Consider the following 288,358-nt stretch of genomic DNA (forward strand, 5'->3'; position numbering starts at 1 on the left):
TAGCTGCCCCCCCCCCCCTTTTAACATATTGGCATTGAATTTTTTTTTTTTTTCCCTCTACCCTACATCATTGTAGACCCAAGGCAAAAGCATCAGCAACGTTAACATGCAACAACTTTGGTAAATCTACACTGTTATGTGGAGGGAGAAAGTAAGAAGGAAACAAACTGAGAATACTCATTGTGGAATAATTCCCCATTTATTTCCCAGCAGTAGCTCCTTTGAGCACACATCCTAGTTCTTTCCCCTTTGCTTTTTACTTTTTTTAAAAAAAAATTATATTGAAGACTACCCTTCACTTTCATTTGAGATGAAAATGTCACTGCTTGACGCAGGTCTAGATAATTTCTGTCAGTCCAGTGGGGGCAAATGTCCAGTTGAGTTGCTTCCAAATTGAATTTTGATATGGTGACTCCTCCAGGATGAGTAACCCTTCTTTTTCTGCACTAAATTTCTTAAATTAACTGAACTGATTGTAATTCCTCGTGACTCATTTACCCAAAAAAGGGCTAACTTGGCTTGTTTTGTGGCCTTTTGATGGTGCTCTCTGCTGTTTTGTGACATACCTGAGCTTTATTTCTAGTCCCAGTAGTAGTCTCCTGCAGTCAGTGCAAATAGTTGGGGATAAAGAGTGATAGCTTACTCTGACCCTCAGCTTGCTTCGCTCAGCAATAACCCTTTTGGCCATTAAGTAATAGCCTTGATGTGCTTCAGAGGGATCTTTTCCAGTTCCCCTTGTCAGCAAGTACAGTAGCTGTCAATGGCTTACTGATATCTGTAAAATAACAAAATGGGAAAGTCCTCAGGGCTCTTGGGATACTCCTTCATAATCTGTTGCACTCCACCCCCAAAGGAACAAAATAGTACAAACTAATCTCTTACATAGTTCTGTCTTTTTTCTGATCACTCTGATATTTTTATTACAGGAACACTTACCCAGAATGAGATGATATTTAAGCGCCTCCATCTGGGTACTGTGTCTTATGGGACAGACACAATGGATGAAATTCAGAATCACATTATCAATTCGTATTCACAGGTATCTCATTTTATAACTTATTTTCCTTTATATTGACAGGTTTTCTTAGTGTTGATGAGGCATTGCCATGTTTTTTAGGTCTAAAAAATTGATGTAAAAGTTTTCCCATTTGTAGATTATTTTTTCCTCCTTAAAGGGACATCCTCAGGGTCCTAGTTTCAGGCAACAATTTGGCCTTCCCTAAAATTAATATACTGTAATGTGGTTTGGAATTCCTGCCTGATTCCAAACATCTGTCATAGCCCGCTATCTGTTAGGAAGCTAACTCTTCCTCTATCCAGTACTATTAATTGATGAAAATTCAGTATTTTTCGCTGGTGAAGCATAGACAGAAAGCCATCCAGCAAACTGACCACAAATTAAAGATAACACTGTATCTAGAACAATGCTGATGAGATTAATTGCATCTTTGAAGATCTTCATCACAAAGACATAAACATTGTAAAGCCATGTTCACTTGTATAAGCAATAAAGAGAAAAAGGTTTGTCAAAAAGATAAGGATGGAAGCAGTAGGAAAAGGAATACTCTATTAAATTTCTTAACGGGGATTAAAAATCCATAGAGTTTTTTTTTGTTTGTTTGTTTGTTTGTTTTTAAAGAAAGAAAGAAAAAAGAAAAACGTGGGGGAACCTAACGTAGTTAAGAACAGGGTATTTGATCGAGTCCCTGCAGGATAATTCCAGATACATTCAACAATGAGTATATTCTATTATGTGTATCCCGTTTGAAACTAAATTGTGCATGTACACTCCGATAGGGGATATTGTGGATATCACTATGATGCCCCTTCCCATTTTCTGGTGTGAGGGGTAAAGGTTGTTGATTGGACTGTCAAGGGAATGGTCACCTGTTGGGGTCCTGTTTGGAAGCAGGCATGCCTCTGGCACCTCCTTCTCCTTTCTCCACTTACCCAGAATACACGTAGAAATTGTGCTAGGGCAAGCACAAAAGAGAGTGAAGTAGAATTCCGCCTCCTGTTGCTACCCAGTGACCATTTTGGGGGAGGGCATAAGGAAACAGGTTGGCTCCAGTGAACACCCATATGCATTCCCCCTCACCTACCAAGTTTAAGCATTCCTGGGTATGCAGCAACCATCCTTATGGTTGAAAGATGCTCTACCCACTTTGCCTTATAGTTTTGTTGTTTTCAGAGCTGTTTTTCTAGGCTTGCTGTGGGTCTAACTTTGATTGCATTTTGGGATCAGGAAAGATATTTTTCCTTCTCTGGAAAAGATTGGCACAATTTTGGTGGTGGTTGTGGGATTTGGTTTTGTCTTTTTTCCCCTTGCTCACAGCATCATGGAGGCCTGGTTGGAAAGGATAAGAGAGATGAAAGTACCTTGAAAAAAAAATTTAAAAGGGGAGGGGTGGGGGGAGACAGTGGTTAATAAATGTCAATATATGCAGTGTTGTAGCCGTGTGAGTCCCAGGATATTAGAGAGACTAAGTGGGCGAGGTAATATATTTTATTGGACCAACATCTGTTGGTGAGAGAGACAAGCTTTCAAGCTACACAGAGCTTGTCTTCAGGTCTGGTAAAGATATTCAGAGCATCACAGCTAAATACAAGATCAAAGGGATCATTCAAGGTGAAGTGGCCCATTGACATCATCGCTGGTTTGAGATAGGCATGCCTCTAGCACCTCCCTTTCCTTTCTCCACTTGCCCAAAACACACACATAAATTGGGCTAAGGGAAGCATAAAAGAGAGTGGAGTACAATTCTGCCTCCCATGGGACAAAAATGGGCATTAGTGGGTTACAGATTGTTATAATAAACCACAAATCTATCCTTGCCACCATGGATATCACTTCCCTATATACAAACATTCCTCACAAAGATGGCATAGCTGTCTGTTTCAAATATTTACAAGACAGTGGACAACACTCAGCTATTCACCCCCAAAAAAGTCACCAAACTCATCCATTTTACAGTCAACAACAAACATTATCCAACCCATGGATATTAGGACAGGCTCCCCAAAGTGCCAGCCTCTCCATGGGTCACCTTGAAGAAGAATTTCTGGACAAAGGCACCACAACCCCCCTTTAATATTAAAACAAATAAAGTTGTGGACTGCAGCTTTAAATCCATTCACTTGACTATATCTTTATTCTCCTGCATGTCCTGATCAATATATCTGCTTACTTAAGTGGTATCTATGTTAAACAATAGCTTTATTATGGAACAATACACACTGGAAATGGGATATAGAGCTTTTGTTCCTCAAGATCAACAGTCCAAATTCAGACCTAAATAGCAGTGACTGAAAGTCATTGCCATCTGATGGCTGTTAGGTGACTTATGTAAAAAGAATTTAGTCCTAGTGGATCATGTTAGGTGTCTACAGTAACCAAAACAAAACAATTACAGTTGTCAATCTCAGCAGAGAGTCGTAGGGCTGACTGGAAGTAGAGATTGAACTACAGTTTTAACCTAGAGGTCTATTCGTGAACACTAAATTCACTTTGAGGGGGAAAATATCTCTAATTAAAAAGAACTGCACGCTTCATAAATGTTTGCTTACCTAAAATATTAGTTTATTAATTTTACATTGTAATAAACTTTTAATATTTGCTGCTATGTGACAAACTGAATATTTATAATTATGAGGCATTTACCTCTGAAATAAAAAAGAAGAAAAAGAAAAAGAAAAATGTGTTTATTTTTCAAAGTGTGGACAAGGATTTTCCAAATCCAGATTAGCAGTTACTAGCTGGTGGAAAGCAATTTTGCTATTTTTCTAGAACTTCTTTTTGTAGTTCAGTGTTGTGTATAATAACTTAATGACATTTAAATAATGTTTTAATTATTTTGTATGTTGCTAGCAACTATTGCAAACAGAAAATAAAGGAACTCCTGTACACAAAATAAACTATTCAACAGTTGTTTCAATAAAAAATATATAGTGAGGTTTTTTTAATTTAATCTCTGGTAATAAAAGCTGCCAGTTAGACAGACACGGGTTCTTATGTGACATTGATTTTTATCCCTTGTTTGTGTTCTGTTTTATTATTAAGATGACAATAGTCTAGTAGGTCCACTGTAATGCAACACACAAATCTATTATAACCTGATTATATTTCCCCACTGGAAGCATTTTGTGATAGAGGGCATAATCTTTAATGGAATTTGTGTGAAATTAAATTATACAAGCATCAATAAACATAACATAATTCAGAAGGAGTAAATCAGCTTAATTTATTTGCAGCTGTAATGCCATCAGTGTTAGCAGAATGCAAATGCAGAGGTTTAAAGCAGTAGCTGAAAAACAGTGCCAGATGAGCAGAAAGTTAAACCCTTTATTAGACAGCACTGTAATTTGATGGGCAGAATGTTCACGGTTCAGCAGATCAGTACATGCAGTCGGGAGAGAAAAAAGGCTTGGTTTCTAAAGAGAATTTCTGAGTAACTTTGAAGTGAACTGAAAAGTGTTGAATAGTACTGGTGAGATGAAGGGAGGTTATCATTTTATAACCTGACCAAAAAGGTCTCTTCCCAAGTAGGTTAATAACCAAATATAATCTCTTTCACCTCAGATATAAATGCAGTCAGGTTCAGCTGAGCATGGCTGGAGCATGACATAAAATATGGTTCTAAATTGGTGGTTACTGTAACAGCAACATGATTTTAAAATGAAGTGGATATTCTTATTCTCTTTGCTACCTGCCAAATGGGTAGCTTTTATACTGTTAGATTTTTGTGTCCTGCCCAAGCCAGGAAAATTTTCATGCTGAAGTAAAAGCAACTGTTACATGAACTAGATTAATTCATCTAGAAATGTGTCTCATTAATAGGTAAAATCAGTAATTTATATATAATTCCAGAGGTGTGTATTGTGCTTTAGAGACTAATACATTGACATGGGCCAAGATTTTCAAAAATAACTAGTGATTTGTAGGTGTCTCAGTTTTGGGGTGTCCAACTAGATATGTGTTAAAGGGGCCTGATTTTCAGATAGTCCTGAGCATCCACCCTCTGAAAAGCAGGCTCCTTTTAAATGTTTCTAGTTGGGCACCTAAAATTTGATGCACACACTAACGCTAGTCACTTTTCAAAATCTTGGCCGTAGTCCCTGTCCTAAGGAATTTATACTCTTAACTGATCACAAAAAGACTGAATTATAAGAGAGAAAACAACATGCATGGGAGAGAAATGGGATAAGGAAGAAATACAGAGGAAAAGGAGGGATTTACAGGAGGAGAGGAGAGCTCTGTGGCCCACAGTAGGAGCTCTATGGCCCACAGTATCAGGGATCAAAGCAAAAGCTGTTTTAAGTATCCCTTTTCATTAGGTACCTGCTTTAACTTTGTTTGTTGACTGAATGGGTATTTTAAAGTCCTGTGAAAGGTGACCTGTAAAACTATAATAGAATAATTATAATACATTATCAGATGATAGAAGAGCAAATGCATTTTTCAGTAATCTGCTAATGCATGTAGACTCAAACTAAAATGCATAAAAAGTAAGAGTGTGATAGGTCTGGAAAGAGACAGGCATAGTAGGTTGATGTGTCTGCATATGCACATTGCTCTGCCAGTATAGATCAGCATTGAGATGCAACACCACTTGCATATTCCTGGGTCTCTTCAAAGCCAAAAGCTGCCAACTATTGGAATGGTGGTTTGATCACAAGCATAGAACTCACAAGTAGATTGAAATCAGTTCCTTCACACAGTTGTTTTCAAGGGGTGACTTTTCAGGTGTATATTGATATTCATCTAGTTTCTTTCTTTTGTTGGATTTATTCATTATTCATTGCCTTGGATGTTTGTTTTTTATGTTTTAAAGATGCATTCCCAATCGAGTGGAAACAGTACCAGCTCGACACCTTCCAGAAAAGTGCAGTCTTCAGCACCCAAGGTCCGCAAGACTGTCAGCAGTCGGATACATGAAGCAGTGAAAGCTATCGCTTTGTGTCATAATGTGACTCCAGTGTATGAATCCCATGCTGGAGTGACTGGAGAAACAGAATATGCAGAAGTGGATCAGAACTTCAGTGATGAAAATCGAACTTACCAGGCTTCTAGTCCTGATGAGGTTAGTATGCCATGTTAAAATGTTTTAGTTTGTAAGTAACGCTGAGTTTCTAAAAAAAAAAAGTTATATAACAAAAGAACAGAATTTTGAGTGAATTAGTATTTTGGGGGGGGAGGAGTTCTCCACGAAAAAAGTTGATTATTACAAACACATGGAGGAAAGAAATGAATATGCTGATTTGATGGAGAAAAGGTGTGATATTTTGTATTTAGAGGTGGTCTTAACTGTTTGACTGAATCAAGTTCTGAAATCAATTTTGTGGGTTTGATATGAAAGTACTGCACTTGTAAAATCAATAGTTGGGTATGTAAATTGGTTTTCAGGACCTTGCTCCAGAATATAGTCATGCAACAGACATTCTAAAGCAGTTCTCAAACTTTTGTACTGGTGACCCCTTTCACATACTAAGCCTCTGAGTGCGTCCCTCTCTTATAAATTAAAAACACTTTTTATATATTTAATATCATTATAAATGCTGAAGGCAAAGCGGGGTTTAGGGTGAAGGCTGACAGCTCTCAACCCCCCACGTAATAACCTCACGACCACCTGAGGGGTCCCAACCCCCAGTTTGAGAACTCCTATTCTAACGGGATACAAATCTAGACTCTCAGTGACAAAAAAACAGATTCCCCCTTACAAACATGGGTGGAGCAGTGGGTGACATTGCTCATTTGGTGCACAAATGGCTTTAAAAAAAATCTATGTATAGAGGACATTTAGTTGAAGCAACAGTAGACAACTCGAAAGCCTTGGATTTAGCCAAAGTTTTACAATGTTCAGCACAAATTAAAGCTCAAATTCAGGAAGGGACATAAGCACATGCTTAACTTTAAGCATGTAATAAAGTTCCATTTAAATCAATTAAGTCTTAAGCACAAGTCCCATTGGTACTCTGCATTTGATCAAAGTTAAATACATGCTTAAGTGCTGCACTGAATAGGGATGTGTTCTTGAATCAGGGCCTAAACATATTATCCATATTAGCTGATAAAATTCTTCAAGGAAGTATATATTCATGGGAGTAGCACAAGGCTCGGAATTCAAAATTCCATAGAAATAAAGTGACCTATAGAATGACAGTTAGAAATATATTAGTTGTACCCTTTCTGAGGAAGAAAAATACAAAGTAGCATATTTCTGATCCTAATTTGGATTTCCATAAGCAAACGTGAGGAATCAAATATGATTTGTATGTTTAAAGAAGTGTTAATAGTGCCTAGAGACTGGGATAGATATTTTACTGTGCTTGCTTTAAGTGTTACATAAATATTAAATATTTCATCATATAAAATACCAGCACTATCCTAGCTGCTAAAGCCACACTTTTTCAATGTAAAAACAAATTACAAATAGTATTTCTAGGAAACTTGGTACGTTATATTTGCTGTCAAGTGTTTCATATAGAGCCCACTAGCAAGGCTTGTGGGTATTTCATATGCTATAATCACTGTCCATAGGATCTAGGAACTGTAAAGTGAACCTATATGGATAACTGGCTAAGGCATTCATCCCTTTCCTTAAGATTAAAATCAAGGTAGGATTTCAGACATCATGCTTTGGGTATATAATCAATATTCCCAATATCAATGATCCACAATCAGTTGTAGGCATTTCTATGGGTTTACGTAATGTATGTGATCTCGATAAATGGAGATAAGCAGAAATTGTGCTTATGCATACCAGTCATGTTTGGAATTTATTATAAACATATAATCTGTGTTACCATATTTGAACATTGATTGTTGGATCATATTCTGGGCTACAAAATACTTCAATACACTGAGGCAGAAAGATACTGTAAAACATAATAAAAATGGATTTTTTTAGATAAGAAAATAAATATAAAGAGCAGATGACTAAGGATGTAATGCTCCTTTGACCCTGGAAACAAAGAATGACCTAAATCAGAGGAACAGAAATCCAGGTAGTAACCCTTTGCAAATTGTGCCCATGTGGAAGTTGTGTGTGAAGCCTGAAAAACCTGCTGTAGAAGAGCACAGCTCCACTTTTGTCTAGAGGATGGGGGCAAGTGTAAGAATTTGAGGATAACATGAAAGGGCTTGACTTCTGAAGTTAGGTAGAAATTTGACATAGCAGAGAGGAAGAGCAGTTTGGTGGGTGCTGAAAAGACAAATGGTAGATTATAGATGGAGGATCGAAAGGAAATCAGGAGCTTATCAGCTTGATGCTGGGCTTAGAGGGTAGAAGAAGCAGGCCCTATGTTATGGATATGGTGCGGAGGAGCAGCAGGGAATGTGGTCACAGGGAAGTGTTGATGCTGGGCCAGGTGGCTCAGGAACAGGACTGGAAGCTGATGGAGGAGCAGGAAGAGAGATTTTCCAGTTGAGGGAGAACTGGATCAAAATAACTGGCTGGTTGAGTGTGAGTGAGTTGCTTCCCATGGGAATGGGACTTCACAGTTTGAAGGGGATAGGAAGAAGGAAAGTAGTGGAAGGCAATGTGAGGCTGGAAGGGGGAGCGTGGTGTAGGCTGGTTTTAAGGGAGAGGAGGCAGTTGTACATCTTAGGAGGGCCGTGTAGTCAATCACCCAAACTTGAGAATTCAAACTACAAACTAATGAAGCAAAATCACTCACCGACCGTCTTTTGAAGATACAGCCCTAAGTGTTTTTTTTAATCTTTTAAAATTAATTTGCCTCTCTTTGAAACTAGTAAAATTAGTACATCAAACACATATCTTTTAATTTAATAGGATATTGCTATTGGGTAAAATATCAATATGAAGCCACAAAAACATTTAAATAATGTAAACATTGCAACATGACCAAAAAAAAAAAGCTGAAAGTGAAAGACTGGGAGGTCTTTATCATAATTTTTTAAAGAGCTCTATTGATGCAATGTTTGCAAATCACTGGAGCCTAAGGAAAATAATGTAAATGGTTCATTATTTAGCTTATTGAACTTTCCTGCAGTTAGGTTGACAGATGATGCCAATGTTTCCCAATCACCAAAGTACCATTTTAAAAGTATTTTTTATTGAATAAAGTGCTCTGAATATTGCACCCTGGAGCTTTATTTTGGAAAATGGTTCAATTGATGTTTTCTGTTTAACCTCAACATTGACCTATCACAACATATTTTGTTAATAAAGAACATTATCATTTAATAGACTTAACCAGCTTTATATATTGTACTTCCTCAGTATTACAAGTCTGCTCTCTTAGATTTTGCTTATGGATCTGGAGTGATTGTATTCTGTTGAAGAGATTATTTTATTGGTGGCCTTCTGTCTTATATAATCTAGTGTTTGTCATTTTCGTAAGAGACATTACATGAAAAATTATAGACAGTTTAACTGTAAACTGTTCTTCCATGTGGGAAAACACAGGAAACATTTAAATAGGCTAATGAAAACAAATTACAGAGTTAATGAGTTGGCATGACGAATTCATTTGAAATTCTTCACAATCCCATTTATATATGGTATCATGACAGAAATGCACATTTAGGAGTAGATACATTCACCATAAAATATGTAGTCATTGTGTTAGAGTAGCCTGAGATAAGTAACTGATTTTGTATTCTTAATGTGAACCCTACTTATACAAGGCTCATTGTTTCTTATGATAAGTGATCAATATTTCATTTTCCCTGAAAGTGGAAAGTTTCATTTGTCTGTCACTTCTGTCCTCTATAGCTACAGCGTAGCAAACAATGTGTGCACACTGGGAAAGCCATTGACAAAATCTAAAACAACTCTTGCTCAACTGTCATAAGTGTATGTCCACATCACTTGTGGAAAGCCAGTGCTAATCTAATGTAATGAACAATCATAAAAGGATATAAACTAAGTAGGTAGAGCAATAAAGTACAAAGGTCACAGACCCAAGTAATTCAGAAGCATGCTATGAACAGGAGCCTTTCAAGACCTTTGGCCTCCTTTGGTCAAGAAAGATTGATATGTCATGATTTTTAATGACTGCTTACCCTCATCTGCTAGCTATTTATTGGTTATGCTTTTTCCTGCATTGTTATACTCCCAAACATTTAATTCCAACATTTGGAATATTTAAATGTTACATTAAGATATGGTCAGTCATCTCATTCAAATGTTAATGTGCAAGAGACCACAAAGTTGCTAAAATTAATTACAAGGATACAAAGCTGACTATTTGAAAAGGAAAATGATATGCCCGTAGTGAAGCAGCTTTTGTGTTTACAAAAGTAAAGCTGTAAAATATGTGACATGTTGTATTGTTTAATTCATTTTTGTGTGTGTGCTTATTGAAGCAAAACTAATTGTGTTGTTTTGTCAATGTATTTGTGAAGAGCAAATTATTCAGTAGCATAAAACCATCACTTCTATGACCTTCGAGACCCGCAAAGAATAACTACTCCATGCCCTATCTTGAATATTGACTGGCGTTTTCCCAGATGATCAGATTGTCGTTTTAAGTTAATAATTTGATTATATTTAACCATGAATGTTCCTAATTAAAAATCATAAAATACAAATGTCCGTCACTAAATCATCATGTGTAAATATAAACAAAGGAATGCAGTCACTGAGTATTTTTCACTGCAAATTGGAATCATTTGAACTGTTTCTGAACAGGTAGGGAGAATTCCCCCAAATCTTTACAGAAAATAACTTGAACGCTTGGAAACACTCAGTAGGAGAGCAATAGTGAAAAAATTCTCCCCCACCTCCATATATTCTCAAAGAATAGTCTTAATTTTAAAATGGTGTGTACATATCCTGTGTATCCTTTGTACATCAGGTTGATTTTGTGTAGATTAAAAGTAACTCTGTTGGCTGCAGTGAAGTTATTCGCAATTTATAGTGATTAAACTGAAAGTGGAGTTTGGTTCATGGGCTATAAAGTACACTGAGCAAATATTTTCTGAAAGATTTAGAGTAGTTACATGCCTCTGTCCGAAGAGGTATTTAAACATGGTTTCATAAAAAGCATATTATCATTTTCTCTTTGCCAAGATGAGGCAACAGTTTAAATCTGAGATATACTGCACACTTTATACAGTATTGGATATGTTTGATTCAGATCACCATCCAAAAGGTTACATGCATAGGTCAACTTTATCTCAATTTACCCAAGCTATCTAACTATATGTTATAGAAAGCCATCTAGATATAATCGGTTGCAAAACCCAAAGCAGTGGGCTATATCCTTGTATCCAACCGTGTGTTTCACAGTGCAGAGCCAAAAGGGAGTGGGGAGAAGAAGGGAGACAACCAAGAGGGGGGGAGATAGCTACATGCCATCTTTATGCCCTCAGTCCTGGGGTTGCTTGGTCTGATTCAATGCTTAAAGCAAGTAATAGCAACCTTAGGATATCTCTTTGAGTATGTATACACTTCAAGCTGGGGGTATGATTCCCAGCTCAAGGCAACATACCTGTGCTAGCACTAAAAATAGAGTATAGCTTCTGTGACAGGAGCTATGAGAGGGTCTAGCTGCCCTGAATACATCCTAGGGTCTCTGATGGGTGTGTACTCAGGGCAGCTAGTCCCTCATGCTGCTGTGGCTACGCTTACTTTTAGCACAGTAGCTAGATTACAGCTAATGCGAGTACGTCTCCTCAAACTGGAAATTACATCCCCAGTTCAAAATGTAGATATACCCTACCTTGCACCAAGCTGTAACAGCCCCTGTGGGCCATTCTAGCAATTGGAGAACTCCAAAACACAGCAGTGCTCCAGATATCCCCCTTCCTTGGTTATGTTCCCTATGCCAAGTGTGGCGGCGGGAGGGTTGTCTAGAACTGGATACATCAGCGGGATATCCAGGTATCCAGAAATGAGAACTGACTGAAAAAAATTCAGTATAACAATTTTCTGTTGGATAATGCTACTTTCTCAAAATCAAAACATTTCATAGGAATGTGTCAATTTGAATAAAATTTCCAGCAGAAAATTTTTGAAATTTGAATCAAAATGGAATATTTCATTTAGACTTTTTTTGTTCTGACTTTTGATTTATTTCTTTAACTTTTAATTTAATGTTTTATTGTATATGTATTTTATAGTTTAATGTTTTGACATTATCAAAACTAAAAATTTGGATCGTTATTTTGATGTTTCCAAAATGAAATTTAGCCATTTCCATTCTGCAGTAAATTTTAAAATACTGACTTTTTCTCCCAGTTCAGGACTAAAGGAAAATTCAAAATGTCAGATTTTCCCGCAAAATGGAAACTTGGATTTCTGACCGACTGTACCGAAACACTGCATTTCCAGCTACTCTACATTGCTGGAGTGGTACAAAGGAGTCTTAGGGGTTGGTAGTGTGACAACGTCCTTTTAAAAAAAAAAAAAAAAAACTGCATAAGCACAAGTTAAATATCACATCATTAATAAAAACTAATCACTTAAAAATGTGGAGAGGAATAGTTAAGAACAGAACTCCTATGCAACCCCCAGAACTAACAAACAAATGCATTATTCTGATCAGGTTATAAAGGAATGCCTCTGTGTCCCCAGTCTCAGCAGGTAGGGGGTGTTTGGCTAGGCAGCTGAGGAACAGACAACTCCTGAGCTTGTGAGAGGTGAAGGGAAAGACAGGCTCAGTTACTCTGAAGCCTTCCTCCTACCTCTTCTTCCCGGAATTCATATGAAGATTGTGCCTCTGTGAAGATGAGGCAGGAAAAGAGATGAGGCTTCTCTGACTCTTCCTCCTTCCCAAATGGCTAGGCTTTGCACTTAAAAATCCACTGTTGGGTCTGTGTTTCATTCTCCTGCATATCTTGAACAATGCATATTTCATCTAAATCATCAACCTTAACTCTGACTAATAACATTGTTGACTTGAGGCTTGGGAGTTTTTTTAAAGTATCTTTCTTAACTTGTTAAATACGAAATATTATCAGTTAATATCTGTATTAATTGACATGCATAATTTTGCAGTAAATAATTTGTTACTGCTGTTTCCTAAGAATAAAGTTACAGATGAAGTTTAGTGGGGAAAACATAGAACATTAGTGATTAATAATAAAATTATGTAGGTTGAGTTTTTCAGGCTGATCAGTGTGACAACTGTGTGTACATATACACATTTTATTTCTTTTTCAAAAGGCTATTTATATTTTGAGATTGATGAAAGAATAGTATTTATTTTAGGTTAGAGTTAAGATAGCTGTGTTATAAAATATGCATTTTATTACTCGATTAGAATAATGTTTGGTTGTATATGCAGTGTAAGATTTATGATGTCCTTAACCATTCATTTTTTTATCTTTAATAAATACTAGATGTGACAGATGTGATAGGTAACTACATTGTTCTCATTTAGCAACCTTATCTATTTTTATGGAGTTTTCTAGAAACTTCCAGTTTAGTTTTACATCTTTCATTTTGTGCTTTTGTTAGGCAAATGATACAATATTTAAGTAGACAGGATGGCTAGGTTGCCAAATTATTAAATGAAAGGAGTGTGCAGTGTTGTGCAAGCTACTAATGGCTCTTGTGGAGCCCTGCCTCATTTTGTATGTACCTCACAAGATATGCACATTCACTAAGTCAGCCACACAGTCATGCATAGTACAGTCTGCCTTCATTCCTCATGTTGGTAAAAATACTAAACATCCTACTAAATTAAATGCCAACTTGAAGTGCAGGTTTCTTTGTAATGCAGTTAATGCATAACCTATTAGCCCATTCTGCTTGCTGACCAAGTCGTTGTATGTTGCATTGCACACAGTGTAGTGCTTTTTTCTTATGAAAAAATCTCAAAGCAGTTAAAACACTACAAAAGGAGGAAAACATAATTAGTCTGGTTTTGCTGTTCTAACTAAGTACATCTGTTATAAGAGTAACTGTTATAAGGGTCCTAGATATGGGTCTACCTCCTCAGAGATTAGGTTGCGGGCAACTTTTTTTGTAAAGCTTTGGCATATCTGTTCCTTAGTTATCCCATTCCAAAATGCCAAGGAAAGTATTTGGTTTTGCCTTAAAAGCACTTGGTAAAATCACTTTTATTGCTTGTCCTTAAGGTTGGGCAGCCACTTGATGCTGCTTTAGGTATTATTTCGCTACTGATGGAGAGGGACAGTATCCACGGCCAGAGAGACTATTTTAGGTGGAACAGTAACCAGTGGTAGCAAATTAACACATCTGAATTCACATGACTGTTATGACTACATAGATTAGTGGATCAGCTTAATTTTGGAATGAATACATAAAAAAAGAAAAAAGTAATACCTGTTTCTGATGCTCATTCCCAATTGCCAGGAAGGGATAGGGAAAGAGACATTCTGCTACCTTGGTGGCAACAGCGGTCCCCAGCAGCTCCTCTACATCATGTTCCATTGCTGAAGCTTCATTCACTTTGTGCTCTAAGGCTTTCCCTGGTATTTATACCCCAAAATGCATCATGCTTCAGAAACTACAGAGCAAGTGAATTTTACTGTTAGAGTTTCAGAAGAGTGATGCAGAGCAAAGGGAATAGAGTTGCAGTAGTAAACTCCAGAAGAGTGGCAACAGAGTCCAACTGCCCCAAAGAAAGGGGATACTTTGGTAAGGCCTTTCCTCTTGCCCCTCCACTGGTATTCAACACATAAGTAGTATTTGCACAAATACCCAGTTTGGGTATTCATGCCAATTCTACTATTAATACTTCTTTATATATCTCCCCCTCCTCCCCCCCCACTTTGCAGCTGGTCATTATATTTTTAGCACTGAAATGTCTTTTAACCAAAAGTATTCTGCCTTCAAAAATACATACATTAAACCAATGTTTAGTTGAAAAAGTAAAACCAAGTATATCATTCAAATCTAATTTTCCTAAAAGTCAAAAGTATATGAAATAAGGAATGTAACTTAAATATTGTTTGTTTTTATTTTTCGTTACTTTTAATATGTTCTTATTGCTATGACAGAAAATATGGGAACCCCGTGGTACCCAAAATAAGAACCCCAAATTCTCATAGTTGTTAGCCAAAATATAGTATGTATATTTGCTAAATATGCTATGTATATACATCTGTAACATATGCTAACACCCGAATTTTTAAAAATAGGAGCCTAAAGTTAGGATATTAATTTAGTGGCCTGATTTTTAAAAGTCATGAAAACCAAGCAGCTTCTATTGACGTCAAAAGCAAATGCAAGTGTTCAGCATGTTTGAAAATCAGACCACTTATTTAGGTACAGAAACATTAATTTAGGAGCCCAAGATTAGACTCCTATTTTTAAAAATCTTAGCATAAGCGAATAAAGTGTCTGCTTTATATTTAAAAAGTAGAGAGTTTGTGTCCTTTTAAGGTTGAACTATTAACATTTATATTCATTTTTAACTTGAGAGAGAGTATATTTATTCTTACCACTTTTTCTAAAGAAAAAAATTATCTGATCCAAAACATTTGATGTGCCAAACCTCAGATTAACACTAAATAGAAAAGAGCAGTTCAGCTTTATAATGATATAAGTATAAAATCAAGCATATTAAAGAGGTTAAAATCTTCAAATGGTAAAGTTAAACATAATACAACTAAGACTAACTCTAATTAAAGTAATTTGTAGCCTGCGGTGTGTGGTTTTTGTTTTCGGTTTTTTTAGTGACTATGCTGCCCACACTGTCCTATTTAGTAAAATTTCTTTCCCTGTATAAGCATTCTTCTCTGCTTTGAATCCCTTTTTGCAGCTAATCCACACTTTTGCTGGTCATTTTGTACAGCAATCCTTAACTCTTCAGAAAGAGCTTGACACTTTTTCCCCAAGGACCCCCAAGCTGCCTATGACTGAAACCCAAGTACAGAGTTGGAGCAAACAGGAAGATAAGAGTGAGGTTAAGCCATCCTTTGATGGAAATTGGCCCTTTAGTACCAAGTTCAGGCATGAAGAAATCTTGCAGGAGGACAGCCTATTTTCGCATGCACAGAACAATATTTGGGGAATCAATTTAGGAATGTTAGAGAACTCTGGGTATGTGAAGCTAGGATTTAACAATATCATTCTCGATACTGTCAGGGTCCTGTTGGTCAAACACATGTTTTAACTGGCTGGTACCAATGTAAAGTGGTCTTAAACTGAAGCCTTTCAACCACACAGTTGACTCTTGTGCCTTATTATCCAGCTAGATTACAGTACCACTAGTGATCAATTCTGAACAAACTTCATAGAGTTGTAGCCCAGGTATAATCTAAAATGACTGTGTTACAAACTACTAACTCAAATGGTCTGTGAAGCCAAGCATGAACTAAATAATAAACACATGTGAGTCACCAAATATAGAACGCTTAAGTCCTAGCTGCAAAGGGACACAAATGAGATGATAGGGTATTAGCAGAAAGATGCAATTTACAGGTCAGAATGTAATAGTAACCTTTCACTGTGAAAATTGAAAATTAACCTTGGGAGTATTGGATCATTTGCAGCTTATGTGGTAGTTTTATTGTAGAAGAAAATCTTTAATAGACTTTCACTGTGATTTTGGAACTAAAAATGTTGTTTTTAAAATGTTCTTATTCTCTTCCAGTAACTATCTCTTTTCAATATTTTCATTTATTGGTGCTACAGTGAATTTACAGGCACTGACAATATCCTGTATTAGTTTGTTAGAGCACTCAGGCCACTTCCTTCTAATTTAACTTCCCATAAGGGGCTACATAAAGTGATCTACTCACCTTGGGGCAGATTCTCGGCTGACATCAATTGTCATGACTCCACTGAAGTCAATGGAGCTATGACAATTGACACCAGCTGAAGATTTCAGTACTGCTTTATGCTAGTTTAGGTTTAACTTTTGAGAACGAAATTGACTCCAATGCAGAGGCCCTGTACTAAGACCCACTTATGTTGGCCCTCAGCACAATAGTCAGTATCATTCTTAAAAACTTAGGGCTAGATTTTTAAAGGTAATTAGACACCTAATCCAGCCCTTGGTGAGGTTTGATAAATGGGGAGAGGGCAGAGGAGTAGAATTTTGGAGGATAAATCTATTTGCATATATTACCCAGTAAAAGACTATGGAATGGTTTTTGTGTATCAAAGAGTGATAAAGCAGGTTTCCTAACTTAACCATTTTTTGCTAAATAATTCCAATGGTCATTATAATGCTATTGAAAAATAGGGTACCGCAGTATCGAAAGAACATTGTGCACAAAACAGAAGGTAAGTAGCATGCTACTAAGTTTAGCAACTTTTCAAAAATGCTTCTTCATTAGAGGAAAAATATGAAGTTCATAATTCTTTTGCAGTTCCCTAGGGTGTGTATTTAAGATGCAATGGAATTAATTTTAGCCAGTGCTTATGAAATTTGTACAATGCAGTAGTCCCCCCATCACCACCCTAAGGAAAACAGACTACTTCACTAAGCACTTTTGGTTGATCTAGATTTGTAAAGGGTTGTTTCATATGTGGTTTACTAGGCAGAAACCCTGATATAGTACATTTTATAAGAAAAGTAATCAGCTTATACGTTTAAGTGACTACAGTATGCTGAAAAACATTAAGTTACAAGTTACAAGCTTTTTGTTGTCTGTTTAAAAATTGTAATAAGTAAACATCTATGAAACTACAAAGTTACAAAAAATGCTTAACGCTGAATTACTCCCATTACTTTGTATTCATTGGTTTTTTATTAATGTTTTTATGAACATTGTAGAAGACAGATTTATTATTGTATTATGTTTTGCATACACCCTTTGATATGTCCTCTGTTAACTCTAAATGAACACATTCCTTTAGAAAAAACAACCCATTTTAGTACTAAACTGTTACAGGAAAATATTTCTGCATGGTACACTCTAATGATGGTACAACCTCTCTTCAGTAAATAACTTTCTGTGCGTGAGAAATAAACCCAAATAAACCTGTTTATGTGCTTTATAGTGAGTTTATAAAAATACATGTACCCTTATTGTTATATTTTCATCTTATACAAAAATATTTCCATGTTTAAATTCTCTTCCACTGTACATGAGGTTTGTTTTTCTTAGTGGCTTAGGAAGAGTCTTGACCTTTAAGCTGAAGTCAGTTGTTTGGCTTTAGTGTAGTTTACACAAGGGTATAATTGACCTTTAACACTTCAACATGCTTTTCTTTAGGTAGCTCTGGTACAATGGACAGAGAGTGTTGGTCTTACTCTGGTTAACAGGGATCTGACCTCAATGCAACTGAAGACTCCAGGAGGACAGATTCTGACATATTATATTCTGCAAGTTTTCCCCTTCACATCTGAGAGCAAACGCATGGGAATCATAGTCCGGGTAAATGTTTTAAGTATTCTTTAAATTGTTTGTTGTTACTAAGAGCTTTTTTTTTTACAGTGTACCTGTTTACTCAATATAACATTTCAAAGTATGGATAGTTTACATATTTTTCAAACGTTTCAAACATAAAACTTGGAAAGTTTGTAAATAACACTCGTTTGTCAACAAAATATTCAACAAGATACTGTAAAAAATTAAGACAGTCTCTGCTGCAAGGTGCTCCATTTAGGTGGAACTCTCCAACAACATGGGGCCAAATTGACTTCAATACTTCATGTATAGAGCAGCTTCCACAATCACAACCTAAAACTCCAGTTTTAATTTCCCCATTGTACCTATTATAGTTCTGTTAAAGTTCCAAGACTTAAGAGTAATATTCAAGTACCAAATGTACTTTAATATACAGGGGCAAGTTAGTGACTGACAGTGGCTGAGACACAAGGGCGCAGATCCACAAAGGTTTTTAGGTGCCGAAGGGTATGTCTACACTGCAGTTAAAAACCCAGGGCTGGCCTGTGCCAGCTGACTCAGTCTCCCAGGGTTCAGGCTGTGGGGTTCTTTAATTGCAATGTAGATTTACAGGCCCGGGTGCAGCCCAAGCTCTGGGACCCTCCTATCTCACGGGGTCGCAGAGTCTGGCTCCATTCCAAGCCCAGAAGTCTACACTGCAGTTAAACAGGCCCCTAAGCTTGAACCCCACAAGCCCGAGTCAGCTGGCACAGGCCAACCATGTGCCTAACTGAAGTGTAAACATTCCCTAAGTCTGAGGTTTAGGCACACATGTCCTAGTTTTAGTCTTCACTGTGATCCTTATAACTCCTAACTCTGTAGGTACCTAAGTTTTCAGGGTACAAAATCTCTAAACACCTAATATTTTTACATCTGGGCATGCACTGCCCCACTCTAGACATTTATCTCTTTCCTACTCCCCAGAGTGATCCACAAACCAGGGGAAGATGGGCATTCACCCGCCTATCTTATGTACAGGGTCCAATCAGGTAGGCTTGCTCAGGGGCCGCCTACTAGAGTAGGTCTTACTCAAAATCTGGCTGGTGGTGCCTACCTTATAACTTATAGCCCAGTGGTTAGAGCAATTGCCTGGGATATGGAAGACTCAGTTTCAGTTCCCCTCTGCCTGAGGGGATCAAATGATGTGAACAGGGGTTTCCTATTCTTCAGGAGAATGGTCTAACAAGTGAGCTATGGGATATTCTGATGTAGGATTCCTTCAGTCTCTCCTGTTGAAGCTGTTCCATTTTCAGGTGTTGTGGATTGCAGTGTTGTTCCTGTGATTTTTCTAGGCACCTAAAAGGTAGGCATTGCAGCACTCAGCATTGCAATACCTAGGTCCCTTTGTGGATCCAGACCAAAGTGCTAGAAATAGAGGTTCCTAAGGGAAATGTTGAAACAACCTCAACCACAGCAGCCAAAAATACTTCATAATAATACAAGGAAGAATAAATTGAATTAGGATTGTTTTTGTAAAATGTAGGTGGAAATACTTTAACAAAAGGACTGACCTCAGAAGCTGGCAATTCTGTTGTCTATTTTTGATTTTCAGAACTTGGTTGTAAAATAAAGTGTATTTTACAAAAAGTTTAGCAATATTTTATGGTCATAAAGTTTAATTGGTAATTATATTACCAGTCACTTCTGGGGAAGTGCATCTGCACAAAAATATCTTTAGACTTTATTAAGAAAGTGATTTGTAAATTGTGGAATAACGATTTGAGCGATATTATGTGACTTTGTATTACTATATCATTGTATCAAATTATGTTTCATTAAAATACAGTGCAACTTCTTACAGAAGTATACAATATCTCCAGCCTTCCTATTTCTATTGTCTAAGTGGATTGTAAGCATTTCTGGATGGGAATATTGTCCTCTTTCCATTTTCAAATCACCTAGCCTACATTTTATACTATACAAATAATAATGTATAATTAGGGCTTCTGGTTTTTCTTTTCTTTAGGGCTTCATTTATTTTTAGCAGTATTGGAGTTTCATAGAATCATAGAATATCAGGGTTGGAAGGGACCTCAGGAGGTCATCTAGTCCAACCCCTGCTCAAAGCAGGACCGATCCCCAATTAAATCATCCCAGGTAGGTCAAGCCTGACCTTAAAAACTTTTAAGGAAAGAGATTCCACCACCTCCCTAGGTAACGCATTCCAGTGTTTCACCACCCTCCTAGTGAAAAATTTTTTCCTAATATCCAACCTAAATTTCCCCCACTGCAACCTGAGACCATTACACCTTGTTCTGTCATCTGCTACCACTGAGAACAGTCTAGAGCCATCCTCTTTGGAACCCCCTTTCAGGTAGTAAAAAGCAGCTATCAAATCCCCCCTCATTCTTCTCTTCCGTAGACTAAACATCCCCAGTTCCCTCAGCCTCTCCTCATAACTCATGTGTTCCAGTCCCCTAATCATTTTTGTTGCCCTCCGCTGGACTCTATCCAATTTTTCCACATCCTTCTTGTAGTGCGGGGCCCAAAACTAGACACAGTACTCCAGATGAGGCCTCACCAGTGTCGAATAGAGGAGAACGATCACATCCCTCGATCTGCTGGCAATGCCCCTACTTATACATCCTAAAATGGCATTGGCCTTCTTGGCAACAAGGGCACACTGTTGACTCATATCCAGCTTCTCATCCACTGTAGCCCCTAGGTCCTTTTCTGCAGAACTGCTGCCTAGCTATTTGGTCCTTAGTCTGTAGCGGTGCATTGGATTCTTCCGTCCTAAGTGCAGGACTCTGCACTTGTCCTTGTTGAACCTCATCATATTTCTTTTGGCCCAATCCTCTAATTTGTCTAGGTCCCTCTGTATCCTATCCCTACCCTCCAGCGTATTTACCTCTCCTCCCAGTTTAGTGTCATCTACAAACTTGCTGAGGGTGCAATCCACACCATACTCCAGATCATTTATGAAGATATTGAACAAAACCGGCCCCAGGACCGACCCTTGGGGCACTCCACTTGATACCAGCTGCCAACTAGACATGGACCCATTGATCACTACCCGTTGAGCCCGACAATCTAGCCAGCTTTCTATCCACCTTATAGTCCATTCATCCAGCCCATACTTCTTTAACTTGCTGGCAAGAATACTGTGGGAGACCGTGTCAAAAGCTTTGCTAAAGTCAAGGAACAACACGTCCACCACTTTCCCTTCATCCACAGAGCCAGTTATCTCATCATAGAAGGCAATTAGATTAGTCAGACATGGCTTGCCCTTGGTGAATCCATGCTGACTGTTCCTGATCACTTTCCTCTCCTCTAAGTGCTTCAGAATTGATTCCTTGAGGACCTGCTCCATGATTTTTCCAGGGACTGAGGTGAGGCTGACTGGCCTATAGTTCCCAGGATCCTCCTCCTTCCCTTTTTTAAAGATGGGCACTACATTAGCCTTTTTCAGTCGTCCGGGACTTCCCCGGATCGCCATGAGTTTTCAAAGATAATGGCCAATGGCTCTGCAATCACATCCGCCAACTCCTTTATCACTCTCGGATGCAACGCATCCGGCCCCATGGACTTGTGCATGTCCAGCTTTTCTAAATAGTCCCGAACCACACTTCTTTCTCCACAGAGGGCTGGCCACCTCCTCCCCATGCTGTGCTGCCCAGTGCAGCAGTCTGGGAGCTGACCTTGTTCGTGAAGACAAAGGCAAAAAAAGCATTGAGTACATTAGCTTTTTCCATATCCTCTGTCACTAGGTTGCCTCCCTCATTCAGTAAGGGGCCCACACTTTCCTTGACCACCTTCTTGTTGCTAACATACCTGAAGAAACCCTTCTTGTTACTCTTAACATCTCTTGCTATCTGCAACTCCAGGTGTGATTTGGCCTTCCTGATTTCACTCCTGCATGCCCGAGCAATATTTTTATGCTCATCCCTGGTCATTTGTCCAATCTTCCACTTCTTTTAAGCTTCTTTTTTGTATTTAAGATCAGCAAGGATTTCACTGTTAAGCCAAGCTGGTCGCCTCCCGTATTTACTATTCTTTCTACACATCGGATGGTTTGTCCCTGTAACCTCAATAAGGATTCTTTAAAATACAGCCAGCTCTCCTGGACTCCTTCCCCCCTCATGTTATTCTCCCAGGAGATCTTGCCCATCAGTTCCCTGAGGGAGTCAAAGTCCGCTTTTCTGAAGTCTAGGGTCCATATTCTGATGCTTTTCTTTCTTTCTTGTGTCAGGATCCTGAACTCAACCATCTCATGGTCACTGCCTCTCAGGTTCCCATCCACTTTTGCTTCCCCTACTAATTCTTCCTGGTTTGTGAGCAGCAGTTCAAGCAGAGCTCTGCCCCTAGTTGGTTCCTCCAGCACTTGCACCAGGAAATTGTCCCCTACATTTTCCAAAAGCTTCCTAGATTGTCTGTGCACTGCTGTATTGCTCTCCCAGAAGATATCAGGGTGATTGAAGTCTCCCATGAGAACCAGGGCGTACGATCTAGTAACTCCTGCGAGTTGCCGGAAGAAAGCCTCGTCCTCCTCATCCCCCTGGTCCGGTGGTCTATAGTTGACTCCCACCACGACATCACCCTTGTTGCTCAGACTTCTAAACTTAATCCAGAGACTCTCAGGTTTTTCTGCAGTTTCATTCTTGAGCTCTGAGCAGTCATACTGCTCTCTTACAAACAGTGCAGCTCCCCCACCTTTTCTGCCCTGTCTGTCCTTCCTGAACATCTTAAATCCATCCATGACAGTACTCCAATCATGTGAGTTTTATATAGGTGTCCAAAATTCAGGGCTTTTTCATAGTATGAAAAAGTGATGAGTAATGTATGTTTCATACATTACTCGTTATGGTAGTATACTCTGAGTATCTCTTCGTAATGTTCCTTGGTGCACTTTAACATAGTACTGTTTCAAACAGCACTACGTTTAAGCATACAAGGGAACCTTTAGTGCACACTAGCACAGGCCACACAGGCCAGTCAATGTGCAGCATGTTTGTGTGTTTTATAAATCACACCCCTGTTACTGGGGTCCATGTTACTGCTCCATGCAGATAGGCCTTTAGATACAAATAACCATTTCCAGTGTTTTTCCAGTGTTTATTGGATGAACACCAATTTTATTTTTTATTTTATTTTTTAATTGGGAGTGTTTTGTCAGTGTTGTCAGTTAAAACCTAAAATCAGCAGCCCTACGTATGATCTTAATGGGAAGACTTATGTATCTGTGGGAAAGGTGTCAGCTTTAACACAGAAATGTATTTGTGCTGTATATCACAAAAGAGGAAGAACCTTCCAGTAGTTAGAACAGAGTCTAGGAGTTAAGAAATCCAGGCTTTATTTTCAACTCTGCTACTGATGCACTTTGTGATCTTGGGCAAATCATTTAGGTCCACTATTCAAAAGTGACCCCTGTAATTTTGCCTCCGTTTTTAGAGCAACCAAATTTTAGCTATTTAAGGACTAATTTCCAAAAATGCCGAGCACCTGTATCGTGCATTGACTTCATTTGGAATTGTAAGTGTTCAGCACCTCTGTAAATCAGACCTTAGATATGTAAAGTTGGGCTCCCAAAAACTGAGACCCCCAAAATTATAGATCATTTTTTGAAAATTTGGGACATTGCCTCTTCCTCAGTTTCTCTCAATGTATAAAATGTGGTGCAGTCAGTTTACCCTACCAGTTTGTGGATTTTAGTTGTGAATATGCCCCAAAAGGCTAAGATGTGCACATTTTATGGATAAAATTAATTAAATTGGTAATAAAACTTGCTGACCTTTTTGTAAAGTGCTTTGAGAACTTGTATGAAAGGTGCTATGTATATGTTAAAGGGTGATGGTCACTGCTATTGGCTATTTCAAATTTATTTACTGTATCAGAGTATAAGAAGATTGTTTTGTAGTTATGGTCATTTTGATTAAACAATGTGGACAAAATATTTCTTCTGCTGTTTTCCTAAAATTGCAGGATGAATCTACTGGGGAAATCACCTTTTATATGAAAGGGGCAGATGTCGCAATGTCCACCATTGTACAGTACAATGACTGGTTAGAAGAAGAGGTAAGAAATATCATGAAAATTGAGTAGAACAGAGCAGAAAATTAAGTAGAAGGGACTGAGTACTTTATTTTGTCATGGGACAATATTTTGTAGCTGAAATTTGCAAAGAACAGAAGGAGAAACCACAATGTCTTCTTTACCACAGATGTTATTGGAATAAGTTCAGAAATGGAAATCTTGAATCAAAGCAGTAATGGATTGTGAAATACAATTAAGCGCATCATGAATAGGTTTTAAGGATTTGCAATTGTTTCCAAATTTTGTATAACCAAGAAAGGAAAGCAGAGGTAACAGTTTTACTGAACAACGTAGCAACCTAAGACTAGGGATATATTTGTTATGTTGAATGTCCCTTCCAAAACAAATGTACACCAAAAACACAAATACTTTTGAGAAGTATTCTATATATAGCACCTATTAGTCTCTTTACTGTTACAATTGGCTGGGAATCCTGAAATATCTTCATGGATGTAGCCAAAATTAAATAAATTTGCTTAACCAAGTGTGTATAAACATAATTTTATAGTAATATAAGCTCCATATATATATTTATTTGCACAGATTACATTTCAAAACTGCTTAAATATTTTCCACTGTGTTGCTGTAATAGGCACCAGTAATCATCCTAATCTGACCCTGCATACAGACGATATGGTAATACAATGATCACACCATGTATGTTCATAATGGTATTGGCAATATGAATCAATATCTGCTTCAGGGCGGTTTGATTTAATCAGGGACATGAATAAATTAAACTCCCTGAAGACCTAGCAAAATGTCATAAAAATTACTTTTGGCGATAATGATACACAATTAATTGTAAAATACTTGTTTAATTTATTTAACATTATGAGGTCCAGTCAATAAGTGTTTTGCACCAGACAGGCAGCATCAGGCCTGTTTTTCATTAAGACAGTTGTTTTATGCTTTTTTTTTTTAAGACTACTTTTAGGGTGTAGTCCTTTGATCAGCAAGAAATTCATTTGCTACAAAGAAGTTTCCTTGACAGTCATTGCTTGGCTCTATTGCATATGCTTTAACCATCTAAAAGATTAGTATAACCAATTCTAAAACTTCAGTCAAAAGGAAGTCTCCTTATTTAAAAGATTAGCAGGAATCCAAGTAACCTAACTAACAGTAGCATACTGTGTTGTCATATAGGAGAACCAAAGTGAAGGTTTTTTTCTGATTCAGTCTCTAGCTATTCCAGATAAGTAACTACGGGAAGAAATTCATGACTGTTAAAGATGGGGGGAAACTATAAGTCCATTTACTATAGTACATCTTGCTAGAGCAAGATTGTGCTTTAGAATATATTCTTCAGTACTTTCTTCTATCCAATTTCACATGTCTCTCTGCAGTCACAGGCACTGGCTTTCCAAAGTGCCGGGAGGTGCTCGACCCCCAGCTCTGCTCCAGGCCCTGCCCCCACTCCACCCCTTCCCCCAAGGCCTTACCCTCGCCCCACCTCTTCCTGCCCCAGCACCACTCCCACCCTCCCTCTTCCCACCCAGTTCTGCCCGCTCTCCCAAGCACATCTCATCCTCGCTTCTCCTCTGCAGCCTCCTGCACACTGCAAAACAGCTGATTGGGGAAGATGGGGGAAGCGCTGATCCATGGGGCCCACCAGTGGGCAGGAGGTGCTGTGGGGGAGAGCAGATGGGGGGCTGCCAGTGGGTGTTCAGCACCCACCATTTTTTCCCTGTGGGTGCTCCAGCCCCAAAGCACCCAGGGAGTAGGTGCCTATGTCTGCAGTACTCTGGAAGCATTCAGCTCTTCATATGGCTCAGTAGCAGCAGGTGATCCTGTTGCTAAGTAAGGATCATGCATTGATGGTTCCGATCAGCTCTGGCGTTAGGGCAAATGGCACCCTGGGCGAACTTGTATTTCTTCTTCCCTGCCCCCACCACCTCGGCACCCTGGGCTTCCCCCTGCCCATCACCTCTGGGCCCCGCTGCCTCCCCCAGTGTTTAATTTGTATTGAAAGAGATGCCAGAGCTCAGCCCTGGCACAAATTAAGCACTGGCAGGGCAGCCTGATACTGGCAGGTGCTGGCCGAGCGCCCAGCTCTGAAGGCAATGCCCTCACCACCAGCAGCGCAGAAGGAAGGGTGGCATAGTATATGGTGTACTGCCACCCTTCCTTCTGCGCTGCTGCTGTGGCTTGTGGAGCCTGGTGCTCGGCATGTGGCTCAAGGTGGCTTCGTGCTGTCACACGGGGCTGCATCTTGCCAGAGCCCACAGCCCTCTGGCCACTCCTAGCTCACTGAGGCACGATTTCAGATTTTGTGGGGGTGAGAGGAAACTTTAACTGGGATTCCAGGGACTACTTAGACACTGAAAACTCTGGGGTTTTTTGCAGATGATAACAGGAATAAGCTTACAGGAGCGCTGTATCTAATGGTTATATAAAGAAAGAAAAAATATATGTATTAATGCCAATTAAAGCCACGTTTAAAGTTGATATGTAAATTTAGAACAATCAGGAGATAATACAGCAGGATATTCCCAATCCCAAACCTTGAGGTATTTGTTCTGGAGCTTTAACACAGATATCAGAAACACATATTTGATACTTTGTACACTATCTTCAGTAAATAAAAATAAATAAAATCTGCTTACTTTCTCTAACAGACACACACTCTGTGTTACTGTCATTATCTACTGTATTTTAATCAATTGTCTTTCACTCCACTAAAAACATACTTAATTTTAACATATGTGATTAAGATTTTTTTCTCTTTTATTAGGAAAGGGAATTTATTTTGGCATTTATGTTTACCAATCACAATCATGTACATGACTCACTAACATTTGACTCCATCATTGCTATTGGTATCTTAGCTGGAACTGCATTTATTTTCATGCAAATTTTAAGTTATTTTACAGATACAACTAAAAATACAATTTGAAAATAAGCGACCGTCATCTGCCCGGTGTCTAAAGTTATATGTTAGCTAATGTTTTTTAAACTGGCACTGCTAAGGTTAGTACACAGTAAAGTTACATTCTAGAAGGATAGTATTATTCGATTGCACCACTTTAAATAATGACTGACAAAGCACAATACGATAATAAAAGTAATAATGATAATTACTCCAGCCAGGACAGGTTAGGCATTTTAGAACTCACTACTCAAAGAAATAAATGTTACCATAAGAGAGAAATAAAATTATGAAATGCACAGACCAGTCAAAAAACTAAAATAACAGCACTTTGAAAGAATAAAATTACAGAGAAATATGTGCATTGCAGGATTACCAAGGAGAAACAACAACAATAATAATTAATAATACAAATATGTGTTGGGGGGTGAGTGTGAAAGAGACACTGTGTGTGCACGTGTGTGAGAGAGAGAGAGACTGTGTGCTTTCACCCCGTTTGCCTGGCCATATCAAAGGCCAGTCCTGGTTCCGATGAATCCCATCTAGTACTTTTCACCTGCAATTTGGTGACTGACCCTAAACCCTCATGAGTGGAATTAAGAGAAGATAGAAGAAAGTTGGTAGCTGGGCTGAGGGGAAAAAAGCATATACATTTTCAGCTCCTAGTTACATTTTGGAGGTAAAGCTATAAATCAGTGAAAATTCCATCTTAACCATAATTTTACGTTCCCCTAGATTCTCTCTGCCTGTGTAATATGATCTTCTACCAATGCATGGAGTAAGGAAATTTCATTTCAGTTTCTATCACTTATAACTGTGGTAGGATCATTAGCTCCAGAGAAATCCAGATCTGTTCTTGCGTAAAGTAAGGAGAAACACCTCTGTGGTACAGAGCAAAGTTTTGAGCTAATATTTTTTTAACTTGAATTTTGATTTTAGCATTTGAAAATCTGTGCTGCAATCTCTGCCTAGCTGAGGGGGCAATTTTCATTTTTTTTCTTTACCCTGCCCCAACCAGAGTCATTTGCAAGAGGACAGTCCATCGTCAAAGTATTTCCACCACGAGGACAGGCAGAGGGAATGCCCCGTGAGCTTATGTTCTGTATTTGTGGGCCTCCCATTTGTCTCTTAACAGCTAGATGGGTCAAACCCTTATCTAAGAAGATTTTCACACAGGCTCTCTTACCCCGGGAATTACATATATATTGTGTTTGCAGTCATTGTTTTCTCTGCCTGAAAGAGTAGAGGCACATGGTAGCCCTACATCACAAAAGTGAGACTACTGGAATTCTCCTAGTTGTGGGTCCATGTGACTTTGGACAACCAGATTCAGGACACTGTCCCCTATAGTCAGTCTCCTTGGAGCCATTGCAGGATTGTCCCAGGGAAATGGGCTTTAAGGTGGAAGTACATATTTTATTGCTTTGTCCAGTCTATAATAGAAATGCTAAATGATGCAGATTCTGTCACATACGTTGAGAGATTATTCCATAGCCCAAGACTAGCCAGCGTGAGTGTGAACAGGTGTCTCAATGGTCCTCCAGCGTCTCTAGCTGTTGTGCTATGAAGAAAACCTTGTAAAAGTATCCCAAGTGTTATGGATGACAAATGGTAGTCTTAGTTTGCAGAGGATCTGAAACAAAAGCTCTGAGTTGTAAATTGCCCCATGCATTCCAATAGGTGCTAACTCAAATGCAAATCATGATACTTTAAAATGTCAGCATTGTTAACTGTTTCATTGACCATCAAAGCATGTAAGAAAACAGGAAATATATTAAAGATCTACACAATCTACTCCATTTTAGGTAAGCCTTTAACAACACATGAGAGTTGAAGGAGGCATAATTGGTTTCAGTTTTCTGAAGGGGGACTTAACTATCAAAAGAATGGGGAAAACTAGCCTAAAATACCATGCTGCCAGATAGATTTTCCTTATATTCAGACTACATTTTAAAAAAATTAATCCTGTTACTTCTAGTTATATCCCTTCATACCGCATAAAATAATCTCTCCCTACTTGGTGTTTGCATGCTTCACAACTGTTATTGTCACCCACCTCCTACCTTTTAATATTGATCTATCCAAGTATACATTTTTAACCCTTTACATTAGCCTATTTTGCAGTCATGCAATTGCAAACATATTTAATTTGCTGTCCATTTTTACTCCTTAGTTTCTTTCTGAATTACTACTTCCCATGTTACTCATTACCACTGAATATCTGCATTGTGGATGATTTTTCTCTATATGTCCATTAGCTTGTATTTTTCACAGATTATCACGTTTATTAAGTTCTGCTGTTTCTAAGATTTCTGGGTATATTTGTATTATTTCAGAGTTTTTTCTGTTTTACAACTCCTCTGTTTATTATCTGTTTGCTGTGTATTCCTTAATAAATTATGAATATAAATTTGAAATAGTACTTATTCTAACACAGATTTATGCACAACTCACTAGGCACCTTCCTCCAATTCAGTACTTTACCACTTAGATCACAGCCTCTTAGCCAATTTTCAGTGTATACTATAGCATTTTTATCAAAGTCAATTTGAATTATCTTTTCAACTAAGATTTCGTGAGCCGTAGTATCAGATGCTATTCTCAATGTGTGGTTCTCCGCAAGGATCCAAATTACTTATTTGTCTCAGCTTGGCTAAGGAAAAGGTATGTTTGAGATAAAGGAGTTATCAGGCTGGGTTAAAACCACTATGCTGCATGCACAAAAGAAACCAATCTTACTATGAAGCCTGGGCAGCTACAGGGCTTGTTGTGGAGCTAGAGAGATTACCCTACCTGTAATTCTGTACTCAGCCTTGTGGCTTTCTGCAGGGTGGCACAGATGACAGTCTGAACTTTAGCTCTCTTGGCATGGAGATGGATGCCTTATGTGCAGTAAAGGGAAGATTAGTGATTCCTTTATCTTTATTTATGACACCAGATTCAGTCTTCTAAAGGCAGTAGCTTCATTCAAACCATGGCTCTTCCACCTTCCAGTAAATCTTAACTCTTGTCCTGAATACCTTTCCTTGCTCATTGCACTTTCTGTGATTAGTTCATTTTTTAGTTGATTTTGAAGTTTGTACTGCTTAAGAAGTTTCTCAGACTGGATTGCTTAGCCAAAATGTATTCTCTCACAGGATGTTGATATCACACATTTAATTGAATTTTCCTTTCTCCATATACTAGTTGGAGATCATTTTACCTAGTGTCCAGACTAATCTAGGAGGGACTAGAAAACCAAATTAGCTGTTTTGGAGATCATAGAAATGTAGGGCTGGAGGGGACCTTGAAAGGTCATCAATTCCAGCCTCCCACACTGAGGCAGGGTCTAGTATACCTGACAGTTGTCTAGTCTTTTCTTGAAAACATCCACTGACTGGGATTCCACAACCTCCATTGGTAATCTGTTCCAGTACTTAACTCTTCTTATAGTGAGAATTGTTTTCCTATTATCTAATCTAAATCTCCTTTGCTTCAGATTAAACCAATTACTCCTTGTGCTACCATTGGTGGACATGTAAAACAGTTGATCAACTTCCTCTTTATAATAGCCCTTAACATATTTGAAGATTATCATCAAGCTCCTCCTCCATCTTCTCTTCTCAAGATTAAACATACCCAATTTTTATCTTTCCTCGTGGATCAAATTTTCTAAACTTTTTATAATTTTTTTGCTTTCTCTCCAACTTGTCTACATCTTACTTACAGTGTGGTGCAAAAAAACTGAACACAGTACTCCAACTGAGGCCTCACCAATGGCAGATAGAGTGGAATAAGTACCTCCTGTTAATATACCCCAGAATTTATATTAATGCAACTTTTTTGCAACTGCGTCACATTGTTGACTCAGTTTGTGATCCACTACAATCCCCCGATCCTTTTCAGCAGTACTACTGCCTCACCAGTTATTCCCTAATTTTGTATTTGTGCTTTTGCTTTTTCCTTCCTAAGTATAGTATTTTGCGCTTGCCTTTATTGAATTTCATTTTGTTAATTTCAGACCACTTCTCCAATTAATCAAGGTGCTTTTTGAATTCTAATCCTGTCTTCCAAAGTGCTTGCAACCCCTTCCAGCTTGGTATCATCCACAAATTTTATAACCATACTCTCTACTCCGTTATCAAAGCCATTAGTGAAAATTATGAATAGTATCTCACCCATGACAAAACCCCTCTAACTCTTAGATATACCTTCCCAGTTTGACAGCGAACCACTGATAACTATTCTTTGAGTATGATTTTTTCAAGCGGTTGTGCACCCACCTTATAGTAATTTCATCTAGACCCCATTTCCCTAACTAATTAATTAGAGTGCCATATTGGACTGTGTCAGAAGGCTTATTAAAATCAAGATATATCATGTCTTCTGCTTCCTCTGATCCCCTAGGCCAGTAACCTAATCAGAGGAGGTTAGTTTGGCATGATTTTTTTTCTTGAAAAATCTGTGTTGGCTATTACTTATCATCCTGTTATCCTCTAGAAGCTTACAAACTGATTGTTTAATAATTTGTTCCAATATATTTCCAAGTATTAAAGTGATGCTGGTTAATCTGTAATTCCTGTCAGTAAAGATAGGTACCACATGCCCTATTGTTGGTCTGTAGTACAGAACAGCATGCTATTTTACCTACATTCTTCTTTTGTACTTTTGTCTATCTAGTGTGGCAACATGGCACGAGAAGGATTGCGCACTCTGGTGGTTGCCAAGAAGTCATTAACAGAAGAGCAGTACCAAGATTTTGAGGTATGAAAATAGAGAGGAATCTGTATTCCGGGCATAGCTCTTGAGCTCAAATAATGCAAAGCACTTTATAAGGAATACTACTATTTGTATTCTATTAAGATGATGTGATCAAATTTTGATTTAAAATATCGGTAATAATTGATGTGTTTAAACAGAAGTGTTGTGATATTCTATCAGTTTTTGACATTCCTTAGCAACTATTCCAAAATCTTTCACAGGATACTGTTTAGTTTTGTTTATTATACTATTGGATTACTGCTATACAGCATCAGAGGTCCTCATTAAATTAATTTTAGAGTTTCAGTGTAGCACAAAAATCTATTAGTTCTGAAAAACAAGGACAATCACTACTTAAGTGTCATGAGGCCTGCTTTTTATAAAGTCTTCTCATGATTCACTCTAAGGATCAGGCAAGGAAACTTGCACTGATCTAGTGACGTAAAATGTGTTGATTAATTGTTAGTTCTTGGGTTTAAGATATTTAGATAAATTTAAATATGTTACATCATGAGTCATTGTCAACAAATACTGACAAACTGAAGATTTATTTTCTCTTTACGAGTGTTAGCAAGCTCTCTCTAAAATAAGGGGCTTGGGGTTTTGTGTTTGTGTGAACAGAATCGATATAACCAAGCAAAGTTAAGCATACATGATAGAGCCCTCAAGGTGGCTGCTGTTGTGGAGAGTTTGGAGAGAGAAATGGAATTGCTTTGCCTCACTGGAGTAGAGGATCAACTACAAGCTGATGTTAGACCAACTCTGGAGATGCTAAGAAATGCTGGAATAAAGGTACTAAATGCATACTACCAAAAGACAGTTAGCATGGTATTCTAATTGTGTATTTTTTCAAAACTGATTTATTTAGTTTTGTATTTATTTATTTAGATTTATACAGAATGAAAAAGGACACCTACCTAAGACTCTAGGTGTCCCTGACTTAAATTACAAAAACAAATATCAATGAACAGCAAGCAGAACACACAAACTCCCTTTCCCTCCACAAATTTGATTCCCCTTAAGCATCCACCTCTTCAGCAGCCTGTGCAAAGAGAGGAATTTATCTATTATTATTTTGTCATTGACGCTTATCAATCTTTACCATGAAACTGTCCTGTGTGGAATGTGTACTAAAAGAATTAGCAACGTTACTTAGGTGTTCACATCATAAAACCACTGAATTGGCACTAATTAGTATTCATATGAAGTCTCAGCAAAAAGGCAAAGGAGAAATCTTCATACATAACGTGACAAATCTTCATACATAACTTCTGTAATTGTCATAATACATAACTTCATACATAACTTCTATAATTGCAATTATCCTATCTGGAATTCCATATGATTTTTGTACTTTCCATAATGCTTCCCTCCAAACCAAATCAAATGCCTTTGTGAAGTCAATGACCACAGCAAACATCTTTAATCCACATTCTCATTTTTTTCCATCAGATGTTGGAATGTGGTCTGAAGGAAGAGCAGCACCTCCTGGAGGCAGGCCAGACTTATAGACACCATATGGCCAGATAGCTTGGAGCAGTAGTAGGACAGGGCCTAAGGTGTGGGCAGGGTTCCTTGTCACCACACAAATCCAACATGTCCTAGTAGGGGGCATCTCTTCCCCTCTATACCCCGGAGGGTCCACTGGCCACAGTAGTCCCTCCTTTACACCAGAGACTTCCTTCCTTCCCCTAGGTGCCAGAAATAAAACTATGTAAAGTCTTGACTCTCTGCTGATTGTTTGCTTCAGTCTCCTCCCTCCTTTCTGCATCACAGTCTCTTTGATTCACTCGCCATGCCAACTTTTCCTCTTTTGTGTCTCCCATCTCCCCTTCTCTCCTTTCCCTTCAATGATTAAGGGGATAGTTTCTATTTTAAGAATAACTGACAGTGGCTAAGTAGAGGAGCAGTGGGGGATAGGTTGTCTACATAAACAAAAGAAAACCAACAAAATATGTGCCAATCCTAAACCTATCCATTTTACTTGTCCTTTCCCAAACTTTTTAACTTTGGCCTTTAAAATTGTAAGCTCCTTGGGTCAGGAACTGTGTCTTCCCATATAACTGTATAGTGCCCAGACCAAGAGGACCAGAACAGCTTACATCTGGAGGGGAGGGAGCAGTCTTCCTGCACAGGAATTGTGGATAACAGACATAAGGCTACCTTCCAAGCCTCCTTGCAAGCACTAATAGAAGGGGGAGGGCAGGAAGGGTGTGTTGAGGGCAGGGCCACAGTATGCTGTGTGCTAGAGATTCTGAGTGATGCTCTAGCCCATAGGGCAGCCCCAAGACACTGCTGTAACTTGGGTCATAGGAGCCTCTCCAGTTCTTGGAACAGCCCAGGATTGGGAGGATGCAAAAGTTGTTTAAATCCTCCATAACCCACCCACCTCCTTTTCCTCCTGAACTGCAAAATCTGTGCTGTGCCTAAAAAGGACAGCATGTAATCTCACGCTTTGTGTGCAATTATAGTAAAAATGAGCCTTTTAATTTCTTTGGTTTAAAGATATGTAGCCAATGCATCCTTCCTGGTTATCAGGTTCAGCAGAGTAGTAGGAGAAGATTTGAAGAAGATACAAATATCATTCAGCTTTTGAGAACAGGTCTTAATGTTCAACTGAATTAACTCTAAAATTCTTTTGCAGATATGGATGTTAACAGGAGATAAACTGGAGACAGCTACTTGTATTGCAAAAAGTTCCCACTTAGTATCTAGAACTCAAGATATTCATATTTTCAGACCTGTGAGTATAGTTCCAGATAATATTTTAAGATTGGCCTCATCAAATAAGAGTTAGAGTAAAATAAATATTGCTTAATAAGTGGCCAGCTGTTAATCATTAATTTGATATTCATGGTAATAGAATTAATGATAAATAGTTGATGTGCTGTTATTGTGGACGTCATATTACAATTCCGTAGAAATTGTACTTCAAGTTGGTGACTATTTAAAGACTGAAGATTATAAAGCATTACGTATGAACTTATTGATACTTCTTCCAGATGTTTCATAAAGGACTTGTCCTAATGCACCAGTTTTACACTAGTATAACTCCTTTGACTTCCACTGCGTTACTCCTGAATTACACTGATATAAGTGAGAGTCCAAACACATTACTTCTGCAGAACAAGGGTCCTGATCAAAAGCAGAAAACCAGAATTGTTAATCTATTAGTCTTCAATTAAAATACTTGTATTTTCTCGTTTCTCTCTTTAAGAAAATGAATAGAAATGCAAACTGAATATCTGTATTTATATACATTTGTTATATTTTCATAACATCAACTATATTGAATTCAAACAAAAATAAAGATTCCCTAGGTCTTGATTGATGATGTCTGATCAGACATAAAGTCTGTTTGTTCTAAATGAACCACTTGCACCTACAGAAATAATTATTTCAATATAATTTACATGTAAATTTAGTTTCTTCCGAACCATCAGAATAGCAAATTAGGCCCTGCAGACTCCTATTTGCAATTCAATTATTAATGCTTCTGATAAAACTTCAGATCAATTTTTGTTGACCTTTCCATGTTGTAACACTACAAATTAAGTCTTTCTGAACAAATCTATTTAGTTTGAGTTAGATTTTTATTTTCATTACCTAGATTAGTAATAAGAGATCAATTTGGAACTGTTAATTTAGAATACACAAAGTTTTAAATTAGTTAGAAAATTAATTTATATAGAATTCTATCTTGTCTATGCCAGCATTTTGCAAACAATTTTTAAAAAAAAATGTTTTAGCATGTTACAGTACTTAAATCTGACTGACAATTGAAATAAATATTAAATTGAACATGATCAGTTTGGGGGAACCTGAAAAATCACAAAAATATGTTATGTCCATGGCTTATTTTATAATATTATATGTGCAGGATAAAGAAATAATTACTAGAAGTCACTGTACTAGGTTGCATCTGATGAAGTGAGCTGTAGCTCACGAAAGCTCATGCTCAAATAAATTGGTTAGTCTCTAAGGTGCCACAAGGACTCCTTTTCTTTTTGCGAATACAGACTAACACGGCTGTTACTCTGAAACCTGTACTAGATTGATAGTCATTGTTAAAATGTCTTCTCTGATATTCCAAATATCAATTAACAAAGAGTTTGCCACTTAGACTCCTATTAAAAAAAAGTTAGATTTTTTTAGGCTTGTGAATGCTCCTTTTAATTTATTCTTAAGGCTTTTAGATGTTGTTTCTGTCTATGGTAAAACAAATGGATATGTCGCAAACATAAAAACTTTCTTTCTCTTTGTTAGCTGACAGGTGGCACTATAGAGAGAGCGTGTCATGCTGAGTAGTTAGTTCTGAGTGAAGACACCTCTCGATTCCTGTGATGCTAGACCCAGTAGTAGGGCCCAGCCCCCGGTGGTAGACAGAATAGGAGCTTGTTTCTCCTCCCTCTTCAACCTCCCCCAACACACACTTAGTTTAGAAGGGAAGGAGAGAGAATTCCATATTTGTTATTTTTGGAGCATTTTGTTGTTGAGTTGCATCATAATGCCCCTGCAGATCTTTGTGTGCAGTTAATCCAGCATAAGGAGTTGTATGCTAACAGGAGCCAGACCTGGAGTTCCTACTGTTGGAGAGAGACAGGTTCAAGACATGCAGCCTCTGATTCTGTCTGCAGTAGGCCAAGAACAATGTTATCCCAAATCAGTTTAATTTTGTTCAGGCTCGCCCATTTTAAATTTGATTTGGACAGCCAATGTTGACAGGGCCCAAATCACATGTGAAAGCATTTTAGAAATTTTCTTCTAGACTAACAACTGTATCTTGTCCAGGATAGTGCAGAAAAGTCTACTTGAAAGTCAACATTTTGTATTTAAAATTATATTAGTACACTTTAACCTGGTTATATTGTAAATTTTGCAAGTTCTGTGTTTTAATTTGGTCCTTATAAAATTATATTGTGTACACTTTGAACCCATATTGCATTTCACAAATTTGATTCCATCCTGTGATACGTTTATGTGAATAAAAATACTGTATAATGATATTCTCTGACCCCCAGGAGGTTCGTTATGATTTGTGTGTGTTATATGACTCCATGGTACTTATTCATACCCAAACTAGTCTTCGTATAGCCTGCTTAGGAAAACATTTTCAGCTGCAAGTTCCAAAAAGGACTAACACAAGTAATTGTATTCCTGTGCCTCTTGAACGATTTAGGGTTTTACTTTTCCTCATCCAAACTAATGGAACCACTAATGTGGCCACATCACATTGTTCCAGATACATCTTATTCATTATTAAGCAATGTCATTTTTCTGAGTTAGAGGGTTTATCTAGAGTTACCAAACTTGAATGATTCAATCCCACATAAAGTTCTTAAGAGATTTTATATGCATGGTTTTGCAGCCTGATCCACTTTGGTGAGGCACTGAATGCGCTGCCTGCACAGATTTGCTTCCTTTTTGAAGATTGCTTTCACATCTCAGTTCTTTCATGCAAGATGGGAAAGACACATGCAGAGCTACTTCCTGGTGTTACACACGCTGGGGTAGAACACTTTGAATAACATGTGCTTTCTGGTCTTGGTTTCTCTGGTTTCTGGTATTTCAGTTCAAACTTGTTTAACAATTAAATCTTTTAATTTTGAGTGTGTATTTTTATTGAAGGTAATCAGTCGAGGAGAAGCTCACTTAGAACTTAATGCTTTTAGAAGGAAGCACGACTGTGCCTTGGTGATATCTGGGGACTCTCTAGAGGTAAGACCTGGGCTTCGATCAAAAGTAATTTAGTTGCACTATTCTATATGAAAAGGAAAGTGTTGTTCATATCCTCATTTATTTAGAAAATGGTTTTGAAAATTCCCCCTGTACTTTAAAGCATCTCAGGGTTGCCAGTGCAATTTTGCTTGAGCCATAAATCAAGAACAACTTTACTAGACAACCAAATTGTATTAGTTCTTTGATGGTTGCTTAAGACAGATTTAGATTAATGAAAGGTGTATGCAATATGATTTGGTACTGTGACTATATGAAATTTTGTCTCTTCTATTAGGGCCAATGAAACAGCTGTAAGAGTGCTAGTTTACAGTAAAAAGCCATGGTCCAGAGAATGTGGGTAAAATTGTTTTGTTGATGTCACTCTATGGCAGAAGGAGGGATTTCCTTTTCCATCAAGTGTTTTCTATTCGTGAAATGAGCCTGTACTATGGTGCCTCTCATGATTAAGAACAGAACGTCAAATAGGATAAAATATGTTCCTTTCCATAGGTTTGTCTGAAGTACTACGAGCATGAATTTGTAGAGCTGGCATGCCAGTGCCCTGCTGTAGTTTGTTGCCGATGTTCACCCACGCAGAAAGCTCATATTGTGAAACTGTTACAACACCACACTGGAAAACGCACTTGTGCAATAGGTGAGTGCCAGACCTAGTTTCATTCATAGTAACAAGAATTTGATAAATTTGGAGAGTAGGTGGCAACAGTGAACCAGAATGGTTACAGGTCAACATTTCAAGGCAGTAAACTTCCAAATATTACAACTTCTTTACAGTAAAAGATCTATTGAGAGAAGGTTTTTTTAAAATGTATAAGGGAAAGTATGAATAACTGCATAGTGCAATGGCATTTCCAGGTGATGGAGGAAATGATGTCAGCATGATCCAAGCAGCAGACTGTGGAATTGGAATCGAAGGCAAGGTAAGCTTATCTAATTTCATGTAAATTATCCTACGTGTCATTTCAACAATATTGTATTCAAGCTTTCTTTTTAAATTGTAATTAATTATGCAGCAGCTTTATAATGAAGACATTGGTAAAGTTCACACTTTTCAGTACAATGCAAATAGTGTTTAAGTATTTTTTCAAAAAGTCATAAAATCCGTGTGTTAATATTTTCTCACCTTGTGTACAGAAACAGTCAAGAAAAACACAATCCCTGTAGGTTATTTTGTATAAAATACATATGTTGCACTGAAAGAGACAGGCTTGGGACATATGTTGCACTGAACATATGTTGCACTGAAAGAGACAGATTGTACTTATTTGTAGCAGTCATCACAGACTTCAATATATTCAATATACAGCAGTTTGCATTTTACATTAAATACATTGCAATGCTGATAAAACTCTGTTATTAAGGGTCTGATTCTGTCACAGATTCAGTGACTTTCTGGGACTTCCACGACTTCCGCAGTGGCAGGGCTGGTGCAGCTATCAGCACCGGAGCAGCAGCGCCAGGGCTGAAACAGCCGGAGGTGGGAGAGTTAGGTCAGCCCTTGCTGCAGGAGCAGCGGCCAGTCCCGGGTCTAGCAGAGTAGCAGATGATGGCCAGCCCCGTAACCTGTCCTTGACTTCTACTAAAAATACCCATGACAGAATCTTAATCTTACCTCTTATGAAGCAGGAGTGAATTTTGCAGTTACAAATTGGTTGCTTATTAAAATTTTGAAATCTGAACATTTTGTTTATTATTAATCTCTTAAGACACTGTGCTTTCCAAGATCCTTTTCTGCATAAAATGTAACATTTTTAAAATGTTGTATTTTGTTTTTGCTTTAGGAGGGAAAACAAGCTTCCCTGGCAGCTGACTTTTCTATCACACAATTTAAACACATAGGCAGGCTGCTGATGGTTCATGGTCGAAATAGTTACAAAAGATCAGCAGCACTTGGTCAATTTGTCATGCACCGGGGCCTTATTATTTCAACTATGCAGGTATTTAAACTTTTATGTTTCTATAATGCCCACAAAATGTCATTACCCTTAAAAATATTTATTGTGAAAGTTTTAAAATTAATCATTTAATTTGATTTATTGTAGTGCACTGCACTGCACGCAGAGGGATAGTAAAAAAAAAAAAAAGAAAAGAAAAGGTAATTGACTAATGCATAGTTTTAAAATATGTGTTCTTTTTTTCAAGGCTGTATTTTCTTCAGTCTTCTATTTTGCTTCTATCCCTTTGTACCAGGGATTCCTAATGGTAGGGTAAGTTTAAATCAATAGTTACAATACCAGGTAACATTTATTTCCGAATAATTTTTTTAAAGAAAATATTGGTTTCTGATCCATTCCTCGTGCATTTGTGGTTGATGAACTAACAGGTGCTAGTATGAGCAAAACAGCATCCATGTAGCAGAGGATCACAAAGCAACCCAACCTCCTTTACCACTCCTCAGTGCTGAACCTCTCAAAAGCAGCGCAAGATACCAAGCATCCCATTGGCATGGCCTTGTAGCTAATCCTCTAAAGAAAAAAAATCCCAAATACTGAGGTGTATTGGTAAAAGGCAAAAAGTTAAGTTGATGTGCATTTCAGCATCAAAGCCTGTGGTCCAAATGCCTGCATTATCGCAACTGCAAAAGCAAGTGAGCTGCACATAACAGAGCGTATTCAGCTTAGTGAGTTCAATTTTAACTGAACGTAACACATTTTATTCATGAGTATGGACCTTTATCCATTATCAGTTTCCAGTTCCACCCCTTTTCCACCCTGAAATGTCTTTCCTTTCTGAGGCTGGAATGTATGTACTCTTTTCTGCTTCACATGTTGGAAATAGCCATGGTTACAAGCATAGGTGGGGTGAAAACACTGTGCCTTGTTAACAGCCCAGCATGACTGTCTTACAATATTTTTTGCTTATGGAGCGTCTGAAGACTTCAAAACTCTTCACGGGTATTAAGGAATTTTGGCCCTGGCTTTGAATCTGCATAACAATCAAGAAGAATGAGAATATAGTATTGGATGAAAGAGATCATGTGCTCAAGTCACAGCTCAGAGTCAAGCATGATTGGATCCTGTGCAGTTGCAAGGCAGAACTCCTCAAAGTGTTCCTGAAACAAGTCCTTTTAAGTCACATATGACATTATGATGATGCCTGTATATTTAATTACTAATTTAGGTGTTTTTCAAACAGAGTGCTCTCATAAATTAGAAAACTCTCTCTCCATTTTTCTGTTGACATCAGTGGCACTTAGAGGCCCCAGTCAAGTCAGGGTCCTAGGCACTGCATAGGCATATAGTAAAAGTCCTTAAAGCATTTACAAATAATCTAGAAAACCATATTAAAAAAAAAATCATTTGTGATCCTAAGACAGCATGTGTTTATCAAAAATCCAGCCTCCTGGTTGGGCTGTTGAGATCCTCATGGACATGACAACACTTGTTGCCAAATTCTGTATTTCCGTATTTGTTTTCATATTGCATTTACATTACAAAGATGCTAAGAATAATAGATGCAACAGTGGATTTGTTGTCTTGTCTTTCTCCTTTTAAAGACCTGGTTACAAAAGTGGATTATTGACTTTGGTGACTGGAAATAAGTTAGGTGGTTGGTTTATCTAAACTTTGTTAATGTAGCCATGTTCTACAATTTTGCACAATTGGCAGCTCTCAGAAGAAGCCCAGGACCATGTAATTTAGTATTGTTAAACTTACATGGGTAAGTTGCCCAGAGCTGACCACTACAATATTCACTCAGCCAGATTTACTCAAACTTGAAAAATCACAGTAAAAGGATTATTTGATGTTAATAGATTGCTTATAAAGAGTACTACTTAATGATTTTTACATACAGACTATTTATATGCTTTTTCTAAGGTATGCAACCATATACACTATGTTTCCAGTCTTCTCTTTAGTGTTGGATCAGGATGTGAAGCCAGAAATGGCATTGCTATATCCAGAACTTTATAAGGACCTCACCAAGGTATGAATATACAAAGTGTTCAGATATACATTATATTCATTTTGACTCTAGTATGCCCAAAAATAATTTCAGGTTATTATACTCACCCTGTGGAGATGTTCCAGGTAAGACAAACTCATAACTAGGCCATATGATTTCCAGGTGTTGTTTTTTGTTGTTGTTATTCATTAGTTGAAATAACATAATACAATATAATTTATAGGTGGTTTTCTAAGTTTAAAATTGTTTTAATTTTAGAAATGCAATTTTAAGGAGAAGTTAGGCTTTTTTTGATAATTTTAGGTAGAACTGGATAATCTCTTTTGGTACAGCAAACAGTATGACAGCCAGGTATTTTTAAAGATCTATGGTGGTCTGTTCTTTCAGTATTATCTCCATTAACTTATTCTTTATTCATAACCCAGCTTCTGTTTGTGTATAGTTTTCATACCCTGCTTTATTTAGTATGCAGTTGTGCATCATAATTATTCTCAATTGTTCTGGTAAACAAGACCCATTCCAAATATCTCAGGCTCTTAAAACCAAAAGATTTTTAAAAACACTTATCAAATGTACTGAACTAGCTATACTCTCAGTGGTTTCATCTGGTGAGAAGCCTTACTGCTTTGTTACACAAAACTTTAGCATAATATTTAAAAAGGGTAAACCTGGTTGTTGAAATAAGATCCTGCTACGCTTGCTCTTTGAGCTGTTGTACAGGCCGTCCATGTTTAATAATAGTTTCAGGACTTCTATTCCTTAGGCCAAAGGAGATCATCATGGCAACTCCCAAAGGATCATAATCTCCTTGCAGATTAAACACAAACCAGATCAATCTCTAGCTAGGTCCTTAAGATGTTGTGACTGGATAGTCAGTTTGTCCATCACTGGCAATCTTACTGTGCCTCCAAAGCTTTTGGCAACCATGTGATGGCTGGCCACCTAGTGGCATTCATTGGCACAAACACTTGGATGTGTATTTTGTGTTGGCTATGAAATCATTTGGATAATAGTGTTCAGTGCATTCTTGCACATACTCTGTTTTGTCTGTTTACCTCATTTGGTACCCGTATTCTAGGCAATTTACCAGGATAAGGAGTACACTTTTTACTATCTGTCCTAAGCTGTATCAAGCAAGAGTAACGTTTTTAGTCTGTCTAGATCAGGGGTCAGCAACGTGTGGCACACGAGCCAATTTTTACTTACACACTGCTGCCGGCCGGGGTCCCGGCCGCTGGCCCCACTCAGCCCACTACCTGCCTGGGTGAACGGAACCCCAGGCTAGCAGCGGGCTGAGTGGGGCCGGCGGCCGGAACCCCGGACCGGCTGCAGGCTGCACCGCTCAGCCCGCTGCTGGTCTGGGGTTCCGGCCGCCAGCCCCTTGCCAGCCAGGGTTCCGGCCGCCAGCCCCGCTCAGCCTGCTGCCTGGGATACCAGCCGCTGGCCCCGCTCACCTTGCTGCTGGTCTGGGTTCCAGCCGCCCGGCCCCCTGCCAGCCGGGGTCCTGGCTACTGGCCCTGCTCAGCCCGCTGCCAGTCTGGGATTCCATTGAGGGGCCCCTGTAATTGTAAAATTTATTACAGGCACACGAAACCATAAATTAGTGAAGACTTGGCATGCCACTTCTCAAAGGTTGCTGACCCCTGGTCTAGATCAACAGAATGGGTTAATCCATCACTGTCTGTGGCCAGGCTATTTTGAAATCCATTTCTTTGCTGAGTGCAGATTCACATCTGTGCTGGTGTGATCAGCTCTTTCATGGGCAGAAACAGATGTTTTCTTATGCCTGCTTATATTTTCATTGCTTGCACTTTCTTCTAAGCCCTAACGAGTTTCATAAATCGATTCATAGGATGCATGAAACATATGCATATACACATGCAAACAAAATTATGTGTTCTTTGATTTATACATGTGTAAGCCAATGAATTTTGATTGGGACAATGATTTGTTTACTGCCACAGGAAGACAAAAATTATAGGGTAAGGAAATAATCTACAGAAACTTTTAAAGTAGTAAGCTCTCAGAGTTTTAATGAGTAAAAATGGGCACTGTATCTTAGCAAATGGCTACCTGACATTTAAAGTAATATACAATGTTGTAGCCCTGTCAGCGCCAGAATGTTAAAGACAAAGTGTGTGAGGTAATATCTTTAATTGATTGGACCAACTCCTATTGGTGGGAGAGACAAGCTCTCGAGCAGCACAGAGCTCTTCTTCAGGACTGGGAAAGGTTCTCAGACCTGAAGAAGAGAAGTCTATGTTGTTGGAAAGCTTGTCTCTCCCACCAACAGAAGTTGGTCCAATAAAAGATATTACCTCACCCATGTTGTCTATTTAAAGGGATGGTTAGCGTATACTAGATTAGATTAACTATGGTCTTGTTTGGTGTCTCTGAGACTTACGATTGCAGTTGTCCCATGTATACGTCAGAATTGACAGATATAAATCCTCCCCAAAAAATTTAAAAGCAAACCAAGTAACAATTTTAGTATAACTATAGCCTTTCTAAAAGAACCAACAACAGTTAAATGTAAAATGCAGGTTTGCTATTTATATTATACAATAGTTTCCCCAGTTTTGGCCAAAATTATGAGTTTTCCACACAAATTTGAAACTAATCCTGGAAATCCATATCCAACAAAAACTTTGCGGCCAATGTCACATGTAAAATTTTCTCTGCGTAGTTGTAAAATTAACATTTGCCTTTGAAAGAGTAACTCTGATGAACATCTAGCTACTCTGAAAATCTACAAATCAAGTAGATTTTTCTACTGTACTTAACTAACCTGTCTTACTTGTTTCCTCTAGGGAAGATCTTTGTCGTTTAAAACCTTCCTCATCTGGGTTTTAATCAGTATTTACCAAGGTAGGAGAGATCCCTAATTTTACTAGACTAAAGATTTTTTTGTCTACTATTAACAATGTTTTTTCAGCTCCAGGTTAAATTCTCAAAGCTTAAAATTTCATCCACAGTTATATATATTGCTTTCTGTTTATCTCATAAATCGATATTCTAGCAGTGTGGATTGGTATTTTTATTGATGTATGTTGCCTAAAAACTGACCTGTTTTTACTTAAATACTAATCCAAAAAAATTGTAACAAGTGCTTATCATATTGCATACACTCCACAGTAGTTTTCTTTCATTGAATGACAGAAGTACTGTTTAAGAAATCTGAATTATGTAATCAATTAAGAGTAATTAACCTCATTTGTCTACTGCTACAAATAAATGAGAGATTGTTGAAAATGTAATTAATGGTTGATCAGATGCATTACGCTGAAATGTGTTTAATGTTCTAATGGTCATATTTTAATTTTTAACCATCTTATTTTTATTCTTTTGTTTTACACACAGAATGTAAAATAAAAGTTAGTGCTGTTCTTATATAAGAAATTAACAGAGAAAGTTTTCACGATAACTGATACATTTTCAGCATGCATTTGTAAAGATGAATGACCCAAAATATAGTTACAGATTGACTGTGTAACATGTTGTGTTCCTTTTCTAGGTGGCATTCTGATGTATGGAGCCCTTCTCCTTTTTGAATCTGAGTTTGTACATGTTGTTGCAATTTCTTTTACTGCCCTAATCTTGACTGAACTCTTGATGGTTGCACTGACCATACGAACGTGGCACTGGTTAATGGTGGTGGCTGAATTCTTCAGTCTTGGCTGCTATGTGGCCTCTCTTGCATTTCTCAATGAATATTTTGGTGAGTAGCAGTAGAAAATCTTTACCTGCAAAAGTATACTTTCTAACATACAGTTCTTTGTAATCTTTTTCTCTTTTTAGCTGCATGTTACTCATGTAAATATGAGTAATATTATACTTTGTGAAACAGCTTCAGGCAGTAGAATATGACTTTAACTATTATGTAAAGACATTTTTCATGATGAACTCTAAAATGCTTTATCATTTGTTTCTCTGTAGGATTTGTAACAGATTTTTATATAGTTTATGTGAAAAAATTTTATTCAAGACGCATAAGCTTTTTTCAGTGTGCTTCGTTTCAGCGACAAATTCAAACTGCTTTTCATCTTGAATCAGCTTTGAGTAGTTATTAGACGTACAGTACTGAAATTGGGTGTAATTTAATGAAAAAACATTCTAAAGAACCAGTTTTCAAAACGTTCAGGGTACATCTACACTGCAACAAAAGACCCCTAGCTTGCTTAAGTCAGCTGAGTCGGACTCATGGGGCTTAGGCTGCAGGGCTATAAAATTACAGAGTAGAGGTTTGGGTTGGGACTAGAGCCCAGACCCAAATGTCTACACAGCAATTTTATAGCCCCACAGCCTGAGCCAGCTGATCTGAGTGCTAAGGCTTGATCCCATGGGGTTTTTATTGCCGTTTGGATATACCCTAAATGCAGGTCTACACTTAAAAGGCTGCGGAAGCACAGCTGCACCACTGTAGCACTTTAGTGAAGATGCTACAACGCTGACGGGAGAGCTTCTCCCATTGGCGTAGTTAATCGGTGGTTGCTGTGTCGAGGGGAGAAGCCCTCCCATTGACATAGTGCTGTTTATACTGGGGGTGAGGTCAGTATAACTACATCGCTCGGGGGTAGGTGGATTTTTCACTCCCCAGAGCAACATAGGTGTACCGATGTACGTTTGTAGTGTAGACCTGGCCTCACAGCACATCTACACTACAAAATTAAGTCTACTGAACCATGTCAGCATATAGCCACTACAGTAATTGCATCGCTTGTGTATGTCTACACTTTGCTCCTTCAGTTGGCAGCGCACGTCCTCACCTGCAGTGATTGAACTGTCAGTGTGGGGCATTGTGGGATGGCTTCTGAAAGCCAGCAACAGTCTGAAAGCTTACAACAGTAATGTAAGCAATGCAATGTCTACACGGACACTGTGTCATCCTAACTACATCAACATTGACTCTGCGCCTTTGGTGGAGGTGGAGTTATTAAGTTGGTGTAGCAGGCAAGTTACATCAGCAGGAGCAAAATTTTAGTGTAGACGCTTATAGTTAGGTTGACGTAAGTTGCCTTGCTTTCACCTAACTCTGTAGTGTAGACCAAGTCTCGGAGTCATAGAGTTTAAAGCCAGAAGACACCACCAGATCATCTAGTCTGACCTAATGTATGTCCCAGGCCCCCACACCACCCAGCCACCCCCACCCCAAGCACCAGAATTAGGCCAAAGTCATACAGTTTTCAGAAAGCTGTTATGTGCCACAGGCAGACGATAGGAGGGACCGAGGTGCATCAATGGCTCAGGCCTCTGCAGGGCAGGGAAGTGTTTTAGTGAGAGAAACCCTGATGACGTATGAATGTTTTACTCCCATAATATAAAAAGATTTCCAGAAATATAAATAAATTGTTATTAATTTGTTGATTTCAAGTCTCTAGATAGTAAATAAAATGTATTTTAATATTATGTCAATAATATTCAAGTCTATTTGATAAGGTGGCAAAAACAGTCCAAAAAGACGTTCCCAGTTTAAATCATCATTTTTCATATAACGAATAAAAATATTCAACGAGGGACTAGGGAAATGTCCCGAAAAATATTACTACTGGCCAAACCTGGGTACAGTGAAGGCCTGCAGTATTCAGTGTTCTCCGTGCATCTTCTCCCTGTGCAATTTAGATACGACCTACAATGGACTTCCCTTAATTTCAGTCTGTTGTAATGGTCATTGCTGTTGCCTAGATTACAGCAACACCTAATATGCTAGGCACTTTCCAAACCTGAGAGTCCCTCCCCTAAAGCCTTTGTAATCAAATACCCACTAATGACTAAAACAATATAAATTATATCATTTGAGACCTAAACCAGATATGAAGGTCAGACTAGTATAATAAGGAGGCATTTTGTCCATGTGTGTGGCAGGTTATCAGGTTCTAGGACTTTGCCTAGAGCTGAAGGTTTATTCTGTTGGTTCCTGGAAGAAGCCAGTCCAAATGAGTCTCATTAGATCCAATCCAAGAGCATAAAAGGGTTTGTGTATCACTAGATTAGAAGGCATTAGTGTGAAACAGGAGACTTTGTAGGAAAATCCTTAATTGCCATTTTCAGAGGAAACTCGCGCTAAGATTTATTTTTCTTAAATTAAATTACAATATGCCATACCTTGTCTCATGGTCCTTTGTCCATCTAGTACTCCTCAGGGAATTTTGTGCCAAAAAAAAATTTGCGCACAATATTTTAAAATTCTGCATATGGGCCAGTCCAGATGCACGGGGGTTTGGCAGATGGGGAGCAGCTCCCTGTACAGTGCCCCATCCTCCATGGCTGAGGAGTGATGGGAGTTGGAAGCATGGGGGATGCAGAGCTTCCTGCACCCAGAGAAGGTTTCTGAGGGTGTATCTTCCCCAGACCCAGCCACTCCTTGCAGGGGAAGAGCAAGTCCCTTCCTGCCCTGCCCAGCCAGAACTAGCAGGTGAGCCTAGTGCAGGGTAGGAGCCAGAAGCTGTGGCATCCCCAGCCCCTGCCACTTCCTCTCTCCAGTATTTACCTCTCCCCCAGCTGCTCCAGGCACCCAAAATGCGGGGCAACAAAGAAATCTGCGGGGGACAGGAATTCAAGGAGTAATCTAGGAAAATGCCCAGTAGAATCCTCCTGCTATATAAGGCATACTTTGATGTGAAAATGCACACTCATTTTTGAAGTACCGTTTTCTAAAATACAACTGTGTGTCGTGTGTGCTCAATTTATAAGACAAAGGGGGCTAGAGGGTGGAAAAAATTGAATTGCAAATCCTGCAGACCTCGCCTAGGATCTGAGAGTCAGTCTTTTCCTTCTTACTGTGATTTAAAACAAAAAAGATTTTGCAGGTCAAATTATTCCCTCGGTGACACCTGTATAATTTGGTTAGCCTTCAGTGTGATTTCACAGGTGTAATCGACAGGAATTTTGCATAGAATACAACTCCTTCTCTCTTAACTACATTGGCTCTGAAGTGCTAACAGGAGTAAATATCACTAAAAGCGTCCTTCCTCATGCAAGTCGGTCGATATCTCTCTATCCTAAGGTTTTCTGTAGCTAAAAGTGAATACTCATAGGAAACAGATCTATTTAGTAAGAAGCTGCCATTTTTTACACTTTCACTTTTCAAAGTAAAATCTTACTTTAAATATTAACTAGTTGATTCTGGGTCTTATAAAACTATGTTCTTTCTTTCTGTCTCTCAAATTCCCACACATTATCCTCTAGATATTGTGCAAATATTGTAGCAGTGATACTTTCTACCAATATCCTTTGAAAAAGCTCCACCTCCTGCTTTGGGTACTCCTGTTACTTCCTAGATGTCAGGAGAGGTGCATTTTAATTATGCCACCATGAACCTATTGAGTTTGATGTGTCTACTATGCATCCTTCTGGATCTTGCTGGGCTTTCGCTTTGTGGACAGAGGCTTTAAATGGGAGTAGGTGGGTTGGCAACTGAAGATCCACAGAAGGATTGCACATGGCAAAAGGCCCGTGAGAATAGACACACATTTGGAACTTTTGGTCAAATGGCCATAACTTTATTCAACACCAAGAAAGCATTTATTTCTGTCACAGTTCAGGGAAACTGCACCTGTATTCCCCTTCTATGATCCCTTGAGGGCACCCACTCTAGCCTCCTGTCTCTTCAGCCATCACCTCTCTTAGCTAGAGACCCATGTGTCTTTCTCTCCTGACCAGGATTTTTCCAGACTACACAATTCCCTGCCTGTAGTCAGTCAGAAAATGAAGTTTTTGGATAACATATTCAGATAAGCCACGTCCCACTCTATTTTTATATGAATAAGAACTTTTAATCATAGAATCATAGAATATCAGGGTTGGAAGGGACCCCTGAAGGTCATCTAGTCCAACCCCCTGCTCGAAGCAGGACCAATTCCCAGTTAAATCATCCCAGCCAGGGCTTTGTCAAGCCTGACCTTAAAAACCTCTAAGGAAGGAGATTCTGCCACCTCCCTAGGTAACGCATTCCAGTGTTTCACCACCCTCTTAGTGAAAAAGTTTTTCCTAATATCCAATCTAAACCTCCCCCACTGCAACTTGATTAACTAAATTAATAAAGAGTTAATAGTTAAGGGTTAATTAATAAAGGGTTAATTAACTAAATTAATAAAGGGTTTTTTAATATATTTCTTTTGAATGAGCATGTTTAACTCCTAAAAGTAATAAAAATCATACATTTGATGACATATGAACATTGGAAAGATAAAAGCTAAAAATATTTGACTCTATCCTGCTGTTCTAACTTAGGCAAGTTACTCATTGCTGATGAGTGTAGAATTGGGCTTATTATGCACATCTCTGCAACATACAGTATACAGACTTATAGGATATTTAGGCAGACTTGACACTAAATCCTGTATATTTTGCGAGAGGCATAGTTTGACTAATAATAATTAGACTTACTAGAGCATTAACATTTCTCATGTTGCATCTTTCTGAAGTGAATTTGAACTCAGTTTTAAACTTGTAAGCTTCATTTGACTGTTGATATAATAACTTACACTTTTGAGTCTCTTCAAGTGATATAACTTGGAGGGAACTGTCTGGCTACTTGTGTTTTTAAATAGTTTTAAAATATACTGAACTTTTCAAAATGCCATATTGTTTCAACTGTATCACATAGTGTGATATTATTCTGATTAACACCACTTATATCTTCCCAATTTCTCTTACCTATTTCATTTTGTATAGCTAATCTTTTCTAATTTCCTTGTTTTTCTATAAATCTGTCCCTTTCTTATTTCCCTTCTATGTAACAGGTATAGGCAGAGTGTCTTTTGGAGCTTTCTTAGGTAGGTAGAGTTACAATTTCCTCAAAGATAAAAAATACAATAGAGAAACAAAGCCAAACTCACTTTAAAAAGACATTGCTGTTTCTAGTGTTCATGAGTAAATAAACTATGACTTCTTTTATAAGCCCATTATAAATTATATGTAAGTTAACTATGTGTTTTCCAAGATACCTGGCTTTGTGGCCTTTGCATGTGATTGGAATATAATCTGAATTTTACAAATCTGACTAGGATTTCTCTAGCAGTTTCAAAATGTCCCAGAAGACTAGAAGTGAGATGTCTAGCATTGCTGAATGAATATGACTAATGTAAACCCTATCTCTTGTAATAATTGAGGCACAAGGGTAGGGGACCAAAGTAATTTTATTCTCCTGACTTGATCTTCATTTCTACAACCATTATCTCTGTTGACGACCCACAGAAAATATGCCTCAGCTGGCTGCTATTTATACAAATGGTGATGTCATTAAATACTGTGTTTTCGCCTGTGAATATTCTTTCTGGTTTTTGGCTGATTTTCACGTCTATAGTATAAGGAATGTTGGGTCTAACTGTCTAGTTCATAGAACATGAATCGAAAAAATGGAGGGGGGGTTCAAAATATGTTTTAATATTAAAATTTCTGAGTGTGAATTTGGATTATATCTTGGGGAAGACATTGTAAGAAGAAGAGAAACCACACGAACATGAAAAAATTATCCTAACCCTTAAATGGATTAGTGAGTTCGATTTTTTTCCTGATGAGAATTTGTAAAGTAGGGATCAATAGCAAAACTTTTCTGTACCAGAGAAGCAGGACATGCAAGAGTCTACCACTTTGTACATTGCAGATATTCTGATTCTTAGTTGAGAGCCTCACCCTCACTCCAGCCACTTTATTCTGAGTAAAAGGACTGGAGAGGCATAAAGAGGCTCTAAAACCCCATATGGCCCAAATTGATTAGATAGCATTAACAAATAATAATGATAAAGGGGAACACTTAGAACTTACAATTGTATTCCTGATTTAGTCAGTGTTAATTATAGCACAGTCTTGGATAATAGCATATGAAAACAATTTATAACTATTTAATGTGTTTTCACCATGGAAGTCCAAGAATCTATGCTACCACCTCTTATAACTTATTTTCTCTTTTGTATTTTTGCAGATGTTGCCTTTATCATGACTGTGACCTTCCTGTGGAAAGTGTCAGCTATCACTGTTGTAAGCTGTCTTCCACTTTACATTCTAAAGTACTTGAAGCGTAAATTTTCTCCTCCGAGTTACTCCAAGCTTACCTCGTAAAAGTGACTGTATTCCTACAGTTTTTTCACCCATGCCACTCTGAGAATTTATTTAAGGTCACAAACTGTGCTTCAAATGACAATATATTTGGGTTGGGCTAAAGAAAGAAAAACTAAAAAAAAAAATGGAGTAAGAGCACAAAAAGGAGCAGGGAACATCTGAGAGGCAACAGAGACAACTACACTTTATTTTACTTTTGATGATATTATCAATAAACTTCATTTTCTTCATGTTGATTTTTTTTACTTTTTTTCAATTGCTACAAGTAGAAAATAAACTGAATTTACCTTTGAATTTACAATGCTTCTGAATGATTTGATTGCTACTGTAAAGGATTTTTTTCCAACTGCACTGTTGTCCTGCAAGTTGAACTGAAAGCTTATTTAATAGTAAATAATTTCCTAAAAGATTCAAATTATTTCCTTGTTGCTCCTCTATAGGAATATTCATTCCCACTTACATACAGTATAAAAAAACCTAGATAATGTAAATGCCATTGTCCGTATTTGCTGCTATATATTACTCATCCTCAAACATTGATAATATGCACTATTTGAATGATGTACAGATGTCTGCATAGCACAGTATTACTTTAGGAGCTGTTGTCCTCTTTTCTGTATTCTCCATTCCTAGAATCAGTAAATATTAACAGATATGTGAATTCTGTTACATTGACAGCTGTTCTTTAAATGCACATGGAAGCTAAGTTGCACAAAATCTGTAAAAAAATTTCTGTACATAATTCCATTGCACTACTGATTTGTACAGAACATCAGACATTGCTGTTCAGTAAATATGTTTTAAAAGTTCCTATCCAGTTTGTATATATAAAATTCCAAATACATTGTGTCAAGGTACATTTCTATGTATCAAAAGTCCAGTAAACATTGTATTAGCTAATATGTTTAAATTGCCTTGTAATCTGTTTACGTAAGTTACTCAGGTAAAAAGAAAGAAGACTAACAATTTAATGTTACAGTAGGAAAATCCATCATCTTCCAGCAGGCATCTTTTATGTTTTTTATGAACCAGATTGTTGGATACAAAACTTGTAAAAAACAGAGGCGCAGATCCTCAGCTGCGGTAAATTAAAATAGTCCCATCCACTTCAGCGGAGCTGTGGCACTTTACATCAGCTGAGGGTCTGCCCCAGAAAGTGATATTCTCTAAGACGATACAATCTAAGGGGTCTACATTTTATGTACTGTATTGGGATACTGCATATGTTATTTTTATTTCCCGTTGTGCATAAGTTTGCCTTTTCAAGAAATATGTGTAACACATTATTTGGTATAGTCTTTCATCCACTGAAGGAAAAATCATGGCCAATCCATGCTTCTCTGTTAATGAGATTTATTTGTACATTTTTAAAATACCTTATATTGATCTCATTTTATCACAGATGTTTTATGTTTGACTATGTGTCTTTCCAACATAAATCCTTTAGTGTCTGATAATATGCCCCTTAAGTCATAATTATTATATTGTATGAGTGAAACTTTTGAGATGATGAATAACCCAACCATTTTCAGAAAATGAGACTGTTGCAGAGCTATTTGGACTGCACTTCACTCTGTGCGGTTTATTTTTTGAGGGTGGTGGGTTTTTTTTTCATAACAGCTATTTGCTTTTTATTTTTTAAAATTTGCATTCTTCATTATAAAAGCAATAAAGCCTAATTTCTACCAAATATTATTGATATATGTATTAAACTTTGTACTAGTGTTTCTTTTAAGTGCATAAGCATTAGAGTCATCAAAATAGTTTGCTGTGCCCTTATGAAAAATCATTTCTGTATATCTCCACAAGATGTCACTGTTTTTGTACTAGCAGAAACTTTTCTCATTTTATGCTGAGATTGCCAAACTATTCTGTTAGTTTAGTTTAAATGGTCATATTTAAGTTCGTTAAATATGGCCTTATTTGTTGCTGATTTGCTTTAATTTCACCTTTCCTCCAATAAAGCATCAGATTATTTTGGACCATTGGGTGCATATAAACAATTTGAATTAATCAACAAATTATTAGCAAAAAGTAGTCCACAATATACAATCATTGTTAAACTATGATGATGACTTTTATTGTGAGCAATCACATAAAGGAAAATTGAATAGATAAGCAAAAGCTTATACATGGTTGGTCATCTTGTTTCTCTCTGTTATATATAATATATGCGCGCACACCTTTGATGTGGGGTAGAAAACTAAATAAAATCCTAAATCTAACTGGTTACATGCAAGGAGTAGTATTACCTTAATGTAACTATGTATGAGAGCTAAATTATATACATGTGCATTTGAATGTATTGTGTATATATTCAAAAACTTGAATGTTAAAACTGTGAGGTTAGTATGATAGTAGCTATAGAGAGAGATCATACATGCAGACAAAGCATTTCTTGTAGATAAGTTTACTAGACCAAATGTAGACAAACTAAAATGCATTATATGGAAGGTGAAAGCTTTGATCATTTCACAGTGTTCTGTGAAAGGCTGTCCAACACAAGGAGTTCATTAAGTACAAAATTGTTTCACTCCAGAGTAAGGGTTTACAAATGGTATTTATTTTTTAAATCATGCACTGGTTACAGGAGAAAACACTAACCATCAAACACTTACGGCACAACCTGATTTCCTCTCCAGTGTGGTGGATATTTTCATGCATATCAAATTGCCCTCTCTATGTCAGAACTTCGTTACCCTAACTTAACCTCAGTTTCCTTCGGGCTGTTCTACTCTGAGGTCCACATCAAAAGAAGAAAAGGTATCTCTGGACTACACTATTTCTCAGGCATAGTCTGGATGGAGCAAAGGCTCAATAAATTCCTTGAATAAATAGTTTCAAAAGGCACTTGACCCTAACGGCTACATGGAACTTTTCAAATTCAGGCCTACTTTCCTCAAGGACTTGTTGGAGCAATAGAAGTAGAAGATAATTAAAGGGAATTTTTTGCTCATTTATGTTACTCAGGCACACTCTATTAACAGTGGTATACAGGTAGTAATATTGCACAAAGCTCAGAAAACACCATGTTACAAAGCTTAAAATAAGTGTTAGTATACTATGGAATTTAGTGCAAAGTGAATAAAACAGTGCAGCATTCCCTGACTCTGCACACAGTTTTTCAGATTTAAAGCTAAAAATCAAAGCTGTCTCACAAGCAAGGATCTGAAAGCAGAATGAGTGGTAACGCGTTCAGTATGTGATTGAATAAAATATTTCCTGAGAATCTGATTCAGCTCTCGGTTTACCTCAATATACGTTAGGAACAAATTAATTGCCTACACCAGTGTATGTAAGAGCAGAGCTGGGCCCTGAATCTGTAAATTTTATCCTTCTAGGCACATTAGAGGGACCATCAGTGTAAAGTAAATGCTTATTTTTCCCTCATTAGCTTTTACATCAAATATGATAAAGGTGTAAGTTTGAAAGTAATTAGTGATACACTTTTGAACATACTTTTAAGAAATCAGGAGGTGGGGTAAGAGACCCAGCTGGGCGAGACGTGACCAGGATGGAGTCAACAACAAAAATCATGCTCTCCTATTTGCCCAGTAATTAAGAGAAATCTTGTAAACCAAACCTGGCTGAGTCTGCTCCACATTTGGATGGGAGAGCTCAAAGAAAAGCATGGGTGCTGCAGGAAGTGTTTCCGTTGTATTTGTTACTTCCTCTTTCCTTCAAAATCATTGTTCTTTTTCAAGTGATTGTCTACATGGACTGCGCTCCTGATGTGTGAAATCCGATTTTGTTAGTTGTCATGTCCATGGGAGCCATGCCTACGCCTCCGTGCACCCTCACCCAAAGCATAAAGAGTGGAGTGGGCCCAGTCATCCCTCAGTTTCTTCTTACCACCACTGGCAGCAAGACTGAGCCCCTGCAGTGTCTGTTTACTCTGTGTACTGTGCAATTGTCTTTAGCCTTGGATATTGAACGATCTTCTAGCTCTGAAATAATTTTGACTTGAATTCCACAAGATCCATCCAGCAGCAGTGTGTGCACATCACCTCTCCATCCGGGACTGTACTGTATTCTCCCATCCTACAATGGTAAGATCCCTGAAGAGCCTCATGCATCTGTTTCCCTCAATTTGAGAGCCCAGCCCTCTTGGGACCTCAATATAGTGCTAAGGGGGTTGCTGGGTACCCTGCTTGAGTCGGTAGAAACCTGTACTCTAAACTACCTTTCAATGAAATTTCTCTTTCTGGTATCTTGTTACCACAGCTTGAAAGATAGGGGAGATTCAGTTCATGACAGGTCCACCATATACATTGTATCATAAGGACAGGGTCACTCTTACACCTCACGCCAAGTTTCTGCCCAAGATTGCCATATAAAATCAATGCATTCACCTCCTGGGTTCTCTTCCCAAGTCTCACTAAACCCTGGGGAAATCTAGACTTCATACACTTGCTGTAGTAAGGGTGCTGTCTTTTGCTTCAAACCAAATCATTCTGGAACACACCCAGATTATTTCTGGCCTTTGCTAGTGGAGTTAATGGGGCAACCTATAGTCTCTCAGAGGTTACGTAAGAGTTTTTTCCAGCTGAATAAGAATGTGGTGCAAGTTAGCCAGGTAAGATCAACCTAGCCATATTAGAGCTCATTCCAGCCGCTGCTGCCTCTTTGAGGAATGTCTCTGTATCCAAAATGTGTAGAGCAGCTCTGTGGAGTTCAATCCACACATGTACAAGACACTGTTCCTTCCTAGAGGCTTCCTTATTGGATGTCAGTTTGGTAGGGCTGTTCTGTAGTCATTATTTAATGAGGACTCGTTCTACCCACCTCCAAGCAGTTAGACAACTGCTTGTTGGTCCCCAAGAGCAGGGTGAATAAAAATCAATGATTTTTTAAAAAAAAAATCAAATCAGGTTTTTATTTAAATTGGATTTTTTTGATAAAATGTTTTTTGAGGAAAAAACCTATCTAAAGATAGATACATTATACCTCAAATATATCTCATCATGGAATAGGGATTATAAATTCTAATTCTATTGTATGAGACAATATATTCATGTAATGTTTCAGAAAACTTTTGTAAATGAGTTCCAATAGTTCATGGATTAGAGACCCAAATTTATGGGGTTCTAGTGGCTTCTATATAAATTATTTAGGTTAATCTTTCTATCTACCCAATGGGACTCAGTGCTTAATCTAGAAGATACCATCAGAGATACTTAGTTTTCCAGTTCTCACACTGTGGATTTGTGTCTCCAGAGGTAACATGCTTGTTAACATAAAAAAAAAAAAAATTAAATAATATGGAGAGGTGAGAAATAACAGACCTCAACCCTATTATCCCTCTGCAAATTTGTATACACAGAGTCAATCCCTTACTTCTCTCTAAAAGTGCAAAGTTTCAAAAAGTTCAATGAATAGAAGATTGTTAGGGGCGGAATAGATCTGGACAAGGAGAAGAAGTCTGGAGATAAATGTGAGTAGGGAGGGACAGGCAGTAGAAACCAAAGTGAAACTGTTTGAGCAGCAAAAAAGAACAGGAGTACTTGTGGCACCTTAAAGACTAACCAATTTATTTGAGCATAAGCTTTCATGAGCTACAGCTCACTTCATCGGATGCATTCAGTGGAAAATACAGTGAGGAGATTTATATACACACAGAACATGAAAAAATGGGTGTTATCATGCACACTGTAAGGAGAGTGATCACTTAGGATGAGTGGTGGGGGGGGTCGGAGAGAAAACCTTTTGTAGTGATAATCAAGGTGGGCCATTTCCAGCAGTTAACAAGAATGTCTGAGGAACAATGGGGGGTGGGGAAGGGAAATAAACATGGGGAAATAGTTTTACTTTGTGTAATAACCCATCCACTCCCAGTCTCTATTCAAGCCTAAATTAATTGTATCCAGTTTGCAAATTAATTGCAATTCAGCAGTCTCTCATTGGAGTCTGTTTTTGAAGTCTTTTTGTTGTAATATTGCGACTTTTAGGTCTGTAATCAAGTGACCAGAGAGACTGAAGTGTTCTCCGACTGGTTTATGAATGTTACAATTCTTGACATCTGATTTGTGTCCATTTATTCTTTTACGTAGAGACTGTCCAGTTTGACCAATGTACATGGCAGAGGGGCATTGCTGGCACATGATGGCATATATCACATTGGTAGATGTGCAGGTGAACGAGCCTCTGATAGTGTGGCTGATGTGATTAGGCCCTATGATGGTGTCCCCTGAATAGATATGTGGACACAGTTGGCAACGGGCTTTGTTGCAAGGATAGGTTCCTGGGTTAGTGATTCCATTGTGTGATGTGTGGTTGCTGGTGAGTATTTGCTTCAGGTTGGGGGCTGTCTGTAGGCAAGGACTGGCCTGTCTCCCAAGATTTGTGAGAGTGATGGGAAACCTGTTTGAGCAGCATATTCCAAAAGTCTTGAGGTCTTTCTGAGTGTAGCCTTCATTGATTTGAGATCTGCCATACCATTCTCTCACTAGAAGGGAAATCCTATGATGGTGGCAAGCTGTAAAAGAGACCTAGTTTGGGAATAAGAACCTGTCAGGGTTCCCACCACACTCTGAACTCTGGGTTGCAGATGTGGGGACCCACATGAAAGCCCCCCTATGCTTATTTCTACCAGCTTAGGTTAAAAACTTCCCCAAGGCGCAAATCCTTTGTCCTTGGACGGTATGCTGCCACCACCAAGTGATTTAGACAAAGAATTAGGGAAAGGACCACTTGGAGTTCCTATTCCCCGAAAATATCCCCACAATCTCTTAAACCCCCTTTCCTGGGGAGGTTTGAGAATCCTTTCCTAACCAATTGGTTACAAAGTGAGCACAGATCAACCCCCCTGGGTCTTAGGACACTGAAAAATCAATCAGGTTCTTCGAAGAAGAATTTTATTTTAAAAAAAAAAAAAAAAAAAGGTAAAAGAATTACCTCTGTAAAAATCAGGATGGAAGATAACTTTACAGGGTAACAAAAGATTCAAAAACACCACAGAACTCCCTCTAGGCTTAGTTTCAAAGTTACAAAATACAGGAATAAACCTCCCTCTAGCAAAGGGAAAATTCACAAGCTAAAACAAAAGATAATCTAACGTGTCTTGCCTTACTTACTTACTCTTTTTGCAATATTGAGACTAATTTTAGGATGGTTTATAGGTGGAGGAATTTTCTGACCTGATAATTCTCTGCTTCCCAAGAGAACACACAAAGCCTTCCCCTCCCACCAGATTTGAAAGTATCTTCTTTCCCCATTGGTCCTTTTGGTCAGGTGCCAACCAGGTTACTTGAGCTTCCTAACCCCTTACAGGTAAGGAGGAATTCTAGGCTACCCTTAGCTGTATGGTTATGACAGAGCCATTCAAGAAATATATGTTTGCTGATGTTTTAAAGAAAGTCTCATCAGTGAACTGGTGGAAGTCACTTAAGCACTTGGATTCAGAGATTGTTGAAGTGATAACCTCACTTTTAACAGCAGTAGCTTCTTCTGCCGGTGTAGAAAGAATATTTTCTTCCTTTGGACTAATTCATTCCAAATTGAGAAATCGTTTGAGACCTGAAAAAGCAGGAAAGCTTGTTTTTCTTTTCCAGATTATGAACAAACAGGAAAATGAAGGTGAAGATGACTGAGTTAGCTACAGGTGCCAATATTTTAAGTTTCTCATGTTGACCTGGCTGACCCAGTCAATTTAATTTTTGTTGTTTTTTTTAATATTTCATGTAACTATTTTAGTTAAAACCAATTTTAACAAAAACAAACCTGATTTTAAAAACCTTGAATGTTTAACTACATTCAAAAATTCATATGCTTGTTTTGTTATAATATTATATGTTTGCTGTTGAAGAAAAAAATCCAGAATGCATAACGTTGTTTTAGTTAAATAAAACAATTTAAATGTCTGTCTGCTGATGTTCTCCTCCTAATGTAGCATGGCAAGAAAATCCTCCAAATATTAATCATTAGTCTGTTGAATTGGAGATAGTTCACCTCCCAGTGACTTCATAAATATCTGCTTCAGTTACCTTTGGTAAATGAAATAACCAAACAATCATTCATTTTCTGATATAGCTGTAAAACTCATCGGAAAAGTTTTCAAAATTAATCACTTTAAAAATGTATCGTGTGTACCTTCTAAAAATGAAACCTACATCTGTCGCTGAGTTGTGAAGAATACGTATTAAGGTTATAACAACCAACAATTTCTACTTTTATGTAGAAATCCATGATTAAATTGAGTCATTCCGACTAGTGATTGAAATCATGATTTAAATCAAATCCACCCTGCCCAAGAGTGGAATCTGTGTGGACAACACATCTTGAAGAACCACAATTACTGTAGGGCAAGTAACCCTTCTTTTTGTATTGTTGATACAGAAGTCATCACTGTACATAGAAGGCCTGATTCTCCTCCCATACACACCAATTTTAATAATAATGGTGTAACTTCAGTGGAGTTTCTCCTTATTTACACTGGTGTAAGGAGGAGGAGAATCAGGATCACAGGCTGTATGAAGAACTTTGTGGAATGATATCGTATCTAGGCTGGTAGTATCACTCACTTGAAAGTTAAAGATAATCCAAAAAGCCCTTCAATTTCCCCCCTTCCTCAAGAAAGAAAATCAGTATGAATGAACACAGACAACCCATGTCGAACATTATATGTAAACAAACAGAAGGCACAGTATCTTTAACATGGTGTTAAATAGCATAGGAGTTTCTTTTGTAAACAAAACACTCAAAACAAAATACTTCCCAATAAATATTAACTACCCAACAGACGCTCTCAGCAGGGTCCACAGCTGTTATTGTGAGTGGGAATTTGCTCAGCCCATTGCTAATGAAATTTTCCTCAAATAGGGAATCACACTCGAATACCTACTTGTCACTCCATCGACCAAAAACATAGTTTCAATCAAAATATTCTACACAAGGCAACATGAACTGATGCCTTGAATGGAATAAGGAAGGAAAGCTCTGCAATGATACATAGTCTCTGCTTCTACATAGTCTTCCAATCTTGACAAAGCTGAAATAAAATTGCAGCTACGCATTCCCCTTGTTCAGATTCCACTTCCTCCTCCTCCCTCCCTGCATCCCTCCTGCTGTCCCAGGACATAATCTGTGGCTCTAAACTGCTGCATTTTTCTAGGGAGGGGCTGGAGCTTGGGAATATGGGTGCTGTAGGCACTATTCCAATACAAATGATGGAAATGTCACCACGCCAAAAAGAGGTGGTGGTTCTTTTAAATTGCTGAGCATGGCAAATATTTGTGCCCTTTTGTTCTTCTTGGAGTAAGTAGCTACTGTATTTATTACCACTGTTGCACCTGAAAGAAACACTAGGGGAGGCTCTGGTCATGATGTTTCGGTCACTTCAAGCCAACAATTTAAGAGGCACTGTAAATTGTGTGCAGAACCATTTTCCATTGTTTCTCTGTAGCACACACTTGAGTTTCACCATTGTCTTATTGCATTTTGTTTCTAAGCATCAGCTTGCTCTTACAAAGCAAGCCCTGGGTGACAGGCAAATCACAGGCCATTGATCACAAGTCTGTTGCAAATTATTAATGTTTCCCCATAATTTGGGTTGGGAATTTGTGATATTCCCTGACTGGGCTTTCCAACATGAGGCGGGAGGGGAATGCATGGGGGACATAGCAATGGCAGTCACCCATTTCCTATTTGGAGGGAAAACCTGGAGGTTATTTGGCCACACTGTTACAGATGCCCATCCCTGAAAGATTGCGCTATCTATCTCAGGTCAGCAGGGAAAGCTGAGGTACTGCCTTCTACATACAGGTACCCACAGCAGTTGCTACTCTGTGTCCTTGTCAACTGCCTCCAGCCTATCTCATTCCCCACTTTGATAAGGTCTCCCAGGTATGTGACACTGTATGAGGGATGTATATATGAGAGGTGGGAGATAGGGGGGCACAGCATTAATATTTGGTGTTTTTCTTAAAGTTCCAGCTCCTAGAGTCATGTGATTACAAGAGAACGACTTTCATTTTTTAAAAAGTAAGTTTCTAGCCCTTATGATGCAGAGAAAAGCTTAAAAAGGCTTATAGGGTCAAAACTTGAGATAAGGTGCAATTAGTCCCCACATTTATCTTTTAAAATCCTGTGATTTGGGGAGCCTGCCTCATGCTTTTTGAAAGTCTAAGGATGGCAATGTTGTGAGGGAGGTGCTGAAAGGCTGTGGGAGCTGGAAAGGGTCTGGAGAGCTGAATGGCAGAGCTAAATGACAGGAAGAGCTAGGGGCTTAAATGTCTGAGGGAGTGGTTGATTTTGAGTAGTTAAGGGAGCTGAATGGTTTGGCTGAACTGAATAGCTGAGTTTCTGAATGTACTGTGGGGCAGATATGAGCTGGAGGCTCTTAGGGGAGTTGGTGTGCTCTGGGAGTGCTGTTTCAGTATTGTTTTTCAAAAGGAAAGACTGTGAGAAGTGGGGGTGGGGGAGAGAGAGACTGACCCCAAGAAGTGGGAACAGAGCCACAGAAGAGGAGACTCCCACTGGTAAGGGAAAGAAGGGAGAGAAAGAGAGAGAGAGTTTGTAAGCTCTTGTTGGCAGGGACCATCTTTTTGTTCTGTGTTCGCACAACACCTAGCATAATCGGGCCCTGGTCCATGACTGGGACTTCCTATTCACTACGATAATGCAAATAATCATAATACAGATACATGGCTGGGGGATGGACGACACTGGGGTTTAAGGCAGGAAGAAAGATATAGCAGATATGAGTAAGGAAGAGAGAAAAAGAAGCCAGGGGATGAGGCAATGGGCCCTACAAAGGAGAAATGAGGGCGAAAGGGCATAACTGGAGAAAATAAAGAAGACAGGGATGCCTAAGGAGAGAAGGAAGACCCCAGGTTAGAGGTGCCATGAGAGGAAGGAGGATAGAAAGGTCACAGAATGAAGGGGATGGGGAGGGGAAAGAGACCCAGGCAGAGGGAATGGTCAGTGATGGTTGGAAATAGGTGAGAGAAATAAGAAAGATCAGGGACAGGGATGGAGGGAGAACAGGAAATTTCATCAAAGGCAACAGAGAAGCAGAGATAAATCAGGGGTTCTCAAACTGGGGGTTGGGACCCCTCAGAGGGTCACAAGGTTATTACATGGGGGATCGTAAGCTGTCACCCTCCACCCCAAACTGCACTTTGCCTCCAGCATTTATAATGGTGGTAAATATATAAAAAAGTGTTTTTAATCTATACGGGGGGTCACACTCAGAGGCATGCTGTGCGAAAGGGGTCACCAGTACAAAAGTCTGAGAACCACTGAGATAAAAGGAAAGAAAGGTGGGTGAAAAGAGCAGACAAAAACCAAGATAAATAGTAAATAAGAGATTTGATTTATTGTTTCATAGAGAGCTGAGCACCCCAAACATTTACTGACATTGCACTCAGACATCCTATGCTTCTGAATAACACCTAGAGCTTGTCTTCACAGCAGTGTTAGCTTGAGATATAACTCAACTCCCATCAATGCACAAAAATCTCTAGCTCACGTTAAGTGGTGCTGTAAGCTCAAACGAGCTGGCCTGTCGGCGTATGTCTACTCGGCAGCGGGGCGGGGGCGGGGGAGTTGGCGCCTCTCACTTCAGGTAGACGGACAGACGCTCGCTCTGCTCGAGCTAACACGCTAACAATAGCAGCGTGGACGTTGGGGCAAAGGCTGTGGCACAGGCTAGCCACCTGAGCACAAGGCCACTGGAAACCCCTGGGTCCATACTGCTAATTTTAGTGCACTGGCGCCAAGGGATCTAGCATGTGTCTGCCCAGGCCAGGAGGCATGTTCCAGCTCCAGGGGCGTGAGTTAAAGCTTCTCAAGCTAGCAGTGCAGTGAGGATTCAGCTCCTCTGTGCTGCTGTTACAGACGCTGCCGGTGCAGCTTGAGTGCTGTTCTGCAATGTGGCCGCTCTCCCGTGAGCGACACTGACTCACCAGGAGATAACTCCCGGTATCCAAGGGTCCAGTTTGGGCCTGGCCCATCTATATTAAAGATCTGCCAGTCACCAAATGAAATGGTTAAGCCTATCCCATGTAAAATAAATACATCTGGAAATAATCATTGAAAATCATTTCCTCACTTACTGAGCTGCCAGGACTTTAGTTTAACACCCTGTTCCTTCTGCTGCTAATACCTTATGTGGTTTGTGGTGCCACCAACTCTAACAAAAGGGACACAAAACCTAGAACTGAGATTTTGGCGAGGAAGAAGACATTTTTTAAAAATACACTCACTTAAAAAGTAGATTGAATTTGTAATGTTAAGGCTACACATATTCTCTTAAAGTTAGAGAAGCTGAAATCCTGAAAAAGCCCACCAACGTTTCAAATGAGTGTTTCAAACTCTTAGACACAAAAACAACTTTGAAGTGTGCATGTGTACATAGGCTTATTTTTTTTCAGCCAGTAGTAACAAGCCTTTCCCCCCTGAAGTGATGAGCCCTATGCAAGCAGAGACTACCTCTATGTACTCCAAGATCACTGACAGGGTACACGCTGACCTAACCATAAAGCATCAGTGTCAAACAGAAACCCTGCAAATTCTCCCCTGTGGTAGAATGTTGTTCCATGTGCGTTTCCATGTTACCTGTAGAATAGTAATTGTACAAATTTGTCCTAAATGCTTGTTATGTGCGGTGAACACCAGACAAGGATGCAAGTAGGCCCTAGTTGAAGAACTTCTATTGCTAAACTAATAATGAAGTCCTATATAAACTAGGTTGGGATGCTGGAATGGAAGAAGGGCAGAGAAAAATAAGCTATCCATGTTTGGCCAGAAGCAGATTTCTTTTGTCAGAGAGTGGGAGAAGAGCCAAATAGCTAGTCACACAACCACACCACTAGCTTACCATCTGTCCAAAAGCAATTACTTGGAAATGGCAGGTGAGCCGAGCAGAAAGAGGTCATACCTCAGCTGTAATGCAGAGCCAGCCATAGTCACTGATCTAGTACTCAGTGGCCTGTGAGTCTCTTTTCTTGACACAGAAGTAACTCATTCCGCCACTGAAGACAGATGAACAAAATGAGTAGTGGAGTTCACTGGCCGGGAATGGAAGCAAGGTTTCTTAAAGGAAAGTCTGTCATGCTGGCAGCTACCTCAGGATCTGGGAGATGTGCTGTGAGATATTGCAGACGTAGTTCCAGGAAGACTCTGGCCGTCCACAGGAAACGTGCGAGGGATGAAAGAGTGATGCACACAATAAGTGCTGCTGAATCTATTTAGTTCTATAAATAAAACTAACACAAAATCAAAGTGCAGAGAAAAACATAAATCTTGTAATAACTATAGGCCAGAGTAACTCCCTGCTTCTTCCTGCTCCACCTCTGCCATCATGAAAGGTATTTGAAGGTCTCAGGCTCTGTGACCAAGGGACTTCTTGATGCCAGTTGACAGGGGGCCCAGGGGACGCATAGAGTTTTACAGGGATCCCCTGGCTTAGGGGGAATAATTCACCATAATAATTCACCAAACGTGAGGCAGGTGAGGTCTCTACCAAGAGCCCACTGGTCATTATAATCACTGCAAAAGGTACTTAAACGATTGTTTGTTTACGGCATTATGTATCTGTGCTACAAATTAAATTTTTAAGGTATGTGAGTTAAGGCAGGTCACCAGAAGGTGACACACGTGATTCTGTCAGGTAGGAGAGAAGAGACACTTATCTCTTTCTAGCTGGTAATGTGAGTATTGTCCACTTCGCAGTGGAGGCCTGTTTGCATTACTGAGCCTGATGCTAGTGAAGAGCTTGAAAAATCACAGGAGAGCAAAACTGCAGGAAAAACACAAACTGGGGAGGAAGGGGGATTCTGTTTTCAAGCAAAGACAATGGATTTGGGGGTATAACTGGGGGTACTGACGTACACGCTGGATTCTTCACCGAAGAGACCAACTGTCAGTGTGTTCCCTCTTAAGAAAGGAGGGTCACAACCAGGCTGGCTGGAAAATGCTGCAAAGCCTTGGGGTGAACTAAACTTCGTTAGACAGGAACATATCACTAATGAAGTATGATTTTATTTTACATGTAACTTTTATATATATGTATATACACAATACCCGGTACTTCTTGAATCTCCCTGTTAAATTAATTTGTACTTGTTTTCACTATAAACCTATCTAAGTGCTGCGTGTTAAGTGGAGCTGTGATATAAGATGTAACTGGTAAGCGGAGGGTACTCTTTCTTTGGGACGCAGTGGTTCTGTGAGTGCTGTGATTGTCCAGTGGACTGGGGCTGGACGCTCCAGGAGGGAGCTCGGAGGGTTTGGGGAGTTGGAGCATAGCTATTGCTAAACTGGAAAAAGACAGCAGAGTCTGTGTAGGCTAAGAGGGGAGAGCTTGTGTTACCTGTGGCTGGTGGAGTCAGGGAGCTGACGTCTTGCAGGCACAGACAAGGTTTCCTCACACTAAAGGCAGGTGGTAGTGAGGTGCCTATCAGCCCTGGGTTCCCCCAGGAAGTGTCACAGGCCCTGCCTTCTTCCTGGGTTACTTCCTACCCTGATGACCCATCAGCTACCCAGGCTACTTCCCTGTCATGCATATTTATCAAGAAGATGTGACCGACCCCTTTCCCCCAGCCCACAGATCTCTAGGAGAAGGAGAAAGACAGAATCTACCTCCCACACTCTCACCTGCTTAAAAAGGGCCCACACCACGTTCTTTGTCGGTGATAGCACTGTCCATAATTGGACATAGGGGAGTTATTACTTTATGCAGAATGTATTGTCCTCAAACGAGTGAATAGACATGTGGGATGATCATAGCAGACCACTTGGGGGATTTCCACCAGTGTGGTGTCCATCATGCCCCAGGCCTTTGGGGAGATCTGCTGTAGACCCCCCCGCTGCCACAGCATCCCCCTTAGCATCTTCCAGTTGTTCCTGTGTCTGGGGCTATGTTCTGAGTAGCTCTGTCCTGTGAGTAATCTGGACGCCCGTTAGCGCCTTGAAATTGGAGCGTGCTGATCTCGTAGCTGTTGACTCAAGCACAGTCATGTCTGCGGGTGGCTCAGTGTCAGTGACTATCACAGCGCCCTGGCTAGTTTTAAACAGAAGAAGGAACAGCAAGTAATTCCATAAGAGGCATAATCATCTGGCAAGTGTGTGATGAGGGTGACTGAGCAAAAGCTGGTGGCCTGAGCTGCTCTTGGCTCCTGGTTTGGCAAGCTGAACCCAACACACGCTCTGCTGCTTTAGTTTAGACACAAATTTTGGAGGGAAACGTTAGATCAGATGCACTCTCACAATTATGTGGATAAAGGTAAACACGGGCAAGGCAAAGAACTTACTGCAGCCCTCTCCTGTTATCCACCTTTGTCTTTTTGCATTTCGGACACCTCCTCTCACTGCTGCTTTGGCTACTTGAGAACCCTTCCTCCTTTTCTACTTCAGCAGGTCTCCAAGTCCCAGGAGATGCAAGAGCTTTTCAGCATCCACAATAGAGAACGTCGGAGAATCCCAGGCAGTTCAGAGAGAAAAAAGGTCTCAGGCAACTTTTAAAGACTGAGCCAATACTCGAAAATGTGGCGCCTTTCTTGTGCGCAGGGCAGGTAGAGTGGGGAGAGAGTAATAGCTTCCATGATTGGTTATCGACTCCAAACCTCTTAACTTTATTATCGGTTAAGTTTTTCAAAGGTGACCAGTGATTTTGGGTGCCTTCAGTTTTGGGTGCCCAACTTGGAGACATGGGGGCTGATTTTCAGAAAATGCTATGCCACCCACCCTCTAAACAATCCGGCTTTTCCAGGTGTCGCAAGTTGGGCATCCCAAACCTTGGCCATCATTATGTATGGACTGTGGTAGTATCAAGAGGTATCCAACGAGATTCGGGCCGCACTGTTCTGGATGCTCTACAAACACATAATGACAGGTTTCACAGTAGCAGCCGTGTTAGTCTGCATTCGCAAAAAGAAAAGGAGGACTTGTGGCACCTTAGTTTGTTAGTCTCTAGGGTGCCACAAGTCCTCCTTTTCTTTTTACAAACACATAGTGACAGTCACTGCTCTGAAGAGTTTCATGTAAATTGGGACAAGATGCAGCAAGTGAGTGCAATGAACAGAAGGAGGCAAACAAAAAGAGAGGACAAAGATAACAAAAACAATATTTGTTGTAGGTGTCACGGTGGAGGCCTGGGCTTGAGGAGGGACATGAGGAAGAAGAGGGCAGGTTGTAGCTTTACAAATTAATTCTGAAAGAGTAATTCAGAGTGTGGCCTTAGGCATTATCTGAGGAATTCAAAGGCACAGCAGGGAGACAATAATGGGAGAAGATGCTAAATAGAGGGACAAGGGTGAAGGAGGTAGGGTGGAGGGTCACATGGGAGGGGACAAATAAGGGTAAGGACATCCTCCCCTTGAAGGTGAAGACAAGAGGATTGAATTTGATGGTGTTAAACTGAATTCACCAAAGGGAGTGAAGTAGTCAGAACAACAGCCAAGGAAGATGATCCTAGAAGCTGCATTTTGAATGAATTGGAGGAAGGAAATTGTGCCTTCATTTGACTTACAAGGAAACAAACTGTTATCTTTAAAATTGTAAACCTGTTAATTTTAGACCAGCAGTCTCCTTTTGTGCTTTGTTTGACATTTATCTTCACAATATTATTCACAGGGTTTTGCTCATTTAATCAGTAATTTCTTTGCCTGGCTCTGTTTGTTAGGCTGGCTGGTTTCTCCCCGCTTTGGGCCCAGGGCTGCTTTAACTTTTTGACTGAATCTTGTACAGTTTCTTGAAACTCAATCAATAACATTAGCATAATACACAGAGTTGCCACCACTTTTTTTTCTTAACTAATTGACTACTGCCAGCCTCCTGCACACATGTGATTTCAGCAGAACCACAGCGTCAGTGGGAAGTACAGCCCTTGTGCATGGCGGAGATGGATTGGAAAGGGGAAACTAAAGCTTCCAGGTATACATCATAGGCATATACATTTTTGTGGTGAATGGTGTTTTTATTTTGAACTCGGGGGTGATCAAGAAGGGGTAATCTTTCAAATTTAATTCATACACTATAGGAAATATCATAGGTGTATTATAAAATACAGGAGAGGAAATACCTTGGCTGTATTATAAAATTGCATCTTAGCGTGGAGGGCCCTCCATGACACTTATTCCCCAGGTTGTGTGGATGGATGCTCAACACCAGCTCCAAGCATCTAGCTCTGCAAAGGTCATGAGTGTAAGCCAGGGGAGTATTTGTATAGGGGCGTGTATTTAAGGGCACTGCTAGAAAGTGTCTGCACTGAAGCTGCATGGCCTACCTGTGGTTTGGGGAGTCAGTTCCATTCCCCCAAGCCACACGGAGCCCGGTTACTCAAACTTTGGCCTGCCTTTTTGCATTGCATGAGCTGTATGAAAATATGTTTTTAATCCTAGGAGTGGAAACTATGGTTGTGCTGCTTGAATTGATTAATATGGAATTTAATTGGTTCTAATTAGCCCAAGGTAGAGAAGACACCAAAGTTAATTAAATTAACTGGTTTCATGTTTTACAGTACGCAAAACAAATTTCATATCTCCTGCCAAAATGCTGCCTGTAAGCTAGTAACAGACTCAAATCAAACACTGTTGTTACTCCTGCAGCATCCAGTGTCATGCCATTCTCTTCCCTAGGCTTACAGTGGCCAGTTTGCTGCTTTATGGCGTTTCCTGATTTGCACTTGAAGAATTTTGAATCATATGCGCTGCAGGCATTAGAAAGTCTTAGGGACATTCTGCTTTGAGAGAGGTTTTGATTTTTAGCACACCATGCACAATGATACAGAGAGCACAGATACAAAGAGAAAATGCCCCAGCATGACATGCTGAACGAAGAAGCTCACCAGTATAACACTGCTGGAGAGCGAAGGCCTTTACAGATCCACAACACAAACCTGTGTGTTGCAAACGGTACATCTGTCCCTTTGCTGTAATTACTTTAAATCTAATCCCAAAGAAACTCTCTAAATGCAATGCACATACACGCTAACATAACATTGGAGTTCTCCAGAAAAGGGTAGCAATTCCATTTGAATTACTGGTACCTGTGGGAAGGTCGTCTTTATATCATTTGTGTGCTTGGGTCTGAGTGAAGATCACTAAATATATTTTACTTTAGCTTTGGCCTGCGGTGTACCTTACTCATAGCTGTGTCTTCTTACTAATATTGTTTGAAGTGTTGTTGTAGCCATGTTGGTCCCAGGATGTGAGAGAGACAAAGTGGGTGAGGTAATATAAGAAGCTGGTCCAATAAAAGATATTACCTCACCTACCTTATCTCTCTTCTTTCTAATGGCACTTAATAGCAATTCAAAGCGCAGGGTCCTTGCTAAGAATGCAATCCTAGCATAGTTCAGAAGGGGGCGATACAAACTAAGAGATGGACTAGAAATAACACCAACCGAAGTAATGCTAGCACACAAAAAAAATCTTGCTTCAAGATACTAGAGAACTGTTTTATGAAATCATATTTCAGTCACTTTGTAGATAACCGTTCTCTTGATAACTCTCTCTTCCATCTGTGTTTTACTGGGGTTTGCTCAAACAGAAATCATTGTTCCAAAAAGGACAATTCAAAATGTAATTATCAAACAATATCTTCTTTGTACTGGAATGAAACTCAGACATAGTCTACACTTCACAATCTATTTTAAAATATCCCAGGAGATAGGTGATGGGAGATAAAGGTTATTTTGTCAATGGTTTGGCACCAGCCCAGGTAGATGGTGACCCAAAGTCTTTGGCTGTTCAGAACCTATGTATGAAATGAATTTGTGTCCTCAGTCTAGCTTTTAATGGAAGAATGTCCTCACCATGAAACCCTTGCTGCCAAGCCCATGGGCAGAGCAGCCAATGTTCCAGTGGGCTTGGAGTAGGGTGACCAGACAGCAAATGTGAAAAATCGGGACAAGGGGCAGGGGGTAATAGGAACCTATATAAGAAAAAGACCCAAAAATCGGGACTGTCCCTATAAAATCAGGACATCTGGTCACCTTAGCTTGGAGACTGGTAGACCCCCAAGGTCAGGACTGAGGTGTATTGAGGGGGCAGTGTCAGGGGCTAGTTTTAACTTTCCCCCATTCACAAAACAGTAATAAGCAGTCAAGAAAGACGCTACAATGTGGGTTGAATCTTTGTGCGTGGCTTATATTGGCTGCAGTCTACGCTTCACAATCAAATGAAGACTTTCTAGTGGTGATGGAAGAGTAGTCTGTCTCATTTCAACAAGACTCTGTATCTCCTTTTGTCAGTTCTTGATCATAAGAGTCAGTCACTAATTGTTTTGCCAGACTTAGCACCTTGGGTGGGCCTGTGTGTCAATTTCCTGCCACGCCCACAACTATACAGGATTCCTGGTCTTAGGATCAGCTCTCTAATGCATCCCAAAATCACCAGGAAGATTTTGGCGAGGGTGAGTCAGATGATCCTTTAGCACACATCCCAAACTTAACGGGAACTTCACAATTCTCGTTCTCCCTGCTTATCCTCTCTTCTTTCTTATCACTTTGCCTAGAATTAGGGATGCCAACCTTAATCCTATGCTTGGCTGCTTCACCAACATCTGTCTTTATCTGTCTGTCCTCATGACACTTGGACCTCCCTCCCCAAACTGAACTGTGAAGCTACTACACTGTCCTCCCTCCAATCTCCCCTCAAGACTCATTTTGAATGATGCCAACATGAGATTAGCCAAGCCAACTAGTAAGTGCTAAATCCAGGGCCAGTTGGGGGTAATTGATATTGCTAGAAAATGTACATTGATATGTATGCTTTGTCCCTTCTCGTGCATCCCCCTTTCATTTGTTCTTTGTCTTGAGTTCTGAATTCAGGGCAGAGGCTGTGGCTGTGGCTTGCCATAGGTTTGGCCAGTACCTAGTATACTGCACTCTACAAATGATAATGTATATGTAGTATGTAAAGATGTGTATGCATTTACTGGCTTTTGTCCACCTCCTGCCGCAGGAGAAGCGGAGCCCAGTGACTTGTGTTCTGGGGGAGTCTACACATAGCTGCCAGCATTTAGAAAAGATTTGCAAGGGACAGGTGTCCAAATGCTCTGGAGTTCTGGCTTGGTCCCCAGTCACTGGAGGTGCCTTCTGATGAATGTTAGGGTTTATACATAGCATTTTGCAATCATTAACTACGTAACTGTTGCAGCCTCTCTGTGGATGGGTAAGTGTGGATATCCCCAGTTTGCAGATGTGGGAACTTGAGGCACAGGAAGATTAAGGACAACATTTCCAAGCTTGGGTATATCAAGTTAGGCACGTTAATAAATGCAGACTGATTTTTCAGAGGTGCAGCCAATAGAAGGGGCAGGGGGTCAGCACCCTGATTTCAGTGCCTAACCCTATATACCCAACCTTAAAAATGTTTCTTATGTGACATGACAAAGGCCACAGAGGGAGGTAGCATTAGAGGTGGAATTTGTCTCTTGGACTCATTCCTTTGTCAATGTTGCCTTTCATATTCCTGAGCAGCCGCTCTCTGTGTGGCAGAGCTCACACTGGCTGGTAAAGGAAAAGAGCTGGTCAGTAGAGCATTTGCTGTGGCCCTCAGACCATAAATGATAGGCTGGATGGCACTGTCCGCCACTTAACTAGGATCATGCTAAAAATGTAGCTGTAGATTTCATAGACCCCAGAACCCAGCTCTGGTTGGCTGCCAGGAGTCTGAGAATAACCTCTGATCTTCAGAGAAAATCTGGAACAAGCTTTCGTTCCTAGTGATTGGTTTGTATTTACAAGGCTGCCTTCCCCTGGAAAGGGGCTATGCACTTTTTTTTTTCCTATTTAAATGAAGGCTAAGATTCTCCTTTACACTTCTAATTTCCTCGAAATCAGGGAGGCCTGTATCGCGGGCTTTGTGGGCCTATAAAGGCAACCGCTAGACACTGTGTGGGAGACTGCTCTGCCTTTGTTGTACCCGTTCTGTGGCTAACCAGAAGGTTTAATTGCCCAGGGCTGTGTTTTTATGTGTATGTTTGTTTTGCCTTTTTATCAATACACACCAATACTTGCAGGGAGCATCTTGCCCATACAGTATATTTGGAAAGGCTTGTGCCTTTGTACAGCAGCTTACAACTCACATTAGTTTATCTTTGTTTTGAGAAAAAAAAACCAAAAAACACTAAATTGGTTGGGAGGGACAGGGAGAAGAACAACCCCTTTAGGCAGAGGAGAGGAACTTGCATATTTGTACATTCTAGGGGACAGCTCAGACACATGCTCCAGGGCTGTTTATTTAGCATTAGTTTAAAAAGAAAAATTATGTGTGAGAGAGAGCACAAAGCAGCGGTCAGATGCTGGGGAAAACTGAGCATCATGCTGTCTCAATACGTGCTAGCCTGTCACTACAATGCAATTCATGATGGAAACATCACAACAAAATGTCCAGGAGTTCCCCACGGGTACCTTCTGATGTTCTGCAAGGTCATTTGATGAGGGAAATGGCACTCTGACTGTGCAAAATTGAGAGCTCTGTGTCCAGAACACTGGGGATCCTCACTCTAGGCTGGGTGAGCTGATCCTGCAAAACATCTGTGAACATTGTGGAAAAACTTCTGCTTCACACACAACACTCAGCAAAACCCCACACTCAGCACCTGAGTTAGCTCTGTGTTAGGGCCTGATAACATTTAAGAATGGTCCCTGTTCTAACTGTGTGTGGATTCTGATTTTCAGACACAGTATCGCGTGTGACCCAAGAAAGGACAGGACCTTCCAGTTCTGCACGCTCCATTTGGAGATCATTTTGATTGCCTATGCTTCTACTTGGTATCCTCTTTACAGGCACCCATCGAAAATGGACTAAGCTAGATTTCAGCCATGCAGGCTGCTAATGGAGAGACTTGATTCCCCGACATTTTTATTTTCTTTATTCTTGCTCCATAAAAATGCCGCAAACCCTGAATTCTGTTAGTTAGTAATATAACAAAATCTTCTTGCCTCGCTGTTCTTTCTATTGTATCTCAGACAAGCTATTGCAAACCAACACCACATTTAGGGCCTCAACTCGCTCCCACTCCAGATGATGGTGTTTTGCCATTAACTTTGAAGGCAGCAGGACTGAGAGCCCCCTACCCCCCCGCAACAAATATTCCCTACAGAGAAACTGCCCTTTTCCCATTGACAATTTGAGTGAAAAGGAGGGGGAGATAATGTTTTAGATGTGTGGAAGTGAAGTGGTAGATTATATGATGGGGTTGCCTGTGTTAGCAGAGGACTGGACTTGATGACCCAAGAGGTCCCTTCCAGTTCTATGTTCCCATTAGGCTGAAAGTTACCAATTGATCCAACTCCCTAAGGAGTCCCCGTCCAGAGAGGGAACCTTGTGCTGTAGTGGATCCTATGAAACAACACCTCATGGAGAGCATTTCTGTGAAAAAGGAGATCCCTTTTGCCCCAGTTATCCCCCAGAACTGCCCTTAGGGGCCTTGGACAGCCAATATGAACTGCAGCAGCCCTGAGGCTGCTCTACTTTATACCAGGGACTGGATAAACAGCCAGCCAGACCCGTATCAAAAGCCATAGGAGGAGTGGCTGTAAACCACTTTGAGCTGTATCAAGTACAGTTGGCACAGCATAGGATCAGGGCACCTCAGTATAGTAATTTTTATCACTAGTAGATTAACATATTTTGGGGGATCCACTGAGTTAAGTCTGCCTGAGCATTTCCAAAAATCCCTGCTTTCAATGTCTCACAGCTTGCTGTAATTTTCATCCATAAGACTGAAATGTTCTGGGCCTGAGGCAATTTTCTTTTGGGAGGGGAGGGGCTGGATGTCTGAGCAGTTCAGTCGATTTTTAAGAACAAGGAAAATGGGGAGGAAATATGCTTTTCCCCACTAGAGAATTATCAGTCATTTTTACCAAATTTGAAATTTAATTTCTAATGGAAATTAAATGTTATCCATGTGCCTCGCCATATTTCAGTAGCTACCCCCCCCCTCCCCCGCGGCCCCCAAGTAGATCTTGTCGGATAAATCTGACTACACGTCAGTTTTTTCCTCTGTGCTTCGTTTCTCCATCTCTAACATGGGGATAACAATATTTCCTTCCTCCCCCATTCTCACCCACTTCCCTTGTCGATCTTGTCTATTTATACTTTACTTTCTGCAGGGCAGCAGGAACTGTCTCCTACTACGTGTCTTTGCAGCGCCTGGCACAATGGACCCTGAACTCAGCTGAGGCCTCTAGGTTCTACAGTCATCCAGCTAATTAATCAGCATAAGTTTCCCGACAGTGGCCAAAGGAAAGAGAGGAAGTGTAAAATGGTGGCCTTGCATCAGTCCCAGTGCTAGCCCATTGTGGGCCCTAAGCAGGAATACCCCCCTCCTCCAACACATAACAATTAACAGGGGGCCCCTTGAGCTGCTCGGGGCCCTAAGCAATTGCTTAATCTGCTTATGCCTAGCGCCGGCTTTGCCTTGCTTTTACTGGAGTTTAACAGCGTTTCTGATTATATATCACCAGCAAGGCTAGTAAAGAGTATCCAAGTTAAGGTAGGTTTCAGAGTAACAGCCATGTTAGTCTGTATTCGCAAAAAGAAAAGGAGTACTTGTGGCACCTTAGAGACTAACCAATTTATTTGAGCATAAGCTTTCGTGAGCTACAGCTCACTTCATCGGATGCATCAAAGCTTATGCTCAAATAAATTGGTTAGTCTCTAAGGTGCCACAAGTACTCCTTTTCTTTTTGCAAGTTAAGGTAGCAGCGTTGGGTGTAAAAAAACATGAGCAGAGACGAGAGAGGTACAGTAAGTAGGACCATACACATGGAAAGAGCGAGCAAGTAGGATCTCTCAGGGCTCAGTGCCGAGACTTGTTCTCTTTAAAACTTACATAAATGAGCCTGAGGTTGGATCGGGTTGCTGAGTGTCCAGACACAGATGACATCATGATAGGAAGGAGGCTGTTGATAAGTTTCAGGAATGCACCAGACTGCAGGAGGATTTGGAGACACTGGGGAAATGGGCTAATACAATGGAATTCAATATTACACAATGGAAGGTTCTGCAGTTCGGGAGAACCGACAGCACATTTAAATACAAGCTTAACAAAACAGAGCTGACGTGAACTAATGAAGAAAGTGAGCTGGGGTAGTGGTGAGTGATGGTAGGAAGGTGCAGGGGGCAAGTGATAACAGCCGCAAGAAAAGCGAATAAAAATGTATGAAGAGAGGAACAAATTCTGCAGCTATGGAGATAATGACTCCACTGCATCTGGCCCTTCTCATGTGGAATCCTGGTGCTCCCGCTACCAAACTCAGAGTTGAAAACAGGATGGTCACAGGTTGGAAAAATTGCACAGGAGGGTAATGAGTCTAGTTTAAGGACAACCGGGTCTGTCTCCTGAGAAAGGGCTTGGAGGTTGTAACGAGCTCAGCACTGAAAGGATCTTACTATGTGCCTAAAGGAGACGGAGAAGGCTATGTGGCTAACTGCTTCACGGTACAGGGTCAAAAAGCATAAGAGCACAGATTAAAGAAAGTAGGTATCAGAAGCAGGATTTTGCAAACAGAAAGCTGAATTCAGCCAGTCTCATTGCACTGAATAGCACCTTTCTCCATCAATAGTCTTCAAATTCAATGGGACCTGTGCAGTAAGGAGGGCAGCAGGGCTGGCCCTAGGTGCTTTGCAGGCCAGAGCATAAAATGTTTGCAGGTGCCCATGTTCCCCTTGTCTCCCCTGCCAATCATCCCAGCAGGCAAGCAAAAAAACAAACACAGTAGCCAATCATTGATACCAGACTGGACCTAAGGCCTTCCACCTTCCTGGTGGGGCCCCTAACCACTGGACTACAGAGACATAGTCTTTCTCTTTCTCTGGCCTAATGACTCTTTAATTATTTAACCACAGTGGAATGTCTTCATCTGGAGAGACTGAGGGAATCCCACATCAGACTCCCCCACAGCTCAGTGGTTAGCACCCCCTCCTGACATGCAGGAGACCTCTCTTCAGATATTTTCTCCCCCTCAGGCAAAGAGCGGGGACTTGGACCTGGGTCTCCCACCTCCCAAGCAATTCCTCTGACCACTGAGCTAAAAGTAATCAACTGGGTGGTGCCTCCTCCTCCGGGTGGATTTTGAATGGGACCCAATCCAACAGGTAGGTGAACTCCAGTCATCCCCTGGTTCGTGAATCAGTCTGGGGCTTAGACAGGAGTCAGGCATCTGGGTGCCTCGAATGAGACAGTTGTGTGCATTGCAGATGCAGAAACACAGACACCTAGGGAAGTTTTACCCTGAAACCTTAGGCACTGAGTGAGTTTAGGCGCCGATAGGGGTTAGGCAGGAGTTTTGTGGATTTTAGTGGAGCTAAAATTGGGATTTAGGCTCCTAAACCCCCCACTTAGGCCCCTAAGTACCTTTGTGGATCTGATCCAGAGTGACTAGCATGCAGAATGCCCTTGTCAAAAGAAATATCAGAGCAAAAGAAACTAGGGTTAGATGAGTTGACGTCAGAATTTAGATGGCTATCATCCACTATCGGGAATTCACAAAAGAAATTAAGAGTGAGAGATTCCATGAAAGAGATGTGGATCCTGTTTGCGCCTGTGACTGACTTGATGTGTGACCTTGAACAAATAATTCAACCTTCCTGTGCCTTGTTTTCCCCATTGTGAGGTAGAGATGGTAAAATGGAACCATCCTTGGAAAGAGCTTTGAGATCTCCAGATAAAAAGAATTATGGAAGTGCTAAGTATTGTTGTGTAGGGAATTATTGTATTTCCAGAGTTTGATTCTCAGCCCTTTTGATCATTCACAGCTCCCATAGTCTTAAACTGGAGTTGTAGGACCCCAACACCTCTGAACAGTATCCTAATGCAAAAGCTAGTCCAGTGTGACTTCTGTTGTTCATTCTCTTAGAAAAGTCTCAACAAATCAAATCCCTGTAGCTTGAAATTTCTCATGTTTTGACTCAGCCCAGAGGTGGGTTGTTCTGGAAAGCTGGGCAAAATCAGATGAGACATTTTTGAATTTTGCCCCTGTAAAAAAACGTACATGTCTGGATTTTAAGAATTGTCACTTTTTTTCATAGCTTTAAAATGACATGCCTTAATAAGTGTGAACTTGCCATACAGTAAGTTCTTGATGAAGACAAGTACCTGTGACCTGAGAATGTTTTGTTTAGAAAGGAGTAAGTTAGTATTTAAATACCTTGAATTCCTTAATTTATTAAGGTTCATCTGCTCTGATGGTTCCTGCAGGTGGTTCTCCTTACTGTTAGAAAGGTGCTGCGCATTTTGTACAATCCATATACAACTAATGATTAACTTTATGGGTGTGAGTTGTTCCATTAAGCAATCAGAACTTTATCTATCTATTTTAGGAACTCACATTGCCCCTGTTACCATATTATCTGAGTGCCTCACAACTGTCAATCCGTTATCCTCACAACACCCCTCTGAGGTAAAGAAGTGCTATTATATCCATTTTGAAGATGGGAAACTGAGGCACAGAGAGACAGATTAGCCCAAGGTCACACAGGAAGTGAGCGATGAGGCAAGAATTGAACCCATGTCTCCCAAGTTAGCATCTTCACCACCACACCATCCTTCTCTCTCTAATGTGGCCTACAATAAGTAGGGGGCTTTGTTCAAAGTCGTCTTTCATATAGTTTTATCTGCTGGTTATAATATCACATGATCAAATACTGTACTCCCTTGGCCACTTACCCTTGAGCACAGATCAATATCCTTTTTTGTTCTGGCATATCTATAAGTGTATGCTGTGATACATAAATTATAGGAGACAGAGTAAGTTGCAACTGAAGGGGTTGCGAGTGGTTGCTTGAAAACAAATAGTCTGTCAGTCTGAATTACTGGTGCTTTCTTGATGGGGGAAGTGGGAGCAGCTAATGCAGCCAGCAGTGTCTGTGGCCCCTAAGGATTTGGTCATCTGGCATAAAAACATGACCGAGACTCCAGCCCCCCTAACCCTGCTGCCCGTTCATTGGCAGCATGGCCTGGAAGAACCCAGAGGGCTACTTTTGGGACCAGCACTAAAGAACACTTCAGGGCAGGGTGTCCTCCCAATCCCAGAGTCATGAATCATCCTGCTGTACACATACAAAATGGCCCAAGGACCCTCCACTCAATTCATCTCCTTCTCCCACAGTCCCAAATGCTCCTCAAACTCATAAGGGCCCTCAGAAGATTTGCACCTGGTGAGTATGGGGATGAATTTTCACTTGAAAATACCTGATGTGCTAGATTTCTTGCTTCTCAGTGATGACTGACCCTCATGATTTCCCCCTACTCTTGACTTGTTTGTCATCTATCTTGCTGTCCCCTACACCTAGAACAGCCCCCATACCCCATCTCGCTCTCTCTCATCCTCCATATACCACCTTAATATCCACATCTTATTCTAGAAATCCTTCCCACCTTCTCCCCCGCCCCTGTAATCCCACCACAGCTTGACTGTTCTGAAGTCTAGCTCAGTGTCTTGCCTTGTCTTGCCCATCTTAGACGGTTGGGATGGGGAAAATATCTTGCTACGTTTTTAAAGAATTGTGTAAATGTATGGCACCGGGCAAATGATTTAATAATACTGCATATACATTTTGATAAGATTTTATTTCAAACAATGCACATAATTGTTTTTTCCTGGTGGCCTAGTGGGAATGGTCTTTATTTGACAGTACACAGGAGAAAGAGTATGTAGGAAACGTGGGTTTCATTCCTTCTCCCATTATCTTGTGCTTCAGTGAATACACCTAATAAAACCACTCCCCTGCACTTATGCCATCATAGGCTATCAAAATGTCTGACTTCATAAACTGAGCAACTGTGGCCATGGATTGTACGTTATGTCTCTGGAAACCTTGCAAAGAGAATAAAGGTTGTGGAACATGTCTGTCTTGGCTTACCAAACTGCAGCGACAATTTCAACTCCTATGGAACCTTCTCCTGCAGTTTGTGTTGCAATTGCTTCCCCTCAACAACCCCCTCCCCCTATCATATTAAGGAGGACCAGGTTTGATGTTTGTCTCTAGAGTTGGGAAGACAGGACTATCTGGGCAACTGGCAGGGTGATGGGCTGGATTTACTTGCCACTTTTCTCCATTTTTGTTTTTTTCAAACCAAATTTACTTTGGTTTTAATTCACTTGAAATAAAAATGTTGTTAATCAGAAGACTGGAAGGGACCTCAAGAGGTCATCTAGTCCAGGCCCCTGCACTCATGGCAGGATTAAGGATTATCCGACACTGTACCTGACAGGTGTTTGTCTAACCTGCTCTTAAAAATCTCCAATGACTGAGATTCCACAACCTTCCTAGGCAATTTATTCCAGTGAGTACCACTCTGACAGTTAGGAAGTTTTTCCTAATGTTCAACCTAAACCACCCTTGCTGCACTTTAAGCCCATTGCTTCTTCTCCTATCCTCAGATGTTAAGGAGAACAATTTTTCTCCCTCCACCTTGTAACAATCTTTTATGTATTTGAAAACTGTTATCATATCCCCTCTTGGTCTTCTCTTCTCCAGATTAAATAAACCCATTTTTCCTCAATCTACCCTCATAGGTCATGTTTTTTAGACCTATGATCGTTTTTGTTGCTCTTCTCTGAACTTTCTTCAATTTGTCCACATCTTTCCTGAAATGTGGCCCCCAGAACTGGACACAATAGTCCAGTTGAGGCCTAATCAGCGCGGAGTAGAGTGGAGTAATTACTTCTCATGTCTTGCTTACAACACTCCCGCTAATACATCCCAGAATGATGTTTGCTTTTTTTTCAACAGTGTTACACTGTCAAGCGATAATGTTGCACTCAAAATTACCCCCAACAATTTTTTGTAGGGCTGATGCAGTTAAGGCACATCATTTTCTTTGCCAACGGTACACAAGAGAGTGATGTAGCCAGCATCACATCCAATGACATTTGACTGCCCTGACCAGATGGATCAGGTACCCATTTTGCAGCTGGGTGAACTGGAAGTGGCTTTTCAGTATGAGATTGTGTGAAACTCGAACCCATTAGTTCAAAATTGTTGTCAAGCGCCTTAAGCACTCAGCCGCTGCACCTCTGGAGGCTGGGAGTTTGTTAGAGCTGAGAAGTCTGTCCTATCACATTTTGTCCTCCTTGCATTCAGTGCTAGCAGAAAGTTCTGAATCATAGCCTGACTCATAAAACTGAATCATGGGACTCTGGAAAAACTGACTTGCACAGAGTAAAAATGAAGGTGCAATTCACATGCCTCAGAGGTGAAGTAGGTGTAAATCCCACAGTGCGTAAGAACGAATATATACTATAGGTCTCAGTCTCTCTCGGGCATCAGAAATCTCTCCTCCTCCACAGGGATCTTTTCTGCTGCCAGTTTGGAACTCTACATTAAAATGTACCATGTCTTCGCTTAATTAAACAACTTAAGCTATGGTAAAAATATTCATACCATTCACTTCACTTAGAAAATGGAGAAATCACTTACAAATGGAACTATCCTGGCACCAGTAGTACCTAGTGTTACAAACTCTTCTTATTTTTGCTTTGTCATATGAACTATTAAGAAAAAGTCACCAATGATAATAATAATAATTAATTATTAATAATAATTAATACTTCCCTTTTATTTAGACTTTTTCAACCATAGATCTCCAAGCACTCTGCAAAGGAGGGTTAAGTATCAATATTTTACATTGTACAATTGTTTTATTTTACAGATGGGGAAACTGAGTCACGGAGCAGTGGCGATCTCTTGAAAGAGGTGAAGGCCCAAGGTCACACAACAGGTCAGTGGCGGAGCTAGAAATTTAACCTAGATTTCCTTACTTCCTGTCCAGTGCCCTATCCACCAGAACTAGACTGTCTCCCCAGTTGTAGTTAATCAAAATGTCATAAGAAAGAAAACTATGGCTTTTTTTTTACTAATGATCTGCTGATTACATTAAGCTTGTTATGTCTGTAGCCCTGATCCCTGAAGTAAACAAAACATAAAACCCTATTGCATGAGTTCTCAGCCTGGGGATTATGAACTGGTGTCAGGGACATGCAACCTCCCTGTTCTTCCTATATTGTTAATGAGAGGGGACCCTGGCTAAATCTTAGCTGGATGGGAGGCAGCTACTGGAGTGGGAGTCCAGGGTGAAAAAGGGGGTGCTAATATGGAAAAGACTGAGAACCACTGCCTTACTCAGAGCATGAGTGTGATCTGCAGTGGGAAAGATAGCACATTATATTGTCAGAACACTAGACCAAAGAGAAATTTCTTCTAGAAACAGAAATAAATACTCCCTTAGCACCCTCACATCCCTAGGATTCTGTAAAAAGGTGACCATATTATATGATTATGAAATTATTCCTGTGAGCTACCATCGTTGTCTAATGCACTCTCCCTTTTCCTGGATATGGACTTGGTGTGGTTGTCTGATGTCTATCTTTATTTAAAAAGTCAGTGTCTGAATGAGTGACTATAACTCCAGAAGGGTTTAAGGTTTTTTGCCTGCAGTGCCTGGCTGTGTTCCTAAACAGTCATTTTTAAAAAGCCCACTAAATCAAAAGCCAGGTAAATCAACAGAGCACTCTAAGTCGTAATGAGACCAGTAATAAGGTAAATTACAACATTATTCAAGCACACAAAATTCCTCCTCTGGCACTTGTCCTGGTAAGCGTAATGCACCTTAAAAGTGGACAAATGTTTTCTGGCAGCCTCTGAAAGAGGCTGTGTCTGGGGGGATGGCAGGCTGCACTGGGCTGGTCGGTTTTCACAGTTTCCTTACTTTTGTGACATCGCAAGGCCAGTATGTAGTTAGCAGGTTGTTTGAAACATGCATTGATGTGTTTCTTAAATGATGTTGTATCAGCTACTAAAATCAGCTGCAAACTCTCTCAATGTCCAGCAAATCCTGTTACAATTTTCAAAGCAGGGGATAAGAAAGACTTTAATCAGAGGCTTGAGTGGGGAGGTTTGAGACTTGTACATTTTTGTTACAATGCATGAAATTCTGAACAGACGCTCATGTCTCAGAAGCTGTCAAAGTTCGAAAGGTGGGAGCAAAGACCCAAATAAGTTGGCCACCTAAAATGTAATAGGCCAAGAAGCCTCAAGTAAAATGTAATAATTCATGTCTATAGCATAAGTAACATTTCCTGATCTATACCTTTGGTTACATGGTTTAGCATATACCAAATAAATACATGTGAGACAGAATGAGGGAGGTAAACTTGAATCTAATACTGAGAATGCTTAGCTCTTATATAGCATTTGAATCCATAGATTTTTAGAACATTTTACAAAGGAAGATAAGTATCAATATTCCCATTTTACAGATGGGGAGACTGAGGTGAAATGACTTGTCCCAGGTCACACAGTAGGCCAGTGACTGAGCCAGGAATAGAACACAATCCAGTGTATGAGCCAGTGGACTATGCTTCTAAAATAAGGTCTCTCATGAAGAGATGCAATTGAAAGGGTAAAACCTTCTAAGCTTGCCTGAGAAGTACTGTAATTATTTTGTACTTGAGGGACCAGACATACTTCTCAACCTGCCAAGACCTCAATCAGGAACACAGTCTTGGGGAGGGTGGGGGGGAAAGGAGGGGGATACCCGTGCGTGCGCGTGCACACACAAAAATAAGAGTAAAAAGGCTTAAAATAATGTGAGACAAATTTCTTTAGTATAAACAATATTTCTCTGTAACCTCAGTTTCATAATGTAGCTCTTCCTGCCTAAATATGTGGCAGTAATAAAACTGGGATATCTTTAAATTTGCACGAGGATTGAGAGAAAAGGTCCAATTTATTCCCTCACTTGCGAAGATGCCCAGAAGGGGGAAAGCCACTCAAAAGCTCTGCAAATCTAAACTTGTGGAGTTTCTGACTCATTCTTCCTTCAGTAGGAGAATCATAGAATCATGGAAACGTAGGACTGCAATGGACCTCGAAAGGTCATCTAGTCCAGTCCCCTGCACTCATGGTAGGTCTAAGTATTATCTAGACCAGCAGTTCTCAAACAATGGGTCAGGACCCCAAAGTGGGTCATGACCCCATTTAAATGGGGTTGTCAGGGCTGGTGTTAAACTTGTTGGGGCCCAGGGATGAAGCCTAAGCCTGAGCCCCACTTCCTGTGATGGCGGGGCTCAGGCTTCAGCCCTGGGTGGTGGGGCTCAAGTTACAGGCTCCCTGCCCGAGGCTAAAGCCTTTGGGCTTTGGTTTTGGACACCCCACTCCCCCCCGTCCAAGCTCAGGCAGACTCAGGCTTCAGTCCCCCCACCTAGGGCCATGTAGTAATGTCAGAAGGGGGTCACAGTGCAATGAAGTTTGAGAATGGCTGACCTAGATCATCTCTGACAGGTGTTTGTTTAACCTGCTTTTAAAAATCTCCAATGATGGAGATTCCGCAACCTCCCTAGGCAATTTATTCCAGTGCTTAACCACCCTGGCAGTTAGAAAGTTTTTCCTAATGTCCAACCTAAACTGCCCTTTCTGCAATTTGCTTCTTGTCCTATTCTCAGAGGTTAAGAAGAACAATTTTTCTCCCTCCACCTTGTAACAACCTTTTCTTTACTTGAAAACTGTTATCATGTCCCCTTTCAGTCTTTTCTTCAGACTAAACAAACCCAGTTTTTTCAATCTTCCCTCATAGGTCATGTTTTCTAGACTTTTAATCATTTTTGTTGCTCTTCTCTGGACTTTCTCCAATTTGTCCACATCTTTCCTGAAATGTAGCACCCAGAACTGGACACAGTACTCCAGTTGAGGCCTAATCAGTGCAGAGTAGAGCAAAAGAATTACTTCTTGTGTCTTGCTTACAACACTCCTGCTATTACTTCCCAGAATTATGTTTGCTTTTTTTGCGACAGTATTACACTGTTGACTCAGATTTAGCTTGTGATCCACTATGACCCCACAGATCCCTTTCTGCAATACTCCTTCCTAAGCAGTCATTTCCCATTTTGTACATGTGCAACTGATTGCTCTTTCTAAGTGGAGTACTTTGCATTTGTCCTTATTGAATTTCATCATATTTTCTTCAAACCATTTCTCCAGTTTGTCCAGATCATTTTGAATTATAATTCTATCCTCCAAAGCCCACTTGCAACCCCTCCCAGCTTGCTATTGTCCACAAACTTCGTAAGTGTACTCGCTGTGTCATTATCTAAATCACTGTTGAAGATACTGAACAGAACTGGATCCAGAACTGATCCTTGTTGGACCCCACTCGTTATGCCCTTCAACTTGACTGTGAACCACTGATAAGTACTCTCTGGGAATGGTTTTCCAACCAGTTATGCAGCCACTTTATAGTAGCTCCATCTAGATTGTTTATGAGAAGGTCATGTGAGACAGTATAAAAAACCTTACTAAAGTCAAGATATACCACATCTACTGGTTTCCCCCATCCACAAGGCTTGTTACCTTGTCAAAGATGCTATTAGATTGGTTTGACATGATTTGTTCTTGACAAATCCATACTGACTGTTATGTATAATCTTATTATCTTCTAGGTGCTCGCAAACTGGTTGCTTAATTATTTGCTCCATTATCTTTCTGGGTACTGAAGTTAAGTTGACTGGTCTGTAATTTCCCTGGTTGTCCTTATTTCCCTTTTTATAGATTGGCACTATACATGCCCTTTTACAGTCCTCTGGAATCTCTCCCATCTTCCATGTCTTTTTCAAAGATAATCACTAGTAGCTCAGATACCTCCTCAGTCAGCTCCTTGAGTATTCTAGGACAGTGGTTCTCAAACTTTTGTAGTGGTGACTCCTTTCACATAGCAAGCCTCTGTGTGCGGCCCCCCTTATAAATTAAAAACACTTTTTAATATATTTAACACCATTATAAATGCTAGAGGCAAAGTGGGGTTTGGGGTGGAGGCTGACAGCTCATGGCCCCCCATGTAATAAACTTGTGACTCCCTGAGGGGTCCCAATCCCCAGTTTGAGAACCCCTGTTCTAGGATGTATTTCATCAGGCTCTGGTGACTTGAAGACATCTAACTTGTCTAAATAATTTTTAACTTATTCTTTCCCTATTTTAGCCTTTAATCCTACTTCATTTTCATGGTCATTCATTGGCATGTTAGACGTCCAATCACTATTAATCTTTTTGGTGAAAACTGAAGCAAAAAAGTGATTTAACACTTCTACCATTTCTATATTTTCTGTTATTGTTTTTGCCCCCTCGTTGAGTAATGGGCTTACCCTGTCCTTGGTTTTCCTCTTGCTTCTGATGTATTTGTAGAATGTTTTCTTGTTACCCTTTATGAGTCTAGTTATTTTAATCTCGTTTTCTGTCTTGAGCTTTTTAATTTTGTCCCTACATACTTGTGTTATTTGCTTTTATCTAGCCTTTGTAATTTTACCTACTTTCTACTTTTTGTAGGACTCTCTTCTGAGTTTCAGATCATTGAAGATCTTCTGGTTAAGCCAGGTTGGTCTCTTGCAATACTTCCTATCTTTCCTATGCAGGGTTAGCGCTATTCTGGAGGGAATAAGATTGTGGCATCTAACCTGCGCAAAGCAAAAGAATCTGTAGGGAAAACCAGCATCAGACCTATGGCTCTCAGGGCATCCATGCAAAGTGGAAACTCCTCTGTTAAACTCACTACTATTCCTTTGCTCTGCAATCCTTCTAATGTGGCTTGCTGAGCAGAAATTAATGTTGCTCCCACCAAGCAGCACTAAATGCCATGACCTATACTGACAGAAAGTCTGAGGGGTTCATAGAGGGCCATGCCACAGCGTGGTTGTTACAATTCTGCCATCTTCTCTACCATGATGACATAGCCCCAAACCTGATCAGGCCCAATCATGTTGTCTTCACAGAAAAGGGCTTATGGGAGCTCAAGAGTTGGGGAATGGTGCCACTGTGGCTCTCTTCCCCCTTTCCACATGTATCAACCATCATCCTCAGGTTGACCACAGGCAGCTAACATGTTTTAAAACACTAGTATCTTTATCTAAGTGCTAAGCAGTGTTTTTTAGCATAGGTTAATGAACAAACCTTGTGTTCCCAATGTAGAGAGGGCCTTCGTTTGTTCCTCTCCCTGTTCCTCCTTCCTGGGACCTGTGGCTGGAATGGTGCTTAGTGACTGAGTTCATACAAATACCCACATAGAGTGGGGCCCAAAGGCTAATCAGGGGAGTTCTCAGCTGATAAACAGAGAAAGGGCCACTCCCCAGACACCAGGAAGCTCACTGCTCTGAAGGGGGAGGGATAGCTCAGTGGTTTGAGCATTGGCCTGCTAAACCCAAGGTTTTGAGTTCAATCCTTGAGGGGGCCATTTAGGGATCTGGGGCAAAAATTGGGGATTGGTCCTGCTTTGAGCAGGGGGTTGGACTAGATGATCTCCTGAGGTCCCTTCCAAACCTGATGTTCTATGTTTCTATGATAGGTAGAGGGACAGACTGACTAAAAAGCACCAAACAAAGGAGCGTTTCTTACTCTTGCTTGTGAGGAGTCCCCTGGTAGGCATTCATTTCTCTGCTTGGTCTTCAGTACCCACTAGAGCAGGGAGTGCTGGTGCCTGGTCTATAGTTTAACCACAAGTGATTAGGATTCAGGCAGGAATTACTAGGTAAGGTTCTCAGGCCTGTGTTATGCAAGTCAAACTAGGTGATTGAAATGGCCTCTTCCATTAAACTAGACTGAAGGAAAGGAAGGGGGAGATGGATAAGTCTGAGAGTGAAGGGTAAGGACATCCAGCTCTCTACAGAACTCTGCAAGTCTTTCTCAAGTCTTTGGCTGCAACTTGAGGAAGCACAGAACTCTTGAGTCAAAGCTAAAAGAGGAGACATCCCACACTGGAACACACTCTGCAGATGAAAGTCCTACAGAAGGTGTAAGCATTGCAAGGCAAGAAAGAGCACCCAGCTCCTCTGGATGACCCAAGTTCAATAGAATTGCTCTGAGCGTTCCCTGGTTGGCCCATTCTCTGTGGAAAGAGCTGTAGGGTTGGGTATTGGAAACACCAAATTAATTAAAACCAATTGTATCCATAGCAATTATGTGTAGGATTTAGCTATTTGATTTGGGAAAATTAAAAGAAAACCAACAGCAACAAAAACCCAACCAACCAAACCCATGAGTCTGGGCCAGCTGCAGGAGTTGGACAGGCCTGTGTGTTTCAGCAACAGTGCAGAAGAAAGGATTTGGCATCTGGAAGTGGCTTTAGAAATAGGGCGGGTATATTTGCTACAATAATCCACTGAAACAACAGCAGCCTAAAAATAGGGTTGTTTTCTGTACTAAGCTCTTTGTTAGTCATCACCCACTCCTAAAATAAAACCCGTGTAACAGTCGCTCCTAGTAGCGGCTGTAAACAAACTTCAGGAGGAGGGAGGAAAAGGGAAGATGAGCAGCAGCAGCAGCAGGGGTGGAGCAGGAGCAATTCGTTCTTGGGGTAGCCGCCGCCGCCGCAGCAGCAGCAGCCTGAACTCGAGGCCGGCTGGGCCCAGTTCACGGTCAGGAACAGCTGGAGCTGGGGCCAGCTGAGAGCGGCTCTCTGGGCTCTGGACCAGGCGGCCACGGTTAGCTGGCTGCGGAGATTGCTGCTGCTGCCGCCTTCGAAAACTCCTTGGGACTTGGAGCACAGCCACGGTGGTCCAGGCAACGGCATTAAACAGGAGGAAACAGACTGGGGATTCCGTCATTTCAGTGGAGACGGGAGGAAAGGAAAGCACTGAGAGCAGAGGGGGAAAGAGAGGCAAAGAACGAGAGAGCAGCTTTCGCCCTCCGCTCTTCACTGAGCGGCCCCCAATGCACAGCGTTAGGGGCCGGGCACCAGCAGCCTAAGCTTAGGGCTCTGTTATGTAGTTGTGTGGGGGGGGGGGGGGGGGAGCCGCTGGAGGTTTGCTGGGACTCTCTCTGGATGTGTGCGCATTACATTGCAGGGACTGCTGCCGGGAGCAACGTGTGTGTGTGTGTGTTCAGCAGGGTGACTCCTCACTCGCTGGGCGTCTGGATTTTCTCTGCATTCCTGGGAAAGGGTCTCCCCGCTCCTCTCACCGCCAAGCAAGTAGCTCCCCAAAATCGACACGCCATTAAAGTGTACAGCGGACACGTTAAGAAGTCAGAAAACAAGCACTTTGGTTGACCTTAACTCCTCCCCAAGCCTCTTTCCAGAGCGCACAGGGCTGGCGCTTCCCATCTGGAAAGGTAGCTCCAAAAACTCCTTTGGCAAAGAGAGAGAGAGAGAGAGACTAAAACAATAGCAGCGATTTGTCATCCGCACTTGTCTTGTTGCTCATCTGTCCCGCTGCTCCCCCCCACCCCGGAAGAAAACACCCCTTATGGGCCGAGCCCAAGTCCCTGGTATCTGACACTGAAAAGCACAAACTCCCACAGAAAGAAAACGAGCTCAAAATCAAAGGGTGTTCTGACGTGAAAATGGCTGGAGTGAAAATACTGTGGCCCCGAGCAGATTATTTAGGATTACCCCTTCACTTGAAGGGTCAGTGTCCCGTGCTATTGTAATTGTTGCATCGATAAGCACTGATGTGGTTTCGTAGTATTTTTTTTCTGCAACTAATGAGAGGTGACCGACTAGGGAGGAAATCTGCCAAAACTCCCAACTTTCCAAAAAGAAATTGGCTACTATTCAGGACCGATTCCATCCATCGCCCACGCGTTCAGTTACCATAGTGAGAAAAATATAAAAACCTAGATAGGTTAGACAGGATTCTATTTGGACTCTTAAATACTTTTTTCACTTTTCTGAGGGCATCTGTAATATGTGGGAAAGTGATACCTGAGAATACAAGAAATAACTGTATTCCAACCCTCCCTCCCTACACGTATCCATATAAGTATATCTACATCGTATAACACACACTTCCTATCTGGAAGCCTCTTACGTAACAATAGATAACTGAAACAATTAGATCTTTGCTTTCTCATAATTAGTAATTTGGTTCCATTTCTTGTAGGAATAAGTTACTAACGTTGGCTAGAGTAAGCAAACATTGAGCTCACTTGAATTTCATGTTTATAGAAGACAAAATCCCTTTTAGGTTCTTGAAAAAAAGTTTTTGAAAAGTCTGTCTTGAAAGACATGTCTTCGCCTTTGTATCTGAATGGATAGTTCCTCATTTGGGGGGAAACGTTTTTCTCAGGGCTCATTGTTTGAGGTGGAACATTTTCAATAATGACTTAGTGCAATAATTTGCCTCAAAGAATCTCCTATGGCCTCCTGTTCCCCAGAAGCAGATAGGATTTCGTTTATATTGGGTTTATTTTAAACCACATCTGGGTGTCATGCAACAGATTTATGATTTTTTTTCATACACCAGATATTTTAACCACCCTAACTCTCCATTTGCTGCTGTCCAACTCCAACAAGAAAGTATGGCCCTTTTTGCCAGCTGTGAGGGCAGAGGGAGAGGGTAGGAGCTGAAAGGGGAAAATGGATTGAATTAAGAGACGATTTAACTAGTATTCCGCCCCCCCCCCCACCAGAGGCGCGCACTCTTTTAAAAGCTGTCGCTCCCAGTTACTGCAAGCTTTGACACTGTCCTGTTTGAACTGAGGACAGGTCCTGTGAGATGCTATTTGCGGGCTGCTGGGGGACCCCTCTGCCGGTCTCTTTAGCCCTGCTCCTAAGCGATGTAACAAGGCTGTGTTGCTCTGATAGTTACAGAATAATAAATAAATAAACTAATAATAAATCTGAGTGGCTGAAATCAACTCCGTCGAGTCTGTAAGTAATTTAGCAGAATGGGATTTTCCTTTCTCTTGCCTGCCAGTGGATGCTCTTTTCCAAATTTCCACAGCGAGGGAAGCCTGCGATTTTTTACATAATGATTTCAGCATGCACGGCTTTCCCCCCCCCCCTCATTTATTTCATGAACTAAATGTGCTGCTTACACATTTGAAACAGACACTCTCAAACTTTTAGAAATCTAATAAGTTTTGGGGCGGGGGGTGCCAGTTTCTCTCTCTCTCTCTCTCTCTCTCTCTGTATGCTCCGATTAAACTAGGTCTTTGTGCAGCAGCTGCAGCAGGAGCTGCATCTTCAGCAGAATCAGAGGCAGGAGAGCGAGGGGGCTCCGCTTGGACTTTTCTCCCTGGCACTGAAGCTTGAAGCCTCCTGCTGGCTCCCCGCTCGTGCAGCTGAGAGGAGCTGGCAGGCCCCGTGACATCACGGGACGCTGGGCGGGGAGAGGGGCTGGGACGGGAAGGCCGGGGGGGCGGTGGCGGGGGGTGGGGGGTGTTTTCCAGCTTTAAAAAGGCAGCCGTCTCCTCGCAGCCCTGCGTCAGAGAGAGACTTACAGATTCTTCATGCTCACTGATCAAAATACACCCCCCTGCATAAGACCCCGGGAGACTGGAGGGAGGGAGAGAGGCGAACTTCCCGGGGGCTGCCTAGCAGGGCTCGCCGCAGCGCGAGTGCCTGGGCTATGCCCACTCGCTCGCCCTCTCCGCTCAGTGACATTGCCCCGGGGACAGCTGCTGCCATCTAACGTTTCCCTTTAGGCTTCCACTGGGGGAGGGGAGGGGGGGGTGACACACACCACACCCCGGTTTCCAAGCTAGCCAGAGAGCGCGGGAAGCGGGGCGAAAGAAGCCAGAGGCAGAGAGAGGGATTCCCCCCCTCCCCACCCCACCGTCACCCCCTCCTTGCCGAGTGGATGCCAAGCCCTGGCCTTCCCACTTCCAAGCACTTTCTAGCCGGACCTCCGGATCCAGCTAGAGGGAGAGAAACTTTGGTGGCTTTGCAGCGCTCTTCCTGCCCCTTCGGCAGCAGCGGCAGCATGAAATCAGCAGAGGAAGGTAAAGACCTGGGGTTGTCAGAAGGGTTTGTGCATGCCCCGTTGTTTGCTCCTGCTTGGGATTTGCATTTTGGGGAGGAGGGTGGAAGAGTGTGGCCGGGACCGTGCCCGGGGCAGCTCGTGTCGCGGAGGAAGAGGACCGGCCGCTGCTGGCGCTGGCTGCAGTGATTGGGAAGCGGTGTCCCCCTGGTGTTTCCCCAAGGCAGCCTTGAGGTTTGAATGCGACTTTTTGCCAATAGGTGTCTCCTTTTCCTCTTGCGCTGCCTGAACTTGGCCTTGCCTTCTGGATCCTTGAGCGGCAGGCAGCACAAGCAAATACAATGGAGTGCTTTTTTGGCGGACCTGTCAGAATCACATGCAGGGTCTGCTTAGATTTAAACCGAACGGAGCCATTTTATTTATTTATTTTGTAGTTTGATTAATGCAGGCTCAGAGGGGGAACAGTTCTCTCGTCAGCTCAAGGCATCCCAGGGTACTGTGGAGTTAAAGTATGGCTGAGTGTGTGCGGCGCGTTAATGCTTCACGGAGTTGTGCGCGGAGCGAAGTTAGCTTATTGGATCATTTTTAGCCACTAAATTCTGACCTGCAAATAGCACATTGGAAACGATTGTATTATGATGAAGTGCTACATGGTTTTCTGCTAGACTACACCCTATAACTAAAACCGTGTGTAACCTTTCGACAAATTAGAAACCCTGTAAAAACAAAAAGTCTCAGCGTAGTCTGAAACCTAATAACGATGATCCCTCCTCCAGGGTATCAAAACAAATAAACAAAAGCGCCAAAGTTTCTACTACTTTATTCTTTCATGTGCACCAGGGGGAACATTTCCTCACACCTACTGAACCCTAATTCATAACATGCAATTATATTATACATTGTGCTACTTCTGACAACTCATTTGCTTTTTTGAATGCTGTTTAGGTGCCCATAGTCCTAAAGTGTTCTAAATTGGAAAATACGCTAGCCAAGTTAACTGGAAAAGATCTTGGGTGCAGGTCTTTTGAAACATTTTACTGTTAGCCCATATTTAGGATTGCAAATAAGGTAACCTCTGGCCACTAGTTGTTGTTTTTTTTAACCAAAGGCCTGATCCAGTGACTTAAATGGGAGTTCTAGTCCCACGACATTTTCTCCCCTAAGGCATCGGGAACCCGTGGCACTCTCTACAATAATAAAACTATTGTTTTACAAAATAGTATTACAATCAAAGCCTTTTGGTGGAATCACCATTCTTTTTGTTATGAATGACAGACTGTAGCACAGATAAGTCACTTTCATCTCTTGGCAGGTGTCATGTAGTTTTCAGCTTTCTGTTTTGGAATCAGTATAGTCACCGTCTTCAGTTTAGACTCAAGCCTTCAATCTTCAAAATGTGGGAGGGCGTTTAATATACCGCTCTTCAGTATAATTAAAGTCAAACATCTTAAAAGGACAAGGCGATTAAAAAGTTGATAGTGAAAATAAAAGGAGTACTTTTAAGCATAAGCTTTCGTGTTGCATCCGATGAAGTGAGCTGTAGCTCACGAAAGCTTATGCTCAAATAAATTGGTTAGTCTCTAAGGTGCCACAAGTACTCCTTTTCTTTTTGCGAATACAGACTAACACGGCTGCTACTCTGAAACCTGTCATACTGAAAATAGTCAATAGTGTTTATTCCAGCAGCTCTGAAGTATGCTGCTTATTTTCTGAGTTTGCACAGGCATGCTAGACTCCTTTTCAGTGTCTATCTTTTCTGCACAGCTGGTTTCACTAGATTTCAGTTGAAGGAATCCTTCCCGTACAATAACTACAAATGCTGCTGAATTATTGGGCTCTGATATTGAAATCATTCAAACGCCTCTTTAGATGAGTTACGTATTGCAATATTAGTAAGTAACTGTCCATGTTTGTAGAGATTTCGTGACTTTTGCCTTCTTGAACTTTCAAATGCTGCATGCAGAGGACTTCCAAAATGTTTTAAGTTCAAAGACAGTTAATGTTCCAACTTCAAAAAATAATCCAGAAGACAAACAAGCAAAAACATAAATGGGGGGAGGCTAAAAAAGAGAGATTCCTCTTTATTTCTATGATTTCCTGCATAATTAAATAACTTTTCTGATTCCTGTGCTAAAATGTCACAAGCTATCTGCAATAATTCACTTTACTGTTGATATATTTTTCAAGGTGCTAAGAAATTAGGCCAACAGAAAGAATGATCTAATGCAGTAAATACATAGGGGGACTCTACAAGTAAAGATTGACTCTCTGCAAATTAAGGTTTACCACTGCCAAGTGGCAACAATCAAATATATTATTTTAATTTTTAACTGTGAAGAAACTATCGCATCACTCTTAGTGGGGAGGAAAGTTACTGTATAAAGCCTTATGGATCAGTACAATGATGCTTTGGAATCTACCAAAGTATGGAGTGCTGTGCGTTAAAACGAATCAAACATTACTGTTATTTAAAGCTGAAACTGTCTTTCAGACTGTGGTGAACACAACTGGGGCGAGAGCCTCAGCTAGTATTAATTGTTATCGCTCCATTGAAGTCAATGGAGTTATGACAATTTGCACTAGCTGAGGATCTGCTTCAAAGACTTGGGGGGGGGGGGGGGGAGGGGGGAAGGAGTGTCGATGTAACCTTGCAACCATTCAGAGAGTTTTTCTTTATAGAAATAGAACAGGTTTTCCCTTAAGTAGTGAGGGTCTCCCTAGGTTAATGGCATTGTTTTAATCCAGGTTGTTAACAGACAGGACACATTCACTCAGTCTTAACGCATTCCATCACTTCAGTTCTGTATTCCTATACAGTTCTTCAGAGGCGATGTGCCAATCTCAACATTTCACCGGCGACACTAATATTCGTTGGACTGGCAAATCAAACTGTCTGTGAATCGTTCCGAACCATCGATCAATATCGAAGGTACCAGGGTGTAGAAACAAAAATGAAAACGATTCAATAATAAATGTAGCAGATATTTTGTAATGAGTCTCCCTTCCTCCTCCCCGTCCTCGTGTATCATTGGCAGGGACTCAGATGGAGAGCAAATATGTCCTGCTAATCACAAATAGTTTGTTATTACTATTTCAGATGTTAAGGGAAGGCGAGCCGGTCTGAAGTGATGGAAAACTAATCATTTGTAGGAATGGATGTTGACTTTATAGATTTGTCTTCCCTTGGATCAGTGGTAATAACCCTAATGAGTGACTATGAACACTTTTGGGGGTTTGTTAGTTTTTTTGGGTCAGGAAGCGCACTTCTGGTTTACCTGCGCTTTTAGCTATAATTCAGAACCCAAAGGCTACAAAATGCAAACATGTGCTTGAGAACTATTTCTAAACCAGGGCAAACCAAAGCGAAGTGTAGCTGGGTAAAAAGAAAATGAAACTCGCACTATGTAGGCTCAAGAAGAAGTTCTGCATAGGTTACCGCTTTCAGCGAAACGTAGCAACGCCTAGAAAACCCACGGCCACAAAGCTCAGCCTTTTCAACCCGAGCTGCCTAAAGATAGGCACCAAATCCATATTTAGGTAAGCAATACGTGGCCTGATTTTCAGTCGTGCTGAGCAGTCCCACTGAAGTCAACAGCAGCCGTGGCTCTTTGGCCTCCTTGAAAATCAGACCACGGTCTGAGATGCCGGAATATGATGCTGGCTGTGGAGGACAAAGAAAGAGAGTACATTTATGACCAGTGGAGAAGGCATTCTGTTCTCCCACCATTTTCTTCTGCCCCCTGAAAGCCTTTAAACCAGCCACCTTAGTGATTCTGCTGTTCCAGAGGGTTGTTTTAAGTTGATGCCAATGCCTTGTACGTTCTCTGGTGATTCAGCCTTGCAGCTTAGAACAAACAGTTGGGAGCAAAGAAATGATGGAAACCCTGCAAAGGCAAAGGAGCTTGGTACACAAGCATTACGCAGTGTATTAGCCGTCTGTCCTGCCAATCGACTGCCCCCATGTGCGATTCACGGCCACAACAGCCCACTTCGCTCCAAAACCAGTCCCCACTCAGCCTATCCCAATTCTGGAGCTGTAGTTGAAGACGGGGGAAATTTCAGTTGTTAGCAACACTATCTGTAACCATCATACAATAAGTCAGAGACCACCATAAGTTCAACGTCAGTTTAGTAAATTGCCTGAGGGCAGATGCTGGCCAGCACTGTGTAGATCATAAGAGACCATTTGTAAGTCCAGCACAACGTTTTGTGACGGAAAGAAAAAAACAGAATGAATTCTGATGCAATAATCATAATTATAATAATTAATTGTATTTGCTTGGCACTTTGTAATGGAGTTTTCAGCCATTAGCCTGGAAAATGGTATTCCCTGAGTTTATAAGGGAATGCCGTTTCCATAACTGCTTTAAAAAATATTCCTTTGAAATCTAGCCTTAAAAATTCTGGGAGCTCAACAGTTTCATCTCAGTCCTGGCTCCTGAGGTGGTGAGGTCATTTGCATGTTGTAGCCTTTAAAACTGGCTCGAAGAATCCAAAATAAATATAGTCCCAAATAGAGAAGACAACATTCTTGTAAAGTGTAACTTTTAAAACAAAACAGGGCAAAATACAGAAGACACCTTTCAAAGAGCACTGCAACTTTCTTGTCAGCTTTAAAGGGAGGGAAATAATGACTTTTATGTGAACCGCTAATTCTGGGGGTGGGGTGGGATGGGGTGGGGGGAAGCACTGTGCTTCGCTTTTAGGTTTTCATTAAACAATTTGCCAATTCCTCTCAGTATGAAGTTGAAGACTTGACCCAGGAAATTTCCCCTTTCCTCCACCGTACGTGTACAACACAATTGATAATATTAAACGACCCGTTGTAATGTGTTTTTATGGCAGCTGGCACTAGTGGGTGCTGCAACTAAATGCAAAATATTACGGCTAGCCAAAAACAAAACAAAACAAAAACCACCAAAAAAAAAACACAAAACAAAACAAAAAACCCACCAAAAAACCCAACAAAAACAAAAAAAACCACCTAGAGCCACTTCGGTGACCAGAAAACAATAGCATGTAGCACAGCTTTGCACTGCAACCTGAAGTCCCCAGCCACACAGACGGGCAAGCTGAACTCCTCCTCATCATGAGGGCCCATTATTAAGGTTTGTCAGTTGGCCCAGAAGAGAGAACTCAGCCCCCTCCTCCCCCGCCCTCTCCGTTTTGTAATCAGTGCGGTCCGGGGAACTTGAAACCGGTGGCAATTAAAATGTGTCTGCCAATGTGGTGGAGAGGAAGAGAAACCCCTTCATTTCCCAGGTTCCCTGGTGGCTACTCCACGGCGGCTCCCCCATCCCGCAGTATAGCTACCCTCCAGCTTGCAGCGGTGGCTTGTGAGCCTCTGCAGTCTTTTCGCTTTGTTCGTGCTTTATTGAGTCCCAGATTATTTATTTTTTTAAGGAAGTTCAGGAACGTTGCAAAAATGGGGGGGGGGGGGGAGAAAGAGAGAGAGAGAGAGAGTGAGTGCATCCTGACTGTATTAGTAACCACAAGCGGCGGAGCAAAGCACTGGGTGCTGTCAGAAGCGCGCAGACACGTGTCCGTAGGAGCGGGAGGGGAGGGAGCGGGGGTTTCAGTTTTACTGCTCCCGTTAGCAAAAAAAAAAAGGGGGGGGGCAGAAAAGAGACATCTGCACGGGCAGCGAAACTGCCCCCGGGCGATCGGGCGTTTAGCGAGGGCCACCGCTCAGCTTGACCCTCCTGTCTAAGCAGCCCACCTGTCTAAGCCGCCTCTCGGGGTGGGGCCGGCGGGAAACACAGAGCCCTCTCCTCCTTCACTCGCGCCGAGGGGTTATTTTAAAACAAGGAACTAGAGAGAGGCAGGCAGAGCAACTCGATTGTTTATATACACCCGGAAACATCAACAACGAGAGAGGGAGGATCAGCGACAGGCCGTGGGGAGGGTCACATTACAGCCCAGAAGCCGCCCGCAGCAGCCGGCTGCCTGTACCTGCGGCGAGCCGCTCCGGCCGATTGAATTACACAGAAATTACAGGGGAGACCAGAGCCTGCTTCTCCCGCTGCTCACAGCCCCGGCGGCAGCTCTCCCGCAGCCGGGAGGGAGCAGGAGCCGCGGCCCATCGGCTCTCGCCCATCCCCCGGTGCCCCAGCCCGAGACACAGCGGGCAGAGCCTGAGAAAAGCTGCTCCTTGTCTCCCAGCTGGTGGGGTTGGCGCCGCGGCCGTCTCCTGAGACATGACTGGCCTGGAGGAAGAACAGGAGTTTGATTTTGATTTCCTTTTCGAGTTTAACCAGGGCGATGATTGCACCGGTGGCAAAGGTTGGTACAGAGCAGGCAGCAGCCGCAGCCCTTGGCCGGGCTCAGGGCTTCCCGAGCGGCAGGGCTCCCGGCGGCGTGCTGCACGCTGCAGGTGGCGTGGCGCTGAGATGCCATGTGGGGGCACGTAGGAGTGATCACAACGCGGGGCTGCCCCCTGGGAAGGAATAGGAAAAGTAGTGGCGCGCTTGGGGAGCCGGGCGGAAGCGGAAGGGGCTTTGTAGGGTTCTCGCTCTTTGTCCTAAGAACAGGACTGCTCCTAACAGCAGGAGGTGGAGGCACCCCAGTGTTGCTTTTGCCAGATCCTGCTGCCCCCTGGATCCTCAGCGGTGATGGGAGGAGGAGGAGGAGGGGGGGTAGATACAGGCTATAATGTTTGCAGGGAAGGGACCCCTTTTGCATTTCTGGGTTTGGGAGCTGGGGTGGGGATGGGGAAAACATTCCACTTTTGAGGGGTACTCAGCCCAGAAAGAAAAATGTTATTTATTGAGTGTGCAATCTATTGGACAATCCTCTGTACAAACCCAGAAGATGGTTGTCTATAGAAGTTTACCATCCAAATGAGAGAGAAGCCCGTAATACTAAGATCCACATCTGAATTTTAAATATCATAGAGTTTGGGGATGTTTGCATCTGGGGTTTTGGTTCCGACCTGTTAAAAAGAAGAGCCAATGGTGAAATCCAGAGCTGAGTTTGGATTTCAAATCTTTTCCTCCAACTCAGGGGCCAGGTGTGTTTGATCTTTAGTTGGTGTTGAGTTAGAAGGTACACTTCCGTCACCATGAGACACAATGTGAGAGTCCAATGGCATTTTTTTCATCCTTGGGGTGAAACCTATTGTTTGGCACTGAAATTGGCATGTGGAGAGAAGAGTGTTGTTACTGCATCCCAAGGAGATGTCACTTGCCACTTTTTCAGTGCTGGAGTTGCTCCTAGTCATGCACAACTGGACCCTATAGTGGAATCTTGGAGACACCCGTCCTCCACCTCCCTGAGCATCACTAGAGCTACATTCCAAAGTTTTGACGTTCAGTCAAAGCAACACTCCAAGTATAGTGTTGCAGCTCTTCAATGTGCAGGTTTAATGTGCTGTGTTTGTATTAGCTACATAGTGACCATCTATTGCCCTCTTCTCTGGCATGTGCATGGTGTCTAAATGCATTAATTAATAACGTCACAATGTCTTGCAAATGTGGATGCCGGAAGTTAGGCACCTCAGGCTGAGATTTTCAAAGGGACCCCAGGGAGTCAGGTGCCCAAATCCCATTGAATTCCCTTAAGCACCTTGAAAATATGGACTTAAGCCACTCAATAGAAATAGTGTGATCGTCAAAAATCATCTTTCTTAGATGCCTGGCCAGTGTCTCTTTCTCTCATGCTCAGGGTCTAACTGATCACCAAATTTGCAGTTGGGAAGGAATTTTCTCCCAGATCAGAAAGGCATGGACCGGGACGAGGCGGGGCCAAGCTCCTTTCCCTTTGTGGATTAAATTCAGACAGTATGCTAGCGACTGTAGAAACATAGAGGGCTGCTGTCTATAGGAGCTTACCATCAAAATGAGAGAGGGAATGGACCATTTGCTAGGGCTTGTCAGGGCATATCCAACCTGATCAATTCCCTGCCAGTGCAGAAGACTCGGGCATTGATGACTCTCCTGTTTTGTGCCTGCGGACTCCTGAGGACTAAAATGCTTTAGTCTAACTAAAGTCACTGGGCTTAATATAGGAGTACTAGAGGGAAATTTGATGGCCCGTGCTATGCAAAATGAGCAAATGGTCCCTTCTGGCCTTAAACTCTGTCAAGTCTGTTAAAAGGTGTTTGAACAACCTTAGCTCCCCCTTGAAGTCCACGTGATGTGCCAGTGTTTGTCACCCTTAAAACAAAAACAAAACAAACAAAAAACAACAAAAACCCCTCTGTATGCTCAACACTTTTCCAAAGGCAAACAGCACTTTACAAGATCAGGCCCTAAGGCTGTAGAAGGACTGAAACTTTCATGTTATAATTTAATTGGGGGAGGAGAGAAGGATAGTTCCAAGTCACCATAAAGTGAAAAGTAGTGTGTTTAGGAGCTGTCACAAAACAAGAGGTTCAGTTCCAATCTTTGTTATACTAGTGTGTGCTAACACAATGCGAGGCCCAATATTGTGCAGTGCCACAATTTCCATGTAAGTCAGTGGGAGTTGAGTGTTCTCTACATGTCATCGCATTGGGTGCAGACTGCTGAGCTTATTTCCAAAATGGCACCATCAAAGCTGTCGCTATCCATCATGTGAATTCACTCCACATGTCAAAAGTCCAGATGAATTTTTTGTTGGAAGTGCACTACACATGCTCAATAGCCACTCAGAAACATAATGCCTTGATTTTCTGTGTTGTTTCAAATTTTTCTTTTCAAAATACCTAAGTTGTTTGTGACTATTAGAGCTTTCTGCACCAAGCTTCACCTCCCAGGGAATTCTGATGGCCAGATTTCTATAAATCAGGTTTATTATGGAATCCAAGACAAGTCATTAATTATATTGGCATGAAGTTCCCTATGGTGATCATAATAATTAATATGTCTTATTAAGATGCCACCATTTTGCTACTTTACCTTAACAAAATGGTGACAATTAAATCCTTAAAAAATTCTGCTTGGGTTCTACATGATGGACATGTGACAATTAACTTGTGGTGCTTAAAAGGTATGTTTCTCAAAAGTCTCCTTGCCGATGCATTTCACCAAGACTTACTAGCTAGGTGGTGGTATTATTATATATGCCCTTTTTGTTGCATTATGGGAGGAGTCTTTCAACTAATTGATAAGTATGTTTTCTGACCACAGAAGAAAATTATTCCATGGATATCATTTATTTATTAATAATATAATATAGTACTGCCTAGGGGCCACAATTGAGATCAAGGCCTCATTTTGCTAGGTGCTGTACAAATGCAGAGTCAGAGATGGTCCCTTCCCAAAGAACTTACACTCTAAATAGATAAGACAGATAAAGATGGGAGGGGAAACAGAGGCACAGAATGGCAAAGTTGATTTGCCCAAGGTTGCACAGCAGGTCAGTGGCAGAACTGGGACTAGAACATAGGTGTCCTGAGTCTCAGTTCATTGCCTGCCAGCACTGGACCATGCTGCCTTTCATTAGATCCAAATCTATTTACAAATCACTCCCTATCATTCAGATTATGGGTTGGTGTAGTATGAAATATCCTATTCTTAGGCATGAAATAAGGATTATTTTAAATAATGCAGGTTAACTAGATTTATTAATAATACTGAGGAAATATTTGAGCCTTATCAGTTGCATGCTGCTAGGAGGAAAGAAGAGGACGACAAAATTAAATACCCCTATGAATGGTGACACTGGCCAGTTTTTTGTGAGTTCTTTTTAATAGCATTTTTCTTAAGATATCTCCTCCCTTCACAGTGTTTGGTTAAAGTGTCAAACTAGAATATATTCTGAATTGTCCTGTTTCATCTGTAACATGTTCTAGTGTAATGTAATGAACCTCTCTTGGTAAATAGCCAGTTTCCTAAGGCTAAGTAGAAAGTGATTCAAATAGGTGTTGAACACATTAATGGTGCCTGACAGGATATAAATCAGTATAAACATCTCAGAGTTACTATCAAATAACTAAAATGTATGTATTTTATATTAATATAGTCTTTCTTTGAATCATTGACATTAAGAAATCTGAACACTGTGTAGCTGGATAATGGCATCAAATTGAGTAGGGTTGATAAAGAGAAGGAATGGAGTAAGCTCCTGCACTGGTGCAACAAGCTCAGAAGCTCATTTGCATATTCAGTGCTGTTGGGGATTGGGTCATGTTGGGAATAACAGCTGTGGAAATTAACAAAGCTTTTCCGGATCTCAGCATGCAAGGTAAGCCATGATCACTGCCTGGGGTGTTTGCCTCTGGAGAGGGAAGGAAACAAATACTGTGTGTGAAAGGGCTCCTATTGTAGGGAAGCCTTACTTCTTTATTACTATCATTCAGGAATGAAGAAGGTATCTCTTCCGTAATAAAATCCTTAAAAGGTTGGTGAACATTAGAGCGAGTTATAGTTTTAATTCAGGGAATTAAACTGAAAGCAAAGGATCATCTGAACTCAAAATGCAGGGGCTATTTTAGGAAGGCTTTTCCCAGTATGGGGCCAGATAGTGGCTTTTCTTTTCCCAGTATGGGGAAGCTTTTCTTTTCCCAGTATGGGGCCAGATAGTGTGTAAGGGTACTGGCCTGCAGGAGGGGTGATCCAGAGCTGCCTCAACTCCAAAAGGAGCTTGGAAAGACACTGGCAAGTTGTGCCCACGGCATCACCTCTTAATAGGGTGGAGAACGCATTGCCTTTGGTGGCCAGCTAGCTCTGCTGTCTTGTGTGAAGGGGAAGGCTAAGGCTGGAGCCCCACAAGGGCACTAGCATGGAGCAGTATGGCAGGTATCTCTAGTTCCTCCACAGAGATATTGTGGGTGAGAGGGAGGCTGTGTGCAACCTTACCTCATTTCTTCCCTCCAAGTCCCAATCCAAAGTGCACCATGTGAGAGCAAGTACAGTGTAATCCTTTATAGTCCAATAGACAGAGGTCCCTGATTTTTAAAGGCATTTAGGCATTATGTGCCTTAGGCCCCAATTTTGAAAGGTATTTAGGCATTGCGGCGCTCAGCATTACAACATCTAACTGATTTAGGAGTCTAAATGTCATTTGCAAAAGGGATTTAAGCATTTGGGATAGCCTAATCAATGGGGTCTTGGCTAGTAAATCTCTAAATTCCTCTTGTAAATTACATTTAGCTCCTAAATCAGTTAGGTGTTGTAACACTGAGCGCCGCAATGCCTAAATACCTTTAAAAATTGAGACCTAAGGCACATGAAGTTCATGTGACTCACTAATGGTCATTCAGTAAGCCAAATGGAGCTGATTCAAATTGAATTGTTTGGTGATCTCTGACTCTCCTAGATTTCTGCACCAACTGGGTAACTGTGCCAGCATTTAATAATGTGTGTTGTAATGAATGTTATAAAATTGATAAAATACAGGTAAAGAGAGAGAACGCAGTCAGTGCTTAAACAATAAAAGGATTATTGGATATTATTTATTAATGGAATTCCAGTGTATTTCATCACCATGTGAATCCTTTACCTGGTCTCTGCTGGCTTGTCCCAGAAACCAGAGTAGGCCAATAGACTTGTTCTGTTCCAAAATCCAGTTGTTAACCGGAACGAGTTGGAAACGTACCTTAGTGGAACTTCCAGTTGTATGTGATTTCAGTGCAATGTATTTGATCATGTTGTTCATATTATATTCTCTCCACCCTGGTTTTTTTAAACTATTATTTTTCTCTTTGGGGACCATGGCTCACTTACACGAAGTGCAAGTTTCTGTCTGCAGTACCACTGCAGTCTTTCAGCTCTGTGGTTTGAAGGCAGAATTCGGCTTTTAAGGTTTGTATCTAAGACTATTCAGAAGAGTGCCTTGGAGATACAGAAACTCAGTTTCCTCAGAGATGATTTGCCTTGTTGTGCCACTAAAATACCAACATTTTCAAAAGTACCAACCTCCAGCATTTGAACTACTTTGCATGTCTGTGTTATAGATTGCTCAGGAATGCCAGTGTTTTCATGTGATAATCGCATCATGCTCCACTAAGACTCAGTAGGCTAGTAGGTTAGTATATATGTGCAACACACCTCATGTCATTCATTTTTATTTTATTTTTTTCAGAACACTATAATTATGCATCTTCAAATATAAATGCCGGTTTGCCTCTAAATGTGGCACATTCCTCATTGTCAGCTCCATGTCATGGCCTTCAGACATCCAATCCTGTCATTTCAATTGTCCCATCAACAAATCATCCTTCCGGATATGGAGGACACATTGATAGTGGGGCCTCTGGATATTATCTATCTCCAAATGTCAGACCTAATGGAGCTCCAGCATTAGAAAGCCCCAGAATTGAGATAACTTCTTATCCGGGAATGCATCATAATAACAACCAGTTTTTCCATGATGCTGAGGTTGAGGAAGCCATCCCAAATGCTAAGCGATCACCTTCTACTGCCACTTTGAATTTACCAAACATTGAGGCTTACAGAGACCCCTCTTGCTTGAGTCCAGCAAGTAGCTTGTCTTCCAGAAGTTGCAATTCTGAAGCTTCTTCCTATGAATCCAATTATTCTTATCCTTATACTTCGCCCCAGACATCTCCATGGCAGTCCCCATGTGTGTCTCCTAAGACCACTGACACTGAGGAAGGATATCAACGCAGTATGGTAGCCTGTACTTTACTTAATTCACCAAGACATTCTCCATCTACATCTCCCAGAACAAGCATTACAGAGGAAAACTGGCTAAGTGCTCGCAACTCAAGACCATCTTCTCCCTGTAACAAAAGAAAATACAGCCTGAATGGTAGGCAGACCTCTTACTCACCACACCACTCTCCGACACCTTCTCCTCAGAGTTCTCCTCGGGTTAGTGTAACTGATGATACATGGCTTGGGAACACTAACCAGTATACCAGTTCTGCTATAGTTGCAGCTATCAATGCCCTTACCACTGACAGCACAATAGACATGAATGATGGGATTCCTATTAAATCTAGGAAGACTGCAATAGATCATACCCCATCCATGATTCTCAAGACTGAACCAAGTGGTGAGGATCACGGGACCATATCACCAACTGCTGATTTATCACCAGAAGAGTTTTCCGGGTTTCAGCACATCAGGAAAGGAAACTTCTGTGATCAGTACCTTTCTGTGCCACAGCATCCATACCAATGGGCCAAACCAAAGTCTCTGTGTCCTACATCATACATGAGGTAAGGTTTCCTGAATCTATGAAGAAATTCTAATAACATTTTTATATGTACTTTTTCTCCTTTTCCTGTTCAGCTGTCCTTTTCCAAACACAGTTCCTCCCACACTTCCACTTGTAAATGGTTAAGTGCTCTATTTTGCCATTTCATAATACTACATCTTTGGTGTATGGAGTGACCCTCATGAAAACACTGAGTGGTAAAAAATGCAGTTCTAAGAGTCACCCATCTTGGGGTCAAATTGGCAAGACAATATTCTTTTCCAGGAGACTTGAACCCCATTCCTGGCAGTCTAGAGAGAAGGAATACAGGTACATTCAGAACCATGGCTCTGTCAGTCAGTAGGACAACATGGTGCTGCTACCCCATTGGATTTACTTAATTAGTTCAACATTTCATTTTTTTCCCCTCATAAAATAATGGCATGTCCCACAGGTGTGCCTGCTAATGGGGCTCTTCCAGGGCTCTTTCCATGTTGGCTTTTTATTCAGGGCATAAAAACACAACATGACTTGGTTATTTTACGCAGGACAATACCTTTATACACTATGCTCCCTTCATCTGAAAGCTACATATGCCTTCCTTTGCGTGGAAGGACAAAGCTTTTTTCTGACAAGCTTTGTTCTTTCAATTATTTTTAAAAAAATCTCCATTGCAACTAGTAACACTCAATCGATCCTGTCCCATTTATTTATCACACAGTAACACTGTATTGTCAGCAAAGAAAAGCCAAATAATATTCAGAATTTTAAAGAGTAATAACCATGTCCTGTCCTCATGTACAGTGTTTCATTCTTAAGTCTTCCTAGAAAAAGAATGAACACAGAGGGTGATGCTCCTTGGGATAATGCTGTAGGAGATAAGTTTGGTTTTCAAACAGTTCAAATGCTAGTCTAAGACCTCTAATTCTGATCATAAAAGTCAGTGAAGTTGCAGGCATGACAAGCTATGTACCCTGATAAAAGTTAAACTGTGTTTTTAAAAGCGAAGAGAAAAGGTGGATAGGTAGGGAAAACCCCTATCCCCACCACCCTCTTCTCTCCCCACTTCACAGTTTGTTTAATGCGGCATCTTCCTATCAGTGGCTATCTTCAAAAGCCAACTAAGCCAATTGTGGCACCTTATATCACAACAAACAGTACTGTGCCTCTTCAGCCTCAAACCCAGTCCTCCTCCTTCTCCTTTCTAGGTAGAGTGATCTCAAGCATCTGTCTGAGTTCTCTTTAGCAGTTCGATCCTGTACAGTGCTGATCAATTGCTGGGAGAGGCTAAGCACTCTCCGTTCCAATGAAGTTGCTGGGTAGTGAATGCTCAGTACCTTCCAGGATTGGGCCCTTGGTTTGTATAGCACCAGAGAAATCCCTTAGGGCCTTCTTACATATTTAAAAAGGCTTTTGTGTTCTCCCTCCAAAGATATAAACTAGTCTAAATTCATTGAAAGAGGCAGGCTTCTTTTTGTTCAAAATTTCAAGGGAAATAATATGACAATTTGACAAAAAAAATCTTTCAGTTACAAAGAGCCTCTCTTCATGTTTTATTATATACAACCAGAATGCATACAACATTCCTATGTGCTAATACAAACAAAAAAGGTGAAATGTACAAAACTGAGCGTCCATATGCTGTGTATTTAACATTTTTTCCACTGTTTTGGTCTTGTGTAAAATATGTTTCCTGGTTTGCAATATGTTTCCATGTGATCTCATTAACTTGTGCTCCAGGGCAGCTGGATGCTACCGTAGAAATGAGATTTTAAGTTATTTCACCAATCAAATACACTGACCAAGCTTCCTTCCACAAAAAATACCTCTCGTTTTATGTAGATGAAAGAGTGCTGGGCAATTGAACACAGACGTCAACAGGATCACAGACTACGCAATAGAAATTGTTATTTTAAATCTTTCCAAAAAGACTGGATAAGAATTTGTCACAACAGGTCTGGATTTTTTTCCTGTTATTTTACACATCTGTTCTATTTCAAATGCTGGGATTGTAGGGTTAGGTTCCAACAAACAACACACATTCCAAAATCCACTCTGTCATAAGGATTTTTAGATAACCATATTTAATAAACCTCCTGGATCTCTTCCTGAATATGTATTATAATTTAAATGAAAAGAAAGAAATCCAGTGATTTTCCAAATCACTCTTTCTTTACATTTCTTAACCCCTAATGTATTAGTTTTCTTCAACCAGACCATCTGCCAGTACTAAGGGCCACATCCCTCTAGATTCATCTACAGAGGTCCTTAGACAATAAAGGAAACTATTTTTTTGAATTGTTGCTAAAATTGGTGACACTTTTTCACTTATTGTAATTAAAACTAGTCCAGGGTTCGAGGGGCAGGAGGGGAAGGGAGTAGAGAGAGAAAGAAGGAATAGATAAGTGGCTAGAATAATTCCTACCTCAAATGAGGCTTGCCTGATTCTGTAGTCCTTGTGTACCTAACACTTCTATTAATTTCAGTATTGGTTCAAAGCATGCATAAGGATTGCAGGATTGGGCCAATTTAGACTCTGATCCTGATTCTGAGTTTAATGGCAAAACTAACTCCCATTGACTTCAATGGGAGAAGGATTAGTTGGATGCTTAGACCCCAGTCCTACATTGGGATCTGTTATCATGAACCCTTATGCTCACACAGAGACCTGCTAAAGCCCCTGGAACTCTGCATGTGTGTTGTGGATCCCAATGCAGAATTGTATGTATCTGCATACAGTCCCATTCAAGGCACGTGGCATTAGAAGATGTTGATGAGTTGAGTCTGCCCCATGGCTCTTTCTGCAGGATCAGGACCTTGGCCTTTAATCTTGTATGCTGAGCTGTAGGATGTAGAACATGTTTATAAGGGAAACAGATATTTACAAGATACAAGTTCACTGATATAAGCTGAGTGATAGCAATGCGAACAATTTTGCTTGCAGCAAAATAGAATATTTGCTATCTAAAGTTCTCCATTTATGTAGGAAAATATTCTAAAGGTAAATTATTATATGGAGGGTAAAGAAGAAAGGAGGGAAGATAGAATATTATGAAGATCACTTCTTAATTTTTATTCCAGGATCTTTGTTATTAGGATGGCTAGTGCTTATCTCACTTTTATTACATTCATGATTTATCTGTAGACTCCATAAGACAAAGCAAGTGTAAAAATGTGACTCAGGCATCCTCTTGAATTGTACCTGTCTCAGCAATCTATAGAACGAATCATCTTCCATTTGTAATTCCTCTTCAAGAATAAATGCAGAATATAATGAAAAGGAAACTCCTTATCAGCCATTTATTTTGGAAACAGATATTTTTCTGTATTTATCAAGCAATCTCTATATAAAGTTACATCTCTCTATATGTACCTTACATACTTTCTTAAAATGTTTTTGGGCTAATGTGCACGAAGGATGATAAGTTCAAAATCAAACTAGAAATACTAAATTTTATTTCACTTTTAATCTTAGGCATAGATAAAGACAATATTGTGACCAAACAGTGTTTAGGATTTTTTTTTTACAAAGGTTTAGAAAATAGGCTTTAAAATAATTATTTGCATGTCCAAAAATTCTCTTTATAGTATCAAAAACAACCGGCATCTCACTCCACAAAAATTCCAGATTTCTGAAAACCTTATGTGGGGTGTGTGTTTCTGTATGTTGAACTTATAGATCTGTATGTCTGGACTATATAACATTTGAAATTTCCTACAGACTTGTCCATTGAAAAGCAACAGCATCCTTTTGTATATCAAGCTTATTTTATTACATGAATCCAGAAAGTGTGATGGCCTGATGGCCCGTAACATTCGTGTTTGCATTAATTATAGAGCAGTATAGTATTGCTAGGTTCATTGGTCATGCATGGTATGTATGAGGTGTACCACATGAAAAGGAGCTTCCAGGAACTGAATGTCAGTTTCAGGTGGGCTTATAAAAGCTCCCTACTATGTTTTCTTGTATGGCTTGTTTTTTCTAAAAGTTGAAAGCTAACTTTTTAGCTGCAGTCTCAGTTTTTCAGCCTTAAAAATATACATACAAGTGCTTGTGCCCACAGAAATGCATGTTCATATATTTTTACACATGGAAGCTGTAATTTACAAACACAAATTGGGTGGCTGGGTACCCGTCTACCTGAGTGGCAAACGCACATTTGGTCTTTGTGCATATGTACATTTTGTTATGGAATTGGTGTTAGATTCAACCTCCAGTTTTGCAAACCCCCAAGTGTTCAAAAATCACAAATCAGCGCCCCACCCCGTCCTCACCAAATTTTACAGTGATCTATTTGGGATTCTTTTTCTTTACCTTCCCCTTTTCTCCTTCTTGCAGTCAGGCAGAACTGAAGCTGCTATGCATAGGGGAGTGCATGGGCTGCTCCATCGGAAAGTATTGCAACTCAAGGGGTCACAGAGTTGGGAAGGCCATGGCTCCATCCCATAAAGATGAGCCAGCAGAGCTGTCCCATGGGGGTTAGTAAGTAACACTCAACAATGCGGTGTAGCAGTGGGCGCACCGTCTGTGTGTGTCTGAAGTATCTCCAGCTATGCATCCTACTACCTATAGCAAAGCATTTACAGGACTGGTATCAGTTCTCATATACCCACATGTTATATCTGTTGTTTAGGTAAAGTTGATTGCTACGGTATCCTGTGCGGCTGAGGTACTGAGCTTGTTAGATTGTTGTAGTAGGGTTCTGAGGGCTACCCTGGGGCAGTGGCTTAGTTAATCTGAACTCTTCTCTCCCATTGTTTTGGGATGTGTCCAAGCTCCCTTGTGAGATCTTTATTCATGGCCTTTGTTTTGTTTTGTTTGTTTTTTTTATGGCTAGTTTTAGCATAGTATAATATTAAATTCAGAGCAGTGAGGGAGGCCTCCAATTTTTAACTGTGCTGTTTTTATGAAATATTTCTTTGCTGTGTCCATGCTCTTATCTGAAAAATCAATAAGAATAAATTTTTGTCTATGCCAATACGTTTTGAAGTATAGATTATAGGATGCTCAAATTCATAAGGATTGCCCCTGAGCATCATCATAATAATTTACATTTCTATACCACCTTTTCATCATGAAGAATCCCAAAGTACTTTAGGAACTAGAAACAGGAGTCACTTGCTTCACATACCAAGGAAATGCAGCCACCTCTGTAGCGGAACATAGCATCTGTTTTAACAGCCCTCGGCTGCATTGCTCAACTGCGTAGGACAGGAAGTGAGAAAAATCTATGCAAATAAACCTGCAGGGGGAATATACAGTAAATATATTTCTCATATTGCAAGCACTTCAGGACTGTGACTGTGTCTTCACATGTGCTTTTACAGAGACTTATCCTATGAAACGTCCGTCTTCATTATTATCTCTGAGCTCCATTCTAATATAAATATGATTAATAACAATTATAATAGGTAGGCCAAGTGTACTAGTTACCACATTGGAATCTAGTTAGGGCATTGGTACTAACTTCCCTGTTCTTGCAAAAAAGTATCATGAGATCTTTAATAATCACCAGCAGTCAGGACCTTCCTTTTAAACTATAGGTAAGGCTGAACTGCTGTTTTAAGGCTAAATATTGTTGTTCTTAGGGTAAAGATGAGATGTAAATTGGTAATTTAAAAAAAAAAAAAGAATTATCATGAAACTAAAGCTTACCATAGAAACTGGCATTAAGAAAGAAAAAACTTTCTCTTGGCATGATATCAGAGATCTTTCCTAAACATTATTAACTACTCACAACCCAGAATGTGGGAATGCTAAAGTGCCTTTTTATTCATTTTTATAAGCCACCTTCCCTTCCCCACTCTCACGTCCATCCTTGCCCTAAACATTGGAAAGGTGCAACTGAGAATTAGGCCAGCTGGACAGATTTAGGGCCTGAGCTCTCAAACACTTATGCATTTGAATAAATCTACTCATGCAATTAGTCCTACTGAGTTCAGTTCCAGCCATGTCCCCTATGCCACGGGCTGGGAGCAGGGCCAGTGCAGAGCCTTCACACCAGTTCTTCAGTGGTTAGGAAGACATTTTGCACTGGGGATATTCTCGGGGGTTGTTTCCACCCACTTTAGGGCCTCATTACACTACCAGAGTGATAAGGAAGGGCTTAAGAGGGCCTGATTCTCAGTCACCCTGTCTTTGTACTTAGGCATTGGAACACACATAAGGCTTGATTCTCCAATAAACCATTTTTACACTGTTGTAACACCATTAACTTCAATAGATTACTCTTGATTTACAGTGATATACAGGAAGTGAGATCAGAATTAGGCCTAATGTAAGATCAGTCACAAGATCAGTGCTGAGATCCTTAAATATGACAGGGTCAGTTAAAGGGTAAAATCTGCAAAAGTTTATGAGCATAAGCTCCTTTTTGAAAAGTGATGTAGGCATTTAGAAACCTGCATCCCATTGACTTTCAGTAAGACTTAGGCTTCTAAATGCCTGTCACTTTTGAAAATGCAGCTTAGGCCCAGAAATCACTTAGGAACCTGTGAAAATTTTACCCAAGATCTTTTTTATTTCAACTGACATGATAACATACTGCTTAATATATTCTTTGTCTGCTAATCTAAATTTTTTCTATTAAAGACAGAGGTCAGTCAGACTGGCTAATCTGTGATTGATTTAATCACATGCTTTATCTGGATAGGTGAACTAAATCACTATTCATCAATCTTGTAGTCGGACTTATGTCCCATTGAGTGATCCAGTTTTTTTTTAAATTTAACTGACTTGAAAAAAACAGGCCTGCTTATGGCTTTTAGAAGGATCACAGCTGGATTTATCATGTCACAGGAGAAAACTTTTATTCTTGAAAATGAGAATCTGGTGTGAACAAGTCCATGGAGCTATATCAGTTTACACCAGCTGAGGATCTGTCCTGGTGTTCTTTTCTCCACTACAATGAGGGCTTCACCAGCTTGTATAGTTGAGCTCTCCCAAATTGATAGGGATCTTTTCAGCACTCAGATTAATTTTTTAACACTAAAATATTTGCTCCATGATTTTTTTCCTTTAACCATATTATGCTGCAGGAAATTAAGTGCATGATGAAGATAACCTAAAATAGGAAATAGCTCTGACAGCCACAGCCCATGAAACTGTTAAAATCATCACTCTGCTTCCTTTATCAGGAAAACTATCATTCATTGTCAATTTATTATCAGTCAGGATTCACAGTGGAATTTTGATGATAGGAAGCTAACAGCAAACCAGATTTTTACGATCAGTGTTACATTGGAATCAGTAACTTTCCTTTTTAGTTTAATGCTATTACAATTTTAGGTGCTAATTTAAAGATTTTAAACAAAGAAAAAAAATCAGAGGAGATCAGGTTATTTTCCAGGCAGTTTCATATCTTTTATTATTATTATTATTCTTTTTGCGCGTGAGGACTCTAAGATTTGTTCTGGTAGTTGGATTAGTGCTTTTTTTATTTAGTGGTAAAATGTCTTAATCCAATAGAGGCCATGTCCTCAGAAAAAGAGAGAAAAGATCCGTCAAATATGAACATACCTAAAACCAGAAACATCTGTTTAAATATGTGTGCTGATCATCAGCAGGAGATATGCAGGTGTTTTGCTCTGGTCTTTGTTATTTATTGTTGCAGTCAAATAGAGTTTCTCCAGAAAGTTTTCCAGGAATCTTTCAGGCAGAAGTATATCCAGAATGCAATATGTACACAATGGTGGTCTTAAACACTTACCAGCTGCCTTTCAATAACTAAGGGCCAGGTTCTGCTTGTGTGAATGCACAGTGCTGGGGGAGGGCATAAGAGACCCTATCATCCTTCCCCATTTTGTTGCCTGCATAAGAACCAAACAGAATTGCAGTCCCTGTGCTTGGGTGAGCTGCACTGCTCTTAATGCTTCAGGGGTACACAGCACCCCTAAGGGTGGTAAGCAAGCCATGGTCCTGCTGCTCTCTTGCATCATTTGAGGTGCTGGCTAGCCATGCTGGGAGTAGTAAGCCAGCATCCCATAAAGAGGTGTAGTAGCAGCATGTTCCCCTTCCACACTGAGGAGTTCCAGTAGGCACTCTGCAACTCTGCCACGCAGTGCTCTGCCAGGGCAGGGTAGCTCCAACCCAACCCTTACTGTGGGCTGTACCTGAAGGTACTGTTGCGCCCAAAAGACTTCATCTTGCCCTCGTTGTATTCAGTGGCAAACCTCCCGTTGGCTTTGGTGGTACAGGATCCAACCATAAGCATTGGCAGAGAAATAACTTCAGTAGCTACAGTTTTCAAGATACATCCTATAGTAAGTCTAAAAAAAGTACAAGAGAATCTTTGATACCTAGATAACCATGTTTGTGCAGCACCTAGCACTGTAGAGCCCTGGCCCATGACTGGGGCTTCTAGGTGCTATTGCAATATAAATAATTTAACGAAAAATTTATCTTAAGGAAAACTGGAAAATAAAGGGCAACTATAATACTGTAGGTATGTAGTATGTGTATATATGATATAAATTACTCAAAAAAAGATGTTTAAAGAACATTATTAAGATTGCAAAGTCAAGCATGCAAGTTAGGATATGCCAGATTTAAGGTTTCCTGTGCAAATATTGAAAAAACAGAAATGTCCACAATGTGGCATCATATTGGCATCATCAGGAGGGTTGGACCCTTTAGTTACACTACACTGATCTCTGCCACTTGGGCTAACGAAGTAATTGATAGTAGTAGATTATCATCCGCTATGTGGACCAGCAGTAGTGGGAGATGAGACACACACTTTGCCAGATAAGTTCACAGATATTTGCTGACAGCAGGGGACTCGTGAGACTCTGGAATCTTGGGTTTCATTTCAGGCTCTGGAGGGGTGTGTGCCCTCGTGTGTGTAGGCGTGGCTTGACTTGAGTAATTAGACATGGGTGAGGCTTACTTTCTTGGGAGACAGGATTATGGAGGTAAACGGATCAGCACAGACTCTTCTGCCCATTTCTCACAACCTTGTCCTCTTCTGCCTTAAATCTGTCTGAGTCCTGTCTCTCTCCCCCCATGGCCCTTCCCCGGCTCCTTATCCCAATTCCCATTTTCTTTGCCTAATCCCAGTCTCCATTCATAGAATCATAGAATCATAGAATATCAGGGTTGGAAGGGACCCCTGAAGGTCATCTAGTCCAACCCCCTGCTCGAAGCAGGACCAATTCCCAGTTAAATCCTCAGGCTTCTCCTCTAAGTCCCAGTCTCCTTGCCCAGCCAGTCCTAATCTCCCCTCCAGGGATCTCAGTATGACTCAATCAGTATCCTCCCCTGCTCCTTATCCCAGGCTTCTCCCACCCATGCCAGTGCCAGTCTCACCACTCCTTGTCTCTCCACTTTCCCTCCCTCCACTTTGTCTCTTGTCTGCTTTGCATTTGATTCAGGCAGCTTCCTCTTCCCTGTGCTGGAACCCAGGCAGCTTGGAGGGTCATTGAGAGGACAGAAGAGACGGGCTCCCTGCTCTCAGTTCCTGTACCCCTCCCCTCTTGGGTCTGTAGCCACCTTTGACTCTGTAGACCAGTGCTGGAGCATGTTTAGCCACTCTGTGGGGATGGTGCATGCACAGTCCAGATGCAGGTAGGAGCTATGAGGCAATGGAGTATGCTCAGTTGCTCTGTGGGGATGGCATATGAATTCTGGTCAGCACTGGGAGTGTGAGGGTATGTCTATACAACAAAGAAAAACCTGAAGCTGGCCCATGCCAGCTGACATGGGCTTGCAGGGTTTAGGCTGCGGGGCTGTTGTATTGCTGTGTAGACATCTGGGCTTGGGCTGGAGCCTGGGATCTAGGAACCTGTAGGGTGGGAAGGTCTATAAGACTATAACAGGGTTCAAAAAAGAACTAGATAAATTCATGAAGGATAGGTCCGTCAATGGCTATTAGCCAGGATGGGCAGGGATGGTGTCCCTAGCCCCTGTTTGCCAGAAGGTGGGAATGGGCAACTGGGGATGGATCACTTGGTGATTACCTGTTCTGTTCATTCCCTCTGGGGCACCTGGCATTGGCCACTGTTGGAAGACCGGATACTGGGCTAGATGAACCTAGTATGGCAGTTCTTATGTTGAGCATGCCCAGTGACAATGGAATCTTTGGAGATTTTAGCTATTAAACTAATAAGTCTCTTCTGAAGTGTGATTTTTTTTTTGAAAGTCTATAACTTGGCCGTTCCTGCTCCAAAGCATGGTGATGTTAGAGCTTTTCAAAGTAAAGGTCACCAAAAATGTGTAATGTGCAAACCAGCATTTTTCCCGTAGCTTAATTCTCAGAAATGGCTGAATCATTTTGATTATGACATTTTCCAAAAAACTCAGTCTGAGGAGACACCCAGCCTGGAAAATTTCAGCCTAAATGGTTAACATTTGGCAAAGTTAAAACCAACTGAAAATAAGGTGTTATAATGGGAAGTGTTGGGCAATACGGTGCTAGCAGCACTGCCTATAATTACATACATGTGCTCCCGGTTACAAATTAAACATGCTGGTAAAAAGGTATTGAATAAAAATTAAAAAACAATTAGCTTTTGTAGCATATCTAGACTAAGGGCCCAGTTCTGGAAAGCCTTGTGACTGGGCTTACCTTTATGTGTTGAGTCAATGGGACTATTCACAGTGGCTAAAGTAAGCAAATGTATGTCTGTAAAGTGTCAGGGCCTAAATAACAGACAAGGGGAGGAGGATATTGGGCTTCTGTCTGTCCAGGGATTTTAGTGGTGAGACAAACTATAAGAGTCTTGACTGGTTTGTGGAGTCACCAGAACTCTGAGATGTAATTTTCTGCCTCAGATTGGAAAGGTGCTTGCTTGCACACTACGTGCATCCAATAGGGAACCTCTCTTGTGCCTGTGGCCTCCTTTAAGACAACTCATTTCTATGAAAGAAGGTGATTTGAAAAGAAGGAAAATGCATTGCATGCCCCCAGCATAAAGTCCTCACAGTTTTAATTCCTTAAGCTATTATATTGAAAAGATTTTTTTAAAAATGGTTTGTTCTCACCTTTGAGGATGCCGTGGGGCTGTGTTCATGTCAAAGGCCTCCAGCTGACTAAGCAAGCAGCAGAGCCTGACAGGGTTGTTTAGGGCAGTGGTTCTCAAAGCCGGTCTGCCACTTGTTCAGGGAAAGCTCCTGGCGCGCCGGACAGGTTTGTTTACCTGCTGCGTCCGCAGGTTCAGCCGATTGCGGCTCCCACCGGCCACGGTTTGCCGCTCCACGCCAATGGGGGATGCGGGAAGCGGCGCAGGCCAAGTGACATACTGGCCACCCTTCCTGCAGCCCCCATTGGCCTGGAGCGGCGAACCATGGCCAGTGGGAGCCTTAATCGGCCGAACCTGCGGACACGGCAGGTAAACAAACCAGTTCGGTGCGCCAGGGGCTTTCCCTGAACAAGCGGCGGACCAGCTTTGAGAACCACTGATGGGGATGCTCTTAGTTAACTGGTGTAATGTCATTCCTGTGTATTTCATCTCATTTATAGCTTTGCTTTGAATATCTTGGAGTGTATGGAACACTATCTGTGTTATAATATTTTAAATTACTGGTACACATCTGATCATTCATCATTGGCTTGTCTCTGCTGTATGACCATCTCAGCATGTCTTTTTGTATAATAAGCCAACCGTAGACAAAGGGTATCTCTGGTGGATCATCTAACGCAAGTGTCAGAACTTCAGACTGTCCCATTCACAGCACTGGTTCACTCTCCTCAAATCCTGGCTGTAGCATAAGAACAGCTATACTGGATCAGACCAAGGTCCATTTAGCCCAGTATCCTGTCTTCCGACAATGGCATTGTAGTGGTCAGAGCAGGGGACTGGCTAATTCCAAATAACACTCCTTCATACAGAGACCGGGGGGGTGAGGTAATATCTTTTATTGGACCAACTTCTGTTGGTGAGCGAGACAAGCTCTTGAGCTTACACACAGCTCTTCTTTAGGTCACTCCTTCTTATATGAACTTGGGCAAGTTAGCCTCTCTCTGTCTTGGCTTTCGCATCTGTACAATGGAGGTAAGTGCTTCTGTAAATCAAATTGAGATTCTCATCTAGGGCTTGATCCTGCTCCTGTTCAAGTTAATGGAAAAACTTCTGCTGACTTGTATGGTGCATGATCAGATATGGTAAGGCACTATATAATTGCAAAATATAATATATAATAACTGTCTATTTTAAATTTGTTGTACTATTTGAATAGCTGAAGGTATGTTTGAAGGTCATTCTATTGAGAGACTTTACCAATTCCAGGGTTTTGAAAGCTTATGCAGTTAACCTAAAACCTATTATTTCTATCAGAAGGCTGTGGCTTGCTTTAATTTTAAGACCAATAAAGTTACAGCAAGCCTGAGCCTATCACAGTTATAACCAATGGTTTTATTTTCTGACATAAACAGTACACTGCTTTCAGTAATGCTCTCTCCTGACATTATTTTAAAGAGAGGTTCTCTGAAAGTGGCTCTGTAAAACCTGCAGCTTCTTATTATTGTATTCAGTCATGTCTGATTGTTTAGTGACAATAATGTCTTTATTATTTTTACTTCTGTTATAATTGCAGAGTCAGTATAGAACTGGGAGACTGAGTTGGATTCTATTTTGTCTTGTATATCACCATCAATGTAATTCTTAATTAAGTTCTGCTTGAAGATCTACGTTGTTGATGAAATATCAGCCAGAAAGAACCCTGCTTAACTTTGGGAATCCAACACGAGTTTTCAGGCTTGGAAGTTGCGGGGGGGAATTTTTTTTCTTGTAAACGAAGCATAGTTGATCTAGTCAGTGAGATACATTAAATGTAGAACTTCCATGATGCCAAGTTAATAGTCATTTTCAGACTAGAACCACTCTTTAAATTCCTTTGTATCCACCTTTGTCCTTTGATTCAACGATCAATATATTAAAGCGTTTTTAAACCATGCTTAGAAAATTTTCCATTTTGTTTACAAATCCGACAGCATCTGGCCCATCAATTATGCTTTACTTATAAATCTTCATAAAATAACCATTGCCTTTTAAATTACTTATGTCATGACATCCATACTGATGAAATTTTAAATGTAAGATGGTGAAGGATGAACTGCTAAACATGGTCTCTAAAGTAATAGAACCAGATTCTTGTGGTCTGTGATAGTCTACTTGATGTTAATATTTAATACACTTTCTCTTCCATTATAGCCCATCCCTGCCTGCCCTTGATTGGCAGTTGCCATCTCACTCAGGACCTTATGAACTTCGGATTGAAGAGCAGCCCAAATCCCATCACAGAGCTCATTATGAGACGGAGGGGAGTCGAGGGGCTGTGAAGGCATCTGCTGGGGGACATCCTGTTGTGCAGGTATTGATATTTGTAATGGCAAGGATGTTTGTTTATCCTGGCATACTGGGGGAAGCACCCCTTTCCTTTGCCAAAATAAAAAGTGCCAAGAGATCTTTAATGATGACAAGCAGCATCATACATACCTTTAATTCCATAGACTGGCTGTAGAAAAACAAGGCCTCTGTATATGATTGTTTTCTTCTTTTCTTCCTACTGTTGCATCATATTGAATAAGAAGATACAAATAAATGTGTATCTTATATCTGCGCACTAATTCCCAGCTTAACAAATATTTGGTTAGAATTTAAATATAGTGGGCCTGTTTCTGCTGCCAGATTGCACCTATGCAGTTCACATTGAAGTCAGCTGGGTAAATTCCTCAGGTTATTATTATTATTGGGTCCAGCTGTAGCTGTGAATGCTTATTGAATGGCAGAATTGGATCCAGTATCATGGAAATGTGTAACTAGATTGGAGATAGCAATGAAGTAGAAAATGAAGAACTATTTTAGTTCATGTAGCCTGGTTAGATCCTTATCCAAAGCTCTAATCACCGGGGTATATATCTGGGCTCCTAATGCAGTATCCTGGGTTCTACTAAACTTTTTAGTTTCTATATCTTCAGTATTTAAGTAAGTAGTGTCATAAACTGAATCCTCTTTGTTTTACTCGTGTGAGTAATCTCATTCATTTTAATGGGACTTCTCTCAGTAACAAGACGAGCAAGATTAAGCCCTCATAATATTTTGCGGAGTTGCACTGAGAACTAATGGAACCTGCAGGGGGTTCCTCTTTCATAGACATTTTTTAAATTATGGTGCATTTTGCTACACAGAATGGCAATAAGCAGGGTTTCTTCTAGTAAGAAATGTTCAAAGGATTAGATAAGCGAATCTCCTTCCTTCCCTCCCCCTGCTCCGCCCCCAAACACATTTTAAAGTATAGTAGATTCTCAGAGTTACGAACAACCTCTGTTCCCGAGGCGTTCATAACTCTGAAATGTTCGTAACCATGAACAAAACGTTATGGTTGTTCCTTCAAAAGTTTACAACTGAATGTTGACTTAATACAGCTTTGAAACTTTACTATGTAGAAGAAAAATGCTGCTTTTAACCATCTTAATTTAAATGAAACAAGCACAGAAACAGTTTATTAACCTTGTCAAATCTTTTTTTTAAACTTTCCCTTTTTTTTTAGTAGGTTATGTTTAACACAGTACTGTACTGTATTTGCCCTTCCCCCCTGTCTGCTGCTGTCTGATTGCATACTTCCCGTTCTAGTGTGTGGTTGATCAATCAGTCCATAACTCTGATGTTTGTAACTCTGAGGTTCTATTGTATCAGGGCAGTTCTGTTTGTGTTTTAATTCTACCTGTAATGAATTCTGCTTGTAAAGGCTCACACCTTATTCCCCTTACTCTCATGATAAAGTGTCCCACTGAAGTCTGCTAATGTGAGTAAGGCCAGTAGGGTTTGGATCAATACTGAAAATGATTTCCTTGAAGCTACAAAGTTTGTTCTGGGAGTAACATCCTTTCAAAAGACCAGCTGTATTGCTGGATGGATTCAGATCATGTAAAGTCTGTGCACACAAAGTCAGTATGTGTTTATCTGCTTCAGAATCTGTGATCTATCACATTATTTGAAGGAATTATGCAAGCTCGAAATGATAGTCAGCGAGGAATGCTGTATATATTTAGTGAGATAGCTAAGGAGAGAGTGAGTGAGAGTCTGCAGAGTCATAGTTTGTTGTTTCTTTCTGCCAAAAGTCATTGGTGACATGGGATTATGGGAGAGACCTGCTGAAAGACGAAGAATTTTAGCTGAACATTTGTGAATGGTCTTAAAGTGAGATGTGTGGCAGAACACTTGATGACAATGAATACCTACTCCATTAGCTGCTTGATGCAGGGAAATGTAGATGGGAAGCTTCAATTCACAGTGGCCAACTTGACATTTAAAAATTTCCAACTCGCGTAGTGGAAACACTGAATACATTGCCAACATTTAATTGGGCTACATGTGTCCAGGCACTTCCCCTATAATCTCTTGCTCCAGTATGCAGGGAATGAAGTATGCTGCCTCTGAATAGAGAGGACAGCAGGAAGGAAGGAAGGGGAAAACGAAGGGGGCAGACAAGTGGCAAAGAAAGGAAGAGGAAAGAATTTATCAAGGAGTAAGTACCCAGCTTGATCTGTTGGTTTGATAAAGATGAATCTATTTTTCAATCCTTCTGTTAGCATAGGGAGATTAAACACTACGCCCCTCTCAGCGCAACCCCACATTTCCAAAGGGGACTGTGGCAGAGTGCAGGGAGTTAACAGGCAAGCCTGCACTCTGATCACTTTGTCACCCATTAGTTCCCCCAAGAAAAGCTGATTGGGGTAATTCAAGATAATTAGCTGGTGAGCTAATAAGCCAATTAGCTCATCAGCTCAAAACTGATAGAGAGACACAGGAAGGCATTGCCAGGAAGAGAAAGGAACAGGGCTAGTTGAGCACAGTTTCACAGAAGCCTTGGGGAAGGGAGACCTCTGCGCCTCTCAGGTCCTGAGGTGAGGGCTGGAAGCATAGGGGATGTTGTAAATAGGCTGTTGCACAAGATTGCAAGGGTATTGGTGGAGGAAACTCAAATAACTGGCACAGTGGAGACACAGGCACTAGAAGGCAGGAGTAGATTGCCCCAGCCATGTGGACAGAGAAAAGTTTCCCCAGATTAACCCTCTCTTCATCCTTCCCAACTTTTGCAGTGTCATCCACTCAGGAATATGGTGAGCCTTAGCTTACCTGGCTTGGACCAGACTTGTTTCTTTGTTTGGATTTTTTAAAAGTAAACTATATAAAAGGAGAGAGAATTTAGAATGCCCAAGCATGAGAAGTGAGAGCACTGATTTCTTCAGTAAGGCCCTCTGAGGAAGGGGATTGTCTGATGAGCTGTTTTCAGAGTAACAGTCGTGTTAGTATTCGCAAAAAGAAAAGGAGTACTTGTGGCACCTTAGAGACTAACCAATTTATTTGAGCATAAGCTTTCATGAGCTACAGCTCACTTCATGATGAGCTGGTGACAGACCAGAGCTGCAAAGTTCAGATCTGAATCCAGGCTTTTCCGGAGTGCAGGGGTGTTTTGATCTGGGGTTTTGGTGCAGGTTTTCCACTCTGATACAGTTTAGCGTTTTTGATTGTGTTATGTTACTAAAATCCATTATGAAATTCTGTTGACCTCTACTGCTTCCTCTGTATGCTCTGCTTACTATTTTCGTGCTCTGGTAGCTACATTTATCTGTTGCTGTTACTTTTGGAGGGTTCATTTTAAACTTTTAAAAAAATATTCCCTTCCCTTTCCTTCAGCAACACAGAGGAGAAAATGCACTAGAAAAGACCCAAAGATGCTTCCCCCACACACACTGGAGACATTTGCAGGGTGTGTTAGGCCACCGAGGAAGAAGAGCCAGGGAGCAACCGCTGTGTGTGGCATGGTCCTCAAATCAGGAGGTTAAACTCTGTGGCTAATTGCCCTGGAGGTTACTCTTCTCTAGCCAGCCAGTGTTTAACTCTTTTCCAGTCCGCATTAGCTCCCTCCCCCCAGTATTCACTCCTCCTGGAGGAGAGGAAACTGCTCAGCTGCAGCTGGGAGCCAACGGCTCTTGAGGGAAACATGCTCACTGTCAGGAGAGAGTGTGGAAGGAGGGCAGGCTCCCCTCATAGAGGTGACGGGCTCTGCAGGGTGTAAGCCTAATTTTCCCATGGATCCTCTGGCTTCTTGAGGCAGGTGAAATTCATCCATGCTGCAGAGGGCTGCACCATTTAAGCTTACATTGGGGCTACATGATGGGAATACAGGCAAATCTGCTGCACAATAGGTGCTTACCCCACTCCCACTGCATGCCGTGGACGTGGTCACCACCATTTTTATTATCAAGCAAGAGCCATGTTTACACTGGTCTACTTTCCCCCAACACCAAATCAAGTGGTATAGAAGGGCTGTAGCTGCTATTCTGTGCCACAGGGGGTAGTCCTGGGCCTTGACTCCAAAACTGGAGGGTACTGTTCACCTCCCAGCCCCCTTGCATCATCCACATAGAGTCTGATTATTCCTGCAGGTAGGATGGATTTCCGCCACGTTGATGGCTGCACCTTCCTCTATGCATTTACTTATGATGATATTTTTTCTTTTGCATTTAAAATTGCGTATAGCAGTGCTCACCTACCGGCGTTCCTAATGCAGTGTTCCACTTCTGCATATTTGCGCTCTACCTGCTTGGGTGTGGAGCTGCCTCAGCAGCCCGGAGCTATCATCAGTCTTGATTTCTAAATGTTGGGAGAGCAGGATGAGCTGACACACCCAGCAAGCTAATAATGCTTCAGCACTGGCAAATCCAGGGTGCTGGTTAGTCAGTGGTGATAAGGTAATGGTTGGCAAGGGTTTTTATACTTTGGCTCACAGAAATATGCTACTAGTCATAATTGCCTTCAGTGTTTAATAGGTGGTATTCTCCGCTCTGAGTCAGTACTGAATCAATGCCCCAGCCAGTGATGGGGGCATATGGTGCTGCTGGAGAGGCCATATTTCAGATGAGGTTGAAAATTGAGAACCTGACCACTTGAGAAGCAAAATCCAGGCCCTGAACACTCATGGTCGTTAATGATAATGTTGCACTTTTTGCAAGAGTTAAGGTATTAACCCTGGAGTTTCCAGAGAAGTAATTTATGATGGGCATTATAGAAAACCCTAAGACAAATTCATTAGATAGTTCTGGCCAAATTCCAGCTGGGGTGAATTGACTTCAATGGAGTTACACCAACAATGAATCTGACACATTCGGTGAGTCTAAAAACTTCTCCCAGGTAGAGAGATTTCTCATTCTTCATTCTAAACATGATTGTCTAGTGTTGTATAAAATGGCTGCTGCATTCTACCTGGAGGTGGCTGCATTTCATCTGCAGGTCAGTAATCTAATGGATATTGCTTGTGTAGCACTTTGAAAGGAGGAAAGCTATTTGTAAGGTATATAGTCATGGGGAGGAAAGGCCCTAGATTATAAATGTAAGGTATTTGTAAGGTATATAGTTATTCTAATTAATAACTCCTCTTTAGTGAAAGAAAAGTATTTTGGCTGCTTCTGATGGCATTTTTACAACAGGGTGCGATGTATCTATGAGAGATAAAATCCAAATACTCAAGAATGTTTAATTAAAGCATTTAGCTACTCCCATAATGGACTGGACTGAGCAATAAAAATATATATTCAAACAAAATGGAATAGGTTAAGAACTGCTTTCAAAATATTATTTATTACCTGAATGCTTATATGTAAAGAATGTAAGGCATTTTCTGCAATATCAGCAGCAATCTGAGGTAGGTGTATGGCCAAAAGTAGTTTTAGTTTGTTTTTTAAGATAGGGAAACTTGGTGTTAGAATTTGTATATCACTTGAAAACACATTAATATTGGAAGCATATTTTTCTCTATTCCACTCCCTATGCAACCCCACTGAAATTTTTGTGGTTACACAGGGTGTGTGTCAAGGCAGAATTTGACTTAATCCTGTGAGTAGCTGGACTCCCTCATTTTATAGCCATAAAATGTCCTTGCCTACTATTTTATGCCACTAACCAAAATGATTTCCATTCAAATAGACTTTCCACACACAAGCTGGATGGTACTGCTTCGTGGTGGACATTATGGGTGTTAAATGGTCCCTTTTACATTTAATCTATGCCCTTTGGGCCAGATTTCCAAAGGTATTTAAGCCCCTAGTGGGACTTACAAAGGTGCCTATGCAGGCAAGGCTCCTAACTCCCATCAAAATCCATTGGTGCTTAAGCACTTTTGGAAATCTCATCTATCTGCATCTTTAGGCACCTAAATACTTTTGAAAATATAGCCATGTGACCCTCTTTAACTGGTTGCTGTCCATTTTAACACTTGTAGATTGTTAGCCTTTCCATCCAAAATATTCAAGGACTACATAACCAATTAGTTAAAAGGCTCGAAGACTTCAGGGACCAACTCTGACTGCAGGGCTGTCTAACTGCCTTCAGGTCCCAAGAATTCTTATGACCTTTGTCTCACGCTTAGCCAGTAGCTAACATCATATTGTTTTAACTTAATGTGGCAGAGCCTGCCCGACCGGTCACAAATGTATTTGGATCAGGCTTTTACCCCTCAATTTTTTTTTTGTCGGGTGTTTTTCACACAACTGTATTTCAAATGCTTTACAGCATTAGGGAATAGAGGTGCAACGTTAAATCAACAATATCAGAGGGAGAGAGAAATGAAGAAGTATAGGCCAAGGCAAAAAAGAGACATTTTCAGATGATATTTGAAAAGAGATGAAGAGTTAATGAGCTGTCGAGTTTCACGAACATTGTTCCAGGGAAAGGAACTGCAGACAAAGCTGTCACATCAAGGCTCTGATTCCTCACAGCGCTTAAGCATGTGCTTAACTTTAAGCATGTGACCAGTCTAATTTAAATCAAAGTTAAGTGTGTGCTTAGATACTTTTCTGGATTGGGGCCCAACCTTGATGTGCTTGTTTGAAGATACAGAAAGGACTCATTACTGGATGAGTCAAAGGAATTAGAGAGGTCCATGGGAGTAAGTCCATCGTGAGTCTAACTCATGACCATCTGACACTTGGTGAAGCAGAGTGGATATGCAAATAACAATGTTAAATTGCTTTCCCCCTTCCTCTCAAATAAGAGAAAAGGCCATTTTTTCATTAGCAGTGATTCCCTTTATACAATTTTATTGGGAAATGATGAACTACTCTATGTGCCTTTTTAAACTTCTACTTAAAAGCAAGCACTACCCTTTCATCCAGATAGAAATATAATCCTTTCTTATGGTAAGAATGTAAAGACGTCGGCAAGCACCTGTTAGCCAGGTTGCAATTAATAGCACAAAGCCATACAACAAACCAGACAGGGAGCCTAGATTTTATAGCCCCATTTTAGACAGCCGGTACTGTTCAAGAATAAATCTAAGCTGAATGGCTTTCACACTTCTTGCATCTGCATAGTTAAAGCTCTCCTCAAACTAGCAGACAGATAATCAAAACTGAAAAGTAGAATGATCTGGCAGATGTTTTATGGATGCTTATTGCTTCCATAAATCTAACAAATGGGGAAGAATTTGTTGAAAGCTTTTCACCATTAGATAGGGTTATTTTTTGGCTGGGGGGGAAGGTTGTGGCAAGAGGGCTCTCGTTGGTTACTTCACATAAAATTGCTCCCACAAGATTACTACATAAGCATAGCTACATCAGTAGCTGCTATCCTCCCTGGAAGGGCATCTCCAGAGGAAAGTAATTTATCTGTGTCCGGGTGTCAGCCGGTCAAGATTTTCTGACAGTGTGAAGTGCTACTTTATCCCCACCTTAAGAATAGGGTTTTGGGGACAGACCTCAGTAGTTTGGAACAACAGCCCATTTCAAGTGAGAACCACAATTGCCAGTTGTCACATGTGGTGATGCACTCAACTTCTCTTAAAAATGTCTTTTGCCTATGCTCAAACTGACGCGCTGCAGCACATACTCGTACTTCTAAAGAGGCATTATTGGTAGCAAAGATAATCGATCGACCATTCTGACTGGAGGGATTTAACAAACCTCTTGTTGATGATTTAAATTTTATTTCCACTAGGAAAGGACAATACAGCAGGACGATGGTGTTGGCTGTGGAGGGTGTTTAATGGCCACTGTTTTGGCTGACACCAGGGATTGAACCACCAGAGCTATCAGCCTGAGTCACTACAGCTTCTGCTAAAGAGCCAAGCTCTGTTTCTGTGTATTCTCCTGTCTTGTGTTCATCTGTTGTGTGGTGCTAGGGCCATCTTTTTGTTCTGTGTTAGTACAGTGTTCTGTTTTAGTACAGCACCTAGGACAACCAAGTCCTGGTCCACGACTGGGACTTTTATGTACTACAGTAATACAAATAATTAGTAATAATAATCCTCTCTGGATTAGGCATAGAAATGGACATGTAACACATGCTGACCAGTGGGTTACATTTGGTTTTTGCATAAGTTAGGAATAACCCTGTTTTGGAACAACCTTTATCAAATACACTAGAGGACCACTCAAAGTAAACTGAAAAGTATTTATTTTAGGGAGGAGGGAAGAAGTCTATCGAACAGATATAGAATGTCCTCCGATGGTTCACCTTCACTGTCTCTAGAAATTATACTGTTCACTAGTTAATGGGGATATCTGCTCTCAATTTCCCTTGTTCTCAACCCTTTCCTGTTTTCCTTTTTGGCTGGTTTTTAAGATGAGGGATTCAACAGGGAATGTCACAGAATTCTTCATGATCTGTGGATGATCTTCTAGTTGTCTTTTGGTGACGATAGATGTGATGTGGACAGTGTCAACGCTGCTTTCACACTACTTACATACATTTTAGTGGATATTTTCCATCATGGTCGGATGTGGAAGGGAAATGGGGAAGGAATCTGTATACCAATTTTCAGAACCTGGTCTGTCTGCTTCTGTTGTCTGATCAATTTTGGTGCATTCTGGATACAGCCTAACTGTCTAAAAACAGTGCAGAGGAAATCTTTATAAAACAAAGAAAAGCAAGGAAAAGCAGAGCAAAAAGGTAATCATTCTTTTTCTCCTGCCCAATACTTAGTTGTGGAGGCATCTTTTCAGTTGTGGTTATTGTGTGCAGAGTGAATGGGTTTTTTTGAGCACCATGTGATAGGATGAGCTATCATTATTTTACAGTGTAGTTCAAAATATCTCTGCTCTGACTGATGCTCATAGGGGACCATTAAGTAGCAGCTTTCTGCACCTGCCCTTTCCTTACCTTTCAGCCATCTGCTCATCATTGTAGGACACTTCTTGACTTACAGCCTGTGTCTATGGACAGATATTCTTCTGTTGCCTGTATGATGTTGTGCTCTTTGCTCGCCTGATAAAGCTGATGGAAGAAAAGATCCGAGGACTGGAGATGCAGGTGGAAAGTCTGGTTGAGTTTAGAAGGGGGTTCAAGCAGATTATGGCGCAAAGACATGAGCGGCTGAAGGGAAAAGCTCAGACTTGCAGATGGAAGCAGGACCGAAGAACTCTGAGGGGAGAGTGCTTGGTGAAGAAAATGGACAGTGGAAGCATGTGACTAAGAGAACCAGGCAGAGGAAAAGACGGGCTAGTGAAGGAGAAATAGAGCTCAAGAACAGATTTGCAGAGTTGAAAATGAAGAAGGGGCTCAGCAGTTGGTCACTGAAGGTGGAAGGGCAAGGAAGAAGAGAAGAGTGGCTAGTCCTATAGGAAAAGGGGAAGAGTCAAAGGAGACTACACCAAATATGAGCCCCAGGAGGATACAGGATGGGTTGAAGAGGATTACAAGGGAGAATAGGAATGGAAAGAACTTGCAGTCAGAGGGAACGGGATAGACTGGAGAAACGCACCGTCACCAGGAAAAGGCAGGTCTACGTGATCCGGGACTCCTTACTGAGAGGAATGGACAGGCTTGTAACCAGAGCTGATCCAGAGAAAAGAAGGGTGTGCTGTCTTCCAGGTGCTAAGATACGGGATGTGGACATGAGGTTGAAGAGGATCCTAAAGGGAGCCGGAAAGAATCCACTGATGGTCCTTCATGTGGGAACAAATGATATGGCTAGATTCTCACTGGAATATATCAAGGGAGACTATGCTAGGCTGGGGAAGACGCTTAAGGAAATCGAGGCTCAGGTGATCTTCAGTGGGATTCTGCCTGTTCCTAGAGAAGTGTAACAAAGGTATGACAGGATTATGACTATCAACAGATGGCTCAGACAGTGGTGCTATAAGGAGGGCTTTGGGATATATGGCCACTGGGAGGCATTCATGGACGGAGGGCAGGTCTCTTGGGATGGGCTTCATCTGAGAAATAAGAAATAAGTGATGAAATGGATAAGACATAGTCCGTCTGGGCAAAAATCACATTGGGGAAGAAAACTACTAGAGTCCCCGCCGTGATAGTGCTTGGGGTGTGCTATAGACTGCCGGCATCCAATTTGGATATGGATAGAGCCCTCTTTAATGTTTTTAATGAAGTAAATCCTAATGGAAACTGCATGATCATGGGAGACTTTAACTTCCCAGATATAGACTGGATGACAAGTGCTAGGAATAAGAATAGGGCTCAGATTTTCCTAGATGCGATAGCTGATGGATTCCTTCATAAAGTAGTTGCTGAACTGACAGTAGGGGATGCCATTTTACATTTGGTTTTGGTGAGTAGTGAGGACCTCATAGAAGCAATGGTTGTAGGGCACAACCTGGTTCAAGTGATCATGAGCTAATTCAGTTCAAACTGAACGGAAGGATAAAGAAAAATAAATCTGCGACTAGGGTTTTTTATTTCAAAAGGGCTGAGTTTCAAAAATTAAGGAAATTAGTTTGGGCAGTGGATTGGACTGAAGAACTTATGGATCTAAAGGCTCACATTCTTTACCCGATTAGGCACAAACATTCTATAGCCAGAATTTTTATGAATCTGTAAACCAGAGGTTGTACTGTATGACTGGAGAATTGCTAACATAGTTCTTATTTTTAAGAAAGGAGGGAAAAAAGTGATCCGGGTAACTACAGGCCTGTTTGACATGGAAAAAAATTTTGAAGGAGAAAGTAGCTAAGGACATTGAGGTCCATGGTAAATGGGACAAAATACAACATGGTTTTACAAAAGGTAGATCGTGCCAAACTAACCTGATCTCCTTGTTTGAGACAATAACAGATTTTTTTTAGACAAAGGAAATGCAGTGGATCTAATTCACCTAGATTTTAGTAAGGCGTTTGATACGGTGCCACATGGGGAATTAGTTAAATTGGAAAAATGGGGATCAATATGAAAATTGAAAGGTGGATAAGGAATTGGTTAAATGGGAGACTACAGCGGGTCATACTGAAAGGTGAACTGTCAGACTGGAGGGAGGTTACCAGTGGAGTTCCTCAGGGATCGGTTTTGGGACCAATCTTATTTAATCTTTTTATTAATGACCTCGGCACAAAAAGTGGGAGTGTGCTAATAAAGTTTGCGGATGGTGCAAATCTGGGAGGTATTGCCAATACAGAGAAGGACTGGGATATCATACAGGAGGATCTGGATGACCTTGTAAACTGGAGTAATAGTAATAGGATGAAATTTAATAGTGAGAAGCGTAAGGTCATGCATTTAGGGATTAATAACAAGAATTTTAGTTATAAGGTGGGGACGCATCAGTTAGAAGTAATGGAGGAGGAAAAGGACCTTGGAGTATTGGTTGACCACAGGATGACTGAGCCGCCAGTGTGATATGACCGTGAAAAAAGCTAATGCGGTCTTGGGATGCATCAGGCGAGATATTTCCAGTAAAGATAAGGAGGTGTTAGTACCACTATACAAGACACAGGTAAGACCTCATCTGGAATATTTTGTGCAGTTCTGGTCTCCCAAGTTTAGGAAGGATGAATTCAAACTGGAACAGGTACAGAGAAGGGCTACTAGGATGATTCGAGGAATGGAAAACTTGTCTTATGAAAGGAGACTCAAGGAGCTTGACTTGTTTAGCCTAACCAAAAGAAGGCTGAGAGGAGATATGATTGCTATCTGTAAATATATCAGAGGGATAAATACCAGAGAGGGAGGATAATTATTTAAGCTCAGAACCAATGTGGACACAAGAACAAATGGATATAAACTGGCCATCGGGAAGTTTAGATTTGAAATTAGATGAAGGTTTCTAACCATCAGAGGAGTGAAGTTCTGGAACAGCCTTCCAAGAGAACAGTGGGGGCAAAAGACCTATCTGGCTTCAAGATTATACTCTATAAGTTTATGGAGGAGAAGATATGATGGGATAACATGATTTCGGCAATTAATTGGTCTTTAGCTATTCATGGTAAATAGGCCCAATGGCCTGTGATGGAATGTTAGATGGGTTGGGATCTGAGTTACTACAGAGAATTATTTCCTGAGTATCTGGCTGGTGAGTCTTGCCCACATGCTCAGGGTTCAGCTGATCGCCATATTTGGGGTCGGGAAGGAATTTTCCTCCAGGGCAGATTGGAAGAGGCCGTGGGGGTTTTTCGGCTTCCTCTGCAGCATGGGGCACAGGTCACTTGCTGGAGGATTCTCTGCACCTTGAAGTCTTTAAACCATGATATGAGGATTTCAATAGCTCAGACACAGGTGAGGGGTTTATTGCAGGAGAGGGTGGGTGAGATTCTGTGGCCTGCATTGTGCAGGAGGTCAGACTAGATGATCATAATGGTCCCTTCTGACCTTAATATCTATGAATCTATGAATCTATGAGTTCACAGCAAAGCTTATTTTAAATAGGGAAAAAACTCTGTGCCCACCCCACAACACTGAAGAAAGGGTAGTTCTGGTTGACCAAGTTGTGTCTGGGTTGTTGGGATGGCAGAAAATGAGACATACAAAAAATGAAGTCTGACTGAAATGGACCAACTGACTATTTACTGCTCCATGCTAGGGAAATGGCTACCTGAGTTGCAGTAGATTAGCAAGGTGTTTGTAATGCTTCTGGTCAGACTGTACTGCAGATACTCTTACAGAGTTCATTGTTCCTAATCCAGTTTTATAAATTCAGTCTTGGCTGAGAGCTGTCAGACACAGCCCATGAGCATGGTATTTTTTCTCCCTCTCTTTTTAAAACCATGTTAAAAAGAAATAGTTCATCTTAAATTAAACAAGAGGGAGATCAAGAGAGATGACAATGAGTCAGGTCTTTGAGGATTTATTTGCACTCATAGGACTCCAAAAACAGCTATAATTTAAAAATAAAAATTGACAAGCAGTTAATTGCATGGCCTAATAGATTTGTCTTTTGAGAAAATTATTCAGATGTCTGAGATATTAATGTTGAAAAGTGGTCCCTGCATGTACACAGTATTTACTCTGTACCATTATCAATAAATCTATGCTATTAGGCACCCTACAGTTGGAAATGCCTGGTTAGAAATGTTTATGATCAGACTTTCAAATTTAGAAGGCTCCAGTTCTGCAAGCTTCACACAGCTTTAATACACTTACTGTTAGTCAGCCTGAGTAAGCATTGGAGAATTGGCCTCAAATGTTTGTGGCCAGATTCTACAAAAGAAATAAACCCTAATTCTACACCATGGGACTGAAGGCTGGGAGATCCCAGGGAAATCCAATCTGGGCAGCTTTTTCTGCCTTTAATTTCCTAGCACAGATCTCTAGAATGAGTCTTTACTAATCCAGTTCTTAATGCACCTGTTATCCTCTAGTGAGAGGAAAAAACCAAATTAGAAGTATCTGAGCACTCAGTAATATGCAGTGTATAAATGCCTCAATATATAGATACTGGACACGCCCAGATGTCTCTCTAAGTAACAAATAAATGCTTTGAACCAGATAGTGCATGACTTCTGGACAGGGAAGGGTAGGGTACAAGGAATCTTACTCCCCCATTTTTGCAGTCAGAGTGAAAGGAATCCCTGAGAGTACTGCACCAGCATACTGTCCAGGTAGCCATGGGAGTTGATGGTCCTGAGTGGCGGCAGAGAGGTAAGGGGTATTTGCATGGAAGTGCCTGTAGATCTCCTTGGATCAGTGTTGATCTCTGGAGATCTTCTGGTCAAGGGAGTGGGACTCCAGACTTCTGCATTCCATTTCCCTTGAGAGAAGAATTCCTAGGATGCTCTGTATATTGAAATTTAGGCTTGGTCTACGCTACCAATTTATATTGGTATAACTACATGACTCTGGGTTGTGGAAAATCCACACCCTTGAGCAATGTAGTTATACCAACCTAACCCCTGGTATAGACAGGCTATGCTGATGGGAGGGCTTCTCCTGTTGACATAGCTGTCACCCTTTGGGGAAGAGGAGTACCTACCCTGACAGGAGAAGTTCTCCCATATGCATAGGTAGCATCTTCACTAAGTGCTACAATGGCACAGCTGCCCTGCTGAAGCTCTGTAACGGTAGACAAAGCCTTCTGTGGTTTCCTATGCAGATTATTCCCACATAGGGAACAGAGCCCTTCAGCCTCAGTCCAGCAAAGCACCTAAGCATGTGCTTACCTTTAAGTACAAAGGTAGCCTCACTGAAGTCAATAGGTCTAGTCACATACTTAAAGTTAAGCATATGCTTAAGTGCTTACTGGATCTGGGCTTTAGTTATTTTAATGTTTATGTAGTGAATTGGACTTCTGTCTCAGTGGAGGATTGTGCTCAATGACATTAAAATGGAGGTACAGTTTCAGTCCCGTTTAATAGATGAGTGAGCCAAGGCTTTGTGAATGCAGGCCAACTATTTATGACTTATTTGCTTGCAATATTCATTTCAATTTAGAAATCATGCACCAAAGTTACAAATGAATAAATCTGCTCCAGACTTGGCATGTTGACCAGCACCCATAAGCTGAAATGAAACCGTTAAAATTAAAAAGCTTGACCAAAATCCAGATGCTTCTTTATGAACCATACTAACCTACCTGCAAAATACCAGCTAACCTGCATGAGGCAAGTGATTAATTTTTTACAAGTCTGCTTCGGTAACTAGACATCTGTCCTCTATTCTTAAAGTAATATCTCAGGGCAAATGATTTTTTTCCTCCTCCCTACTACCAATTACATAAAACATAATTTTCATGGGTTATAAAGTGTGTAATACAGTGTGTATTGTAAAGAAATATATAATAGGACCCAATTTCCATCTCACACCAGTTTTATACCTATGTAACTTTGTTGGAGTTATTCCTGATTTATAACTTTTTTTATTTTTGAGACGTTATAAGAATAGAATCAAACCCATAGGTATATTGTAATCTGTACATATAGTAATACAATGTCTATGTATGTGATTATAACATATTTTCCTTTTGTAATCAGTCGTTGTTCCAACTAACAAAAAATGGAATAGGTGGAAAATATAGTGTCATGTTACTCAAACACTCTCTGTATGTTGTAGCTTCCACTCTGAGCATGGGTTTATCATTTCTCTTCTCGTGAAGCATGGCTTAAGAGATCTTCTTTGTTATGAGCCATGAAAGAAAGAAAATCTACTACAACATCTGTTATATAAATAAACATTAGTAAAACATGTTGCGTACTGTCCACGCAATGAAATCAAATAAACCTACTCCACCATGCATGTGTTTTAAAAAATAATTCAGCAAGAATTGCATATTTTCATTGTAACAATTGGAATGGGATAGTGATTAGTTTACTTGTGTGTGGTTAAAAAATGCAGGTTGCAGAGAGATCTGTAATATGATTTTTAGTATAGGTTTAATGGTTTAAAAACACCTATTTTTAATGTTTCATTATCCAGTCAAACTAGGGAACTTCTGCTTTTTGTTTCCACACAGACAGTATGTACATTAGGGTTTAAAAGTCCAAGATGTACATTTCAAATGGAAACCTATTCAAAGCAATAAACAGCTATTAAAGATACAACGTCATTAAGTTCCTAAGAATTCTACAACATTGCAGTGCCAAATATTGAGGAACATTTTATTGACCTCTGCTCTTTGTGTCATTGATAAGCGTTCTTGCCAAACCCTGGTCCCACTGACATCAGTTGCCAAATTCCAATTGTCTTCAATAGAACACGAGCTTGGCCCTTAATGCTTGCATCCCATACATGCAGAAATGTTGATTGATACATCATCATTCTAACAAAAGAGAAAAATCTTAACATAGACAAGCTTAACAATGTGACCTTTTCATTACTGTTCATTAGAGCACTCTAGGCATGTGCTTATGTCACAGTCAGATTAAGCTAAAGTTAAGCACTTAAGAGTGCTCTGCTGAATGGGGCTGCTTTGCTGAATTGGATCCTTGAGTTACTGATCATCTCTGTGCCTCAGTTTCCTCCTCTGCACAGTGTGGATAATGATACTTCACTCACCTCAGACAGGTGTTTGTAAAGCACTTTATGATCCTTGGATGGAAGGTGCTATTAAAATGCAAATTATTATTTATTACTGCAAGGCTTCCTGGTATGAACTGAGCTTTACATTTTAAAAATGTTTAAATTTATTTTTATATTTAGATACCTTCTGAAATGGTAGTGTTTTTTATGAATAGCATGCATTTGTTTTATATATCCCACTGATCTGTTGCAAGTCATCCAAATGAATTACAAAGGAGCTTTGGACTGGAATCACACACTGGAACACAAAGATATCCCTATAACCTCTGATGCACCAAAATGCTATGCTGTCATCCTGATTCTCAGGTGTGTTGTTTCTGGGAATGTCACGGCTTTTGGCTGAGCAGCATTTCTCTGCTGCAGTGGTGGATTTTTAAAGCTCTCACACCCTTACGCAAGCACAGATCTTGAACTGCACACTTGCAAGCTAGACATATGCCAAAATATATATTGTCTAAAAATTTTGTTTTAGGGAACAGTACTTTTGCAGAAAAAACATGGTCAGTAAGATTGTTCCAAAATGGCAGTCTTAATTCAAGACCACAGTTTATTCCTCCTTCTTCCACAGCTTGAAAGTACCCATTTTGTTTTCTGTTACTGTTTGATCTCCTCAGAGGCTGCTTATGATATTGATATTTGATACTGGCCAGCGTGTTTAGAAATACAATCCTGCATCTCTTTAATTGCTGAGATTGTTCATTTCATAGTGGTTCTTTGGTCTGTTCTGCAATGGATGCAAAAATCTCTCAGCAAATAAAGGAAACTGGATTTTCTGAGTGGCACACACAAGCTTTCATGTTCGCTCTAGTATACCAAGGAGCACATTAATGGCTGCTACTTACTGCAGGCTGACTCAAAATGGCTTGAAAAGGGGGCAAAGGTAGTGGAATCTCTGTTCTATCTTCATCCTTGACCTCTCTGCTGCTTTTCGCAACGTCAATCAAGGCTTCCCACTTGAGATCTCATTCACTTTGGGCTTCCATAATATGGTTCCCTCCCAATTCTCCTACTATCTCTCCAACATTTCTTTTGGTGGGTCCTCCTCTCCCACTGTCTGTGGGGATACCGCAGGCCTCTCCCTTTGGCCTTCTCATTTCCTTATTCTATTTTCTCTTTAAGGGTGATGTTATCCTCATGCAGTTTTAAACACCTCCCCCATAGTGATAACTCTCACATATATCTCTCCACACCCAGCTTGTCTCCAACAATCCAATCCCACATCTTTACTGTTTCTCTCTCATCTCTTCCTTGATATCCTGCCACAAAGATAAGCCTAATGTGGCCCAAAACAAACTCCGTATCTTCCCTTTCCACTATTCCTTCCTCTACTACTATTGAAACACCACTGTGCTCTCCATCACTTAAGTCTGTAAATGTTGGCCATTTTTTAGCTTACCCCTATCCCCACCCCCATATCTAAGCCATGTCCAAATTTTGCTGCCTCTTCCTCTTCAATACTTCTAAAATGCATCATCCTTTTATCTCTGGAGTGAGAGCTCTTATCCAAGCTCTCAAATCTTGATTTTTTTTTTTTATAACTTCCTCCTCTCTGGCCCCATGACAGCCACTTTGCCTCCCCCCCCCCCTCGTCCATATAGAACATTGCTTCTAAAATGATCTCTTACCTGTCATTTTGATCTGCTTCCCTTTCCCCCTTACCCCCTTTGAATTCCACTAATAGATTCTCCTTCTCCACACACCATTTAAGAGTCATGTTATCACTTTCAAAGACATGTGTAACTCTGGATAATTAGAAAGTTGCATCCTTGTCTCTTTCTGCATCATGGTCTAGTCCACCAATGATGCTAGCCTCATCCACCCATTTATTGGCTTCTCACACCTCCCATTTATTCTTTCAGACTACCTCTTCTGCATTCAGTTCCTTCCCAGAACTAAACTCCAAGGCCTCTGCCCTTTCCTCATTCAAATCCCTTCGAAGAGTCCTGATGCCCTCAGGGAAACTTGCTGATAATGTCAACCTTGAGGAGTAGGTTTGGGATCATTTACATTTCTATGTCTGTATTTATTGAACATAACAATCATATATGCTTCCCTATATATACACCCCTTCCACCAACCCTATGTGCGTTTGTGAGGAGACGATGACTTCTTTTCTGTTTGGGAAGTGCCTAGCATATTGCGGGAGCACCTGTAAATAAACAGAGTGGGTTACAGCACATCTCGCATTTTAATTCTGGAAAGCTGTTCAAAACCTGGTTAGGATAACCAATGGAAAGTGAGTTTGGAACTTTCATCCCATTCTCACATATCCATTTGATAAAACCATTCACTCGGAGAAGATCCTCAATGTTGGCACAAAAGAGGCCCAAGACCTGGATGATTGCTGCAGGTCAGGATTGAGCCGTATGCATGAGGCAGGACTATGTGGAAAAGTTTGCACAGCTTTTGCCCATACTATGTCTGGCTCAAGTTAATGATGTCAGTGCTTAGGAAAACTAAGGAGTTATTAGGGCAGGGACCATCTTTCTGTTCTATTGATACAGCACCTAGCACAACAGGGCCTTGATCTCCTCTGTGCTACAGTAATAGAAATACCATGTATATTAATTTTCAAACATTTATTTGGGAGCGGAGGAAAGAAGCCCGCAAATTCATACTCTAGATGAGAAAATATTTCATCGAAGTTAGCACTATTTCGAGTATGTTGTTTTTAGGATGACCAGGGAAATAATTCCAATATATTTCCCAGCTCTGAGACGCCACTTCTACCCCAGTGTGGTTTAAATCATGCATGCTGCATTAAAAGAGCTGTGGGACTGTAGCTTCACCATTTCTAGCATGTTTTGTTTTGGTTTTGGTTTTTTTGTGGTAGAAAGTAGTTGTTTCACAGCATGTTTTTAATTGGAAATGTTCATTAAGTATTTCAGAGCAGTGCAGTGAAGTGTTCTTCAAAAGAAAGATAATTTAATTTTCTCTGTTCTGGAAGCTCTTCATCCCTGTCTGTGTGAAACTTCTTTATTTACCATGCCTCATTAGGCTTTGCACATAACTCTGATTGTGTTTCAGTGAGTAGTTCAGTGAGTAGTTAAACAGTGTTTCAGTGAGTAGTTAAACAGTTGCTGTGATCAACCTAGAGGTAGCTGCATCTCAGTGTTGAATTAAGTGATCCCTTAATATATGTGGTTTGTAAAGTAACTTGGGATCCTTTAGGAAGAAAGATATACTCTGAAAGGGTGTGATATTATTTTGGAGCCTCTGAGTTCAGATATTTACATTATTTTTAAGTACACCACACACACAAAACATGTACATATTAGGAAATGAATCTAGATGAGTTGCACAAACAGCATAAGCTACCCACAACCAATGGATGTGGATAAGCTACCCACAATCAATTACATGTTCCCCATTTACACTAGCAAATAATTTGGCCCACAAATGTAAATTTTTTACTGGCAATTTCTGTCACAGAAACATGCAAAATTGTACTTGACCATTTTACTAACTCAATCATCAGAGTTTGGCTGAAACTCTAGGGCAACAGTGACTGCTAAATAATATTACAGTAGAACCTCAGAGTTACAAACACCAGAGTTGCAAACTGACTAGACAACCACACACCACATTTGGAACCAGAAGTACACAATCAGGCAGCAGCAGAGATGAGAGGGGAAACAAATACAGTACCCTGTTAAATGTAAACTACTAAAAAAAAATAAAGAGAAAGTTTAAAAAAGATTAGAGAAGGTAGGGACACTGTTTCTGTGCTTGTTTCCTTTAAATTAAGATGGTTAAAAGCAGCATTTTTTCTTCTGCATAGTAAAGTTTCAAAGCTGTATTAAGTCAAGGTTCAGTTGTAAATTTCTGAAAGAAAAAAACACAATGTTTTGTTCAAAATTATGAACAACCTCCATCCCTGAGGTATTCGTAACTCTGAAGTTCTACTGTACTCTTCTTGACAATATTGAGAATAATTGTTTGAAAATAAGTGAAATATGTTGAAAGCTTTGTCTAGGAATCTTCATCATCTGAGGAATATTTCTTGGAGATGAGTTAGCTGTGGGGAGCCTTAGTGTTTTATTCTATCACTGGTTGTCCATTCACATTTTGTTAATAAGAGAATCGGTACTATTGCATATATATTGCTATCCTGTTTTAATACAATTCACAGGCCAACACAGCACATACTTTATATTAAGAGATAAATGTCATAGACTTCTTTTTTTGGTGAATCGGGTAATACCAATGAATGGGCTCTCCATTTCTCAATCCATGGAAATTCAAGACACAGAATACAACCTATTTGAATTTCTCACAGCCTAATCAGACTTTGATGTTAAAATCATGGAATCCCAGCTATAATATATACCTGATGTAGTCTTATTGCCAAATTCTCTATTAGCAGCTTACACTGCGAGGCGTATTCTTACAGAAGAAACTACAACATGATTGGAATCATAAAGTCGATGAATAGAAGTTATTTGTGTTCTGTGGCAGGAGAACAGGGCCACAAATGTGAATTGATCAGTCAATACACCTATATTTTGTGCAAGCTGCGACCGCAGTCATGGATAAGTGCCTTAACATGCCAAAGGTGTGTGTATATTGCCTGATGAATACACACTCAACTGACTCTTCTTGGATTGTGCCAGTGTAAATGAAAGCAGAATTTGGCCCTTTGTCTTTAAGAACATGTGGAGCCAGATAGTATCCTACTGGCTAAAGAAGTGAGGGGTTTTAATAGTATAAATTAGTCTTTCAAAAGTCAATTATAATTTATAGGTTAGAATTAAAGTCCAAATCCAGATGAGATAGTAGTATTCCTAAAATAATATTGGCATCTTCCATGGGAGGGTCTCAAAATGTTTTTATGTTTGTTAATTAACACAGCACCCTATATGGCAGTGAAGTATTATAACCCATTTTTACAGGAATGTGAGGCACAGATTGGTTAAATGTAGAGCACGTTTGAAATCTGAAAACTTCTGAAAAAACTTCAACCAGGTCTAGTTAAGTAACTTATCCAAGGCATAGCATGTCCGTGGCAGAGCTAGGAATGGAAACCAGATCACCCAGTTTCCAGCCCCAGTCCCTTAATCTCACAATCATCCTCTCTCAACAATATTTTGCAATTCTGTCTGGGGTTTTTTGGTCAAAATACCCCCCTTTGAATTCATTTCTACAGCCATGGACAAGAAGCAGATAACTGCTGCAAGTTTGGAAGGCAGCAGAATTCTTGTGAATCACAAAATGAGTAAGAAGACTGAATTCAGACTTTCATTCTCACACCTCTGTCCTCCTCCACCTCCAAAAAAAATAAAAGAAAAAGAAGAAGCAATCAGAGTTAGACTTATGGCCTGTCTGATTATGATAAGTCCTACTAGGGGCATACAACTTTCTAGAACACTAGTGTTTCTGCTTCTTTCATTGAGTTTTCAGGCCTTACTCTGTGCTGCAGCTTTCTATGCAGAATGCTAATAGACTAAGATGTCTCACATACAAATATTCTGTTGTCTTTGAAAAGGGAATCTTGGCAAATCAGTTAATATGAAACCAGAAATTAAATGTTAAAAATATATTAATTTTCATGGCAACAGAACAGTAAGCCCAATATGAATATTCTGAATGTGGTTCTTTATTGCACAGTATTTATAGCGCTCCAAATATTTACAGAGATAAAGCCTGTGAACATAGTGCCTAATTTTCTGTCTTCAAATGATGTAGTAGTTTAAATAGGCTTTATTTGGGGGGGAAAATTGATAATGGGGAGGGAAATATATTTATTTTCAATACACAACAGTTTTCTAACCATCAATGGTCTAATATCTTATTGTTCTCTATAACCATCGTAACTAGTCTGCATAGAACAATGCTGCGCCAAGTACATCTGCATCTTTGTTCACCCCTGTGTGTAATAAAACCGCACCTAATGGCTTAATACTGTAACGTGTCCCATGGGCAGACTGTTGCATTCACGCGAAAGAAGTTGTAGGGTCAGAGCTTGAAATGTGACCAACTGACTAATATTGGTTGTGTCCAAGCAGTGAGTGGTAGCTCGTGATGGGGCAGTCTTTGATAGATGCGCTGAAATCCTGGACCCCTTAAAGTCCATTTCAATGGCAACGCTCTTCTGCTTGACACTGGGGTTCAGACCTACCCTCAAAATCAGGGGACTGTAAAAATGGCTTAAAGTTACCTGCTGAGCTGTGTGCCTCTTAGGTGGGAGGGTATCAGAGTCTGGGCCCCAGCCTGAGCAGCAACCTCTATGCTGCTATTTTTAGCCCTGTGGTGCAAGTCTTAGTTATTTGGCCTGGGCTCTGAGACTCACTGCTATAGCTTTTTCTGCAGTTTAGATGTTCCCCTAGGCTCATCTGGGTCAGTTTGTGCACAGATACGTACATTCTTAATTTAAAAACTGCACACGTAGCCTTAGAGGCGGATTAAGATTTACTGGGGCCCTGGGCACAAAGAGCATGTGGGCCCTCCACAACCAGGGGCCTCAGGGGTGCCAGAACTGGGAGGGTCAGGGGGACCGTGTCCACCCACTTTTTAACATGGTTGTAGTAGCCTTGAGCAGGTGTGGAGCAGTGGTGGCATGGATGTAGTTTGGGGAACAGGGGGGCATTGCCCCTCCCAAACTGAAAGCTTCAGGCAAGAGGTGACAGGAGGGGCATGATTGCTGCCTTGGGCACAAAACCCAGGCGGCAGCGGGGCCAGCCTGTCATTGGGAGCAGGAGGAAGCTGGTGGGGGCAGCCTGGCAGCAGCGGGACCCTGCAGGGGCAGCCTGGCAGCAGGAGCCGGGGTGGGCACTGAGCGAGCCTGGTGGAGTTTGGCGGTCGCTGAGACCAGGCCAGTAGCAGTGAGAGCTGCGCCGGAGGAGGCCCTGCCTGGCTCCTCGCTGCCTGTGACCTTCTCAGGGCCCCTGCCGCCTCCCAGCTGGGGCAGGGCCTCTACTCCCTGCAGAGCGTGTCTGCAGGTGCCAGGGAGGGGGCAAGAGGCCGGACCAGAGACCACTGGCAGCAGCGTGCCCTGGGGGGCAGAGACACAGGCTGGGGGCTGCTCTTGGGCACCTGGGCTCCCTCCCAGAGCAGGTGGAGGGTCTGGTCTCCACACAGCAGCCCAGGCTCTCTGGACAGCTCTTACCACTGCCCAGCTTCCAGGGGCAGGGCCTCAGGGGAAGAAGAAGAACAGGGAACAAGACTACAGTTGTGGGGCTCGTGGTCCCCCACTTCCACCCAGGTTCCGGTGCTCCTGTGGGGTCCCCCAAATTGGCCAGGACTCTTTGGCACAGGCCCTGTGTGTTAATCCGCCACTGTGTGACATGACTAAAAAGCGTGTTTGCAGCTACAAGTGTGCGTGTAGTATCTGCCTATACACATAAATCACTACTGCACTGCTCAGCTACCGTCTTTTAGTAGTCACAGATATAACTTGCTAATTAGAGGGTGCATATAAGTGCAGAAAAGCAATAGTGTTGAGCGGATGATCACAGTCAAATGATTTATAGTTGAGTTTTCAGGTAGGAAGGTGTAATGGCCGATCAAATGGAAAGGGAAGAACCGCTCTGTATAGGGATTTTTTTTTTTGCTAGAACACTTAAATGTGGGGCTTGAGCCAAATCTTTTTTACACCAATGTAACTCTGTTGACTTCAGTGGAGTAACTTCTGATTTATACTGATAATAATCAAGCTCATGGTGTTTAAGTTGGAGACCTAGGAAGAAAACACTGGAGATAGTTTTTGGTTTTTTCCCCTGAAACTTTCACAGTCCTTCCCTACATTGTACCAGTGAGTTTATTTAACTGTAATTTGGAAGTCTCTCATGCTTCAGTTTCTAACTGCTATGGATCCTGCCAGATAAAAACACAGCCTGCTGGGATATAAAAACTACCAAAGGTCACATATGGTATATGTGCAGCAGGACAAGCTATCCAGGGGAAAAGTCATCATGGTACATAGGGGCCGGCTGCAACCTACCAAGGAATCATGGAGCTGTTCATGAGAAGAGTTAATTTTAAATGAGCTACCTGGTTCTAGTGCACCCCAGTTCCGTCTCGGGGGGCCTGGTTCTTTACTTTCCACACCCCTGATGAGGAAGGCCGTGCAGCTTTGGAAAACTACTACAACTGTAGGACTGGAGTAACCCCCCTTGCTGGGTTGGGGTGGGGTGAGGTGTGATAGGGGAGGGAAGGGGAGAAACCAGTCAGATTGCTGATGCATCTAGAGACGGAGAGAGCTTCTCCTCAGTCTCACTGTGGAAAATCTCTCCCCTTCTCCCCCTGATTCCTTTTATTGGCAGAGCACAAGGATAGTAACCTTAAGTACTGTGTTTGGGGGCAAAGTGCTCAAAATGGCCACCCCTTTACATCTGTAAATTGTAAAATGAAGACTCTCCCTGAATTAGGGCATCATTCCCTGGAGGCTAATGACTTTGGAAAGAGTGCAAGTTGGGGTGGTTGCATTGTACAGCTGCTTCTGGAGGGGGAAGTCCCTCCTAGAAACAGGGAGCAGCTTCGGTGGCTGTTTAGCCAGGAGATTCATGGATGTGCTGCAAGCCAGCAGCCACGAAGACTGTTTTCCTCTGGATGGAGACCTAAACGCCTAGTGAGCCAGTCATTGAGTGCACAGCATCTCTATTACATTACAAATAATAATTCCTCATAGCATATTTGCAGCTGGAAGTTTTATATGGATCTTTATCCATCATGATGTGAACAGCTGCTCTTTTGCTACACTCTCTAAGCAAAGTCCAAGTGGCAGCACAGGAAAGTGGCACATAAAACACACTCCAGCTGTTTTCCATTCACTCTCCTCCTCCTTCTGCTCCCTTCCCCTGGCACCCTTCACCCTTAGCCCATGCTTGTTTCTCTGGGGATGGGAGCCAGCTTATTTTTATTTGTGGACCAACTCTAATATTTGGACTCGTGAATAATACATCTGGATTTTAAAACAAAGTTCAAATGAACCCAGAAAAAACTGGTATAGTATTTCAAAAATTTCTTGCAAACAGAACAAAACCTCTAGGTATTTTTATTACATTTTGACTTGAGGGTGGGTGAAGAGATAACATTTGTATTATGACACAAAAGGATGACATGAAATCATTCTTAGTTAAATATGCAAGCAAGTAGTTAAGTAAAAACCAGCCTAAGTTGTCATGTTCAGAGGACAACTTCAGATCTGCAAGAGCAGATTTTATTTTACTCTCAAATCTTCCTGCTTTGCTCTTTTAAGCTAGACACTCCTCTTCTTTTGGCTTGCACATTCATTAAAGAATGCATTGTATAACAGAGTTGATATTTGTCCAAGGGTTAGCACCTCTACTTTTTCCAAAAGAGCCATGGCCTCGTCAATGATGACAAATGGTCAAGAACTTTGTTTTATGTTGAACCTAATGTTGCAACACTAGAAAGAAGCAGAGTCTGGCTCCCAAGAATCATCAACACCGTATCCTACAGGAATTAGGTGTTCTGTGAGTTCTTCCCTTGAAGTGCCAACCCTCATTTAACTTTACTTAAGTGATGAGCTATCCCAGCACAAGGCAGATGGCTCTGGGCAAAGGGAAGTAAAGGGAATATATGACATCTCAATGGTATAGCACTAATTTAAACACCATACACATGTAGAAGTACAGTAATGTTAAAGGTTGAAGGATGCAGCTGCAAAAGGACAGAAATTCAATGAGAACCTTCAGGGATTGCACTCAAGCCTCCAACCTGGGATCCTATTGAATTCTATGGAGCTGTCACTCAGTGGGCAGGTAGCAGATCACCTGGAGTGCTTTTTGTCATTTGAAATTGGCAAAATAATGGCATGAGTTTCTTTCACCTGGACACTTCACTACACTTATCCATGCTCTTGCCACCTTGGGTTTGGATTACTCTAATGTACTCTACATGAGCCTACCCTTAAAGACCATTTGCTAGTGCAGACTGCAGCTACCCACGTATTCAGTGATATTTCCCAGAGGGATCACACGACACCTGAGCTTCTCATCTGCACTTGTTACTAGCTGATTTTTCAGGTGAATTTTAAGATATGGTTTTTGATCTATGGAATCTGAAATATATTTGGTTCTATCTTACAGACCATCTCTCTTGACCAATGTACCAGCACTTCTGATGAGCAGCAGGGGTATCATTTTCTAAGGGGCCAAGGGTCAGTGCCAGCCTCTCCCCCACCCCCATGCCCCCGATGTTGGTTTGTCCTCCCAACTTTTCATAGTCCTATATGCTCCATTATGTCTTCTATCCCCCGCCCCCCACCAGCAATAGTTTGCAGAATATAACATATATTAACCAGTTGGTTTATATACTAACCAATATACAATGTTCTGCATGTTGACACAACTTTGCCCTCCCCACTACCCCGAATTTTTTCTGAAATGATGCCTCTGATTAGCAGATGTAATTAAGGTAACAGGCCCATGGTTTAAATGGGAGAAGGCTAGTGGCTTGGCGGCTGGAACTCCCTCCTCCTTTCCATCCCCTACTGATGCTGCAGAGCCCTCGGGGCACCCTTTAAGGCTCATCTGTTCCCCCAGCTTTCCCTGGGAGTTGAGCAAGGTTATGCAGTGGCTGGATGAAGAAAAGCTTATTTTGATAGGTCTGATGGTTATTTAATAGTCCTTTTTGAGGCAGTCCTAGTAACTGGCTTTCTACACAGAGGGAAAGATTGTGCAGTCTAGAGCTCTGAAGAGGCACGCTTGAGACATTGAAATAGTTTTTCACATATGGGGAAACTGAAGCATGGCTCTGCACTGACTTACCCGTGGTCACAAAGGACATCTGTGGTAGAGACCAGAAAAGATTCCCGTGTCTTCTGACCCCTGTGTCTGTTCCCTTTTATCACATGACAGTCATTGCCCACAAGAGCATCCTCCCTCTCTTCCCAATTAAAGACCTAAAGGGGTCAGGCTCTATATTACTATTAGGTGTGAACTACATTATATTTGTTTTCGTAAAATTCAGATTGATGATCCTACATTGATTTGATGCTAAGTGTTCAGTATTAAAATTGCATATGCAGCTAGTTTACTGTTTAAACAGATTGATCCTAAAATTCTCTTTTATATTGAAGAATTTGAAATGTTTGTGTAAAGCGGAATATTAAGGAACTTTTAAAAACCTGGCTATTTGTTGGTTTTTAATCATTTATCATGTGCAGATACTGTAAAGAGGTCCTACTGGCTGAATAGGGTTGCAGTACAGCAATACTGTACATAGCTCACAGTTCTGAGACTTAAGTACATATGCAGCATTTACTTTATAGGTCTTAGATTTTAATTCCCTTGTTTACCTTTTTGTGAACATCTGGCTGCAAACAAGCTTACCTAGAATATCTTCTTTTTCCCCCGTATACTTGGTGGCCAAAAAACCCTTCCTAAATCAAGGTATTTTTATCGATTATCTTCCTTAAGGGCCAGATTATGACACCCGAATAGCACTTTACTCCTTGCAAGGTACTGTTTGTGAAGCTAATAAACACATGTATTAAGAAGTTTCTATGTAGAATAGAGCAGTCTGCATTGCCTTTAGTTATTCTTTCAGTCAAGTATATACATTTTCTAATTCATTCTGGCAGAATCTTCTTCTCTTGTGTCTTTGAGAATGAGATTATTCTTTCAGATAGCTTTAGGAAGTCTATTTGTTAGAACAGGTTTTCTAAGTATTTTGACATACTTTAACACGCCAAAGGCATAAAGAGATTGGAAGGAAACATGCAAAGTATTTGAACGGCCTTTCTCAAAATAAACATTACGGTTTATAATAGAAATTTACTTCCCAATCTTGAAAATAGCCACTTTTGCTGGAGTTATGTATGACATACTTGGATAGGATAATGTCCAGAAATCATTGCATTCTACAAAATATAACTGTCTATGGTAAGATTTTCAAGGGGATTTCTAAATGTTTACATAAAATAACCTGTTGGCAAATCCTACTTGTAATTTTCAAATACCATCATACTCCTCCCAACTCTGTAATTTTGCTAATTTAATTTTACAAATAAGAGATGGACCCAAGATTCAGAGTTTGGATCCTGATCTGAACTTCCCAAAGATCCAGTTTGCTCATTTTTGGAGGCTTGACTTGGTCCCATCTTCTCCATCACAAACACTACCTTGTGATTAAAAGTTTGCTCTCTAAGTAAATCTTGGTGGTGGAGGGGGGTTGTTTGGTATTGTTTTTTGGTGGGGGTGGGGGTGGTTTCCCCAAGCTTCTCTGGCTGTTACAGCAATATCTATTTGCTCTTAGACCACTTCAGGGACTGGATGTGCCAGTATTAGCCATTTAATTCTGCATGCAGCACGTACTATAGGAGAAAAGTTGGGATTTTTTTTTTTTTTGGCGCTGTCAAGATGAATAGCAGTTTATAAGTGAAAATCAAGATATCTCAGTGGGAGAAGGTGTTGTGAAAGAAGTGACTTCAGGGTTTAGGAATTCCAAAGAAACCTTACTTCAGGCAACATTAGCATGATTATCAGAGCAAAAAGAAATTTGCCAGCCAGTGTATCCTGTTTCTCACTGTTGCACAAAATTACATATGGTGACATGGGGCTTAATTCTGATCACAATCACATTCGTGTAAATTAGGAGTGACTTCACTGATTTCAGTGCAGTTAGATTAGTGTAAAACTAGGGTACATGAGATCAGAACCAGGTTCAGAATCTCCATTACCACGTGAAATCAATTTGATATAATATCTCTCAAAATTGAGAAGCGCAGATTAGTCAGTGATAAGTCAATATGACAATAGAAGATAGATGACCTATTTTCACTCCAAAACCAAAACAAAGATCTTTATCTGTGCACTTAAGCTTTGTCTGCATCTTTTAGTCTATATTAAAACAAGGTCTTGGAGAACATACTGCGCTGAATCTTCAAATTTACTCAGCAAGGGGGAAAAAAATCCCCCACCAAAACTACTTTGGGTCTGATTCTCATTTGCAGTAAAGCCCCTTTACAGTGCTCCAGCAGGGGCTTTAGTATAAATTAAAATCAGGCGCTTTAAGTGCAGACATACTCATGCCAGATAAAATGTGATCTCTAGGAGAGCAACATTTTTATTATGAATAATGTAGCTGAGAGCAACCTTGTTGCCAATGTTCAGCCACTGGGATATTAAGAGAGGAGCTTCTGCTTTGGGACCGTGTTACAGAGGGGAAAAGATAAAAATAGGGTGTCTGACGCATGCATCCCATGCTGCAAGCCAGGATACAGAAATCTTTATAACCAAATACAGTATTCCAGAACATGCATGGAAAATATGCACGTGTGTGAGCGTGTAAAATTTTTTCCTAACCAATAGGAATGCTCATTCCCCTTCCCCCCCCCCATTGCCTTCCTCTTTTACAGGCATCTTGTACATATTTCTTTTACCTGCTTACAATTGTAAAAGTCCAGCGACTCTATTCCAGCTGTGCCTTCATTGTCCACCCTCCCGTCCTTGTCACACTGCTCAATGTGACAACGTTTAAATATTTAGAGTGTGTGGCAGGATATTCTTTCTTGTGACTAGTTCAGAGAGAGCAAAAGCTAGTCCATTCTCTAGACATCTGCTAGCTGCCAAAAATTCATCAAAAGCCCAAGTCTGTCTGTCACCGCTATTGATAGTGGTTGCCTGATCTAAAATTAGGCATGCACCATACGTGTCCTTTTTAAATGTTAATCCTTGCATTACATTTTGTTGCTTCTGTTGGCATAGTGGATTATGTGACATAATGCAAAAGTAAATAATATGATGCAATGGATAAAACTTAACGGGGAACGCTTATTTGAGATCAGGTGCCTCCTACTGCATGGCTAGATCCTGCAGCACTTACCCAAACAAAATTTCCATTGCCATAGATAACATGAAGTCAATGGAAATTTTGTCTGAGTAAGGACTGCAGGGTCAGCTCTGTACTGATTAGTTTAGTGAGAAACCTATCAGAATTATTTATTTCTATTGTTTCACTGAGTGGGCAGTTGAGCAACCAATGCTTTGTTGGGGCTTGAATGTCCATGTTCATTGAGTACCATAAATAATATCTATTTTCAGACTGGGAATTAAATAGATAACAGGGAATAGGTCTTCAAAGCCAGCCAAGTAGTTCATCACTAATTGAGGTTGTTAGGCAAAGAGCTGTAGTCTTGCCCAGGCATACAGAAATCATGAGCTGAGCTCCCCCAAAATCAGGGTTGGCTTAAAATTCACGAGTCTTAAAAAGTAAATAAATTTGGGATCTTTTTATTTGTTTTCTGGTTTTTGAACCTTTCAAGGTCACATTTTCCTACAAGCAGGAAGGTTATAAACTCGGTTTTCTTTTTGAAATGAAAGCTGGGATTCTCACATATTAACTTGACTCTAGGAACTGAGGCTGTAAGAGAAACACCAAATATCCTGAGGTGAGAGTCATGATAAAATTGTGAGAGTTGGCAACACTGGTCAGCTTTGATTTAAAACCAAACAGTCTTATAATAGCAGAGCCTGATCTGAGTCTACCATTTCTTCTTTAGTCCTTTTGTCCTGATTCAGCAAAACATATAGAGCCTTAAGTGCATGCTTAGTGTAACACTTTTGCTGAGCCAGGGCTTTGACAGTTCTTCACTCAGTCTATTTTAACTAAAAACTCTCACTCCTTAATATATCTCCATGTATGTTTATTTTAATTCTTTATTGTCCATAAAGAGTGAGTGGAGTTAGAAAAGAGAATCTTTAAAGGTAGTATTGTGGAGTTATATATTTAATCTCTTTCAGTGACTTCCAAATCAAATTTATTCAGATTACAAGTAAAAATATGCATCTTGCCAACCCTGTATATTCCATCTGGCACCTCAAGATCCAGCTGTATTCTTTCTGCCTCTTACATCATCATCAGTTCTGCCTCTTACATCAATGCTAAGGTTCTATGATTGGAAATGTTGATGAGGCATGAGGCAAAATAGATTTCAGGTCACTGTGCAATAGCTGTATTGAGTCTACTGTGGTAACAGTAGTAAACAGCTATGACTCTACGGCATGCAGGGGCGGATCCACATTGAGGTGCCTGTTCCACAGGGTCACAGCTTGTGCTGTAATTGCCCTTTAATTATTCAGACTGGATATTGAGACATTAGGAATTAAAGGTGAAACATCCCATTTTCATATACAGTATAAATATATATACTTACAACAAGTACTTTTTGTCTCTATGGGGAGAATCAAGTGTTTTTTGTGTGATACTATTTTATGCATTAAAATTGGACTGTGTATAATATTAAAGAAGACTTTAGTAACTATATGCAAGATTAACAGCAAGAGTCAGATTCCTAAAGTAGAAAAAAAACAAAACTATTCTTTTTAAACCTAAAAAGAGCGTGAGGATAATAACGTTTTCTGAAGACCCTGCTAGTTTGATGGGCAAGTTACTACAAGTGATAGAGAAACATGGTAAATGTAGAATCAAACCAACAAGAAGAGGCTTAGAATTGCTACAGTACAGGGATATATAACCTTCTTGCAGTTATGCTTAAGATGGTGGCATAAACCCCTGCTGGAAAAGTATATCCTTTGTTAAAACTTCCCTCTGGAAGTCTGAGAGATATAACTTCTTACACTCATTCAGGCAGCAAAGTAGAAAGCCCCTACTCATGTTAGTTTCTGATTCAAAAGAAAATAAGACTTTTCCCTGCTGCTTGTGGCTGTTGAAGTGGTTAACTGAACTAAGGGATACAGACCATGGCACCTGTTTGAAGTGAACACTCAGACTTAAGTCTCCTTTTATCTTATAATAGTACTAGCGTTGGCTTAGTGCCATGTACTGGGGGGTTCAGAAGAGTTAATGAAAATCATAATGCATTCAACCTTCCCCATAATAAGCCATGCTTGCTTGCATTCAACAAAATGGGTCGTAAGCCACCTGTTGCTCCATGTAAGGGCATAGGAGGGGCCAATCTAGCTAGTCTTTTAAAAAAGAAAGAGAGAGAGAAGATGCTTATTGAAAAATCAGACTAACTAATTTTACTTCATTTAGATTTATATTTGGTAATGTTAATATACTAAAAAAGAGTAGAATGCTTTTAAAACAGTTCCCGCTCAAACTGCAGTGAAAGCCCTTTATGTGGTGTCCTAGCAATGTAGATTTGATAAAATACTACAGCAGTGTAGCTGAATTGTTCTCTTTTTTTTTCTTTTCTCCCTCCATGTATATTCTTTAGATAGGAAAATAGAAAGTGCCAGACCAGATAAAACCATTTGGCCCAGTAAGTCTAGTCTGGCCACTACAGAAGGCAGGGTGGGATGTCTGAGACTTCAGAGGAAGGTGAACAAATGCACAGTGCACCTGATCAATGCTGAATATGAGAGCAAATTTCCTGACTAATGCTGTAATTATCTAAGAACCTGCAATATGAGATATGATTAACATTATTATAATATGCGTATGTACTGGGGGGAGAGGTTAGTGTTTGTATGTGTGCTCCACAGGATTTTGCAATTCCTCAGGAAGGACTTGATTGGGCCAAAATAGCTTGAGATCTTGTCTTCTAGCAGCATTTCAGTTCCTGTATGGTAGAAATACCAAAAGAAGACCAGACCTCATGTTCTTTTGACCCCTCACAATTGGCTTCCTGAGCTATTAACTAAAGAAAAAGTAAGCAAAACACCAGTATCTATTATACTAGACTTTGGGTTTAGCCACATATTACTGTTTTCAGCTGTATTTGGGTTTTGTTGCATCTGCACACGCAGCAACTAAAAATGTTATTCATAAAATGACTACTTATGGCACCTGGGCAACTCTATGTGAACTGTTATTAGCAGCCACTAAGCTTATACTATATTGAAAAGCTAGAAGATTATGTACCACCAATGTACGTATGGCAAAAAGCACACCCAGTGCTCTCCCAAGTCCCTGCTGTATCCTCCGGGACCTAAGGATGGATCTTAGCAGCCAAAGAATTCAAAACCAATTTTTGTTGTTAATATTTTTGTGTGTCTGATCTGATGATGATATTAGGAAATAGGCTAGTTGTGAAGCATCTTGTTTTAGAGACAAAGACATAAATGGGAGGAAACTATAGAGCCCTTTGTGTCTTTCCATTGCATACTCTGCAAGCAGCAATGTGCTCTGTTTGCCATGGCATTAGTGGTGAGAGCCATCAGCAGTTCTCCTGGCCCCATGTCTGCCAGCTGGTAGTCAGACACTACGACACTACGGCATATTTAACCAATTAGGAGAGTTCCTCCCACACTCCGCACACACCCATCTGCTGGCTGGATTTGTTTGGTTTGAGTGTGCTGTTTTGTTATTGCAGCCAAAACTATGATCTGAGACCCTCCTAATCTGAAGGTGACAGATCAACCAGGTGAGCCAAACCAGCAGGGGTTGAGCTAAGATTGTCTCAGCTTGTGGTCACTATTTGCTGGATGATATCTACGGTATGCTCACTTTTGATTAAATTTTAGTTGGGGCTTCATTTCAATCTAAAAATGTGTGTCAGTATCGTGAGAGGGGTTGCTGTTAGTGTTATTGAACTACTGGACTAAGTATCCGAACAGTAAGCCAGCATGATCATTTATGGTCAGCTACTCGTGTCCTACTCCATTAGGTCAATTTCAGATCTCTTCTACACCCATGCCATCAGTTCCGCAACACCACTGCCTGAGTCACTGTCGGTTGACACCAGTGTAAATGAGACCAGACTCTAATCCACTGGGCCTGATTCTGCTCTCACACCAGCATACATCAGCATACATAACTCTGATGTCAGTAGGGTTACTGTGGGGTAGTTGAGGCCCATTGACTTCAGTGAGATTTGTGTGCAATTCTCTAAGAATTTGACACTTAGGTGAACAAATAATGTAATGCATATACTATATCCCCAGTCTATTCCAGGCAGCATTTACCAGCATTTTCAATTAAGGAAAAAAAGAAGAAAAAAAAAAGAGAAGAAGAAGATACACTAACCACAACCTGCTAGTGATGGTGGGGGAGTTCAGGGATGCATTGTGATAGTCCCTTCCAGTTTCATGGCCATTAGTTCTGCTGCCCTTAGTGTTGCTGCAGGAACATTGACTCCATTGTTTTTCGTAGAACACTGCTATAGAGAAGTAATATGAAGTTTTTGAATGCATGCAGCAGGACTGTTTTAAAGGCTAACTCCAACTAAAGTGCCTCAGGTAATTGAGAATAATGAGACGTTTTCTGAGTGCACCTTTTTTATTGTACCAATATTATGTTACAGAAAAAAAGGGCGCTTAACACTTAGCACCTGTCACAAGTTTTCTCCTTGAATTAGACTCTCTTGCTTATAAAAATTTAATTGATTCCCAGCAGTTTATGTGGATGGTGCTTAGTAGGAGTTTTCTGTTCTCTTGCCAGCTACACGGTTACATAGAAAGTGAGCCGCTCACGCTACAGCTGTTCATTGGGACTGCAGACGACCGCCTGCTGAGACCTCATGCCTTCTACCAGGTTCATCGAATCACAGGGAAGACTGTTTCCACCACCAGCCATGAAACAATACTTTCCAACACCAAAGTCTTGGAAATTCCACTTCTACCAGAAAACAAGATGAGAGCAATGTAAGACCCATGCACTGTACCTGACTGCTTAGCAGTTTCCTCTCAGTCTACCCACTTGATTTTTTTGTTGTTGTTGAGTGTATGCTGCTGTTTGTTTTTTTTCCTGCTGAATTTTATAAATAATCCAGCTTCCTAGCAGGTTTCCAAAAATTTGTTGGGACAAATTGCCCCTAATCAGTTTAATGCCAGGAAAAACTTTGCAAATATTAATGACAACTGGTTAGTTTCATTCTAGAGTTTCAGTCAATGTCCTTATTTGCCATTTAAAATGAGTATCTCAGTTACAGAGCTGTAAATATCTTCTACCTCAGCTCCTGCATTTAGGTTCTACACATGACACCTATTTACTCCTTTATGCAGTACTACAAGGAACAGGGCCCGTTAAAAATTATCTTTGGGTTGGGGGAAATCTCATAACGAATATTTCCAAATAATTTAGCCTTTGTTAAGATAAATAGAACATCTTTTATGTATTATATTAAGAATCTTTATTCTTTTCCAGTGAAATTTGTTTAGGTCAAGACAAAACAAAATGTGACAGTAGACACAAAACAATTAGAACAAAAAGTAGCAAAGATACATTTATTTCTCAGTTTGAGCAAGGTATAATTATTCTTACAATCTCTAAGGGTGAAATTCACTCCCATGCAGAGGGGCCTATGCACCTGTTAATTCCCAGATTAGATCTTAAGTGAGATATGTGTAGGTCCTCTTCACACAGGTGATTTTCATACTAGGATAATACTGGTAGAGTGAAATTCATCCCAGTTCACAGGGCTTGTATGAGGGTCTCCAAATCCATTAAGCTCCAGCTTAAGGTCACAAGTGATACAGAGAAACTTGTATGGGTCCTCTGTACTGGGGTGAATTTCACCTAGATGCATATGTATATGGGGTGAAATCTGGCCCCACTGAAGTCACTGGCAAAACTCCCATTGACTTTAATAGGGCCATGATGTCACCCATAATGTTATATGTTTGTATATTTATTTAAATATATAATTTTTCAAAAACAAAAAATCAACATGCAAACAACAACAGCAGCAACAACATGTATCAGAGGTCTAAATTAACTCCATTAAATCTCAGAAGATGCAAATTAAGGCTAAAATTCCGTGTTTAATTCATTTGACAACAGCTACAGTGGCATTTGCAGTGGGGCTAATGGGGACCAGAATGACTGCTGAAGGCTCAAGATCTTGGGACCTCTAGACTTTCATTATGCTATATAGTAGAATAACCCTACAACACTTTTGGCCAAATTATCTGTAGGTGTTAATTGACACAGATCCATTCAACCTATTGGGGCTGCACCATTTTATACCAGCAGAATATTTCTTTGGCCCTCTATTTGATTTTTTGACAAGTAAGTAGTATATTAATTTTTTCTGTCACCATAATCATTATGTTAAAGGTGGCTGAAAAGATGTTGTGCCAGAGCTGATCAATTTTCATGTCAAATTTGCAAGGCTGAAAATAAACAAAGCCAGGCGAATAATTGATTTTTTGGTTTGGTGGCTGAATTGAAAAAACAAACAAAAAAAGGTTTTGTTTTAGTTTAAGGTTTAGGTTTTAGTTTTTTAATTAAATCTAGCTAAATTTAGAAATGAAACATTTCATTTCCACATCTTCTTAAACAAAACATTTTGGCTTTTTCAAAATCCCCCCCTCTCCCCCCCATTTTTTTGGCCAGATTTATTTGCTCAGTTCAACCCAAATTGGTGAATAGTTTTGATCGACCCCAAAGTGCAATTTTCAGCAGATAAACTATTCATCCAAAAAATGTCACCCAACTCCAGTAATAAAGTCCCATCAAGCATCACACACAATGTTTTGACTTCTATAGGACTTTATATCTCTATGGCTTAGGCCTCACACTCCCTTCATGAAACCTTAACAATGGGGTTAAAGATGAAATGCAAGTCTTTCTTACAATTATGTGCATTTAGGCCCCAGTGCAACAAAGCACTTAAGCACAGGAGAAATCCCATCTGCATTCACTAAAGTAGTCAAGCACATCCTTAACTTTAAGTGTATGAGTATTCCCATTGGCTTCAAATGGGACTGCTCAGATGCTTAAAGTTATGTGTGAGTTTCAGTGCGTCACTGTATCAGGGTCTTAAATTAGAACCTTAATTAATGGTGTGTTAAATTCCTTTGTTTTTAAATAGGAGCTAAAAAAGATAACATACGCAGCACTAGAAGTGCAGTATCTACTCCTTTGTATTGTATAGATCATTGTACTAAATTTTGACATTGACACGGATACTCCATAGCTCTTATGGCCTCTTCTGTCAATGCATATTGTTAATTCATTCATTGGCAACACTGCATCTCTGATCTTGTCAGCAAATGCCTATGTTATTGTTATATCCACACTCTTAAAAGGCATGAAGACCAAAACTGGGGGATTGCCTTCCACAATTCATGTTTGCAGTGTGTGTGTTTGATGAATAATCTTTCAGTTTGCTTCAGAGTAGAATTCTAGATGTCTGGGGGGTAGTGTGATCATATTTCCCAAAAGGGAAAATGAAACACAATGTGGGGCTGGCCTGAGCCCTGCTCCTCTCCCCCTCTGTGCGTGGGGCTGACCCATTCCCTGCCCACCCTTCCCCCCCCTCCCCGCACACGGGGCAGGCCTGAGCCCTGCTGCCTCCCTCATGCACAGGGCTCTCATCCAAGTCCAGCCTGCTCTCCAAAGGGGGCTGGCATTGCCCCTTACCTGAGCCCTGCCTGTTCCTCCACATGGCTGGCGTAACTGCTCGCCCAAACCCTGCCTCCTTGCCATGTGGTATCCACCCAAGCCTTGTTACTTACACACACTCACACCTCCACATGGCTGGCATCACCACTCACTCCCCACCCCACATGTTCCTCTGCGCCCTCGAGGAGTGTGTGCCCCACTTTTTTTGTGAAATTGGGCATTTGTCTTGTTTGCTCTTGCCAACTGATCATCAGTTGGCAAGAGCAAACAGGACAGATGCCCACTTTCGCCAAAAAAGTCAGGACAGCCAGGACAGGGCTTAAAAAAGGGACTGTCCCAGCCAAAACAGGATATATGATCACACTACTTGGGAGGGAGGGGAGAAGTGAAACTGTTTGAATGCATTTACATGTGCACTGGTTATTTTATACAAGTGCAAAATAAAATTAAACTATGCATATCCAGTGTAATAAAACACATGCTAGAAATCCATATCTAAAAGGAATTACCATGCATCCAGCGTAATAATGTCCAAAATCTTAGTGTTTCTGCAGTTGTAAATAAATAAAAGCATGGGAGGGAAGGTAGAAATATTTTTTTTGTGACTTTCTGGAACCTGCAGAGAGTTACTTGAAATGTCCTGTGTTATCTTTTGGACAGCATTGACTGCGCTGGAATATTAAAACTTAGAAATTCAGATATTGAACTACGGAAGGGAGAAACAGACATTGGAAGGAAGAATACACGAGTGCGGCTGGTCTTCCGAGTTCACATCCCACAATCCAACGGGAGAACTCTGTCTCTGCAAGTAGCGTCCAACCCTATCGAGTGTTGTAAGTAGCAATAGCCTTCTTGTTCTTGCCAGGTATTGTACAACCAATTGCCTGACATACAGCCTGTCCTTGTCAGTATGTTAAATGTTGTCTCATCGCATCTGTCCATTGTCTGAAACGTGCTTTACATCTCAAAAATGTATTTTACATTGCATGAAAAGTATTACCCGTTTCCTTGGCAAAACAATATCTGGTCCCTTGTGCATTCACTCCTACAGGAAGTTCCTTTGCAATACATGAAGAGCCACGTTAAGCTGGTGTTTGAACTTGAACTGACTTGGGCAAGTTCCTTTATGCTGAGAGGCCCTTTCACAGAGATAACTGCTATTAAGAGTTTTGGAGAACTCCAGTCCAGCCTCATTTCTCCCCCCACCAAAAAATCCCTTTGACAAGGAGCTAGTGAGATATTTAAAATTGCCGTATTAGTGTTAGTTTACTGCAGTTTCAGGAAATTCCAAGAAACTGACCTTCAGTATTGGGGTCTTTTTAATAGAACAAACATCACTTTATAAACCTCTCAGATTTGGACATAGACTTCTCTTCACCCGACCCCGAGACTCCCATTTCATTCTTGCTTCATGAGCCTAGTAAATACAGAAAAGGCCCTTTGCTTCATTTAACTTTACAGTTTTTGTCTAGCTGGGAAAAACCAAGTTTCAGTCTAACTCCTGTTGCTTTTAGTACTGGATGAAACACCACCAGCTTTTGGAGGTTCTTTTTGACTCAGATTAGCAGCCACAAAGTCAGATTCTAATTAACTGAACCCTTTTTTAGAGGATCCTTTACCTATCTCTCTTACTTCCCCTTGTTCCCCTGGAAGTAGCAACACAACTGAGAACAGTTTGACAGTCTGCCTTCCCAAATTGCCATAGGCATAGGATCTCATCCACAGCTCTCTTGAGGGGGAGGGAGGTTCTGAGCCTTCCATCATCCCCCACCCATAGCATCAAGTTTTTTTGGTGGGTTCAGAACCTGCTGCTGCTCTTTGTGCCATTCCCAGGAGAGGTGCTCCAGACTGCACAACATACCTGCGAAGCCCTGTGTAATGTAAAATTTGGGGTTTCTTGGAAGCACAGTGCTCTTTCGGGTCTGTCTAGAGAAGAGCAGACCCAGATTCCACCACCAGAATCTGATGTGTAACTATCAGGTCTTGAAACCAGAAACCCTTTTGCCTACAACTTAAAACCTTTCCTTCCCAAGCCAATCTCATTTAAAGAAACAAACTTTTTTTTCTAAGAAAAGTTAAGCCTGTGCTATGTGCTATATATGAAGAGTAGCAGAACCTCCCTAATACTAACAGCTAGAACGGCACAAGCTGGTATCCTAAATACTATATCTATATATAATATATATTTATTACATTTTTTCCCTCCTTCCCCATTTTAGGATAGTTAAAGGCTAAATTTTGCTAAGGGTCAAATTCTCGCCTGAAATGCACCTACAAGTATATCCTGATCCTACCTCCCAATTAAATCTATGAGAGTAGGATCAGACTGTAATACCTAATATGCCAAATTCAATTATCCAATAAAAATGAGGCTGGCTATATCTGCGTGCCATGTAAGTCAGGGGTTGCAGTGTTAAATACTATGGACTGAGCGGAAGTGCAGTGTATTATCTCCAAACAAAGCAAATATTCTTGCAATATGACAAGTGCAAAAAAAAAGTGTACCGTATGTTATTTCAAGTGCAAAAATCTGAAATAATCATGTGTTGAATACTCCATAATCCCTTGGTGCATGTGAGACCAGGAGGACCTAGTAATATGGATAAAGTACTCACATCATTCTCGGAAGCACAGGTGTGCAAGCTGAATACCTCAGTTGAGAATGATAAAATACGTGCCATGAGGCTATAGGTTACTGTTTGCATGGTCCATGTGCAATTTGGTACTTAGAGCTTAATGGAACCATGCTCTCCAGCAAGGGTCTGTAACTGCTGGGTTACTGAAGTCATGAGTACAGTGTGGCACTTTGCCGAATTGCAAACCCTGCATTGAGCAACATATGCCTATTTTGAACCCAGAGGCTCTTGCTGTCATATGTGCCATATAAATGTTTGGCATAGGTATGGTAGAATGTGGCTTTATGTTATAGGAAATTCCTTTTAAAATAAATAAAATAAACATACCGTTTTAAGTAACACAGAACAAATTGGCTTTTTTAACTGAACAGAATGTTCTTTGTATGGTTCTTTTGAATCCATAGTACCTTATTATAATAAAAGCATTGTTTACAATTAAAGCACTTAAAACCAACTGTACACTGAGTTTCCTATAGACCTCCTGAACTTTCTTGAGTTTCTGTATCAAACTCAGTTTGTCTAATAAAAGTAAAAGTTGGGTCACTTATTTAAGTAATATTTACTGATTTTGTGTGTGTGTGTGTCTGTGGTTGTTTTTTTCTTTTCTTTTCCTTTTAAAACTCTCCAGCTCAAAGATCTGCCCAGGAACTGCCTTTGGTGGAGAAGCAAAGTACTGACAGCTTTCCTGTGATTGGGGGGAAAAAAATTATACTCTCTGGCCATAACTTTCTACAAGACTCCAAAGTCATCTTTGTGGAGAAAGCGCCAGGTATTTTTCTTTAAAAATAGACAGTCTGCATCCTTTTCTTGTTTTGAAACCCAGTGGAAATTTGATTACTGAATGGTGGTAATGTAAACACTGTCGTCCCATTTTCTTCCACATGTTTTCCACGTCATAGGGGTGGAGCTGTGTAGGTGATCTCAGCACTGTGTCATGTTATGGTTGTATATAATGCAGTTATAGCTGTAGATATGTTTCATTGCAGGCATACAATTGTGACACTGAAAGTGAGAGTTTGAAGTTTATTTTTGTAGCAAACCACAACTGTACCTGGCAGGTTTTTTTAGTTATTCTAGTCAAAGGCATTCTAAGAATTTCATCACATTTTAGTGTGAAAACCTGCAAGATACTGCTGCTTCTTAAACATTTTTATAATTAGTGGGGAGATCACATTGACAGCACCTTGGTGCGGTAGGTTTGGTGGGGAAGGGGATGTGTTTTTTTTTTCCTTTTGTGGTGAATTTTTTTTTATTGATAATAGAGACCTTTAATCCTCCGTGTCGGGTTGTGTAGAAAATGTAAGCCTTGAAGGGCTTTGATCATTTATTAGGTGTTCGTTTAAGAGGATTAACATTGTCAAAAGCCTGTCCAATGGAGGCTCATTCATTTCAAAGGAACAATTTTATTTTGCCATTAAGAACCAAGGTTCTCTCCCACACACTTTTAGTCATCAAGTTTATCATTACTGCAACCGATATGCTAGCATCTGAGTGTCCCAACTCACCCACAAGTCAGTGGGCATTGAGGGCACTCAGTACCTTATGGGATTAGGCCCTATTTGAAGTTTCAGGTTAAAGCATCTGTAGGGATTGTGGTTCATGTAACAATAATGCGAAATACGGTATTTTATTTCTGATAAGATGATGGTTAGAGTGGAGCTGTGAGTAAAAGGCAGGCTCTGAAAGGAGATAATTAAGGAGGAGGAGTATTCTTGTTTTGGAAAGGGTTTCCCTGGTGCTGGCGCAAACCGTACATTCCACAGCTGCCTGCTGCAACCCCCTGAACTGTAAGCTGTCTTCTGAGCTCCTCAAGCACTTAGCATCTCACAGCCATTCAAGTGCAGGCTTTGACATTCTGTCTGTTTAACCCTCACCATTCATTAAGTTCCAGTAAGACTACACTTCCCTGCTGTGTGACTATTGTCAATGGTATGTCTGGGGGAGGCATGTGTTTGTGCTGAGTCAGGGAACCTCCTTAACAAATCTCATTAACAAATCAAAGTAGATGTGAATTTATTTCAGAGTGGTCCCTTCAGAACTTGACCCACTCAGAGAAACCCAAAGAGCCCGTCTGAAATTTCCCAATGGGGTTCTGATTTGGCATAATTTAGGTAATCAAAACTATACCTAGGAATATCTCCATTAACGTGAATGGCTCAGATTCTCTGTTGGCAAATTGGCTCCATTGACTTCAAAGGGCAACTTTTGACTTCAGTGGAACTACATTGATTTCACACCTGCTGAGGATCTGGCCAGATGTGCCTGAGCAGTAATGCAAATATCTGTCTATCTTTTAGAAAGTGAAAGAATTACAACTTAAAAACATAAGTTCCAGAATCTGAGTGAATTGGGAAGAAAAGATTATGTTTCGTTTCTGTTTAGTCCTCCATGTATGAAAATGGGTTAGGATGACATTTCAAAAATGAAAATCTAGATTGGACTCATTACAGGAAGGAAACTGCCTCACAGATTGCCCTCTTTGATGCATGTTTTTTTCTGCTTTACTTTCTCACTGCACTGGAAAAATTTTGAAAGGTCATCCTTAAAGGAAAGGAGTACTTGTGGCACCTTAGAGACTAACCAATTTATTTGAGCATGAGCTTTCGTGAGCTACAGCTCACTTCATCGGATGCATCCGATGAACACGGATGTTCACTCTGAAACCCATCCTTAAAGGGTACCTCTGAATATGAAGCTATCCAGTCATCTGCAGGTAACATCGCCTGGGTATATAAAGCTATCCCATTTTGCAATATGACATGCCAAAACCAAAATTTGCCTTCAGTTCCAGGGATCCAAATAAAGGCCCAATCCTGCAGTTCTTACTCAACAACAATCCTGTTGCAGTCAAGGGGAGCTTTGAAGGCTCCTGGAATTCAAAATCAGATCCAAAATAGAGTAGAACCTCAGAGTTACAAACACGTTTGGAATGGAGGTTGTTCGTAACTCTGAACAAAATGTTATGGTTGTTCTTTCAAAAGTTTACAACTGAACATTGACTTAGTACAGCTTTGAAACTTTACTGTGCAGAAGAAAAATGCTGCTTTTAACCATCTTAATTTAAATGTAACAAGCACATAAGCAGTTTCCTTACCTTCTCAAACCTTTTTTTTTAAATATCAGGGAGTAGCCGTTAGTCTGTTAGTCTGTATTCACAAAAACAACAAGTAAAGAAGTAGGGTTTTTACCCACAAAAGCTTATGCTCAAATAAATCTGTTAGTCTTTAAGGTGCCACCGGACTCCTTGTTGCTTTTTTTAAAACTTTCCCTTTATTTTTTTAGTAGTTTACATTTAACACAGTACCATACTGTATTTGTTTTTTTGTTTTTTGTCATTACTGCTGCCTGATTGCATACTTCTGGTTCCAAATGAGGTATGTGGCTGACTGGTCTGTTTGTAGCTCTGGTGTTTATAACTTTGAAGTAAATGTAATTTTTTAGGATTTTAAAAAAAATGAATAAGAAAATAAACAATGAACAGGTGAGCACAGTACAACGTATTTTATATAAATAATGTCTATGTGGATGTGTATGCTGAAGTGGAAGTAAATAATAGAGTTCTTCCACCTCACATAGAAAAACACACAGGAAGAGTCCTGGGGCACATGGGATTGTGGGCAGGGGGAGATCCATATGCTATGGGTTCCCTCTGCATGTGGATAACATCAGAAGAATCCTTCCCTGCCCCAAAATGTCTAATGAATCAGGAGCTACTTTGCTATCTATGGTGAGTATTCCATCTGTTTATACTAGAAAGTCTAGTCTGGTGTATAACTGAGGCTTAAATCATAGTCCAATTTAAGTAATCTGGGTAGGTTTATTGTACTCGTATGATGAAAATCTTGTTTGGTACATTCAAATCGTTCAGCCTCGCAAGGTGCTGAGCAGCACCTTGAACACCGATAAAAGTTAATGGGAGTCAGAGGCACTCAGCACTTCGTAGGACTGAACCCAAGTCTCTACAAGCCCTAATGCAGGCCTTCCTAGTGACACAACCTCATTGAGATCCAAGATCCCATAAGAGGTAGCAAGAAGAGCATCTGCCTTCCACTGTAAAATGATTAATCCCTTAGACAAAATCATGGCTACATTCAGAAAGTGAAGTCATTCACTTAGGTTGTCTACTTAACTTATTTCCTCGGCTCGGCTCCTCATTTGCTGCATCACCTAATGTAACATGACGTTTAAAACAACTGCACATGATACACCATTGTCTCAGTGACAGGCTTTTCCTAATTGTTCTTCAGCAAAATCACTACATTTTGTTTCAAATTGAAATCAAACAATAATTTCAATTACCGTTCATTCTCCCGATGGGATCGTCTAGCAACTATACTTTTAAATAAAAGCAGGGCAGGAAATGGAGCACCGGTGCAGTCAGACTCTCTCTCTCCCTTTCCCCTGCCCTCCCCCCCCCCCACTTAGAACGTTAAGTTACTAATCTTTATGAAGATTACTAGATATATTACTCACTTTTTTGATGTTGTTGTTTGTTTTTAAATCTAAATGTTGATCACATTTCTACTGGGTAGCAGTTAACTCTAGGATTTCAGCTATTACAAATGTAATAGACCTTGTGAAAAATTACAATCATAAAAAAAAAGAATGTAGCAGTTATATATAATTCTACATTACTGAATGGAACCCACGTAGTATAGTCCCTACTCCGGTAAAATCCCTAGACTAGGGTGTAGATGTAATGTGATTAAGATCGTGATATTCTGCATGTTTAATTGGTTAATGCAGGATGGGATTTCTGTCTGAATAATTTCTTTATGTCTGCTGAGCGCATTGTAGTCCACTGAATGTTTTCCCATGCATGAGTTCTGAGTTTTCTGTCTTTAAGGGCTAACCCTCAGCTGTCGTAATCTCCTGAGGAATGGCATTATCCTGGCCTCTTTGCGTGGGGAGTCTGTCTATCTTAACAATGACTCATACAAAAGGGAATCCCTGAAGAATGATCAAGTCGGTTCTTGAACTGGGGAGGCAGCAGAGTCGTGTTGTCAGTTAACCCCTGAATTACTATTTTTCAGCAAAGAAGTGTTTGAAACAGTGTGAAATACTAACACAGTCTGTAAGATGCTTCATCTCTTGTGGAGAAGAAAGTGGTTAGTTGAGGGGATTAGTTGTATTTAAAAGGGCATGTTTAAAAGTAGAATTTCTTTGTAATACAGCACAGCATCAAGGCAGAAGGGCAGCTCTTACAAGATAAATAATGTGTCTTTTCAGAAGCATACTATAATATGCTCAGACCTTTTATACTACCACAAAAAAGTTCAAGTACTGAAATAAGTCCTTATTTCAAAGGATTTTGGTCAATCCTTTATTGCTTGCACATCAGACCATATTTTCCGGTGATGAAAGTCCATATAAAATGTGCATCCAAGAAACTCAGCCACAGTAGTAGTAAAACTATGAATGCCAGCTATGCTTAAGAGGGTTGACCTTTTAAATTCAGTATTCCCTTACATCAGTGGGTCCCACAATGACTTTGTTCATTACGCATTACTCTTATATATGTTCTGCTTTTTCAATTTACCTCTCCATTTAAAGTTTGTGGTTTTCTCCTCCTGCTTGAAACAGAAAAAACCCAGATTTTCAAAAATGACAAGTGATTCTGGGTTTCTCAGTTTTTGCTGCTGGACATTAGACACAGTATAGAAGCCTGGGTTATTTATTTATTTTAGTATCGTCTTCAGAAGTTAGATGCTCAACAATTTTGCCTGGACACTTGCAGCACAGGAGCACAAAACCTTAATATTTGTATACAGGCATTTACAAATGAAGAAAAGGCATAGCATTTTATGTACATAATTTGATGCAATTAGAAACACATTTGCTTTCTGAGGAAGTACACTGGGCTTAGAAATGACAAAATATTTCCTTTCTGACACAATGACTTCAAAGAACATAGGTTCTGTTCTAATGTTACAAGGGATGATGTTGAGTAATTTGTTTTCCAAAACTAGTTTTTAAGTAGCAGCATTAATTTGCAAGCTGTAGAAGGCAAAGAAACACAAAGAGAGTCCTATACCAAACCAGAAATCACCATATTGCAGACCATGCTGCTGATTACCTTACAGCAATATTATTATGGATGATGACCCACAAAACTGAGTATATAATTATTGTGACAGTAAAATAACAGCTTCTCTTCAGAATAGTTTGCAAAATGTTTCATAGGGTAACCAGCCAGGAACAGAACCAAGATCCACAGCACCAAAGGACAGCAAAGACTAACAGATTAGGTTCAAGGGACTGAAATGCTCATTACTGGCAGACTTTTTCAGATTCTCCAGTCTTTTCAGCTGTGATGTCAAATAGTTCTTCACAGGATTACATGTGTGTTCCATATCTTTTTTAGTAAGGCAGAATTCCACTAATGCATTTGAAGTCCCATACACACTCATTTGGCTCTATGCTTAATGACCAGATCAGGAGGTAAAAAGAGTTAAAAAGCTGAAAGGTCAGAGTTCAATGACCAAGATCATTACAGAACTGTTTTTTTTTTAATAAATTAAATCCAAAATTCTGGTTTTTTTTCCTTTAATTTATAGAGGTGTCTCTTTATGGATAAGGATATACATTTGTACTTTCCATGACAAATGTAAGTGCGCAAGCATTTCTCATACTTCTGTCATGTATATTAGTAAATTTCACAAGATTGCTGTTTCACAAGTATTGTTGTTTCTCTGGATGACTTCAGTGGTTTTGAACATGTTGTTAATTATTCAAACATCAAATCAGCAGTGATTACTAGCGCCAACATATTCTGAGACCCAGCGACAAAGCTGACTGTCCTTAGATATTATGCCTAAAGTCAATGAAGCTTAAGTCTCCAAAGAATGGCTTAAGTCTCCAAAGAATGTCATCTTTTTTTCTGTTTCTGGAATGATCTCAAACAGAACAGGATTTTCTCAGATTTAGTCATTATTAGAAGCTATTAAACAAAGCTTTTTGTAAATATCATTTATTCTGTTACTTGCTATTTCAAACATTTGCTGTCTTGCTTATCTGTGATTGTTTCTTTTCCTTAATAGGGCAGGCATAGCTCTTAAAATCTATATAGTTAGATGCCATGGTAAGGGGTAGAGCCAAGCAAGTAGCTGGTTTAAAAAAATGTATTTGGTTTGGTGGCTGAATTGAAAAATATGGGGGGAAATTCTATTTTTTTCCAACTGAAATGGATTTTTTTTCCTTGATGGAACAACATTTTGTTTGGGTCAAGTGAAATGCTTGGAATATTGATTTGAAATGGCATTTTCTACACAAAATGTTTGACTTTCAAATGAAATATCAAAAGAGTTCATTTCAAAATGTCAAAACAAAACTTTTAGACATTTCAATTTTTGTTTGCCAGATTTGACCTAAATTCACTAGTAGTTTTGATGCCCCCCAAAATGCAGTTACTGGTAAATTTACTATTCGCCCAAAAATTTTTGCTCAGCTCTAGTAATGGGTACTATAGAAAAAACTTCAGATAGTTAAAGAAAATCAGGTTTCTGGTGCATCTGCTCAGAGAAAGCACATTTTAAATTTGCTTTCAGCAAGTATTTCACCAGGCAAGCTTAAATTCACCTATTATAAACTTTTGTGCTAGTAAAACGTGATCTAGTGAAGGTTCACAGACAGCAAACACAAAAGGGAAGGGACTACAGCCAACACGCATTCATTTAGAAATGTAAAGAAACATTTTGCTGGTTGTTTTGCAATTTCCATGATCTCTAGCAAAGAATAGAACCAATGTGCTGCTGCTGCAAGGTAAAATTTCTGTCTGAAAGCATAGAAACCTGTTGGGAAATCTCAGCTTTGCCTGCTGAACATTGCCCAAGCGAAAGCTTTTCCATACAGCTGGTATTCAAATGCGGGGCTGTCGCACGAGGTCATTTAGTTTGCCAAACGTCTGATAACTGATATGTTCCTGAAGCAGCTTTGCATGTAATGGACAGTCCTGAGGAATCATGTGGGCTTTTATTTTTTCTCTGAGGCACTGGAAAGCTCACAGTTTGAGTCTGTTTTGGCGAGATGTGACGTAGAGACTGGTGACCAGAGTTTTGGCAGAGCGCCATTCGGTAAAAGATCTTACATTCTCAGAGATCTTTCCATTGCTCCTTCTATTGCTAGTCGCAGTCACAGTTTGGAGGGCAACTAGCCAAAAAAAAAAAAAGGGTAATGTTACACACTGGTAATCAAACTGTAGCTCATAGAATAAATAAGCAAGTGGCATAATGTGCTTATAGATGAGCAAATGCTACATAATTTTATCTTTGTCCGCCAGTTTATCAGAGGTCAGCACACACATTCCACTTAGTACTAAGAGTTTATTCACTGGCTCATGTGCAGTGGGAGAGACTAGAAACTTGAGAGGCATACAGCTGGGAGCACAGAACTCATGTGAAGGTCACTTGTACCTTGTTCCTAGAGATCTATTGGTAGCCAAGGAGGTTTCTGGCCATTGACCAGAAACAGATATTCATCAAATAATGGGGTCATTAGATGGCCAAATCTTTTCATGCCTATGCAGAAGCTATGACATAGCTTGTAGGAAATGTCAGCATGTTTCAGATTTCCCTGGCTTTTTAGCCTAAGGAATGGTAAAGATAGAATGGGAGAGCATCTGTACGCATGAGATGGTATCATCATCAAGGTGCCTCTGTCACAGTTAAGAGTAGTATTTGTTAAATGCCTTTGGTCAAGTACAAGCATCTACTGTGGACTAAGGACAGGTATTTTTTTTTTAAAGGGAGGCAAAAGATACGCAGGCAAGTGTGCCTACAGTTGCATGCTACTGCAATTGCACATGAAAATGGAAATTTAGTGAGCTACCTAGCCATTTGAGGGATAAAGCATCTGTTTTGTGCATGCAATGGTGTTAGTTGTGTGCAGACCTCAGACTTCAACTTTGTACAATCTGATCCTTAAATACTATATTAGTGTATATAGTGCATCACTCTAATGTTATCAGTGATATTTTATGCACACCCCATCCACAGAGATAGGTAAAGGTCCAGTGAGCTAAAGAACTGTAGATCCCAATAGTAAAGCTCAGAGTGCGGTTCCGTAGAAATGCCTCTTAGAAAATGTGTGGTATTTTCAATCACATTTTCAATTAGGTTTAACCAGAATGTAATGGCAAATTCAGATGTGCAGAAGTGGACTGAACTGAGGAGGGGCAGGTTCTCTGGCAGTATCTATGGTTGGCTGGGCTGAGTTGCCAACATTCCTTCAAATAAGACAGTAACCCGGGAGACCACGAGTCCAGTTGCCAGACAGGTGTTCGAGCATTCTTGTGAATTTTAGATTACATCTGTGTGGATTTGACAAGAGGGATCCTTCCTCTTCCCTCCTTTCCCCCACTCCCTACTACTCTGCAAACAAACCTGATTGGCTGTGCAGGAGTGCCATCCAAACACACAGATTTAACTCTGACCCTTGGGGGATTGGAGCTAATGAACAGACGAGAAGTGGGATGGGACACCAGCCTAGGAAAGATGATAACATGACTGAAAAAGGACTATAAACTTGCACCTTTCTACACAGTTTTGTGCTCTGCATTTGCAGTTGTATCTCCTATTAGTAGGTTAATTTCTTGTTGGTGTCATGGTAGAAGCAGAGAGAGACTTGAAGGAGGAGAGGACAGTGGGTCAGTTCAATGAGGGCACTCCATGTGTAAAGAACAGCATGGAAGAGAGTATAAAGATAGTTAAGGGAGAAATAGAGAGATAAGGGGCTTTGTCAAGGCTTGCATTATTTGCAGAGAGGAGTGCCGCAGAGGATGACGTAAGAGACAAGGGCAGATTAAGTAGGGAGGGAGTATCAAAGGCATTAAACTTGAGCTGGATGTTTTTGGAATAGAGGGAGCCAGTGGAGGGATTCAAAAGGATTGGGGAGTGGCAAACTCAGATTGACATGCAAGGAAGATGTACGTATTATTTTGACTAGATCCAAGAGTGATGTGGGTGTCAGAGAGGCCAGAGAGGAGGTTGCAACGGTCATGATGGGAGAGGATGCGAGCCTAGATGAGAGGTGGCCGGATTTGGGCCCAACTTGGCTGCGCCAGGAAAGAGAGAAGGAGAAGTTGGTGATGACTCCTGGGTTACAGGCCCAAGTGCATAGGGAGCAGACGGTGGAGCTGTCAGTGATGACAGAGGGCATGGGAGGAAAGGAGTGGTTCTTGGAAGGGAAGATCTGGAGTTCAGTTTTGGTGGTGATAAGTTTGTTGACTGGAAGATATGCATTGGAGAAGTTTGAGAGACAGGATGAGATGCAGGATTAAGCTGAGGGAATTGGCTCAGGATTGTATGGGAGAGAGTATAATTTGAAGATGGAGGCATTACATGGACAGACCTACTAGCAGAATTTAGTCTTAAGAGCCATTCATTACTACTGTTGATAATGTGTGGAAAGGAAACTACTCAACTTGAATTTCTTGTTCCAGAAGGAGTTTTCAGGGCTGACAATTAAGAGAAGGAAGAAACTATGATTTTACTTGTAAATAGAGTATATTTGATTTAGAATCATTGAGAGGCAACAGATGTAGAACTCCAAATTCTGTTTCTGGAGTCACTTTTTAGCAAAGAAACTTATTTAAATGATCAGTCTCAAAATATAGTTAATTTCAAAGGCCTAGTTGAACCAAAAATAATGCAATTCGCTAGAAACCATGTAATAAAGTTAGATAAGAAGATACATCTGATAGACACTGCAAAGTGCTTTGTATTCAGAGGTAAACATGATGCTATTGCTTTGGGGGTGTCTTGGTTTGAGAAACTTTGAGAAACTCCCAATCTAAGAAAATGTAATGGGGTCTGACTTTCAGATGGTGGGTGCCTACACACGCTGGGATACATAGAAGAAGCAGGCTTTTATCTGATTTTTAGTACGTGGCTTCTCGACAACATTTTGTTGTTGTTGTTCAATTAAGCTATTTTTTATTTAAACAGAACTTTGAAAGAAAAAATAACTCGCCTTTACATCAGAGATCCTGTGTGCATTTGAATACAAAACTCAGCTCAAATCTGCAAAAAATACATAGGAGTAGGAACACAAAACTCAGCCTTACATTGCAAAAGTGTGTATACAAATACACCCAAAATCCCATCATCCTCATAAAAATAAATATATTCCAGCTATGGGTGAACCTCTAATGATGGGTTTGAATTTGGCATCCAAAAGTGCAGATACTGATCAGAAGACCTTCTCAGTCTTTGTCCCCCCACAGCCATCCTCCCCCACTAGGCCTTGACTTCTCTGGGAAAAGGCAACAGGTTGGTGGGAGTTTCAGACAGAAAGGGGAAATAGAGCACATAAAAGGGTTCTTTCTTGTCCTAGGGAGCAAAATGACTGGAAATATAAGAGACAATGGGAGGGTTTCTCTGGCAGGGAAGAGGGAAAAGCTGGAAGGAGGGAGCGTGTAGCTGGGTGTCCTTTTGACAGAGGGAGTGGGAAGAGACAATGGTGAAAACCAATATAACCAGAGGAGAAAATCAGAATAATGGCTGAGAGAAGCACTGGCAGATAAGGGTGTCAGAACAGAGACTGAGCCCACAGCAGGAAGAGGAGGAGAGGGAGAGACTGAGGTGAGCACAGGCAGGAGATGCTGCCAGCATGGGGAGAGGAGATGATTGCATGCAGAGGATGGAGCTGCTCTGAAGTTGGCTCTAGTCAAACCCTACACACTTTTATTTACATAGATGGCAGGGACAGGGAGGGATTTGCCAAACTTCCTACTCAGTCCCTATTAGTGGAGATCTAAGAAACCACTAAACTAAAAGAAGCCGAGTGTTGTTGGGGAAGTTGAAAGAAAGGCCCTTATTGTATATACAAAAGGCGTTCTCCTGTGTTGCTCTAAACAATGTTTCCTCCTTTACACTCTTCCAGAGACAGACAGCTACTTAGCCAGTGCTGTTAATATTTCTGTTTTATATTTGCTAGTGCATACCCCATCATAAAGCTCTTTACAAATGTAAACTGATACGCAGTCTGTACAAAGTGATCAACTTCATCCACAAGTTACTGAGCCCAGCATTATTTGGTTATGTACAGGGAAGAATAATTCCCTTCACTGGAGGAATCACTGGGTTAGGTTTAGTGGCCTGTGTCATGCATCAGGTCAGACTAGATGATCATAATGTTCCCTTCTGGCTTTAGAAGCTATGAATTTCTGAGCCTTGAAATGCAGCCACTTCTAGTGTGAGATAAAGCAATTGTTTAGCGGAGTGTGTAAGACAATACGTGGGGAGCATTTGTTCAGTACTGAGTTGGAGAGAAGAGTGCCACCTTCTGAATCATCAGCATCATCTCTTACAGTTACTAGGTTTTAGGGCTGTCAGACGATTAAAAAAATTAATTGTGATTAATCACATTGTTAAATAATAATAGAATACCATTTATTTAAATATTTTGGATATTTTCTACATTTTCAAATATACTGATTTCAATTACAACAAAGAATACAAAATGTACAGTGCTCACTTTATATTTTTTATTACAAATATTTGCACTGTAAAAAAACAAAATTCAATTAACCTAATACAAGTACTGTAGTGCAATCTATTTATCATGAAAGTTGAACTTACAAATGTAGAATTATGTACAAAGAAAACTGCATTCAAAAACAAAACAATATAAAATTTTAGAGCCTGCAAGTCCACTCAGTCCTATTTCTTGTTCAGCCAATCGCTCAGACAAACAAATTTGTTTACATTTTCAGGAGATAATGCTGCCCACTTCTTGTTTACAATTTCACCTGAAAGTGAGAACAGGCGTTTTCATGGCGCTGTTGTAGCCGGCATCGCAAGATATATATGTGCCAGATGCACTAAAGTTTCATATGTCCCTTAGTGCTTCAACCGCCATTCCAGGGGACATGCGTCCATGCTGATGACAGGTTCTGCTCAATAACAATCGAAAGCAGTGCGGATCAATGCATGTTCATTGTCATCACCTGAGTCAGATGCCACCAGCAGAAGGTTGATTTTCTTTTTTGGTGGTTCGGGTTCCACATCGGAGTGTTGCTCTTTTAAGACTTGTGAAAGCATGCTCCACACCTTGTCCCTCTCAGATTTTGGAAGGCACTTCAGATTCTTAAACCTTAGGTCGAGTGCTGTAGCTATCTTTAGAAATCTCACATTGGTATCTTCTTTGCATTTTGTCAAATTTACATTAAAAGTGTTCTTAAAATGAACGACATGTGCTGGGTCATCATCCGAAACTGCTATAACATGAAATATATGGCAGAATGCAGGTAAAACAGAGCAGGGGGCATAGAATTCTCCCCCAAGGAGTTCAGTCACAAATTTAATTAACACATTATTTTTTTAACAAGCGTCATCAGCATGAAAGCATGTCCTCTGGAATCGTGGCCAAAGCATGAAGGGGGATACGAATGTTTAGCATATCTGGCACGTAAATACCTTGCAAAGCCGGCAACAAAAGTGCCATGCAAATGCCTGTTCTCACTTTCTGGTGACATTATAAATATGAAGAGGGCAGCATTGTCTCCTGTAAATGTAAACAAACTTGTTTGTCCTAGCAATTGGCTGAACAAGAAGTAGGACTGAGTGAACTTGTAGGCTCTGAAGTTTTACATTGTTTTGTTTTTGAGTGCAGTTATGTAAAAAAAAAAATCTATATTTGTAAGTTGCAATTTCACGACAAAGAGATTCCACTACAGTACTTGTATGAGGTGAATGGAAAAATACTATTTCTTTTGTTTATCATTTTTAATATTTGTAATAAAAATAATATACACTTTGATTTCAATAACAAAGAATACAATATATATGAAAATGTAGAAAAACATCCAAAATATTTAATAAATTTCAGTTGGTATTCTATTGTTTAACAGTGTGATTAAAACTGCCGTTAATCACGCTTAATTTTTTTTTAGTTAATCCCATGAGTTAACTGTGATTAATCGACAGCCCTACTAGGTTTCCTTTGGAGGTTTCTTGTCCAAGTACACACCTGACTCAGCCTGCTTACCTTGTAAGAACTGATGGTATCTCAACACAAGGCTGGTTGATTGCAGGTCTGAATGAGAGGACTCCAACTTAATATCCACTCTCTCCTCTAGCATAGAAACCTACCCTTCCCTCAGGATATAATTGCAGATCAATCATCTCTATGTCAAGCGATAACATGAACACGCTTCACAAGGAATGAATGATTAGAAGATCAATCTAAAACTTGTGACTCCTGTAATGCAAAAGGATTTGGATGGCAGTGAAATACACATTAACTTGAATAAGTATAGGGTAGGCTATGTCTGTAGGGCACCCAAAAATCAGAACATATGGTCATGCCATGTTCTGCTCAAACAATGTTTCAGTTTGGACCCCAGTATTGCACAGTTTGCTGTGGATCTCCTATATTATAAGGTGAACTGAGCTGTTCAGGAAATCAGTGTTGACAGCAAACTCACAACAATTAATCAGTGGGCTCCTTTAGGAGAAAATAGCTCCATACCCTTGATTGAAAAATATATCTGTGTAAAAACTACAGGCCCAATTCACCATTGCACCAAGCTCGGCTTAACTACAGATTGGAAGGAGGCAAAGTACAGGCAATGAAATCCTATATAATATCTGTTCCTTTCTATGTCTTTGAGTGAGCCATGGTTATTGGGGAAGCTGGAATATTTTTAACCTATTCAAGTAAAGCAAGACAATGTAAGTGTCTACAAAGTCTCCTGTTATGTCCATTTCATGGAGGAAAGGCTTGAGTGATCACCAGATACGGATGTCATATGCTTTCTGGTTTCTAGTTCTTTTTTGTTTTGATAATGCATATTCTTTTATCTTGCTGTTCCTCCTCTTAATTTTTGTGTGCCTATAAAACCTTCATGTTAATGTAATCTTCCAGCTAAACTGCTGGTTTGATTCTTGTGATCTCTTAAACCTCTAGCTATTTAACAGCAATTTTCTGGTGTATAGAAAGTAAACACAGTCCTAGAGACATATAAAGATAATTTCCAATGTACACCAATAAGGATTAGAAGACAGCAGAACAATTCTTTGGAAAGCCTTTATAGCTCTTTGACTCTAAGTTACAGCTGTATGAAGAAAAATATTGAAGCCTAACAAACCACAACGATATATGTAAGTGACTGATACTGTGAGGTTTACTCAACTTCTTTTAGCGCTTCTGCTGTGTTAAAACAGGCCTACAATGCCTTTTTATGTGGAAATCTTCTAGTTGGGTGTGGTGGGGAAGCCGTTCCTGTGACTCATGCTGCAGGGAATTCCCTAATGATTTAGAATATTTTTACTTCTGGACATCTGCACAGTTTCCTTTAATTCTGCAGTGAGCAGTTGATAGGAGTGAACTACAAAGAACCATTCACTGTTGAGCCATTTCATTTTAAATGGGTGTTTATATATTGAAAAGTTCAAAAAAAACCCATACTAATGAAGTAGGTGTACCGTGTTTTCATCTCTAGTAACTCCAGGGGCTTACTACAGACTGAAAAAAAACCGATAAAGCAGAGCTGGATGAAGCACACTCAGAACAGAAAATGCTATCAATAACGGCACATCACAGTTATCAGTCTTTCAGTGTCAGACTTCCCAACAAATCCCTTTGTTTTCAGTTGACAATTATACTGATCACCAGCTGTAAATGACGACAAACAGCACTAAATATTGCCCTTCCAGACTCTGAGATCCATCCTGAGTAGAAAGAGCCAAACAGCTTCCTGCTCACATAGAACTTTTGTTACTTGTGTAGCTAGTTCCTCACACTGGGCCTGATCCAAAGCTCATTGAAGACCCCCAGAGTGGGGCCAAGATTTAATCCCCAGTAACTTCAGTGGGCTTTGCTCTATGTTCTCTGTGGTGTGCCTCCCTTCCCCGTACAAAAAAATTAAAACCCTGAGGCATTCTCTTGGTTCAAAAGAGAAGCAAAATGTGAGATTTGGAGAGAGACTTCCCATACATCTATCCCTTCAATATACCGTAACAAAATGTTAACAAGCACTCTGACTGAAACGAGGCATTTGATTTCAAGAGGGGATTTTAAAAATACTTTGTAAACGTAAATAAATAAATAAAATAAGTTGCTTGGAAAAGACTCTCTCTCTCTCTCTCTCTCTCTCTTTTTCATAACAACTGCCCATTTGGGTACAGTAATTCCAGAGAGTAAACTTTAACGGGAATGCCTGAAATGTGTCTGCTTCAGCTTTGTGTTATGTCTGTAATTTGAATTATTTGCATTTTGGAAAGGTATAAATTGCTCTGGTGTACTTTTGTTGGTCCTTGGCCAAGAAGGGAGTTGCCTTGGGCTTTGAGTCAGCCAGGCTGATGCAGATGTGGCAGACTTACAATGGAAACTTTTGTGGTTTATTGGTCCTCACTCCTCAGGCACATTCTGACAAGAGACAGTATCCTGCATACTTGGTAGGATACTGGGCATATGTGGCACTGGAAGAAAAATACTTTTCCCTGAGATAGGCAAATGTTTCAAGCCCCCACAAATTGTTCCATTCCCATCTTTTTTTTTTCTTTTTTCTTTTCTTTTTTTTTAAATTTCAGCTGAACTGTATAAACCTGCAAAACATGTTTACTGTGAGAAGTTGACGTAGTGGTCTAAGGTTTCCCTCCTGGAGTTGATCCCAGTCCGTGGGCGTTGAGATTTCCTTCTCGGTTCACCAGACGTAACATGAAGAATTGTCTACTTTTTTGTCTCTGCTTCATAACAACTTCTCCTCCTTATGTTTTGGTTAAATGAAATGTCACTAACTCTTAATGAGTCGTCTGTTTCCCCGCCCCTTTAAACAGCAAAGTCTGGACATTCTCAAGAGAATTTCTTATTGGACCAAAAGCTAGTGCTCTTATTAGCTTCTAGATAATAGCCAAAGAATAAGCACAGCTCGGGATTATTTTATATATAACAGTTTAGATTATATCATCTAAAATGTTTCTGAAAAAACTCACTCTTTGTCATCATAAAAATTTAAAAAGCACATAATGGCAGCACTGGATGAGGTAATTGAAAGATTAGCTGTAGAAGGAGCCATTTTGAATTTTACAAAAATATTGGCAAGAAATAAAAACAGAATCCTGAATCAAGTCATTCATCTTGCAAGGTGGAAATTAAACATAACGAAATAACCTGAAGTTTTGTAATCCATTTACAGAAGCAAATTTAACACATGCTAACTACTAGATTGCACTTCTTTAGGTAAAAACACTACTAAAGCAGAGGTTCCTAAGAAGACTGTTACTCTGAATAGTTTGTAGTGCTGTCAAAATTCTGATACTTTCAAAATCATGTTAATTTCAACTTCAGTTTAACTTTTTTTTTTTTTCACAGAGAAAAGATGGGTCCCAATTTGAGGGATTGTGGTCAGGTTTTTTTATTGTCAATTTAGAAAAAGCATCTGGTAGATTAATTCTGAAGTTATATCCAGTACTCCTGCGAGGTCTGTTTAATCCTGGCAGTGCTAAAAGACACTGCTAGAAAGATTTGAGTGCTAATTCTTCTCTTCTGTCTCCCTACTATTGCAATACCTACTGCAAAGATTCTTCTTCTTGTTTATTTTTATTTGGCAGCATGATTTAAAATGGAGGAAGAAACTAAGGCACATATGCTGATTATTTCTGATAGAAATCAGTTGTGCTCAAAAGTGTGTAGCATTCACACTGTGTGTCTCTTTGTTAAGAAGAAATGGTTTTAGACTTAAAAACAATCACCAAAAGCCAGTTGCACTACAGCATTCCTTTCACAGTGGGAGTGCTGTACACAAAAATATTATTTACAGACATTTGTAATAAATCAGACAGTTTTAAATGTGTCACCTCCATCCTTGGCATGAAAGAGAAGAGAGAAGAAAAAGTGCATTCACTGGTACCTTCCAGAGAGGACTTTTTTTTTAAACATGTGAACAGCTGTGTGGTGAAGTTCAAAATAACTAATATTTGCATTTGCATGTCCCAATGCAATAAATATACAAAAGAGATGACATCAAGTTTAATTTTCCCATTCACTCCAATGACATCTCATGTGCATTAAACCACAAGTGTCCCTGCTGCTGAACTCAGACAGCAATCTGTTTGTGGCCATTTGTACATATTTTTCCTTTTCTAGGATCAGTGAATGGAAACCTTACATTCTGTATTATTTTTCTCATTTCCCTGTTGTTGAGTTTTGAAACCCTGAAAAAAGAATCTCCTCATTGGCCACTTGTTCCTGTATCAATGAATTTTTTTAAAACAAATATTTCCCAAAAGAAATCACCAGAAAACCTAAAACTCATGGTTTAAAATTAATCTCATGTGGACACATTGAACTAATAGAACAGGACTGGCCAAAGCACAGCCTGCAAGCCAGATGCAGCCCCAAAATTCAACAATGTGGCCCACAGACGTACTAGGAGCAGATCCTTCACTGGTGTACATCGATCTTTAATGTGGAGGTGTCACGCACAGAAACTACATTTCCCAGCAATGTTCCCTCTTGATCTAAGCAGCAGAAACTTAAACAGCTTGTGTCAGGCTGCTCATATCAAAATAGAATATTGCATGCTGGGACCTATTGAAGATGAGGACAGCTATAATTTGATACCCTTCGTTACACTGCTCCTTTTTAATCCTAACTCTTGGCTCTGATAGTATTTATCATTCATACATTTCAAAATACTTTACAAAGGGAGGTAAGCATCAATATTCCCATTTTACATATGGGGAAACTGAGCGGTGAAGTGAGCTACTCATATTAGTGACGAATTGTTTTTAATCCCAATCTCTTTACTCCCATCTTCTCCCTCCCTTTTAAACAAACTAAATGGTATCCCATGCTCCTGGCAAGTTACTTATGTACCTTCTTGGTTGGGCAAAGTTTGGGCAACCCATCAACAGAACTATTTTCCTTCTTTCTTCACCCCAACAGAACTTTTATAACTTGTCAACAGCTGTATGCTCAGGCTGAAGGGGAGAAAACAAAGCACAGAACTAGATTTATTTTCCTCCTTCTTTTGTCTTTTAGATGGTCACCATGTGTGGGAAATGGAAGCCAAAACTGACAAAGAAATGTGCAAACCAGTAAGTATGCCTTAATTTTAACATCACAATTAAAAATATGTTTCATTTCTCTAGCACTCTTCTTCCAGAGTGGGCTTTCCAAGACTTTGGCACTCTTTCCCAACCCTGAAACAGACCAAGTACTAAGGCCTTCCCTCATGGAAACCTTTCTTTTAATGGGAGTGGGGGCAAAAGGCCTTCAGTGAAATCTATTCTGAAAATAAATGCATTTGGAATGTGTATTTTCAATATCTGGATGGGACCAGCCTGTATCTTTTTTTCTTTTTGCTGGCTCAATTCCACTTTGAGCTCAGCAAAGAAAGATATTCAGTTCTGGGTTCTGCTTTTCTCAAAAAAACACACCAGACACAACACTTTCTCTGGCTTCCTTGTGCCGTCTCCAGAAAGATTTGGAGTCTCCTTAGGAGACCAGCTTCACAGTCTGAGAAGCGTATATCTTTACAAACTTGATCACTGAAACCGTCACTGAAATGCAGCTATTTATAGGTGGGAAGCACGGCCTCTATTCCAGTCCAGCAATCCTACACAACGGTTTATTAGGAGAAGTGAAGAATAATTTATCCAAGGGAAACTACAGGGGAAATGTGGGCAAACTGTTTAAAGACCTGAATGTGAAACCAGCCAGGATACTAATCACTATCAATCACTCTTACTCAGTCAAAAAAGTGCTAGGGGTCTTTTGGTGATCAAAAATAGAGCCACAGTCTTTTGGGTCTAAAAGCTGATGCTGTCAGCAGCTAAGTCTGTTCTTAGCACCCTATTGGAACATTGTTCCACTAATAATTCAGGGAAGAGAGCCATCTAAGGGATCACCAGCATTGCTTCCTGTAGCACTTGGTGTCCTTTTGGGATTTCCCACCCATGCATTGACCAGGCCTAACCTTCCTGGGGTGAGAAGAGCTGACAAGATCACCCCACGAACTGACGTGGCTGGAGAAATATGTTAGATAAAAAATATTTCATTGTGGAACATGGAAATACACCTCTACCCTGATATAACGCTGTCCTCGGGAGCCAAAAAATCTTACCGCGTTATAGGTGAAACCGTGTTACATTGAACTTGCTTTGATCCACCGGAGTACGCAGCCCCGCCCCACCCCCTGGAGCACTGCTTTACCACATTATATCCGAATTCGTGTTCTATCGGGTCACGTTATATCAGGGTAGAGGTGTATTATTAAAAAAGAAAATCTTTTTGTGATACCAAGAGTAAGCTCTAATCACACCATTTAAAGCTTCTTTTCTTTCTATAGTACCCAGACTGGGCATCAGAGCAGCTCAAACATTATTAACAAATGTCACCCAGTGATGCCCGACCCCAATCTCATCATTCTGGAAACTACTGTTCCTAAAGTATAAATTCCTAGCAAGGAACATCTACAAACATGATACATGTGGTACAGTTTTGGTTATCCTGCCTTCACACTTCTGACCCCAATAATCAAACTCATTGCTGAAGAAACCCAAATCTAGGCCAAGCTGCAGGGAGCATTAGCCAGAAAGGACCCAGAAAACCTGCTGCAGGCACAACCTTCAGCTCCACCAAGGCTTGCTCACCAGTTGGTATGCAGTGACGATATTTCTCTTTGGGAACTCAGCAGAGACATTCCCATAGTTGATGTGCTCGTATTATTGTGCAGAGCTCCTGTCTCAGATATGGACTGACTTTCTCACGTTTGTTTCTGTAGAATTCATTGGTGGTGGAGATACCACCTTTCCGCAATCAGAGAATTACCAGTCCTGTTCAGGTCAATTTCTATGTCTGCAATGGAAAGCGAAAGAGAAGCCAGTACCAGCTATTCACCTATCTTCCTGCTAATGGTAACAATATATTTCTAACCTCCGGTAGTGGAAACTAGAGATATGAATATTTGCTAAAAAGACACAGAAAAAAGATAGAATGTAACTGATAATAATTCTGTAGCTCACTCGAGCAATTTAGGGCTGTAATTATTGCTATAAAATAAAAAATGTGAGCTGCCCCACTGGGCTGTCTCGTAATTTGCTGTCTGAAGAAGACACCTTCCAAATAAAGTGTTTCCTTTTCAGTGGTAGAGACTTCTGAGCTCTCTCTTGTTGGAACAAAATCACAACAAGCGTTATTCATTGTCTGCAAAGCCTGTGGCCTCAGGGGGACCCTGGATTGTGCCTGTGTTTATACATGCTCAATACATCTAAGAGCTCCTCATGTGGCACATGAGGAGAAAGAAGGTCCTCTGTGCCCATGGGCAGCAGAAAGACTCTTTAAAAAATGAGATTGCTGAGCTGTCTCTCAGGCTTCCTCGAGAGTCCCAACTTCCCAACCCCAGAGAGCGTATCATTCGAACAATGCTTCTGAACTCACCCCACAAATTGTGCTGTGCTCTGAGCTGGAGCTGGTGGGGATTTGTCCTGCCACCCGTCCTTCACCCGCCTGCCTGTTTGGGGTTGGAAATTGAGTCTCAAAGTGAGGTGAGAATTCCTCCCAGTGTTACTTATAGGCCACTGTGGGTGCTGAACACACAAGCTCCTTGAATGTGGAGTTGAGAGGCCAGTTCTAGCCTAGCTTAGGATTGAGTTAGGGGGTAGTTAATGCTATTTGCAGGACAGGTGCCTGGCCCCAGATCAGAGATAAAATGAAGTCCACAGCGTCCTTATGCTGTCTGTCAGGTTGGTGGGCCAGAGGGACCTGTCAGTGATTCTCTGTAGAACAGGCCATACAATGGAGTAAGAGGGAGCAGGCATTGCTAACTCACTCTTGAGCAGCTTGACTCAAGAACAATTTTTCTTTCTCTTGAGAAAAACAAGGCCCATTGCACTCATCTTTCCAAGCTGGCTCTTGCAAAGTCTGCATGCACGAGGGGATTGAGTGTACCACTTAGGAACTATTCCAGGATCTCCTGTGAGAGGAATCAGATTGTGTGGCTACTTTCATGAAATGCCTTCTGACCCCCTACTTTCTTACCATTCAAATCAGAAGGTTGATTTCCAGTTGAATTCTACTCTGGAGCACTGTTGAAAAGCATAATGGGAAAGGAAATCAGAAGGTTTTCTAAAATCCTTTATGTATATGAAAGGTTTGGGCCATGGGGATTTTCACAAGTGTGGTAATCTGTGCTATTTTGGAACCTCATATTGCCAAATGCTATGAAGTGATGGTAACCTACCAATACTAGGGGCATTCAAGAGAGAGGTGTGTGCAATATTCATCATAAAAAAGGTAAATTTACTCCTGTTTCTTTACATTTAGTTATAACTTTAAAATGGATCAATTTCAGAGAGCCCTTTTTTGGTGAGATATGAAGGTTTATTTAAAGTGAAAATGACCTAGTTGTCAAGGGAAATGGGTTGGCAAGGAAAACATGCTTAAATTCACACTTTTCACAGGTTTCCAGTGTGAAAATAGCCATTTTGTAGGAATTTTACACAAAGTAAAATGCGAGTTGCATGATATGGCTTGGAAAAAACAACCTTGCAAACATTCTAGGTGAAACTCCATCAAATACAAATGTTGAATTTCACACAGCTCTAGTTTGATGCCAGTCCTGACTTTTATCATGACTTGAATTCAAAATAAAGCATCATAAAGTAACAGGGAATTTGACAACAAAAGATTACTCCTTAAATGTCATAGAAGGACTCTACTGAGATGGTTGCCCCAGGTTTTGTTGAATTAGCCTAATTATGCAAATCTTCTCTGCGGTGTGTATGTCTATGTATAGTCGAAGATTGTGTAACTCTTCTAGATGACAAACAGAAGAGTTATCATTCTCTTATATGATACCTTCAGCAGCAAGCATCTGTTGTGATGGCCAGAGATAGTGCTTACCTTGCCATATACCTTCCATAGATATTTAAATCTCAGCTCTGTTGCTGACTGCTATTTGCACTACAACATGTTCTTTCAAACAACAAGACTCCTTTCTTTTTCATCTACCTGGCCCTGATTCTCCATTGCCCTGCACCTCAGGCCATCGTTTACATGAGTGCAAAGTGAGTGTAAAACACTACCATTTGGTTTTAGTATCACTTTACAATCTCTTTGCACGAGTATAAATAACTTCCCAAGAAACAGGCAATAGAGAATGATCTCCTACTTTATTTTGTTGAGCCCTTATGACAATGTCATTTTTTGAAACACTGTGGGCCTGATTCGCCACTCCAATACTGGTTTTATGCCCATGTAACTCCAAGGATTTCAAACCATTGCAGCCTTGATTGACAGGTGTAGAACCAGTGTAAGAGAGTAAAAATTCTGACCTGGGAGACCCTTTTTGTATATAATATATAAATAATTTTAAGAAACATGCTGATTTGTTTACAAACTCCCTTCTGCATATAGAAGTAGTAAGAATAAATATATTTTTGTAATCACCTGTAATTATTCAAAGAGTATATTTTTGTATTGGTGATGCTTGTAATTGTTTGCATCATGCCCTTTACTGGCAGGGATGCGACATCTTGACTATTGTCATATGTATATACATGCAAAAATTAGACTAAATTTAGCACCAAACTCAGTTATCCAATATGCTATATTTAATGCAGGGTTTTTTTTAAGTTGCACTGGTTTATCTAATTTAATTCACAAGCTTCTTGTAGTTTGCAAAGATATTAAAGAAAACCAAAGTTACACTCATCAAGAAAAAACTAATTAAGCCAGCAATTACTATGTTACCTAGGTAAAAAGGTTTAAAAAATATCAGCAACATATTTGTCCAGTGAACACCTCCTGACTTGTTCAGACAAAATCACACAAAGTGTACAGACTATAGATTTTTAACAAGCAAATGTCAAAGTAATCATCAACTATTAGATGTGGTTTTACACAAATCAGGTAGTATATCATGTGTTCTTCCTGTTTTTAGCCTTGAAATGTTAGCATATTGTCTGATTAGAAAGCCTTCCATGGATTTCTGTGCATTAAGGGTCCTTTAGAAATTACATGATACATGTTACACTTTACATTCAGCTAAACATTCCCAGAGCAAGGTATAGTATGGTACCAGCAAGGTACTAGCCTTGTGCTGGTACTTTTTGTGGGGTTAGAGGGAAGGAACTGATACACACACGCCACAGGGTCACTTCCCAGCTGCTACCATAATCTTAGAGCCAAAGTATTCCCTACAGTCCTGTTTCTCCCCATTTTACAGAGGCGAAGAGCCAATGGATCCAGGTATTGATGGATTCACTCAGTCACAAGCTCTGTGAATGGCCCCATATAGCACGCAGAGAGTACAACTTTGTGGCATGCAGAGAGTGCAGACCACTCTGTACTGCAGAACTCTCTGCTTTCCCTGCAGTCAAGGACTTCCTAGGCTGTGGAGACATGGCAGGATTTTCCCCTCTCTATATAAATGGAAACAATTTGTAGGAAAGGAGCTTACTTGGGGGATCATGAGTTTCTACAGCTTAAAACTATATCCCATAATGGGAAAACTTGTACATAAAATAGAGGCTTTACAAGGTGGGGAGGAGAAGTGGAGCTGTGTTTTGAAAAGAGGTGAGTCTGTATGAAAACTCTGGCTTGGACAGACTCAAACCGTGGGGGATTCAAAATCCAGATCTGGTTCTGAATTTTGGCTCTTGGGTCCACCTCTGCTGAAAGTAACTAATCCCAGATCTCACTTTCCTATTATCATACGTAAATTGATAATAGATAAAAGCTGTTGATCTTTGGCTATTGGCATTTTTTCTAAATGTTGCTGCAGTGTTATTAAGGCCTGAGCTACTGTATATCAGCTTTACCCTGAAGCCTGCAGGCTTTAAACGTTTGAGATTATACACTGGAGATATCTGTCACACAGAATATAAGCAAGTTCCTTAACCTTTTGATGTAGGTGAGTCCGCGCAGCTCATTTTTCATGGCCACATACCATTAAAATATCCCAGCTCCCCCCGCTGTTAAATGGTGTAAACTGTTAATCTCTGCAAAGCAAGATGAGATTACCCTTCAATAGTCCACCCTTTAAAGGCAGTCTTCATAGTAGCCCTTTTTTTAGATATTTGCTCCAGAGGCTTTATTAGTATAGAGTGTAATGTTACTTGTGAAAAAGCATTAGCCAACTCTGCATTTGTATTGTATTTTCATCTAGAAACACCATTATTATGTGTGCTAAATATTTTTTATTTTGTGTAAGATGGAATGTTTTTGTTTATATGAGTTTGTTACATGATTAGCATAATCATTTATGTTAATAAGAATATTAGTGGGCATAATCAGTAGGGTTTGGGGAATTATCTAATCTGAAGGAGATTATAGGAGAAGGAAAGCACTTAAAAATGCATGCTACAGTTAAAGATCCATTTGAGATTCCATACAGCATGTGTATGCTACTCTTAAGAAGTAAGAGTAAGGTAAGACTAGGGTCCAGATTTTTAAAGGGGTTAGACCCCCTAAATACGTTTGAAAATCTAGCCCTAGTTCTCTGTCTCAGATGCAGATGTTTAAAGTTGTCCTGTTGCGTGGAATTCTGGAGAAAGTTGAGAAGATTTTAAGAAATTCATTAACTATTAAAATTAGGTGTCTGCTTATTCAGATTTCTTTTGAACAGGTAGATTAAAAATCAAGGAGACCTTTTTAGACTTTTGTCTCTCATAAACAGGGGTTTAGTGCCATCTAAGGTATCTGTGGTGTCTGCAGAGTGCTGATGTCACATACTGCTTTAGTTCATTCAGAAGTTCTCTCTTCCATTACATTTTGCCACATAAATGTTATTTAACAAAGCAGGGAAAACAATCAATGAGTTTATTTGTCCAGGAAAAGGTTGTTATGATGGGGGAATGCTAGGACTTCCAAACTGCCTCTGTAAATTAAATCTGAAAATAGAGGCCAAATTCTGCTCTCAGGGCATGACTACATTGCCCCACAGTTCAGACTATGAGGGTGCAAAGAGCAGCGCACACCAAAAAGCAGTGCTGGAACTCCTCCCCTGTGGATGCTGCAGGCATGAACTAAAAGGTTCCTAGTTTGCATTAATGTACAGTAACTCCTCACTCAACGTTACAAAGAAAAGGAGGACTTGTGGCACCTTAGAGACTAACCAATTTATTTGAGCCTAAGCTTTTGTGAGCTACAGCTCACTTCATTGGATGCATTCAGTGGAAAATACAGTGAGAAGATGTATATATACACACAGAACATGAAACAATGGGTGTTATCATACACACTGTAAGGAGAGTGATCACTTAAGATGAACTATTACCAGCAGGAGAGCGGGGGGAGGGGGGGAAGAAATCCTTTTGTAGTGATAATCAAGGTGGGCCATTTCCAGCAGTTAACATTTGAAGTGAGCTGTAGCTCACGAAAGCTCATGCTCAAATAAATTGGTTAGTCTCTAAGGTGCCACAAGTACTCCTTTTCTTTTTGCGAATACAGACTAACACGGCTGCTACTCTGAAACCTGTCACTTAACGTTGTAGTTATGTTCCTGAAAAAAGTGACTTTAAGCAAAACGATGTTAAGTGAATCCAATTTCCCCATAAGAATTAATGTAAATGAGGAGGGGGGTTAGGTTCCAGGGAAAATTTTTCTTTGCCAGACAAAAGACCGGCACGCGTACACACACACACGCTATAAGTTTTAAACAAACAATTTAATACTGCTACACAGCGATGATGATTGTGAAGCTTGGTTGAGGTGGAGGAGTCAGAGGGTGGGATATTTCCCAGGGAATAGCTCAGTGCTAAATGATGAACTAGCAATTGGCTGAGCCCTCAAGGGGTTCACTCGTTGTTAGAGTAGCCTCACACTGTACAGGGCAGCAGGAATTGAGAGAGGGGAGACAGCATGGCAGACAGAGACACACACTCTGTGTGTGTGTGAGAGAGAGAGAGAGAGAGATGCGCATTTCCCCTTTAAGTACGCTGACCTACTCTGAAGTACACTGCCTTGTTAAATTAATCAGCAAGCTGAGACCACAGCTGCTGCCAGGAAGCTCCCTCTGTCCTGAGCCTTATCGTGTGTCCCCCTGCTCTATGGAGATGGGGTAAATGGGGGGCAGGAGCAGGGGGGAGGGGGACACACTAACATCAGCCCCCTTCTTCTCTCCCCCCCCCCCAGCAAGCAGGAGGATCTGGGAGAAGCTCCAAGGCAGAGGGCAGGAGCAGCACATGGCAGTGGGGGGAGGGACAGCTGAACTGCAGGCAATTGTTGGCCTGCTGGGCGGCTGCTGCACAGGGAACTTAGGGGAGCGGGGAGCTGATAGGGGGGCTGCCGGTCCTCCCTGGTTCCAAGCCCCCACCAGCTAGCTCCAACAGGCTGCTCTTCCTGCAAGCAGTGGACAAAGCAGGCGGCTGCCAAACGACGTTAGAAGGGAGCATTGTACAGCTTTAAACAAGCATGTTCCCTAATTGATCAGCAACGTAACAGCAAAACAACGTTAACTGGGACGACTTTAAGTGAGGAGTTCCTGTAGTCCTCTTCAAATAGGACTACATTAGTGCAAAATAGGAACCTTTTAGTTCATGCCCACAGTGTCCACACAAGAGAGTTAAAGTGCAGTACTTTGATGGCACTGCTATTCACACCCCAGGAGTCCAAGCTGTGGGGCAGTGTAGACATGCTCTCAGATACACTGGTGTAAACTTGTGTAAAGTAAATCTGTTGTCTTCAGTGAAATTATACCAGTGCAGCTAAGATCATTGGTTGATCTTAAAGCACTAAAAGATGTTTTAAGGTGTGTTAAATATAATAAAGAAAACTGGATCAATCAAACGGGAAGCTACCATTTTGAAAGTCTGATCACATAGTCTGAGACACAGGAAATACCACTCTTGATCACATTAAAGAAAGGGAAGAGACTGTTTTTTCACACTATTTTAAGCTATAAATAGCAAAGATTTTGTGTATTCAGTGTAACTTTTTCCATTTAAAAAACATTGTTTGTTTTTTTAGGAAAATTTTTGTGTTCCATGGGCAAAGTTAATAGGAAGTTGAAAACGTTGGTGTACCTGTTACACTGACACCAAAAATATTATTTTGTGCATCGTTGTTGGTAAAATATTTCCTGTTCTCTGTTTCACTCATGCTTTTAACTCTAATGAATTATTTTAAAATAATAAATTACTTTATAAATGTTATCCCTACCACTTTTATTATTTAGTTAAATGCAAGTGATAAGCTGTGTGATCTTCATTTCAAAGCTTAACATATTGGATACATTTGGGGACATTTGCTTCACCATACGTGGGCCAAGTTTCAAAAGAGCTCGGCTTCTATTTCAGCACCTAAATAAGCACGCAGAGTGCTGAGCTCTTTTGAAAGCCTGGCCACTTATTTAGGGGCCTAAATAAGAGCTACGTTCTTTTGAAAATCTAACGCTAGCTTTGAGAGCTACGCTCTTCTGAAAACCTGGTACTTAGTTACTAGATATATCTGATTCATGGTTCATAGCTTTGCAGTCTGAAAGTGATGAAAGTTCTCAGGGTGCTTATGAAAATGGTGATCAGTGCCCACTGCATGCTTTTTTCAGCATCCTACTCAGCTTCCTGCCTTAGCTCTAAAATTATCTCCTGACTATGCTGCAGAAGAGTACGATCAGCAGTTTTCTAGTGATTACATTTCGCAGTCACACCTCCATTTCATCTCACCTCTTCCGCCAGCCACTCACTTTCTAAGTTAACATGCTACGTTAGTCATATTAGCTGAAAACAATAAAATGAAGATGTAAAGCAGTGAGCTTTAATGTGACATAGAAAGCAGCTTTTACTGATAGCCACCTGACACATTTCAACTTGGAACTTCTGGTGAACTTTCATATCCGAGGCTGGCAAAATATGCATCTTTGCTATGTCTGCAAACTGATCATCGGATTACATAGGGAACCTGAGCCAAATCCTGTTGTGGGGTTGTAAAAAGGTCATAAAATGCACCGGGTCAGGTAACATAAGGTTAGAAAGAGGAGCTATTCTTCAATGAATTTGCAAGATAAGACAGGTGAAAGTGTGTGTGTGTGTGTGTGTGTGTGTGTGTGTGTGTGATCGACAGGCTAGGAGAGCTGTAGACCCTGGCTTGCAGAGGCCATTTGGAAAGCCACTGACTGACACAGCCAGCGCTCAGGACAGACCGGCAGCTAAACCCAGATAAACCAAAGCAGAAAGAGAAAGTAACCCTCACAGCTGCTTATGCTACCACACAATTCAGCCCCATAGAAAGTCACTTTTAGTTAGTTCAGGGCCAACTCAGAAAACCAAAGAAACAACAGTTTAAATGTGCCTGCAGGCGGATGTAAATTGTATTTATATCCACTGTAAATCAACTTTTTGCTGCCAGAGCTGTGCAAAGGGGGCCTGGTGTAACTGTGAATTAGGCTCAAACTCTCAAATATATTAGAAATGATATTGTCAGCATTGACAAGCATTCTCCCCCATCTTCTTTTTATAGGCAGAAAGATTCCTGAAGGGTGTGTCGTAAAGTCTGCACTAATCAGGGCAGAATAACAAGGAAGGTGGAATGGCTTGGAGGGAATTTTTTCTTCACTTTTTTTTTTTTAACAGTGAAAATCTGAATTATGGTTGCTCATTTCTACACAATGTGCTGTTACAATTTATTTCATTTGGCTGCTATGTGGCTGAATGTTACTTTTGACATTTAACAGTGCAACAAAAAGCAGGCAAGGCTTTGTCAGACTCCTGTTTCCACTTAAACAGTGGATAAATTCATCATAACTGGGCCATCAACTCTTTTGTTACATTCCAGCAGCAGAATGTGTTCTAGAGCAGCAGGAGAAGTGGAATCTCACTTTTGAGCCTTTTTTCTCCAATATTATGCAGTTGGATTCCTCCCCACTGTCTGCCCCTCCAATGTATATTTAGCTCTAGTGCAAGGGCTTCCATACTTCACGCAAATGAGAATCCCATTAGCCACTGGTCAGGAGTCAAATAGCCACACCTCATTTGCAGATTGCGCTCACCTTGGCTTTTAATAAAGAGATTTGGACTTTGGACCCCACTGGTCTCAGTATGCAGCGCTCCATCTTGATCTGAATGGCCTCCCGTAAAGATCACTAAACTGGGAAGCGAGGTAGATACGCTGGAGGGTAGGGATAGGATACAGAGGGCCCTAGACAAATTAGAGGATTGGGCTAAAAGAAATCTGATGAGGTTCAACAAGGACAAGTGCAGAGTCCTGCACTTCGGACGGAAGAATCCCATGCACCGCTACAGACTAGGGACCGAATGGCTAGGCAGCAGTTCTGCAGAAAAGGACCTAGGAGTTACAGTGGATGAGAAGCTGGATATGAGTCAACAGTGTGTCGTTGTTGCCAAGAAGGCCAATGGCATTTTGGGATGTATAAGTAGGGGCACTGCCAGCAGATCGAGGGACGTGATCGTTCCCCTCTATTCGACATTGGTGAGGCCTCATCTGGAGTACTGTGTCTGGAGTACAAGAAGGATGTGGAAAAATTGGAAAAAGTCCAGTGGAGGGCAACAAAAATGATTAGGGGACTGGAACACATAACTTATGAGGAGAGGCTGAGGGAACTGGGATTGTTTAGTCTGCGGAAGAGAAGAATGAGGGGGGATTTGATAGCTGCTTTCAACTACCTGAAAGGAGGTTCCAAAGAGGATGGATCTAGACTGTTCTCAGTGGTAGCAGATGACAGAACAAGGAGTAATGGTCTCAAGTTGCAGTGGGGGAGATTTAGGTTGGATATTAGGAAAAACTTTTTCACCAGGAGGGTGGTGAAACACTGGAATGCGTTACCTAGGGAGGTGGTGGAATCTCCTTCCTTAGAAGTTTTTAAGGTCAGGCTTGACAAAGCCCTGGCTGGGATGATTTAATTGGGGATCGGTCCTGCTTTGAGCAGGGGGCTGGACTAGATGACCTCCTGAGGTCCCTTCCAACCCTGATATTCTATGGTTCTATGATCACAGAGGAACATAACCTCGCTGAGGTTAAGGGTGCTCACTTCCTACACTGAACTCCAGAGTTACAGTTGACCTGTAAACTCCATCTTGGTGCTACTGGTCACATATGAAAAGGTAATTCTAAGAATTTAGGGCTATATTCTGGCACCTTAACTCTCACTGAGCAGTATCTCACTTAGCAAATAGTCCGACTGACTTCAAAGTACTGTTCAGCCTGAGTCAGGATGGCAGAATCTGTCCTGTGGTCTTTATCACTGAAGCTTCCTGAGCTGTCCGCTAAACTTTAGCATTTCAAGGGCTATCATCTGCCTCCCTTACATCTTGAGTATTCACACTGGTGTCACCTGTGTAAGTGTTATCAGGGTTGGACCATTAGGCTCTTCCAATTGGTTTAAAAGCCAAAAAGTAAAACTTCCATAAAGGAGATGAGGTTTCAAATTGTAAGGGTGAAATAACATAACGATTTGGTTTTGTTCTTCTGGAATGGCTGATCAGCATAATTAATCTAGCCCTGTGGTTGATGCTGAAGGGAATGCTGTTCTGGTGATTGCATCAGATAAACTATACACAAGAAAATGTATTTTGTAGGCTGTAGAGAAGGACTCTCTAAGTCTCTGAAGGAGAAGGCTGAGTAAGAGCTAAAATGGCTCAGAACAGCCAAGATCAAAACATGCTGTAAAGAGAGATGAAAAATGACATCCTGGGGTAAAGCCACATTAGCCTGCTTGCTGCTGATGGTACAATAGGAGTAAAAGTATTGGTGGTGTATTAGAAAGTAGCCATTGATTGGCCAAAGAAACCTTCATTAGAGCAATTTATAGCACACTTTGTGTGTTAGTCTGTCTAGAGCCACCAGACTCTGGAGAGAGAGAGAGAGAGAGGAAGAAAACCCAAATAAGAGAGGGGCTTATAGAAATCCCAGGGCATATAAATATTTATAGCATAGAAAGTGAATCTTGTGAACTAGTTAACAATAATTCCTGTGTTTACATGATGGAAAATATGCATGTTTGATTGTGATTCTAATCTCAATATACAACTTCAATCAAAAAATATTCCTTTAAACCAATAACCCTCTTGAAGATTACATCCCACACTGGCTGTACAATTCTGCTTATATACAATAGGCTGCATAAATTATGGCTACTCCCATATTAATGCCTTTTTGGGCACTCTGCCCACAATTTACATTTTAATATTCACAACTCCCTGGAGGGCAAGCAGACAGAGAGAGGGATGCAAGCGTAATGTTAAATCTCTTGATGTACTATTTTACCATAGTGCAGAACAAGGGTGCCTGAATCCCACATCTGTATATTTATTAGGGCTATCAATTAATCACACTTAACACAAGTGATTAACTCAAAACAAATTAACTCTATTTTAAAAATTAATCGCGATTAATCACAGTTTTAATCGCACTGTTAAACAATAATAGAATGCCAACTTAAATTTATTATAAATATTTTTTGAATTTTTTTCTACATTTTCAAATATATTGATTTCAGTTACAGCACAGAATACAAAGTGTACAGTGATCACTTTATATTATTTTTATTACAAATATTTGCACTGTAAAAAAGATAAAAGAAATAGTATTTTTCAATTCACCTTATACAAGTACTACACCTTATACACTTCACCTTAGACAAGTACAAGTCAATCTCTTTATTGTGAAAATGCAATTTACAGATGTAGATTTTTCTCGGTTACATAACTGCACTCAAAAACAAAACAACGTAAAACTTTAGAGCCTACAAGTCCATTCAGTCCTATTTCTTGTTCAGCCAATTGCTAAAACAAACAAATTTGTTTACATTTACAGAGATAATGCTGCCCACTTCTTATTTACAATGTCATCTGAAAGTGAGAACAGGCCAAGCATTCGTATGGCACTTTTGTCGCCAGTTTGCAAGGTATTTTACATGACAAATATTCTAAACCAGCGTTGGGCAACCTGCGGCCCATGGGCCACATTCCTCCCATTAGGGTAATCTGACTGTGGGCCACAAGACATTTTGCTGATGTTGACTGTCCTCAGGCATGGCCCCCCGAAACCCCAGTGGCTGCGGTTCGCCGTTCACAGCCAATGGGAGCTGCGGGAAGTGGCAGGCCTCTGGCAGCCACTGGGAGTTGCGGAGGGCCGTGCCTGTAGACGGTCAATGTCAGCAAAATGTCTTGTGGCCCACAATCAGATTACCCTAATGGGCCGCATGCGGGCATCAGGTTGTCCACCACTGTGCTAAACATTTGTAGGCTCCTTCATGCTTCGGCCACCATTCCAGAGGACATGCTTCTATGCTGATGACACTCGTTAAAAAAATAATGCATTCATTAAATTTTTAACTGAACTCTTTGGGGGGAGAATTGTATGTCTCCTGCTCTGTGGTTTTACCCACATTCTGCCATATATTTTGTGTTATGGCAGTCTCAGATGACGACCCAGCACATGTAGTTCTGTTGTAATTGAAATCAATATATTTGAAAATGTAGAAAACATATAAAAATTTTAAATAAACGGTATTCTATTATTGTTTAACAGTGTGACTAAAACTGTGATTATTTTTTAATCTCGTGATTAATCACAATTAATGTTTAATCGTTTACAGCCCTAGTATTTATATGTATTGACAAACTGACATGTCATGAAAACCAGTCACTTTTACCAATGTTACATTTATGTGCATCGTCAAACTTCCAACTTTAGTCATAGTGCATGCAACTAAATATTATGCAGTGAAAACACCAATGAAGTTGGCATATAGGCTGTGAAACTGGAAAGCAGACCTTCACATCAGTAGGAATATTTTAAGAGAAAGACATTGGTGTTGCTTTTCTTTTCTAGGTAGGCTAAATCTTCTTTCCTCCATGCAGCAAAAAAGGAACATTTGCTATATGAGATGATCACAAGATCTCTTGATGACACAAGTCCCATTTCAGACCTAAATTAATCTATTCCAACTAACCAGACATCTAGTTCCAACTCAGAACTTTCAAACAACATCCCGAGCGCTCAAGCCACATTATTTTGGATTGCAACTGGGTCACACAGACAAAGGCAAAGTATTTGGAGACCATAAAGATCTAACAACAGGAAAGTTTTGTTTTAAAAAAAAAATAAAAAAATAGAAAGAAAGCTCTAACTTGTTTCACATGTTTTTTAAAATCATATTTTGACTTGATTTACTCTTGTCAAAGTTGTATGATTTATTTTCTATCATAAGACATTAATCATGTCTCTTAGAACTCTCTTCCCCCTACCCCCGTATTCAAAGAAATGTGATATATACTCTCTCTTCATTATTAACAAGCACACAAATCAGATGTCCCTGGGCTATCCCTCCAGTTTAACAGAGTGCACATGTCTCTACAACATGTAGTATCTTGTCTTCATTTGAATATGTGTTGAACAACCTAATAGTTTAACAGCAGTTGAAAAGCATTTAGTAATTGAATTATCTGAAAGTACTTTCGACTCAGATAATGGTGCTGTCTGAGAATATACGCAAAATGAGATTATAGACTGAAATCCTGGGCCTAGATCATGTCTATTTGGATACTATGCCTACATATACACACACATCAGAGCCCTTAAAAACAGACACATAGAAATGTACAGGACAATCATGCTCAGTAATTGGAGAATTGCTTTGAAATTAACAAGATGAAATTCAGTAAAGACAAGTGCAAAGTACAGCACTCTGAGGAGGAAAAATCAAGTGCATAACTACAAAATGGGGAATAACTGGCTAGGTCATAGTACTGCCGAAAAGGATCTGAGGGTTATCATGGATCAAAAACTGAATCTGAATCAACAATGTGATGCAGCTGTGAAAAAGGCTAATATCATTCTGGGGTGTATTACCAGGAAAGTCATATGTACAACACAAGAGGTAGTTGTCCCACTCTACTCGGTACCAGTGAGGCCTTAGTTAGAGTATTGTGTCCGGTTCTAGGTGTTAAACTTTAAGAAAGATGTGGACAAATTGGAGAAAGCCCAAACAAGAGCAACAAAAAGGATAGAAGGTTAAAAAAAAAAATAAAAAAAAGCCTCGACATGTTTAGTTTTGAGAAAAGATTGGTGGGAGGACCCGAGAACAGTCTTCAACTATGTTAAGGGTTATTATAAAGAGGACTGTGATTTCAATTAGTCTCCATGTCCACTGAAGGTAGGACAAGAAGTAATGGGCTTATTCTGCAGGAAGGGAGATTTAGGTTAGATATGAGGAAAAACCTTCTAATTATAAGGATAGTTAAGCACTGGAATAGGCTTCCAAGGGAGGTTGTGGAATCTCTGTCACTGGAAGTTTTTAAGAACAAGTTGGACAGACATGTTGTCAGGGATGGTTTAGGTTTACTTGGTCCTGCCTCCGCGCAGGGAGCTGACTTTGATGACCTTTTGAGGTCCCTTCCAGCCCTACGTTTCTGTGTTTCTAGCACTGCTACTTGTGAGTAGGGAAAGCAACCAATCAGCTTTAAAGGTATCTGATTTCTTTCCCTAAATGGGGGCAGCAATCAAATGAACCCCGTAAATGAGCAATTTCTGATTCACACTGGTGGAAGCAAGACAGATCTCTTCAGTTTCCTCTATTAGTGGCCATCACAATAATACCTGAGATTAGAACTGGGCCCCAGGGCTGTGTACTGTTTCAGACAGTTGAATCCCATCACTCCATAGAAGACCCAGCAGGCCAGATCCTAGTCTGTGTTAGTCTGCTTAATATTGTTTTTGGGGTGTAAAGCAGTCATAAAGCTGGCAAAAAGACAACCTTCCTCTATCCCGCCATCATAGAGGTGTTCCAGTAGCTCCTACCCCAACATGCCTCTGACATAGAGGGTACAGCAGGGGAGGGGAGGGCCTTGTTTGGGTGCTCCGGTGATCCCTGAATACCTGAGAGTAATTTATGCCAGAGCCTGGTTTATTCAGGGGTGAATAAACGTGGTTTAAAACTAGGTTTATTTCATATTCCCTCCTCCTTCCCTCTCCCTCCTCTAGTCTTTCGCCAAGCTCAGCTCGGCCATCCCAGGGACTCTGGGTCAATGACTGAAGTTACTCAAGACGTACTTTGTAGGCCCAATAAATAGTAAAGCATTGTCATTCCCCCCCACCACTACCACCACCATAGCCATCTAGGCCCTGGTGTTTACAAATAGGTGAGGACAAATGCAGTAGGGGAAAATGGACGTAGTGCATGGGCCACATTGTCACCTGAGTGCTGTGCCCCAATGGTGACTCATCTGTTTTTTGTTTTGTTGGTTTTTAAAACCTAGCCTTAGTCCTTCAGAAAATGTATCTTTTTCAAAATGAAAAAAATAAAAATAGATTAAATGACCTATGTGTTTTTTCAAAGATTGCTTCCTTTTCCCCCTCCCTTCCCTCAATTCCTAGAATGCTTCTGTATTTTCATTCCTCTTTCCTTAGTGAATATCTGTTGGCTGAGAGAAGAATTTTTAATGGGATGTCTTTAGGTTCTCCTTTGTTAACCACACAATGCTAGTTGTCAGCTAAGCAGAGGCAAAAAAGAAGCCACAGTTTACATAATCCCTACAATTATTGAAAGAGCACAGGTTGGTTTACTATGTAGTGGTGCTGCTGTGCACATAAACGACTTAAAGGGTCTAGAGTGCTCAGGTACCTTTCATTTCTGCGGCACTGCTTCAGTTCTGCCCCAAGATGTTACAATCTGAGGGTTGTTTGGTGACCATTAGGAATGAATTGGTTAATACAGTTCCTAGTGGAAAATGTCCACATCACGCACCATCTCAAAAAGCACCTTTGTTGAGAATCTCAGCAGAGAGTCCAAGAACTGAATGGGCCTGTAGACTGAGCTATTGTCTTAATCGCTAGAACTGTTAGTCCCTCCATGAGAGAGCTGAGACACCCTGACAGAGTATTGCGAGGAAGTTTGCATTCTCTCTGCAGCTGTTATATAGTAAAGCAGGAGATGTCAAGCTTTAGGGAGAACAATTTGTCACTTCTCACCAGCACTAACTTTTGCTTAAAAATCAAAACTTGGGGTGAAATCCTAGGTGTATTGTAGTAACAAAAATATGCTTAAAAGGTAAGTAAAAGTGGGTCCAAATTGATAACCATTTCTAAATTAGTGAGAATTAAGAGACTTCTAGACCAGTAGCAAATGAGATGACAAGTGTGGTATCTTCTGGAGGGATGTCTGATTCTCTGTATCAGGGTTGTTCTGTTTGGATCAAGACTACTTGATGAGAGAGCTTTTCAAAGGCACATATACCATTTAGCTGCCCATCTCAATCACAGACGTTAAGAAGGCACCATCATGATTATCTAGTCTGACCTCCTGCACATTGCAGGCCACAGAACCTCACCTACCCACTACTGTAATATGTCCATAACCTCAGGCTGAGTTACTGAAGTCATCAATTCTTGATATAAACACCTCAAGTTACATAGAATCCACCATTTACTCTAGTTCAACTAGCAAACATCCCAGGCCCCATGCTGCAGAAAAAGGAAAAAAAAACCCAACCCCAATATCTCTTCCAATTTGACCTGCAGGAGAATTTTGTCCTAAAATTCTTTTACGCGCCTTTGAAAATGTCAGCCTAAATTGTCACTAGTGGTGAGACATTTACTCCCAAAATTCAAGAATTTTCTGTGTGTAAGTGATGAAAAAATTATGTAGCTATTTTTAATACAGTATCCAAAATTTGTAAATAGGTTCCAGACGAATACATCATATTCTGCACCTTGAACGGTGGATGTTTTGTTTGATATGCTCTATCAAACCAAGAGCAAAATAAATATATTATAGGGCAATAAATGTCTGGATTGTTAATACATGTGTGGAAATGTGACTTGATTAGGTTACAGTTAATAAGGATAAACATCTGTATAATTGAAATGATTATATTTTCTCTGTTCATTTGTGTTAATAATGAAAAAAATAAAAGGGTTTTTTAAAAAACCATCTGGATTGCTAAAATGTAAAAGCAAACAGACTTGTTAGAATTGTCTATATCTGTATGTACATATATGTACATTTTAAAAGCTTTTAGGAACCCTCTCGTAAATGTGCATGATTTATTATTTTTCTTCAAAGTTTGATATATTAACTTTTTACCTTCTAAGAAAAACCTTTCAGTTAAATCCAGGCTTGCAACACTAACTGAAATATTTCTCCCACATTCAAACCCACACAGAAGGCCATTGTCTTAAGCCTAGTGACTTGATATGATGTCATAAATGCTTGTCTTTCTGAGCAAGAATTGGAAGTAGCTTTGATTTATTATAGCCAGTGCTGCTGCCAACACATGGTTCTCAGACCTTCACATTAAATGAAATGACATAATGACACAAGTCCAGCAGCCTAAGGTGATATCATCATCAAGCCATTTAAAAACAATTAGCACAGTTACTATGTTTGTCAGATTAATTTAGAACTTTGAACATTTTCATATTTTAGTATTTCAAATTATGGACCGTCCAATATCATCAGTAGACCAATCTAGTGCATTATATAAAAGCAAGTATTTTAAAATAATTAACAATGATAAATCAAATATATTTATCATTCCTTTGCACAGTAAGAACCTGATCTTTGCAAAGGCTTGGGATTACTCAAGTGAGTAAAATTACTCCCATGCACTAGTCTTTGCAGGATCAGGCATCATGTTTGTTATTTTATCTTTTATAAACTGTGATCTCATTGTGGTAATTTGTTAATGGTACGTTTCAGAGTGGAGCAAATTCAGTTTTTAATTTTTCATTGTAATGAGCTGAGAGTCTGCAGTGCAGAGTGTTATCTCACCACCACAAAGCAGCCCTAAAACAGCATGCTTATTGACATTTGAGATGGCTGTATTAAATTAAAAAATAGTCCTGTTCATGCTAATAGTGCTGATAGATTCTGAACAGCTGCAGGGCTTTTTGTTGTTTGTCATTTTAACACTGTTTTGTAGCTAGAATCGCAGTGTCTCTTTCAGCTTGGTGTCATTTAAAGAAGACATTTGAGCTGATAGCCAATTTTAAATATTTGACCTGATAGTTTAAAGTAGATTGGGTTAATACTGTTTTCTGTTAAATATTAACTCCAAAGCTATTAATCATATTCTTGGTATCACATGGCTTCTCTCCACACATAATATGGGGAATCTTATGTCACATGAAGCAAAACAATCTAAGAGTCATAGGAGTCCCAAAACTGAATGACAGAGGCCCAGCAATTAGCTTCATGGAAAATTATGCCTTCTGAAGGGTGCATTTGAGACTTAGTACCAGGTATTTGGCCTCAGGTTGGTTCTAAAGGTTGGAAGTTAGCATGAACATAAGACATAAGGTAAATGGTGTTAGACACATCATGCTTTACCACTGCTCTCCTGTTGGCTGTTGACCTGCCACAGCCATGGCAAAGGAATGCACTGGATTGGTGCCTAAGCTAGAAGAAGATGTCTTCATAATGCAATATTTATGGGGCCAGGCTGCTTGTGTAAACTAGTGTGGCTCCATTGGGAATGTCTAGATTCTATGCTGCAGCTGGGGAGGTGTGATTGCCAGCATGGGTAGACAGACTTGTGCTAGTGTGCTAAAAATAGCAGTGTGAACGTAGCGGCACAGGTGGTGGCTTGGGCGAGCTGCCTGAGCTCCATCCCAGGGAGTCGGCAGGGTTGAACTCGGGTGGCTAGCCTGGGTTTCCACCAGGGCTACAACGTCCACACTGCTATTTTTAGTGTGCCAGCTTAAAGTGAGCTAGTGCCATGCTGGGAATCACATCTCCCAGCTGCAGTGTAGACCTAGCCAAAGACATCTGTGGAGCTATGCTGTTCGCTTGACCCAAATAAAGATCATGAAAGGACAGTAGGGATGGGGATATCCATTAGCCGGTATGTGAGGCCCTTCTTAGCCTTATAATGTGACAAAGCAAATACTTGTAACTTGTTTGTGGTCTAAAGAAATGCTCTGGTTTCTAGACTAATAAACTGATTCCACAAACAGAGCATCCTGTGATAAAACTAGAGACAGGCCAGAGAGAAGAATAAATGCCCTTAATTAATTTTTTGAGGATGTGCATAAAATATATGAGACCTGATCGTCCCCTGTGTATTCATTTGCAAAATGAATGCAAAACACCATCCTTCTGACCAGTAGCCTTTTATACCAGCTTTGCACAGGTGCAAATCACTCACAGAATGGCCACGCAGTGGAGAATCAAAGCCACGGTTTCTTCTAAACTCCATCTGAAAAGTATCAGCTGCTGCATGTTACCAGCTTTTGCTATTCCACTTGACAGCGTTACATATGCTGGACAGAAGCAGATACTGGATGGAATGTCACAAATACACTGCAGTATGTCTTAGTGTAGCAATCCGTGGCATATCTGTCCTCTACAAGGCAAGTAATATAGCCATCCATTCCTATAAAGAGACTAAGGCCTGATAAGAAAACTAACTGTAATAGTTTTCATCAGCTCCTTTCTGCAGACACACTCATCTTTACAAATGTGATTCTAGCTCTTCTTCTAGCTCTTTCCTTGAAAACAAAGATCCCACAGGGCCTAATTCTCTTGTCTTGTACCTGGTGAAGATATTTATACATCTGTAGAAGTGGAGTAAATGCTACTGTCGTTATTTGGTAGAATTTTTTACTCTCATTTTACACACGTGTAAAAGACTTGTAAAAGGTGCAAGGCAGTGGAGAATCAGGCCCACATTCTTTAGCAATTTCAGCATTAATGCTTTTTTTCCCTCTCCCAGTACAATACCTGTATTAGTAATGAGATTAGCAGATAAACAGTATTTAACACAGAGGACCTTTTTATTACACTGGAAAAACACTTTGGGAGATTTAATAGACAAGATTTAGCTGAACTAGTTCAGAAACCTCCAACTACATGTCCAAATAGCCACTATTTACGTGGAGACCTCATAAATGAAGAGGTGCACAAAAGTTGGTGTAATTGACATCAGTAAATCTGTGTAAGTTGCTGTAGCTTGCATGCTAATGGCGGTGGAGGAAGTGGGCTTGTAGCAAGAAAAGCAACAAACAGGGGGTGTAAGATTAAGCAGGACCCAGACTTTGTCTTTTCACCTTCTTACATCATCCCATTGGTTACTTTTCCGGCTACAAACTCACTCTTGTGCCACACTATATCCTGTAGATTACACCTACTCATCATTGTGGGGCCTGTATCCACCTCTGTATTACTCCAGTTGTATACCAGTGTGACTCCACTGAACACAAAGTTAGCATGTCTCTGTCGGCTCATTCAGAACTGCCTTACATCAGTTGTCTGACAGTGCAGTAAATGGAGTTACACCAATGTAAAGCTGGAGTAAACCAGTGGTGAATCAGGCCCATATTGAGGGCTGAATCCTTTCCCCCGTTCGGCTACTGAGACAGTGCAAAGCAGCTGGAAAGCCAGAAAAGGGCAGCCAAGGATTCCTCAAGTTGTGCAAAGCTGAGATAGCCAGCCTCCCACACACACTTCTGTATAGGAGGCATTTTGGGGGCCAAACCTTCAATTGCCACAGCTACAGGCTGTTCTAAATTATTCTGGGGGCCTTTTCAGCCCCAGGCTGGCCCAGGATCAGAAGAGTGGAAAGCCACCCTCCTCAGATGTAGCAGCGATAAGTTTGTTGCAGCTGAAGACTGAAGCCAGACTTATCAACACATAACTTTCTCCACCATTCACTTTGCTACTGAATATGACCTTGACTGAGTGGCCCCTTTATAAATGTGCTGAAGACAGAAACAAGGAAATATACATATTGCTAAGTGAGGAAGCAAAGGTGTGCACTGCGAAGGGTGTGAAAAAGAACAACCTGAGGTAATAGAACAGTGATGGGCCACTCGCATCAGGATATTCTGATTGCAGGCCGCCAGACATTTTGCTGACGTTGACCCTCCGCAGGCACGGCCCCCCACAGCTCCCAGTGGCCGTGGTATGCCTTTCCCTGCCAATGGGATCTGCAGGAAGCGGCAGTCAGCAGGACCCTGTGGCCTGCCACTTCCCGCAGCTCCCATTGGCCAGGAATGGCAAACTGCAGCCATTGAGAGCTGGGGGCGGGGGGGCCATGCTGGCAGACGGTCAATGTCAGCAAAATGTCTCACAGCCCACAATCAGATTACCCTGATGGGTTGCATGTGGCCCATGGGCTGTAGGTTGCCCACCATTGTCATAGAATCAGTATTCCTCAATGCTTCGCCCACCAGCCCCATGTGCCACCATTCAACAGTGCCATCATAAGATTCATAGGGTGTGTCCAGACCGCAAGGTGGGAAGGTCCCAGAGGCTGGGCTGCAGTCCGAGTCAGAATGTCTACACCGCAGTTAAGCAGCCTCTCAGCCCAAGCCTCATGAGCCCAGGTCATCTGGCATGGGCCAGCTGCAGGTGTCTAATTGCAGCGTAGACATACCCATAGACTCATAGTTTTAAATGAATGAGATACTGCAAGGGTTATTGAGCACTGAATTGTCAGTGGATTAATTTGGAATTACTTAGCACAGGTGTTTCTATAACTGTGATATATTGGGAAAATTCAGTATTCAGCGATCCTCGTATTTCCAGCTGTGCCAGGCTTTGTGCTAGGACAGTGAACCTAATGCAAAACACATGAGGATCTTGTGAAAGGTATTTTCTTACAGGCTCTATGCTTCTCTGTTTATTGAGGTGTGTTTCTTTGGTCTTGTGTTTTAATAAAGGGCATAATCTGGGTTTTATAAAGCTGTCCTTGAACCTGGAATCTCTTTCCCTGCAACTAGTACATTCTGAACCATGCTAACTAGCATGCAGCATGTGAGCAGGTGAAAATAGGAGAAGGAGGAATCTGATGACAGTCCATTATCCGTAACACATGCATCTTGAATGGCACTCGTGCATCTGTTATGTATTTAAGCATGTTTTTACTAGTAGCCCAAGAAATCTTGAAGCAAGTGTTGCAAGCATCCGTGTGTAAAACAATATAGAAGGAGCAAAATTAACAAGGGACTAGAAGGTTGTAAAACAAGGGTAGCAAAGTGCATTCACCAGAAGTAAAAATTGAGAGCATTAAAAGAAGTTAACTATAGCTAATATACGCACGCATATTAAATGGACTAAAAGCTCTTTTAAAGGTTCAAAATCCTCAAACACATGCATACACTTGAAACTAAATTGTTAGATCACAGTACCCAGAGATATTTCATTGGTATCTACTCTACCCTAGCAGACTAGTTATTTTTATACCCTAACAGATATCCTGTGATATTGTCATAAATTGCTAGCAGTGCCTAAGAGCTATGAAAGTCTCTGCAGGCTTTTATTAGGGCAAGAAGATAAACCCTCACATGAATCCAAAATCATTGCTCTCTGTATTTAAGTTTGGGTCTGCCTAGAATAAATATGTTTATTCAAACTCCTTGAAGTCATTTAGGCCCAGATTATTAAAGGTGTTTAGGCATTACTGTGCTCAGCATTGCAATGCCTAACTGATTTAGAAGCTCAAATCTCATTTTCAAAAGGGATTAAGACACTTGGGAGCAAAAACCCCATTGATAGTCAATAGAATTTAGGCTCTAAGTGCCTAACTCCCTTCTGCAAATGAGATTTAGACTCCTAAATCAGTTATGTGTAGCAGTGCTGAATGCTTAAATGCCTTTAAAAATCTGGGCCATAGAGGCCTACCTGGCCCTTCTAATTTATAGTTCACCTGATCTAGGAAGTGGGAGTCTTTTCCCTGTCAACTTCATGTGCTGCTGGATATCCAGGAAAGGCAAAGTCCTCTCTCCCCTCTGAATTGCCTTTATTAGAGAGAGGCTCAAGATTTTTTTTCATGCTCAAAGGTCTGCTGAAGTAGCAAATTCCATGCCAGTCACCCTTCATGTTTCAGAGCAGAGCGTTCTCTCCATGACTGACAGGTACAGCCTCTTCAGCACACCTTTGGGGCAGGAGATGGAGGAAACAATTTGTCCGTAACAGGAGCAGGTTTCTTCTTGGTATGCAGAGTCCGGACTAACATTCTCCCAGAGTTGGCATTGGTAGTTTGGATCCAACTTGTGATCTCTGGGAGCTCGCTCCAACTTGTTGAATATTTTACACCCATTGGCTGGGTAGCAGGAAGCAGAGATTAAACACAGTTATGTAAAAGAAAAAATAAATGAGATTCCTGGTCTTTCCAAAAAAAAAAAAAGCCTTATAATCAAAAACTCCTTTTCTATAACAATATTGTAATTTATCTTTGCAATTTTATTTCTGTTGAACTCTGAAAGCCCCATATCTACCTTATTATTCTTGAGTTTACCAAATGTGCAGACATTTATCAAATGGGCCATCAGTAGCACTAGAAATGCAGTAGTACATCCAAGTTAAAATTTTTGCTTTGATTACTACAAATCCATGGAGCCCTTGGGTCCAAGGCTTCTACTGCAGCACAGCTATTTGCAAATAGATTTTTATAGCACATTAGTGCTGAAGGAGAGTCCAAAGAAAATAGTCCTTTTCAATATTAAAACCAGCTGTGACTTTCTTGAGCTGATGACTCATTCATTTTTTTTTATAGGGTGGGAGAACTAAGCAAAAGACACAGAGAGTCTTATTCAAGACGTTGTTTGTTTTGCAAAGGGTATCCTAGCCACAAGCCAACTTGATCATACCAATATGCAACTCATGTTTATTTAAAACTTTTTTTCTCTTAACAGTTCCAATTATAAAAACAGAACCCAGTGATGACTATGAGCCTGCTCAAACCTGTGGACCAATGAACCAAGGATTAAACCCTCTCTCTAAACCATACTACAGCCAGCAGATCATGATGCCTCCTGATCCTGGTTCGTGCCTTGTGGCTGGCTTCACTTCCTGTCAGCAGAGAAACACTGTGATGTCATCTTCCCCCAACTCAAGCCCCAAGCTGCATGATCTTTCATCTTCTGCTTACAAGTGCATCACCAACCCGGGCCACAGTCACCTAGGACTTCAGCAGCCCGCTGGAGGTGTCCCCACCATACAGGAAGTGCCAAGGTCTATAGTTGTGCACCCAAGTTCTCCAGAGCAATCATCTCTCATCATGCTGCAGCCGCAGGTGAGTCAACATCTGAGCAGTAGCTGTTCCCTTGGTTACCAACAAACACTCTATCCCAACAGTCCCTCTTCTCCAGTTCCGTCTGTTACCCAAGAGCCAACCTATTTGCAGTCCTGCAGTCCAACTCACTCATCCATAATGGGTCAACAGCAGCACCAACTGCCGAAGGTTCAAAGAAATGAGTCTCCAACAAACCAACCACTGTCATTGCCAGAGTTGCATGAGGACAGTAATCATAATTTGGCCCCTATTCCTGTAATGATCAAGCGAGAACCTGAGGAATTGGACCAGTTGTACCTGGATGATGGTAAGTCTTCCACAGCTGTAGAGGTTTGCATTCAACCATATTGCTATATCAGTGAGTTCTTTTAACCCCCTTCAGAATTCTGATGGAAGAAAGTGCAAATTAACAGCTTTGTGGAATGGTGCAGAATTTTGCTCTGATGTTCTCTGTCTGAGAAAGAGTTCTTTAATTTTGTTTGCAATAACGAAACTGTATTTTGAAGCATTAAATGCTGTTAGTCACTGTAGAGCTAGCTGCATGACCAATAGCTACATTGCAATAATCTTAACCATATGGTCTTGGTTTCTGCCTATGCCAGTGACCTGTGGAATGGCAGTGAAAACATATTTAACATTGTCCTGTTCATAATGCAATGAAACTTCAGATACACAAATCTGCTAACTGGAACTAAATAATAAACTGCTCTATTTCAGCTGAGAGAACTCAAATTAAAAACTGAGGCATGTCCTTCAGCTGATGGCTTTTCAGTCTGGTGGCATCTGCAGTTAAGACTTTTTTCTTTAGTTCCTACTATAGATTTGTAGCCGATGTTTTTTTAGTTTGTAAGATTTTATATATATATATACCCACTAACACGTACCACTCAACTGTTAAAATGCTGTGATGAACTTGTCAGACTTTGGTTTCCAAAGATTTATTAATGAAACATAATAAAGAGGGTAATCTGGAATTTGATTATATGACCTCCCTGAACTGTGATTTAGCACTTACCACTAAGTATCCCAGTAGTCTTCTGAACCTTCACCTTAATGCAATATGTGATCTCCCTTTCAACAGCAATATATTTGTATATAATATTCTATGCTATTTTGAAAATGAATGTCTGTATTGAAACTACAGTAATTGGTACCAAGAAGCTTCTGAATATGATTGTCTTTCAGGGAGAAATTATAACAAAAGACAATTAATTTTACTTTTTAATATAATTTTGGGGACAGTTATTCATTTGATTTCAAACTGCATGATACTTGCTGAATTAGGATAAAAAAATTAGTATTTTTGAGTTTGAATAACAGCATTTTGCTTTTCAGTTCTGGGAAAACATCTTTCCTTAATAGAGATCCTAATCAGTTACATGACAGACAAATCGAAGGAATTTTCCTAATTAGGAGCACAGTTCATTAAAGTTTTACATGGCTGTTACACAACTTCACTGCATTTTTTTCTATGCTGAGGACAGGCTAGTCTTCATATAGACATTATCCACTTTTTCCACATGCATACTGCTATGAGAAACAAGATTAAAGCTGATGCAACCCCCAAAATGAAATAAACAAGAAGTAAAATGCCCCAATCAAATGAAAGATTGATAGAAAACAAAGATTACCCAGGGTGGGACTGCTCACAAGACTAACAGCTAGGATCTATATATAATAATCTTGGAGATTCAATCCATATCAGTAGCCACCATGTAACTATGCCTCCAGAAAAGCAGCACATTACCCCTCCACAAATTATACCCATCATCTCCGCTCTTCCTTTTTTGTTTAATGCAATTTATTTATTTTACAACTAATAAAAAAATTAAAAGGATCATTTTGGAAGAGAGAAATATCGGAATATCAGAACTCTCTCATTCTAGGACACACTGATAGGCTGGGCAATTGGTGCAGTCCCACTGGGAGAAACACCCCCTCAGCATTCAGAAGGGTTCTCTGCTGCTCCCCATTGGAGGGCCATGGTTAGGGCTCAGGAATGTTGGATGCAGGGGTGCACAGATCCACTAGCCAGAACTGCCCCCCCAGTGAAGAGGAGCACAGCAATCTCAGAACCTGCTACAGCTCCTAGCTTGCAGTAGATGTCAAAGGGCTACTCTGTTGATGCTCTGTGTTCTGGAAAAGAGAATTTCATTTCCCCACCCCACGCTCATTTTCTCTGACATAGCATAAATGACTTTGGCACAGTAATTACTTTGCAGTCACCGATCATTGTAGCCAGATAATGAAATCCATACTTCAGTATGTATCATACTATTTAAAGCCATTCTGTGACTAGCCACAGAACTAGAGACAGAGAAACAATCCCTGCTTTTATTAATAGTAAAAGGAAAATACATGAATCTATTGTTACCTTACTTCCACAAATTAAGGATCACTCTCTAAAAGCAGTGGTAGCATAATAATACATATTTAAGGGACAGAGGAAATTCTCCCAATTGCATCAACCTCTGACTCCCAGAAATGTACCTGACAAACTTTTCTCACAACTATAATGTTATGTCTCCTTTCCCACCTCATCTCTTTCTTTCCAACTGATTTACACTGTTTACTTCCCTTCCTGTCAGTGGCAATTTTATTGCTGCTTATTATTTCTATTACGTTTTATGTGCTAGTGCCAATAATAATGTTTTGTTTTATGTATCGATTACACTTTACATTTGAAAAAAACCAAATTCACATTTCACCAGTGCCGCCTCACACCCTATCAGTCCCCATTACAGTTAATCATAAGTTACAGTAGTAGTAGAAGTCTGTCCTTTTAGGGTTGCCCCATCTTCCCTAACTGTCTCATTGCTTGCAAGTGTAGCGAATAATTTTTATAAGGTTGTTTCAGTAAAGAGCCATCGTCTCAGACCTAAAGACCGATTGTAGAAGGATGGAATTTTGACCTACAGGCATAGTTCAGAAGAGCAGCTTGGTTACTGCAACATCTCTTGGTTTCCCAGTTATATATTACTCAGTGAGGGCCAGATTATGATACCTTTGCTCACAGTGAATAGTGCATTACGGTCATGAATTGTTTCACTGAAGTAATTGGGGCCAATTGTAGGTACTAATTGTAGGTACTCTCCACTGGGAGTAAAGAGATCATAAAGTGGGTCTGATTATCTAGGAAAAAGACCCTTTTGTTTGTTTTTGTTTGGCTGCAGTTAAAATCAAACCATCGCCATTATTTCCCATTAGTATTTTATCCATCTTCAAGTGGTTTTTTTTGTTGTTGGAGAATTATGTAGACTATATGTATTTTGTAATAATATTTTGAATGTGGAAAAGCAGAACTACAGTCAAACCAAGGAATAAGGAGACAATTTCATCTTTTTTTTAAATAGATTAAAATCACCTTGGATTTATAATTTAAACATTGATTCAATCATGTCTCCTTCAAACTGTTATAGCTAATTAAACTTTGTTCCTACATCTTTGTGTGAATAAACAATACAAAAGCCGTAAAAATAAGTTAATTTTAATGCACAGCATTCCTTCCCTCCTACCCAAAATATATCACCCAACTCCCCCTCTCCCTAAAAGTAATTTAATAAACTATAAGAAATCAAAACCAAAGGCCCTACTCTGTAAAAGAAGAAGTGCCAGTGATTCCATGAAGCCCAATAGCAACTTTTATGGCTATTGATTTTACGTGGAAGGTGCTCAGATACCACGGTGATGGGTGGCAGTATAAAACCCTAAAATAGATAGACAGCATGCTAATGTGACCACAGGACAAATTAAAAATCCAACCCTGGTTACACAAAGTGACATTTGATCCAGAGTCTCACAAACTTGCCTTTTTTTTTCTCCTGGTTTGATTTATATATCCCTAATTCTAATACATTTTAAGTAATCTTGGACCTGGAATAAACAGAAGTTTTTCATGTTCAGCCCGTGGGATCAAAGCAATATTCATTCATTTGGTCTGGAGTAGTTCCAGACTTAGGCCATCTACATCACAGAGGTCCTTGCAGAAAAGCAGTCAGTGTGTTTATAAAAATATATGCACTGTATATGATGTTTCAGTGTTGGTGTAATGATACTCAGCTAACATGGTATAAAGAAAAAACCCAATGAGGCTTCTATTTTGGCACGTAAGTGTTGGTCTTGGCAATTTCATTTTAAACAAAAACCAACAGTTGCCACCTGGGCTACTGATTCGATTGGTAGCCTGTTTCAGTACATGAATATCTGTCTCAAAAACATTTATAAAACCTTTGAAACTCCCTTTGAAAAAGAATATGAGCTATATGTGACTATATTACTAATATTGACGTGTCTGCCTCAGTTTGCACTCCTGTGTCACATGATGCTGAGATTTAATCCCAAACAAGACTTTGACTGACTCCCAGTGCTGACACTGCAGTAGTAAGGGCTGAGGTACTGTTCAAAGTGTTGTCCTTCAGATGAAAGAGTTAAAATGAGCTTTTATCCCTGTCTCTGGTGGTCATCCAGGAAATTCCATATTTCTTTGCAAAAAGAATAGAAGATGCCCTCCATTCCCTGACCAACACTCCTTACTCAGTGTGTGAGAGAGATATTGCTGATTGCCTAACGGCTGCTCCCTTAGCGGTATTGAACTCGGGGACTGATCCAAAGCCCAATGAAGTCAATGGGTATCTTTGATATGAAAGGTGCCTTATTAAAAAGAAAGAGGTATATCCCAAGCAGAGGCTCCTGTACTGGGGAAGGGAGAAGATTTCATGAATTGCACGAGGATCTAACCTGGGAACAGCTCAGAAACTACGGTGATAGGAGCTATAGAAAACCCTATGAGACAGACAGACAGCTAAACACAAATTCTATTCTGTTAAGTGTTTTAAGAATCATTGATTTATCGCCAATGGATCTTCAATATAAAGCCAGACAGAAGATTGTTCACAGGGCTCAAGATAACTGCCACATGAAGGAGAACTGGACCCAGGAACAGTTAGCTGTCATTGGCATGCCAGGCCATTGGAGTACAAATGAGCTATACAGAGCAGAATTATCACTAACTAGCCAAAGAGTAGCTGCTTTGGGGAAATTAAGAACTGACCTGACCTTTTGTCCATTCCTGGAACTAAACATTATTTCATGTACTGAGATGTGAATGCTCCGTTAAAGTTTATTTTATATTTTTGTTTGCTTCTCCTTCCTGGTCTGAGTCACGACTTGTGCCAAAATACCACAAGAAAGTCCATGCTGATAGTACTTTCAGTTCAGTTTTGCTGACCAAGATGGCTCAGAGAAGTTTCCAAACTTCTGGTTGCTTTACTCAGATGTTAGAACTTCTGGTTGCTTTACTCAGATGTTGTGGCCATAAGCAGCTAAGTAGAACTTAGTCTGTGGACTGGACAGGCCCTTGGTTAAACTCAGAATAGGGGAGGCCAAAGGTGGCTTAAAGTCATCTTCCCTGCCCCCACTTCCCATTCCTGTGCCTAGTGTAGCTTGGGTGGGACAAAGAATTGAGCCCAAATCTTCATATTGCGAGGACAGAGAGAATTCAATGAGGTGTTTTAATGCCAAGAAACATCATTAGGGTTATGATTGGCACCCCAGCTTACTGATACATTTTTTGAGCTACAGCAGAATTATTTCCTGCCATTAAAAACATCAAAGAAATGGCTTAGCATTCATTGGTAATGATATCTCTGCAAGCAAGGGGGAAACACATTGGTACCTACAGGAAAGGGATTTCATTGTGATCTGTCTTCTCCACACATTTTGACAGTTATAATATATTCCTGCTCCCAGTTTTCATTTTAATTAGTACCGAGACAATAACAAATACGTTTTAATTAAAAAACAATATTTATGTTTTGAATAAAGGTTGTGCTTGAGCTACAAAGTTCAAGTTTGAAACTTGCCCAAAGCCCATGAGTGTTTGGACTCAGACTTTTGAGGTAAAATTCTGTCCTAACTGATTTTTAAATTTGTTTCCCAGCACTTTTCCTTTGGGTCTGATTCCAGGTGCTATGGATTTTAAGAACTCTCTTCTGCTGCTTTGAAAGTTAATTCCTCCCTTCCCCTGTTTTTTTTTTTTTAAATAAAGGGTTGGCTTCTGTTCTTGATGCTATTGGATGTATATGTTTAACTCCCTGCATAGTGACGAGAATATATACATCATAAACAAAGAGGTGTCTGAATTTTTCAGTATGTGGCTGACAGCAGTTACTGAAAACACATCATCAGCTTCTTTTTAAAACAAGTAGGCTTTTGCCCCCATAATTATCTTGGTACAGCTGAGTTTTATCGTTCTTTGACCATGAATGCGCTCTTTTCAACTTCTTTTTTTTAATCTAAAAAGGTAAATTGGGACCATTAAACTCCCAATAATAAGTAAAAGTGGCAAAACCACGGGTAAAGTGTTAGTGAAAGCTGCAGCCTCCCCAGCCATTTCATTTTAAACATCGCTCTTTTAAAAATAACTTTTGAAGTAAAAGTTTAACTCGTGAATGTAATGTGAGCTATTGCTAATGTCATTCCCATGAATTGCTTATATTGTCGCACTGTTAGATGTCTGACAAGTCCATATATCTCCTATACAGTATATATGAAATTCGGTTGCCTCTAAACCATATGTTCATTTTTTATATCCCCGTATATTTCTGAAGTGCACGTGATTTGGTGATATAGTTTATTTGAACAGGAACTGTAGCAGACAGAATTATTCTTTTGCTGAAATGTATCCTTTTTCATACATTTCAGTTTTGTGATTAAAGTGATTGGCTCTCAAGGCATTAAGTTTAGTCTGGTGCTGCCACAATTATGCCTTTGAAAACTTCTGAGTTCACTCTCTGATTTCCAGTAGTCCAGATGTCATTAGAACAACATGCAGGTAGTCTACAAAGTCCAGTAATACTGTCTACACTTCAGTCTGGATATGAGCTTTCCCTCCCTCCCTGTTGGCCTGGTCTAGCAGCTCTGGGAGAAAACAAAAAGCTTTCCTCATGGAAAGTTTTACTAAACCTGGCCCCATGCCTGAGTCGAGATCCTTCTCGTTTCTAATGATAGTTGAAAGTGTACATGCTAGTGTGGTAAAACGTGCTGTGTCGTTAACATTTAGGATGTAGGTTATATCTGATGGGTAGGAGAAATAATATAAAGGACTCAAATAATTCATTAGGGTCAGACCTTTAATGGACATAAATGTCTGAGTTTGAGTGGTAGACCATTAAACTAAACCACACATGGTCAGGATAGCAAGCTTGCCTTTTCACTCTTCATAGCAGTCTTTGTGAATAGAATCTCCCTGGAGCCTCACAAAAAGAGAGCCTCCAAAACTGTAAACGACAAGACCAGGTGTCACTTCCTGATTCTGCCCAGTCCAGTGCATGCAACCTATTGATGCTAACCTTTTAGATGCTGTGTGTTGTGAAATCTAATGGTGAACTTTGTTTTTCTTCTTTGAACATTAACACAAGGTCTTTAAGAGTCCCATTCTTCAAGGTGTTGAGATCTCTCCTGTGATTGGTTGAGTGCCCGCAACTCCCATTCACATCCAGGGCTGCTGAATGAGGGTATTTTGCAGGGACAGGGGTGAGCAGGCATCCAAAAAGAGGAAGGTCTCAGTTGGCAGTAACTTGCAGTAGGGATATCCTATGGTATTTTTAGTGTTCAGGAAACAATATTTGCATTGTGTGTGCCTTTGCATTAAACATTTCAGGCCATTAAGTGCACACTGAGGCTGTGTCATACTGCGTCTCTTCAAACTAAATACCAGTTTCACTCTGCAGCCCTGGTACTCCCTGTGCAATTAAATGAAAAAAAAAATCACGTCTCACTTCTACATCTTATTCATTCTCTTACTTCCATAGTAATGGATATTGGCATTGGTGTTTCAAACAGGAAGGGTTTTTTAAAGTTTTCTTAGGTGAGCTGGGGAGAAGGACTTGCTGCGTTTCAGCTTCAGTAACATTTACGTCTGCTTATAAGCCTGGCCTGGTGCCAAAGAAAATTTGTGGCTTGCAGAAGCAAAGACTTTCCTGAGAAAGCTTTGTTCGGATGCTAGCGCTCATTTTTGGAATATGATATTTGTTTAAAAGATTTCTGAAGAGTGTCACCATTGAGCTGTGCAATGTTAGCTGGTCAGGAGTTATTATCATGTGAGCCACTTAAAGTCCCAGTACTCTAGTGCCCTGACCCGTCTTGACAAAAGGTATCTGGAGAAGTTGTTTCAGAAAGAACCCTTTTCTCCATTGACTTGAGTATAAAAGAAGTAACACATAGATCCCTGCTATATCTAGTAGGAGTTAGATTTAACAAACATACAGCCCAGTCCTGCCAACACGTAGGCATATAAGGAAGTTTACACCTGTAAATAGTCTAACTGACTTCAAGAACAGTGAACTTTGCTACCAGTTAGCAAGCCATAATGTTATTAGATTACTAAAAAGCAAAAGATCTGCTCCTATTCCTGCTTAAGTCAACATTCCCTTTGGCTTCACAGGGAGTAGACCAGGCCCAAAGCTAGCAGTTAAAATGCATAATAGCCACATTCATTGAAATCTAGTTGTTGATAGACAGTCAAAGACTGGAGTCTCTTTTGGGAAAATTGTATGCAGCATAGTTGATTGTTTCATCTACATCTGCTTGACAACTGTGCTTTTTCAGTCAGAGCTTTGGTACAATAATAGACGCTGTATGCTTGCTTTCTTTGCAAGGCTTTATGGCAGCTTGAGCATCAGTTGTCCTCAGTGAGCTACTTGATAGAGTAACTCCCGTTCTTTCCTGTCTCAGAGTTTTCTAAGGGATTCTAATTGTATTGCCACCAAAGGGGAAGCTGTTTTCCCTGAGCTACCCCTGTGCTAAGAGGAGGTTTATCACAAAGAATCACCCCCTAGGCCCTCCTTGTCCTCCACATCTGGGAAAGGCTGCCCAGTCTTAACATTGTAAATATCAGCAAATAAGCCACGTAATGGGAAAGCATGGGCCTATATCTCTTTGACAAAATTAGCTGCTTTCAATTGCAGACCAAAGAGCCTGCCCCGGGGCTTTGCTGGTGTGACAAAGACAGACTTTGACGTTGAAAAGACCTTTTAGTGTGGTGTGGGTTTGTTGGTTTTTTGTTTTTTTTTTAACTTACCATAGCACAAAAAAGAGTATTAGGTGAAGTGAGATGGTGCTGAAAGAATATACAAACACTTGAGTTTTATAGTCCTGGAGCACCATATTTGTAGTTCCAATATTTGGACTACCTTGAAAAACATGCTGCAGGCTACAAGAAGGTCATAATCAGTGGATCCAATCACAGCTCCCAAACAAAATGGGAGGAAATGAGCCACAGAGTTCCCCCGCCCAACCTCTTACTCAGCCAAACCTCCCCTGTACTATGGACTTCAGTGGAAGCTTGGACTAAAGATTTGTAGGGTTTGGACAGTGGACTAAATTCTGTTCCCTTGTTAGCCCTTTGAAGTCTGTGAGGTTCAACCTGAATGATAGTGGAATGTGACCCACTTTGACCAGTTGAGAGCAGAAATTCATGGATACCAAATAAATAACACCTACTAGAGATTGTATAAGACAGAGAGGAAGGAAATGCTGCTGCTGCTTGCTTTTGTTGTTGTTACCTCTGAGGCTTGCAAAAATATGAAAGTGCAAAAGATTTATTAGAAACAAAACTAAAATGATTACAAGTCATATTTATATACTATTCAGATCCTTTCCCTGACTGACCTGAATGTGTATGTGGTGGTGTGTGTCATTCCCATTCATGACTGAGCTCGCTGAAAATTCTCCACATCTATTGAAATTCTCCACATCTATTGGAAATGTGAGGGAAGGTGGATACCCTGTACGATGGACTTTCTGCTGTCCTTAAACTATTCCCAAACTGAACTACAGGACTGAGTTCTGAAACTGGCTCCACACTGTTCAGATGCAGTTTTTTCTATTACTGAATATTTTCCAGACATTTGAGTATTCGTTAATCAACTATTTTCATGGAAAATACAAGCCAACTGTAAAGATTATTTCTTCACTATTATTAATTAGCTGTTTTCAATCTTAAATGAGAATAAATTTGAGTTGTACAGCATTCCAAGATTTAAACCTAGACTAATTACTTGAAAACTTTTACCTCTGTGCATCTGGATTATCCATTAATGACCACTCCAGACTGAATCACTTTATAATAGCAAACCACTGTATGAGCATTACTAGTGAGGTGAAATGTGTTTGTCTGACCTAAAATGAGGGTGTGTTACACTTCAATGTCAAAATAGACTTCAAGGGGAACTGTTATTACTCATGATAACTCATTTATACTGCTTTTGGTTTTGTTTATTTTATATTTAGATAGACAGACAGACCTTTCCCCACTCCATTAAATGTTCTGTGGCACAAGATTCTGATCTCACATCAGTGTAAATCAGGAGTAGGTCTGTGGAAATCAGTCGAGTGATACCAGTGTAAAACTGGAGTTCAGAACTAGGCCAGATGTCTCTTCTTTGGCAGCAGAGTCAGCCAGAGTGCTCAGAATCATGTGGAAATACCCGGAGTGTTTGTCAGTAGCGTAAATAGTTTGGGCGGAGGGGTTTCATAGACAGGGGTGAATTTGGTTTTTGTGATGAAGACTGATAGCCCTGGCTGTAGCCAGGTATGTTTCTCTCAAGCACTGTGCATGGTTCTCTTTGAAAGGGGGCTTCTGGAGGCAGATCCACAGTCACAGCTTCAATCCCAGCCTCTTTATGTCTATTTAAACCAGAATAAGCGATGGGATTATTACTTTGTTGCACATGAATGTCAGTAAAATTGACTAGAAAACTTAGGAGAAAAGGGAGAGAAGAAAAACTGATTCCAAGACAGAAAGTCTTAGAGTTCAGCAGGAATGTATGCTCCTAAATGATCATACACAAGCCAGCAATGGCTGCTCTGGAGGACTTTCCAGGAACTCAGCAGCTGTTTCCAGCAATCCATACTAGATGTCTGGAGCCCAGACCAGAATTACTGCAACCTGTTCAAATTTTAGACTCAAAACTAGAAACACTGGGTGAGATTCTCCATTGGCATGAATCGGTGAAGCTCTATTGATGTCCATAGAACTGTGCTGATTTAGGCCAGGTGAAGATTTGGCCCATCCTCTGCTAGAATGGCAGAGACTGAGGAGAGCAGCTCCTCGTAGAGATGTTAAAGCCTCTCTCTGCCAGCAGAGAATTTTAAGTGTTGCAGAAAGGTTTACAATATTTTGATGATAAAACTGAAGACTTGGGAAAAGGCTTACAGTGTTGAAACCTAAGTCTAAGGTTTTGCAGAGGAAGCTGAAGAAAAAGACTGGGAACCAGAACATCATTTTTTATAAATCAATGTAGTAAATGGAGATTATGCTGATAGGAAGGCATTTCCTCTATTGTTTTGGCAGTCAGGTTGGTTATACATTGAGTGATAGGCCAGATTTTCATCCTTTGTTCAGCATACCTCCGTTGAAACGTGCATCTGAGTAGTCCCATTGAGTCAATCAAGATTTTAAATGTTTGTAAGATCAGATCTGCGTGGAGGGACCCTTGTATTCAAGGGAAGCCTGACTTAAGTGGGGTGCCACACTGGGACAAGGGTCTGTCTGCATGGCTCAAACTGCAGTATCAGGCCCTATATTTGGTGACGGATATGAGATGGTGTGTATGTGTGTTTATATATATTTACTTGATTTGGAAAAAAAATCTCTATTTCATCTACAGTACAAATATTTTTGCCATAATGCTATAAAATGTAGATACACATTGTAAAGTTTAAAATTAGAATATATGGCTCGTTTGGTGGTGAAATTACGTGTTGGTATAATTTGAGAGGAAGTGAGAAAGAATATTAATAAGAGGAAGGGGAAATAAAACATCTCCATTAAAAAAGATGAACAAGGAAGAATGAGATGTGGGAGAAGTAGGGTAGGATAAATGTGTGTGTGGTGGGGGAAATGGATATACATCTGAGACTGCACGAATGAATAACAATAGCCCGGGATTTAATTGCTATGGAAAATATTATCTAAAGATGATAATTTCAGTGTGGAGGGAAATGACAGGGAGTGCATTGAACATAAAAGGATTAAATTAAACCAATGGGAATAAAAAAGCCACATTAAATTAGTTTTATAGAAAATTGTTGGGCTTAGCCTGTGTGTGGTGTTGGTGGTCTGTGATATACAGGAGGTCAGACTGGATGATTTAGTGGTCCCTTCTGCTCTTAAACTCTATGGCTCTATGACTGATTGTCACCGACTTGGGATGAGTCCAGTATGGACTCACATCATGCCTGCTCTGGTCCCGTGTAAGTCACACAGGAAAAATTAATACAGCCAGGAGCAGCAATGGCCAGAGGGGAGTCCCTGGTAGCATGAGTCTGTGGAGCAGCACTGACAGCGAGCAGTGGCCAGAGCCACAACAGGGGTACAGAGCCTCTGTACAGATGATTCTGGCCTCTTGAGGATATTTGGGGATCCATGGTGTTTGGGTGATTTTTCTATGGGGTAGAGAAGATCAAACCTTCTCCTCTGATCCTGGCAGGATAATTTGGTGTTATCTCTGCATGAATATCCTTTTGAGATATCCATGTATAAAGTTCCCTCCCACAGCTTTTCAGTTGGAGGGTACAGTGTGGCCCAAATAAGTCCAGAATCTGATAAAATGGTGGAAAATTACTCTTTGAGCAAACAAATACTAATACAGTACAGTCACACCTCACTTGCTGGCAAGCACTCAAATTAGCTTTAAGGGGTCACAAACGGTAGTAGAATATTCACACAAAAAGCAAAGAGAAAAACAGAAAAAGTAGATTTTTTATTAATTAGATGGTTCACCAGTTAGAAAACATGTAAAAAAAATATTAGCAATGCTTATTACATGAAGGAATTCTAGATGAGAGTAAAGACAATTAACTTCTGGAAAGGCAGAGAAAGCTTTAAAATGTACAAACACCAGAGCCTATGGCTGGAGGAATGAAACAAGAAATCTCCTTACTTAGCAGCTTTAAAAAGATGAAACTCAAAATGCAGTTAGGGCCTGATCCAAACCCTATTGAAATCTTTCCTTTGACTTCGATTGGCTCTGAATCAGGGCCTTAATGTGCCAAATCAGGGAAATAACAATAATAGTCACAAACAAATAGGAGTTTTGCAACATGTTATCATATATGATTTTCATCTGAATCCCAAGAATTAATTATAGAGCAATATTTAAATAAGATAGATTTACCCTCCTCACCATTGGCAGAGAAAAAAATTAGAACTTGAAAAAAAAGTATAACATCCGTTGAAGTTTTCAAAGCTATATTTAATATTAACTCAGGGAAAGCACCTGGACCGAATGGTTTGCACCAGAAATTCATAAGTGCTTCCAGACCAAAGCACTGGTACTTACTAAGGCATTCATCTACATAACTGAAAAAGAAAGTTCTTCTCAACAGTTCAGTTTAACTACTACTGGTACCTCTGTCTTTCTTAAACGAAGCAGAGAACCAATGAGATGTGAACAATCTCCTTGAACTATGACTATAAAATATTCCTGCAAATTGAAGCTTTAAGGCTTAGGAAAGTGTTAACTAAGGCCTTCTTCTGCAAGCTGCTGTGTGCAAGTGAAGCCCTGTATCTATATGAAACAGCGTGCTGAATCAGGGCCTAACCTTGTATATTCCGGTCATACAGGCTTTGTAGCAAGGACGAATTTATTGGAATAATGAAAATTACTAAGGACTCAAACAACAAGAAGAAAGAATCTAAATGCTGAGAAGGCCTTTGATAAGGTGGAGTGGGACTGCCGTCTAACAACACTAAAAACTTGATTTATTTTTTATTTTTTAAATGGTTTAAATCAATATATAACAAACCTATGGCTAGAATTAGAAACATAAACATATCATCCTGCTTTTGTTAGAAAGAGTGTTCAGACAAGGCTTACCCACTTCCTCTCCTGTTACTTGTGATCTTCTTGAGAGCCTTTTGATCAGCTAATTTGAGATCATCCAACAATGTCTGGCATATTGGTGGTTGAATATAAAATAATGCTTTTACTGTGGTTAAATTTGGCTTTGAGCAAGGGCCAATGCGAGTCCTAAGTCCTCACTTAAGCTCTATTTAAAGGCAGGACTTAAGTGATTCATAGGGCTTGTGAGGGCCTCTGAATAGGGCTGAATTTCACTCTGTATTGTGGATGATACTCTACTTTACAGCACAATCCCTACTATGCCCTACATACCTTCATTAACTGAAATTTTAAACTCAGCAAGTTATCAGGATACAGAATTAAAATAGGAAAAAGCAAAACGATAAACTTAAATTGAGAGGGTCACACCACTGAAGGAAAAACATAAATTCTTAAAATTATTTTAAGAACTCTTCTTCAAGATAGCTATGTATGAATATTTTTTCAAGTTCTAATTTTTTTTCTTTGCCAATGGTGGGGAGAGTAAATCTATCTTATTCTAAATATCCTTCCCTCTCACATACAGTGATGGGAATCAGAAGTAACTCCCCTGAAGTCAGTGAAATTACAGTATTTCATAACATGCGTAAAAAGAGAATATGTGTTCTCCTTGCTTTTATTCCTCCTTGCTTTTATTCCAATACATAATCTCATATAAATATTAAAATATTTCAAATATCATGCAATGGTAACAGAAACAGTGTATTTAGTCTCACCTGGCATATTTGCTTGTATTCATTATGGGCCTGTCTAAAGCCCACTGGAGTCATATTACATTAATATATAAAGGTTAACGACATATACAATAATCTGAAATATGATCTGTGCACAAAGGGGATGATGTATAGATACTTTGAGGGCTATCACTTTAAATGTCCTAACTTTCTGTGCCTTCAACAAAATGTTTTTTTCTAATTTGTTTTAATTTCCATAACATGCATGCAGCACTTCTACAGAGTCAACCGGGTTCTAACTGGGAGTAGTTCACATATTTTCAATGGAAGATATACAGGCCTGATTCTGATCTTCTTTACACCAGTGGAAATCAGAAGGGTCTCCACTGAAGTAAGTGGAGTTACCATACATGTACTTTACACCAGTGCTCGTGAAATCAGAATTATACCCACCACCTATAGAATGTTACCAGGTCCAGTGGTCATGTTTGCATTAGCACAGCTTAGTATGGGCATTAGAAGTATATAAGACTAATTCATTCCTTTCTCAAGTCTCTTGAATTTCTATATTCATTTTCATGACCTACAATATGGCAACCATAACACTACCTTCATGTTTTTTTCCCATTGATTGTGGGATTATTTGAGATCATTCAGTGCTCTATAACGTTTTTCTTGCAAGCAGAAATCCTTATGCTGAATATGTACAAAAACTGCATTGCACCTATCTACAACCATGACAAAGAGAGAACATTAAAGCCTCTAGTTCAAAACATTCATCCTTGCTAATCTGGCCTACAGAGACATTAGCTAATCAAGGCTTGATACTCAGTACAATAAGACAAGTGCAGTAAAACTACCTCTGTTATCCTAGCGAGCGCTAAGAGTTATCATTCCCATGGCCAAATTATAGGGTTTGTTTTGTTCTGACAACAAGGCCCACCGCATACAAAGGACTATCAACCGTAACAATGAATCTGATGTAGTGTGTGTGTTATCAACTCCCTAATAACTCTCTTTCTCTCTTTCCTTTTTTTTTCCCTTTCCCACCCCATTTGTGTGAATTTGTCCCCTGGAACTCTTCTCTATCAGGCCCCTGCAGCTGCTGTTATTTTAGATATGGCAGGAAGTAGGTACCGGAAAACAGCAAGAGCTCACAGCACTCAGAAAAATCTAGAAATTCCTCTGCTTTACCCAAGGCTCTGGCTCCAATCAAAGCCAGTTTAAAAAAAAGACAGAAGGCGCAAGCAGACAACTGTGTCTGGGCTGAGTATGTCAGAACTGAGGTTTTAGCCATCACCTTCTGCAGGGTACTCCAGAGTTATTTGATACGGCTGTGTAAATCACAGAGTACTTGGCTCGGAGAAAAGTTCCACTTCAGTTACACTGCAGAGGTGGAACTGACACGTGTGCAGTCAGTGCAAGCAGAGACTTCTGCTTGCACAGTCTTTAACCAGCTGAGAAAACCCCCTTTTGAGTCCCCAGAGACAAGTGCTTCTAAAAGCTCATCCATTTTTATGCTATCCCCTCTCATGTCCCGTGTACACATAAAGAGGATCAGTTTACAGGTTCGGCCAGTGTGTTTCTCTAAATGCATTTAACATCACTTAGAAAAATACACGGGCCAAGGGGACTGACAGAAAATACATGGCAAAGTCGCTAAAGCAGAAAACTTACATCACGATTGTTATTGTTATTTGAAAGTTTGGATGGAATACTACTTAATCTGTTCACTGCAGAAATTTGTAGCCATTTTGAATACATTCATTTTTGAATCAGGCTACCTCTAAAAACTGACTGAAAAAAAAAAAGGAATGTAAAAAAGAAACAGATGCTGATGGGTGACCCCCCTCCAAAATCCTGCAATTCAGTAAAGGATCTAGTAAAAAAAAATTAACCACCCCTTAGGCCTCCAAAAGATGTCACCTTTAAAACTGTGGGTTTTTTAATAAAGAAATCTTGATATTTGACACAGCAGATAAGGAGGAAGACGTCCGCCCACAGACATCTTACACCATTAGCAATCTAGTTAACATCTGTAAATGTTTTAGGGAGAGAAATTACATTTTAAAACGTTTCTTTTTTAATTGCAGTCTCCAGATGAGATTTGTTAGAGCAGGGAAGTGTATCCCGTAGCGACTGATGTCAATAGTGAGCAGTCCCTAAAGCCAGCCAGGACTGGGAAAGCCATGCTGTTTGCTGCTCTTGGCACAGCTCCCTGCTTTCACAATGTCAAATTTAGACCCGCCTTTATATGCACTTTCAATTTTTTTTCCACAGTAGCTGTTGCCAGCAAGCTGTAAACTACCGTATATCACTCAGATTTAAGAATCTCAACTTTAAAACAAATTAAACTCTTGTTGACATTGTAATAAAAATCAGAATCGAACTGAACAGCTCAGTAAAAGTGCACTTCAATTATTTTATGGATTTAAGATTGTTTTCTAGGATTCCCAGACTCCCAATACAGCAAAGTTATTTCCTCTTGGCAGATCACTGGAAAAAAAAAATTGTTCAAGGGATAAAATTATGTGGCAGACACTAGGTTGAAGCCTAGAGGGAGGAAGTGGTGTCTCCCCAGCACCTGTAAATATTTGCTCTGTGTCTTGACCAGAAGAGCCTCTCATCCATAGTCTGAAAAAAATTCAAGGTATTTATTTCATGAGTAACAAAAAAAAAAGCTAAAAATGTTCATCTGGTGAAACTTGGCTTTTAACTGTGTGTCTACGTGGTTTTTGAAACAAAACAGCAAGATGAGTCTGACCCACCCTTTAGAACTCTATCCAAGTGCAGGTAAATGCATGTAGTGCATTAACTTCCTATCACTAGTGTCTACTCATCTTTCATCTCTGTACTTAGCAATAATGTTTGATGTTCTTTTTATATTTTTTTTCTACTCTGTAAACTGGAAACAATGGAGGTTTCCACTGGATTAAATGCCAGGTTTCCATTCTTTATAACATTTCCTCTCAAAACAATTTGGAATGAAAGTATTTCAGATATGTGAGTAGACAGAAGCTACTGTCTATAATAATTTGTTAAATGAAATACTGTTTTACAAAAGGTGTGGTGTACTGGGGATGCTGTAGCATAGAGCAAACACAAATCAGCCTACACAATCTTTGATCAAAGCCTTTTTTGCAATCAACTTTTTTTTATTACACCAATAAAGTAACTTCTTACTTTTCTAGGGCCCAAACCTGAAATGTTCTGAGTTCCCAGTTACTTCTATGGCAGTTGAGGGTGCTCAGCACCTGATACGATCCTGTTTCCCCTTCCTGTCACAATTTTATTTCTGAAGTTAGGGCCAAACCTTAGACACTTGGGGTCTAAGGCTATGTACCTAAGTCTATATTTAGGCACCTTAACTAAGTGTTCTAGTTTTCAGAGGTGCTGAGCATGTGGAGTTCCCATTGGAGAGTTGGGAGCATTCAGCACATTTCAGGAGCAGGCCCCAAGTTTGTCATTATGGAGATTCTCCATGTCTGCTGTATTAGAAACTGGAGGTGGTCATCCATTCCGGTTAAACTTCTGCGTCCATCACCCCAAGTGACTTAGCATTCTGATAGATGCAGCCAGTTTTACTCATTAAAAAGAACAGGAATACTTGTGGCACCTTAGAGACTAACAAATTTATTTGTGCATAAGCTTTTGTGGGCTACAGCCCACTTCATCGGATGTATAGAATGGAATATATAGTAAGAAGATATGTATATACATACAGAGAACGTGAAAAGATGGAGTAAGAGGCTAATTAATTAAGATGAGCTATTTTCAGCAGGAGAAAAAAACTTTTGTAGTGATAATCAAGATGGCCCATTTAGACAGTTGACAAGAAGGTGTGAGGATACTTAACATGGGGGAATAGATTCAATATTTGTAATGACCCAGCCACTCCCAGTCTCTATTCAAACCCACAGAGGGGCATTGCTGGCACATGATGGCATATATCACATTGATAGATATGCACGTGAACAAGCCCCTGATGGTGTGGCTAATGTGATTAGGTCCTATGATGGTGTCACTTGAATAAATATGTGGACAGAGCTGGCATCGGGCTTTGTTGCAAGGATAGGTTCCTGGGTTAGTGTTTTTGTTGTGTGGTGTGTGGTTGCTGGAGAGTATTTGCTTCAGGTTGGGGGGCTGTCTGTAAGCAAGGACTGGTCTGTCTCCCAAGATCTGCGAGAGTGAGGGATCATTTTTTAGGATAGGTTGTAGGTCTTTGATGATGCGCTGGAGAGATTTTAGTTGGGGGCTGAAGGTGACAGCTAGTGGCTTTCTGTTATTTTCTTTGTTGGGCCTGTCCTGTAGTAGGTGACTTCTGGGTACTCTTCTGGCTCTGTCAATCTGTTTCTTCACTTCAGCAGGTGGGTACTGTAGTTGTAAGAATGCTTGATAAAGATCTTGTAGGTGTTTGTCTCTGTCTGAGGGGTTGGAGCAAATGTGGTTGTATCTTAGAGCTTGGCTGTAGACAATGGATCATGTGGTCAGGGTGAAAGCTGGAGGCATGTAGGTAGGAATAGTGGTCAGTAGGTTTCCGGTACAGGGTGGTGTTTATTTGACCATCGCTTATTAGCACAGTAGTGTCCAGGAAATGGACCACTTGTGTGGATTGGTCTAGGCTGAGGTTGATGGTGGGATGGAAATTGTTGAAATCATGGTGGAATCCCTCAAGGGCTTCTTTTCCATGGGTCAAGACGATGAAGATGTCATCAATGTAGCGCAAGTAGAGTAGGGGCGTTAGGGGATGAGAGCTAAGGAAGCGTTTTTCTACGTCAGCCATAAAAATGTTGGCATACAGTGGGGCCATGCAGGTACTCATAGCAGTGCCGCTGACTTGAAGATATATATTGTCCCCAAATGTGAAATAGTTGTGGGTGAGGACAAAGTCACAAAGGTCAGCCACCAGGTTTGCCGTGACATTATCGGGTATACTGTTCCTGATAGCTTATAGTCATTTTACTCATTGTGTAAATAGATTTTTAAAAAGAGAAGGCTACTCATATATGTTTAAGCTCTTTCACACAATTTTATTGCCTAAATTGTTTCTCAGTCAATCAAAGTGCATGCTGAATTCCCAGTAAGTTTTTGTGAACTGCAGAATCATAATCCTTGCCAGGGCAACCCCATTGTAACTTTTCAGATCCCAACCTGGTGAGATTTTTGAGTATTTCCAAGTGCTTAAGAAATAGCAGGACTGATCGCTGTGGCTGATTGTAAGTGATTGTTTAGAAAGTAGAGCGCAGTGTTTTGAACTATGTTCCAGCTCTTTAAGTGTGCTTAAAAAATGAACATTCTATATCTCTCTTGTTCAAGTGCCTTTTTCCTAGCTCTTCAAAGATGGAAGTCGTGCAGCAGGTTTGTCAGTGATTAGATCCTGTGGCCGAATAAATCTCTCCTGTGAACATCAGTGCACTCAGCAGAATTCTGTATGTAATGCTACAAGCTAGCAAGGTAGGGTGGTTGGTTCTTCAATTCTAACCAGTCAATGGGTCTTATTGAGTTTCTGCAGCCAGGTCCGGTGTTTACTATATGCCAATATCCCTACACAACCTTCTCAGTCCACACTAAGGGCTATTCCTTGGGTCCAGACAAGCTATGCTTCACGACAGGACCTGAGAGCTGGGAGGAGGGGCCAAAGCAAAGGTGTTTTATCACCATCCCGATTTCCTAATCCTGGGCCCTATTTGGCCTCCAGAGAAAATGTGAGCCACTTCAGAGCTGTTCTAATTTGTGCCTGGCAGCCAAGGGGGGCAGTTCTGGCAGCCAAGGATAACAGGCATGCAGCAACACTCTGGTCCCACACATCTATCCTGGCTATGCCAGTGGGGAAATCCTTAGCTGGTGGCTTTAAAACCATGAGTGCGACACAAAGAGACCTGGGCAGTCTGAGGATCTGGTCTCTAAGTTCTGGTTCTGTTCTCCCTTACACTGGTATAAATCCAGAGTAACTCCATTCGGGTCAAAATTTGGGCCAAATCCTCTGGGCCAAATTGACTACAATGAGTTATATTAGTAGAGATTTTTACCCAGTTTAGTTACCTTGATGTAAAACTGTTGTGAGAGCAGAATTAGGCCCCTGAATTCTGCTCATGCAAGGAGCACTAACAGATAGAACATGTATGTCTCTTAGAATTCCATGGGTTTTTAGTAATTGACCCTTTTGTGGTTAAAACAAAATCCCATGGAATTAAGTATAGTTTATGTTATGGTAAAGGCCACGTCATCTTGCTACAGACACTTCGCCACAGACATCTGATTTCTGTGACAACCTCACACCACATTTGTCACATGACTCTGTCTGTGCCATTCCCGCCAGTACATATTGCCAATTTTAACTTCTCGCTATGTTTTTAACGCTGGATAGGAATGACATACTCATGACCAAATGACTGTGACCAAATATTGTGTGAGGTTTTGTCAGCTTTTCCCCAACATGCTGAAAAGTGAGTTGCTTCTGCTTCTCTGACACACCATCAACTCAACAATCTTATTCGCCTTTTTCCACAGGACAGCCCATGACTACACACCAAATCATCAATGGCTGTCCTCTCATCTTCAGTCAGAAGAAATTATGTGCTGAATGTTGACAAACAGAATCAAGCCTCACCATGTATTTCTGCTCACAATGACAACCTCACTCAAAATGTGCACATGACATTTTGTGTGCAGGCATTGCGTACTTGCCAGCACAAACACATCAGTGGTTTGGAGGACACATCAGCACCCAGCCTTGCACTCCATAAGGCACCCTGAAATCACAGAATCATAGAAGTGTAGGGCTGGAAGGTACCTTAAGAGGTCATCTAGTCTAGTCCCCTATGCTGACGAAAAATTAAGTATACCTCCTAGACCATCCCTGAGAAGTGTTTGTCTAACCTGTTCTTAAAAACCTCCAATGACAGAGAGCCTTCATTCTGTATAACTTTGTTAACTGTTGTAAAAGCATCTAAAACTAAACTGAATTTGGGGCATACCTCTTAACCTGCCAAGACCCAAAAGTGGAACAAATGCATGACAGAGTCCCAAGATGAGAGTGACCAAAAATCCCTATTAATTCAAGAAGACCAAAACACTGTTGGATTCATTTCTTCTCTTTTTAAATCCTCATTTTCATAATTCTTTATTACTGATGTAAGTAACTTTCAAGAACAAAAGTGAGGGGATGCCAAATTTGTGTGGAACAAAGGTGATTTTGCAACTAAAACAAGTGAAGAAGCTCCTTAGAATGACATATAGTAGAGAGACATGATTTGGGACGAAAAGAGGAAGCCTACTAGGCTTCCATGACACTATATCTTATAAAGTCTCTGGGAGACTTATGATTAAGGCTACGATTTAGTCACGGCAGTCGCGGATTCCGTGACGTTATCGGAGCTCTGTGACTTCTTCCACTTCAACTGTCAGCCGCTGAAGCCAGGGCTGGAGGCGGGACTGTGCACCCCAGCCCTGCTGCCACTGGGGCTGGATGGCTGGAACCACCAGGACCCTGCAGCCCCTGCCCTCTGGTTTGTGGCGGGGATGGGGAGGCTGCAGCTGGGCTATGCGCCCCTGTCCCGCAGCTGTGGCCAGCTCAGGAGCAGGGGCTGTGTGCCCGCAATGGCTGTGCCCCCTGCTGTACCCCAGCTCCATAGCTTCTGCTGGGGGCTGCAGCTGTGGCCATGCACCCCAGCCTCTTGGCTTCTGAGGGGGGCTGCAGCGGGGGCCATGCATCCCCCCTTGCAGTGTCCCAGGACCTTGTGCTGCCCCGCCAGCTGCAGCTGGAGCTGTGGCCAGCTCCGGAGCAGGGGCTGTGCACCCTCCCACTGTGCTCCATCCCCACGGCTTCTGCCGTGGGCTGCAGCTGGAGCCAGGTGTCCCTGCCCAGCGGCTGCAGTGGGTGCCATGTCCCTGCCTCATGGTGTCTCAGAGCCCTGCGCCTTCCCTCGCACCCTTGCTGCCGCCTGGACTTGGCAGGGCTGCAGCTGGACTGTGCACCCCTGTCCCACAGCTGTGGCCAGCTCTGGAGACAGCACTGTGCCCCCCACCATTGCGGGGGTCTCAGCCGGTCAGTCACTGCCCCACCCATGGAACTCCATTCCTCCCACTACTTAGCCCTGCCCCCCAGTAATTTTTAGTAAAGTCACAGACAGGTCATGGGCTCCGTGAATTTTTGTTTATTGCCCGTGACCTGTCCGTGACTTTTACTGAAAATAACCGTGACAAAAACTTAGCCTTACTCATGATCTCCTTGCTGAACTCCTTCCAGTGCAGTTGCTGCAGTATCAAGCCTTTGATTTTTGACTTCTACAAATATCCTAACCATAGTGGGGTGCTGTACTTTGGACCTTCAACAGAGCGTCTTTTCAGGACACCTTTTCAGCCAGGAGCACCTAATTACAACTTTGCCTGAGCAACTACCCATTTGTACACACAAATGTCAAGAGTGTTTGTGTGTGCGTGTGCGTGTAAATTTGTCAACCTTAAAAATATCTAAGTTTAGGCTTTATGTAATCTACTGCACGCATTTGGACAAATGTGGACCTGGTGTGAACACGTCAACTCCAGTAAAGTCAGTAGTGTTGCACCTGCTCAGACAAGGTTGGAATATGTCCTGTTATCTGTAGAAGCCATTTCTAGTTTTGAGCCCAATCTTGCGCTCACTGAAGTCATTCCAAATTTTGCCATTGATTCAGTGGAAGCAGAAATGGGTCTTTTACTTGTTCCCGGATGTGAAAGGAAAAGGATACTTGATGAAAACTCACCTGTGACTCACCTTCTTTCGCACTACATTTTATGTATATATATTTTGTTTTATTTGATATGCCCCAGCTGCACCTGAGCTAGTCTTTTAAAAACACTAACAAAAGGCTGCTCATTGAAGAGTGTTCCTGATGATCACCAGGGGCCACCCTATTATTACATTAAGTCAATTAGAGACCATACATGTATGTCCTGTTGATTTGATTTGGAACTAACTAAAGCTCCAGTAATGTGCAATTACAAGAAACTTAATGACCCCTTTATATCAAATGCAACCTCCGTGGCACCTAATATACTTTGATGAATTGCTCATTATGTGCAATGTTAGAAAAGCTTCTATAAAGATTAATAATTGTATAATCAATAGAGAAATTCAATCTTGTTTTGGCTCTTTTTAAACTCTGAAATCAATGGACCCTGTTTTGTTCCCCCCAGTATATGTGTGTGTGTGTGAGTGAGAGCGAGAGAGAGAGAGAGATGATATTTTGTAAGGCTAAGCCACTACTTTGATTATAATAGGAATTCCTCATCAGCCCTTCCTAACACATTCTAAAAAAATTTTGTTCTTTTTCTGTATATACTACTCTCCAGGTGTGCCCAGCCTCTTCTAGCATTGAGGTGTGTTTCTGGATACATGATATGGACAAGTATTAAAGTCCCGTACCCAATATGTCCGTAGTGGTAACACTGAGATGGCCAGAGGTAATCAGTTATAACGTCCAACCTGCCTGGGCCTCCTAAAGCTGAGCTTTAAGTACTGAAAGTCTGAAGCAATCCCTGAATATTTCCGTTTGCCCCATATTTTTTCTCAGGATAATCTGGTATTGTTGCCATATGATACCACTTGCGGCTGACCAACCCCATTCAAAATACCTCTTACCTAGGAAGGGGAGAGAGTAGTAGCTATGCAGGGTGAAATTACCCAGTTGCAGAAGGCCAACACAAGAACTGTGCAGTACTTAAGCTCTATTTTAAGGACTTAACTGGAACATGCTGGCCCTCTGCATGGGGATGAATTTCACTTCTAAGGAGACATCAAATAGAACAAGAAAGGAAAAATAGTGCTATGCTTTGAACTTTCTTTCTCTAGGCGGTTCCTCACCACCTCCCTCTATCATCCCCCACCTTTAGTCAAGCATAAGTAGCAAGTCATATTCTGTAGCTAGATTGACGGTGGCCCACATACATTAGATCTGGGCAATCTCCAGAACACTGGAGTTTTATTTTTCCAGATAGCCAGCTGCAGACATACATATGTGTGTGCATGTAGGGGGTAGGAGATAGTACCCTCGGAGCTGTAATAAAAGCCAGAGACAGTAGTTCCCTGATACTAAACTTCAGCAACATGCTTGGTACCTTGGTACTTGAGCTAGACCCTTCTTCCTCCCCACCACGTATGAAAATTATCAGTTTCATTACCCATTCCAACAATGGAGTTGAAAATTGTTTTGACTGCGAGCAGGCAAGCAGGCAGACACAGAGGACTGCATGATTTTCAGTGCCACATCATATAGCTACTTCACGGTCTTTCTTTGTTGCCTCTGCAGCAGCTCAAAGGCTTTGACTAGTTTGTTGTAGAGGAGGCAGGGGCTGAGGGTAGTTATTGTCCTTCACTCCTATGTAACTACCTGGTTCTCTGGAATGGCGGGCAGTATCCCTGTGATCATAGACAAAGCCACAGACTAACCATTACTAACATTTTCTCGTAACTAGTTTATGTGAGGACTCATATGAAGCTACAGAACATATGGAAGTAGAGCATTTCTGTGGCAAGTTGTCTTTGTGATTGTCACACTTTTATCACTGTACAGCACTGGAGGATATAGTTGTGAGTTAAGACTGTGAGAGTTCACTGAGATAGGGTACGAAGTGTGCGAATGCGCCCACACAGAAAACCGATGCAAAACTAAAATGAGTCAGGATCTTATCAGTTGCTTATTGTGTAGTTCAGTTGGTTGCTGAGATAACGCTGGTACTGGTGACTTGCAACATAGTCAAATAAAATGTGGACACTTTATAACCTGGTGCAATTTTGTGCTGTTTAGCTCATGGTCCAGGAGTTAGATACCTCACATGCAGTCAGATTAAAATTCTGAGAAAATAGCAAAAATTATATGATCAAAACTTTTCAAATGTGGACATCTTTAAAGATAGGTGTCTAAATATTTAAATAAAAATGACCTGATTTTCAAAGATGCTTGTCTCCATGGGAGCTGCTCAGCTCCTCTGAACATCAGGTGACTTTTATTTATGGTTATTTTTTGTTTGTAAAATGCTTTGAGATCCTTGGATGGAAGGCCAATTATTTCAAATGTTGCTAGCTCACGATTTTATCATGACTCTTGTGATATTTGGTGTTTTTCTTAAAGCTCCACCTACTGGAATCAGGAGATGGCATGGAAATCTCAACTTTCATTAAAAAAAAAAAATTCTAACTGTCATGCTTGGGGAGAGAAGGTTGAAAACATGAAGCTTGTGAAGCCTAAATGCTCAGAAACCAGGAGCCCCACAATGTATTATTTTGAAAATCTCATAATTTTTAAGACAGTGTCATGATATTTTGGGAATTTAAGTCATGATTTTTGAATCCTTGGGTGCTGTTTTTCTGTCCTAGGAAATAAAATGGAAGGTAACCCTGACTGTCAGTTAGAACCGATCTGAGTCATTTCATTCCAAATGTTACGGGGGGAAGCTGCATCTTCTGTGGCAAAGAAGGCTGTATGCTTCCATACTCCCGCCTCGGGTTGAAGACACACCCTCTCTTCCATCCCACCCAACTTCTATCACCACTGATCTTGAACCTCAGCAATGTTATGTGACATTCGCATGAGTCTTTTGTGGCATGGAAATTCCATATAAAACTTGCAACTGTGCCTATTTTGTTTCTATTACATGTGCTCTTAGGAACGTAAACACATGATTTCGGTTAAAATGTGGTTTATTTGTCCCCTTACCGCTTTTTGTGTGTCGACTGTGGCTTGCATCATGTTGGGCCAAATCCTGTGGCCTTTACTCAGGCAAAATCCCTGCTGAACTCAGGGGGAGTTTTGCCTGAGTGAAGACTGCCAATTATATCCTGTCAAGTTTAAACTTTTCCTTTAAGAAAAACAGTGTCTGATCACTCTTGTCCTTAGAATATGGAGGAAAAGGTTAAGGGCCAGATCCTCAGCTGGTGTAAATCAGTGGCATTCCCCTGACTTCAGTGCTGTTTCCAGCAGCTGAGGGTCTGGCCCTAAAAATTTATAGAAAAAAGACTCAAAATGCTCCCAGGCTTTCATCTGTGGTGGATGAAAAACATAAAACTAGCACGTCTCGCATGATGTGATATGGTGAGGCTAGGGACTGGGACTCATTTAGGATGGGCACCCAGTCAAAAGTCCCAGTCAAGTTACTGCCACACAATGTTGTCACCACACTTCAGTGAGGAACTTTTCCTTGTTTAACCATTCACAATGCTTCCACTGTGGAAGTTTTTGCATTATTTGGAGTTATCAGGCTAAATAAGGAAACAGGTACTGCAGGTAGGAAAATTATTCCATGTTAATGCCTGACTGTCATGTCTAACAATACTATTCATCCATGCCAAACCTACATTCATATTGAGGATCATGTTTTATTAAAACCTGCTACTTGTTGTCACTCACTTGCTCCACTGTCCTATTCATGCTTTCCAAAAATAGCATGCCCCGTGGTGATGGCTTATTATGATTAACAGATAAAAATAAGTTTAAGGTTTAAATGCATCCAGGACACCTGAGGTAATACAAGATCTGACTTCTGTACGGAACGTGTGAAGTTATATTTTCCATTGCTTCACGAGACTGGGGTTTGGGGGTGTTTTTGTATGCTTTCTTTTAAATTCAGTAAGTTTTAAAGTGATCTGTGGTTTCACGTTGCAGACTTCCACCTCAGGAATTAATATCACCATGTTTTGATTATTATTTTTTTCTATTCATAGCATAGTTCCTGCTTTTAAAACACAGCTTCTATCAAGACCATTTTTTCCCGCTCATGGTTATATAATATTGATATATATAGAGAGAGAGAGAGAGAGAGAGAGAGAGAGAGAGTGATGACATTTATCCATAAGAGAGAATTGCTGTTTATTAAAGGGGTGGGGAGGAAGGCTCTCTGGCAACAAAAGTAGGATTCTACTGTTTCAAAAGAGTGCACACCAGGAGCTGTATCTATTTACTAACTGTCTATGTGTTTATATTTAGCCATTTCTCTTTTTTTAAAAAAAGATTAACAGGGGAGGCATTTTCCTTTTGGTGTTTCTATTTCCTACTTGTTAGTTTGTGACTTCAGACTCCTCACTGATGACGTTAATGTACGGCATTTGGGTTACATAGCTGTAACATCTGAAATAAGGACACATGATAGTACAGGAACCCTAAGGATCTAGATTTGAAGACTCCAGTGGAAAAATCAAAGGACAGACATTGTAGGCAACAAAAGCAAATACCACAATATTTTACATTACTAAAAGGAAACAGTATTAGTGCCAACCTCATTGTCTCTGATGTTCTGTTTCTTTGGATATAGCAATTATTTTTATTATTCATTTGCCAAGTGCAGACAGTGTGCTCAGTACTGTACAAAACTGAGAAGAAAATGCTGTCCCTTCTCCACAAAGCTTGCAACCTATGATCTGCAAAAGTCAGTGGGAATTTAGGACACTTAACCCACTGAAAGATTAGGTACTAAACTCAGTACACAGCAGAATCAATACATAATTTCATACATCCATAACACGAACAGAATGAAGTATTTGAGAATACAGTTGGTGCCTCTTTTTTCTGGTATAATATATCTTCAAGTTTAGGTGGTTTATTTTGTTCAGGTCCAGTCAAAGAATTTATAGGAGCTTTGGAATCTACTATTGTTCTGTTCCATCTTCAAGCTGATGATCCATACTGTTCATAGTTAAGCAAAATGCACACAGTATAACACTGCATATACAGACAACATAACAGTTGTTAACAAAAGCCTGATCTGAATATGATACGATAGATTCCTTTGAACATGCTGTATAACCATTCTTAACAATGGGACAAAAAACTGGACCAGAAGAGGCTTCACAGCATTTAACTGTTGCTATCTCCATTTGCATAAAAAATGCACACAGTGTTAGTGACTCACAATATGTGTGATCAACTGAAGACCTTTTGATGCCACTTTGTTTTAAAAATATCAGACTTCTTTAAAAAGAAACAGAGTACAATAAAATCCTCCTGATCAATATAGGCCCTCACGCATTTCCTCTGTAAACCTCCATCAGACTTCCTCTTGTAATTATTTTGCAGCCTTGCAGTAACTTATGTAGAGAGCTACCAATGTGGGGAGGAAGGGAGATGGGTGGGGGGGAAGGGTGCAGATGGCAGCACATGGAACAGGTGACGTACAGTGTGCACATCTATACTGCTGCAAGCCTTTCTACCTTAATAACTTGGAAGCACACATCTGTTCTGTATTTTAATACAGAAAGATATTGATAATGGCAGGCCGTGTCTCCTTTTGTAAAATTAAGAAACACCAACATCTTTACATTTGTAATCTCAAAGTGCAATAATTTATTTCTGTAGCATAACTAGTACTGGTACCAGGGATGGGGGCGGGTTTACTGAAGGTAGCTTCTTGCCTGGAGCTAAAAGACATCAGTAGTGGTTTGGGTTTTCTATAGGTAAAGTGTGTAATCGGAAAGGAATGTAACTATACCCCACAGCCTCATTCGGCATTCTGATGATACAAAACTCTCAGGCCCCGATCCAAAGACCACTGCAGTCAATGGAAAGTCATTTATTTCAGTGGGCTTTGGATCAAGCCCGTAGTGCTGTCTGACGAACTTGCCAGCTTCAACCAATCAGAAACTTGAAACATAATCAGGGACGGAATTGGGGATTGGTCCTGCTTTGAGCTGGGGGTTGGACTAGATGACCTCCTGAGGTCCCTTCCAGTCCTGATATTCTATGATTGGAAGGTGAGCAAAGTAACACTTCCAGGAAAGTTGTGTTAATGTCAAATTCTCTCTTCCCTACATCCTAGTCAAGTACTTAGGTTTATTGCAATATATTTTAAAAAAATCAGTGCTACTTATCTTACATCATTACCCAAGTGTTAACTCCAGCTTCTTACCAGCTGTAGGCTACATCTCCCAGCCCAAGTGAGGGGCCACAGAAGGGCCTGAATGTAGCAGGACCAGTACAATTCTGTTGCAGAGGCAAGAGCAAAAGGAAAAGTAAAGAGGCCTCTCAAAGGGCATCAACACCCTCCTGAGTAGTGTAGAGCACAGCTCCACGGTGGCCTCAGCTGTGGTTGTACTCAGGCAGTGTGCAGGGAGAAGGACCTAGGCACTTGCACCTACAGCTAAGCAAAGTAGCTCTGTGGCAGCAGAAACATTCCTGGTTAGGCGCCTTGAACACTTTATGAAACAGAAGCGAGGAAGTGTAGGTAGGGGGCTATTATATGTAATAAAGTTCACACATATCAGGATACATTCTCAAAGGGGCATTGTCCTGGCTTCTAAATCTATGGAGGCAACTTTCTACATCTAAGTTTTGGGGCATCTGTGGCTCTAAAGTCAGGTGATGTTTTGGGGTCTCTTTGGAAACATTTGGCCCTTGATACACAGTATAATGGTGTAAAGCCATAGGGGAGCTGATCCAGCATTCTTTGTGCAGCAAAGACCTTACCACAGACCTGTTTCACATTGGCATTACTCCCATTTTACACCTATGTAACTCCTTTGATTTGAGTGGAAGGACACCGCACAGTGGTGTATCAGACTTCATGCTGAGTGTGCAAGGAAAGCAGAACTTGACCTAGGAAGAATAAATATTTTATTAAACCAAAGGGCAATATTGTTGCCTCTATTCAAAGCAGTAGTCAAATATAAGGAAAGCAGAAGTTTGCAGAAAACTTTTCCTTTTATTTATGTTTGATGCGAATCCAAGCTATAGACCAAAAATGTAAAATATATTTAAGTTCCTATCCATATAGGAATCCATGTTTCTTTAACTATATCCGGTTGCCTTGTTTAAAAAGCAGGAACTTTACATGCTGCATCCGTGAGATATTGATTTTGCTATTAGTAAAACAAAAGTTTCCATTTTAAGGACATTTTAAAGCAAAGTTAAATATAAGAAGAAAAACTCCTTATTAAACTAAATTGTGGTGTAACAGCTCACCACATCCTGCTGCAGTGGCATCTGATGTTTAGCGAAGGAAAGGTTTCTCTTTCAGGCTTCTGACAGGTACTTGTCAGCGGTCACATGGTACCTGCATTTCTCAGCACTATTATTTTTTTGACTTGATGTCAGTGGAAAAGCTGAACATGAAAATGGAAAATATCTGTTCAGAGAGCTTTGTGGGGAACTGTAGGTGTTAGCTACCAAAGCAACAATGCCTACCTCTCTTCTTCTTTCCTCCCCCCCCAAAAAACACCAGAAAAACAAACTAAAAAAATCTGATGACAAATGCGATGTAAATCATCATACTCAGCTCTTTGAACAGGAAGGAATCTGTTGTTCTACAGGAACTATTGTTCTAGACTAGGCATGGAAAGTTAGAGTGTTCCGTTCTATTCCAGATCTGCCACTGAGGCCAAGTCTGCCTACACAGTTATGACGGTCAAGGGTATGAACAGGTGTGATCCTTGACTGATACAGCTCTGTTGGCACAAGTCCCTAGTGCTGACACAGTCATGGCAACAAAATTGCACTTTATCAGTATAGCTTGTTTCACTCATGGGGCGGTTTTACTGTACTGGTACAAAGCAACAAACGAGGAACATTTGCCCAGTACAGTAAATCTGTATATCTATACCTGCAAAGCTTCCCTATTGTAGAAATAGCCTGAATTACTGTACGACTTCTGGTAAGTCAGGACTTATCTACATGGAGCAGCAATGCGCACAAGACGGGTGTGATTTCTAAAGCACACCAACATGTTGTGCACTAATTGGCCCACATAGACCCTACTGGCACAAACTAAAATGCCCGAGTGTGCATTAATATAAATGGGACTACTTTTAGTTCATGTTAGCAGGGCCTATGTGGACCAGCTAGTGCACAGCATGGTGTACGTTAGAAATCACACCCCTCTAGTGTACATTGCTCTACTTTGGAGACAAGCCCTTAGTTAATTCTGCATTCCTCAGCTTCCCCATGTGTAAAATGGGTATAATAATACATACCACATCAGAGTTCTATGATTGTTATTTTAATTGCTGTGTGTAAAGCCATTAGTTAACATGGATTATGTGAGTGCAAAATACTGCTACTCCTGGGATGTTTTGACAAGTGAGCACTCAGTGCCCTGTGTTATTTGAACCCAAAGACCAAATTTGCTTTAGAAATGAAACTCAAACATAAGCCAAAATATTCCTGGTGCTACTTACTTCATGTACACCATACAACCTCATTTCAGTAACAGATTTGCAATCCGAAGCTTGCCCATACATGAGAGCAATAGGTGACTCTCACTGAACACATGTTGAATTTTTTGCTTGACCAGAGGCAAACTAAGAGGGAGCAGGAGCCATTCCATTATGGTCTGCGTAGCAGGAGGGCATTTCGCTTGCTGTGTGGAGCATGGTTGTGGCCATATTGTACTGACAGAAGAGCAGGGTTCTTAATAAAGGTGCTAGCTGCATGTAAATCAAGAAAGTGCACAATTTCATTAGTCAGTCGAAGCAAACATCACATCACAAACAGCACTTACTTTGGTCCTAGACCGCACATACACGCTGAATGATTTCTGCCTGCTCACACCCACTGAAGGGCATTCCCTCCCAGGCTCAGGTGCTTTAGTGGGCAGCAAGGGAAAGCCCGCTCTTAGCATACTTCTGCTGTTCCTTCCCCTTTTATCTTTTCAGACAGATGTTATTTTCCACTTGTATCTGTATTGCTAGACTTACAACCTTTCAGTACTTATTGCTGGGCAATAAGATAGAAATTCTTTTGCATCAAGCCATCCTTTGTTCCTCAGTGTAAACCTCATTCCAATACACACTTTAAAGGACTCATTCTTTTAATTTATTGGCAGGGTAAAAAAAAATGAAACCAAGTAAAGAATCACACAGAAAAGACTTGAAGACCTACCTCTGAATTCTCTGTAGGTTACAATATATGAGAGTGATCCTGCCAGCTATTATTCTGGTTCCTTATGTCATCTCAGTTCCCTTGTTTTGGACATCTTGTGGCTTTCCAATGACAATGGCTACATTGTAGACAAGGTTCAACTATCTCTTGGGTATCTGTTGGCATGGTGGAGTGGCTGTCGTTTAACAGACGTGTTGTTATACAAGAAAATTGCACGTGGCTGTCGCACCTAAAAAACAGTGGAAGTCCACCTATAGTGAGAAACCTATATGTATATAAGGTGAGCAGGAACCTCAAACCCTCATCCCGCTGACCCCTGGTGATTTCAAGAGCTGCCAGATTTGGCCCTGATACTATTGAGTTTCAATGGCTTGAGTTGGAAAAATGTTGATGAATGGCAGTTGTGATCTAGTGGCCTAAGCATGGGACTGGGAGTCCTGGAGCTGGATTCCATTCCCAAATGCTAGGGAACTGCTGTCTGACTCTGAGAGAGTCACTGAATAGCGATGGGTAACATTTTCAGAAGCATTTAAGTGACTGGGGGATCCAAAGTCCTATATTTAAAAGTGACTTAAGGCACTTAGGAGCCTAAGTCTCACTGTAAGTCAATAGCTTAAAAAGCCAAAGGTGCTTAAGTCATTTTTGAATAAACAACTTAGTTCCTAATTCAGTGAGGTGTTTTTGAATTTTTTCCCCCTGTTTGCCTTAGTCAGTTTTTTCTGCTTTTTGACCTTTTCCTTGACATCTGTGTCAGGTATTCCAAGTTAACGTAAATCGCACTTTCCTTGGATAGACTACAGAACATGTCATGCTCTTGGCTTGAGAGTCAGGAGACCTATGTTCTACTGGTATTCCCACTGACGCATGTGGGCAAGCTCCTTGAGCTCACTGCCTCAGTTTCCCCATGTGTGAAATGTTGATAATAATACCTATCTAACTCTTTTCCAGAGCTGTTGTGAGGATAAATTAATATTTCTAAAGCACTATATATAAAGGCTAAGTGGTAGTATGGATAATATCTGATTATTATTCAGTGTGAAAGAAACTTATACAGATACGAAGCAAAGGTGTAACTCTGTATCTGGCCGTCAGTTAGTTTGCACTTGTTGCCACACTTTACATGCCATATGATTTGTAGTGTAGCCAGTGTTGCCAGAGATGCTTATCAAGGTAACTTCCTTGACAAGATTGTCAAGGAAAATCTTTCCCACGGCATAAGTGTTTACGTTCGGGGAGAGGTGCAGTTCAGAAAGCTGTCCTGAGCCTTGTAACCTGTACATCTGTGGCATTATTACCTTAATAGGCTATGTGCAATGTACCTCCTTGTCACAGGGCAGGGGTTATGGCCTAAATTGGTTTCCACTGGTTACTAATATGAAAGATAAACTCCATGGCACCATCAAAAGAAGTTTTTGTGTCTTTACATGTTATTTCCATACTGCTCTTATAGTTTTTTGTAAAATGAATGGGTAATCACCGATACCACTGCTAGTCCGTGGCTGAAGAAGGACCTGCTTATGAATTGGTATCTATCAATCCACTGACCACCTTCTGGGACTCAAAACCTGACTGATTTGTGTACTGTTGGTATAAAATGTGCAATAGGTCTGAAGAAAAAACATGTCCAACAACTAATTGCTTCAGGAAGTTGATTTTAGCCAGGCCTGGCTCTAGCCAACAAACACATGGAGTTATCTGGATGGCAGCAAACTGCAGCCCATAAGCAAAGGGAAACTTGGGCTTTTCCATGGTGATTCCATGACGTGGGCATGTGTTTCCCCCTCCTAGTAATGTTAGGAAACTCAGCAGCGATGACAGCCTCCCTGATGGCATTTTGTCTATCTTCATGTAAATCAGATGGTGGCAGTGGCTGCAGGGAGGTGGGGTGGAAATAGAAGGGATGTTGTGCAGTTCACTGTAGATGGCCTTTGCCAGGTTCAGTCATTTCCTGTCCGTCTGCCAAAAATCACAAGCTGATAAATGGACATAGGTTGAGTGTGGGAACCTATATGGGTTGATGATCTTTGGGGGAGGGGGAGGGCGGGAGGAGAATGAAAGAAGAGTCACGAGGAAAGAAAACAATGCTTTTATCAGTGGAGATGCAGTCTGACTGGCTGATGCTGAGATAATGCGTCTTGCTTATTCTTTTCTTCAACTTCTGGCCAGGGTTTGAACTTGCTCCTGCCCAACTCTCAGTCTTTATTCATAAGAGAAAAGGTCACATGTTCGTGGCTGTTGATCAACATGAAAGGAGAGTATTTTTATTCATTTTACAGCTACCTGTAGTGGACAAACACATGCACACACATTTTTATCATGATTATTATTTATTAATAATAGCACACAATGCAAGAGTCCACATGCGTAGTCCAGTTCTGCAGAGGCGTTGCAGCTTCAAGTGCTAAGTTCAGCACCTGGCAGATTTGCGCACGCCACTTTTGTGGAAAGAGGGCTAACAAGCAGTCCTATGGGCTAGATATGGAGTAGATAACGTATTCTAAGACTTTCCAGGGTTCGTTACTTTGAGCTTCAGAGCTTGTTCTAAAGCAAATGACATCTTTTTACTTGTAACTAATTAAAAATGTTAAATATGTTTAATGCAATAGAAGACCCAAGATGCCGCTGTTTTTGTGACGTATTTTGCATGTTAATAACCATGGTTAATCCTGCTCTTTTGCACTTAGGTCAGCCTATATCAGTTACTTACTAATGTTACACTTAGTGTTCAAAACTATAGCGAAACCATGAAGAAACTGATGCAAGCTTCGTTTAACGTATTTTACAGCAGAAGAAATAGTAATTGTACAGTAGTTTCATTCTAATCATTCTTTTTTTTTTTCTTGTTTTCTTTCTTTACAGTAAATGAAATTATCAGGAATGACCTCTCCAGCACCAATGTCCATTCAGAGCTTGCAATACTGGACTAATTCAAATCCATACACTTTTAGCTCAGCTGGTATATCAGCTACATCACAGAGCTGTCGTAACTGAATAAACTGAAGACATTACTTGGTACCACTCTGATCTTCCACCTTACTGAATGTTAGGAACTGAAGATTTACCTCTTGCCTACAAAGAAGTATCTCTTCAACCAATGAAATATCTTTAAAGAAAATCATCTCAAGAGGAGAAAAAAAGGGGAGGGAATAAACTCTAAGACGGCACATTTCATGGGATAAAACTGGGAAATTCAACAAAAGCTGATTGCTTGTCCCAAGCACTGAGCCTTTTGGCACCACTGGAATTCAACCCTGGAAGTGCCTTACTTTACCAGATTGTGGCATCAGGACATTTTTAATAGGCTTTGAATTTTCTACCATAAAAAGTATTTGTAGGTGCAGAAGCTATAATGCTTGCATTCTGGCAATTGATATTTTAAAAATCATAAGACAGCCAGTGGGAAAGGGAATGACATCCCTACTCAAAGTCAAATACATTTATGAATTCCAGAATTTCTTCAGCTTTTCCTCTGCTGTAATGTACAGCCTGTTGCCTTATTCTCAGTGCATTTCAAAAGCCTCCCAATTTGTCATCTCAGCTCTTTCTTTTTTTTTCATATGCTGTCCTTATTCTCTGCTAATGAATCATAGGATTGTTAGTCACAGCATGTTAAGATTTTGATTTTAATCTGGCTTCAGTCATAGCACAAGTATGTTGAATAGCACAAAATAATAAGGTTGATGGACAAAAAAATTGAAATCTATCTATTACATGATAGATGTATGTGTATGCATGTACATACATTCTAGTATATATGCATATATTTATATATGACAAGTACTATAGGTGATTGCCTGGTGAGGGCACTGAATTCAGCAATAATTTCCATGTCTGCGAATGCATTTCAGATCCCAAACAATGTTTCAGCTACTTTTGTTGATGGTTTGTTACACCTAAGACAGGTATGCATTTTCTTTCCTCATGCAGTTAAGCAAGCACTTTAGACAGTCAAGAAGGATGCATACGAAATACATAATTATTTACCAAATGGCAAAATATGAATTAAAGAAATTGTAAATACCATTATGAAAGAGTGTAAAATATTTGTTCAATTATAAGATTATTATTCCACTGAAGCCTTATAATTCTCTGCTACATGTACGAAAAATAATATTACCAAAAACCAAATGTTTAATATACAACGCTGTACAATATGTTTTCAGATTAGCTAATGTTTATGGCGCACCAGATAGGCTTGTAGCGTAGTCTTTAACATTGTATTTTGTACAATCAATTGCTTATTATATAACTAGCAATGACTTCTTATTTCATATAACCAAACCAAAAAAAAAAAAAAAAGAGCATGGTTTAATTTAAAAATGTTTAACGTTAATATTGTGCCTTAGGAATCAGTGACCCCTACTGGAAATATGCCTGAACAACACCTCTGTGTTGAGGTCGTAACTAATTAACCACAATGTTATAAAAATTGAACAGATTTCACAAAAAAGTGAAATTCTCTGAAACATTTTTTAAATATCTTATTCTGTACAATTATGTCTTACTTTCTTTTTTAAAAATATTGAAAGCCATATATGTCACATTTGCACATGACTGTGAAGACATGAGAATATAATATGGCTCTATGTACATATTATGCTGTTTCTGGTCCTAATCATAGTCTGTAATTCCCAATCTGTTTAATCCCAGTTATTTACCCTGTGTTTAGCACTGTAGAACTTGCATGAAACATTTCTTGTAGACTGCCATATAAAAAAATAAAAAGTTTGACAGATGTCAGCTTAACTTGTAGTTAGAAAATAGATCCAATAAAGCAAGTCTGGAAGCTAGTGTTAGAGTGGTTCATTTTATGTTACCTTGAAAAATCTTCCTTTCTCATATAAAATAAGCCTTTTTACATTATATACATATATACGTATATATCACAAGCTCTTCTATTTGAAGCTATTTGCATCCTGCTGCCGCCTACTAATATACTCATTTTATTAGAGAAGTAAATGTCTTTTGCCAACAGAATCACACTTTTTTCTCCTTTTAAAAGACATTACTGCCAAAGAAATAAAAATTGATATATGGTATAATTCTCAGATGCTATTCACTCTGTACTTCAGAAATGTCAATAAAGTGTGAGTGGAGGAATCTATTACAGAAATATCCCTGGTGAGGCTTTGAACCCCTCCTCCCACCCACACACTGTCTGCATTTCTGCAATAACTTTAGCAAGATAATCAACTGTATGTTTTGAATATGTTGCACCTCCTTTGTCCCTAATTTTTATTTTTCTTCTTTAAGCTATTTTGAAAAAATAAATAAATCTGTTACTTTTAAGCCTGGATAATGGAAGATTATGCATCTCTTGTATATGTATTCATAAAATAAAAAATGCAAGCAGAAATCTTTCCCTTATGAGTATGATACCTTGTGTTTGTGCGTGTGTTGTGATTGTTAATTTTATTTTTTAAAAACTTTTCACCAGGTTTATTTTGTTTGTTTGTTTGGGAGGGGTTTTTTGTTTTGAAAAACAACGGTTCTGAACTGAGCAATTATTTCCAGGGAAAACAGTTGTAAAAACTTACAACGTGCCCTTTGCATGTATGTTTAAAAAACAACACAAGCCATTTTCTTTTCTCCATGGATGATTCTCACCTTTAAAAATCCCTGACAGATCACTGTTGAAAATGAATCAAACAGTACAGTATTAGCCTTGCAATCAAATATTGCATCGTCATTGTATTAATTGCACCACGTTCTGTTCTGTAACCCCCTGGAAACCTTTCTGAAGTCTATTAGCTGCAGAGGGCAGGATTTGGCCCTGCTGTTTTTAATTCACCATATGAATGAGGTCTTTATGTTGGATTGGGGGTGTATTGCATATACATGAAGAAAAATTCACTTCACCAAGGCTGTGGGCAGTCTATCTTGCCAAGAGCAAGGATATAGAAGCTTTGTAGTATGGTACCTCGCCTCAGAGAATGTTTTGTTTCTTCTGAAAAAACTAGGAGGATGTGAACATAATCAAAGTTTGGCTGAACTCTCTGAGTTTCTGGGTCATCTCATCAGATGCTGCAGTTGTATGTAACACTGTAACTATGTAACACTGACTGATCCAAATCACAGGAAAAAACTGATACAAGCTTATTTGGGTTTAATTAGGAAATATACATAATGAACTACCATTCCACAGTCACCATGACCTTGATTCAGTAAAGCATCTATATCAGGAAAGCTCTTAAGCATGTGCTTAAGTGTTCCACTGAAAAGAGGTGGACCAATGCATGTGTTTAAACGCTTTCCTGAATCACAGTCTGTCTTTGCTTTGCATTTTGTCTGTAAGTTTAGTCTGAGACATTCCCTAGAGATGATATTCAGCCTGCTCCCGTTCCTATTGAAGTCAATATCAAAATCCTCATCTGACTGCAGTGAGTGCATGATCGGATCAATGGCAAATGTCTATATTGCACACCACTGGTGGTAGCATGCAGGATATGTCATGGCACAGAGAAAAGCTGACTGCATCCACATTGTGGTGTGTAGCTACACGTATCAGTGAAAGGCTCTGGCAGGAGAGGCAGTGGGGAAAGGCTCTGGCAGTGGGGAGCATTGGGCAAATCTCCGCCTGTTTCTCCATCTGTAAAATGGAAATTATAATACTTTCCTCACAGAGGTGATGTGAGGATTCTTGTTGTGAAGTTCTCTGAACATGGACAAAGTAAGTAGCTATTACAAATTCTTTGCTACCACCCTATGATTGTGGCCACATTTTATACAAAAATAAAATGTCTGCTCACACACTGAATTCATTTGAGCAACATGTTTGGGTCATGATGCTACCTGACTTCATATAAGCTTCCCTTTCTTTCCATTGCCACGAATCCCCAAGTCATAATACAGCAGACCCAGCCATGCCAAGTACATCAACCACATCTTGACCATAATTCTTTAAGAAAAAAATTGTCTTTAACAAATTCCTAGCTGACTACATTCATTCATAACCAAAGCATAAAGTGAATCCCACACATGCATCTGGTACTGTTTGACTAAACAGTCTTCCTGGAACTGCGCCTTCCAGATTTCCCTCTAGAGCTGAAAATGACAAATTTCAAGGAGTTAAATTCCTTGGATAGCTCTGCATTGCCATGAAGCTAAACTTTGCTCTACCATGTGTATAATTTTACTGTGTTCATCAGTCTCATTTTACTGAATTGGTCTCAATAAAAAAACAAACAAAAACACTCTAGTGAAGTATACAGTTGAGGAAAGAGAAGTCCAGGGCAACAGCATAAATCTTGCTCAGGCAGTCGTTAAATGGGTTTTTTTATAAATTTTTAAAACATGCTGATTTTTCAACTTCATGTGCAGATAACTAATGGACTGCTCATCAAAAGAAAGCATTCGCAGTTTTTCTAACGCATGCACATTTCTCCAACCAACAGATTGACCACTTGACGTTTTTTATTTGCCTACATTTTTTCTGCTTTTTCAGTGACCAAGTATTCTTCTTCTCTAACTCATTTGATCCAGTTTCACCAAAAAAAAAAAAGGGGGGGGTGGGGGGAGTTGATTCTGCTCTTTTCAGGTAGCCAAATTATATGTTCAGAGCAGATCAGTTACAGATTCGCGTACGGTTGGATTCAATTATCAAGCCATTCCTGACTGCAAAACCAACTTTTTTCTCTTCTTCTTTTTTTTTGGCTAAGACTATATTTTTGGATTGTGCAAACTTGAGGAGATTTAACAGCTGGAAAGGGCTGAGCGTCCAACATTTAAACTCACTGGTAATATTCCTGCTGCTTATGGTATGTCATGTGCACCTTGGCTTTTACTATTTAAGCCAAAAAGCTGCTTATCCTGGTGCTCATTTAGCCACCTAAACTATAGGGAATTAGGAGTTTACTGTCTGAATGCGCTGCTAATTCAGTTTAGTCATTTTAGGAGATGCCAATGTAAAAAAAAAAGGGGGGGGAGAATATGGGGGTAGGGTTTCCAAATACTCTCATGGCATCCGTTCTGCCCTCCCAAAAAATAGAGACATGCTCACATGCTGCTCATGGGCCCTGTTTGTTGCCCCTGTGTCATTGAACAATAGATTCTGGGGAGACCATAACATATAATGTTACATAACATATTTGCAACAGACATCAAATATCTCATTACCAGATTTACACCTACTGGGGCAGATTCTCCAGTCTGGACTTTGTGTACCTGGTGCAGCTTGGGGATAAGGCTTGAAGGATGCTTTATTTCACCTTTGCTCACCCTAGTTTCTAGGGTCACTGGGTACTAGGACAGTCCCCTGGAAAAATTATGTTAGCTACCCACAGCACCCAATCAGAGACAGTTCCAGAAGCTGGAAATTGGCAGGGTGCAAGATGGATGCCCCGGTCTTATCCCCTTTCCCTGGGTCACTCCACCTCTGCTAAAAGCCAGGAGAGAGATGGTATAGGAGCTCCCAGGGCAGCCTTACACCACCAGAGATTTCCTTTATGAAGAGGGAATCCTTCTACTGCTCTTCAAGTCAAAATTGGGCCAAAGAATAGGTCCCTAGTATCAAATTCAGAGCTGGGGTATCTGGGATTCAATTCTGTCTTGGTATTAGTGGGAAGTGGGTTGTATCTGCCTGTTGTGAGAATGTAGTGAGATTAGTTACCCATTATAGTTCAGCATCTATGTTTTTGTGTACAAAAGGCACATGAACTAGACGTCTTGTGTGGTTATTTTTTTACACATATAAAGGACTTTGAAAGAACAGACTGTACATTTTAAAATTGTCTGGTGCACAGCCCTGAAAATATTTACAAAAAAGGATGCTATTTGAACACACAGCTGTATTTTGTTCCCAGTATTTCCACAGAGATGGGCCTCACCTATAGGGTTGACTTTCAAATCAAGATCTGAGTTCACCCAAGGTTCTGGGCATATTAGGCTTCTGAAATTCTATCAATTCCTGTATATGTGTAATGGTAATCCCCATATGTCATTAACAAAGTATATGTTAGACCTGGTCTGGAATTTCCTATCTTTTTCAACAGAAAATGCAATTTCTGCAAGCTTGAATTTTGTCAATTTTCTACCAGCAAAATCTAAATGAAATATTTCATTTTGGCTCAGGTGGACCAAAATCTAAACTTTTCACATTTTCTAACCAAACTGAATTCTCTATAGGCTGAGCTCTCTGGCTGAACTACATCTCACATAATGCAATATGGTCTCCGTTCCTACTGTGGTGCATCATGGGAGTCATGTGACCACAGCCTTTACTCCACCCATCAATTGGATGCTTTCCTGGAAACTCTTTGTCAGCCTCCTGTATTTTTACTGCTTATCTGGCCCCCCCTTCCAAAGATTTCTGCCTGGGCGGGGGCAATCTGATGTATGTTTTCAGCCTGCTGGGATACTTTGTTTTATTGCAAGCTTCTTTTATGTTTTGCCCTATTAAATAGATTGGCTTTAGCCAGATAATTACAATATACCTTGGGGAATACTGAATGAGTTTCAGTTATGCCTTTAGCTTCCTGCTGTGCAAATCAACGTTAACTCCATCCTCATAACAGCACACAAGGGAAACAGGTAGGGAATCCAGAAATGGCCTAGTGTTCCATCAAGTGCTCAAATACCATGATGACACACAGTTTATTAAAACCTAATCTATAGGTAGATTAGGCAAATAGCTACCACTCCTCACAGATGCTTTCTGGCATATCCCTTAGACCATTCACAGCAAATGAAGAAAATACTTATTTTTCAAATACTAGTGGCTCTGGGAAGAGCAGCCAGTGAGACTTTAAAAATACTGAAACAAACTGAATGGACTACGGCCCTCTCCTAGATGAATCAGAACTGCTCCACTTTGTGTCATTGGTGCCTACTAACAGCTACCAGTGCTTAGCCCATGGGCCTATGCTTTCAGAGCAGAAGGCTTTGAATTCCATCCTAACTATTGCTGTGGCCACATAGTAACAATCATGTCTGTCCTTGATGACCAGGCAGTTGTTTATAGTACACCATACCTTAGCTCACATCGTTTGACTTAAGTCAGAGAGAGAGGAGAGCAGCCAAAGGCAAGACAAAAGTTGTTAGAGTGGCAGTACAACAAACTTGTGCCCACGGATACTTTTTCTAGGTGGACATACCTGACTATAATGAATGCAGAGGGACCAGGGTTACTGCAGCCACGGTGACTCTGCAGGTGCTTTGGCATTAGGAAACTCATCAAGCACCAGGCCAGTGAAATGCTCTGTGGGCCTGATTTTCAGAAGGGCTGAGCATCCAGAACTTCAATTGAAATCAATGTCAGTTAAAAACGTTGAAACCCCTGCTGTGACTATAAAGCAATTGTACTTCTATGCCCTTTTAGGTGGCTCTGTCACTCGCTATGAATTGCAACAAATCTGTACCCATCCAGAAAGGGCACAGTAGTTGTTATCGTGAACACACAGCCACGTAGAGCTTCCTAATGACAGAGGAGATAGACAGACAGACTAGCGTGGACGCCCTCCCAGGTGATCACAGTGGCTCCTTCTGGACTTAGACTCAATTAATGTGACCATTCAGAAAGAGAAACACAAACACGTGTTTAAAAATGTCTTCCACACCTCTTAAAATGTACATTTCTTTCTATTAACATGTTTTAACCATGAATAGTCAAATGAGCCTGATCCCATAGCCACAGAAGTTAATGGCAAAATTCCCCTTGACTTCAGTGGGTGCAGGATTGGGCCCTGATAGGACATCTAAGGCAGAGGTTCTCAAACTGGGGGTCGTGAGCCCTCAGGGGGTCACAAGATGGTTATATGAGGGTCACGAGCTGCCAGCTCCATGGGGCTGACAGCCCTGAGCCCCCATTAAATTAAATTAACCCCCCCATTTTTAATTTATAATAGGGTGTCACACTCAGAGACTTGTTATGTGAAAGGGGTCACCAATACGAAAAGTCTGAAAACCACTGATCTAAGGATTGAGAAGTGAGCCTTCGTTTCATGAAAAATAAGGGATGCAATACAAATCTCTTATTTCAATAGGATTAAGCATTTTCCTGTGATAAATGCTCAATGACTCTGTGAAGGCTACTATCATGCAGTTCCTCATTAAATAGGGTGTACTGGGGTCAGCTGTGTTTGCAGACAGGAAGAGGAAGTTTGAGCACAGAAAAAAAGCAAGCAGGGCAGAGTGAGAGGAGGTGAAAAGTTGCCTAGCTGCTAATTGGTGGCTTAGTCTAGCAAAACATGAAGAAAACATAAGCAAGGGAGTAAAGAAGAGTTTTAGTTTTATAAAGTCCTCTGCACTACGCCCAAGCAAAGACAGGAGCTGTGAGTGAACAAAGCCAAAGTTAAAAGAAAGAAAGAACTCATGGTATAAAGCTAGTTATTCCCTGCCACAGCCTGGTGAGTGGGAAATGCTTGTCTGGAATTGCATGAAAGAATATACCAAACCTTACTCCTTAGCAAAAGAGGTTGTTGGCCTACAATAACTAGGAACCCTAGAAACATCAACATTCCGACAATCTAAATGAACCTTCACTCAGTCCATGGAGCTCAGTGGCATGAGTTGTGCTCTGTCCTGAACTAACGTCTGAAAGACCTGTGTTTCATTGCAGAGCACAGTCAACTCCCTCTGCTTAGCAGTGTTGCAGAGCCAATGCACCTGCCTCCTATCAGGGAGGGAGTGTCTTATGTTGCTCAGTATTGAGCCTACACTGAGCTGCTTAAGGAACTATACTGATGGATTCTGAAGAGTCCTTTCCAAGAATCCTTCTTGGTCAGCAGTGTTGTGATCACAACCCTTAGACACTGATGCTGCAAGTGTACTCTGAAAGTGATCATATAAAAATTACACCTTTTTACACAACTGTGATAATACTCCCAGTGTGTATTTACTGCTGGCATATCTGCCAACTTCACCAAAGTCTATATTGCTTTTACACCTGGTAGCATGGCAGAAACAACACTGCTAAAAGGGAATGAAGTGGATTCTGTTTCAGTTTATGTGTGAACAGACTTATTTGGTATGTTCCAATCTAGCTTTCACAGGTGCTATCAAAGGCAGAATTTGGTTTGCAGATCCTTTATCACTGATGATGATGAAGGGGAAGGAAAAAACTCAGCTTGATGTCCATATTCCAAAGAGAGTTTGCAGGAGTAGATGTAATCCTTTTCTTTGTTTGTTTTTAAACTTTTAAATTGGCCACTGGTGATCTGTAAATCACTGAGAGACAATAAACATAAAACCCTCATGCTGCTATTTCTATGGCTAACTTTTTTGGAGCTGTCATGTTCTTTAAAGATGAAAGCATTTTATTTCTTCTTTTTTGCTTGTGGACACAGTGAGGTACTTCAAGTTTGCAGACAGTTTCATGTGAAGTTAATCAGATGACTCCATTTAACATCAGTGCATGTCATGCAACTGACAGCCTGAGTAGCTCTTTGAAACTATAGGTTGAGGTAGATATTTCTGGTTTGTTGTTTTCTGAACAGAATGCACCAGCATTATTTCAGCTAGTCAAATGAAAGTGTATACACAAGACAAGAAGACTGTAGTTCTTAGTCTAGCATATTAGTCAGATATTTCATATGTTAATATTCATAATGGACGTGTCTTTGTCTTCTTTAAATAAACTATCTAGGAATTCTGAATTTGCAGTTAAGATTTCTTCAGTACTAATAGCTAAAAGGAAAGGAATTGGGGAATTTTATGAATGTCTGTTAAACCGCAGCATGATTGCCTTAAAATAAAGATAACGTCTTGCTCATTTCCTCCTAATTTTAAATGCAGATGCTTCATAGAACGAATTAGTGAGTGTGTGTATGTATATGTAAATACTGCTGCCCTCTCCTGGGTGGAATCAGGACTGTTCAGCTACATGGCTTTATACAATTAAGAGCAAAAAAAGCGTCTTCTTTACTCAAGTATATAAGAACGGTGTTTTTGAAGGAAGTTCTGAGTTCAGGCCTTTCTTACTCCAAGAAGTTCAGTGTGGCCATGTTGGACAGCATACATCTTAACATGGCAGCCGCTATAAATTATTGGTTCTGTCTTACTGGTTGCCATTGAGATTAGGGCAACAATGTGGGACATAAGTTACCTATAGCTCAGGCTCATGGTGTAGTCATCACTTTAAAAAATGGTGTATTAAACCACAAATGAACTAAACCAATTACACTAATATTCTTCATGTAAACAAAAAAAATAACATCCCAAAAGCTCCCCGCCGTGCACTGACACCCATGAACAGCATCATCTTGAGCTGGTTGGCATACTTTAACAGCTGGGTTTTCCTTGGTACAATAAAAAGGTAACATGATAAATAGATACGTTGTTGTTACTGCTCATGGGCTTGGCAATGATATTGAATGTGCACATTCATGGACAGTCACCCAGTGGAATGGGGAGACTTACATTTAGGCTCTGTGACTACTAGATGCCACTGCTACTCATAGCAGGATTTTTCACCAGAAAACAATGAAACACAAAAGATGTTATGCAAAATCCTCCCACAGTAGCCATGGTGAGGATGAGTGAGAAAGCACGTGTTGCTCTCAGCACAGGCATTGTGATGTAAAACCACATGCCCAAATAAAAACTTTGAATGCCCTGAAATAAAAAATAAGGGAACTGTGCTAAGGAACACAGGCTTACTCAAAACAAGGGCAAGTTCAGACATCTCGCTCTTCCATTAACTGCAGTAGCCACCTCAAATCAGCCAGAAAATCTGTTCCATTTTAGTAGGTCGTTAGAACTCCCATACACTGAGATGTAAAATAAATCACAATAGCTAGGTAGTACAATGAAAGGCACATTCACTGTAGCTAGATGATTAGATGTAGTAATAAACTTTCACCTACATATCCCCAACCCAAAATAGACATACTGTATATGTACCAAAGTTAAAGTTCAGAAATGGAGCTTGTTCCCAGCAATAACTATGGAAATTAAGTATTTTTAAAATGCATATAACATATTTCAGGGATACATTAACATAATACATGAAATATATAACATTTGTAGTAAATATAATGCTTTGCATGACACTTGAAGTTTGTAAACTAGTGCTCATGAGCAGGAATGGCACATCGGTTATCGCTGCTACCTAGTGGCCTGGTGAATGACCTAAAACCCTAACATTTCCCCTTCCTCTTCTCCACACCCAGCATCATGAGATGTAGGAATAATAAACATGCCCTATGTTGTCGTCTGACACACTGAAACACTGAGATTACAATACAATCCTGCAGGATATAAATCTCACTGATGCTGTTGGGTGATAGAAAATGCAGAGAGGCCATTTCTTTCGGTGCAAACTCCTTATCAGTGTAATGTATCTGAATGGTTTGGATTGAAAGAAAAGACACTGAGTCAGCCTGACCTCAGATTTCATAGGTTTTGCACAAAAACTAGTTATTTGGTAATCTCTCTTGTGGCTGTCGAGGGGAATATCAGAAATGACAGGGCATTTTTTAAAAGAACAGAGGACAACCCCAGGGTTCTGACTGATGTCTGTCTTCCTGTGGAATAGTCCCTTCTAATGTCTTTGCTTGTGTGTGAGACTTACCGCTGAGGGCCTGAGAGCTGCTAAATTTTCCTACAGAATCAAGGCACTCCCAGTATCTGAAACGATACTTTGTAAAGCACTCTAGGTTATCTTGAGTATCAAAGGACATCTATAATTCTATAGATTTATAGAATCTCAATGCTAGTTTCTTCTTCTGTGTTTTTAAGTATACTTCAAAGAGCTGAAGAGCCTCTCATTTGTTTTACCAGATCTCAATTGCTATTTCCAAAACTGCACTACTGTGTTTGAGCATTTCAGGGAACATGCTAATGAAAACTCTGGGTGTCCCACTTTGCCTCCAGATTTGTATACCTCATTCTGTCGTGGCTATGGATGGCCTCAGGCCTATGGTTGCAAAGAGCCCCAGACATCCAGGTGCTTAGCACCAAACAGCAAGTAATTCCAATAACCCAGTTACTGACTGGCCACCCACTCTTTCAGAGGCCTGGGGTCTCCTTCTCCCTGTTCATCTTCTCTGTTTCTTCCCTGTCTGTGGTCTGGCATTAGGATGCAGGCTGGCAAAGCACCAAGCCAGCTTTCCTCCCTGTTTTGCTTGTTATGCTCCTGGCTGGCTTGCCTATGTGCTAGCAGCCCTTGCACGCACTGCCAGATGGGGAGTTGTCATGAGTATGTAGAGTTTAGTGGGTGGGGCCACCACAGGCAGGGACGGAGCTGGATGAAGTCCTGCCCACCCCTCTCTGTATAAAGCCCCAAATAAACCTAGTGTTGACCCTGACCATAGAAAGTAGCTTTCTAAAGTGGACCAGGATTAATGAAGTTCACAATGTGCTTGTCTCCTTGCCAGGACTCTGAATGCTTTTCCAGCTCATTGCTGTTTCACAGCAGAATAGGAGTCTTGCTGTCAGAGGGCTAAACCCACTCGTTTGTGCACTGAAATCTTTGCTATCAGTTCCTTGCAAGTGGATGATTTTATTAGAATTGGTTTTATACTAGATCGAACACTTTCCCTTGAGAAAAAACATCATTTCTTATGCTATCTGTTCTCTGAACAATCTTTTGAGGCAATTCAGATAATATTAACATATTAGCAAGTAACTACTACCTAGCAAATGAAACTAGAATTGGAAGAAGCCCCATCATCACATATTCCTCTCCATGCTGAGATGAGGTATCAGTCTCTGCTATGGACAATTTCAGTACCAATTAGAGCTGGGTGATGTTTTCCAAATTTTGAATTTTTTTGATTAAATTTGTCATCACAATTTCAAATATTGATGTAAAACCAGTATGGTATTTTCATAACACTCTATTTCAACTAGCTGCCGAGCTAGTCATTTTTCTTGTTGTTGACATTTTGACAGGAAAAAGGTTCTCATTTTTCCAAATAGCTCTATTGCTAATATTATCAATTATTTTGTTATTCCTATAGTGCCACAAATTTGTGCGGTTATAAGGGAATAGGCCTGATTTTTCTCTTTCAAACCTATGTGCCTTCACTGCTTTCAAAGGAGTAACTCACGGAATTATGCCAGATTTAGGTCAGCATCTGGCCCAGTGTCCCTGCCTTGAAGAGCTTATATCCAAGGGAAAATGACATGACATGGTAAAACATATTCATAGAATCAGAGTTGGAAGGGACCTCAGGAGGTCATCTAGTCCAACTCCCTGCTCAGACTAATCCCCAATTTTTGCCCCCATCCCTAAATGGCCCCCTCAAGGATTGAACTCATAAGCATGTGTTTAGTAGGCCAATGCTCAAACCACTGAGCTATCCCTCCCTCTGTTGAGAGGTGTAGTGGGAAGGGAGGGCAAAGATTACAGTAATAACAAGATCACTGCAGTAGCTGGATTCATCCTGGCTGGCACAGGGAGGCAAAAATTTTCCATTTGTTCTGGCCCTCTCTGAGCCCCCAAGTGGAAAGGAGGTTGTATCCCAGCTGACTTTGCACACAATGGACTTTTAGTTACGAGAGGCTTTTTGCGCTGGTTTCTACCAACTGAACTAAGCATCAATAGTGTGTAAATCTAGCCCTTAGGAGACCTTGGATACAGCCCAGACCTCAGCCTGTCAAGTACACGGGGAGGAGGTGAGAAGACGCCATATGAAACACAATAATAATGTTTTTAAAGTTTTGAGATTTATTGAATTTATTTAGCACAAATAATATTTTCTATAATCTAATTCAGTATTTCACAGGTTCCTAGGCCTATAGATGCAGTTACCTAGATACCGCTAGATGTTACCCTGTCAGTAGCTAAACGCCTATAGACAGGGGATTGCATCTCCTACCATGAATCTTGATCATTCATTTCTTCTGTTCGTTCACGGAAGGCTGTGAATGCTATACTCCATGTTTGGACACACAAGATCTACTCTAGGGAGTTCTGCTGCCCTAGGCAAACCTGCAAATATCCTTCTCTGCCATAGACATAGTCACCCATCAGTTACTGAGTTGTTTTGCTGTCTCTAATGTTTTTACTATGCTAGGCGACCATCTATTAAGTTCTGCCTACATGGACTAGATTTGATCTACTGGCCGCATTTCAATCCTGAATCATGAATCCCCTTGAGTCTTTAACTCTCTGAAAGCCGTGTCCCATCTTGGATGATGCAACAGCTGCAACTATTTCAGTTACCAGTGAAATGCGTTGGCATGGTTTAAAAAAAAGACACCAGTGAATTCCTGCCAGGGAAAATGTTCCCATTAATCCTTGAAGGGCCTTAGTGTTTGGTCCAGCGCCCTATAACTTCCCATCACGGCTAACAGGTGTGCTGAGGATTACAGCCACACTTTCACTCCCATGCGTGGATGTAAAAGCAATAGGCCAGAGTCATTCTTTGAGGAATGGGAAGAGGAGTGATCTGATATTACCCACTTCTGTATTCTTCAGACATGGGGACCATTTTGGCAATTTGTAAGAGAGCCCTTCAGCTCAGGTTATCCTGGGACATTCTCTTCCAAAATGATTTCCAGTCTTAAATTCTACAGCATGTGTCACGCCCAGCTGGGATGCTTTACAAGAGTACAGAATGATACAATTGGAATGATTCCCCTGAAGATAGCTTTACTCCCATATAAAATGATGAATAACCCAGCCAAGACAAAGGAAGAAAAAGAATATAAAGACATAAATCCAAAAACATGTGGTTGGTGTTTTTCACTTGCATTGGTTTTTGTTTTTTAATTTAGGAAAAGATTTTTCCTTAACTTTTATATGTATATTTTTCTTCATGGGACACCAGAGCTGCTTGTCAAAGTTTATGCCTGAAGCAGGTGTGTGTGTTTCAGAGTGTAGGCTTTCCTGCTTTTGGGGCTATTGGTATACCGTGGTCCTGCCTGTATATGCTTTTCACTGTGTTTCTGAATGGCAAAGAGAACTGTCCTGAAACTTAGAACAGGAGATGCTGCCATACAGGGGAAGGTGTGTTTCAGAGCAATGTTTGGGTTTCAAATGAGGAAAATGGAAAAACTAGTATTTACTGTTTGGGTGCATACACTATGTATTGCCAAATCACTGCCTCTGAGGTTTTGGTTTAACCCTCCCTCACAATTGGGTGAATATTGTCCATAAACATTACTGCAAGTCTGAGAAGTGCCTTCAGCTTTCCTGGTGGTCTCTGTCCTTACTCAATCTCCCTATGCCCTTAAGCACAGTGGGGCTAAGTCTGCCCTCTATTATGTCTGTGAAATCATGGCAGTTGCATGGGTGCAGTTGAAGGCAGAATTTGACCTAGTGCAGGGATTGGCAACCTTTGGCATGCAGCCTGCCAGATTTCAGAGTAACAGCAGTGTTAGTCTGCATTCGCAAAAAGAAAAGGAGTACTTGTGGCACCTTAGAGACTAACCAATTTATTTGAGCATAAGCTTTCGTGAGCTACAGCTCACTTCATCGGATGCATACTGTGGAAAGTGTAGAAGATCTTTTTATACCAATTTTTATATCTTCTACACTTTCCACAGCCTGCCAGAGAAATCCACTGGTGGGCCAGGACGGTTTGTTCACCTGCAGCATCTGCAGGTTCAGCCAATCATAGCTTCCACTTGCCGCAATTCGCCATGCCAGGCCAATGGGGGCTGTGGGAAGCAGTGTGGGCCGGGGGATGTGCTGGCCACCGCTTCCTGCAGCCCCCATTGGCCTAGCACGGCAAAGTAGAGACTTGAGTGAAGATCACTACTAGTGATTCTCCAACCTCACCTCCCTCATCACACTAGGTTTTCTTTGCACGTCTCCTGTCCCACTACAGCCTAATCCAAAGCCAATTGAGTCTCTACACTCTAATCCAATGACTCCCATTAACCTCAATTGGCTTTGGATTCAACACTTACTGTAATATGTGAGATCTGCCAGAAAATAGCGAAAAATGGTTCAACTGCTGGCATCTCTCTTCCTCAATATGTCCTCAGTGTGTATTATAATTCCAGACAGCTTCTATTATAGGGTCAGCAGGTAGCCACCCCTTTATTTAGGTTGCCTAATACCTTTCATTATAAAAGATTCTAGCAACCTTTTTATTTTTATTTTTTTTAGAATCTCTAACACCTCCCAAAGTTTGAAGCAGGCATTTGTACTCTGGCCAGAAGAAAGCCCTTGGGCTAGAGAAATACCTTTTCTTTTCTTTTCTTTTCTTTTCTTTTCTTTTCTTTTCTTTTCTTTTCTTCGGATTGATGAAATTCCATTCAAGTTTGGCAGTTAAAAATCACCTTTTCCTTTCTCTATTTGGTGTTCCTCAGGAAAACATTGGGAGCACTGACATTCTTTCACACATAAACAATTGAACTGCACCAGCACCACCACCAGAGCAGCCGCGTATACTTCACTGGGAAAGCAGGGGGTTTCCAGAGCAATTGTAGCAGCAGGGAGGTTTTTTGTGGGGGAAGCTGGGTTCATCACTCTGACTTCTTCCTGGACCTGGAACATGGGGCAGTAGCTCCCCCAGCTTCTAAAGTGTGTAGCGGTAGAGAAAGAAGGCATTGGGATGGGCTCCTCCAACTAATCCCCTGACCCAACACATTACCCCAACAGCTCATTCCGCCCCCCCACTTCTGGGGGCGCCACATGGTGCAGGAGCCCCCAACTTCTCAGGAGGGGTAAAGAGAGAGGTGGGTTGAGATCTCTTTGAACACCTCCAAGGACATGACCCTAGCAACCCAAAATCCTCCATCCATCTCCACCTCTGCCCCCTTCTCCCTGGGATAACAGCCTTCCCCTGCTATTAGGTAATATGGTTAGTCCTCAAGTGGTAGCTGTGTGTGCTGCTGTGCTTAAGGTTCAGTGTTCAAGCTGTGGTGATGATGATGGTGGATTGGGTCCTTCCACAGAGGCTGACAGAGGGACAGCTGCCTTGGGAAGAGGAGTGGCCAAGAGCCTGGAGTGATCAGTGGAGCTCCTTGTGCAAAAGTAGCTGGGGCAGGACCCCAGGAGCACAACTTGCCAGGGGGACCTGGTAAAGCCCTGGGGAAGAGCCGGAAAAGTGTTGGGGAGCCTGGGTACAAGAGCGAAGGGCTAAATTTTGTTCATTAATAATAATAATAGTAAATAATAATAATCTCAGGAAAGGAGGCCTTATGGTTAAATTCAACATTGTATTTGAGTGTATTGAGTCAAGCCCTGAAGAAGAAGGGAACATAGGAATTGCCTTACTGGATCAGACCCATGGTCCATCTAGTCCAGTATCCTGCTGCCAAGAAGGGCTAGCACCAGATGCTTCACAGGAAGGTGTGCAAAATCCTGAAGTAGACTGGTGTGGTATAATCTCATCCTAATAGTTAGAAATGGGTTTATGCACTGAAGCATGTGGTGGCATATCCCTTCCTAAATTTCCTAGCATTAGCTACTATAACTCTAGTCCTGAAACCCCAAGCACAGCAATGCACGCATTCAGAGTGGGTACCGTGGCACTCTTATGGAACCCTTATGTGTCATGCAATCTTCCATATGGCAGACTGACTCCTCCTCCTCAACCTATCTGGGAGTCTCAGGAGATAACAAGCAGCAGTCTGTGAACTCAGGCTGTGCATTTGTGCTTGAGTCCCCATGCAGCGGGTGCAAAGAGGCACGAGGAAATCTCCTTAGCTTTTCTCTTCCCACCCCCTACCAAGCACCAGAGCAAGGATCAGGTTCAATCTGGTGCACTGAATTCTTGAGCCAGAGTTTCCACGATAGGTGAGTTTGTAATCCACAAATGGAAGATTTGCTGACTAGCTGTAAGAAAAAAAAGGCTTGGTCCCTTCACCTCAGTTTTAATGTTTCAACTAGAGAGGAGCCTATACTGCAGGGCTTAGATATGGAGCCAAACTTACCTAAAGTATGAGGGGGTTGGATCTGGGGTTTTGGTTTGGCCTATGTTACAGACAGGACTCAGTTCTTACATTTGGATCAGGATTCAAATCTGCATTTCAACAAAGGAAAGTGGGTGTTGAGCACTGTCTCCAGTTTAAATAGAAAGGAGTCTGGTACTATTTTCCTCTTCACCTATGTACTGGTAGTATTAATTAGCAGGATAAGTTTGGAGTGCTGCTAATAGACCCTCCATACAACGGCCCCTGCAGTAAAAACCCTCTACGCAAGCATCAGCAATTCTTGAAGACAGAATATTAGCATGAATACCTGAAGACACTTTAGATTGCAGGCCTGGGATAAGTTGTCAGATATGAGTAAATTGGAATCAAATATGTCTAGAAGTCAGACTACCTAAAGATGGAATAATCAAAACCATCAAAGCCTGGTGCATAATGGTATGAGACAAGTGGTCCGGCAAATATTGTTCTAATATCATCTTAACCGCAAGGGCTGCTCAGATGTGTTTCTCAAAGCGGTTGAAGTTAGTAAAGAGTATTTGTCATTAATCTTTTATAATGGCTTTTGGGAGCCACAGTTCATTTAAACATTTTACATTTTTATTACTTATGTATGCGGGGCAGCAATTAAAGCTGTCATGGTCACATAATGAAGACTAATGAAAGCAAGAGTAGGGCAGGTTTTCATTTTCTGTCAATCTGAATATCCATCTCCTTCCACAACAATAATTTTTTTTTTTTGCTTGAAAGACAGCTCCCTTGAAGCATCAAACGAAACACCCTCACAATTGTACATGCTGAACTATGAAGACTGAGTGGCCCTGTTTTTGCTAGGAAAAGAATACCACTTGGTGATCACACAAGCACCCTAAAATCCTGTCTTTCTCAATGCGAGCAAAGCCGGAGTGCTATGATAACAGCATCTTGATGGTATGTTTTCTTGGCCACTGTGAAGGGAGAGTTTTGGAGGAAAGACAGGGATTACTCATCCCACAATTAGTCATCCTGCAATGCAGTTTTATACTTGAGAGTTCTGATCTGTATTTCAGAAATGCTATTCTGTTACCAAGTGCCCAATTTTCATGTGTTTTTGCTTTCTCACATTATAATTAAGAAAGGCTAGGAGAAGCAAAAATGTTGACTGTTGCAGTTTTGGGGGCCCTGAAAAATGGGTCAAAGGGAACAAATACCATATCCACTCATGTGTGTCAGTACATTTATTATACTTAATTAGCCTCAGTTTCACATTTCATCTTTTCCTCTACTTCATCACTGTACATCAGTTTCCCCTTCTGTCTATTGGAGACTCATGAATATGGGCTTGTTTATGCAGGGATTTATTCTGGAATAGCTGTTCCTGATTAGCTCCATGTGTGGACATTCTTATTCAGGAATAAGAACATTCCCATCTCTACTGTAAATCAGGCATAATCAGGCAGACCTGAAGAATTCTGTGGATCTCAAAAGCATCTCTTGCTGTCACAAACAGAAGTTGATCCAATAAAAGATATTACCTCACCCACCTTGTCTCTTTAATCAGGAATAGGCAATCTGCTTTAAAAATCACACCCTACCTTATTCTTGATTAATTCTCATGTGTCGACAATACACAAATCTAATACACAAACCTTGCAAAGTGCCTGTGTGTGTTACTGCTTCTCCTTGGAAGGCCCTAAGCCCCTCTCTTCTGTTGGCTGTCTTTTCTGAAGTGTTTTGTCATAGTGTGTATATATGAAGAATGAATTGTATTGAGCTGGTTTAGCACTCTAGTGGCAATGCACAGTGTGATGGGGGATGGTCTAAGTTTAGGGGTGTCTTCCCTCAGCATGTCTTGCAAGTGTACCATAAGCCAGTTAGGGTTTGGTAAACTGAACAAGGCAGTGCTTCCTGTCTTTTAATAATAGACTCATCCCACACCTCTGGTAAACACTGGATCCTTATGGAATTGTTTTCTGCTCTCTGTGTCAGAGCAGAGCTCTCTCTGATGCATAGGCCATACAGGCAGGAGATCCTGAAGGGTTCTCCCATCCCCAAAGTGACACACTGATCTGTAGTCTAATAACAAAATACAGGGATACCTGAACATCCTAATAGTCTGAAATTTTGTATTAACGTCCCTTCATTGGAGCTGTTCTGAGTCAAGAAGGCAGTACAGATGTAGTAAGTGTTAATCATAAATATCAAGAGACAGAGTTTAATGAGACAAAGCCTTCAGCCCTTACTCAGGCAAAACTCCAGTTGAGTAAGGGCTGATTAAGGGCTTTAATATTTTGCCCCAAATATTTCAGCTGGTACGACTTGACATTGTTCATTGGTCTGTATACGGAAACTCCATAATTGCTTTAGCCATTTGACTTTTGCTTTTAGTATTTTTAGGTCAAGCCCAAGGCATGTGTCATATGAATGCTGCTGCATAAAGCACCACCCTGTCTGGCCTCCTTCCCAACATGCACTTTTTTAACCTCCCCAGTCTGTGGCCCACCAATATCCCCTCCTTAAAGGGTGAATTTGGGAGCCACCCTTCTCTGTCCCCCCATCTCTTCTCCCCTCCATGACAGAACCCTCCTGATATTATACTCCTCACTGGTGCTGCGTTGCCAAGTCGTCCTCTGCTAAATATATTTCATGAGCACAGAAATATGCCTGAAAATTAGCCTAAGATCATTTATAGCTTTACCTACCCTGACATAAATAAAGTTAACATCTTCCTGTTAGAGATACTTTGTGTCTCTAACACACCAAAACAAGATATGAATATAAGAAATGAAATCTGGCAAATGAAATTTAGAGCAAATCATGGGCCAGATTGACTTACACTATCTCCTTTGTTTTAACATTGTTTTATGTCATTTGGAAAAACAGCAGCTGTGTCCGTGCGGTAACTACTGCACTTCTCCCAAAGGGTGTTCTCCCACACACAAAGCCAAATTAAGTCAAATATAGCTTGGAGTATGAAGGTGAAACTCCCATGAACATTTCTGGGCCAAATTTTGCAATGGTGCAAGTTGATTTGAAATGTGATGTAAGTAGCAAAGCCGTGTAAACTGCACAAGGTGTCGAAGATGAGCGTCACCTACATGCTGGTGAATGTGGGGAACACATTCGTATCAGGAAAGCCACTAAACTAAAGCTATCACCTCGCTGCTCTAACTCACACTACATCATTCCTAGCACTCCCTGGGACCAATTTGGCCCCCTGATCGAGCAGCTGACAAGCACTGTGTTCCCTTGCCACAGAATACGTGTAATCAGTGTAAGTTATGCAGGTCACCATTAAAATGTCAACATCTAAGTATAGGAAATAATTTCTGTCTCTCAGCTGTCTCTGTGCAGCAGCTGTAGGTACATGGTACTTTCAACTGCAACCACTGTTCTGCACATGTGTTTAGAGCCAAATTGGTGCAAATTACCTTGCTCTTCTGCTTTTACAACCATTTTCTGGCTCTGTTAGAGTCCTGTTTGTAGCTTTGGTGGAACTGGCCCATTACCTAAGGCCTTGTGGATATTCATATTTAAAGTGGTTTAAAAGCCCACTTAGTAATCTGGAGCAAAACCCCCGCTGTGGTCCATCTGAATCGGATTGAAACCATACACTTTCACTTCGTCAGGAATCCAGGACTGGTGAAAGGTGCACTGGAAGCTAAGTTCTACATAGCCACAGAACAAATGCTTCTCAGGCAGTGGAACTGCACGATTCCTCATGGTACATCCTTCATCAGCAGAGGGGTGTTTTGGAGGGGGGGAGGGGGCGTTTTGTTTTTTATTTTTGACTCGTCTAAGGCCCTGATCTGGCAAAGAGCTCTGTGCAGACTGACCCTGCGTCTATGCAGAGCCCAAATGAAGACAATGGGGCTCTGGGCAGGTGCTGTGATCAGCCCACATGGAGCTCATCATCAGGACAGTGCACAAGCCAGTATGGTAATACAGATATAGGGTCACACTTTGCTCTCCGTGCCAAGAGTATAAATCCAGAGTAATACCTCTGAAGTTAATGCAGTTATTTGGTACTTACACCAGTGTAACTGCGGGTATGTCTACGCTGCAGCTGACAGCAAGCTTCCTAGCCTGGGTAGACAGACTTGTGTAGCAGAGCTCCTGCTAGCATGCTAAAAATAGCGGTCTGGATGTTGCAGCACTGGTGGATGTTGGAGGCCACCCAAGCTTAGACCTACCCCACCGTGACAGACTGAGTTTGGGCAGCTAGCCCAAGCCTCTGCCGGTGCTGCTACATCCACACAGCTATTCTTAGTGTACCATTGCAAGCCCCATAGCACACGCGTGTCTACGCAGGCTGGGAAGCTCGCTCCCAACTGCCTTGTAGTCGTATCCTGAGAGCAGAATCTACCCAAAAGATTTTTTTTTAATATATGACTATCTCAAGGTGGTTCCTTTAATCTACTCTGCTCAATTCCAATCTGTTTATAGAATGTAAAGGGTGGTGTTTCATTTCACTTTGCTGCTGCTGCTGTTGTATGTCTCTAGTGCCAAGGCTGAGGGCTCAGGCTTTGGTTTTCTCTTTCTGAGCTCAGGTTTTCTTTCCCCGTATTTATTCAGCATGGTATATACAGCACGCCTGTGCTCCTAAATCTGTATACATCTGCAGCTCCATCCAGCTTTTGTGCTCCGGCTGTAATGGAGTCAGAAAAAGAAGCACATCCTTGGGTGAGCTGCAGTCTGTTCACAAAAGGGCAGAGAAAAGTAAGGAGGACGCCGTCGGTGAAAATCCAAAACTGCCCTTCTGCCTTTCTCCCCAGGGCTCCGAGAGACCAGCAGCACAAACAAAGCGACCTCCCCCACGCCTTAGACTCCTTACTAAAGGAAAGAAAGGAGAGCATTATAAGCCCCAAGTATTTTGTTAGCGGGAAGCCTGGTGAATCTTCTTCTGGTGCCAGCAACACCTCCAGTTGGCAAGCGCACTTGGGAAGCTGCAGTCACTGACGCATACGTTCTCTGTGGCATATGAGATTCACCAAGATGAGATGTGTTCCCATCATGCCTCTCAAGGTACTCCAGGCAGCTAATTGTGGCACATTTGGCCCTTCAGCGTGAGAGAATGAAATTGCCAAATAAAAGGAATCAAGTGAAAACAGGTGGCCTATCGGTAACATCAAACAATGTGGACATCATTTCAATAGGTTAAGTATGGGGTTTGTATAACGCTTAGTTTTATTTTTTCATAATCTCACTACAGCTGCAAAGAATGTCTGTGTGAAAAGGGACATTTGAGAGCAGAATAATAGGACACTACCACCTAGTAAGGAGCAATTAGTCTAAGCTAAGGCCCCAGTTGTGCCATTTAGGTACAGCTCTGTGTTGGGTTCGTGTGACTCCAGCCTTGCTCAGGGAGAGGACCAGGAGGTCTTCTGCTTCAGGGGAATCAAAATTCTTCCCTAAGTGAGAAAAGGCAGTGTACTCTCCACTACACCCCTTCTTGGGGAGCAGCTTACTACCCCCTGTGGCCCACCAGCGCAGCCAGCTGGTGTGTAGGGGTGGAGATATGGACCTACCTCCTTCTCCCCACCCTTTTGGGGAGCCACAGGGAATACAATTCTGCCCCGTCTTTATGTGAACAATGAAAGCAAAAGGGGGGAGTCTCATTGTGCCCTTTGCCACCCTTGTGCATCTACAAGGGCCGGCAAGAGTCTTGCCCTAAATTCTTACACTGCACTCATCACCATGCTGTCTAAAGAGGACTAATTCCCTTATTATTACCTGTCAAGACATGCTAAAATTCTCAAGGCCAATGGCGCTCTTTTTCAAAAGGAAAGATAAGAATATTTAGCATTTACACAATTTACATCTTCCGACATTAAGTAATTGCCCCTTATACTACCCATTGAGGTAGGCACAGAGAGGCTAAATTATTTGCCCAAGACCCCACAAATCAATGGCAAAGTAGGGTGAGCATTCAGGAGTGTCTGAGTTTTTGCCCTATGCTCACTAGATGCACACAACCACCTTAATGTGATCTAATTCCAGCAGATAAAACTGAGCATGGTACTTGCTTTTCTCAGTGAATCAAATGCCTCATAAAGGGTAATAGAAACCAGGCATGTGGATCTGATGCTTTGTCCTTTTTGCAAAGAGTTACACTACGTGGCTCAGTGCTATATAAAGCAGAATGTTTGGCAGCAGTATATCCAGAATTCAAAGTCTGAATCCATCTATGAACAGAGTCTGGATGTCTGATCTGAAAACACAATCCCTCCTGAACTGAGTGTGACAGAAACCCTCCTATCATAGTAAGTCAGCCCCTCTTGACTGAGAAGACTCAGGGCATAACTCACCATTACCTTGCACCGTGTGTAGTCATTTGACATTTGCTTTGCACTAGCATAAATAACTGCATGCAAGCTGCAGGGCAATAGGTATTGGGATCCTCAGTCTGCATTGCTGTTACGTCAGCAATCTCTGGAGGCTGGAGTTTTCGTAGGATGGAATAAGTAACCCCACAATGAAGCAGCCCTCAGGGTGTCTCGACCATGTCTGGCATTGGATATGCCTGGCATGGCCTACCTTATGCAGTAGCCATCCAAAAAATATGGGCAAAAGAAGTCACCACACTTCCATCCTACCAGGAAACAAGATATCACTGTAGATATTTTAAACTTGTCTGGAAAGTGGTAGGAAATGCTCCAAAAAAAGAAATAGAAAAATAAACTCCAGACCACGCTTATATCACTGATACAGTGTCGAGAGCTGTAATTCAGGCAACACACAAAAAGAGGAGAGTGAGTAGTCCTAGCCCTGAGCGCAGCATTTATTTCTCATCTGTATTCCTCATGCTTCCCCCCTCCGTCCCTTCTTCGCAGGCGCTCAAGGCAAATCGGCCTGTGATCCAGAATACACAGTGCGCAATAACCCGAGGGGCAACAACACTCTCAAAGCTCTGCTGGAGCTCCCATTCTGTATTTATGGAGAAACTGCTCTGCAAAGCAATCTCCTCCCCATTCCACCACCCCTCCCAGCCCCCCCGACCACCCGCCCCATGCCAGGCTGCTGGGGTGACTGCTGAAGGAGATTCAGTAACTTGCTGCAATCACATATACATTTCCGGACTTAACCAAAAGGGGCTGGAAAATGAGCCATAGCCTCCCAAGTGGAGCAGAATCCACAACTGGCTCCTTAGCCAGTTGAGTCACCCCACTAGCTAATTTTTTGTTTAAATAAAATTTAGCTAAATCAGGCAATTTGAACTGCCCTCCCAGGCCTACTTGGCAGCCTCTCAGGAAGCCTGATCTATGCCAGTCTGCTGGGGTTTTTTCTCTCTCTCTCCCACTCAGCAAGAGCTACTGCAGCAGAAAGAAAGCAAAACACAGACAAGGAGAGCTCCGGTGTTAGATATCTATCACGTAAATCTTTGAGCCCCCAAATTGGCTTTTTATCAATTATTAGCCAGCTGCTAAATGGAGTTCATAGTGTGTTTCTTTTCCATGTAGATAGTCTGATTAATTGTGTGTGTGTGTGTGTGAGTGAGTGAGTGAGAGAGAATGCCCATATGGTTCGAATCCTACGAGAAACAAAGTTCTCCCTCTATAGACTTTTAATGCTTTAAATACTACATCATTCCTTTTTGTGTGTGTGTGTCTAGCTGTCTTGAGTGATGGTAACTTATTTCAAATGAAAGACTTGGACGGAGGAACCCAGGAGTGTCTGCCAGCTGTTCTGTACCAAAATAAAATCAAACACCCTCTCACCTAGAAATGGTTATGGTCTCCCCAGGTTAGTCACGACTGGGTACACCCACACCCATCCCTCCTTCAGAGCAGTGGCTACCTTTAATAGTGTGCTCTCCTACTTTACTTTCGGTTTAAAATTCTGAAGATTAAAAGAAAGACCCTCCCTGAAGGACATGGAAGGTCTGTAGCAAGTACAAACTTGGGAGCTGACTTTCCTGTCACTTTGGGTAAGTTAGGAGTACTTACTCTCCTTACACTCTGCTGAAGCTGAGGATGAAGATGGTGTCCAGGAGAGGAGAATTAGGCCCTTGGGGTATGTCTGTGCTGTAGCTGGGGGCATGCCTCCCAGTCTGAGTAGACAGAAGTACAGTAGCCCGGCTGACCTGGCACACCAAAAATAGCAGTGTGGACAGTGAGGCACTGGGGGATACTCAGGCTAGCCGCCCCAGCTTGGACCCAGGGGGCTGGATGGGCTTGGACTCAGATTGTTAGCACAAGCTTCTGCAGGTGTCACAGTGTCCAGTGCTAGTTTTGGCGCACTAGCTTGGCTTGAGCTAGTGTGAGTCCGCCTACCCGGGCTGGGCGGTGTGCTCCCAGCTGCAGTGCAGACATACCGGCAGGGGGAAATCGTAGCCAGTGTGACTCACTGAAGTCAGCTGAGTAAACTGAGATGCACTACAGGTGAATTTGTTTGCTGGGACGGGTGTGTGTGAGAGAGAGATGGTCAGTGAAGATTTGCAGCTTTTTTCCTCCAAGTTGCTCAGAGAAAATAGACAAATATTGCCTTCATCTTGATGTGGAATGCAGCAAACTTGTCTGTGAAGATGAAAACCTGATCTAATGTAAACTAGTGTCTCTGTAGTCAGCTGGAGTAGTGTGGAAAGGATGCTTTTAGCCACTGCCTCAGCAGATGTCCAGCCTAGCTAGGAGACTATGTGGTTTACAGAAACTAACAAATGACAATCTGCTTTTCCTACATTGTCCCTACCGTGCTCCCCTGACCTCCAAACTTTCAACACCCAAGCAGCAAGGAAGGCTCCATTAAAACAATCTTAATTTCTTGGTGCAAATGTCTCGTAAGGAGCACTGGCCCCTACTGTTCTATGGCGTAATAGCACAGCATTTGCCTTATCCTGCAAAAGTCTCAGTATATTCCTCTGAACTTAAGTGCAATAGCTGGTTTCAGAGTTCTAGAGCTTGATGGTTCTAATCATGGATTGTATGGTTGACTCAGGGTATGTCTCCACTGCACACTAAGACTGGGCTGTGAGTCAAATTTGAGCCTCAGTTCCCTTTCTGCCCACACACACATCAGTCTGACTCAGGTCAGCAAGCATTCAGGACCCAAATCCCAGGACCCTCTTAGGAGGGTGGGTAAGAGCCCAAGTCCCACTATGAATCAGTTCCAAGCACTGTCATTCTACAGGCTGGATGCAGATCCAAGTCAGAAGGTATGAGTAGTGCAATATGGACATGTTAGCACGGCTGTGAGAACCAGGTCCAGCAATTATAAACCCAGGCATACAGTGCAGTGTGAACACTCCAGCACTAGCTTGGAAACACCAACTCCTCGAACCTGGGTTCCACTTACCCAAGCTGAGTGTGCAGTGTGAACAGATCCACAGAGTCTCTTCTGCAGGAGTCCAGGAATTGCAACTGGTTGGACAGTGTTTTAATGGCTTCTTGGGTGGAGAAGTTCCCAAATAGTGCCATGAGCATGTCTTTGCAGAGGGTATATGGTTCTGCAGTGTGGCATGGCAAGTGTCCCCAAAGTGGGCCATATCATTCTGTCATGTGGCATGCCATCTCGAAGCATGGGTGAGCTGCAATGGTTTTATCCTACTTGTTGAATGACTTGTGCTGGTTCTCATCTTCTGGGTGATGGTATTAACCCCACTCTTAACCATCCGGGGCCACTGGTTATAGAACTAGTTGCTAGTAGAAAATAGGTGGAAGGCATGACTGGTTGAGGTGGTCATGATAGATGTCTGGTGAAGATATTGGTCCACTGTCCTTTGTCAGAAGGAAGATGTGTCTGAGCCTGTGAGGTTCTGCAGTCAGTTCAGCAGCATTTTAATTATTTTCCCCAGCATGAACACCACGGGACAGCACAGTGGTGTTGTAGCATGCCCTGAAGTTCTGCAGTGGAGGGATATCTTCTGTAATGCCACACACAAAGTCCTTGGTAGTATAGATGTGCACTGTAACATGGCGCCCTATCTTTTGTTTGTGGACAAATGAAGATGGTCAAAGTGCACAGTCCGCAAGATAAGCCTTAAAGTGTGTGGCTGTGAATTGTGACCCATTGTTGGTGGTAAGGCTATGTTGGGCTGTCCAGTGGCTAAACAGTTCACCAAGTGTGTACATAATTTTCAAGTTTCTTACAGAATACCAAGAATGACAATATTATCCTGTGCCACAGACTTGGAACAAAGAAATGAATACAGAAATATGAGAGGCAAACTGGTCTAGCAAGTTCTTGTCTTACTATTCATGAAACTTCTGTTTGCAATAGGATCACACAAATGCAGTATTACAAGTGGGCTATGTTATTCCTCCACAACTGCAAGCAACATATGGCCAGGGCTACCATCTAGCTGTCCAAATCATTATTCACCTAAGGCAACTCTCTTTCATTGCTTGTGTATATGCACATCTGTGAAGGAGCAGGGAGACTGCAGCTGGGCACAGGAGGGGTTAAAGAACACCTGTGGGTTCAGCTATCCCCACCCCATTATACCTGCAGCCAATGCCAGGCCTGGAGGGGGGAGAAAAGAACGGAGCCTGGCTCAGTCAGGAGCTGACTGGAGAAGAGGCAGGAGCTCTCGGTATGCCTGCCTGAAGGCACAGACCTGCAACCTGCCTGCCAATGCAGCCACTGGAAGCAAGTAAATCTTCCCCAGCCAAGGGGAACCTACAGAGCGGGGCCACGCCTCAAACTAAAAGGACTTGCATGAGGAAAACAGGCCCTGAACCCCCCTCATGGCTGGGAGAAAGATAAATTTCCCCTGTTTAGGGGTTGAGCAACACAGGACCCTGGGCCAGGACCTGAGGGAGAAGGAGAGGTCAAGTTCCCCTACAGCCCCTCCATCAACGATCTAGCCACTAGGCTGCCTGGCCACTGAGGGCCCTATCACAAAGGGTGGAGAACACGGGTATCGCCCTAGCCCCTGCTGAAGGGAATTTAAAAAACAGGTGTGGGGGATGGAAGGAGAGAGAGAGAGAAAGTCCTGAGGACCAACCCTTGAATGGAGATGGAACAGCTGCTGAAATGGATCACCGAGCAAAACACCCAACATCAACAGCAACAATAACAACTCCTACAGCAGATGGCCATGGAGCAGAAGCAGCTAATTCGCGAACTGGCAGCCCAGCAGCAGCTTGTCCAAGAGGTGGTGTCCATTTTGCGACCTGCTGCTTGAGCAAAACTACCTAACCCCGCCCCATCCGGCTTGCCGAAATGGGGCCTAACGATGATCCTGAGGCCTTCTTACAGACCTTTGAGTGGGTGGCCACCATAGCCTGGTGACCCTGAGACCAGTGGGCTGCAGTGCTGGCCTTGTACTCAACCGGGGTAGAATAGATCACATACCATGCCTTAGACCCCACTGTTGCCCAGGACTATGCCCAAGTTAAGGCAGTGATCCTCGATGCCCTGGACAGATCGGAGGATTATTTCCAGCAATGCTTCTGGGGGAGCAGTACCTGCTGGGAGCCCGACCCCACCTGTTTGGCCAGAAGCTGCACAACTCATGCTGGAGATGGCTCAAACCAGAAGCAAGGTCGTAGGTCGTTGAGCGGGCCCTGCTAGAGTGGTTTGTCCGTATCCTGCCCCCGGGGGAAGAGAGTGGGTTTGCGACATCACCCTGACACCATGATGGATGCCATCCAACTCATGGAGAACTACCTAGCTGGCGAGACCCCCATGATGAGGCCCCCTTTGGAGTCGGCTGGAACCAAGAGCCCTGTGCCCCTAAAGGAGGGAACCACTCACAGACCCCAGGATCATGAGGAACGTCAGCCTCCTTCCTCCCTACCAGAGCTTCGGAGGGCTTGAGGATCCAGGGGTGCCAGGGCTCCCCAACCCAGAGGTCCAAAGCTGTTTACCCGTATTCCATCTCGGGAGGCCACTGGTCCACTGGAGGCCCTGCCCAGGCCCATACTTGGCCCAGAACTTGGGGAGGCCTGTCGTGACCAGACTGCCCGGGTACCCCAGCAGGAAACCCCACATTCCACCCAAGATCAGGACCGGTGTTTCACATGTGGCCATTCTGGACACTGATCCAGAGACTGACTGTACATGGAATGTAGCTTTGGGAAGATCTGGACTCTTTGGGAAGATCTGGACGCCCTAGGTACCCAGCAAAATTGACCATCCTGTTGTGGGCAAATGGGAGAGAAGTGATGGGACAAGTTGATTCAGGGTGTGCCGAGACCCTGGTATGTTACAGTGTGTGTATGGGGACATGAGGGCCTACCCCCACATGGAATATATCAGTGGGGAGACACGAGGAGCCCCTGATGGTCAGTCTGGCCTTGACCTTGGCCTACTCAGTTATTTTAGACAGGGACTGGCACTATTTTGGGGAATTGTTAGCCAAACTTGTGGGACCCCTGTCCAGTGGCCAAAGGCCCCTACCTCCAGCCCCCAACCGGCCTGAAGATGCGACCCTTGCGGGGGTGAGGGAGCTTGCTGCCCTTGGTGAAGGGATTTCCCAGTCCACAGAGTCAACCCGGGCCAACCAGGCCCCCTCCCAGCCAGGAGGGGAACCCCTGCACCATTACCTGAATCGGAGATCCTGACTTGCCTTCTGATTTTGTGGAGGAGCAACAGGCTGACAACACCCTCAGTCGGGCATATGCCCAGGTGGTGGCAGTGAACAGAAAGACTGTAAAACCCCACCAAACGGGACAGGTCCCATGCTTTGCAATTCAAGTGGACCGTCTGTACCACATAGAGAGAGACCAACCAACCAAAGAGGTCCGACATCAGCTCTTGGTGCCCCGACCGTACCGGAGGGATGTTACATGACTCGCCCATGCTATACCTGCGGCTGAGCACCTTGGAAGGGAAAAGACGCTAGTCCAGATTTTAGCCTGGTTCTTTTAGCCAGGATCTACCGAGATGTGGCAGACTTCTGTGCCTCATGCCCAGAGTGCCAGCTTACCGCACCTCAGCCAGAGGAGAAAGCCCCGTTGATCCTCCTCCCACTTGTGAGTGTACCCTTTGAACAAATTGGAGTCGACATAGTTGGTCCGCTGGAGAAGAGTGCTGCTGGATACCGGTTCATTCTTGTTGTAGTGGACTATGTGACCCTGGTACTGAAGGAGTGCCACTGCGCTCCATGAATGCCAAAATTATGAAAATTTTACCCCAGGGGTGACTATGAAAATTATGAACATCTTCGCCCAAGTCGGGGTGCCCTGGGAAATCCTGACAGATCAAGGGACAAACTTTATGTCCCAGATGATCAAGCAGCTCTGCCAGTTACTCAAAATCAAGACCTTAAGAACATCTGTATACCACCCCCAAACGGACGGCCTGGAAGAGCGCTTTAACCGAACCCTAAAAACAGTGCTCCGAAGGTTTGTCCTAATGGATGTCCAGCACTGGGACCAGCTACTCCCGCCTCTCTTGCTCGCAGTCCAGGCAGTACGCCGGTCTTCCATTGGCTTCTCACCGTTTGAGCTTTTATCTGGGAGGCAACCCCGGGGGATTTTAGACCTCGTGCAAGAAATGTGGGAAGAACAACCATCCCGAGCCAACAACTTGATACAGTATGTTTTAAACCTGTGGGAGAGGCTTGAGGCCCTAGACTTGTTTGCCAGGGAGAACCTCCTACATGCCCAGGATACCCAAGAAGAGGCCTACAATAAACAGGCGCGTCTCCGGGAGTTTCAGCACAGTGACCGGGGGTCTGCTATTGTTGCCCAGTTCAGAGTCGAAGCTCCTGGCTCACTGGCAAGGACCGTACAAGGTGATCTGGCATGTGGGGCAGGTGAACTATGAAATCAAGCAACCAGATAAATGTAAGGTATGACAAATCTACCACATGAACCTGTTCAAACTGTGGAAAGCTCAGGAAGACTTACCAATAGTGTCCTACCCACCAGAACCTGAACTAGGCCCACAGGCCATGGAGGCCTCAACTCCAGGGGTGGTCAAGATTGGGGACAATCTTACCCCAGAGCAGAGAGGGCAGGCGCAAAAACTAATCACTGCCTTCTCTTCCATTTTCTCAACCTGATCAGGGCAGACTCACCTGATAACTCATCGTATTCAGACAGACCTGGGCATTAAGGTCAAGGAGAAACCCAGGGCCCTCCCCCAGAAGCTTAGAGATACCATGAAAGAGGAACTCCACTCGATGTTAGCGTTGGGGGTGATTGAGGAGTCATTTAGTGACTGGAAAAGCCCCGTGGTACTGGTCCCTAAACCCAATGGAAGCACCTGCTTTTGCATCAACTTCCACAAGGTCAATGCAGTATCCAAGTTTGATGCCTACCCGATGCCATGGGTGGATGAACTGCTTGACCATGTCTGGGAAAGGCAGAATACATCACCACTTTAGACTTAACGGAGGGCTATTGGCTGATTCCTCCTCACACCCGAGTCCAGGGAAAAAACTGCTTTCTCCACTTCCTTGGGGTTTTTCCAGTTCCAGACCATGCCCTTCGGTTTTCATGGCGCCCCAGCCACATTTCAGGAGCTGATGGACCGAATTCTCCGTCCCCATACCAGATATGTAGCCACGTACCTAGATGACGTGGTGATTTATAATTGCAACTGGCGACACCATTTAAAACATGTGACCACGGTCCTGCAGTCCCTCAAGGAGGCTAGCCTGACGGCAAACACCACCAAATGCTACCTTGGGAAGAATGAGACCATGTACCTTGGGTACACATTGGGAACGGGGATAATCTGACCCTTGATTAGCAAAGTCCAGGCCCTTCAGCTGTGCCCCATGCCGTCCTCAAAGAAGCATGTACGCTGAGTCCTGGGACTAGCCAGATATTACTGCCGCTTTATCCCAGGGTTCTCTTCCATTGCAGCCCCCCCTTTCCAATCTCCTCAAGAACAAGGGTTCTAAAAGGATCCAGTGGACAAGAGCGTTTCAAACTCTGAAGGCCTAGCTCTCGCAGGAAGCCATCTTGTACAGCCCTGACTTCGCCAAGGAGTTTTTGTAACAAACAGACACCTCAAACGTGGGCCTAGGAGCAGTTCTATTGCAGGTGGTAGGGGGCGACGAACACCCATCCTGTATGTTAGCAGGAAGCTGTTTCCGCGAGAGAAGACCTATTCTGTAATTGAGAAAGAAACCCTGGTGGTAAAGTGGGCCATGGACTCGCTCTATTATTATTTTCTGGGCACGCACTTCACCCTAGTTACCGATCACACACCCCTCCGCTGGCTCCACATCATGAAGGACTCACATCCCCAAATCATGAGAAGGTACCTTTCCCTCCAGCTCTTCTCCTTCCACATCCAGCACTGGGCCGGGAGAGCCCATCTGAATGCAGACTTCTTTTCATGGGATGGTGGAGAGCAGTTGGGTGGGGGCAGACCCCAAATGGGATCGGGGGGAGGGGGGGCGGGAATGTGTGGAAGGAGCAGAGAGACAGCAGCCAGGCACAGCAGGGGTTAAAGAACACCTGTGAGTTCAGCTAGCCCCGCCCCATTATACCTGCAGCCAATGCCAGGCCTGGAGGGGGAGAAAAGAATGGGAGCCTGGCTCAGTCAAGGGTTGACTGGCAAAGAGGCAGGAGCTCTCTGTATGTCTGCCCGAAGGCACAGACCAGCAACCAGCCTGCCAATGCAGCCACTGGAGGCAAGTAAATCTTCCCCACCCAAGGGGAATCTGCAGAGAAGTCCCAACTGCAGGACAACTGGACTAGCGGGGCCATGCCCCAAACTAAAAGGATTTGCATGGGGAGCAGGTCAGGAAAACAGGCCCTGAACACCCTCTTCATGGCTGGGAGAAAAATCCATCTCCCCTGTTTAGGGGTTGAGCAACACAGGACCCTGGGCCATTACCTGAGGGAGAAGGAGGGGTCAGGTCTCCTACCTTCCCCCTAACCGATGATCTAACCACTAGGCTGCCCAGCCACTAAGGGCCCTATCACAACATCATATATAATTTTGGGGTCTATATTCAAAATTCATCTATAGAAATGGCACGTACCTTAATCACTTTCACTACAGCCATATGTATGTTGGGGATCAGCAAAGATAACATGGGTGTAAAATGTGTTAACTACACAGTTAAAGGACAGCAGGAAAGCTTATCATAAATTTGTGACTATCTAATATAAAACCCAGGTGTGACACTCAGAAACCTGAACTAATTATCTTAAGCTTGTTGAACTTGCTTACTGTATAAAAGGACAATACAACAAAAGTTACTCAGCATGGTGCACTTACTCAGACTGCCTCAGTTTTGAGAACTTGATTAGATCAATCTTTATTCCACAGAAACTGGTTTGTCCAGCATCCAATTATGTACATGGAGGGTGAATATAAAAAAGCTCCAAGCTGGGACAAGCAGTCCGGATGTATTATAGACTAAATGTTCAATCTTCCTCTAGATATGAAAGCATAACATGGAACCTTTGTATGTAATGGATTAACTGTTCCATAGCTATTAACCTTTCCTATTTTCATGAAAATTCCATGCACATTTTATAGACTTTAAATGTATAAAATTACATTTTATTTTTATTTTTTTCCCTGACATATTTAGTTGGTTTGTATAGTGGTGGTGGTAATAAGTATTACACCAAATAATATCAGGGATATAACAACCTTGGTGGTGACAACAGTTGTGGATAGCACTTCAGGCTATTTAAAGAATAAAGACCAAAGTGAGGTCAGAAGCAAGACAGTGGTCCCCGAGAGAGGTCAGCTGTGGGTCTTGGAAGGATGTCTGACATAACTGTCTGCATCCAGAGAGAAGCTATCAGGATCCCTGGCTTAGCAAGGGAAGTTCATTATCTAGAAACGTCTGCCCTTTAATGATGGAGTCAGAGAGAGGATAAGCCAGTGGTTATGGCACTAGCCTGGGACTTGGAAGACTCAAATTCAATTCCTTGTGTTGCCAGTGACTTCCTGTGTGACCTTGGGCAAGTCACTTAGTTTCTCTGTGCGTCAGGGTGTATTAAAAAAAAACCTAACAATTAAGAAAGAAAGAAAGAAAGAAAGAAAGAAAGAAAGAAAGAAAGAAAGAAAGAAAGAGGAATAGCACTTCCCTGCCTCTCCAGGGCATCATGTGGTTGAATACATTAAAGAACATTAGGTCCTCTGACACTATGGTAATGGGACCTGTATAAGTACCTAAGATAGATATCTAAGTAGTTAGGTAGCAGTACGACATGTCAAGAAACGTAGTTAGTCACCATGTTGTTCACTGGTATAAACTCTATCTGAAAATTAAAATGTCCATAGCTGCTAAATGGACATCCAGGGTGGATAACCAGTAAGGTAGCACCCACGGATGTCACAGTGAAGGTGAAAATCAGCAAGGGGGTGCACAGGGAGGGATAGGCCTATGTTATCAGCTGAACCATGGGGGTACCTCACTGGAAGCTGACTAATAATAACAACACTGTGGTAAGTGCCCTTGTTGAAGAGGGAATTCTTTGCCCTGGTATCCAGCTGTTACTGAATTTGCCTTCCAGTGAGTAAAAGATGCTGTTGTACCTTCACCTACATTGCTTGCTGTGAGTTTTCAGGGTGCAGCGGAGACCCTGTTAATGGCAATGGGAAACCAGCCCTCTCCTTCAGGATTACAGTGTTCTGAAAAGCCTTCATGAAGAGGGTAGCAACAGCCCCTTTTGGCTTCAGAAGCACTTAGCCAAGTGATTGGGGATGGCCACAAGAATTAATACAGAGGTCACAAGCTGGGCAACCCACTGTATTTGCACCGTGGCCATTTTAATTGCAGTTTGAACAGAATGGCGCTGAGCTAATTATAGGTATTTATGTACTTATGGAATTACTGAGCTGAGTGATAAGACTAATACAGGAAACCACACTGGTTGGGAGGGTAGGCAGCAAATTAAACTGGCCTCATTATAGGGGGTAGAAGTTGTTAAGAGCTGATGTAAAGATAAGGCGGAGGAAACCATATGTAGTGCACACCACCACATTTTATTGGTCCTACAAAGACCAGGAACTATGCTACAAATTCTTGATTGCCTTCTAGTGGCACCTTATCTAATAATTATCTATTTACACATATACAGAGCACTCCTAACTGAAACCATCAGCCTGGAAGTCTAGGCTGCTTGCTCGATTGTGACAATATTTGCTTCCAGAAGGAGATTTCCCTTCAGTTGTGAACACTGGAGGTGCAAGATCTTCCTCATGCATTTCCCCAAAAGTACACAGTAGAACAGCTTTCGTTAGAGCTATGATGTAATGTTGAATGTATTTTCACAAGATCTCTATATGAACCAGCCTTGCACTAGCTTATTGTGATATCTGAGGAAGTGGGCTAGTGAACCTGAAGTTTTTGAGATACCAAATTATGCAGCATGTGGCTACGGTTACCAGCATGTAGGGCAGCATACACGTATGTGTAAGAGAGAAGTGTGTGTGTCTGAGAGAGAGAGAGACTTCACCATTGAAATGCAGTGATTGTGAGAAAAGCCACAAGTTAACGCTGAAAGAGAAGGAAATAAAAACCTCTCCAAAAATTGCAAACTTTATAAAGTGATTTTACAAGATTTTTTTTTTCTTGGCAGCAGCAGATTTCCGTGTGTGTGGAAGGTCTCTCTTCCAAATTCTGCAGATGTCAGTCTGTTTGGGGAAGATTCCCAGGGGAGAGGGCAAAAGGCAACTTTTTTTTTAAAAAAAATACCCAAAAAGTGAGTGTGTGTTTAGTGTGCATCTGAGATTTCTAGGATTGATTGTCCTTTTCAGTGGCATATTGCACCAAATAGCGGAGTATTTAATGGCAGCAGTGACCACAATGCAGTCTGTGCTCTAAGCACAAACAGGGCTTTTTTCACTTTATATCTAGCTATCTGCATTCAATTCTGAAGCTACTTGGCAACTTTAACACAAAGCTGAGACAAAATTTTTTTAAAAACAGTTTGCTTCTTTTGAGTGTGAAAGTTGTGGACACGTTGGGTACTAATTTCATTTTTATCATTACAGCTACAACAATATAGAACCAAACTACAGTTGCCTTCTGGGCTGGCTGTTGTAGCCACTGTGGTTGTATGGCTCCCGCTGGCTTCATGGGGAGCTGCACATTCCTGGTGCAAGCAGCAGCAGGTTCTACACAGGATTCCTAACCGGGGTTTAATTTGTTGTGTGTGAGCTGTATCTCAGTTAGAGCTGCTCATATTTTTTTTATTTGAATTTTTGATTCATTTTTATGGGGACGGGTATCCTGCAAAATTGTAACAGTTTTCCCATTTTTTCAAACCGCTCTAAAGCTAGTTGGAATTTTTTTATTTTCAAAAAATTTCTTTGAAATTTTGAAAAATTTAAGAAAAAAAGTAAAAAACCCCACAAAACAACAACAACAAAACTTATAAAAACAATGTAGTGTTTTATCAACCAACTCCACTCTGAGTGAAGTCTCCTCTCTTTTTTGCTTACCCCACTGCCGGAGGCTTGCAACCCAATTACGAAGATCCGTCTCAAAAAGAGACAAAAGCAATGAAAGAGTCCTGTTCATGAACTATCCCAGCTACTCCTGCGAGCCCTGCTTTCAGAGGCTCTGTGGGTGCTTTTGGCTCATCAATCAAATCTGAGCTGGAAGTGCTCCCACTACCTCTTTCGCTGCTGTTCCTCTGGCCAGTGTCTCCAGCATGCTCAACATCTTAAAAAACACCTCCTAAATAACAGCACAACATTAGTGCTGGGAGAGATCATGACTGAGATGGTTGTTGAAAAAAGGGGCCTCAAATCTTTTGAAAATTCAGATTTGGGGCCCAATTCTCCTCTCATTTGGACCAGTATAAATCAGGAGTATCTCCCCTGAGATCAATAGGGTTACGGCAGCATGAAACTGATGTCAGATCAGAATCAGGCCCATTAGGAACTTCAAGGGCAATAATAAGTTCTTATGGAACTTGTTTCTTTGGGGCTGTGCTAAAAGGCTGCTGGGAGAGATGATGCGAGGGAGGAAATTGGAAGTTACTGGTGATGGATGAACTGGGAGTTTCAGGCACCATGCTCCCTACGTTTTAAGTTTGTTTCACCTTTCCTACTACAGCGGATATTAATTTTTATAAGAAGGAGTTGGTCTTTGGAGTGGTTATTTTTCTGGGAGGAAGAGTTAGTTTGGATTTTAATTGTGTGGCTAAATCACCTAGTCAGCTTTGAAAATCTTAACCTGTGTATGCATGTACTTGTTTTCATCTCATAAATTGATTTAGATTATATATAAGGAGTGCAGCAAACTATGTGAAAAGAAGAGAGGTTTACTTGCTGATTGACTATGCTTATATTTCTCTTCCATTTGTGTTTTTTTTTTATGTTGATACTGTTCAGCAGCTGCAGGGAACTGAGAATCAAGAGAAATAGGGGCAACAACAACAACAAAAAGTAGCAGAATCTTAAGATTTGCAAGTGTTCCATGATGTGGTTCTACCTTAGCGGAAGAAGCCACTCAGATACTATGGAAGGCATTGAGATGCCATGGGGGTGGTAAACCTTGCTCGCTCGATTCCTGGCTGGAAACAATGACCACCATTGGAAAGGGTGCCATCAAGAACTTGAAGGAGAACAAGGCTGCTGAGGCTTTCCACTTTAAAGAACATTCAGGAGAATGAAAGCTTATTCCACCTCATTTCTTCCTTCACACATTTGTATTAGCTACCTGCAAAATTCTTTCAAAAATGGGCTCAGCAGTCACCTAAACTCAGCACAATTGCTACCTAATCTATCTCTGCTCATCACCTTGGTATGCAAGATCAACCATATTAGACCGCATTAACTTTAATCTCCAGGGTCCTCCTACTTGACCCTTTTAAAAAACAAGACAATAATACAGTGAGCACTTGCAATACTGAAGAAGTTATTTAGCCAATGTTCATATTAACCAGATAATTCAGTTTATTTTGGTTCATTCAAAATTAGAGATGGGCCAGATCCTCAAAGATAAATTCTCACATTCAGAGATGTTTGGATCGAGAGTTTTGTTTTATTTTCCTGTCCATCTCTGTGAAGAATTAAAGACTATAGATGAGATGTTAAAAGGAGGGACTTTAACTGCTGAGAGTGAATTGGGTATTCAGTGTAAGGTGTTCCAGCTGAAGAATGAGGCCCAAAGAGATTTCTTCAGGCAGAGCTGGGGTACTGTTGTATAAGAGATGAAGGAAGGCATGTCTATCCACAAGGGACAGTGAATCATACAGAGAAAACATAAAATAGGTAGGCCATTCTGTGAGAATCTGACAATGGTCGAGAATAGGAATCAATATACTGGCAAAGAAAACAGGCAACTATTGGAAAGAGTATAACCGTGTAGGGTAGCCATATATGGGGGCAGACAACCAGCAAAGAGGAAGGAAGAAGCTAAAATAAGCAAAGAATGAACAGACAGGAAATAATAGTAAGCAGTGAAAGAAGTAAAGTGTGACTTGGAGGGAAATAAGAGAAAAGAATTACAAAGCTTAATCTAAAATTATACAGTGGTTACTTAGGGGAAATTTTTCTGGTGTCTGATGCCAGTGCAAGAGGCATAACAAAGAAATTAGCAGAAGTGTTGTTGAAATAAACGTGAACAGAGGAAGTTTGAACCCCTGACAACATGGGCAAATGAGGGATTTTTGAACCCTGTGTTATTGTGAGCAAGTCACTTCACTTCTTTGTGCCTTCTTCATTTCCTTACCTGTAAAATATGGATACTATTTTATGAAGCAATTTGAGCTCTATTATTTTATTTTGATATCTCGGGCCTAGGTCTCTTACTTACAAGACTGTAATTCAGGAGTAACTTCACTGAAGCCAGTGTGGTTGGTTCACAGGAATAAAACAGCACAGAATTGGGTGCCTTGACTTTAACCAAAGAACTACAGGGCAATGAAAAATCAGCTGGGACTAAATAAACCCTTTAAACCAGATCAGAGATGAGAGTCGGAAGGGTACAAAAAGAAAGTCTGACAGGTCAGTAAATGAGAGAATGAAGCCTCTGAAAAAGGGTAGAATCGTTTATAGCAGCACAAAATTACACATAATAAAGCAATATGTTGCAGGCAGCCTAACTGAAGAAACAGCAAAATCAACATGAAACTCTTGCTTTAGTATACAGTGGTTCATGCAAACATTTTCTATACTTTGGCTGCATACACTCTCTTTCATGTTCCCTGACATTTGCTTTGAGTTCCAGATCTGAGCAAATTGCGTGTTGGCCCGGTTACCCTTGCAGTTCCTGAGCCTCACTGAAACTTTTAGTGGGTATGAGCTGAGTTTTGTAACTGAAACCAAGCGTCACATAGTTTCAGGTTTTTGCTGTGACCATTTTGGACGGCTCTGAAATAACATCTTGGGGAGATTCCAGAAATCAGAGTCTGAGCAACTACTCATCCATAAAGAGGAACATACTTTAAGAGACTAAGCAAGGCGGTGTGAAAATGATCCAGGGCAGCTTCTTTGTTTAAAATATAAAATAAGGAACTGGAAAGGGAAAAATTGATGTTGCTGTGCATAGTACTGGTGCCATGGTTTGAGCTGTAGTGCCCAAGTCAGCTCCCGGTTGCACTGGGGAAATCAATGAGAGTCACATCCATCTAAAACTGGTGCAAGTGAAATACGAACGAGGCTTATATGCCTTTCACATGTCTGAGCCTTCTGGTGATTATGATGTTCTGACAGTGTGCTCAGCACTGTACAGACATAAGTCTCAGTCTGTGTGCTGACTGCAGACCTCTCTAGATTCTTTCAACTGGAGTGAGATGAAACTCAGCGCCTGATGGGAGGAGGTGGGGTATGGTGGCTTTAAGCCATCTTTGCATCTTCGGATCCTGAACTGCTCTGGGGGCTTAAGTTAGACAGCCCTGGGGGCTGTCCAAATTCCAGCAGCCTCCCTAAGCTGTGCTATGGGCCACAGTGATGCCCAGAATCGCTGCAGCGTTGTTGCTGCGGACCTCTCCCAACACACCACTCCTTCCCCTATCCGCAACCTGGCATGCACCTTATGTTAGGGCTTCCTATGGGATCTCAGAAGCCAGGCAGGCTTCCTTATGGCTCTCTCTGCAATGTCAATGCTGGTAGGAGTTCAGGCTTCTAGAGCAGGTCTGAGGATTTCACTCCTGGTTTGGTTTTTTTTTCAAACAAATTGATTTCTTATGGTCATTGCTTCCTCCGATTTTGCCATGCAACAAGAGTTCTCTTCACTTGACAAACACAGTGAGGGTGGGGGGGGGGTAGCTGTTTTTAACACCCAGTTTTCTCAGCAGGCAGGCTTGTCCTGCTCTTGATTACCGCTGTACAAAACCTAGTGCAACGGAACCCCAGCCGGGTCTGAGATTTCTGGGCGCTGCTGTATTACAAACAATAAATCATAAATGATATTAAAAAGTAGCTATTGCATAGAAAAAAATGCCATGCATCATCTTAATTAAATCAATTAATTTACAGATTGTTTCTAAAGATCAAAATTGATTAAACTCTATTCTAACACAAGCAAGTAAGTCAAAGTTGCCATTTCTTTTCTCTTTTCAAACCAAAGCCGCGATGGAATTACTCAAGTGCAAAATCTGTCCATTGTTAAACTTCCATTTTCTTGCTTTAACTCAAATGTTTAAACTATCAGCCCCTTAAATCTGCATCAGCAAAAATGGCAGTAATATAAGTAAGTTTTTGGACAAAGCATCCATTAAAGAGATATTAGTGTCATTATGAAGTGATGATAAACGTCCTGAGTTTATATACACAAAAAGGCCAGAGATTAAATAGATTTCCTCTCCTGCAAGTTGACTTGTAAAACATAATGATTCTGTTGTTGGTTTGTTAGTGTAATGGCTGTAGGACGTAGATGAGGATGACATAGATTTGAGAGGTGGATTTTCACAATTTTTGAAGCAAAGAGGCTTATGTTTGATAATTCAAAGAGAGTGGGGGTATTCTGTGATTGTCATCTTCAGTAATTTCCGTGTAACCCTCAGGTCTGTTCCTTTTCATGATACTGTCGTGCATGCGTGCGTGTGTGTGTGTATGTATGTATACGTACTATTGCCCTCTATTGGAGAGCATTGGAACCATTTCAACCAAGTTATATAGGCCCTATATTACTAACACCTAGAAAACAAACAAAAACAGATTCTCCTTTAACTCAAAGTACAGAACCATGTGATTTGGAGAAAGGGGACTTAGACTTTACCCCCACAGTTGTGAAGTTCTGAATGGCCTGAGTGTGCAGAACAGTCACAGCCATTAAACTCTGCATTTAATAGCAAAAGGGACGAGTTTTCTTCTGCAACTCTGTGCATGTGTGCACTTCGAAGTTCACTTCCCCCTTGCTGCCTTCAGTTAGCTGTCACTCAGGCAAGGGGGGTGCACACAGGACCAGAGATGCTGTACATTCAGACAGCTCTGAGGAATTCCAGAGGTCACAGTTCCAGCCCCTGTTTTGGTTATTAATCTGTTTTGTATTAACATTAATGTCTTCAAAAGAATTCTGGGTTCCAGTCAATCTGGAGCTCGCTTTTATTTCTGTGATGCAGTTAGGGTTGGCTGACTGAACAAGATTGAACCCATCACTGTACAACGGAATGACAGTCCAAAGCAGCATTAATGCAATTTAGTAATATGGGTGTGTTGGGTCTTTTGTCCTCCACAAAGTCTGAGACATAAGAGCTGTCTGTGCATGTGGAAAATGCATTATCCAAGCAGCGAGAGACTGTTATCTGCCACGTAAATAACTGAACCCAGAATATGAACCTGGTTTGGTTTGCTGTGTATATGAAGATGAATGAGGCCTCAATCACATTAAGGCCCTGCCATATAAACACACACACACACACACCTCCCCCAAAGAGCTGGTAATCAAAATTAACACATGCAACATGTTGGTGTGATAAGCAAGTGGAGGGAGTGGAAGAGGAAGGACAAGGTTAACAGTGACGGGAAACTAAGGTTATATAGACTGGCTACCTACATACTTTGTTAATGGTATCAGTAGTTCCTGCTGGCCACCTGCCTAGTCATTATGTTAAAAGGCTAACCTGTGAAAACCCTCTCTGTACATAAGTCTGGGTACCTTTTATGCTTTCTGCAGTAATACATACGGAGGAATTTACCCTGATTGTATTCTCTGTTTTGTTGTTGTTGTAATGAAAATAAATCAAAACAGAGTGGCCTCAAAGACACAGATTCGTTGGCCCTCATGGTACTTGGTAAAGTTTGGAGATATCCAAACCCACAAGTTTAACATTTTCTGACTCCCTTGTATATATTTTCCAAAGGAATATTGCAACATGACTATTCACTGATTGGACTGTTCTATGAACTACTATCAGGGAAAAGATAGAGTGGCGGTGAGTGTTCTAGTTGGATAAAAGACCATTGGTGATAGATTGCAATCCGGCATCATACACCTCTATAGGCAAGCATTAGAGAATGTTCAGGGTCAGCCATAAGTGTTTCAGGGGAGAGGTGGTGATGAAATTGATTGGAATCCGTATGGTATCCCTGCTGCTTTCACTCATAGAGAGTTATTGTATTTATGCCACAATCATCTCAGTGAAATCTAACCATATCCCTGGCATAATTTTGCTTAAAGTTAGGGGGAACAACTATCTCTCCCCTCACTCCACACACACACACACACACATTCCCCCAAACTGTCAGCTCTCGTGCAGGGGGGTAAGAGAGAAGGTTTCAGAGGAAACACCACCTCCAAAAGCATTCCGTTTCTCTTTCCCCTGTGCAGAAACATGCAATTGAGCAAAGCTGCTTCTGCGTAGTTTTGCAGTATTGATGCTAGGTTGAGTCTGTACTCCGATTTAAACTAAAATTCACCACTGCACTTACTGTGGCCATGAGACTCCTGGAAAATGCCTTCAGGGCAATTGGCCATCCCATCCGTACTCTTTGTCTCCCACACCAACTTCAGGCTAAAGTTCATTGACCCTAGTGTGTCAGCTTTGCCAGCTCTGGGGACTGAACCAAGGCTATCTAGAGCTAATCGCATGAATCTCTACAGCTGAAGAGCCAGCTGTAACTTCCTGTGTGGTTCAGGCAAAGAGGGGTACACAGAATGCATCCTGACCAGTGAGTTACTATGGCAAAATGCTGTCAAGGAGTTTCTAGGGAGAAGTCCACAAAAGCACCATTTCGAATATGAGGTGTTTGAGCGAATCTTGCACCACAAACTTTTAGATATTTTCTTTAAATTAAACCAAATTCACAGTACTCTTTCCCTTTGAGTTTCTATACTACTGAGATTTATAAAATGCTAAAGCCAAATCTAAGCATGTCTTCTATACCACATAATCCCAATGACCCCAGAAAATATCCTATATCCTATATTTTGCTGATGGATCACACAACTCAGATGCTTGGTGAGTACTATTTTGGTTTGGTTTATTTTTATTATAGGTGTTGCTGCTGGCTCTGCCTGTAGATAGTGTTTCCTAAGACCCTGATCTCTTTAGCTCATACCGTTTGTCAAACTTCACCAGGTCAGGCTGATTATTATTTTGTTTTGTGGTAGCACCTAGAGACCCCACTACTGGGGCCCCATGCACATCGTACAAACACACAGCAAGTGACAAGTTCCACCTCTGAAGAGCTTACAAACTAAATAGACAAGACAGACAAAGGCTGGGAGGAGAAACAGAGGCAGAGGGAGGTGAAGTGATCTGCCTAAGGTCACACAGCATGTTGGTAGTAGGGATGGAAATAGAATCCAGATCTCCTGGCTCCTTGTCCAGTGTCTTATCCACTAGAACATTCTCATATAAATAGAGCATAATGTTCATTTGATAACCACCAAAAAAGTGAAAGACACCTCTAAAATCCCAAATGAAAAGTACAATTATCTTTCAAAGGCACAATATGTTTGATTAGGTCTGGTGCACTATTTTTTAAAATGCACTCTTTTAATTTCCTTCTTCTAACTGGCATGAATTCATATCTGAGCATTTTGAAGATCTTCTTCCCATTTCTTTGAACTAAGGGGTGAATTTTTAAAGATGGAAACAGATCTTGTACATAAAAACAAAACAAGTAGCTCAAAAAATGAAAGGTCAGCCCCTTAGAGCCTTTCACAGGGTCCTCTCCTCCCTCTGTGCATCAGAGCACACATCCTCCTTGGAAGTGTTTCTGTTAGCATGTTAATGAGCACGTCACCCATGGGAAGCTCTCTCTTTCCTAGCTGAATATAGTATGGAAAATTAAATTTCACAGAAAATATATATAAAATCCAATATGCCTCTTTTGCAAATGCAATTCATATGCAGTGGCCAGATATTAACAGTCATTAATACTTAGCAGAGTTATATTTTACATATTGAAAGTGCTGTACAAATATTAACGAGGTTCCCTTTCTTTTCTTCCATGTTCCTGCTCTTCCATTTCATTTCCCTCCTGCAATATATCTCTTCCTTTTGTCTCTCTTTCTCACTATCTAGGAACTTACATATGCCCCACTCCAATCAGCGTACTATCTGAGAGCCTTCTCCACAATTTCCCTTTACTAACCATGTCACTGCAGCTGGGACCAACAATATTTGTTCTAGCTGAGTGTCTGATCCACTGTTCACTTTTAGTCTGACCCCAAACTAAGCTCCAATTTTTTACTTTGTCTCTGGAACAAAGTAGAAAAATTAGCTTTTGTTCCTACTTTGGGGAAAAAAAATTGTGTAAAATCTCTTCACATTTATGGGCTTTGAATATTATTTTTTAAATACAGGGGCCCTAATGTTGGCTTTTGTCCTTTTTTAAAGCCATTTTTCTGATTCTCTGCACATAAGAACCTGAGCAGTCTGAATGGTACAGTATTTAAGAGCAGTGTCTCAATTTTCTGTGGTGAAACAACAATTGGAAACAGTTAATTTTGTACAAGGCAACTTCTAATACACAAATAAACAAACTTTTCCTGGCAGGAGGTGAGGGGAGCCCGGTGTAAAAAGAAGGTTATGAATCAGGGTGTGATTAGCATGTGTTGGTGCTATTAACTTCACTGGAGTTAGTAGTTAATATGTTTAGTGGCAGGGATGCCAGCTATGAGCCCCCCAGAAATAGACGGCTGCTCTAGGCCTTAACGTCACTGCCTTTTATTTTGTTTTCACCAGAGGCTTTCTCCAGTCTTCCTTTTACGGTTTTATGTAAACTCTGGGGTCCTACTGGATGAAAGTGCTCTCTGTTTTTCAGCAGAGCTGTGGTTTTTGGATTTTACAGCCCCAAAATTACTTCATGATGATCCAGAGCACACATCACAGCCCAGAAACCACATGGGAGTTGTGTTGGTAAAGGAAGCTGAGAGTTGCTGAAGTAGCCAGACTGAAATTTATAACTGTGACCTGGGCCTTGTCAGGCCTTTATGACACAGTGTAAAGTGAATTGCTGCTTAGTCACCAATTTGCTTGGCAAGATTGGTTGTATTAGGAAATACATAAAAGGTCAGACAGTAGGAGTTTGTCTAGACATCCTATTTTGGATTATAAGCTCTACATGTTTCTGTGGCAACCTCTGCAAAACACTCATATTTCAGGAATATTTTTAAAGAACGTTTTTTTCTGTAATAAGCTACAAAAGCTTTTGTGAGCAAAATTAGCTCCATTCTTTACTGCAGTCAGCCTGTGGCTATCAAACTAACCATTTTAGAAATGGAGGGGAGTTACCTCCACCAGTCTCTCTTCAGACTATTGGAGTTCCAGTAATGCCTAATTCATAATGAAAGGAGAGGTGATTCCCTCAGGGAGGAGTCTGTGACTTGGAGAAACATGTGGAATTACCGTAGATGAAAGAGCCAAGAGATAGAAACGGCATGTTTTCTTTTGGCTTCTAGCTGAAGTTAATTTACAGTTCATCTGCTAGTGACTTGCATAGGCCCAATGACGGGGATGGGGATATAACAAATAAGCCATCAGGATCTCTATCTGTAAATAGAAAACCAAGTTTTGCGAGTAAAAGGGGAGGGGGAGTTACCCCAAATTTTGCAAGTAACAACCGAGTCCACTAGAATTCCAGCTGTTTTTTGGGTTTTTTTTTGGAAATCTAAAAAAATCTGGGGAATCAAGTATTTTGTAGCAAAAGAGGAAAAGCAACCTGCCAAGCAAAATGGGCTTGATGGGCTGATTTTTCTACTTCCATGACATTTTTATTATTATTATGATTACTCCCTTCCCTCCTTTCCCCTCCTCCAAATGGAAAATAGGAAAAAATCCAAATTTAGGCCTTATGGATTTTTTTTTTACTCCATTTTTAAACTGAAAACATACATGTGTACTCCTGGAGTTTCAATGACATTAATTGGATTTGGCTGGGCTTTCCAGGTTGAATCACATACATGCCAATTTAAACTAAATAGAATGTAGCAAGAGGGCTTTTTATGAAAGCCAAGGGTAGATTTATATTGTCTACTTAACTAAAAATTAATAAATAAATAAATATTGTAGACAGCCCTTTTGACCAGGATCATTAAAATAAGTGTATGTCGTAACATTGTGATTCCTATCATCTGTTACCTGGAAAATGGTATTTAATGTCCATTCTTGAAGGGCCTGATACTTATTAGGCTGAGGGTTTTTTTCATATTTCATAATTATAATCTTCTGAATAAATAACAGTCTAAGGGATTTCACATTGCCATCTGATGACATAGCCAGCACCTGGAGTCATGTGGTATTAATTCTGGGACTGCACAAGTTTTACAATAATATAATACTTAGTACTTATCTAGCACCCTGCATCAATAGATCTCAAAGAACTTTCAAAGGTGGGCATCATTAGCCCCATTTTACAGATGAGGAACAGATGGGGAGAGTGAGGCACAGAGAAGGAAGTGGACAATGTTTAAAAGGCAATGACTACTTGCAGCTCCCTTTGGCTTTCATCAGAGCTTAGCACCTCCAAAAATCAAGTCGTAAGTAACTTAGCCAAAGTCACCCAGGGAATTACCAGCAGATCTGTGAATAGAACCCCTGTCTTTTGACTCCCAACCTGATGTATTAGTCACCGGACCAACGTGCATTACTTAACAGCAGGATTTGAATGGTAGCTGCTGGAAGAGGGATGCCTAGAAAGTACTCTTTGTTAGGAGTATGTCATTCTCTAGAGATGTCTGGTTTATGCTCAATTTAATCCAGATTCCTTTCCTTTTTCCTGATGTTTATAAACCGTGAATGTTGTTTCTGTAATATTTGATACATAATTCTGCTGAGAAGGTGTATTATTAAGTTGATTTGTTAATTTACCTACGAGACGCCATGCTGAGTTATGGTTTAGGGCTTAGGCTGACTGAAGGCACCCTGTTACTGTATTGATCCAGGATCCTTGAAGCAAGACCAGGAAATACAGTGATGATGACACCCTATGAATTCGATACCGGGGGCTCCAGTGCCTCCCAGTCAAAGTGAGTCATCTTGTAGTTACAGCCATCACCAAGGAGACTACATGGAAGGCAGGGGGATTATATGTGTATTTGAAGGAGTGTTGTGACTTCTGCTGGGGGTGTGTGACAAAGTGGGAATTTTCTGTAACATTTTTATGTCGCTCTCTGTATGCCTTAGTTTTTCCTATATTTTGCATGGAAACCCAGTAGGGGGAAAAGGACTCTGTGCTCTGAGGGCAAACTTAGGGTATATCTACACTTAAACTGCTACAGCAGCACAGCTGTAGTACTTCAGCGTGGACACTTACTCAAGTGCGGCAGGTTTCATAGGCCAGGGAAGGCTAAGCCTTCACTGCCCAAGGCTGTGGCCCCGCCCTGAAGCTAGCAGGGACTCAGCTCCAGCTGCAGCCTCTGGAACTCAGCCAGTAGCCATGGGCGGCTTGGGCTGGTGCTTGGGCCAGCCCAGGGGTCAGGCCAGCAGCTCGGGGATCGGGCCAGCTGGGCCATGCAAATATAGGGCTGGCTGGCCCAGCTCAGGCCACTTGGGGCTCCAGCAGTGGAGGGAAGAAGGGGTTTGGGGGTGGGGCCTTGGGTGAAAGGGGCGAGGCCAGGGGGCTAGCCTCCCCGAAGGCGTGGTTCACCCGCTGCCCATGCACTTGCTACAGTGACAGGAGGGGTTCTCCCATTGCTGTCTTTAATGCACCTCTCTGAGAGACAATAGCTAGGACGACAGAAGAATTCTTCCACCTAACACTGGGGATTAGGTCAGCATAGGTACATCTCTTAAGGGTGTGCATTTTTCACACTCTTGGGAGATGTAGCTATGCTGGTAAGTTTTCAGTGTAGGCCAGCCCTAAGAGACATAGGTATGAATGTTGCCTAGCTGTCTGAGCTTGAATGGCTGAGTGCCAACCCCATATCAGTGGAGAATCTGAGAAGACCATGGCAAATCCAGTCACCAGGATATTGACACGTACCAACCAATGGCCTAGAGGGAGATGGAATTCCCCACCTCTCCACAAGGAAGCTGAGCAAAATTCTCCAGCTCAAGAGCAAAGGACTGGGAAGGTGGGAGTGTGGGGGGCTAAGAATTGGCTGCTGGAAGAAATTGGGGATCTCACTTGGGAACTGTCCAAACAGGTCAACCTGAGAGAGAGAAAGACAGGGCCTGAACTTGGAGTTCACTGCAGCTTGGCTGGGGCTCTGGGCTAATCAGAATGGACTTGGATTATGCTTTATCCTTAGTTTCTCTATCCTAACCTAAGGACTTCCTATGCTGTGTTTCAGCTCACTAATAACCCTACTGTTTGGACAACACCATTTGAGGGGTACTGCAAATGCTTGGTGAGGTGCATTACTCTTTGAAGAGCGTACAAGTTTCTGTCAGGAGTCTATGTCAACTGGACTCTCTAACCAGAGCTCACGATATAAAGCAGGAGTGCTGTTGCCCCAGAGGCCTTAGGAAGCGGAGAAGCCGTATGGCCCACTCTGAAGGAAGAGTGAGTCCCCCTGGGGGTCTAGCACACTGAAGGCGTTCCTCCAAGAGATTGTTCTAAGGCTGTGGGTGTAGAACCGATCCTGTGGATCTGTGACAGAGTGAGTGTATCCACACTCGCATGTGTACACGCATGTATCAGCAATGTCCCCCCATCACTTAGCATTGTGATTCAGTGCTCCAAGAACAACTACAAATAAACACATTCTTCTTAGTCTGCTTGTTCCCCGAGATTTCCAATTGGAAGCATTTGATTCAAATTATTTCAAAATACTAAAATAGGGAATGATGGGAAAGCATCCAAGTTGTGTGTGAGCAGGCAAACACCTTCCTGTTTCCAAATTGTTTTCAGACAGGTTTGTTTGTTCATGCTTCACTTTGTATATTGCTTATAAATTGAAAGTTTATTTTTGTTAAAAAATAATGTGTAATACAAAGACTGTAGAACCACATCAAATGTTCCTAACTTCCAGCACAAATCTGTTCTCTATTATTATGATTATTACTCATATAGTGCTATCTGGGCAAAGGTGCTCTGCAAAAGAATAGGTTTGCCAAACCAGTAACAGGTCCCTGCCCTAAGGAGCTTACAGTCTAAAGGCAATTTTGGCTTGATTTTCAAAGATGTTGAATACCCACAGTTTACATTGATTTCAGTGGGAGCTGTGATTCTTGGTACCTTTGAAAATCAAGCCAAATATATATAATTACTTCTTCCAGTAGGATGTCTGGAAGTCATTTATAACTTTTTAATTAAAAAAAATATTTTTTAAGATGAGCTTTAATCTCTTTAAAAGACTCTCCACATTATTCCCATCTGCAATTTGACGTGAACCTGAGAATGCCTCCAACTATTAGGGAAAATCTCATTTAACATAGCAATATCCACCTCCTGGGATGAGCAACACTTCTGGCTCTAAAGGTGAGTACAAATAGCAGGTTATCTACTGCTCAGGGAGGAAAAGAACAGAGAGCACCAGAACTACATGTCACTGGAAACTTTTAAGTATACGGGGCTGCAGGCAGAATATTTTGGACTTGGGACAAGATATAGAGTAATCACTCAGACTCTGCAAGAAGGATCATATCATTATCCCCATTTTACAGATGGGGAAACTGAGGCATGGACCAGTGAAATGGCTTCTCCAAGGCCACCTGGCAGGCCTGTGGCAGAGTTAGGAATAAATCCAAG

General features: G+C 41.0%; 2 protein-coding genes across 4 annotated transcripts in view; both read left to right on the forward strand.

The window, feature by feature from the left end:
- ATP9B (ATPase phospholipid transporting 9B) overlaps nucleotides 1-53,310 on the forward strand; it is a 294,054-nt gene extending 240,744 nt beyond the window's left edge. For both annotated transcript variants that reach the window (XM_077810530.1, XM_077810529.1), the window contains exons 14-29: nucleotides 927-1,039; nucleotides 5,832-6,080; nucleotides 18,104-18,265; nucleotides 24,200-24,292; nucleotides 31,839-31,922; nucleotides 32,541-32,711; nucleotides 34,564-34,662; nucleotides 37,548-37,637; nucleotides 38,148-38,292; nucleotides 38,511-38,575; nucleotides 39,437-39,592; nucleotides 39,798-39,862; nucleotides 41,474-41,582; nucleotides 44,372-44,429; nucleotides 45,076-45,279; nucleotides 51,484-53,310. In XM_077810530.1, coding sequence (XP_077666656.1) covers nucleotides 927-1,039; nucleotides 5,832-6,080; nucleotides 18,104-18,265; nucleotides 24,200-24,292; nucleotides 31,839-31,922; nucleotides 32,541-32,711; nucleotides 34,564-34,662; nucleotides 37,548-37,637; nucleotides 38,148-38,292; nucleotides 38,511-38,575; nucleotides 39,437-39,592; nucleotides 39,798-39,862; nucleotides 41,474-41,582; nucleotides 44,372-44,429; nucleotides 45,076-45,279; nucleotides 51,484-51,620 — 2,000 coding nt within the window. In that variant the 3' untranslated portion in view covers nucleotides 51,621-53,310. The remainder of the gene's footprint in view (nucleotides 1-926; nucleotides 1,040-5,831; nucleotides 6,081-18,103; nucleotides 18,266-24,199; nucleotides 24,293-31,838; nucleotides 31,923-32,540; nucleotides 32,712-34,563; nucleotides 34,663-37,547; nucleotides 37,638-38,147; nucleotides 38,293-38,510; nucleotides 38,576-39,436; nucleotides 39,593-39,797; nucleotides 39,863-41,473; nucleotides 41,583-44,371; nucleotides 44,430-45,075; nucleotides 45,280-51,483) is intronic.
- A 43,871-nt stretch (nucleotides 53,311-97,181) lies between these two features.
- Nucleotides 97,182-239,957, forward strand: NFATC1 (nuclear factor of activated T cells 1). 2 transcript variants are annotated; one of them, XM_077809089.1, is made up of 10 exons: nucleotides 97,182-97,539; nucleotides 103,261-104,362; nucleotides 117,490-117,649; nucleotides 151,828-152,030; nucleotides 155,395-155,567; nucleotides 157,999-158,139; nucleotides 176,355-176,410; nucleotides 178,099-178,231; nucleotides 201,909-202,595; nucleotides 237,569-239,957. In XM_077809089.1, exons 1-10 carry the CDS (start codon nucleotides 97,455-97,457, stop codon nucleotides 237,634-237,636), a joined length of 2,808 nt encoding a protein of 935 aa, XP_077665215.1. In that variant the 5' UTR covers nucleotides 97,182-97,454; the 3' UTR covers nucleotides 237,637-239,957. The 2 variants fall into 2 exon arrangements, with proteins under 2 accessions (XP_077665215.1, XP_077665217.1); XM_077809091.1 differs by having other exon boundaries at nucleotides 201,909-202,288.
- Nucleotides 239,958-288,358: the final 48,401 nt, after the last annotated feature.

The sequence above is a fragment of the Eretmochelys imbricata genome, chromosome 2, assembly GCF_965152235.1.
Source record: "Eretmochelys imbricata isolate rEreImb1 chromosome 2, rEreImb1.hap1, whole genome shotgun sequence".
In the NCBI taxonomy this organism is placed as follows: Eukaryota; Metazoa; Chordata; order Testudines; family Cheloniidae; genus Eretmochelys; species Eretmochelys imbricata.

Coding starts and splice junctions, on each gene's coding strand:
- NFATC1 (XM_077809089.1), top strand. CDS start 97,455: ATGACTGGCCTGGAGGAAGAACAGGAGTTTGATTTTGATTTCCTTTTC. Junction 152,031..155,394: donor GAAAACAAGATGAGAGCAAT/GTAAGACCCATG, acceptor TCTTTTGGACAG/CATTGACTGCGCTGGAATAT. Junction 176,411..178,098: donor ACAAAGAAATGTGCAAACCA/GTAAGTATGCCT, acceptor TTGTTTCTGTAG/AATTCATTGGTGGTGGAGAT.